General features: G+C 44.7%; 1 protein-coding gene across 11 annotated transcripts; it reads right to left on the reverse strand.

Annotated features, from left to right (window-relative positions):
- Positions 1–9,655: 9,655 nt before the first annotated feature.
- EPB41L1 (erythrocyte membrane protein band 4.1 like 1) lies at positions 9,656–218,906 on the reverse strand. 11 transcript variants are annotated; one of them, XM_077459073.1, is made up of 27 exons: positions 218,553–218,906; positions 183,566–183,711; positions 115,409–115,441; positions 85,963–86,151; positions 79,948–80,088; positions 73,984–74,088; positions 72,463–72,505; positions 70,656–70,731; positions 68,216–68,434; positions 62,091–62,178; positions 59,789–59,941; positions 58,803–58,900; positions 54,686–54,861; positions 47,091–47,236; positions 45,458–45,490; positions 39,308–39,466; positions 30,703–30,804; positions 26,647–27,858; positions 24,769–24,879; positions 23,341–23,661; positions 22,734–22,838; positions 19,156–19,221; positions 17,731–17,835; positions 17,536–17,595; positions 15,630–15,710; positions 10,651–10,767; positions 9,656–10,567 (listed from the first exon to the last, which is right to left on the reverse strand). In XM_077459073.1, exons 4-27 carry the CDS (start codon positions 86,125–86,127, stop codon positions 10,559–10,561), a joined length of 3,891 nt encoding a protein of 1,296 aa, XP_077315199.1. In that variant the 5' UTR covers positions 86,128–86,151; positions 115,409–115,441; positions 183,566–183,711; positions 218,553–218,906; the 3' UTR covers positions 9,656–10,558. The 11 variants fall into 11 exon arrangements, with proteins under 11 accessions (XP_077315199.1, XP_077315201.1, XP_077315196.1 ...); XM_077459075.1 differs by lacking the exon at positions 183,566–183,711 and having other exon boundaries at positions 30,703–30,801; XM_077459070.1 differs by lacking the exon at positions 183,566–183,711.
- Positions 218,907–288,358: the final 69,452 nt, after the last annotated feature.

Raw genomic sequence — 288,358 nt, forward strand, 5'->3', positions numbered from 1 at the left:
CACTGAAGGCTATAAAAACACCACTGGCGTTAGCTGCAGAAAGCTGTAGCTGTAGAATGAGTTTTGCAGTAGTGTTTTTCAGCTTTCTTTTTAGCTTTTGTTTAGCAAAGCTATACTTCCACAAAAGCTTATGGCTCAAAAATGCTGATGAACCCCAAATAGCCATGTTTTTAAGCTTTTATCGGCGTTAGAAAGTTTTTGCAGCTGGATAAACTCCTTTTTAAACCCACTAATTCTGTTTTTGTTTTTTTTTAAAGCCAGAACCCCCCCACCAAAAAATGCTGATGACAGCCTCAGTGTGCATGGACACATAGGATAAGATGCTGGGGAGTTTACTGGCTGCAGAAAAATACACCTGAAACCAAAACAGCAGCTGTAAAAACGTTCAGGCTCCATTCACATTAGCGGTTTTTTTAACCTCCCTAGAGGTATGATTATGTCAGATTTTTGTGCCTCAAAGTGGTACATTGTTTTGCATAGAAATTTGACGTTTTATGTTGTAGGCCTGTAATTCTTAGTAATAACACACTTAAAGCTCTACCCATACCCAAGAGTTCTACCCATTTAAAGGTCAGCAGCTACAAAAAGTGTAGCTGCTGACTTTTTTTTATTTTTAGACACTCACCTGTCCCACGGTCTAGCGATGCGGGGGTACGACGCCCCGCGCCTCTCCCCCTCCTCTCTGCAGCGCTGGCATTCTAACTGTGGGCACCCAGCTGTAGCTTCACAGCTGTGAGCGAGCCACGCTATGAATAGCTGGGCAATCTTTTGGGACCTGTTATATGTCCTAGAAGATTGCAGGGATACAGGGGGGAGAGGTGATCTTCCTTCCAGCGCCAGGGGAGGAAGTGGGAGCTGGGTGCCTGTCAAAACAGGATACCCTCCCCCTCCCAAAAAAAAACACATGCCAAATGTGGCATGTCAGGGGGTCACCAGCACTTAAAGTGGAAGTTCTATTCCAGACATCCCGGGTATGATAAAGTTTGAAACACTAAATCATAAATTATAATATAATAAAAAAACTATAAATAATTATATAAAAAATAAATAAAATGAATTTCCTCACTATTCACTATTGCTCAATTTTGCAAGTGTTCTAATTTACTATCGCTGTTTTCTAGCTGGTCCAAAACTACTTTTTATGTAAAGGGACACTTTTTGGTTGCCATGGACAATCTCAAGTTTCCAGACAGAAAGAACAGTATATATAATATAAAACTGCATGCAGGGCACTGGACAAAAGGGATGTGAAATTATTTGAAACAGTAAGATTATAGTGTACTGTATGTGTTATGTTTTGTGTACTTTTTGAATTTGCCGCCGGGCTCTGCCTCCATGCGTCGCGGCGCCCGCAGGGAACAAAGCCTGGAACACAGAGCTTCAGGCAGAGGACACAGTCGGGGGGGACATCACAGGATCCTAGTGGCAAGGTAAGCAAGCTGTACCAGGATCCCGAGATGCAATCCCGAGTGTGGCTCAGGGGTTACTGCTAATGGTACTGAAATTTAACCCCGAGCCACACTCGGGATTACCGCCAGGGAGGTTGAGCTCCTAGAAGCTATTAGCATTTTGTTCTGCTCTTAGAAGCTAAGTGTTATCCTATGTGCCCATGCACACTACTTTAGGCTATAAGCATTTTTTGAGCTTCAGCTTCTGGGAGCTGAAAAAAAAAATTGTTTTTGTAGAGTTTCTTGGAGCGTTTTTCCAGCAGAAAAATATGCTGAATGCTCCTAAATGCTTCTACAAGCTAATAAAATGCTAACAGCTTTTTTTGAGCTTTTTCTTTTTTTTTCGTCATGTACTGCACAAATGCCAATAAAATATATTAGTAACATAGTAATATAGAAATGCGTATAGAGCAAAGCTAAGTGCATTCATGTATCTTTATATGGCATAAACAGATCATATGTCATACAAAATTATAAAAACAGACATTGCATAGAACTGATGAGTAAGGGATCAGTTGTTTCCCAGAGAGGGCATCGCAGATATGCACCAGATGGAATTACGAGGACCGCAAGGAAATTAGCCCAAAACTGCACATACAATGACCCCAGGTAATGGAGCAAGGGCTCCCACCATGTATCTCCAAACAGCCAGTTAGTAATCGGTCGTTGGAGAGATTTTATGATGCTCATCTGTAAAGATAAGCAGATATAAAGAATTGTTAATATAATGTACAGGTATACAGGGACTCGGAGACATTTAGATTGTAATATAGTCATAAGCAAGGTACTTGGGGCACTTTCACACTGGGTGGGGGTGGGGGGGGGGGTGTCGGCGGCAAAGCCCTGCTAGTTTTAGCGGTGCTTTACCGTAGTTTTCAAGGCGCTTTTCAGCCACTTAACCCCCGCTAGCGGCCTAATAAAGGGTTAAAACTGCTTGCAAAGCACTGCTGCTGAGGCGCTTTGGCGGCTCTGTCCATTGATTTCAATGGGCCGGGGCGCTTTAGGAGTGTTGCTTACGCTGGGTCCAAAGCACCTCAAAGATGCTGCTTGCAGGACTTTTTTTTAACGTCCCGCAAGCGCACTACTCCAGTGTGAAAGCCCTTGGGGTTTTCACACTGGGTTGACAGGAGAGGCGCTTTGCAGATGCTATTTTTAGCACTATAGTGCCTGTAAAGCCCCTAAGTGTGAAAGTAGCCTTATAGATTAAATCTGGCTAGTATCCAGTTGCATATCTCATGATTGAAATCAAAATGATCTGCCTCATAGTTCAGCATACCTTAGTCTTTACAGTCAGCTCCAGTGCAACCTACTCCCAGTTGTGTGCAGTAGGAATGACCACACAGGAAGGAGCAGATATACCCAGCTGGAGGGCTTGATAATTCAATCCTCAATTGAATAATAGGGGACAGCTAATAAGGCAAGATGGAAATGCTGGTGCCTGAGTCTGGGTATCCAGTGTCCATCATGGATCCCTCAGCGTCAGGGAGCACGGCGCAGCCACCCCCCCCAAAACCCAGACCCTTTGTGGTCAGACTACCATCCTACATAAAGGACGTTTTCCACCATTTGCAGATTTTGGAGGGCCTCCACGTTGATGACCACACTATTCTTGTGGCCATTGACATTGAGGCCCTATATAGTTCTATACCTCACGACAGAGGCCTAGCCGCCATCCAAAACGTACTGTTCTGGAGAAGGCATTATGAGCCCCAACACAGCGAGATCATCCTGGCATCTTTGGAATTCATCTTACAACATAACCATTTCACCTTTTCCGGCTCCCACTACCTCCAGGCACAGGGGGCGGCCATGGGAACATGGTGCGCCCCCTCCTATGCCAACCTGTACCTGGGGGAGTGGGAGAGGGATTTTCTTTTTGATGATACAACATCTATGTACACGGACCATGCGATTGCATTGTACCGATATATTGATAATATTCTAATCTTATGGGACAGCCCCACTACTTTTGAACCAATTTCTTGATTACATCAATCAGAATATCACCTTAAATCTCAAATTGACCATGACTTGTAGTCCATCCACCATTACATTTTTGGATGTAGCTATATATAAACATGCCAACGGGCATCTGTCTAGTGAACTATTTAGAAAACCTACAGCAGGAAACCCCATAATTGAGGCCTCTTGCTTCCATCCGGAACCTTTGATGGCCTCTATCCCATATGGACAATATGTTGGGGCTAGACGCAACTGCTCGAGCGATGCCCTATTTGACAAGGAGGCTCAAACACTAAGAGCTAGACTATGCAAACAAGGGTATTCTAATAAGATCCTCAAAAAAGCATATAAGAAAGCAAAAAATAGATTACAGCATGAGTTACTTAAAAAAAAAAAAAAAAAAAAAAAAAAGATGCAAGAAACGGATACTACTAGAATCATAACGAAATATTGTAGGTAACATAAGCAAATTAGTGATAATTTTAGAAAATACTGGCATTTTTAAAGTATGGATTCTTCTTTAGCCCTTTTTCTGACCATCCATTGATCACTTACAAAAGGGCCTCATCTTTATGGGACATACTTGTGCATAGTGAGTACCAAGCAGAGAGAGATAAAAAATGCAAGATTATGGGTACTTTCCCCTGTGGGAACTGTGGTGGGAATTTATGGACACCCGTAAATGTATCGCCCTACCAAATGGGGAGATTTAAACCTAAACATTATGTTGAGTGCCGCACCCCTGGAATAGTTTACCTATTATCATGTGAGTGTGGCTGTTACTATGGTGGCAAGACTAAGTTGGAATTCTGGCGCAGAATCTATTGACATATAAGGAGCATTAATAAAAAACGATTCAGAATTACCACTTGGTAGACTTAGTTCTCTGGTTCACAGGGAAACTACTACAGAAATGTAATTTTTGGCATGAGATCATATCCAATGCGAAAGGGGGGTTGGGAGATTGGATTCAATAAATTGCTGTTAAAGAGTGAACGAAGATGGATTTACCATCTTAAAACCACCATGCCACCAGGCCTCAATCAGGCGTTTAATTTTAAACCTTATTTATCAGGCTTCCAATCAGGTGTATGTGAACTAGATCTATAGTTTATTCTGCACAATCTAGTCATACATTCTATCTTATATTGTTCTTATTTTTTGTTTTTCATTCAATATTTTTTTATCTATTATTTTCTTTTTGGTGTTGTACGCTGTTTGTACTGGTCAGATTGGCTATTCTATGGGATATATAGGGGGGTTATTTACTAAAGGAAAATCCACTTTGCACACTGCAAGTGCACCTGAAAGTGCACTTGGAAGTAAAGTTGCTGTAGATCCAAGGGGGACATGCAATTAAAATAAAAAACAGCATTTTAGCTTGCACATGATTGGATGATAAAATCCTGAGCTTCCACTAATTTCAGATCTTCCCCTTAGATTTAGAGCGACTGCACTTCCAAGTGCACATTCAAGTGCACTTGCAGTGCCAAGTGGATTTGCCTTTTTTTCGTAAATAACCCCCATAGTGTGCTTCGTATGTTCATTGCCAATCTGGCAGTGTGCATAAAAGAAATTTAGTGTGCATAAATATCATATCTGTTACCACCACTAAGGGTCAACCCTCTGTATATGCTGTGCAATATCTACGTGTAATGGATGATTTCTTGTCCCTGGACTGCATTTTTTTTCTGGACGATTGGGCCCACTCTCCACTGTCCAGCATGCATGGGTCCAATTTAGGACGTGGATTGACTTCCTTTCTGGGCTTAGGAAATCGCAGGGTCCTTGCCATTTCCCTTCCTGCTTGCGTTTCACCCTGGAGCATGGTAGGACAGCTGCACGCGCGTCGGTGGCGTGATGACGTGGGGCGCAGCGCTGCTCTTTTTGGGGAGGGGGGGTTGGCCACGCCGAGGAATCCATGATGGACGCTGGATACCCAGATTTAGGCACCAGCGTTTCCATCTTGCCTTATCAGCTGTCCCCTATTATTCAATTGAGGATTGAATCATCAAGCCCTCCAGCTGGGTATATCTGCTCCTTCCTGTGTAGTCATTCCTGCTGCACACAACTGGGAGTAGGTTGCACTGGAGCGGACTGTGGAGACTAAGGTATGCTGAACTATGAGGCAGATCATTTTGATTTCAGTCAGGAGATATGCAACTGGATACTAGCCAGATTTAATCTCTAAAGTATTTTGCTAATAACTGTATTACAATCTAAATGTCTGAGTCCTTGCATACCTGTACTTTATATTAACAACTCTTTAGATCTGTTTATCTATACAGATGAGCATCATAATAAACTTTCCAACGACTGACTAACTGGCTGTTTGGCATTACCTGGGGTCTCGGTATGTTCAGTTTTGGGCTCATTTCCTTGCGGTCCTCGTGGTTCCATCTGGTGCATATCTGCGCTGCCCTCTCTGGGAAACAACTGATCACTTACTCATCAGTTCTATGCAATATCTGTTTTTTTTTATAATTTTGTGTAGTATGACATATGATCTGTTTATGCCATATATAGATACATGAATGCACTTTTCTTTGCTCTATATGAATTTTTATGTTACTATTTTATTAATATGATATATTTATTTTGTAGAACTACTACTACTCATTTGTCATAAAAACTTCAGAAGGAATATAATTAGTCAGAAACATGTAAGGTATCTACGCCAGTATGTACGACAGCTAGCCCACCAATATCAATGGGCAGTATGTGCCAGCCATACAGAATGTGTTATTTTGGATATTATTTATCATGATCTTCTATTCACAATTGCATTAATACTATATGATGTTCATCATTGATTTGTACTATTTTATCATGTTGTTATAATAAAATATATATGTTTTACCTACATTTTGGTCTGACTGTCAAAAATCCATGAGGAGGTTTTACCGTGCTATATGCACTAGGTGTTTTTTGTTCTAAATGCTACTAGAAGCTCCCACAAAAATGCTATTATCAGCATTTTTCATCCAGTATTTTTCGGGCATTTTATTTAGCTTATTGGGTGTTATTTACCAAAGGCAAATGAAATTGCACTAAAAGTGCACTTGGAAGTGCAGTCGCTCTAAAGCCCCATACACACTATCAGATTTTCTGCTGATTTTTTCCTTCAGATTTACCAAAACCATGTAGTAGAAGGGCCGGCCTGATTGCATACACATTGAAACTCCTAAGGTTTGACCTCATATTATATGGTTTTGGTAAATCTGAAGGAAAAAATCAGCAGAAAATCTGATAGTGTGTATGGCGCTTAAATCTAAGTGGTAGATAGGGATGAGCCGAACACCCCCCTGAACCTTCGAATGGACCTAAAATTCGTACAAACTTTAGAACCCTATTAAAGTCTATGGGACTCGAACGTTTGAAATCAAAAGTGCTAATTTTAAAGGCTAATATGCAAGATATGCAACGGACAACACCAGCAATAAGGTGTATCTTCAGGTGTATATTGTGCTGGAGGCACACAACTCCCACTTTAACTCCTGCAGATGCCTTTTATTATAGAACACCAGCAATAAAGGGTAGATACAGGTGTATACTGTGCTGGAGGGACATAACACCCACTAACTCCTGCAGATGCCTTAATTAGAGAAAAACAGCAATAAAGGGTAGATACAGGTGTATACTGTGCTGGAGGCACACAACACCCACTTTAACTTTAAGATGCCTGAGAAAAGCATCTTAAGGCTGCCGCGCTGGTAGCCTTATATAGTGTGGGGCGTGTACTTAACCCCCTGAACTATAATTGGCCACAAACAGGATATGGCTCTCGTAGCTGCCGGCGCTGTGATTGGCCAAGAATGCGGGGTCACAGTGCATGCTTGGCCAATCATGAGCCAGAAATGCACTGCGATGGCGTAGTGCATTGTGGGCCATTCGTGCCACACAAATTTGGTGCGAACGGTCCACAAACCTCTGAATTTGCCGCACAGACGAACGGCCGATGTTCGAGTCGAAACACCAAGCTCATCCCTAGTGGTAGATCTGAAATGAGGGGAAGCTCTGTTGATTTTATTATCCAAATGTGTGCAAGCTAAAATGCTGTTTTTTATTTTCCTTGCATGTCCCCCTCGGATCTACAGCAACTTTACTTCCAAGTGCACTTGTAGTGCAAAGTGGATTTGCCTTTAGTAAATAAATCCCTAGGAGTCTGTGGGTGGTAGCACCAGTGAGGAGATTTGTATTGCAGCAAAAGCTGCTTTTTACATTCTAACACATGCTTGACCACTGTTTTTATTTTTATTTTATTTTACATCCATGGTGGAGTTGGGCTTTTGATACAATAAAAATATAGAGCCAGCATGTAAAAAAATCTGAAATTTTACATAAAAATTACTTGAAACAATAATAACTGAAAATGAATGATATGTTCCCTTTAAATGCAACTCCAGGCATCTAATGGCACCACAGATTTAAATGTCAGGTTTACTTTAAAAACATACTGGTTGTCCAAAGAGTATATGCAGTGCCTTGAAAAAGTATTCACACCCCTTGAAATTTTCCACATTTTGTCATGTTACAACCAAAAAATGTAAATGTATTTTATTGGGATTTTATGTGATAGACCAACACAAAGTGGCACATAATTGTGAAGTGGAAGGAAAATGATAAATGGTTTTCCAAATTTTTTCCAAAAGTAAATACAGAACCACCTTTCTCTGCAATTACAGCTGCAAGTGATTTTTGGGGATGTCTCTACCAGCTTTACACATATAGAGAGGGACATTTTTGCCCATTCTTCTTTGCAAAATAGCTCAAGCTCTGTCAGATTGGATGAACAGCAATTTTCAAGTTTAGCCACAGATTCTCTAATTGGATTTAGGTCTGGATTTTGACTGGGCTATTCTAACACATGAATATGCTTTAATCAAAACCATTCCATTGTAGCTCTGGCTGTATGTTTAGGGTCGTTGTCCTGCTGGAAGGTGAATCTCCACCCCAGTCTCAAGTCTTTTACAGACTAACAGGTTTTCTTCTAAGATTGCCCTGTATTTGGCTCCATCCATCTTCCCATCAACTCTGACCAGCTCCCCTGTCCCTGCTGAAAAAAAAGCATTCCCACAACATGATGCTTCCACCGCCATGTTTCACAGTGGGGATGTTCTGTTTAGGGTGATGTGCAGTGTTAGTTTTCTGCCACAAATAGCATTTTGCTTTCGGGCAAAAAAGTTCAATTTGGTCCAATTTGACTAGAACACCTTCTTCTACATGTTTGCTGTGTCCCCCACATGGCTTCTCACAAACTGCAAACAGGACTTCTTATGGCTTTCTTTCAACAATGGCTTTCTTCTTGCCACTCTTCCATAAAGACCAGATTTGTGGAGAGCACGACTAATAGTTGTGCTGTGGACAGATTCTCCCACCTGAGCTGTGGATCTCTGCAGCTCTTCCAGACTTACCATGGGCTGCTTGGCTGCTTCTCTGATGAATGCTCTCCTTGCCCGGCCTGTCAGTTTAGGTGGACGGCCATGTCTTGGTAGGTTTGCGGTTGTGCCATACTCTTTTCATTTTCGGATGATGGATTGAACAAGTGCTCTGTGAGATGTTCAAAGCTTGGGAGATTTTTTTTAGAACCTAACCCTGCTTCTCCACAACTTTATCCCTGACCTGTCTGGTGTGTTCCTTGGCCTTCATGATGCTGTTTGTTCACTAAGATTCTCAAAAAAAACTAACTCTGAAGGCTTCACAGAACAGCTGTATTTATATTGAGATTAAATTATACACAGGTATTTACTAATTAAGTGACTTCTGAAGGCAATTGGTTCCACTAGATTTTAGTTAGGGGGGTATCAGAGTGAAGGGGGCTGAATACAAATGCACGCCATACTTTTCACATATTTATTTGTAAAACAAAATTGAAAACCATTTATCATTTTCTTTCCACTTCACAATTATGTGCCACTTTGTGTTGGTCTATCACATAAAATCCCAATAAAATACATTTACGTTTTTGGTTTTAACAGGACAAAATGTGGAAAATTTCAGGGGGTATGAATACTTTTTTCAAGGCACTGTAGGTATGTGTGCTTGTATGATTTGATAGTGATATTGTGATGTCATACTGGAAGCTCTTCTGGGGAGGGAACTAATGCAAATGGTTCTGTGCATTCTGTAAAATGCTGTGCAATACACTGACACTTATTAATACAGGAAATCATTATCAGAATTAAATTTTCTGTTTCAGGGAAACTGTATCTAGAATGGCATGCACCAATAAGTAAAGAAACGTATCACACTGACTTTGTTTTTTATTGGCTATAGAGCAGTGATCATGGTGCACAGGGAGGAGTAGGGACAGGGGGAGAGCACAGCATTGCAGTAGGTCAGGCCTCCCCCTGTGCGAAGTTAACCCTTTCACACAAATGGCTCAGCCTATCCCCCAACTAGCAGGGACATCTTCTAGCTCCACAGCTGGCAACAAACGGGTTAATTTCTGTAGGACTTTCAGCCAGCAGAGCCCAGACCTTAGCTGACTGCTTGCTGACTTTAGTTTCCCATAGTGCTTATGCTGCAGGACAGGAATTCAGAAGGTGAGTCCTGCTGGAACTCTACCTGGCGGAAGGTAACAGTTTATGACTTAGATTAACAGGACAGGTTCAGACAACACTACGCATCTATATCAGTGATTATCTGGCTGTAAGTTATTGGAGAAGAATAAGACGTAACTAGCTTTCTATATAGAGAAGGCGGAGGCTTTGATCATTAACCCCTTTGTTGCAGGAGTACCCGAAACAACGTTTTAGGATATACTTCAGAGGACGTTCGGTTTACTCGGGAGCTGAAATTCCCTAACAGTCCTGATCCGGTTAGCCCTGCTGATGCCACATGCAGTCACGCATTGCTAGGCATGCTTCTCAGAAGAGGAGCGAGCAAAGGGGAGATGCAGAAGAATGAGTGTCTCAGTGCCTCCTTCACTCTTAGGAGGTGGCTAATCAGATCCGGGTGGATGACCAGTTTCTCTCTCTCTCTCTGCCATGGAATGCTGATTGCATGGATGTCCCCTGCCGGTTTGGAGATTTTGCAGCTGGCATGAGGTGTAGGTTTGGGGAAGGGAGGGTCAGTCTTTATTTTTTTTATGATGGAGGGACAGAGAGAGGGAGATGAAAGGAACAATTTACATCCAACGTCCAAGGTCAAGATTGCTAGAAAAGAGAATAAAAGAAGAATGTAAAAAAACTTGACAAAGAAAATATACAAGAGTTCACTATAACAAAAGTTAGAGTACCTGCTGTTTCTCTTCAGGATCCTCAGGGGAGGGCTCTGTCTCACAATACACCACTGCTTTCGTGACCAGCATATCCGGGTGTTGTAACTTAGCCTCTTTTATAGCCATGGCCAGAGCCTAGGAGGATTAAGAGGTTGGGTTAAGTGGAAAAATAAAGTATTGTCGTATACAGTACCTTGAAAAAGTATTCATGCCCCTTGAAATTTTCCACATGTTGCCATGTTACAACCAAAAATGTAAATGTATTTTATTGGGATTTTATGTGATAGACCAACACAAAGTGGCACATAATTGTGAAGTGGAAGGGAAATGATAAATGATTTTCAAAATTTTGTACAAATAAATATGTGAAAAGTGTGGCGTGCATTTGTATTCAACCCCCTCCGGAGTCAATACTTTGTAGAACTACCTTTCCCTGCAATTACAGCTGCAAGTCTTTTTGGGGATGTCTCTACCAGCTTTGCACATCTAGAGTGAAATGTTTGCCCATTCTTCTTTGCAAAATAGCTCAAGCTCTGTTAGACTGGATGGAGAGCATCTATGAAAAGCAATTTTTAAGCCTTGCCACAGATTGGATTTAGGTCTGTACTGGGCCATTCTAATGCCGCGTACACACGGGCGGACTGTATGGCGTACTTAGTCCGTCTAAACACATTTCAGCGGACAGTCCGCTCGTGTGTGGGCTTCAGCGGACTTTTTCAGTGTGCAGTCTGGCGTACTAAGTATTTCGGATTTTTCGAAATTCTGTCCGTCGTACTTTGGTTTCAGCGGACAATCCGCTCGTCAGTATGCTAGTTCGACGGACTAAGAATGGCGCATTCTCAGAAAGGATTTACACGGCGGAAGGGTGCTTTGCTGTGTATTGGACTTCCTATTTCTAGTCCCGTCGTACGTGCTGTACACGTCATCGCGCAAGCTTTCGACGGACTGTTTGTGCATCCGTGTGTGGTCAAGTCCGTTCAGTCGAAAGTATGACGGACTGTCCGTCGGATTGTATGACGGACTAAGTACGCCATACAATCCGCTCGTGTGTACGCGGCATAACACATAAATATGCTTTAAACATAACCCTTCCATTGTAGCTCTGGCTGTATATTTAGGGTCGTTGTCCTGCTGGAAGGTGAATCTTCGTCCCAGTCTCAAGTCTTTTTGTAGGCTCTAAAGCCGCATACACACGGGCGGACTGTCTGTCCAACTTAGTCCGCCGAAACACATTTCAGCGGACAGTCCGCTCGTGTGTGGGCTTCAGCGGACTTTTTCAGCGTGCAGTCTGGCGGGCTAAGTATTTCGGAATTTCCGTAATATTGTCCGTCCAACTTTGGTTTCAGCGGACAGTCCGCTCGTGAGTAGGCTAGTTGGACGGACTAAGTATGGCGCATGCTCAGAAAGGATTTACATGGCGGAAGGTTGCATTGCTGTGTATTGGACGTCCTATTTCTAGTCCCGTCGTACATGCTGTACACGTCATCGCGCAAGCTTTCAACGGACTGTTTGTTCATCGTGTGTGATCAAGTCCGTTCATTCGAAAGTAGGACGGACTGTCCGTCGGATTGTCTGACGGACTTAGTTGGCCAGACAGTCCGCCCGTGTGTACGCGGCTTAACAAGTTTTCTTCTTAGATTGCCCTGTATTTGGCTCCATCCATCTTCCCATCAACTCTGACCAGCTTCTCTGTCCCTGCTGAAGAAAAGCATCCCCACAACATGATGTTGCCACCACCATGTTTCACGGTGGGGGTGGTGTGTTCAGGGTGAGGTGCAGTGTTGGTTTTCTGACACACATAGCGTTTTGCTTTTAGGCCAAAAAGTTAAATTTTGGTCTCATCTGACCAAAGCACCTTCTTCCACATGTTTGCTGTGTCCCCCACATGGCTTCTCGCAAATGGGAATTCTTATGGCTTTCTTTCAACAATGGCTTTCTTCTCGCCACTCTTCCATAAAGGCCAGAGTTGTGGAGGACAACTAATAGTTGTCCTGTGGACAGATTCTCCCACCTGAGCTACAGTTCCTCCAGAGTTATCATGGGCCTCTTGGCTGCTTCTCTGATTAATGCTCTCCTTGCCCGGCCTTGTCAGTTTAGGTGGACAGCCAAAATAGACCTAAATAGAGACGACTATTTATTAATTAGGTGACTTCTGAAGGCAATTAGTTCCACTAGATTTTAGGTAGCGGTATAAGAGTAATGCACGCCACACTTTTCTCATATTTATTTGAAAAAATGTTGAAAACCATTTATTGTTTTCCTTCCACTTCACAATTATGGGCCACTTTGTGTTGGTCTATCACATAAAATCCCAATAAAAATACATTTACGTTTTTGGTTGTAACATGACAAAATGTGGAAAATTTCAAAGGGAATGAATACTTTTTCAAGGCACTGTATGCATAAGGACACTTTTCATCTGTGTCTTGCTTACATTTTTACTTTTTTATAACTAAAGCCCATTACCACCTTTCATAGCCTGCCCTTTCCTGAGGACCCCCCCACACACACACCTATTTAACCAGTTGAGACCCACGCTATAGCCAAATGACGGCTACAGCGCGGATCTCCTTTGCCGGGACTACGTCTATTGACGTAGTCCCGTGCACGAGCGGCCTGCGCGCCCCCTGAGGGGCGCGCGCGGCGCGCTCTGTGATCGGCGCGCTCTGTGATCGGCGAGTCTATGAGACTCGCCTGATCACCGATCCGAGCAAGGGGTCGATCCCGACCCCTTATCACGTGATCAGCTGTCAGCCAATGACAGCTGATCATGTGATATAACGGAGCCGGTAATCGGCTATTATTCCTCCTCACGCTGAAAGCGGGAGGAGAAAAAAAAAGAGCCGATCACCGGCGGCCGTGAACGGTACATCAGTCCCGATCACGGCCAGCCCTGCCAGTGCCCACCTGCCCCCTGCCAGTGCCCACCTGCCCCCTGCTTTGCCACATAAATAAAAAATGTGTCCCCCCCTGGCAGTGCCCACAGTGCCACCCAGCAGTGCCCACAGTGCCACCCAGCAGTGCCCACAATTTGCCTCAACAAAGGTGCTGCACCCCAGTGCCACATATCCGTGCCCAGCAGTGCCGCCCATCAGTGTCCAGCAGTGCCACCTATCAGTGCCCATCAGTCCCATCTATCAGTGGTACCTATCAGTGCCCCTTAGTGCTACCCATCCGTGCCACCCATCTGTGCCATCTTATCTGTGCCCATCAGCGCCGCCTTATCTGTGCCTATTAGTGCCACCTTAACTATGCCTATCAGTGCCCACCAGTGCAGCCTATCAGTGCCCACCAGTGCAGCCTATCAGTGCCCACCAGTGCAGCCTATCAGTGCCCACCAGTGCAGCCTATCAGTGCCGCCTCATCAGCGCACTTCAATGAAGGAGAAAAATGACCTGTTTGCAAAATTTTATAACAAACTATTAAACATGATTTTATTTTTTTGCATCTTTTTTTGTTTGTTTAGCAAAAAATAAAACTCCGAGCTGTAATTAAATACCACCAAAAGAAAGCTCTATTTGTGGGAAAAAAATGATAAAAATTTCATTTGGGTACAGTGTTGTATGCCCGCGCAATTGTCATTCAAAGTGCATCAGCGCTGAAAGCTGAAAATTGGTCTGGGACTGAGGGGGGTTTAAGGGCCCAGTAAGCAAGTGGTTAAAAAGAATGCATTGGATTAACCATTCTCAGCCTGGCTTCTGTGGAACCATAGGGTTCCTCTAGAGGTTACCAGGGGTTCCTCGGTTTGTGGCCGATTGATCTCCCATTTGACGATATCTTCATAGATCCGGGGCCAACTCCGTTTGGCAAAGCCAGCAACATGATAGCAATTATCTATTGTAGCTGTCTGGGAGGTTGGCATTCTGACCACCACTGTTGGGATGGCTCCTTACTCCTTAGATCTAAAAGTTTTTTTAGGAGTTCCTCGGAGTGAAAAAGGTTGAGAAAGGCTGCACTGGATACTTACCTTTTAATAAAGCAATGTCCAATGAGTTCAGTCCAATGAGATCATAGTTTCTTCCTCTTCAGTGGGGCAGTGTCCTGATGATCAGTGCAGCTCCAACAGTGCCCATCGGTGCTGCCTGTAAGTGCCAATCAGTGAGGCCTATCAGGTCCCATCATTTCCACCTATCAGTGCTGCCTCATCAGTGCAGCCTATTGGTTCACATCATTGCAGCCTCATTGGCACACATCAGTGAAGGAGAAAATGTACTTATTTACAACATTTTATAGCAGAAACTAAGAAACTTTAAAAAAAAAAAAAACATTTTTTGGTATTTTTTCATTTGTTTAGCAATAAAATAAACCCTGCGGTAATGGAATAGCACCAAAAAAAAAGCTCTGTCTCAAAAAAAAGTATAATGGTTGTCATTCAAAGTGCGACAGTGCTGAACACTGAAAATTGGCCTGGGCAGGAAGGAGATGAAAGTCCCCAGTAGGCATGTGGTTTAAGACAGAAGGTTTTTTATCCTAATGCACTTTATGAGTTAAGATTAATAAAAAAAGCTTCTGTGTGCAGCAGCCCCCCTAATACTTACCTGAGCCCCATCTTGATCTAGCGATGTTGCAGGAGAGACTGGGCTGTCAGCTGAGACAGCAGCAAAGTACCATTGGCTCCCGCTGCTGTCAAAGTCATTGAGCCAATGAGAGAGAGAGGGGGCAGGGCGGTGCCGCGGCTCCGTGTCTGCATGGACATAGGGAGCTGCGTCTCGGCTCTGTGCAACCATAGCAAGCTGTTTGCTGTGGGGACACTCGGCAGGAGGAAGGAGTCAGAGCCGAAGGGGGACCCGAGAAGAGCAGGATCTGGGCTGCTCTGTGCAAAGCCACTGCACAGAGCAGGAAAGTATAACATGTTATTTAAAAAACAAACAAAAAAATAAAAAAACCTAACACGAAATTTTAGCATCACTTTAAAGTAAAAAAAAAAAAAACTTTTGCCTTTTTAACCACTTTAACATCAGCAATTATTTTATTGTATGTTAGTTGGTATGCATCACCTGCTCTTGATCCACATCTTCATCCCCTGTAATAATTATCCTCTTCTCTATCCTTGTCTCAGAGAATCCACCCTTTACAGTCTGCACATACAGAAGATGAAATTAGATTGCAGTTACAGGAATGAAGGAATGAAAAGAGATGGAATTAAGTTAAGTAGAATATATATTGCTGTATTGTAAACGGTAGTCATTATATAGTTATACTTAAGTTATTTTCATTTTGTTGTCATGTTTTTGATGTTGATGTTTTTCCTTGATAAAGGAGGTATGCACGATATGGCCAAACATTTGTGGACTCCTCACCATCACGCATACCAATATGGAAAAAAAGTATGTGGATACTCTTCCAAAATATTAAGTTCAGGTGTTTCCATTAAATAATTGTGGTAGTGCTACAGCATTCATCCCCTATCCACACCAGTTTGATTTGGCAATTCCAAATCCCATGACAAGTCACGCCCCATTGTCGGCAATGGAACTATTCAAATTGCCGCGACTCATGCACTACTTTTTGCTGATTTCATCGCGACTTGCATAGATTTTTGTTGTATGAAGTCGCAAGCCACAATGAAATCTCAGAAGTAGCACAATTTCAAAGCTGCACCTGTGTAAATGGGGGCTCAAACCTTTTAGCCGATTAAGATAAGCCCAATGCAAAAAAAGAAATAAGCGAAAAGGGCAAACATGACTAGGGGAACAGGGGAATCAAGGAAGGTATAGGGCTAACTTTTAGAACCAGGAGATTTGAGGTTACTTACCAGGACTGGCTAGTTTGTAGATAGAGGAGGAGATGTGGAGCATCTTCAAGGAGTGATTTGAAAGTCTTTAAGTAGTTGGAAGCAACGGACGAGGAAGAAACTTCCCATTTTGCTTTGTATCAGTTCTATTTTCTGGTTGTTTTGGCCAGGCGGTTGGGGTCTTTGGAGGTGTTCAGAAATTGACTGTTATCTCATATTAGGGACCCATCTAAGGTATGGAGTCCTCTGCTGAATACCATTTAATGGTGGGTCAACTAGGAAGTTGGAATATGGAGGTATCTGTGGAGAGTTGGGATTTTCCCTGAGCCAGTGTGGTGTGGCTGGGGACCTTTAGACCTCATTCACACTGAGGCAGTTTTCAGGTGTTTTAGTGCTAAAAATAGCGCCTGAAAAGCACCTGAAAACTGCCTCCCATTCATTTGAATGGGTGCTTTCACACTGGGGCGGTGCGCTTGCGGGGTGGTAGAAAAAGTCCTTCTAACAGCATGTAAAAAGTGCTCCAAAAACACCCCTGCCCATTGAAATTATTAGGCAGCGTTTCCAAAGCACCTTAAAAGCGTTTCAAAACTGCCACAAAACATGTCTATATTTTTTTAAGGTCACGCGACCTTAAAAAAAAAAAGCGTCCCGCTAGTGCCCGAAAAGCGCCGCAAATGCAATGCTAAAGCACTGCAAAAACAAACACCGCTTTAGCGGCTGTTTTAGCAGCGCATAAGTGTGAAAGGGGTCTTAAGTGGTCACACAGATACAAACCTGCTGTTTGTTCTTTTGTGCCTCCGAAGACCAGCAACCTTTATGGTCGTTGTTATTATCATTACTGTTTCTGTTTTAAGGAATATCATATATTTTGGTTGCTTTGTTAATAAATGGCCGACATGGCCACATTTTTACTCCAAAATGATATTTGTCTTTAGATAGAATGGGTAAGAAGGGTGAGGGGGGCACAGTGGGGGGGCAAGTGGCTGATGACAGCTGTTTTGCCCTAGTCATGTACTTTCAACCTTGTATCAATAGTTTGGGGTAGGCACTTTTCTGTTCCAGTCTGACTGTGCCCCTCTGCCCAAGGACAGCTATATAAAGACATAGTTTGAGGAGTCTGGAGTGGCCTCCACAAAACCCTGACCCTGGAAAAAAACGCATAGTCTCACCTTAGTCACATGGGTGGTTGTGGAGGAGGACAAGGTTTCTGCGGTGGCAGTATGGGAAACCTAAAGAAGGATTGAAATAAATTCTTGGCAAATTTTATCTGGTGAAACAGGCAGCAGCCTGCAAATAACCTGTGAATTGAATGATTCATTGGCGCTAAATCTTTTATAGCAGTGTAATTCTTGGGTAACACTTACATGATGGGTGCGAGTGACATCTGCTTGCAGTGCCTGGGAGCTTTCAGCAGATGCTGCTGCTCGTGTTGTGTCTGCGACAGCTGCCTCTGTCCTACTGTCCTCAGCCTGAAATACAAAGAACGCATTCACTAAACCTGACTCTTGTAAAACATTCTGCATATTTAACAGATGACAGCGTGAAACCCCTATACAGTATTGGCTAGGTAAATGTCCACAAACAGGAGGCAGGATTTTAAGACCGAAAAAAGGGAATCTTGTAGTCTGTAAAACCAGAACAATAACCATGAACCATCAAACTGCACTTAAAGCAACTTTAACAATCTTTAAAGCCACCTGTAGACGGACCTGGATGAATTTCGATCCATCTAAGGGCAGGCTGGTTGTCCTGAAATTAATCCATTTATTGACTTCAGTACAACCAGCTTGTTTTTTTTTTCGTCCAATCATTGCCAACGGCTATAGCCACCAGCAGTGATCATCGTATCATACCAGTGGGGAAGGAACCTCACCAGCTGAACACAATAGCACTGCAGGAGCAGGAGGCTGAAGGAAAGAAAATTATATAATGTATGGCCTTTCTAAGACATGCCAAAGTGTTCTCTTGGCATGTCACTGCATAACGCAGATCTAACATCAGATTAAATCTGGCCATACACCCAAATATTTATTTTGTTCAGCTTGCAGGCTGAACATAAGAAATCTAGTAGATTTGGCCATATTTCGCTCAGTGTATGGCCAGCTTTAGTTTTCACGGTAAGTGCTTAAATGCTAAATAACTGTAACCCAGAGGCTAGAGTTAGAGTGGCGATTTAATCTCTTGCTACTAAGAGATATAAAGTGACATTGGGGGTTATTTTACGAAAGGCAAATCCACTTTGCACAACAAGTGGAAAGGGGGTAAATTGGTGGGACAGATGAGCAGGGTGGTACAGTGGTGGGGCAGATGAGCCGGGGGGTACAGTGGTGGGGCAGGTGAGAAGGGTGGGTATAGTGGTGGGGCAGATGAGAAGGGGAGGTATAGTGGTGGGGCAGATGAGAAGGGGAGTACAGTGGTGGGGCAGATGAGAAGGGGGGTACAGTTATGGAGCAGTGATCCGAGGTGTGGAGTTGCAGGAATTGCGGCTGATCGGAAACATGAGAGTGCAAGATGTTAATTTCTCACTACTAAAGTGGTTTACAGCATTTACTTTATAAAAAATCCTGTTCATGATTAAGTGTGTGAAGTTGACTTTTTTTGTTATAAAATCAGCACGCTCAATTTCTTTGAAAACATTTTTCGGCACACTGTGCTCAAAGGTTGCCTACCCCTGACCTAGCATTACTATGCCACCTTGGGCACAATGGTTACAGACTGTTTGAGTACACCAGGTAAGTTTTATTGTAAAGGGTTGTTCCAGTCATTGGTGTTACAGCATAAAATCTTACCAGTGTTGGGTGTACAGTATGTGAAGTGACAGTATGACTGCTGACTACAGGCTCCTTCTCATCCACCTGCCAAAATATAAAGAACTGTTAAAATGGGAAAAAGGATAGAAACATTATCAAACTTTGGATGGAAGATGAATAATGAACACCATTATGACTTTGTCTGAGTTTTCTGCAAACACAGAAGGAAAGTTTTCCTTTGGAGAATATGCCTCCTGAGCCCACCCATCAAATTAAAGGACGAATTTGAAGGTTCAGGAGTCATAAGGCCGCGTACACACGGGCGGACTGTTCGCCCAACTTTGTCCGCTGAACAGTGTTTGGGCGGACAGTCCGCTCGTGTGTGGGCTTTCAGCGGACAGTTTCAGCGGACAGTTGGACGGACAAGGTTTTTCGGAAATTCCGAAAAACTGTCCGCTGAAACCTTGTTTCAGCGAACAGCCCGCTCGTGTGTAGGCTTGTTCGTCAAACAAAGTTGCGCGCATGCTCAGAAAGGATTTTCACGCCGAAAGCTATAATGCAGTGTATAGGACGTCGTATTTTTCGTCCCGTCGTACGTGCTGTTCACGTCATCGCGCACGGTTTCAGCAAACTGTTCGTTCGTCGTGTGTGGGCATGTCCGTCCATGCTAATTTTGAGCGGACTGTTTGCTGAAACTGTTGGACGGACAAAGTTGGGCGAACAGTCCGCGCGTGTGTACGCGGCCTAAGGCTTTGCTCAACGAGATTTGCATATAACTTTAGCTGTCTATAGTGAAATCTATGCCTCTTGTTTTGGCTAAAAATACCTTATCTTATATATATTCACGTAATATAAGTGTGTGTATGTATATGTGTATATATATATATATATATATTATATATATATATATATATATATATATATATATATATATATATATATATATATATATACACACACACACACATACACATATATACACACACATATACACACACTTATATTATGTCCACTTAAGGACCACCCTATAGCAGATATACTGCTACAGGTCGGCCCTCCTGCACAGAATCGCGTGTATATAAATGTGATTCTGCACTTTTGCCTAGGGGGCACGTACACCCGCTGCTGGAGGGCTGCTTCTGCTGTGATTACTCACAGAAGAAGCCGATTTGCGGGTGCCAGACAGTGGATATCCACTGGCACCCACCGATTGTCAGACAGAGAGACACAAAACGGAGCTCTGCCTAAGTAAACAAAGCAGAGCTCCGTTCTGACAGGGGGGGATGTGCCAGATTTTGTTTCCCTGCAAGGAATACAACTCAACACTTCCCTTAGTAAAAGAACCTAACACAATACACACAAACACTGGCTAGGCACATAGTTATCCCTTTGAACGCCCCTGATGTTTAACTCCTTCCCAGCCAGTGTTGTTGGTACAGTGACAGTGCATATTTTAACACTGATCACTGAGTTCCCACAAAGTGTCAGTTCGTGTCCCATTGTCCGCTGCAATATCGCAGTCTCGCTATAAGGTCGCTGATCACTGGCATCACTAGTATAAAAAATATATAAGTAAATAAAAATTCCAGTATACGATATGCCATAGTTTTTAGACCCTATAACTTTTGCGCAAACCAATCAATATACACTTATTGGGATTTTTTTACCAAAAATATATAGCAGAATACATATTGGCCTAAATTTATAAAGAAATTATTATTATTTTTTTTAATTGGACATGTTTTATAGCAGAAAGTAAAAAATATATATTTTCTTTTTCTAAATATTCATTCTTCTTTTGTTCACAGCACAAAAAAAAAATGAAAAAACGCAGTGGTGATGAAATACCACCAAAAGAAAGATATTTGTGGGAAAAATGTATTTGGGCACAGCATTGCATGATCACAAAATTGTCATTTAAAGTAGCGCACTGCCTAAAAATGACCTGGTCATGAAGGGGGGCTAAATCTTCTGGATATACAATTTATATATATATATATATATATATATATATATATAAATATATATATATATATATATATATATATATAAAACACAAAAGGATTCCTGCATATGAAATTTAATGAAAAAATTAAAACAATACAAAAAAAAAAAATCAATAGTGTTAAAAGTTAACAGTTTTGGGCTATATTGATAACGCCCATCATCAAAACCACACACATCCTTATATATATTTATAGATATATAAAATAGTGATGCTACTGTGAGAATTTACAAAGGCAGGCACATAGTCAATCATATTTATAGTGGATCATATTCTATGAAAACTTGCAAAATGATATTGCAAGATTTTGGTTGGCCAAATAGAATGGCAGGGGGGTGCATAGAATATAGGCATGTGTCTACCCTCTAATAAAGCCAACACTTTATTAGGAATGACAAAATTACAGGTTTGTTTTAAACAGGCAAACCAAACGGTGCAAAGGGAAGTAACCTAGTTATTTATTGCTCGCACTACAGTAAACTAACAGCCCATTGACTGCTAAAAAAATGCTCATTTGAATAAGACACTGGGGTTGATTTACTAAAACTGGAGAGTAGAAAATCGTGGGCAACTCTGCATTCTCCAATCAGCTCCCAGGTTTATTTTTCCAAAGCTTAACTGAACAAGCCGAAGTTAAAAGCTGATTGGCTACCACGCAGAGCTACACCAGATTTTGCACTCTCCATCCAATTTTAGTAAATCAACCCCACTGTCTTAATAAAGCAGAACTAAACTGTAAAAAAAGATGCTAAGAGGAGGAAGAAAATTTGATGTGGAGTGCAGTGTACACTAAAGGGGCCATTTATGACATCTGCAAGAAGCCAATAATGGAGTTGTATGCCGGGGCAATATGATTCCAACTTGGATATGCAAAAGGTATATTATTATAAGTCACCCAATATTTGAAGAGTGAAGATGTTGGGCTGAAATAAAACCCAGAAGATGACAGTGGCGTTATATCAATTGCTTTGCAGACCTGTAGTGGCTTTAGTTGTGCTTTAAATGCAAATAGTCTCTAACATGAATACAGGTAAGTTCCGTAACCCTTTATGCAAGCCAGTCTTTATACAAGTTAGGCTGCTTGAGTGCACATATATAATAATTGCATGCAGAATTTATATACTCGGTAATATTGGGGTATACATCTTTCTCCATGTGTACTCATAGTTTCATAGTTAGTTAGGTTGAATAAAGACACCAGTCCATCCAGTTCAGCCTGAGTGAGTGTCTACAATTGTCCCTATCCCTGTATATTGCACACTCGGTCCTTACCCTCAAGGAGCCCACAATCCAAGGTCCCCATTCATATACTAGGGCCGATTTTGGACTGAAGCCAATTAACCTACCTGCATGTCTTTGGATTGTGGGAGGAAGCCCACGCAGGCACAGGGAGAACATGCAAACTCCATGCAGGTAGTGTCGTGGTTGGGATTCGAACCAGCAACCCTTCTTACTGCTAGGTGAGAGTGCTAACTGTAGAGAAGTTAAAACGGGGAGGGGGTCAGATGCATTCCTATATAACATATAGAGGGCACCATCTGGAAGCTTATGTGATTCTGTTTTTAGCAGAATGAACTTGTGTACCTTAATAGAATGTATTACATAATCTTACCTGAGTGGTTTGCATGGAAGTAATCTGTATATTTGTGATTTTCTCCCCATCTGTGCTGCTAACTGTACTCACACTGCTGACGACATGCTTCTCTGTCCATTGTGACTGTGGGAACAAATAAATTCATTACCATGAGAGGACATTACAGCAGACTGCTATGGGTACTATCTGTATGATACATAGAACATTTTAAGGCCACGCACAATATCAATTAGAAACATGCACGGGATAACTATTAATAAAATGAAGAAATATATGCATACAAAGTACATATACTCATGATGCCATGTGACTAAGCAGATGACATTCAATATATTACCTGGCTTGGTGGTTGGCTGCCAACGTCATGCAAGTCAAAGGTAACAGATAATACAGGGGCATGCAAACAGAGGTTGCAGGATAGTTATGGTATAATACAAACAGGATGGTCAAGAACAAATGTGGAATGGGGAATATGGAGAAGTGTGCTTGGAGATTTCATGCACTTTTTTAATACATTCCATGCCGTTAAACCCTTAGGGATGGATGGAAAACTGGAGAAGCCAAGTTGTGGTATTCAGAAATACAACATTGATAAGCAGCGGTTTCCAGTGTTGTAGAGTTGTACCTCTGTTATTTCCTCCTCCTGCTTGTCTTCATCGCGTACTTCCTGCGGAGCTGTTGCAGGATTATTCTCTGTGCCACCAGCCCCATCACCCTGGTCTCGATGCAGTTCAGGAAGGCTGCGGGTGAAATCCTCGAAGCCTACATTGGAGTGGTAATCTCCAATCACTGTGAAGTCCACCTCAGCTTCCAGACTGGATGTAGAGCTGACGGTTATGCTTGAACACTTCCTCTCAATGCTTAGTTGGTTTTCTTTTAGAAGGCCAGCTCCTTGTTCCTCGTCACCTGCTGTTCGCCCTTCCTCTGTCTCCCTGCTGCTCACTCTCTGGGGGAATTCAAAAAGCCATGATGGGAAAGTCACAGTGAAATAGGTGGCTGGTGAAGAGGTGAATTCAGATGAGTTCAGACAGATGCGTGATTTTGCCCTTCCATAAAAGTTTGCAATGCAATTTTAAAATTACGAATTAGAAAACTAGATATATTCTGTGAAAATACATACAGTACAAGTAGAAAAACTACACATGTACTGGTTTAATTATACTGAGGTTGCTGAGAACACCCCTCTCACCTTATTGTTTGCTTAAAGAAATAGTCCATTTGAGAATTAAGAAAATTATATATGGAACTTATTCTCAGCTCATCACCACTTGATCAATGTCAACATTCCAAAATATATATACAGCCCTAACAGATTTATGTCTAGGGTAATTAGAGCAACAATTACATTTAACACTTTATATTAAGAAAAGAGCTGATGAAGAAATACAGTACATCTAGGATTTCTAAATCCAATTTATATGGCTATATGCACATTGGGGCAAACCATCCTAATTATCACAAGTTCACATGTACAGACAACACAAATTTAGCTCTGGACAAAAGAAAAGCAGCTTTGTTGGTCATAGCAACCAATTCATACCCAAGTTTTGACTTTCTAACCAATGCCAACTGGATATGACTAAGTGCAGGTAGCGAGAAACGCGTCACCCTTCTTGTCCCCTTCTGTGTCAATGACAGCTTAATGTATATGTCTCTCTTTCTGCAATAAAGTGGATTGCATTGGAGTGTGGCTATCCGGATGTTCTTTGTTGTTTTTAGTACACGTTGCAAGTCAACACCCAATTGGAAAATGTGTGGGGTATGTGTATGAGTGGACCTACCTGGAGCGGCTTTTCCTTGTTCGAATGTCAACTGGATACTTATTGCCTGCTATGATCAAAGACACTTTTCTTCCTCTCAATTGTTTTAAAAAGAATTCCATTGTACAGCCATCCACAGAAGTGATGCCGTAAAAACCTATAAATCTGTGACTATCTGAAGATCATTTGTACATAACATGTTTTACATTAAAATAAATATGAAAAGACATGAATTTCTTTGCAAGGCAGTAGTGGAATTAAGAGGGCAAAATCAGGGCGTTCATGGCCCTGACCTGAAAATGGACAGTCCCGACTTTCCTATATCCCTGGTCCGGCAGGGAGACCTCTCTGAGGGCACATGGGATATCCCTTTCCTCCCAGGATGTTGGTTCAAGAGGTTGACTCTAGAGCAGGAGAGAAGGGTTAGAGTGAAGGATTCCCAAGGAGCAAACAGCAAGACCCGCAGCACGATGCATGAGACTGATGCTGGGCACTACAGCATCAAGCGAGGCAAAGGTGGACTCAGATTCACTAGGCTGTATTAAATGATTATGAGATGTAACAGCGAAGGGTATATTCTACTTTCTGGCCACAGTTGGAGAAAAAAAAAAATAACACACGATTTGCGGAAAAGAAAGAAAAAGAGACAAAGGAGCTCTTGTATGAAATCTTGAGGATTGCGGAGTTAATTTCTAGCACAGCCAATGAGGTTCCAGCTGTGTTTAACCTGCACTCTATGTTAAAAGGTTTGTGGATACTTGACCATCACACCTACAGTATATGAGCGTGTTGAACATTTTGTTCCAAAATCATGAGCATAAATATTAAGTTGCCCTCAACCCTGTTGGGGCTATAGCAACCTCCACTCTTTTGGGAAGGTTTTTTACAAGATTTAGGCGTGTGTCTATGTGAATGTGTGCCCATTCAACCAAAAGAGGATTTGCAAAGTCGAAGACTAATGTTTTACAATTAAACCTGGTTCGCAATTGGTGTTTCAGTTTATCCCAAAATAGTTCAATGGGGTTCAGGTTGGGGCTCTGTGCAGGCCACTCACAGTCCTCCACATGAGACCCATATTGAAACCATGTGCTTCCATACCTGTGTTTGTGTACAAGGACACAGTCATATTGGAACAAAAAAGGGCCTTCCCCAGACTGTTGCCATTGGGCTGGAAGTGCACATTTTTTTTAAATGACCTTGTAGGCTGTGTCCATAAGAGTAACTTTCCCTAGACACATCTGAACTAATTTAGAGAGATGTCCACATACTTTGACCATAAAGTAGGTGTGATGGACAGGTGTCCATATAGTTTAGGTTACAAAATGCAAGCTGCAATCCACCTAGATGCTATGGCTATGGTTTTTAGGCAAACTTTTCTAAAAGGAAGAGATAGGGGTTAAGAGACATAGGTAAGTAGAAGGAAATAAGAGTTAAAAAAAAAAAAGAATATCTTTTGAAATAGAGCTGCATATAACTATGTTTCTTCAAGTAGTTCAACTTGGCCTTGACACCAAACATGGTTTAAGACAGTACAAGCTCTTTCAAGTTTTAATGCAGCCCAGTGAATCAGTGTCCATATGCAGAGCACAAAAGCAGGATCACAGCAGCCTCAGTGCAGTGAGTAGGGAGGAGGTGGGATGGAGATTAGTAACCTTTTCTTTTCCATAGAGGTGCAAAGCGCAAGACATTTTTTTTTTTCAGTCCACTCATGTATTTAACATGGGGCATGAACTGCAGAATATCTGCCAAGTATTGGTTTTCCCAGGTGAATAAGAACTAGCTGCCAGAGCCAATGATTCACAGTAGTGTCACTGGAAGCGCTTATTCCTGGAGTGCAGGAGATGTATTTTACTGATGCTGCCAGTTTAGCCGTGGCTGCACCCCTTCATTTAGCCCTCCTCCAGAAACTCCCTCCCGTCTCCTCTTTAGCTTCCATGCTTTTCAGCCTGATATTTGGGGGACGGGGTATTTTAAGCCAGACGATACTTCAGCCAGAAGCGAATGTTGGGAGGATTTTGGTACAGACAGGCAGACAGATCCCACTACGACATCATGCCCCCTCAGTTGGCTCATACAGAGGTCTGGCGTGCTAGGCAAATCACAATGGGCCCACAAAAAGCAGGTTTGGTGCCTTTTCCCTCCCCCCTACAAACATGCTGATCAGGAGTTACCACTGCATCTGTGAGCGTTATTTCACAGCCCGAATCTGGAGAGGAAAGGTCTCCAGGAGTGTCAGTTTTGGATTCAGCAGGGCTTTCATCTCCTTCATAATAATGGGCATCATGATGGCTGTGATTTGGCTGTAGAAGAATTCTTTCAGTTGGATTACTATCTGTGGCTAATTCTTGGTGACCTCTCTCCCTGGGAGCAGCCACTGGTAGTGGAATAATGGTTGGCAACATAAAATGAAGCACTGGCGGACCCCAATCTTCCAGTGGTAAGTCCTCTGTGCTCCTCTCAGTTATCATTTGTACAGTTGAGGACAACTGTTCATTTGCTAGACCAGAAGGTCCTGCCTCTTCTGTATTGATAATGGTCCTACCATGTTCCTCTTCTATTAAATCTTCATTATGGTCATCTGGAATAAGAATGTCAGTAGTTATGTACTCTCTGGACAGTTTTGTCATCGTCTCCCCTAGCTGACTTTGCTCCTTTTGGTCATCTGAGACAACAAAATGCTTCCCACGTTGTTTGTTTGGCGACGCATAAATGTCCATGTTCTCCAGGTTTTTGTTTTTCTTTTGGTATCCTGCACTCTCACGCCAAATCAAAGATTTCGGTTGGTCCTCCCAGTGGGCCTCATTGTGCCATTCTCCTTCTTCAGCACTGTCATCAGCTTCATCTTCGCACAAAATTACGCTTCGGCTTTCCCCAAGCTCAACAATGGTTCTACCCATTTCTTGGTGTCCTTCTGCTGATCCCACTAATCCTCTCCCTATCCTTCTTGTGCTGGTCTCTTCTCTGTTCACTCCATTTTTCCCTCTGAAATCTGATGGTTCACCTTTTCCCCAGGACGTTGCTTTGCCATTTTCCAACCTGAGTGCCCATTCCCTACCATCTTCTGCAGGGGCACCATCAGGTGCCGTTCTTGCTTTGCTTTCTACAATATCCCATTCACTGGTGACCATCACTAGGCGTTCTTCTCTCTGTGGTAGCCTCTTTCTTCTTTCCACTCCCTTCATCAAAGATACCGATTTCTCCTCAGTTAGATCCATTTCTCGTTCCTCCCTATCCTTGTGATGGTGGTCTTTCTGGTGGAGTTCTTCCCTTTTCGAGGACAACTCCTGTCCAGAAATCTGGACAGACTGCTTTTTTTGAACCTCTTCAAGTGGTGTAGGAGACTTTTCTGTTGTCCTTTCTATAAAAACCCAATGCTCCATGCCCTGCATGGTGACCAGAGCGAAAGGGGTTAGCTGGAAACTTACGACGACAGAAAATATGTTTTTTACAACAATTGCTTTCCTCAAGTGTTTTCCCTAGATTTCTGTTCTACAGTCTAGATCATTGTTTCAATGATTATGTTTTTAATTGCTGTTTATAAAAGTAAAAATATCTGCCTTTGCAATTATCACTCGCATTTGTTTTTGGCATGAATGTAAATTTTGAATAGAGTAGGGAAGGATTAGTACCCCTGTCAAGTTTTATTTGCTTTGTGAATCCCCTCTAGAGAGATTCAACTTCTTTATTTGTCTTTAATTACTTATGTCACCAATACTGAAAGTAAAGAAATATGCAAAATTTTGAGTTGCCACCAGAACAGTAATTGAGGGAAAATTTTCCCATGGGGAAATTATTCCTGTGACAACTGTCTAATAGCCTGAAGGATGAGAACCCCTGTCAATTTTATGTTGCTCTATGTGAATGGGATCCACCCTTTCTTTTCGCCCTGGTGACCTTTGTCCCTGAAATCAATAGTGTTAAGAAATGGAAAATTTTACAACTGTCACCACAAAAAAAAAAAAAAAAAAAAAGATGAAGGGAAATCTTCCAATGGGGTGCCTGTTCTGGTGCTGTCCAGGGGGATCATCCCTCACTTTGGAAAGATTTCCTATCACGTCCTGTTAGGTCTAACAAATTGTGAAGGGAAAGCTCTTGCTTGGGGCACAGACAACAACAAAAAGAAAGCAGATAGGGGTTTCAACTATTCCCTAGTATATTCAAAACCGAAGAGAAAGTTTTGGGCTAGAAATGCACTTTTACTAATCAAATGTAAAATACGGTGTTTAAAAAACACATGTAATGTAAATGAACTGCCATTTTCATGATATTGGATAACAAATATACTGATTTTGAGTACATGCCGATTAGGGACCCTTGTGTGAAAAATTATACCTAACTCTGGAGATTAGATCCTAAAAGACTACCCTTCATTGTCCTTGTGAGTGTGAGAAGATTCCCTATGGAGCAGGGCTGGCACATAGTTATAGCAGACAGCAATCGCATAAGCAGCAAGAGATCATCAGCTGAACTTAACAGTAACCACCATTCTCCACATTCAGTTAGGGTGGAATTCAGTTTAGGAGACCCTGTCACCACAGTACTCATGGTAGACTGAATAGATGTAGTAAAAAAAGCCCCTTGTTGCCCTTTTGAAACATCGTTGACAGGTGGCTGGGAGGCGATATGTCATCTCCTCACTGCCTTTTCTAACAATTAAAGGAAAGACTGCTCTACCATAACCACATGCATTGCAAGCAATTACAGAGTGGTTCCAGGCGGCCCTAGTGAGTTGAATAGGTTGCTTTCCGTGGAATTAAGTTTTTGCTATGGCTGCAATGCTTTGATTCCAATGAAATTCAACAGGAGCATACCCAAAGTGAGTAGAAATAGTGAGCGCTCCAATCTAGGCAGGAAAAAAGCCAGTAGGCATGGCAGGAAGATTGCACCACCAGAGACCTCAAGGGGTATAAAAATCTTGCCAGTGGCTCAATCCATCGGGCTTCATGTTTATCTGAACACTTTTGCGTGGACCGACCTAAAAAAAGGTAACTTTTATTCAATCAGTAGTCTTTCTTTGGATGGAAGATGTTAAAATGCAGTACAGACATTCACTTATCCATTAAAAGCAATTTAGGAAGGTCCAAGATGACACCTGTGTGCCATTTGTTTGACAGGTTTTAAAAAGTTCTGATCTTATGTAATTTTACAAATAGAAGAAAACATTATTTGCCTGTGTATTGCCCTACGCACTGAACTAAAGCATAGGTGGGATTAGTGCTTTCTTCCCAATTCTCATTAAGAAGAAATGATAATCGGCCAGATCACATGGAGGTGTTAAAAGAGCAATTCAGATATATTAGTAGTGCCCCTAATGATATCACTTGTGGAATATTTCAACTCTCCTTTCCTATCCTTGATTTTAGCTATATACCGTATTTATCGGCGTATAACACGCCCAGGTGTATAACACGCACATTCACTTTAAGAGGGAAGTTTCAGGGGAAAAAAAAAGTAAATTTTTGTATTGGCGTATAACACGCACATGCTATTTGCACCCGATTTTCATGGTGAAAAAGTGAGTGTTATACGCCAATAAATACAGTAACTGTATTCCTTGCCCGAAATATTCCTGCCAGCAGTTTTGCTGGTTTATTTCCCATCTCAAAATAGCGTCTTGCCATTTCAATAAATGCGTGCGTAGTATCAAATACATACAAAGATCGAAGATTTTAAGACCTTCCTTTTATCTGCTACTCTCACCGTGGTTTGATTTTTATTTGTTTCTTTATTTATTTGCTCTAATCCTTGAATATCCTGAAGGAGAAGTTAAACTGAGCTCGCCATGCTTTCTTCATTTTTAACCCTCTCCGCTATTAATTTTCCTCTCATGTAAGCCTCGTCTTCTTCCCAAAGCACAACCAGGAATATATTTTCTGTATCATTCTCCTTAAAAAAAAAAAAAAAGTCCAAGCCTAACTCTAGATCTTTGACCACCCTAGGATCATGTAAAATAGACTTCTCTAGCTACCACATTATCTGTCTCGTTGGGGGATCCTTCAAACCTAAGACAACCAATAATGGAGCGTGATTTGACAGAGTTATTGATTTTATTTCTACTCTTAACAGGTTTTCTAAAAGCTGATGGTTCAAGAGAAATGCCCTTAATGTATGATCCTGAGTAATCGTGTTGTGAGCTGAACTGGAGAGTTTAAGGTTACCCAAAGACTTGTGCAGTTCAGAATTGAATGTTGGTTAAAGTGCACAGGAAAATAGGAAAGTGGAGGCACCTCTGGGGATGAAGCCAAGCTTTTCTCGATGAAGACCTCAGAATCCTGGGCTGCACCAGCATCTGTCTCTTCCTCTTCTTTCCCGGTACCTTCCGCCTCCTGCTTTGTACAGAATTCAAACAAAGTGGGTTATTTAGAGAAGGGATCAAACCAGAATAGTTGCATTTTAATACGACTGTACAATTATAGTTAAAATATAGGTTTGGTTTTACAAGCACAACCATGTATTATATTATATATCATAACACTATGTACAAGTGGAATGTCTGGAGTAACATTTTGTACAGAAAAGATAAATATATCAGTCCTTCCATTACTATTAAAGTGCACCTGAACTCAAAAAGTCAAGATTTACTATCGTATATGGAACATTCACAAATTTTAATTGCGTCTAAGAAATAATCCAAAAGATTTTGAATTTCTCAAGAAAAATAGCAGTGTGCTTCCTGTGCATTGAGCCTTTATAGCTGTAAGGTACTACTGCCTCGGACTATCTTTCTCAAGAGATTTGGAGTGAGATTTGGCAATATTACTACTTTCTCACCAGGTGAAAATAGAGGTAAAATGTTTAAAGAAAAACAAACGCAGCCACCACAGAAGTGGGGCCGCATATATGCAGTGCCGGATTTACATAGGGCTATTGGAGCTGTAGCTCCAGGCCCCTACCTTGAGATAGGCCTAGCCCAGTGCGTCAACTAATGCTGTTTGGTCTGTGCGTGTACACGATTGATATGTCAATTGCGGGCTGTATTGATTAGTAAATTGTGGGCAGCAGGCGGTATTGATATGCAAATCACGGCCAGCAAACAGTATTGGTAATCGAAATCGCGGGGCACCAGCTGAGTTCCACACAGTGTAGTGTACCACAACATAGAGGCTGACTCTTGTTCCTTCCCCACAGCTTTCACAAAATGCCCTAACTCCCGCCCCTACAGTGACAGTCTTTCTTGCTGGGCACCCATGCTTGTTTTTTGCTGGTGGAGGGAGTGTAAGGAAGGATCCACACACTCTAATTGGCCGAGGGCACCATCAGTGAATTACACTAGCCCCGCCCCCTGTATCCGTGCAGCACGTATGGGGGAGAACATCCGGTAAAAGCAAAGTGGCACCCCAGGAGGGAGAGGGTTCAGTGCCCAGTCTACTTCTCATGCAATCAACAGATCTATCTGTTCTATGAACAAGAGCATTCTACAATACATGGTGAGCCACAAATAATGATTGTGCAAAGTAAATTTTTTTTTTTTTTGTGCAAACATCTTCTAGCTGAATAGGTGACAGCAGCAAGAATGAATAATAGTAAAGATATGAAAAAAAAATCATGACATCTGAACATCTTCCAGCAAATTTTAAGTGCATTCCTCCCTTACTATATTAGCAAGCTTTGTACCATTTTTTTTTCCCTTTAGGAAGAAGGATGCAGACTCACCATAAGTACAGAGAGAAAACAATTACTCTGTATGTGCTCTATTCACACCATGTATGAGCTGTGGTGTGTAAAAATGAAGCATGTCTTTTATTGCAGCACAACGCATGTTACGACAGCACATAAAGTGCAATGAACTGTCTTTCATACATTTTGACTAGATTTAAAAAAAAAAAAAAAAGGGAAAAATTAAACAATGCAAAGCACTTTACCGATTGCACACAACAGAGGGCACGCTTTAAATAGACCATAACGCACGCCTGCTGGTATGAATGGACCCCAAGTGCTTGCAGCCGTGTCAAAGACAAACTTTCCTCCTTCCCAATGACAAGATTGTCTTTATAGCAAGTGTAAGGCAGGCCAGACATTTTTTTTTTTTTCATTCAATGAAAAAATAAAAAGTAGAGCCGATTCCACCATCCACACAATCACTCCTGCTGTGCTTTTATATTCTGCTGGTGGGGGGCCTTCCCTGCCATCAGAATACAATGATCAGTGCTGCCGGCTATAGCTGGCGGCACTGGTCATTTGAGAAAAACCGGCTGGTTGCACACAAAGCGATCGATATATCAACTTGTGTAAAACAAGCTAGCCTGTAAATGAATCTAAATTCGCACAGTCCCTGCTGAATTGGCCACATTTCGATCCATGTACAGCTGGCTTTAACAACCCCCCCCCCCCCCCTCCAACCATAGCTATATGTACCATAGCTAACCAAAGCAGAGGGGAGCCACAGGACAATGAGCTGAGGGTGCTCTGACATTCTGTATGGGGTCCCATGACTACTGCAGTCTGCCCTGCTGCAATATCAGTCCCTGCATTGTGCTGCTAAATTGTAGAAGGAGGAGAACTATCTGCCCAAAGACATTTTGTTGATGGCGTCAACTGATAGCAAGCTCCCTGTCAAAGGTGTGCTGACAGCAGTTGTGACATCAGTTTAGGCAGCTGGCAGCACAGTGTCACTGGCTCTCCAGAAAGGAAACCACTACACACACACACACACACACACTGAATCCTTTCCCGCACTTTAGCCACAGTGTAGGTAGTGATATCACAGCAAACAACAAGCCCTTACCACTGGTCCAAGCTGACCAGAAGCACTAAGGAGAGGGTAGTGGATTACTGGCATTCTCGGTGAAAACCAGGATCAGGAGCCCTGGACTTGGAGGAGGAGCTCCTTGATTCAAGAGTCTGCTGAGCAAAATAGACCTCTGGAGGAAGCTAGTGGTAACATTGACAAGGTCCCATAATCACAACACCTCCCTCCAACCCCATTTTCATTACAGTCCACCACCTCTCCTAGTGACAGCGACTCCTTGCAACCATAACCCCCCCCCCCCATACTAACTCACCTTCTCTACACAAGTATAGCATCTACTACCCACCTCTCGCTGGTCACTGTGCCTCTCTACGAACTACTTTACTTTACAGATCACAGCACCTTTGAATGCAAACCTCTCCTCCTCCATTATGCTACCTCCAGTCTACTCATCTTTTACCTCTTCCAGAACTTCTCTCCTATCCATCTCCGCCCATCCTGTTTCATTGCACTGCCTTTGTGCCATGCATCTCTCACCCTCTAGGTCACAGCACCTACCGTCCACCTCATGTACCCCACCTTACCCCCCCCCCCCACCCCATGACCCACTTGCCAACCCTTCCCCTTTCCCTATGGTGTGTGTGTGTGTGTGTGTGTGTGTGTGGGGGTGCAGCTTGGTATCTTTGCCTTGGGCACTTGTCCCTGGATGGCCTGGCAGCAGGCCACAACTGAAAGGTAAATTGTGGGGCATATTCATAGGTATATCATCACTACTGCTGAATGTTGCCAACATTGGGGATGTAAACATGCCCTGCTTGCCACTGTCACTGAGCCTGTCATCAGTCTGTACTGCAAAGTTGAACAGATGGGGGAAGGGGGATGTCCAGAGGTAACAGAGAAAGGATTACAGTTTGGAATGTTAGCTCTCTATTTTCAGTGTACATAAAATCATAAGTAATGGCAGGGTTTCATTTTTACAGTACAAGAATGCTTTTGTTTTGTCTAACCATGCCCCTTTAAGTCCCTCCCACTCTTACCCCATTATGAACCCACCCATAGTTTGCCATGGCACGCTACTAGAGCCACATTACTATTCTACTTAAGCTACCCAGAGGCACCCTCTCTCTCCTCAGTCTTTTACCCTCCTTTCTTTCACCCCCCCCCCCCTCTTCTCTTTCAGCCCCCCTCTCTCTCACCCACCCTTAACCTATCTCTGTTTAATTGAATTTGTTTTAATAATTTATTTTAACAAAAATTGTTTGTTTTCATTTTATTTATTCCCAAAAAAGGCCCACCAAAATTCTCAGCACCAGGCCCATGATGCTCTTAATCTGGCCCTACATATATGCATATATATGTTTGTGCTGAGAACGTGCTGCACAGTACTAACTGACGTACTGTCGAGCGGGAAGCGGGAGGTCTGGTTTCCAAACCTCCAAATGGCTATCCCAGTAATCCGTCACTGTACAGCCCGTCCTGGTGTATCTTTTTCTCTTCGCTAGAGGAGAAAAATGTAAACAAATAAAAGTGCATGTAACAAAAAAAAAAATAAGGAACAAATAGCTAGATCAGGATTTGATCTAGGTCAGTGTCGGGGTTAGTTAGGGTCAAGGGTCATTTAGGTAGGATTAAAAAAAAAAAGCTTTTTTAAATGAATAATCACTGTCAAGGTATTTTAGGTAGAATAAAAAAACAAAATGTGCACTATTGTTTCTGGTCTCTACTATGGGTAGAAACAACAAATAACATACACATATGCGGTCATGCAATCATCAGGAGCAGGAGAATTTATTTTAGGTTGTTCATCGGCCGTAGGTTATGGTAATGGCAAGAAATATACAGATACATTTAAAATGTATATATATATATATTTATTTACTATTTTGGGCCAGATTTTCTCTAATAATAAAAAAAAATCAGGAGATATCCATTACTATTTACCACTAAATGAAAGCCCAATTTGTCCTGAAAAAAACAAGGTATAATACACCTGGATACACTATATGTACAGTTATAAGTTTAACAAACGCAAGTCAAAGTTGCAAAATTGTGTTGAGGCATTAGGATTTTTTTTACCTTTGTCATGAAGGGGTTACATTTTTTTTGTATAATACTGCTTTAAGGAGCAAAGAATGCCAGCCTAGAATGACTTCTAAAGTGCCTAAAATAAAAAAAATATATATAGTGGATGAACACAATTTAATAGCTGGTGTTAAACTTAAGAGATGAGGTCTGATAAAATCAGCCAATCCAAGGATGAAGGCAGATGGAGAGCATCCCTAGAGAAGAAAGATCTGAGCTGCAGACATCATTAAAGCTTGGTAGACACTAACAGGAGATAAAAAATTATCAGGCGTGATATCTTAAGAATAAAGCAGACTGAAATGAAATATAAAAAAAATGTATACTGCTTTGGTCTAATCAGGACACAGGAAGAGGCTGCTCAGACCTTCACAAGAGTTTCAGCCCCCAGGTAATCTCTTTGATAAATCTTTGGGGAGACTTAGAGAAGCAAAAAATCTGATCAAGCCAAATTAAGATGTTCCAGACAGAACCTTCAGAACAAAAGTCTCTCTGGGATTTATGATTAATGGCACTTTTGCTGAGTTGTTCCTACCTGGAATGATAACTAACTACAGTGATTATTTTAGTATTTTGGACATGCATAAGGAAACATAATTTGGCATCTTAACACTTTTTAAGAAACATGGAAATTAGAAGTAATAAATAACAGGGCGTTCAGGTTCCAGATTAACATGTATTAGCATGTGAGAGCCCCAGCTAATCGCTGTTAGTATCAATGAACTATCTTGATGGTCAGACACTGCCAGAGAGAGCGGCGGTCCAACCATGGTATCCACCAGTTGGCACATTCTTGCACAGTCTGAGATGGACAGCTGAGCTTCCACAGAACAGTGTGTGGGGTGGGGTATCCTTCCCCTGCACGTGGGGGTACCTCTTTCTTGTGTGCTCACCAATGCCTAGGACCAGGCAGGGCCATAATGTTGAAGTCAACATTAAAGGCGGAACCCTGGCTTGTAGGCAAGCCATACACTGTGTGCAGCGGTGTAACATACAGAGTTCCTCTGTGAAATGTCCTCTCCCATGCCACTGCACACCTAAGCCTTCCGAATGTAGCATTTAGGGAGAACACCTCTAAGCCTGTGCCCTACTCCACCAGTCCATCATACCTCTGCCACCTCACTCCCTGTGGCAAAATTTGGGCCCGCCGTACACTAGCGGTGACATCATGTGTGCACTTTGTTAACTCTTTTAGCTCTCCTATACCATTCGGCCAGGTATCTGGGGTCTCTGTACCTTTGGGTTCGATCCCAACTACTTTTGAGTAACCAAAACACCAACCTCATTGCTACCAGAAGGCCCGTTACCCATGCCTGAGACCACTCTTCACTGTCTGGCTGCTGTTACACTCCCACCAGTTTATGGTTACTCGTAGCAACTACATTTCTTCTGCTTACTCTTTGGTTGAGTTAACCCTTGGTGGTGGCCTTCCACTCCGTTCTTTCAATCCCATCTGTGCTTTACAGGCCTTGTTCTTCTAGATACACCATCTACCTTCCTGCAGTCCTTTGAATAACTTCAGACAGGCTTAGAACAGTTAAAGCACTTTATTGAATCTTTTGCAGAATTACAGTCTCATACTGCAAAATACAGTTTTTACCTAACTGACTCATTTTAGGCTGCCCAGGCATACCTTTCCAGGTAGTAGTGCATAATTCCAGGTAGTCCTTGGTGAGATGGATTCCCATGCAGGCAGTTCGTGGGTTGCAGGAGGTTACATCTTCTCAGACTAACTTTTCACTTCTTCCCCATGCATTGCCTTCCCCATTTTTATATGCAGAACAGGGTGGAGAACAGAACCCAAAAAGCCGGGGAAGCTCAAAAACTAGCCCAGTAACTATCTACAGCATAAGCGCCCTAGTAGGCACCTGCTAAAAAAGGAATCAAGAGGACAAAAGTCTAGTCCCCGGTATTGATTGTAAACTCCCTGCAGCTGATCTTTCCTCTATAACTTACATACCATGTCTTGTTCTGCATTGTTTATTTGTGCGGTTGCGGCTATCCTTGTAGATGAGCAGGGATTTGCTTCCTCATGTCAGAGCCGCTTTCCTGATGACAGGTGATCTGATGATTGATCACACACTATTCAAGAAGCAGCAGGAGTACTGCAGAAAGTAAATACCCTTAGAATGAATAAAGCAACATCAAGGAAATCCTACAATGCAGACTTCTCTCCAGCAAACAATGTGAGCAGCACAGTACTGACATCACCAAATCTCACCCCAGATGTGGTGAGATTAGCAAGCAGAAGCATTTATAAGGATCTTACATTGCAGATATACAGATATGAGGCTACAGAACAAGAGTGCCAAGGCACAGAAAGTGCACTGCTATTTTTCAAGAGGAATTTAAATAAAAAGGGTCAGTTTTTCAAATTGGTCCATTTCACATGGGCGGACAGGATCCCTGCTGATCTGAACAGAGCAGGCAGTTGAGTGGTCCGTGTCCTCTCAGTTTCTGCAGAGCCTGCTCTGCTATATAGTTGGTCGGGTGTAAACAGACTCTGCTGTCCGTTTACACCTGACTACCCTCCAATCTGATCCGCCTACACAGAAGAGAAAGGATCCCCTTCTTTTTGCTTTTAGTGGACCGATCAGATCAGAGGTAGGACATTTGTTTGTTTGCATCCACCGGTGCATAGGGGTGAACGGACCATTCGATCGTTTTCACCTGAAAAACTGACAGACAGACCTGATCAGAATAGTCCTGTGAAAGGGGCCTTTAAGTCCACTTCAATACAAGGATAAATTATGGATAGGTCATCAGTAGCAGGCAGTTTACTGTGTACCAGTCTGTAAAAGCGGCATTTCCTTTGGTAAGCCCTGTTCCTGTCTTCACCCAGGGTATGATACTGGGAGGGTTTTGACTCAGAATGAGTTTTATTGTCCCTGATGTGTACCTTACAGGAAACAGTAGTAAAATCAATGTTGCTGCACTGTCTATACCTATATTCGTTATTTTTTGGAGCCCCAAAATGTAGACCATTGTGCCTCTGCATTGTCACCCTGTTGCATAGTCTTCCAATCAGTGGCCATTTTAACCCATATTATGTGAACATAACCCACAGTGGTAACTGCCACGCAGTCATCGCTACAGTGCATGTGGATACAGAGAAAATGGCTGCAAAGAGGGTGTAGGAAATCAACTGAACTGAAGAAAAAGAAGAAAACCGTATTTTATTGAAAAATGTCTATTGTTTTTGATACCCAGTGCTTGGGCAATCTAAAGCCCCCGTACACAGGCGGAATGTCGGGAGACATCGGCCGGCTCAAAATAAACAAACTGCTGGCACCCTGTCCGACAGAAGCTCGTCGCTTGGCCGGCTTCCGTTGGACGAGCATGCTTGAAAACCATCAGCCGACCAGCTCCCGTTATAACTTCAGATAGTGCATCGGCTCTGACCAAAGCCGACAGGTTTTTTTTTGTTCAACCCAAAAAAAACTCATAGTGTGTACCAGGCTTATATGTTAGGGTTTACATGTACTTTAATCTGTAAATGTGAGCCTACAGCCCCACTATGTTCTTTGACCCACCCTTCCGGCCTTTCATAGCCCTTGTACACACGGTCGGAGAGTCCGACAACCAAATCCGTCGGATTCTGTCCGTCGGATTTTGTCCGACGAATCTTGTCCGAAACTGTTGCATACACACGGTCGGACAAAGTTGTCGGAAAATCCGATCGTTCAGAACGTGATGACGTTATTTCGTTACAACAATAGCTTTGATGTAGGAATTTGATCTGAGCATGCGTGGCACTTTCTCCGATCGGAATTCTCTACACATGATCGGAGTATGTCCGATCGGAGCATTTTGTCGGAAAATATTTCCGGCAAGTTGGAAAATTTGGTCCGACGGATATTCCGACGGAAACAGTCCGATGCAGACCACACACAGTCGGAATATCTGTCAAAACGCTCCGATCGGACACATTCCGTCGGAATCTCCGATCGTGTGTACAAGGGCTTAGTGTAATAGTAAGCCTCCATGTCCTATAGTATTAACTTCATGTATACAGAACATTTACATGGAATGGTCCTTTAACTCTGTGAAAGTAAACTTACCTCCAATTTGGGGGATGAGGAGGTAGGTGAAGACGGCAGCCTCTTTTCTCGCCCACGTTCTCTGTGAACAAGTTTGCTGTTTGGCTGTTTCAAGGTTCTTTTCAGCTCATTAATACTGGCCTGGTGCTTCAGTAGGACATCTTGTGACTTGTCCAGGAACTGCATGAGGGATATAACAAACACAAGTCAATAGCCTGTTGCAACCCCTTCACTCTACCGTATGACCCATACCTCTCTGGCAGTGAAGGGGTTCCAGTAATTCTGAAAACCTGTGGTTTGAAAATGAATAAGCTAGGTGCAGGGTTCTGGAAGGTTGGACGTTCAGGTGTAACAACAGGGTCTTTAAAGTGGACCTGCATTCCATATTAAGATAAAGGAAAATTCCAGCTCAAGAGCAGACACCACAAGATTTTTTTTTTAAATGTTATTAGCCAGAAATGGGCATTCAGCCTACGTCTCTTATGCAGTTTCACTTCGTTAGTGGGACGTAACTTACCCTTACTTCATGACTACGCACAGCTACCTGCTGTTCCACTGTCCAATGACAATGTCTCATTGGCTGGATCATTGGACAGAGCACTGGTGGAGCTTAGCTGTAAAGTCATCAAAGTCAGGGTCCAGTAACAAAGTGGAGCTAGATAACAGAAGGGGAACATCTTAGGGTGCATGTTCTTTGTCATGACATCTACTTTTACATTTTTAAAGTAGAGTACAGGTTCATTTTAAGATGTATTGAGATGAGAAAGTACGTGCAGATAGGTAGGAGAGGTGGGAAGGAAGGTGTCTAGGTGGTAGGGAAAGAGTTGTTAGGAAGTTTTGTATGAGAACATGCTGGAGTGGGCAGGTAATTATGGAGGGTATGTAGTAATCAAGTTGAAGTATATCTAAAGGCTATATCTTTTCGGTAAAGTGGAGAAGTGCTAAACCTCCCATCACTGCCTGTCCTGTAGACACAACAGTGAGGGAACTTAAGAGTGTGGATTTCCTATGCTTCCCATCAGTGGCCATCAAGCCAAATAATAATGCAATGCCTACAATGTACAACACACCATTCAGTGGATGACATCAGTGCTTAGCCCCATAAAGTTAACCCATTCTTCAGTAAGACCACTGGAAAGTGGGGATTTCAAAGGCACTCAGCTGTCCAATTAATGAGGTAGCTCTTGGTACTCAACCTGATCGGCCTACTCACAGAGTGTCTTTAGAGGCAGGGCAAACACTGAGGTAATTCCAATGGCTCTGAAGCCAATTTGCTACCAAAGCGGGATTTGGAAAGCACCAACACAAAACTCAGTGCCTGAAGCTCACTTGCCCCTACAATGGGTTTGGGTACAGCACTCCAAAGTTAGGTTGAAAACTGAATAGCTGCAATTGTAGAGACCAGCTCAAGCAGCAATCTAGAATATTGATTGAAGAAAAAAAACTGAAGAAAAAATGCCACCAAAATAAGGTTACACTTTTTTTGGCAGAGCTGGAGAAAATATTTCCATCTTTCTAGGACACTAGCAAAAAACATGCTGGTTGTTGGAGGGGCTATCCTGGGCTGATCAACATCTTTTTTGTTTTTATCTTGTAACCTAACAGCATATGACTTTGTGTGTCTGTCAATGAAAGAAACACAATTTCCCTAGCCCCCCTTTTGAGGGGGTTCCCATCATCCCACCCCCACGCAGGTCCTCTTGTGATGGCTCCAGCCTCCTGTGATGCCTGCATCTAGTGTTAAGCTGCACACTACAGCTATCCATACACTATATGAACTTTGGCCACTTGCTGATGAACAGGTGGCATTTACTACATGGATGACCCTGTCGGCCTCCACCCACCCAACATCCTTCGAGTAAATGTAAGAAGGTAGAAAATTTTTAGCTGGACAGCTGTTGGTCAGGTATTCTGACAGCCACCTGTGGCAGTGCCTAGAATACACAAGGCACAGTGGAATTCCTATATTTTTGTTAGATTACAGTGTATGGCCAGCTCAACAAGCCACAAATCTGAATGGGATGCTCCTTTTGCTATTCAAGTTAACGGGGTGTCAATGTGCAGAGTCCAGTGCTACATTTTTATATGTCAGGCTGTAGGAGCTAACAATAAATGTGTTGTGCTAAAAAAAAAGAAAAAAGACTAATGATATAAGAGGTGTAAGCCCTTGTACACACGGTCGGACGTTCCGACGGAAAATATCCGATCGGACCGTGTTGTCGGATAATCCGACCGTGTGTGGGCTCCATCGGACTTTTTCCATCAGAATGTCTGACCAACAAAGTTTGAGAGCTGGATATAAAATTTTCCGACAACATGATCTGATCGGACAAAGTCCGATAGTTTGTAGAGAATTCCGATCGGACAAAGTGCCACGCATGCTCAGATCAAATTATGAGACCAAAGCTATTGGCTACTAGCCTAAACGTAGTCCCGTCGTAACGAACGAACGTCATCATGTTCCGAACGATCAGATTTTCTGACAAATTTGTCCGAACGTGTGTATGAAACACCAGTTTCGGACAAAATCCATCGGAAAAAATCTGACAGATTTTGTGGTCGGAATGTCCGACCGTGTGTACAAGGGCTAAAATTGTCTTGACTACTGCAGCCACCAGCAAAGTCCTCCTCCTTGTGAATACCACCACCAATCAATGGATGTGCTTTTACCGTAGGGGGGGGGGGGGGGGGGGGGTGTCACAGAATGTATGGTAATTGTATGTTTGGCGTTTCATCTCTTCATTGGGGTATGCCATATGGTACCATGGGTTTGAAGTGATCTCCTTTGTCTTCAGTATGCTGAATATCGTATGGTGACTACGTTTCTGAGACACATGAGCTTTCTGTGACCCCCCTCGTAATAGGTGGTCATTGCTCTATGGTAAGAGCACATCCATTGACTGGTGGTGGTATTCACAAGGTTGAGGACTTTGTTGGTGGCTGCAGTGGTCAAGACACTTGCAACACCTTTGTTTTATATCCTTAGAGTGTCACGCTAGCGACTCATGGACTTACTGACTTTTATTTTTTTTTTATTTATTTTTTGTGCAACACATTTTTTTTGCACGTATTCATATTCTGTGATAATATCTCACGTTAGTGATGCAGCTGTTTATTTGATGCTTTGATATCATAAGCGCAGTTTTATATATATTTTTCCAATTATACTATAAGATTGCAAGAAACCCAGCTAGCTTTATACACAGAAATAAAGTTAATGAACATTACCACTTATTGATAGAATTAATAATAAAACACTGCAGCAAGGCTATACTTTTCCTTTCAAGAGGCTCCAACAAGGAGAGACCTAACAGGCTTGTGGGTGATTTATTTTGTTGGTGTCACTGGATAAGAAATATTAGCTATGGGTGGATTTACCATATAAAGATAACCTGTATGATAGCTGTCATTGCCAACTTTCTTCTGAAAATACCAGCTGCATGATTGTTTCTGATTTAACCACTTCAGACTCGGAAGGGTTTGCCCCCTTAATGAACAGGCCATTTTTTGCGATACGGCACTGTGTTGATTTAACTGACAATTGCGTGGTCGTGCGACGCTGAACCCAAACAAAATTGATATTTTTTCCCCCCACAAATAGAGCTTTCTTTTGGTGGTATTCCATCACCTCTGCGGTTTTTATTTTTTGCATTATAAACAAAAAAAATTAAAAAAAAAAAAAAAAAAAAAAAAAACATTTTTTACTTTTTGCTATAATAATTATCCCCAATTAAAAAAAAAAAAAAAAAAAAAAAAAAAAAGTATTCATCAGTTTAGGCAGATATATGCTCTTCTAAATTTTTTGGGTAAAAAAAAAAAACGAAAATAAAAACCGTCAATAAACGCATATTGATTGGTTAGAGCAAAAGTTATAGCATCTACATAATAGGGAATAGATTTATGGCATTTTTATAATTTTTTTTTTAGTGTGTAAATACCACTGGCAGTGAAGAAGTTAACACTAAGGGGGCAATCAAGGGGTTAAATGTGTTCCCTGCTAGGTGTTTCTAGCTGTGGGGGGATGGGACTCACTGGGGGAGGAGACTGATTGCTGTTCCTAATCTTTAGGAGCAGACGATCTGCCTCTCCTCCCCTGACAGAACCTGGATTTCTGTGTTTACACACAGATCCCTGTTCTGGCTCTCATTCCAGCGATCTTGGGTAGCTGACGGGCATCGCGACCGCTAGCCACGTGCATCGGGTCCCCCGCCATGCAGCAGGCACGCATCTGCTAAGGCTCTTTAAAGAGCAGATGTACCTGTACAGCGGTTCACACAGGGCTGCCAACCTACCGCAGTATATTGGCGTGAGCCAGACGGGAAGTGGTTAAGTACTTTCAGGGTCACACTGGCTTGGACCCCCTGATCTACATAGTTGTTCTTGTAGCTCAGAATCTATAGAATGTCATAAAGGCCAGGCAAATAGCATTTTCAGAGAGATTAAAGTGACTGTAAAGGCTCGTTTTTTATTTTTTTTTAAATAAAAACATATCATACGTACCCTCAGTGCAGATCTGTGCCCCGAACATCCTCTTCTGGGGTCCCTCTGTGGTTTTTGTGGCTCCTCTCCACATCAGATAGCCACCTAAAAGAAGCGCTCTCCCGAAGGGGTTACCTTGCGGGAGCGCTCTCGAGTCCAGCATTTGCATCCATAGACACGAATGCCGGACTCGACCCGCCCCCAAGTCATTGGATTTGATTGACAGCAGCAGGAGCCAACGGCTGCGCTGCTATCAATCTATCCAATCATGAGCCGGGATCCCGTGGAGAGAGGGGCAGCGTGTCCCTGTTGGGGGAAATAAGGGGCTCTGGTAAGTAAAACAAGGGGGCTAGGGGCCGGTCACTGCCAGGCCCCATGGGATGCATGAAGGTGAAAAAACACAAGGGTTTACAACCCATTTAATGGCAGCTTACATGTATCTTCAGAACTGGTTTCCTTTATGTGTTTGTCTTCTAAGGCAGCTGTGCTCAACCTTTTAAAGACCGAGGACCAGTAATTTGGTAACCAGTCATGGGCCTCGATGAACAATAGGGTTTTACTTCCCCCCAAACCACAAATGTAAATTTACTTACTGTCCTGAGGCCCCTGATGCTCTGCAGTTTACTGAGGGGTCAGCTGTGCTTTGCACTGAGACATAGAAGTCTATCGCTCAGTGCAGCTATCCCACAGGAAAGTTGCAGGTGTACTGCACTGCACCCGCGCATCAGTGTGACAACAGCCTACTAGTTCTTAAAACTTTTATAGGTGCTAATATGCCCATTGCAAAAGCTATTATACCCAGTGTATGTGTTGTTTAAGGCTGGGTTTACACTATGTGCAGTGTGGGGAACAGCAGGGGCTCCGGTGCATCCCCATTAACCGTTTCAGGTCCACATTTTTGCCTGAATTCCGACCTGAAACAGAGCCAAAGATGCACAGGACCCTTCTGCTGTATGTCTTCGGCGCCCCGGAGATGTGTGAACTGGCTCTATCGAGAGCCTGTCACACTCTCCTGTAATGCAAATTCAATGCATCGAATTCGCATAGGTGTGAACCCAGCCTAATACACTGACCTTCTTTTCCTCTTGCAGCTGTTACAGGCATCACTCTCCAGGCTGCTAGAAAGGTTTAGAGGCGGAGTGCACATTAGCCGGTGCTACAGAGGAAGCATAGGCTTATGTGGCTCCAGTTCCCTCCGCTGATGGCGCCAACTCACTGCACTCTGATGCTCAGAGTTAGCAGGTTGGCAAGCCTAGATTGCAATCAACGGGTTGCCAACCCTAGGCAAACGCTTCCCTGGTTTCAGGTTGTGGGCCACGGGCTGAGCATCCCTTCTCTAAGGCATGTAAAGACCTCAACTTACAACAATACACCTCCTCTGAATGGTTTCCAGAGTCCAATGGCAAATGGGGTCATTACAGTAATGATAGTCAGATGTCATGCTTGGTTTTTAATTACCTGGTATTTTATTAGGTTTCTGTGACTCTACATGAAGTTATATATGTGTGGTTGGGAGGAGGGGTAACAGGTGAACAGAGTATAGGGTAGCTTAAAAGACAAGGTTGATGGCATCTATGAAGAAAAAAAGGTTGGTATTGGGGTAGACCAAAGGGAGCTAGTTGGATGCTGGGTTATAGGATAGGTGGATGGGAGCCAGGATAGGTAAATGGATGTTTGGTTATAAGTGGGTACCTCCTTGTGCCGGGGAGTGCTCTCTTGCTCCGACTGGTAGCAATAGTCAGGAAACAGAAGCAAGCGAGTGAGTGTGAGAAACAAAGCAGTACAAACAGACAAATATGGCTACAAGGAATTGAAGATCAATGCCCATAGCATGGGAACTTTTATCCGAGGACAGAATTTAAAGCAGGGTAAACGAACATGGTGGTAGACAAAATTAAACGAAGCAAAGACTACAAAATATATGGGGAAAGCCAAATTAATTAGCAACAAACTTTATTTAAACATGAGGACACAAGACAAAAAGAACTGGAAGACATACTGAAAAAACGGTAAATTACAAACCCTGCATAGCCATTACTATCAGGAAGTCTGAGACGCAACTACTGCAGGCTCTATCAAAATGGAAACTGGCTCATTGGCATTGTCACTAACGTGACAAAAATGCTTAAATAAGTAGCTTGGGCACTGTACATGGGTACTCCCAAATGGAGGTTGATGTGAGAGCTCATATACTCCTTGTAATAACATTGAACTATTTTAATCTGCCATCCTTGCCTGGAAACATATTTTCAGGGTGCAACCATATGACATGATCACAAGATCAGGGTGGCATGACTATGATGGTTTGGGATCATCCAAACAAATAATACATTATTTAAAACATGTAGCATGACAAATGAATTCTGCCTACACTAGCTAGCTAGAGAGAAACCTGGTTAGAATGGGTTACTATCATTGTTACAGTTAATTGTCAAAAGAGTTATTTCAGGGATGGGCTAATTAAAGTAAAACTCAGGACCCAATTAGTGAGGTCTATGAGCCAGCAGATATTTTAAGGGCCCTTTCACACCGCATTGTGCTGACCACAAAGCATGGCAAAGCTTGACAGCATTGCAGTGTTTTGTGATTTACTTTGAAGGGCAGTGCAATGCTTCTAGGTTGGGCATGTCTGAATTTCAGTGGAATGAGGTCCATGGCAGCCTATTCAAACTTAATTAACTACCTTAACGCAATGTAACTCCTGAACACGACACATTACCTGGTTAACGTTACCAGAATGCCTTCAATTGTCAATGGGACCTTAAGTGGCCAGATTGATCCTTAACAACAGTTTACAAGGCTCCTGGTTTAGCTGATGTGGTCACTTCTTTTGATTGCTTTCCTTTACTGAGTTCTGAATATGAGCTAGTTGGAGATATTTTAACGTTTTGGTAAAAGTAGGCGTCAATACCTATTGCCAATGGACTGACTTCTGAACACTTCCATTGGGTTTTAAGTACAGAAGCAGATTAATCTATCTGAACCTGATGTAGTTGGCTGATCTACAGTAGATATGGGCATCAGCAATGACTGAACACAACTAAAGACATGTTCAGGCTGTCCAGAAGCAGCCAGTACAAGAACACGCACAAATAAGGCAATTGTACATGCACATCCGCCACCCAAGCCCTTTAGTAACTACCGTAAGCAAGTATCTATTAGACTTGTATGTTGGAGCTGGGCATATAACAAGGTGGATCTAAACCCATCTTTCTTAGCAAGTAATAAATCCCTGTATAGACCAGTTTGGCTCTCAAACACTTTAAATTGACAGACAAATAAAGAGATGCATGCTTTAAACATGGAAGTATGGAAGTCATCTTACCTTAAGCTCTTTGATTTTGGTTGGAGTGGTCACTTCTTCCTCTTCTCCTTCGTCTTCATCTTCTTCTTCTTCTCCCGGAGTTGCCTTGTGATTTTTCTCTGGGGTGGATTCATGATTCTCATTTAGAGCACTCTGTTTAGAAATTCCTTTAAAGAGCAGTGAGTGGGTGTATATGAATATGAGGCAAGAAGATATAAATATAAAATGATATTGCAGATGTGTTAGTAATGGATTTCATAGTTGTAATTCTTTCTATGGGTTTTATTTATAAGGAGTATAATTGTGCAGTAAAACCTACAGTAATATACAATGAAAAACCTGAAAATTATAACCGGAGAAAAAAAAAGTATTTCTTGAGCATAGCAGCCAATCATATGCCAGATTTTGTTAATTAACGCAGATTGATATATGAAACAAATTTTCAGGTTTCTTTGCCCAGCCCTTTGAATAACCCTTAATAGATAGATAAAGGTTTCTCATAGCCCAGTGCGTTATCCCTCATGTTGTCAAAATCTTAACGTTCTGAACATGTAATCGTTCTATCTTCATTCTACAAAGAAAGCTGTGGCCTTGCAGTGCTAGCGTTTTGGCTTGATCCCCACCAGGGAAATTGATGTGAAAATTTTGACGTTGTCTAATGTGTGCAAAAGTGTTCTTCAACATTCCGAAACGTATTGCCAAGTCTACTGGCTTCTACCCAAATGTGGCCACAGAATAAGCTTATCAATATGGCTAGGATAGGAAAATCTAGACCAGTGGTCTCCAAACTCCGGCCCTGGGGCCGTATGTGGCCCTTTGCTTGCCTCTATCTGGCCCTTCAGGGACTATTCCATCCACAACTGACACCAATGATGGCGCACCATTCCTTCCACTGATACCAATGATGGTGCACCATTCCTCCCATTGATACCAATGATGGGGCATTATTCCTTCCACTGACACCAATTATGGATCACTATTCCTCCCACTGATACCAATGGTGGTGCACCATTTCTCCCACTGATACCAATGATGGGCACTATTCCTCCCACTGACACCAATGATGAAAACTAATTTTCAGGTTTCATTGCCCAGCCCTTTGAATAACCCTTAATAGATAGATAGAGGTTTCTCATAGCCCAGTGCGTTATCCCTCATGTTGTCAAAATCTTTTGCCCCATCAATGCCCCACCATTGGTTTTAGTGGGAGCAATAGTGCCCCATTGTTGGGATCAGTGGGAGGAATAGTGCCCCATCATTGGTGTCAGTGGGAGGAATAGTGCCCCATCATTGGTGTCAGTGGGAGGAATAGTGCCCCATCATTGGTATCAGTTAAAAAGGCCCCTCAAACGCCTATGAGAATGATACAATGGACAGCACATAAAAACATGAGGCGTTAGCCTTGCATAGTTTCCGAATTGAAGCCTCAAGTCGAGTCAAAAAGCGATTGAAGCCTGTCAACGCTTCCCAATCAAGTTTATGGTAATGCGCTGCAACTGCACTGGCATACGGTTGTGGTGCATTTGCAGCATAGTTGTGGAGAATTAGTAAAATTAGAATTTTTGCTGGTTGTAAAGGAGCAGGCCCGGCTTCCCTGCGTTCGCTCCAAAAAAAAAAAAGAAGGGGGGTACAAGTGAACGCACCCCCCCCCCCGACCATACCAGGCCACATGATCTCAGCATGGATCGGTGGGTGATTTGGGGCAGTGGGGCCTGTGCGCATTCCATCCCAAAGCACCTTGTCCCCTTGTTGATGCCTCTTTGCAATAACCCTGGACTGTGGCTGCGGGGGCTTATCGGAATTTGAAAGCCCCGTTTAACAAGTGGGCCCCCAGATCCCAGCCCCTCCCCATGTGAATGAGTATGTGTTACACTGTACCCCTACCTTTTCACCCAAAAAATAGAAGTGTAGTGCTACAAAAAAGAAAAACGTTTTTTGACAAGTCCTTTATTAAAAATGAAGAATGTCCTCAGTTGTAGGTCCAAGGTGTCTTCTTCCTCCGGTCTTCTCCCTCCACTGATGTCTGCTGCTTCCAGTCTTCTCCCTTCGCTGAGGTCTTCTTCGCCGATCTGGTGTTCTTCTTCCTCTGCTGCCCCTGCCAACCCGCTCAAAATAAAAAAACAGGCGTGGCCATCCGGTGACATCATTGGGAGACCCCTCCTTCTTGTTATGTCACTGCCCCATCATAGCCTGGGCAGTGATGTCACAAGGGGATGGGTGACGTCACTGGATGGCCTTGCCCCATAGTTATAAAAGAACTGGCAGACACCATAGCTGACATAACAGCTGGAACCAGCATAGGAGCAGGACCATTTTTTAACGGGTTGACTGAGCAAGAAGAAGGAGAAGAGGCGGAGGGAGAAGACATCAGAGGAGGGGGAAGACCATATAAAGAAGACACACTGTACCTACGATTGGGGACATTCTTTATTTTTAATAAATTAATTGTCAAAAACCGTCTTTGTTATTTGTAACTCTACACTTCTTTTTTTTTTTGGGTGAATGGGTAGGGGTACAATGTACCCCATACGTATTCACATTCTGATAAGCCCCAGCCTGCAGAGCCCCACAACTACAGCCCAGGGTTGTCGGGAAGAGGCATCGACATGGGGACAAGGTGCTTTGGGGTGAGGGGCACAGAGCCCCCCTGCCCCAAAGCACCCACCCCTCATATTAAAGACATGTGGCCTGGTATGGTTCAGGAGGGGGATGGCCGCTCACTCATCCCCCTCCTTTCTCGGCCTGCCAGGCGGCATGCTTGGATAAGGGTCTGGGGAGCACCCTGCGCCGTTATTTTTATTTTTTTACATTTTTGGTGTGGGATTCCCCCTAAATTTCATACCAGACATAAGGGTCAGCTATGGGTTTTTAGGGTAACCCCACGCAGTTTTGTTTCAAAATTTTAGTGTGGCATTGTTTTTGTTTTTTTACCAGCATTTTTTTTTCTTTCAGCTGTCAGCTTGGAAGCCCGCTGACAGCTGATGACTCATCGGTTGTTAAGGATGCGGCGTGCGGCTTCCCGTCCCGCTCCATACCAACTATTGTAGGGCTTTGTGATGCAGTTTTAACAAGCTGAAAGAGCTTCTCAACCGTGCCGCAAATGTCCATCATTCACTGCGTGCGCTGCTAGTAATACTGAGTCATGTCAGAGCTTACTGACTTCAAGTGGACAAATTGTTGGTGCCCGCTTAGTTGGTGCCTATGTGACTGAAGTTGCCAATTTGTTTTATGGTGTTGCGAGGTACAGTATTAAAGGTTATGATGGCATACACAGTTTCCGGGAAAAGGTCATCTGATAAGCAGAAGTGTTTTTGACAAGGTTAACTGACCATTGCATAGAATTGTGATCCGGATTTTTGCATTGAGCGTGGTTTCAGATTCCATTATCCACTATTCAAAATGTATATTTGTCAATTCCCAGAAGAATTTAGGCCATCTTGAATTCCGAAGGTGGTCCAACACCATGTTAGGTAATGATTTTGTTCTTTTACTATAATTGTTTCCATAATTTTGTCCAACCCCTGTACAACTATGTAAGAACTAAAATTCTTCACATGTATTTACTAAAAGGACATATGGCAAATAGTTTAGGGTAAAGGGACAACATCACCTCCCTGCAAAGTATATTCAGTCCCCTTTACCTGACTGCTCACCCACTGCAGTAGTCCACCCTAGATGAGCTCCATTGTCAGATGACAGTTAGGACTGCAGTATAAAGAGGTCTTGACATGGGCACTGCGGCTTCCACATACAGTATATTTGCAAATGTGTGCAACACAGCCCTCCGTTTTTAACGTAAATTGTTAGACGGGGTTAATATGGTTTGTTTGAAGGCTGGGGTAATTGCCATCTTTTTGTATAGGTTGGTTGCTGATTTGGTGTGGGGGCACATTGGATACCTTCAACTGTCATTGTGCTAATGCTAGGTGTCCAATTTATCCCCGTGCCTTTGAGGAGGCGGATCCCTCCACACAAACCTTAATTTAAAGCGATTGTAAGGCCCCTTTCACACATGTGGATGATATGTCCGTATTTCATCCATCCGTTTGCGGATGAAATACGGGCATACATTCATTCCTATGGGATAGCAGGTGTCTACGGATGAACATCCGCAGACACCCGATTTCCTCCGCCTCCGCAACAGTCCGATTCTGCAGACGGAGGAAAATCCTATTTTTCTATCCGTCTGCAGAGCGGATCAGATGAACACGGACACACGGTCCATGCTCATCCGATCCCCATAGAGGAGAGGGGAGAGCTGACAGGGCGGTCCCTGCACAGTGTGCGGAGACCGCCCTGTCCGCAGCCGGCTCAGCGGGGACAACGGAGCGATCCCCGCTGAGCGAGCGGATCATCATGGGCGGATCATTACTGATCCGCCCCGTGTGAAAGAGGCCTAATGCCCCGTACACACGAGCGGACTTTTCGACATCCAAACTCCGACGGACTGAGTCCGGCGGACTATCCGCTCGTGTGTGGGCTGCAACGGACTTTAGCTTCGCAAAAGTCTGACGGACTTTAGAAATGAAGCATGCTTCAAATTTTCCCGACGGAACTCCGCCGGACCCGGTCCCCTTCGAAAAATTTGCTCGTGTGTGTGCTACTCCGACGGACTAAAACCGACGCTAGGGCAGCTATTGGCTACTGTCTATGAACTTCCTACGTCGAATCCAGTCGTACGTCATCACGTTCGACTCCGTCGGAGTTTGGTGTGATGGTGTGTGGTCAAGTCCGTTCGGTCGAAAAGTCCGCCAGAACTCCGGCGGAACTCCGCTAGAACTCCGTCGGAAGTCTGTCAGACTTAATCCCTCTCGTGTGTACGGGGCATTAGAGTAATTTTTTTTTTAAATAACAAACATATCATACTTACCTCCACTGTGCAGCTTGTTTTGCACAGAATGGCCCCAAACCTGCTCTTCTGGGGTCCCCCAGCAGCTCTCCCCGCATCAGATAACCCCCTGGGAGAAGCGCTCTCCCGGGGGATTACCTTGCGGGCATGCTCCCGAGTCCAGCATTCGGCGTCCATACAGACCGAATGCAGGACTCGGCTCCGCCCCCGGGTCATTGGATTTGATTGACATCAGCGGGAGCCAATGGCTGCGCTGCTATCAATCTATCCAAACAAGTGCCTGGAGCCCGTGGAGAGAGAGACAGTGTGTCCCCACTGACTGAATGAAGGGGTTCAGAGAAGTAAAATGGGGGGGCTAGGGGGCCAGTGAATGACAAGTGTTTTTTCACATTAATGCATAAGATGCATTAAGGTGGACAAACACAAACCTTTACAACCCCTTTAAACACTGCATTATGTGCTCCAACTTGGAGACTTTCAAAACTATAGAGTTAGGACCGCAATATACAGAAGACCCCTGACGTGGGTACTGCGGCTTCCATTTTTATTTTCCCAAATGCATGCAGCGAAACCCTCTGTTTTTAATGTGAATTTATGGACATTGTCAGTCTAGTTTGTTTGCAGGCCAGTTGGTAAGTGTGCCAGGAAATGTTTGTCTGTTTGCCATTGTTAGATGATGCCATAGCTCACCCAGATGGGTGACGCTAATGCACTTCCCCACATGACATTGTTTGGGCCAGTCAGTTGGCTGTTCAGGCCATAGCACTGTCACATGAAGCGGGTGAGCTGGGTGGCCATATGAACCCGAAGCTCTGCTCTTTTAGATCTGTATAGCAAGGAAGTAGCAAAGGAGCACAGTATTGAGTATAATTTTCAAGGAAGGTGAAAGGCTGTTATCACACACTGTCATTTTGCCTTGTATATGTAAATGACCGTGTCTCTAAGGGATCCCACACAAATATCACACTCGGTGGGCACGTTTGGATGAAAACCTGTACTGAGAGGAATATTATGGTTGCCACTACTGATCTACTTCAAGAAATGTTAGATGTCTGGATGTCTCTGGCCTCAATACTTTCTGATGCATTAACCAAAACATGGAAATCAAGAAAGCCAGGTCAGCAAAGGCATTGGATGGACATGACAGCTAGGAAGATAGTATTTTCCATAGAGGAGGTAATTGGTGGCAGCTTCCAATACTTCCTGAGTACATATTTCTTAAACCACCTACGGAAGGGTCCTCCAGGAGAACAATGGACTGCACACCTTGACAGTTGCACTCTACATCAATTTCAGCAACATGAATTGCAAGGTGACTTTACCCATTTCCTGAAGGCTTCTATGTACTGAGCCATTTATATTAATAGATTATTTTCTGAGGTGTCAGGTATTGCATAGTGGGTGTCAAGCCCACGCACCTTTTAATAAGATCAGTAGAACGGCAATAGCCTGTGCTATGTAATTCTCTCATTTTTGTTTTCTACCTGCATCATCAGTGACATTCAAACTTCCAAAGCAGGTTTTAATCTGATTGGTGGCTATGTGAAACTTCCTAGTGCTAACATATTTTTTTTTACATTGAGCTTACTGATTGTGTTCCTGCATCTCCAGCAGGTGTGTTCCAGGATCGCCAGATAACACACAGAATAGAATAGGGGATTGATGCAGTTTAGCAGTGTCTGGATGAAGGATCAAACTGCTCAGAAGGTAAGCTATGCTCTCTCTCAAGGTATAAAGTGACACTAAACCATAATCTTCTTTTTTCATAAAACCATTTTTACAAACATAACAGCGCTGCAATTATTTTGAATAAAAATGATTTCTTACTGTGCATACAATCCTTCTGTTAAAGGTCGAAGGTGTCCTCTTCCCCCTCACTTTCATTCTACTCAAATGAGCAATGGAGATAAATGGTTGGTGATTAGGTTGAGGGGAGGATTGAAGTATATATATGTTCTGCGCACTGCCGGCACTGTGTGCATCCGCGTGTACATTTGTAGTCTCCAGGGAATGAATACTAGAGGGTGGCTACTTTCCAACGCACAGAGGGACCATGGAGAACGAAAGTTGTCACCCTCTACCAGAAAGTCAAAGAACTACAGCAAGATGAACTAATTTGGGAGAGTTTGCAGATCACTTTGAGCAATAGAAAGTTCTGTTTTATGATAGGAATACAGACTAGAATTATTTTTTTCTTAAAGCGGTAGTAAACCGCACCAAATATTTGTTTTTTAAACTCTACAAGGTAGAGGCATAATATGTTAGTACACATCGCATATTAGCAAATTATGAAATACTTACCTTAAAACAAAGCCCCCCAGCGCTGCACTGTCACCGCCGTCAGGCGCTTCCATCTTCACCTGGTCTTCTTGCCGGGTTCGCGTCCACCAGCCGGCTGATTGGCTGTGCTGCAATGATGTGACTCCCACGCAGAGCTCCAAAGGGATGGCACACCAGCTGCATGCAGTCTGAATATCTCCTAAACCGTACAGGTTTAGGAGATATTCACTGTACCTACAGGTAAGCTTTGTTATAGGCTTACCTGTAGGTACAAGTGCCCAAAAAGGCTTTACCCCTACTGTGATCCTGAGCTTAGTGTCACCTTAATGCTCAATTTTTACTGGAGTGTGCCTTCATGATGAAAATAACTACAACCTCAAACTAAAATAAGGAAATTAGGTTTGCTGGATAAAAGCATTAATTCTGTGCCCTTTTCCAGGAACCGATTTATTTGTAAATGTTGCATATATGTACATGTTGCACATACCCCCTTCGGCACTCTGAGACAGTGTATATCGCTTGCTGGCAGATCTCTTGAAGTTAGGAGCCGGCCGGTCTATCAGAGCACTTGCTTGCTGGGTCTGCGCCTGCGTACGTCCGCTGTATCGGAATTTGGAGCCCATCACTAGGAATCCCTTGGGGGCAGGCTCTGGAGAAACCAGCCTGGGTATGAGATAGAAGGGGTTAATATTTGCTTTTTGTAAGTAACATTTTTTTTTTATATATATACAGCAGTAGTTTTATGATTAAAGCAAAGGACACTGCAGAGCCAACTTTGACACTGTAATCTGGTTTGTTGTGGTGTTATTGTCTGACCTTAGACATGATTTGTGCATTACAGAGCCTGCTCATTGTGTTGTAAACATGCTAGTATTACACAAGACAGCCATGCCTCTGTGTAGCCAGGTGCTTGGCTAAGAATGGAGAGTTAGAGAAACACTGACTGTAACTGCTCTCAGTAGCTGCTACCCCGTGGTGCTAAACTGGGTAATGGCAACAAGAGGCGGGAGCTGTTTAGCAGGAAGAGTTCAATAGACTCTATTGAAGTCAGGCTGCACTGTGGGAACTGTAGAATAGAGGAGAGAGACTCTACTGTAATCAAGAGTTTTTAAACTGCATTTCCCAGGAGGAGATTGCTGGGAGGAGGGGAAAGAGATGCATTTTTTTTTTTTGCTGTACAGGACATAGCTTCCTCTTGCCACAAGGGAGCCCGGAGAGTGCATATTGCTGTCCATTGTGCACCACCACTGCTGCATAATGATGGCCGCATATGGAGTGAAGAGACTAGATGTGCCAACAGCCAGAGTCACCTGGGGGCAGAGCAGAGAGTGGACTAATAGCTGTGTGTGACCAGATGGTGAGCTGCATTATCACTGGGACCGTTGAGCTGCTGCTGTGAGGATTTACTATCTGCTGCTAAAGAGACTGAGCCCTTTAGGAACTGACCATACAGCCATCTAGTAGCCTTATTGCTGCCTGCAGACTTGACTAGTACTATTCTCACATGCACCAATGATACAACTGGGGCCCCAACACTAGCTGGCAGAAGAGTTAGGAATAAAGATTGTCCCTTTTCAGCTGCTACACAGAGATCTTAATCTATTACTCATGGTAAGAGGTACACCTCAGGGGACATTACACTATATCCTATTCATTCTCCTAGAGTGCACTCTAGACTAGTCACAGTATTATCATTCACATTGCAGACACTTAGCTGTACTGTTTTTTGCTGATGTTGCAGATTCATGAGTTAGTCCTAGTGTAGTGGTACAGAACTCTATTCTAAGTTACTTTGGCACAGTGATTATACTGTCTAACAGACTGTGTCCGAACCTACCTTCTGTGTACTCATTTATGCCCAAACCACCATTTATTCTAACCCATACCAATGCATTGGAGTTGATTTACTAAAATTGAAGAGTGCAAAATCTTTTGCAGCTGTGCATGGTAGCCAATTAGATTCAACCTTCAACTTGTTCAATTAAGCTTTGCCAAAAAAACCTGCAAGCTGGTTTCTATGCACAGCTGCACCAGATTTTGCATTCCTCAATTTCAGTAAATCAACCCCAATGAGTTCATTTACCATTAAGCGGTCTTGTGTCTATTTCCTGGTGCCAATTTATAGCCAAGTTAAAGGTAACTATAAGGCCGGGTTCACACTATAGCGATGCGGGAACGCCGCGAATCCGAGGCGTTTACCCGCATCGCACACCTCCCGCCGGCAGTTCACACTGCCCTATGCGGACGGCTGGGAGTGTCAATGTTATGTTAATGACACCCCCAGATCCGTCGGCATATCGCAGTGCGATCTGCCGACTCGCACAGGAATCGGATCGCATGGTGTGAACCCCCATGCGATCCGATTCTGTTGCGGACCCAAAAAAGGGTCCTGTGCGAGTTTGCTGCGGGAGCGCTGCGAATTCAGCCATACTATCTGTATGGCTGAACTCGCATCGCTACGGAGATCGGATGTGATTTGCTGTGCGAATCACATCCGGATCTCCCCCCGCAGCGGTGTGAACCGGGCCTAACTGTGTTTTTATAAGTGTTTGACATAATTTTCATTCAACCAGGTGTGTCAGAGGGGCTGAAGGTGTTCTTGGAATCGAGGTGCAGAACACCCAAATTGCCAAGCAGCTCCTGCGGGGGGGGGGGGGGGGGGGCTCTACGTCCATAAACACACAGAATACTCAGTGAAATGTACCAAGTAGGAAGTTGTCATTTGACAACTGTTTACAGTGAAGGGTTATAGGAGCATCCTCTGTGTAAACGTATACTTAGATTTTCAGCCCCATGAAGTCCCCCTACCCATTGTCCCCTTCCCAATGGGCCTGAGGGACGAGCTAAAAGTTCTGAGCTTGAAGCATCACTGCAAAAGTGTGCAATGAGGCTGCAGGAAGCACCTGTGTTATGTACAGCATTGAAGGAGGAATGCTAGACACCCCTGCAGGGATAACCTTGCTGTTGTATTTAGGACAGCCATTTGTAGGACAGGAACTTTTACTTTGGTTTTCAATAAAAATGGCCATTATAAACAAGTATAGTGCCATGGCTGTCATGAACCCTTTACAACATTACATTGGCTTTAGGCTGGGTTCACACTGCTGCGGTGACCAGATCGGATGTGATTCGCACCGCACTGCAGTGCAAATCACATGCGATCTCTGTGCGATGCGAGTTCAGCCATACAGATAGTATGGCTGAATTCGCATCGCATCTGGCCCAAACTCGCACAGGACCCTTTTTTTGGTCCGCAGCAGAATCGGATCGCATGGGTGTTCACACCATGCGATCCGATTCCTGTCCGAGTTTGCAGATCGCACTGCGATATGCAAACTGATCTGGGGGTGTCATTAACTTTTCACTGACACTCCCAGCAGTTCGCATAGGGCAGTGTGAACTGCCGCCGGGAGGCATGCGATGCGGGAAACCGCAGCGGATTCGCAGCGTTCCCGCATCGCAGCAGTGTGAACCCAGCCTAAGATTTGATTTTATGGCCCACTCAGACCTGTGTGTTTTGGTATTATGCAGGTAAAGGCATATTTTAGCATTAGGTACCGTAATACTGAACAATACAGCGTGTTGCAGTGGCATTCATTTTGAAGGGCATACCAGTGCAGCTAACCAACACACCACAAGGCACATGTGTGATAGCGTGCCACAACGCACAAATGTAAACTGGTGAATGTGGTAAAAAATGTGTTGCAGGTTTATTAAAGTTGAGTTCCGTCAAAAAAATTAAAATAATTAAAAGTCAGCAGCTACAAAAAGTGTAGCTGCTGACTTTTAATAATCAGACAGACACTCACCTGTCCCGCGGTCCAGGGATACGAGCATACGAACCCCCAGCTCCTCTCCGAGGTGCGGGCATTCTTACTGTGCACGCTTGGCTGTGGCTTCACAGTCGGGCATGCACTGTGCATGCGTGAGCCGCGATGCACGCTGTGAATGGCCGAGCAATCTTCTGGGACCTGTGATGTGTCCCAGAAGATTGCAGGGAGGGAGGGGGGAGAGGTGATCTTCCTTCCGGTGCCACGGAGCCCAGAGAGGAAGTGGGAACTGGGTGCCTCTAAAAAGAGGGTATCACCAGGCCGGTTCTTCACTGGGCTTCGGGTCCCCAGGCGCCAACATTTTGCTTGTGGGAAGATGGCTGTGACTTTCTGGTGTTTCACAGCCCAATTTTCATTGCGCATGCGCGGGACGCGGTGTGCTTTCTCAATGTTCTGCAGTCTCTTGGGACATGTGACGTGTCCCAGGAGGTTGGGGGATAGGGGGGTGTGTGTGGGGGGAGGGGGTTGTAGGTTAAGAGGGCCCGCCAACCTAGGTGAACAGAGCGGAAGTGGAAGTGGGTACCTGCCAGAAATAGGCACTCGCTCCCACCAAAAAAAAAAAAAAATCACATTGATAAGAGGGGAGGGGGGGAAGGGGAAAGTTGAGTGGAACTTCCCTTTTCAGGTCAAGTTCCACTTTACGTTCCAAAGTCTCAATCTTTTTCTGGAATTAGGTAGGTGTGGTCTGTTGTAAAGTATAGTATTGTATAAATCTAGTAAAAAAATAATAATAATACTGTCTGAACTGATGTTAGTGAAATTCTATAAACTCACCTAAAGAATGTGTGATGCTCTATGCAAACCTTCCAGAGGCGCTTTGCGGCTCGATGATTTGGTAGTTTGAATCCGATGGTGCTTTCAAACTGCTCATACTAGAACAAAGAACAAGTGGGATAGAAATTAGATGCCTTATAGCTGCTTGTAAAAGTTCCATTATAATGCAGCTGTTTTATGAAATCTTAAAGTGGATGTAAACCCACTCTCATCCTTTCTAAACTACTGCCATAGTGGTTATCTAAAAGGAGATACATGCCTCCTGCATGCATCCTTACCTGTCAAATGTCTCCCATCTGTCTGTTATGAGACCCCAAGAACTGCAGATTCTGTGGGTGGGTCTGTTGTCCAAGCTCGGTGGGTGGAGTTTTGATGTCAGTAGACTCCCCGCCCACCTCTACACTACCCTTGTCAACAAACATTTTCTCCTGTGTATTTCTTACACTGAACTTCTGCTATGATCACTAACATCCAGTCAAAAACCAGAAAAGTCACCACATGACTTCAGCATGCTGATGTGTGGAGCAGCCAATCCTGGGAGAGCTGGAGAAAGGAGGAGGGGATCTGAAGTACACAGAATGTTTCTCTCAGGCTGGTGCATGAGATATGTAAATCACCTGTCACTCAGAGCAAGGGGGAGAAATGGACTCCTATTTCTCTGTCTGTTTTTATCTCACTGAAAAAACATAAGAGGACAGCTCAGAGGTGGATTAACTCTTCGTGGCAAGACTTGGCACAGATGACATGAAATCCTATACTGTACAAGGTGCAAGCCTTAATTTAAAAAAAAAAAATGTTTTTGGGGTTACATCCACTTTAACTAAATGATAAATTCGGTGTAACCAACTGGAATGACTGGTGAAATCTAATTGGACAAAAGCATTATTTTCTTTTCCTCCGGTATTCATACATCATCTTCATTAATCCAATTAAAGAAAAACTATTTCTATTTTTGCAATCTCTATTGTACTTTTTACACCACTTACCTCGCCCGGCCGGATCTTAATATAGAAGTTACTCCTCTTGTAAGAAATCTTTAAGATTTTGGGCCAGGCAAACCTATTTATTCTCAGACGGTCTCTGTATATCAGAAGCCCATTGGCACAGACGCCTAGCATTATATCTATACCTTCAGAATCCTGGGAGGGGGAAAAAAAAAAACATAGCGTAAAAATATAGTGGATAATTATTTCAGATATAGTACCAAGCCTGAATATACAGCATTTGCCACAAAAAAAAGACACATTTAGTGTGAGCCATTCTGTAGCCAATATTTTAGTGATTAACCCCATTCTCAGCACCCTATAGTACATTTAGGAATCCTGCAGTTCTTAAAATAATCACCAGGAAATTTCTTCAAATGCAGGACAGAACCAGTATGTTAATAAGGATCTCCATGAAAAAGTTTACTTTCAATATTTTTTGATTAAAGGTTTGAAAATACAAGTACAGAGGTACAAGAGAGAAGTCAGTTCAACTATATGCAACAATTACATAATAGCTGTGGAGTGACTCTGTCTGACAATATATTAACCACTTCAGCGCCGGAAGAGTTGGCTGCTCAATGACCAGGCCATTTTTTGTGTTATACAGCACTGCATCGCTTTAACTGACAATTGCCCGGTCGTGCGACGCTGTACCCAAACAAAATTGACGTCCCTTTTTTACCACAAATAAAGCTTTCTTTTGGTGATATTTGATCACCTCTTCACTTTTTATTTTTTGCGCTATAAACAGAGGAAGAGCAACAATTTTGAAAAAAAAAAAAAAACACACACTGGGGGTTATTTACGAAAGGCAAATCCACTTTGCACTATAAGTGCAAACTAGTGCAAAGTGCACTTGAAATTGCACTGAAAATGCAGTCGCTGTAAATCTGAGGGGTAGATCTGAAATGAGGGGAAGCTCTGCTGATTTTATCATCCAATCATGTGCAAGCTAAAATGATGTTTTTTTATTTTCCTTGCATGTCCCCCTCAGATCTGAAAGCGACTGGACTTCCAAGTGCACTTTCAGTGCAATTTCAAGTGCACTTTGCACTTATAGTGCAAAGTGGATTTGACTTTCGTAAATAACCCCCAATATCTTTTACTTTTTGCTATAATAAATATCCCAAATAAAAAAAATTCAATAAATGTTTTCCTCAGTTTAGGCTGATATGTTCTACATATTTTCGGTAAAAAAAAAAATCTTTACTTATTTTATTTGATTTTTTTACTAGTAATGGCGGCGATCAGTGATTTTTATTGGGACGGAGATATTGCGGCGGACAATTCGGACACTTTTGACACATTTTTGGGACCAGTGACATTTATACAGCAATCAGTGCTATAAAAATGAACTGATTACTGTATAAATAAAACTAGCAGGGAAGGGGTTAACACTAGGGGGCGATCAAGGGGTTAACTGTGTCCCCTAGGTTTGTTCTAAGTGTACGGGGAATGGGACTACTAGGGGAAGAGAGGGATCGTGTTCTTAGTAGGAAAACACAATCTGTCTCCTCTCCCCTGAGAGAACTGGAATTTGTGTGTTTGTGTTCTGTAACGAGCAATCAAGGGTGCCTGAAGGTCATCACACCCGCGGGGCACTAGCATTGGCTATGGGGACACTCTTTGGGCACACGCGCACGCCTCCGGTGGCATCTTAAAGAGCCGACATACAGCTAGGACGGCTTGCACAGGGGAGCCAACCTGCAGCAGTATAACTGCGGCGGCTGGTCCGGAAGCGGTTAAAGTAACATTGTACCATAAGGATCCTACTTCTACAATACAATAGCCCTCCTCCACAAAGTGATCACCAAAGCTCACTGAAAGGCCTGGCATGTCTTTGCTTTGGGTGCACTTACTGCATACAAGGTAGTGCCTTAGCAGCCAATCACCAGACACAGGCAGCTAATGTTATATGCCAATTCTGAAGCCTAGCACACACAGGCTGAATGTCAGGCGGCATCGGCCGGTCCAATAGAAACCATGCGACATTCGGCCCGTGTGTACCGTTTGGCCGGCTTCTGTCGATAGGGCATAACCGAAGAAGGTCTGCCGATCTGCTCCAGAGTTCTGGCGGGGGGGCATGTCCCCCTGAAAGAACACAATAGCACAACAGGGGAGATCACTGTACTAACATCGGATAGTTAGTACAGTGGCTGCTCCCGAGCTGCCTTTTTCTCCGTTCAGCTCTGCTGGGTTGAACGGAAAAAAACAAATAGTGTGTACGAGGCTCAAGTTTCATGTATGCTTTGACATTGGCTCAACCGATCTCCACCTTCCAAGTCTTCCTAACGATAATTACCTTAGCATGGTGCAGATCCACTCCATACATTGATAGTTTTTTGGCATTTTCCAGAAAATGTATTTCTGCTTCAGCTGGCGTCATTCCCCTGTTTTGAAAAAACATACATAGATTATAATATACATAGTTTTAGCCCAGGTCATTGTGACCTAAACCCAATGGTCTCTCCAAAAAGGAAAACCTCAGCACTTGAATTTGAAGAATTTGAATGTCAAGGTCTTGCCATTGGAGTTGTTGTGTGCTCACAGACCCATAACCACGTCGGGCAGGGAGCACATTTTCCATGGTTTTTATTTATTATATACTATATAAACTGCAAGGGAGGGGGTGGGAACACCTGAAGATGAGCAAGTACACCCAAGACTCCAAGGGAAAAGTGAATCCAGAGCTATGGCAAGGAGATTTAATATTCTTGTTTCACTTTCTAAGACCCCTTTCACACCAGGGCATTTTGCAGGCGCTATAGCGTTAGAAATAGCGCCTGCAATCCGCCCTAAAAAAGCTGGCAGGACGTCAGGGAAAAGTCCTGCCAGCAGCTTCTTTGGAGCGGTGAAGGAGCGGTGTGGTACCGCTCCTCCACCGCTGCTCCCCATTGAAAGCAATGGGGCAGCGCTGTAATACCGCTGGCAAAACGCTGCTATTGCGGCGTATTGCTGGCGCTTTTAACCCTTTCTCGGCCCCTAGCCGGGGGTAAAAGCACCCCGCTAGCGACCGAAATGCGCCGCAAATCCGGCGGTAAAAAATAGCGGTGTTTTACCACCGACGCTATGGGCGGTGTGGTGTGAAAGGGGTCTAAAGGAAGAGGACAAGACTAAGTAGAGCAGGGGGTCTCCAAACTAGTTGTTCAGAAACTACAATTCCCAACATGCCTAGTTGTGTCGGTGAATGTCAGAGTTTTACAATGCCTCATGGGACGTGTAGTTCCACAACAGCTGGAAGGCCATAGTTTGGAGATCCCTGAAGTAGGAGTAACTAAAGTAAATAGTAACAATGTTGTAATGTACAATTAATCCACCACAATATAATAACCTGTTGCTGTATCTATAGATGTATACAAATTTATTTTACTCATATACATCATGTGAAATCAAAAAAAAAATAAAAAAGTGTATGTATATGTATATATATATATATATAATATTATATTTATTTATTATATATATATATATATATATATATATATATATATATATATATATATATATATATATATATATATATATATATATATATATATATATATATGAAAAACTTTATAAAACTTTTTTATAAAACTATATAAAACTTTTTGTTGCCCTGTCCCAACTTTTTGAGACATGTTGCTTCAATCAATTTCAAAATGACCTTATTTTTTTCATAAAAAGGTATGTTTTCTCAGTTTAAATATTTGATATGTTTTATATTTTCTGTTGTGAATAAAATATGGGATTATGAGATTTACAAATCATTGCATTCTGTTTTTATGTAGCTTCTACACAGCGTCCAAACTATTTTGGAATTGGGGTTGTACATACAATATGCATCTTGTAGATGGACAGTATTTGCTTATTTCAAGATTTTAGCTTTAAACCACTAAAACACACTTTAAATATTAAAAAAAACTAAGAAAAACAAAGCCTTGTTCTTCCCAGTGCAATTCTCTGGTGAATGGTCTCACCATAAACATAGAAGATGTATTGTCTGTGTTGGTGGGGTGCAGCTTGGAGAAGTGCAGTAAGGTGGCCCTGATTTGGAGTTGCTACACCTAGATATCTGGTGACTAAAAACATTCATAGAATTAAAATCTAATATTATTTATAACTTTAATTAAACAATGACATGGGATTTTTTTTTTTATCTAAGGAATTATTCAAATTATTTTTTTTTATTTCCAAAGATGGCAGATTTTACCATATTTATTTATCTCCATTTGGACCAACGCTTCTTAAATTTGTAAAGAATTAAACTTGATGAACCTGTGACTGTTTCAGATTAATAAAAACAGCAATGCTATGTTTGATACACATTTAAATACCCATATGCTCAGTTGCAGTGATAAATAGTCTTTTTGCACCCCTGGGGTAAAGATCTGTGCTTGTGTTTCTCAGAAATTGCGCACAGCACCCACACACTTATGTCATCATCATGTTTATTTCAGGTTTCTGTGGTACAGATTGCAGATTGCCTTGGGCATACTGCCTGTGTAGCTGTACAAAAATGTATATTAAGGCCCACCAATTACATCATCAGCAATGATAAGGGGTACTTCTATGGACAGCAGTGATGGTAGAGCCCTCCATTTGCTCACCACACCCTGCACTTCTGATTGTTTTAACCATCAGTACCATTGTCTGAGGGCTGTTGTTGGGGATCAAATGATTAGGGACGTTGGGAGAACTCTTTACTTCATATTTTCTATCTGCCCTGCTTGCCCTTGACTGGACCCCAATTAGAAAGCTTAACCATTTTCACCCCCTTCCTGACCAGGGCATTTTTTGCGATATGGCGCTGCATTTTCTAACTGACAATTGCGCGGTCATGCAATGCAATAAAATTTATGTCCTTTTTTTTCCCCCCCACAAATAGAGCCTTCTTTTGGCGGTAGTTTTTTTGCACTATAAAGAAAAAAAGACCGACAATTTTGAAAAAACAAAACAAAAACAAAAAACTATATTTTTTACTTTCTGCTATAAATCATTTCCAATAAAAAAAAAAATTAAAATCGAATTTCTGTATCAGTTTAGACAGATATGTATTCTGCTACATATTTTTGGTAAAAAAAAATCCCAATAAGCGTATATTGACTGCTTTGCGCAAAAGTTATAGCATCTACAAACTATGGGATATTTTTATTTATTTATTTTTTTACTAGTAATGGAGGTGATCAGCAATTTATAGCGAGTCTGCGATATTGCGGCAGACACTAACTGACACTTTTGAGACTATTTGGGGACCAGTGACACGAATACAGTGATATTTAAAAAAATATCCACTGTCACTGTATTGACACTGGCTGGGAAGGGGTAAACATCAAAGGGTTAACTGTGTTCCTAGCCAGTGTTTCAATGTACGGTGGGAGGCACTTTTACTAGGGGAAGACGTGTATCCTAGTCCCTGCTTTGCAGAGACACGGGATCCATGCCTTCCCTCCTGTCAGAACGGCAATCTGCCTTTGACATAGGCAGACCGCCGTCCTGTCTCTCCTCCGTGATCGGCGGGTGCCGGTGGACATTGTGTCCGTGGTACCCGCAGATCAGCTCCCGCTTTATAAGATCACAGTGGGAACGGCCCGCCGGCGGCACAAGTGTGCGCCCTCTACCTGGAAGTGTCGGATTACATTCTAGGTACATGATCCAGTGCAGCAGTGCCACCTTGCCACCGTATATGTAAGGTATACGGCCAGAAAGTGATTAAAGTATATCTAAAAACTTTTTTTTTTTTTTTTTTTAAATCGAGAAGGGGGAGATAAAACCACTGTCTTTTTACAAACAGTAAATTCCTGTCCTGTAGTCCTAACAAGAATTAAGAGGATATCTTTCCAATGTGAGGAAAACCTCCTCTTTAGAGAGTTGTCACAGAAAGATGTGTGCCCATTGGAAAATGTATCCTCTATTCCTCTTTTAGTGGCAACTCAAAATTTTGGATTTACCCTCACATTCAGTTGTGGTGACCCTGATGATCAAGACCAGGGATAGGCAACCTTGGAGTGGTGGAGATCTACTTGGACAACATGGAAGAGATCAAAGGTCACCAGCGCCCAGTGCACTTTTTTTTCCTCCCCATTAAAAAAGAAAGTTGGAAAAGATTAGGGGACAGTAGCAAGTACTGCGGAATTCAGAGATCAGAAGTATGTAACATGGAGTGCAGAGGTCAGTAATATGTAATACAGAGTTCAGAGGTCAGTAGTTTGCATTTCACAGTGCAGAGGTCATTAATATGTATTTCACAGTGCAGAGGTCAGTAGTATGTATTCATACCTCCCAACATTTTGAGCTGGGAATGAGGGACACCTACCAGCAAATTTATGTAGGCATAGAACACGCCCCCTGCCACACCCCCTAAAAGGAGAATTAACCAAAAAAAAAAGGTTAATTAAATCCACAAGGGCTTTATTTTACCACTAAAATTCCTTTATATAGGCTTATAAAATTTGCAAATGCAGAAATGTAGAAATTGGATGAAAGGTTTAGCTCTGGGAAACACTTTTTGATAGATAAAAAGTGAATTTTATATACAACTATATAGATCAGACTAAAATGAGGGACAAATGAAGAGGAATGAGGGACGGAGGGACATTGCTCCAAATCAGGGACAGTCCCTCGAAATCAGGGACAGTTGGGAGCTATGTGTATTTCACAGTGCAGAGGTCAGTAGTACTTATGTCACAGTACAGAAGTCAGTAGTGTGTATTTCACAGTGCAGAGGTCAACAATATGTATTTCACAGTGCAGAGGTCAGTAGTATGAATTTTACAGTGCAGAAGTCATTAGTATGTATTTTACAGTGCAGAGGTCAGTGTGTGTGTAAGGGTCTGTTCATACTAGAGCTGTGAGGTCCATAGCATACTAGCTCATTATGAATTACTTACCGAAGCCTCTGCAGCCATCCTCGTACCCCGCTCCAGCGGCCAACATCACTCCCAGAGTTACTTCCGGGTATTGCGGGCTCCGGCTCTGTGATTGGCCGGAGCCGCAATGACGTCACTCCCGCGTATGCGCGCGAGAGCCGATGGTAACTGCAGTCTAACTGAAGCAACGGAACATATATGTGCTGTTGCTTCAGTGCGCATGTGCCGATGGCGTAGGCATGTGCAAATACAGGGGATATCTCCTAAACCATGCAGGTTTAGGAGATATCCAGTGTAGCTACAGGTCAGCCTTATTATAGGCCTACCTGTAGAAAAAAAGTGGTTGTAAAGGGTTTACAACCACTTTAAAAAGTGAGCAGTGTAAATACTGATTTTCAGCTGCCTTCAGGCTGGAAGAAGCAATCCATCGGAGCTGGAAAGCGCCCGCGATTCATGTGACCGGCCTGAAGACAGCTAAAAATCGATATTTACACTGCTTGTTTTTTAAAATGACATACACAGTGTGCTATGCCAGGCCCTACTTGAGGGTCTGGCATAACTTATACAAATGGGTTCACAAACACTTTAAAGCAGGCATGTCCAAAGTCCGGCCCGCGGGCCAATCACGGCCTGCGGCCCTGTTTTGAACGGCCCGCCTGGTTATTTGGACATATATATCTTTTGTGGCCCCCGACGATCTCCCAGCGCCGGGGCCACAAAAGATATATATGCTTCGGAAGGTACAGGGAGGACAAAATCGAGCGCTGTACACAGGAGAATTTCCTGTTTACGGGCGGCCTCTGTAATAGGAGGTCAGTCTCCGGCACTGCCATTGGACGACTGTTCTGTCCATCAAAGGAGGCGGGACTTTCTATTAAAGAGGCCGCCATGTAAACAGGAGATTCTCCTTTGGCGCTCGTCAGTGCATTCCTGGCAATGGTGCTGCGTTCCTGGCAATGGTGAGGCGTTCCTGGCAATGGTGAGGCGTTCCTGGCAATGGTGAGGCGTTCCTGGCAATGGTGAGGCGTTCCTGGCAATGGTGAAGCATTCCTGGCAATGGTGAAGCATTCCTGGCAATGGTGCTGCATTCCGGGCAATGGTGAGGCTTTCCTGGCAATGGTGAGGCATTCCTGGCAATGATGCTGCGTTCCTGGCAATGATGCTGCGTTCCTGGCAATGGTGAGGCTACATTCATGGCAATGGTGGGTCTGCAGATGTGCACTGATTAGGCTGCATTGGTGGGCACTGACCATTATTTTGCTTCACAGTTCTTTATTTATGTTATACGCCAATTAATACAGTATGTACAAATATGCCCAAGCTCATCTCTTACCACACACAGCCACAAAGACAAGAGAATTCTTGTTGGGCCGTGTATTAGAGCTCGAACGAACACACTTAGACCGAATTTTAACGGTTCAAAGAATGTCAGGCAAAATGGTCGGCCCTCGCGCATGTTCACTTCATCAAATCCGGCCCTCTTTGAAATAAGTTTGGACACCCCTGCTTTAAAGCATGTGGGCGCTTTCAGTCCAACACTGCAAACTACTCATCAGAAACCCAACCCTTCTAATCTTACCTGTATGTCTTGTGCAGCTCCATCACTCTCTCCTCCAGCTCCCTCGTCTGATTGGGTGAAAAACGGAGCTCACTCACGTAATTCTCATGATGCTCCTCAGGGTCATAATCACCAAGCTCCGCCTGTACGGTATATGACCCCAGTAGGGCATGTGTAACAAAAGAACAGGGCAGACGCCCACTGATGATGTCAGCACGCAGCTGCAGACACAGATAATACCTGGGGTGTACAGAATAACGCCATTAAAAAAAAGAACCATACATTTGAATGTAATCAGTTTACATCATCTCACTTCCATTTTACAATCCCTATCTATCTCTAATTATGTTCTGCAAAAGAACCACTGTTAGGTTGGCCATACGTGGAGCAACAGACAGTGCTGATGCGTCAATCTCTCCTGCCGGGCCATTTTCTTAACCCGGCGGGGAGAGTGGGGGGAAGCTGTCCCCGCTGGGGGAAGACCGCGATTATCTCTAGTGGTTGCAGCAGCCGCTAACCATAATCACAAGAGAATCTGGCAGGCTGGTTGTACCCAAGTTGATCAATCAACTTGGTACATTCAGCCTGCCCATTAACAGTTCCAATCTTGTCTGGTTCCTGCTGAACTTGCCAACATTCTAACCATGTATGGCCAGCCTAAAAGGCTTCATAGCGATGCTCTATTATTATTATTAACAAAAGAGAATTTCTTTATTTTTTTTACTAATGTTGCTGAGGCTTTAAATTGAATGATAAAAACAAAACAGTTCTTTTTAAAGAGTACTTTTATTGTTTCAGAATCGCTCCCTGTTTTATAGTGGCCAACAAGTCCAAGTCCAAAGTCCTGAAATGAAATTCTGGCCAATGTGTACAGCTGTCTGTTCTACAGAAGCCGGTCCAACGACCGTCTTCTGTCAAACGGGCATCCTGGAAAACCAGCAATCAACCTGCATCCGATCAGCAATGGCGCCAAGGGCGGCGAGCGCTATTTAGTGCATTCTGGTGGGGGAGAGCAATGCCCCTGTGAGAACACAAGGGCACAACAGGGGAGAATGCTGCATTAATATTGGCAACCTCTCCGTTTTTTTTCGTTCAGCCCGTTGTGTTAAACGGAAAAAACTTCCAGTATGTACCAGGCTTAAAGTGGAAGTCCATGCTTGAATTAAATCCCTGCATCTATAGACCAGCCTTTCTCAACCTTTTCAACAAAGAGGAACCCTTGAAATAGTTGTCCAGTTTTGAGGAACCCCTGCTAAAAGTTAGAAATCGACAACTCATGATACATTAGTGTGATGGTCAGTGAGAGGAATGGTCCTTACACTTGTGGTCATTGGGAAAATGACCTCCTTACAGATCGCAAAAAATATCAATGGTGTGAGTGGGAACTTATCTGAGAGGCAGAAATTGCCCAATGCTGAAGGAACCCCTAACAACCTCTGGAGGAACCCTAGGATTCCATGGAACCCTGGTTGAGAATCACTGCTATAGACCCATGATCTAACAATAAGCTATATAGCCCTGTAAAGAAAAAAACAGTATACATACCTTTTTTGAAGCTGATCCGACCCGATCCCACGCTGAGCTGTCAGCCGTGGCTTCACTGTGGAGGAGGGAGCAGAGGACACATCCGACAATGGAAGCCCCATATTAAGTCTATAGGTGATGTCACTTCTCATTCATTTCACAGCCGTTGTCCTCTGCAGAGCTTCCGCCGCTGGAGATCGGGTCGGATTGGCTTCAGAAAAGGTATTTTATACTCCTTTTTTCTTTACAGGGCTAGATAGGTTAGTGTTAGTTCAAGGGTGTCTATAGATGCAGGGATTTTAGTTTTAGCATGAACTTCCAACTTAATTCTGGCCATGTGACTTTCGCCTGGTTCCTGATCAACTGGACAACTTTTGCCCTCCTGTACATCAAGAGGCTTATGGGATTGTTCCAGCCCCCCCCCCCCCCCCCCCCTCCCCCACTACTTTTTTTTTTTTTTTTGTATTTCTTTTTTTTTTGGTCTTGGATCTTTATAAATGCAAATAGATCAATCTCAGGTACTGCATAGTATTTTTTTTACATTTGATGATTTCTGAAATACTGTTTTCTTAGTGCGTGCTATAGGCTTTAACCATTGAGAGCCACATGGTTCGCTATTACCCCAATAGACCACAATAGCATCGAGGCACCTCACCTGGTTACTTTTTGTCTCTCTTTGTTGTTACTTGTTATACCATGTAAGAGGCCTATTAGTTTGTGGTATATATGTTGTCATTCTCAAACCACTCTCAGCCACTGCCATTGGCGACCGTTCACCATTTTGTGAGTTGTATGGCATTTAATAGGGAAATAAAATAGCTATAGCATGAGCCTGCCAGGCATTACCCTTGACAAACTAATCCAACTCTTTAATTTTGGTAACTAGTCCAAAAGTACACCCTGTCCTATTACAGTCATATCATTATGTTCCTCACACCTTGTAATGTCCTCTGTGAGCTGCGCTGGGTCAGGAGGGTAAAATTTCACTGTGAAGCCAAATGACCAGGGACTACCTGAGGAGACAGAGAGACAAGACCGAAATGAATAGGCAGAACATGGTAATTGGAAGGAAGGGTGGAGAGGAGAGAAGGATAGAAGAGAAGGGAGAGAAGGAAGGGATAGAGAAGGAAGGGAAGGGGTAGAGAAGGAAGGGAAGGGGTAGAGAAGGAAGGGAAGGGATATAGAAGGAAGGGAAAGGATATAGAAGGAAGGGAAAGGATATAGAAGCAAGGGAAGGGATATAGAAGGAAGGGAAGGGATATAGAAGGAAGGGAAGGGATACAGTAGGAGGTGGGGAAAGAATAATAAATGGGGGGGAAGGAACAAAATGGATACGAAGAAAGCAGTGAATGAGGGAAAAGGCAGAAAAGAGAGTGGGACAGAAAATAAATGGGTAAGAACAAATGGAAAGAAGAGGGAAGGAGAGGACAAAAGAGATGTGAGGTTAAAGCAGGCAAAGAAAAAAAGGGAAGGGGGGGTGAACAGGGGGAGAGAATTAGGGGTTGATTTAATAAAGGCAAATAGGCTGTGCAGTTTGCAAAGTGCAGTTGCTCCAGAGCTTAGAAAATTAGGTAAAGCTTCACTTTGCAAAGAGTACCCAATCACATGCAAGGAAAATAAAAATAAAAACAGCATATTTGCTTGCACATGATTGGATGATGGAAGTCAGCAGAGCTTCTTCTCATTTACTAAGCTCTGTAGCAAACGCACTTTTCAAAGTGCACAGTCTATTTGCTTGATTGAATCAACCCCTTAAAGAGAGAGAAGGGAGGCAGAAAGGAAACACAAAAAATGGAAGTGAAAGAAGGAATGTGGAAATCGAGAAAAGGAAAGAAAAAAGAATGAGAGGGAGAAAAGGATGGCAGAAAAGAAATAGGAAGAACAGAATTAACCAGTGGCGGCCGCTCCATTGGGGGTGCCACCCCCCTAATCCATGCGCCTGGCCCCTAATCCACATGCAGGGTGCTGGACGCATGGATTTCAATGGAGTTTTTTTTTTTGAACCACATGATTATAGCCTGAGGCTCTAATTGGCTTAAAAAAAGGGTGGGCTCGGGGCGCAGAGCACTGAGCCCACCCAGTTGTGTGACATTAGCAAATTAATATTCACTAATGTCTTCCTGCTTCTCCTCCCAGCCAATCAGGAAGTGAGTCTTAGGACTCCTGACCAAATCAGGTCTCAGGGCCCACTTCCTGTTCGGTCGGGAAGAGAAGCCTGTGCAAACTGGAGCGAGGAGCAGTCAAAGCCGGAATGATCGCCGCCTTCCCGTCCGTCCTGAAGCAGGGGGGAGTGGTGAGGGCGGTTGTGCGAGAAAAGAGGGCAGGGTTGGTTTGCTGACCCCCACCCCCCAAAAAAATATTAAGCACCAGCTGCCGCTGGAATGAATGGAAGGGAGAAAAGGAAGGAAGAGAAGGGAAGTAGGAAGAGACTATAATAACATGAAGGTAAAGAAAGAAGAGAGAGAAAGGAACACAATTGAGAGGACTGGAAGAGACAGAAAGAGGGGAAAGGATGGGAAAGAAGAGAAAGAAGGGAGGGAAGCAATAAAAGAAGGTTTGTTAAGACAGAAGGCAAAATTACCAGTGAGATCAGTGGAGATTTTGTTTTACCTTCCCTTGGATCAACTCCACTTGAATTTGAAAAATGTAAAACCTCATTAAAAATGTTAAAGGGACTGATAGAGAAAAAGAAAATGAATGACCAAAAAGAACAAAGATAGACAGAGACAATTTTCCACACTCACTTCTGATCTGTTTTTTTATCTCCTTGGAGGGATCCAGCCAATTCTGAAAGACAAAAGTGAAAAGTTTAGGGCAGAAGAGTGACAAAGCTACTTGCACTTTGGTGTTACTTCCATGCCATGTGGTTATCAATAGAAGCATGTTATCTTGATATAAACAGCCTAAGCCCTTGTACACACGGTCAAAAATTCCCACCACAAAATCCGTCTGATTTTGTCCGAAACTGGTGTTGCATACACAGTCGAACAAAGTTGTCGGAAAATCCGATCGTTCGGAACATGATGACATTCGTTCGTTCCGACGGGACTACGTTCAGCCTTGTAGCCAATAGCTTTGCTCTTGTACTTTGATCTGAGCATGCGTGGCACTTTGATCGGAAAAAGTCCAACCGGACTTTGTTGATGGAAAATTTGAGATCCTGCTCTCAAATTATTTCCATCGGAATTACCGACGGAAAAAATCCGATAGAGTCCACACACGATCGAATTTTCCATCAATATAATAATAACAAACATGTTATACTTACCTCCACTGTGCAGCTCGTTTTGCACAGAGCGTCCCCGAACCTGCTCTTCTGGGGACCCTCGGCGGCTGTCTGGGCTTCCTCCCGCAGGTGCTGCTCACGTTCATGCGAGCTCCCTCACATGGTGAGAAGCATCTGCGGGCGCGCTCCCGTGATACAGCCGGCGGCTATAGCCGCTCGCTGTATCACACGGCCCCACCCCCCGGCGCTCCACGTCAGTGGATGTGATTGACAGCAGAGTGAGCCAATGGCTGCGCTGCTTTCCATCCATCCACTCCAGCCAATCAGCGGCCAGGCTGAACGGTGGAAAGGACGTCGGGGGACGAGCGCGGGACTTTCGAGGGGTGAGGTAAGTAAAACAGGGGGGCTGGGGGCGCAGGCACTGTCAGATGTTTTTTCACCTTAATGCATAGAATGCATTAAGGTGAAAAAACATTTACCTTTACAACCCCTTTAAAATTCTTCATACATGATGTAGATGGATTAATTCTGGGCTTATCTGCATGAATAAACCTTATGCCCTGTACAGGCGATCGGATTTTCAAATGTTGGATGTGAGCTTGTTGGCTAAAGTCCGACCGCGTGTACGCTCCATCGAACATTTGTTGTCGGACTTTCTACCAACAAATGTTGGCTAGCAGGTTCTCAAATTTTCCGCCAACAAAACTTTGTTGTCAAAATTTCTGATCGTGTGTACACAAGTCTGACTCACAAAAGTTCACGCATGCTCGGAATCAAGCAAAAGGAGCCATTGAACTTGCTTTTTCTCGGCTCGTCATACGTCTTGTATGTCACCACGTTTGTAATTGTTGGCCAACATTTGTGTGGCCGTGTGTATGCAAGACAAGTTGGAGAAAACAACCAAAATTCCACAAATTGTTGTCGGAAAGTCTGACCGTGTGTATGAGGCATTAGATTTGCAGCATTTCTACAAATGATATAACAGTCCTAAAATCAACAAAATGGGCACTGCAGTAAAAGCATGACAGTGGCTGCTTACCTTCTGGCTGTCAGTGTCACAGAATGTCAACCCAAAATAGTCCTTCTCCAAAAGGTTGAGGTGTCCACAAACAGTATCAAACAGGACCTGGCCCCGCGCATGTTTCTGTAACATACAAAAGTCAGGAAACTAAAGTTAGGTCATATATACATTACCACCTAGTCGGCCTTCTGAAAGTTGAATGGTCATTAAAGAGGAAGTAAACTCTGATGAGTTTATTTCCTCTTTGTCTCTCTGCAAAGGTAAAAAGCATAATGGGCTACTATGTATCGCATAGTAGTCCATTATGTGTCACTTACCTGACACAGGAGCCAGCGAAGTCACCGCTGTCCCCTGTAGTCCGCCGCATCCATCTTCTCGGTGGGTCTTGCTGCTCCGCCGCTGTCATTCGGCAAAACCGCGATGACGTCACTCCCGAGCATGCGCACGGGAGCCGCCACGCGCCGTAGACAGCGGTGCCTGTCTTTCGGCAACTATCTCCTAAACCGTGTAGGTTTAGGAGATATTTCTTGGACCTACAGGTAAGCCTTAATCTAGGCTTACCTGTATGTCAAAGTGTGTTGTAAGGGTTTACAACCACTTTAATGCTCTAACTGCGATGGTGGTTTCTCTGAAATTCAACATAAACTATACTATACTAGTATACCTCCCAACATTTTGAGATGGGAATGAGGGACACCTACTAACAAATATATGTAGGGATAGGACACGCCCCCCTGCCACACCTCCTTAAAGGACAATTAACCAAAAAAAGGTTAATTAAATCACAAAGGACTTTTTTTTACCACTACTATTCCTTTATCTTGGCATTTAAAATGTACAAATGTAGCAATTTAGAAATCGGATGAAAGGTTTAGCACTGGGAAACACTTTTTGAAAGATAAAAAGTGCCTTTTATATAAAACTCTATAGATCAGACGAAAATGAGGGACAAATGAGGTGGAATGAGGGACAGAGGGACATTACTCCAAATCAGGGACAGTCCCTCGAAATCAGGGACAGTTGGGAGCTATGCACTAGTTAATGCAGTTATGTATTCCATAAAATGCAACTAATTTAAAGCTGAAGTTTAGGTAAGGCTCTTTTTTTGCAGAGTTACATCGGTCCAACCAATCCCTGTGGAAGCTGCAAATCACTTCAGTAGGTACTGCTACTACAAATGATCCCCACTAGCTTCCGAGTCCTGTGCCAGATTGCTGCCCTACTGCATTGTGAACACAGAAAGGCTCTCACTCGGCGTGGTTGCCATTTAGAGAACACTTTGCATTATCTCAATCAGGGGCGGACTGACAACTCATGGGGCCCCCGGGCAATAGGAGCTTATGGGGCCCCCAGGCAATAGATTATGGGGCCACACAGTATACACACACACACACACACACACACAGTATACACACACACAGACACACAATATACACACAGAATACACATACACACACTGAAAAGGTACTGGAGAGGTGGGGCAGCTATAATCTTGGGATTTTTTTAAAAACACAGATGTTTACATACTGTCCCTGGTTTTATTGAGGCTCGCAACCCTGATGGGGCCCCTTAGTGGCATGGGGCCCTCGGGCAGTGCCCGAGTGTCCGAATGGCCAGTCTGCCCCTGATCTCAATGAATGCAAAGCATATTCATATTGGACAAAATGGAGATTGTGACATCACCACCCCTGCCTTTCCACCTTTTCTAGTCAGAGGACCCTTTACATTCACTGAGAAATCGGAACACGAAAGCGAGCGAGAAATCGGAACTCAGAATCTAGTAGTGATCACCTACTACTGTGATTTCCAGATTCCACAGGAATTGACCAGGTATGCACATGTGTACTTGCATTGGCCAAAGCTGCACCAACGTGACTATGCAAAAAACCCAAACCTAAACTTCATCTTTAAATATTTGAACTGGACCGAGTATCAGCCTCCTGTAATCCTCTATACCAGGGATATGCAATTAGGGGACCTCCAGCTGTTGCAGAACTACAAGTCTCATGAGGCATAGCAAGACTCTGATGCCACGTACACACGACCGGACTTTCCGGCAGAAAAGGTCAGACGGAATCATTTCATCGGATATTCCGATCGTGTGTGGGCTTCAGCTGACTTATTTTTTCAAAAAGTCTGACGGACCTAGAAATAGAACATGTTTTAAATCTTTCTGAGGGAATCAATTCCTATCAGGAAAATCGTTCCTCTGTATGCTGGTCCGACGGAACAAATACGACCCAAGGGCAGCTATTGGCTACTGGCTATTGAACTTCCTTTTCTAGTCCCGTCGTACATCATCGTGTTCAAAACGAACGGACTTTGGTGTGATCATGTGTAGGCAAGTCCGTTCGGTCAGAACTCCACCGGAAAGACCATCAGAGTTTATTCTGACGGAAAGTCCGGTCATGTGTACGCGGCATGACAGCCACAAGCATGACACCCAGAGGCAGAGGCATGATGGGACTTGTAGTTTTGCAACAGCTGGAGGTCTCCTAATTGCATATCCCTGCTCTATACAGTGAAACTCTGTTTGTGAGAAGGAGGAGCAGTACTAGGAGTCAGTCAGATATTTTGCTTGCAAATATACTGATTTGGAGCAAACAGAGAGGAGAAGAGAGAAATTTTCTGTGCCTATCATAGATCTGTTACAGGTTGGGGGCAGGGAGGTGACTAAGGTTTTTTACTTAAATCGTTTGTTACCCCAAAAACTTCATATTCCTAATATGTGCCTGCTGTACCATGTACAGTGCCTTGCGAAAGTATTCGGCCCCCTTGAATTTTTCAACCTTTTGCCACATTTCAGGCTTCAAACATAAAGATATAAAATTTTAAATTTTTTAAAGGATCACCAACAAGTGGGACACAATTGTGAAGTGGAACGAAATCTATTGGATAATTTAAACTTTTTTAGCAAATAAAAAACTGAAAAGTGGTGCGTGCAAAATTATTCGGCCCCTTTACTTTCAGTGCAACAAACTCACTCCAGAAGTTTAGCGAGGATCTCTGAATGATCCAATGTTGTCCTAAATGACTGATGGTGATAAATAGAATCCACCTGTGTGTAATCAAGTCTCTGTATAAATGCACCTGCTCTGTGATAGTCTCAGGGTTCTGTTGAAAGCGCAGAGAGCATTATGAAGACCAAGGAACACACCAGGTAGGTCCGTAATACTGTTGTGGAGAAGTTTAAAGCCGGATTTGGATACAAAAAGATTTCCCAAGCTTTAAACATCCCAAGGAGCACTGTGCAAGTGATCATTTTGAAATGGAAGGAGTATCAGACCACTGCAAATCTACCAAGACCTGGCCGTCCCTCTAAACTTTCAGCTCAGACAAGGAGAAGACTGATCAGAGATGCAGCCAAGAGGCCCATGATCACTCTGGATGAACTGCAGAGAACTACAGCTGAGGTGGGAGAGTCTGTCCATAGGACAACAATCAGTCGTACACTGCACAAATCTGGCCTTTATGGAAGAGTGGCAAGAAGAAAGCCATTTCTTAAAGATATCCATAAAAAGTCTCGTCTAAAGTTTGCCACAAGCCACCTGGGAGACACACCAAACATGTGGAAGAAGGTGCTCTGGTCAGATGAAACCAAAATCGAACTTTTTGCCTACAATGCAAAACGATATGTTTGGCGTAAAAGCTACACAGCTCATCACCCTCAACACACCATCCCCACTGTCAAACATGGTGGTGGCAGCATCATGGTTTGGGCCTGCTTTTCTTCAGCAGGGACAGGGAAGATGGTTAAAATTGAGGGGAAGATGGATGCAGCCAAATAAATACAGGACCATTCTGGATGAAAACCTGTTGAAGTCTGCAAAAGACCTGAAACTGGGACGGAGATTTATCTTCCAACAAGACAATGATCCCAAACATACAGCAAAATCTACAAAGGAATGGTTCACAAATAAACGTATCCAGGTGTTAGAATGGCCAAGTCAAAGTCCAGACCTGAATCCAATCGAGAATCTGTGGAAAGAGCTGAAAACTGCTGTTCACAAACGCTCTCCATCCAACCTCACTGAGCTCGAGCTGTTTTGCAAGGAAGAATGGGCAAGAATTTCAGTCTCTCGATGTGCAAAACTGATAGAGACATACCCCAAGCGACTTGCAGCTGTAATCGCAGCAAAAGGTGGCTCTACAAAGTATTAACGCAAGGGGGCCCGAATAATTTTTGCCTGAAATATGGCAAAAGGTTGAAAAGTTCAAGGGGGCCGAATACTTTCGCAAGGCACTGTACTTGTATGAGAAAATCTCCTGATTTCTTTATATTGCTTCCTTTATGTGAAATCCCTGGTGTTGCTGCCCATCCCTCTGCTTTCCTATTAAAAACTGACCGCACTAAGCAGGAGAGTGCATTATGGTCCATTCTCTAGCTATGTTAAGAACTCAGCCTGCTCTCCTCCAATGATCAGACTTGTCCTGACGCGCCCCCCTCCCCCCATGCACAGCGTGTCACTGGAAAGCTCAGTGTGCTGCTGCTTCTCCTCCCCCAGCTTTTGGGTTGGGTTCACACCAATCCAGCGTGAATTCCAGCTCCGTTCTCTGTGTAAAGAGAAGAAGCAGCTGTTCAACGTTTCCTTTCCATGGTAGCTGCGGATCAGCTGAGCAGGGAGAGGGGGGAGGTGTAGTGAGGAGGGGGAGATAATTCCTGTTCACAACGGAACGCATCTGCGAATCAGATGCTTTCCCATAGAAGAATATCAGCGAGTGTGGCCGAAAATAGCCAAGAACGGCCAAAAATACCCGAAGGCCGCCGAAAACTACTGAGCGCCACCGAGATACACAGGACATCCGCTCTGTATCTCGGTGGTGCCTTTTTTAAATGGCAAACACACTAACAAGACTGCAAATGACTGGCAAGACTGCAATGGAAGGCTGCAATGCAAGGCTGCAATTGACACTGATAAGGCTGCATTGATGGGCATTTAAATGTAATTTTTTTTCCTTAAACTTCCCTCCTAAAAGTTTTTTGTCTTTTAAATTCCCTCCTAAACTTGGGGTGTGTATTATGCGCCGATAAATACGGTAATAGATTTTAAAATGTTCCGCGAATTGGATGCGGTGTAAGCAGCTGAGAATAGAGGGAATCTGATCACTTATCAAAAAAATGGAAAAAAGGTATTTATAATGTTTTTTTTATATCTATACAAAAATGTTTTGTATTTAATTCCTATATTAAACTGAATGGAATATTTTTCAAGGTGATCGTTTACAATCACTTTAACTGCAGTTGATAAAAGTCAGGTCACCAGCCCATCTGCATTGTCTGGCAAAGCTGTATAAATCTCAGGAATTAATGGACAGGCATATACATCTTTTGCAGGGAAAACCGTTTCCTTATATATATTTCATCCATAGATTTACTGGTTTGCCTGGAATTCATTGCACAGTGATCCTGCCACTAATGGCTCAAAATGGCGAACAGACAGACCAGTAAAAAGAGGCACTATACTTACCTTTCCAATGTGATTTGCTATAAAGTTCCAATGCTGCAGTCCGATCACTGGGAGCGGGAGACTAAGAAAATTCTTCTTCCTGCCTGCAGCAGGCTAATTACATCTCGGCCTAGGCAATGTCACTTGAACAGTTCTCAAGAATGGCTTTTATAGAAAATGGGGACAACTTTTTGGAAAAAATATTTACATATTACTGTATATAGTGATATGTCAGGAATTTATTCTTGTAGATGTTACATACACTTCTCAGATAAGTCCATAAAGTCCATCTTTATAAAGTGCAGAGATTTCCAAGCATACCAAAAAAAAAAAAAAATCTCTGCAGTTCTCAAATGCTATTTATTATTTCTTTGTAATTTCTATAGCAGTGCTTTGATGTTAGTGATTCTCTACATTGCTAATGAGAGTATTGCTGGTCTTAGATGAAGGCTGGATTTTGCTGCATCAGAAAATTGCCATTTCCTCTCCATATATTGCATATACTTGTCGTAAAGTGTCCCTCCATAGTTCTTACCTCCACCTCACACTCATAGTGGGAGGAGTCCAGAAGCGTCACCCTGCAGAGCGCATTTTTTGGTTTCCTAGAGACTTTTTGTGGCGATCGTTGAGTGTGGGAGGGCGTTGTTCTGTCTTCCGAATCAAACCTCTCTTCACTCTGTTATTCACACAAGGGAAGACAACACTTAAATAATATTGCCATTCATATAAAAAATACACATATTAAAACATTAGATAATCCCTCCCTTTAGCCCAGGTTCACACTGCTGCAGGTTAGAAATTGCGCGAGTTCAACCGGCAATGCATTCCGACTTCTGGGGTGATTTTACAGACATCTGTGCGGGTTCCTGCACGGGTGTCTATTCAAATCGCCCCGAAGTCACCAAAAGTAGTACAGGAACTGGTTGTGGGAATTGGCGTAGCGCCGCCGATTCAGACGGTGTCATTGCCGGAAGTTGCCGCCCATTTGGCATGCGATACAAATGGAGGACTAATAAACCAAACTTTTTCTACTGATGTTAGAAGACAGTAGACCCTAAAAATCAATGGGGTTAATTCACTAAGGCCCCTTTCACACCGAGGCGGTTTTCAGGCGCTACATCGCTAAAAAAAGCACCTGTGTAGCGTCTGGGAAAAAAAACGGCCCCTGCCAGCGCACCTGGCAGGATGGTGAAAAAAGTCCTGCTAGCTGCATCTTTGGAGCGGTGAAGGAGCGGTGTATTCACCGCTCCTAAACCGCTCCTACCCATTAAAATCAGTGGGGAAGCGTGGCTATAACGCCGGCAAAGCGCCGCTGCAGCAGTGCTTTTTGCGGGCGGTTTTAACCCTTTTTAAAACCGCCCCGCTAGCGGCCGCATACCGCCGCTAAAACTATGGTAAAGTGCCTCTAAAAATATCGGCTCTTTACCGCCGACGCCCGCACCGCCCCAGTGTGAAAGGGGCCTAAGAGCTAAAAACCACACGAATGTTTGAGTTAAAATAACTCATGCGGTATTTAACTGAAAAAACATGTTTAAATACTGCGCGAGTTACAGTTTTTTATTTTGCGGTTTATGATGTATGCTTTTGCATGGTATTTTACCGCAGACCGGCTGCCGTGGAAAATGAATCATTTAGCAGTGGTATCCTACCATTGCTAAATGTGACAGTTCAGCTCAGGGCTGCTGGTGTTGGCATCCTTAACAACCAGGGAATAGCTGGTTGTTAAGGAGTGGCACCCGACAGCGTCCTTAAAAGATAAGTTTAAATTTTGAATGAAAGGGAATGAAAAATAAATAACAAAATGCAAATTTTTTTGCAGGTAAAAAAACGTGCATTTATTTTTATTTTTTTTAAGGACCCTGTAGAGCATTTCACCCATGGCAGTCTCAGGCTTCTGCGGACTTTCAGGATAGCTGTCTGCCCATACCTCGTACAGGCAGGCAGTTACCTGAGCGCAGGAAGATTCCCCACTGACAGCAGAATGTAAACAAAAAAACAAAACAAACAGGCTTATAGGGCCTGGTATGGATTTTGGGAGGATCCCTCAAAATCCATTCCAGACCCTTATTTGAGCATGCAGCTTTGCGGGGCTGGAAAGAGGGGACGGGGAAGCTTGTGGTCCCCCTCCTGATCCATACCAAGTAATATGCCCTCAACATTTACTAGGGAGCGCCCCCTCTGATAAAGTCTCTTGTCCTCATTTTGCTGAGGGCAAGGGACTCTTCCCAACAATCCAGGCTCAGTGGTTGTGGGGGTGCGCCCCCTCCAGCACAGAGCAGGTGATTGACAGCCTCAGCTGTGTATTTTTCTCTATGAGACTGTGTAGAGGGGGTGTGTTCTTTCCCTCCACTCAGGTTTCAGATTACACTCAGTTTCCTGCTCTATGCTGTGCAGTGTGTGACATCAGACCCCCACCCTTTGCCTGCTGAAGTTCAGAAATGTTGTGTAAAATGTGTGCTTTAGGAGGCAATAGAAGAGAGACGCTGCAAATAAACAGGCACAACTTATGTAAGATGATTTGTTTCATCTCTGTGTATCACAGAGGCGTTGCTAGGCAGGTGCGGTGGGTGCAGGCCGCACCCGGGTGATACCCGCCAGAGGGGTGACACCTGTGGGTAGTGGCACCGCCAACCCCGCCTGCCGCACTGTGTACTGCGCCTGGCGCACCGCGGCTATTTCCCTCAGCGGAGCGGAACTAAGCTGCCTCCCCCTCCTCTCCGTTTACATAGACAGAGGAGGAGGAGCCGAGCTGGAGGGACACACACCACTGTGTGTATGATTACTGCTGGTCTGAGGTAAGGGGGGGTGTCTGCACAGAGGCGGGTCTGCACAGGGGGGGGGTCTGCATAGAGGGGGTGTCTGCACTGGGGGCGGGTGTCTGCACAGAGGGGAGTCTGCACTGGGGGGTCTGCACAGAGGGGGGTCTGCACTGGGGGGTCTGCACTGGGGGGTCTGCACTGGGGGGTCTGCACTGGGGGGTCTGCACTGGGGGGTCTGCACTGGGGGGTCTGCACTGGGGGGTCTGCACTGGGGGTGGGTGTCTGCACTGAGGGGTCTGTCTGCACTAGGGTCTGCATGGAGGGGGGTGTCTGTACTGCTGGGGTTCTGCACTGAGGGAGGGTCTGTAACCGAGTGGGGTCTGTACTGAGGGGGGTGTCTGTACTGTTTAGGGGTCTACACTGGGGGTCTGCACTGAGGGGGGTGTCTGTAATGTTGGGGGGTCTGCAGTGAGGGGGGGTGTCTAATGCTGGGGGGGTCTGCACTGAGGTGGGGGTGTCTACTGAGGTGTGGGTGTCTGTACTGATGGGGGTCTGCAGATAGGTGGCAGTGTCTGTACTGAGGTGGGGTCTCTGTACTGATGGGGGGGGTCTACACCGAGGTGGGGGTGTCTGTACCGATAGAGGGGTCTGCACTGAAGGGGTGTCTGTACTGAGGGGGGAGGTTTATACTGAGGGAGGGGGGTCTGTATTGAGGGAGGGGGATCTATACTGCGGGAGAAGGGTCTGTAGTTAGTGGACGGGGGTCTGTACTGAGGGGGGCTATAGTTGGTGGGGGGGGTGACACCATTTTTTTTTTGCACCGGGTGACACCAACCCTAGTGACGCCACTGGTGTATCACCTGAGGTTAGCCACTTCAGTGGGTAGAAGAAGGTTTACAACAAATGTAGCTCATGCTAAATCACACTCAAGATACGTTAAAATGGCATACGGTAATATTGACTGAGATGGTGTGGACTTTAGGGTGGTTTAAGTGCGGTTTAACATTAGCTTTGTGAATAATGGCCATAGATTTCCATTGGGAGAAGAAGCTGAAATGCAAAACCATTATGTAGCTCTGCAAATCGAGAAGCATTCCCTGCATGTGTAATGAGCAAATGTAAACCCCCATATTCATAAAAAAACTAAAAATACACAGTGTGCGAGGATCAATGGGAAAGCCAGTTTGGCTTTGAAAGGATGTTGTTTGAGAAACTGACCTAACCAGGCCCAGTTATGCTACTGCTGTGGTTATTTGTTATGGACAAAGCAAATTCCTGCACAAATGTCTCTCTATACATGGGAAAAAACAGAGAGCGACACTTTTCTGGCAGCCCTGTACAGTAAGTCATGGGGTTGGACATCAGGAAGCCTGCAGGGCGATGAACAAGGTAAGTATCGCCTCCTTCATCATTACATAGGCAAAGCATGCGCTTAACCCTTGCAGGTGAGAAGGGGGACCCACTGCAAATGTAAAGTATTTTTTTTCCTTAGAGCTTACATTTTTCAAATTCTTAAAGAGTTCAGCTTTAAGAAATTAAAAAAAATATATAGGTCACTGTGTCTGGAGTTCAGCTTTAACTTTTTATTTCTTTCTGTGGAGACGCAACCTAAGTTACAGAGATGCTGGAAATACTTCCATTCAATGCTGGACGCAGAATGAAGCTCACTGCAGTCACTATAACCTGCACAGCGGCGGGGGCAATCTCTGCAAATTACAAACCCTAACTTGAGTCTGTCTACCCCAAGAGACAGTGAGAACAAAGTTGCTAACCTACTCGTAGGCAGGTGCAGTCTACTTTCTCCACTGCAGGAGGTGCTCCCTCGCAATGGCACCATTGTTGGAGAGGAAGTCAAGAGGAACAAGGTTCCTCTTTGGTTTCCTGGATCCTCCAATAGGGAAGCTATCCTTTTGGATGCTGCTGCACCATGTGATTCCAGAAGTCATCTTGGTCCAGGCAGAGCCTATTTAGGGCCCTGGCTCCTGGGTTTGGCGTGCATTTGAGAGTTGGTAGAGTAGGGACAGATACCCTGCCTGTTAGGGACAGTACTAGTGTTAGGGAGAGGTTCCTGACGAGGGCGGAAAGCGTAGAGTCGCAACTCCTTTAGACATCCCTGTAAAGCCCCGTACACACAATCGGAAATCCCGCCGGTAAAAGTCCGATGAGAGCTTTTGGTTGGATATTCCGACCATGTGTATGCTCCATTGGACTTTTGCTGGCGCCAGCAAAGGTATGAGAGCAGGTTCTCTATTTTTCCGACGGAAAAAGTTCCAATCGGAAATTACGATTGTCTGTAGCAATTCCAACACGCAAAATTCCTATGCATGCTCGGAAACAATTTGACGCATGCTCGGAAGCATTGAACTTAATTTTCTCGGGTTGTGGTAGTGTTGTACGTCACAGCGTTCTTGGCGGCCGAAAGTTCAGAGAACTTGTGTGTGACTGTGTGTATGCAAGCCAAGCTTTAGTGGAATTCCGTCGGAAAAAACTTGGATGAAAATCCACTCGTGTGTACGGGGCATAAGAGTCCAGGGCTTACTACACATTCACCAATAGCGTGTTGCCGCAAGAGGAAATCCATGCCAACTGAGCATGTGCCAAAGACGCCTCGGTGCGCCAACCCGCACCTGCGCAGAAGACCTGATTGAAAAAGGCAGGAAAATGCCCAGGAGGCGCACAGGAAGTGACCTCAACCTGAGGGAAAAAGGTGGGAAAATGCCCAGGAGGCGCACAGGAAGTGACCTCAAACTTCCCTATATAAGCCCAGCCCAGACACTGCCAAATTGCTGGATTATTTTCAGTCCCCCCTTGTTCTTGTGCTAGTGTGTGATCTGCCTGAACTTGTGACCTGGAAACCTATTTGACTACTCTTGATTGTTGTTTGCCATTGACCTCGGATTTGTACCTTGATCATTCTACTTATTTTCCCCTTTTGTACTCAGCTGCCAGATTGAAACTGACCCCGGCTTGGATTTGACCATTCTTCTTCTGAATAACCCTTTTATACTTCGTTGCCAAACTGGACTTGACCTTGGCTTGGATATCAGACTAGGGCTTGCACAGTGCTCCGCCCCCCTTGCCACTCAGGGTCCACCAAGTCTCTGTCTCCATCTACAGAGGCTTCAAGGACCCGAGGTGCAAGGGAGGCCTCCCCACTACTTCGGTCTCACCTCAGGTACGTGGCCCTTGTGACAATCCCGCTTGAGAATGAGACAGCCAAGCCACATTCTGCTCTCTTAACAGACTGTCAGTCCAGCTGATGCCTGCTCTCTTCACATGACTGGAAACCATGAGTGCACCCATTTGGGCAGCCTTACCACTGGGTTTGTTCATACTCTGGCCATACTATTTCAATACAGGTTTTCAACTGCACCTGTCTGTGAATTATTGCCCCTGCACCACGCTCCACCCCACTGATAAGACCATTTAAATCCAGCTTACCTCTTGTACCCATATATCTAAGAAAATATAAAAATATATTAAACATTTAGGCGAGATAGTATAGTACACACAAGCGCTTGGCACAGCCACAGAGTGCCCAGTGCAATGAAGAAAGCATACTGCAGCACCTGACACTGCAGTATTGTTCATTTATATCCCTACATTAAGCCAAACCGATAGCCACGGGATATGCCCCTGAATCCAGCATCTGTAAATATAAACCTTTAATAACTCTCGCATAACACTATTATTGACCTATGTAATATATAATGATCTTATCAAGTAATATCCATTAAATTGTATAATGTCATGGGTATCATCTTTCAGCAGAACTCAACGTTTATACTCACTTCAGCGGATCTTCGCGAGCTGTCGCTGGCTCCTGGCCTGTCTACGTTATTTGCCGGCGTTTGCGGGGTATCGTGTGGGAGCAAAGCAGGATTATGTACCCCATCCTGAGCAGGCCCGTCTTGCCCGGGAGTAAGTTCAGTGTCAGAGCCCACCTCCGTGGTCATTATAACTCCTCAGGCTTGTGTAGGCTGAAAGAAAACAGATGGTAAACTTATCAATGATATAATTTGAGTTCAGTGCTGCGTCATTCTTAAAAGAAACAAAACAGCATTGCCTAATCATTTCCAGACATATACATTCTTATCAGTGGACATCACGTAGTAAGCCTTCGCTGTCAAAACTTGTTATAATTTCATATCATTGGTCACCGTATAAAACGAATAATATCTTCAGATCCAGGTTACAGCTGGGAGTTTACTTGACATAATACCCAAGCTCAAAACTGCCTGATCGTGCCCTAATTATTTGAGAAGATATTCAGAAGATAACTATTGGAGTCGAGCCCAGTCTGATCTAGTCCTTATAATGTACAATGCAGTGAAGACACAATCTTATAAGAAATCAGCGGAGTCTGCTCTGACATAATGGAAAACCATTTAAGACCTTCAACTGTAAGATACTGTCCAAGGGATCGAGTTAAGTAACCTATGGAAAGCCAATATTCACAAGCAGGTTAATCGCCAGGTAGTGCCAAACCCAAGTCATGAAGCAATCTGCAAGAATCAGTAATGCTTGTTATGGTTCGTAGGGGTTTTTCCCCTTTGTGTGTGAAGCAGTTTAACCATTTCGCCTAAAATAGGCTAACCCCTCATGCCCTACCTTGTAAGCACGAGACGTCCTGCTTCATGAGTACCCGAGCTGGTCAAGATATCATTGATATGTTCTAGGCCCAGCATCCTGTATTAATATTCCACAGTTAGCACTTCTCCGGACATTGCATAAAAATCCAACATTGTAGATGCATATGCCGGTCTTCTGTAATCAGAATGACTCATCCCTGAAAGCTTTTCAAAGCAGGTCCTTAAGGACTACTTAGATGACGTCATGTGAGCATCCTTAGTAGCAGGTTATCCCTAGAGGATGGATTTGGGAGGAAATGTCCTAATTCTCATGCTCTGAGTCTGTCCTATGCTGTCTCATACCCCCAGTTTGCAGAGAAAAAAAAAATCTCTCTACACCCACACAGATGTCTCTGCTTGGCTGGCTGGGGGTGTGAAGGAAGAGGACCCCCTCCCTTTCAAGGCCTGATTAATGCATGCTGCAGTTAGAGCATCATAGGCTGTTAGGCCTGCTACCTCCTATATATATATATATATATATATATATATATATATATATATATATATATATATATATATATATATATATATATATATGAGAGAGAGAGAGAGAGAGAGAGAGAACGGTCTCTCAGCCCGTGTACCTCCCTTTCTTGTTGTATTGGCTCTTTCTGCTTCCCCCACCCTCAAATTGTTATCTCCTGTTTTAGCTGTTGTGTGTCTCAGGCTCCTCCGAGCTCCATCATCTCACAATACCCACCATTTTTCCATTCACTTCTCTCCTTATCAGGCGCCCCAGCCCCCTTCTTCCCTTTCCTCTCCTTTCTTTGCTTTTTTTTTTCTCCACATCTTGGCTTACTACACCTTTGCCTCTCTGTTTTCCTGGCGTAAGATGAATATGGACTTCTAGGCAGCCTACAGAGAGTGTATGAAAATTTGTAATAACAGAACGCAGATCAGACCAGTGTTGAGGCTGTTGTGAAGGGGAGAGGAATTACTGTGACAACAGTCTAATAAAATAAATCCTCGCAGATCTCCTGTAAATGTAATGCTGCCACAGCTGGGGAAGAGAGAGGTTTGCGTCACCACACAAAGATTAACCCTCATCGCTCTGCACACACATACAAAACTATATATTACCCAAAGCCGTATTTCTAAACATATGACATTCCTGCTGTCCTTCTCATTCCTTCACCTGAAAATCACAAAACACCAACAGATGGCATGAAATACCACTGTTGGGGCTCCAACACATACCAGAAAATGGCGCGTGAGCGATTTGTTGAAATTCAACGCAAGGTTGTTTTTTGCCACCAGCCAAGAATGGTGAATGGCACCCCCTTAATGTTTTTTTTGTGGGGCGGGGTCCTGCAGATCTGTAACTTTTGAGCAAGGACCGTACAATACATATTTGGGTTTACATAGGGAGGCACCATTGGGCTTGATTTGTGACCAAATTTTTTTATGGATGTTTGGCTTGATCTTACACAGTGTTTCTCAACCAGGGTTCCATAGAACCCTAGTTTTCTTCCAGCGATTGCTAGGGGTTCCTTGAGCAATGGCCAATTTCTGCCTCTAAGCCCTTGTACACACGGTCGGACATTCCGACGGAAAAAATGTCCGATCGGACCATGTTGTCGGATAATCCGACCATGTGTGGGCTCCATCAGACCGTTTCCGTCGGAATATCCGACCGACAAAGTTTTAGAGCTGGGCTATAAAATTTTCTGACAACATGATCCAATCGGACTTTGTCCGATCCTTTGTAGAGAATTCCGATCAGACAAAGTGCCACGCATGCTCAGATCAAATTCCTAGACCAAAGCTATTGGCTACTAGCCTGAACGTAGTCCCGTCATAACGAAATAATGTCATCACGTTACGAACGATCGGATTTTCCAACAACTTTGTCCAACCGTGTGTATGCAACACCAGTTTCGGACAAAATCCGATGGATTTTGTTGTCGGAATGTCCAACCGTGTGTACAAGGGCTAAGATAAATTTGCACTTACACCAGTGAGCTTTTTAGCTATCTGTGTGGCACATTCTTTCAACTGACCATTACACCAATGTATCATGAGTTGTAGATATAATCATTTTTAGCAGGGGATTCCCTGAAGCCATCAACTTATTTTAAGGGTTCTATGCTGAAAAAGTTGAAAAAGGCTGATCTGATAGATGTGTCAAATGTGCCTCATCTGTATATGCCTTTTTTGTTTTTATCCAGATGGCTGTGCTGCACTTTGATAGCCTATTTGTGGTCTGGTTAAAGCACTACAATTTGATGCGACTTGGACAGAACAGAAAAAAACCTTTTACCTTGAAGAAGCCCTTTTTTGGGTGAAATGCATTGGGAATCATTTGATGTAGTATTTGTGTTTTCCTCAAGACTTTACGAACCAAGGCGAGACAACCACAGATTTGGTACCTTACTCTTATGCCGCGTACACAGGGTTGGATTTTCCGACGGAAAATGTTCTATGGTAGCTTTTTGTCGGAAATTCTGACCATGTGTAGGCTCCATCGGACATTTTCCATCGGAATTTCCGACACACAAAATATGAGATCTGGATCTCAAATTCTTCAACAACAAAATCCGTTGTCGGAAATTCCAATTGTGTGTACACAATTCCGACAAACAAAGTTCTACGCATGCTCGGAATCAAGCAGAAGAGCCGCACTGGTTATTGAACTTCAAATTTCTCGGCCTGTCATACGTCACCACGTTCTTGACGTTCAGAATTTCCGACAACATTGTGTGACTGTGTGTATGCAAGGCAAGTTTGAGCCAACATCCGTCTGAAAAAATCCCATGGATTTTGTTGTCGGAATGCCTGATCGTGTGTATGCGGCATTAGCGTTTTAAATGAGCAGTGTTCTAAATCAGCTATTCCCAGCAAGGGTTCCTCCAGGGGTTCCTTGAGTTGTGGCTGATTGAGCAATTGTGATGGTATCTGCAGAGCCAGCTGTATGAACCCAGTGATGTTTTTAGCTGTCTGTAAAAGTGGCGTTCTGACCACCACTTTAAGAGGGGCATTCTTTCCACTGGCCACCAATGTAAAGGGCATTTGTCCCACTGACCACCAATAAATATTTTCTTTAGCAAGGGTTCCCTGAGACCCAACAATTATTTTAAGGGTTCCTCTGGGGTAAAAAGTGTAGCGGCGACACTTTGGACAAAGTGTCTGCCATGTGCAAATTTAGTTTTTTCCTCAGAACAGTAAAGGGGTTCTGAGAGCGGATTATGTAGGTTTAACTTTGGCATCAGTTTGGCTAGGCTGTGTTAGCTCTTGTACACACGGTCGGACATTCCGACAGAAAATGTCAGATCGGACCGTGTTGTCGGATAATCCGACTGTGTGTGGGCTCCATCGGACTGTTTCCATCGGAATATCCGACAGACAAAGTTTTAGAGCTGGGCTATAAAACTTTCCGACAACATGATCCGATTGGACTTTGTCGATTGTGTGTAGAGATTTCCGATCGGACAATGTGCCACGCATGCTCAGATCAAATTCCTAGACCAAAGCTATTGGCTACTAGCCTGAACGTAGTCCAGTCGTAATGAAATAACGTCATCACGTTCAGAACGATTGGATTTTCCGACAACTTTGTCCAGCCGTGTGTATGCGACACCGGTTTCGGACAAAATCCGACAGATTTTGTTGTCGGAATGTCCGACCATGTGTACAAGGGCTGAGAGTTCTGCCTGGTCATGTGTACAGTTAGGTGCACATTACAGGCCCAGAACCAGGCCTGGTTTGACGCTTTAGGTATCAGCGTTCCCTGGAGCCAATCAGTGGGTGCGTCTGGCCCCGCTGAGGGGGTCGGGGGAATGGTACTTAGGATGTTGAAGTCACGTGTTCAAGGTTCGTACGTGAGGCCATAGCTGCCTGTTCCTGGATCTGGACCGGGGTAGCCCCGCGAGGGGTCCCGGTCACGAGAGCGTGTGCCGCCCCGTAACATGGTCGGTTTGACTAGCCCCATTAGACCCGCATGGTCTGGGGTGAGGATCCATCTGTTCCCTAATCTCGTAACCCGCTTGTCCAAGGAGCAGTAACTGAAGGAGGATTCAAGGCGTCCGGGTGTGCTCTCAACTTGGAGGGGCACCGCAGGCCGTGTAAGTGATTGGGGAGGACTCTACGGAGGAGGGCCAACAAGCTGGCATCCCAAGAAGTGCCTGGTTGCTGGGTTGTCAAGGACACTAACGAATCCATGCTTTTCCAGTACTGCCAAGGAGAGAACGTTTCAGGTACTGAGGAAAGGGTTTCTGTACATTTTCGGTTGAAAGCTTTGTTCAAGGTCAAAGACTTTGTAAATTCTGGATCAAAGTGCTGACTACCATAATCTCTGGCTAGAGATTTGTTAAGCCTTGAAGCGCCCAGCTGCGAGTGGCTACTCTCTGGGTTGTATTAGAGACTTTCTGGTGATTAGCAGTTCAAGGTGCCCGAGTTTATTTCACCCTTGCCCTCTGTTCCCATATGAGACTGTGTTTGTTGGATGTTACCCCTGCAAATAAAAACCTTTCTAAAGGACTTTTATGGTGTCAGTGTGCAAAGTTGTTGGGTACTAACCCTGGGAACCCCTAGACATGGAAGAACAAGCCAAGCGGAGGTAACCAGTAAGCCCAAAAGTCAAGGCCGCCCTATCGTGGGTTATGGCCGCTACAAAAGAATGAGAAAGACTGTTCTAAATAGTATCATATATTGAGCGGTTGATGTCCTGTTCAGAGCTGGGTTCCAACGTGTGTCTTACGTTTCAGAAAAGGGGCTGTTATATCCTATTTGTTTTAAGATTTCTATGGAACAAAAATGATTGATTTTATAAGTTGTTTGTGAGAGAACATCCACTTTTAAAATCCACTTTCATCGTGGGTTTCCTGAGATTTTGATACTGGTATACAGTGCCTTGAAAAAGTATTCATACCCCTTGAAATTTTCCATATTTTGTCATGTTACAACCAAAAACTTAAATGTTATTTATTGGGATTTTATGCGATAGACCAACACAAAGTAGCACATAATTGGGAAGTGGAAGGAAAATGAAATGGTTTTCAATTATTTTTGCAAAAAAAATCAAAAAAATGTGGCGTGCATTTGTATTCAGCCCCCTTTACTCTGATACTAAAATCTAGTGGAACCAATTGCCTTCTGAAGTCACTTAATTAGTAAACAGAGTCCACCTGTGTGTAATTTCATCTCAGTATAAATATAGCTGTTCAGTGAAGCCCTCAGAGGTTTGTTAGAGAACCTTGGTGAACAAACAGCATTATAAAGGCCAAGGAACACACCAGACAGGTCAGGGATAAAGTTGTGGAGAAGTTTAAAGCAGGGTTAGGTTATAAAAAAAATATGGCAAGCTTTGAACATCTCATGAAGCTCTGTTCAATACATCACCCAAATGATCACCATCCAAAAATGGTATCGGATCAAGCATCGGAGAATTTGTACAAGTACCGTTACTCGTGCAAATGCTTGGCATTAGCACCGATACTAGTATCGCTACCGGTGCAACCCTAGAAAGATGGTTCTACAAAGTATTGACTCGGGGGGGGGGGGGGTTTTGTTGTAACATGCAAAATTTCAAGGGGTGTTAATACTTTAAAGGCACTGTATTACATTGGATGCGGTGGGTTATCTCAATTCTTTCCCATAAACTATACTATGCTTTGTACAGGCAGGTAGGTTGGCAATTTGGGTTGGCATGCCCATAAGAATGAATAGCTCCACAGTGAACCAACGTGCCTAACACACGCAGTGCAGCAGTTTAAACCTGGTGTAAAATGGCTCACAGTGTCTTGTCAGATGACCAAATCTCTAGGAACATGCTCATGTGAACTCTGCTGTAGGCAAAGACTGACTAATCTTCCCCTTTAGCGGATATCGTCTGACCAAATGCCCCCAGCTATTCGGTCACATGACTGACTTATGGCATCACAGAGCTGCAGCCTCTGCAGTGAAAGTAAGTCATGGCTTCTGTTAGCCTTTTTGAGTTTTAGGGAGCTGGATTGGTGGAGTAGCAGGAGGTGTCCTATTTGATTAGTGTGCTTTAATTGTCTTTTGCAAGTACAAACGAAGTAATTAAGAAGTAGATGTGGATACCCTACTGAATGTGGCATTACACAATCCTTCAGAGGTCTTGGAGATTAAAAAAAAAAAAAAAAAAGACATGAAAGGACAGATTTGCTTTTGTTGCTTTAAAAGGAACTAGTATTTTGAATTTTTTAGATATATATGTAAAAGAGATCAGCTTAAAGTAAATCATCTTCTGACCGCACGTTAACATTTAAAAATCCTAGTTTATGTGTAACTATTCACATACAAGGGTGCAGCCATGTTTGCTCATTAGATACTTATTTTTGCTTTGCTGATTTGCATTTCCCAGTACAACTCTACCATATAGGGTTTGTTTAACCGCTTCAGCCCCGGAAGATTTGGCTACTGAATGACCAGGCCATTTTGTGCGATTCGGCACTGCATCGCTTTAACTGACAATTGCGTGGCCATGCGACATGGCACCCAAACAAAATTGATGTCTTTTTTTCCCCACAAATAGAGCTTTCTTTTGGTGGTATTTTATCATCTCTGCGTTTTTTTTATTGTTTGCGCTATAAACAAAAAAAAAAAAAAAAAAAATATTTTGCACTTTTTGCTATAATAAATATCCCCATTTTTTTTTAAAGCAATTTTTTTCTCAGTTTAGGCTGATATGTATAAAAATGTATAAAAAAAAATCAAAAAAAAAAAATCGCAATAAGCGTATATTGATTGGTTTGCGCAAAAGTTATAGCGTTTACAAAATAGGGGATAGATTTATAGCATTTTTTTTTTTTACTAGTAATGGCAGTAATCTGTGATTTTAATCGTGACTGCGACATTATGGCGGACACGTCTGACAATTTTGACACATTTTTGGGACCACTGGCATTTATACAGTGATCAGTGCTATAAAAATGCATTGATTACTGTAAAAATGTCACTCTACAGGGAAGGGGTTAACACTAGGGGACGATCAAGGGGTTAACTGTGTTCCCTGCTACGTGTTCTAACTGAAGGGGGAGGGGACTTGCTAGGGGATGAGATAGATCGGTGTTCATACTTTGTGTCTCCTCTCCCCTCAGAGAACCGAGATCTCTGCGTTTACACACAGAGATCCCGGTTCTCGCCGTGTCACGAGCAATTGCGGGAGATGTGTCCACCGACACCTGCCTGCCATCCGATCTGACAAGATCCGCCCAAAACAGACAGCTGGCGAAACGTTTGCCATCCGTCCAGCGGATCGGTGGAAAATGGACAGGCTGTCCGTTTTCATCCGATCGCCCCATAGAGAACAGCGGGGCTCTGGCAAGTCCATCCATCCCTGCACAGTGAGCGGAAATGGACCTGTCACCCGCCTGTTCAGTGGGGTTCAACAAAGCGATTCCCCACTGAGCTAGCGGAGTCCGTCCAGTGGATCCGCCCCGTGTGAAAGGGGCCTAACCTATGGGCATGGAAATTCGGAGGTTCACAAATTTTTAATGGTTCATCTCCAATCACTGATCAAGCTTTTCAGAGGTTTGCTTATTTCTAATGAGGGGTGTGAACTTAAATATTAGGACCACTTAAAATGTCCTCAAAAAAAGTGTGGAAAGTGAAGAGAACCTGACACCAGGCCATTCATTACAATCTTCTCATTAGATTATATGTGCATTTAACGTGATGGGGTTGATTTACTAAAGGCAAATAGACTGTGCACTTAGCAAAGTGCAGTAAAGAAGTTCAATAACCAGTAGCCAATAGCTGCCGTCTCGTAGTTGAATCTAAGCATGCGTGAATTTTTGCACGTCGGAATTGCATACACGCGAACGGAATTTCACACACGAACGTAAACTTTTTCCGTCGGAAAAATTGAGAACCTGCTCTCAATCTTTTGCTGGAATTCCGGCCAGCTAAATTCCAATAGAGCATTCACGCGGTCGCATTTTCCGACAAAAAGCTCTCATCGGTCTTTTGCTGGCCAAAACTCCGACCGTGTGCCGCATGCACACGGTCGGAGTTTTGGCCAGCAAAAGACCGATGAGAGCTTTTTGTCGGAAAATGCGACCGCGTGAATGCTCTATTGGAATTTAGCTGGCCGGAATTCCAGCAAAAGATTGAGAGCAGGTTCTCAATTTTTCCGACGGAAAAAGTTTACGTTCGTGTGTGAAATTCCGTTCGCGTGTATGCAATTCCGACGTGCAAAAACTCACGCATGCTTAGATTCAACTACGAGACGGCAGCTATTGGCTACTGGTTATTGAACTTCCTTTTTTCTAGTCCCATCGTACGTGTTGTACGCCACCGCATTCTTGGCGGTCGGAATTTAGTGTTACCGCGTGTATGCAAGACAGCTTGAGGAAAATCCCATCAGAATTCTGTTGGGAAAACCAGCAGAGCTTTTTCCGACCAAAATTCAGATTGTGTGTACGCGGCATAAAAGTAGAGTTGCTCCAGAGCTTAGTAAAGTTTCACTTTGCAAAGAATACCCAATCACATGCAAGGAAAAAAAAATAAAAATTTTTTGCTTGCACATGATTTGATGATGGAAGTCAGCAAAGCTTTTGCCCATTTACTAAGCTCTGGAGCAACTGCATTTGCAGGGTTCAACCACACTTTGCAAAGTGCACAGTCTATTTGCCTTTATTAAATCAACAGCTATTTATCTGTAAAAACCTTCCTTGTTTAGACATCCAAAAGCCAGAGACTTCTGCTGGGTGCGTCCATCTTGGATATGATGTCAGCAGCTCTGAGACTGAGAGCTGTAGTATTCCCCTTCATTCCTCCCTCAGCAGCTGCATAAAAGGTTATGTAGGGGTGTGAGGGGAGAGATGCTGGATCAGCACAGACAGTATTTAACATTCCCAGAGGAGGAGAGGGCTATAACATGTAAGATGTCCTTCAGAGCTTTATACCCATTCAACGCATGTATGGGCTATACTGAATAGCATTGTATTAGATATTTCACTGATACAAATGACTTCATCAACCTACTTAAAGCTGAACTTCAAGCACAAAGAACTCCCATTCAATTATATTCCTCAACAGACGCAGAAGTTATAAATCCAATTTGTGTTCCCAAAAAATGTTGCTGTACGTAGCCTATGCAGAGAGAACTGTAGGAGGGACCTAACAGGTCCAATCACTGCAGGCTGCCTGTAGAAAACTACAGGAGGGGGCGGAGACAAGACCAGTCACCCTGCACAAGGAGAGAGAGCAACAGTGACAGGTCTTTATTACAGGAAGCCTCTGTGCTGATCACACTTTCAGTTTCACACTTGATTACTGCACAGATCTGAAAGAAATGTCTAAAACATATCAGGATTCAAGAAAGAGGGCACTTGACTCTGCTTATCCTGGAGTTCAGCTTTAAAGTAGAATTTCAGGATAAGACTAAAGAAGCCTATAGGTTGCTCAATTTTCTTCATCCAGTGGGTTGAATAAAAAAAAAAAAAAAAAAAAAAAAAAAAAAACTGACTTGATTCTTCCATCCACAAGCTTGATGTAGGCTGGTTGGTAAGTTGAGCTGGGAAGTTTCTTTGAATGCAGGCTGGTTGGCAGGGATAGACTGGCCAGTGGGACTACCGGGAGTTTCCCGGTGGGCCGAATGGCTCAGTGGGCCAGTTTTAGCGGCTGCCTATTGCATCTGTGGTGTCTTACGATTTATCCATCAATCGCTGACAGCTGGTGCCTGACGGGTAGATCGAGATGCATGCCCCTCCTCTCTTCTCGTCTATCCCCATTTCATAGTTTCATAGTTAGTTTCATAGTTAGGTTGAATAAAGACACCAGTCCATCCAGTTCAACCTGAGTATCTACAATTGTCCCTATCCCTGTACATTGCACACTCACATTGGTCCCTACCCCCAAGGAGCCCACAATCCACGGTCCCCATTCATATACTAGGGCCAATTTTGGACAGAAGCCAATTAACCTACCTGCATGTCTTTGGATTGTGGAAGGAAACCGGACTACCCGGAGGAAACCCACGCAGGCACAGGGAGAACATGCAAACTCCAGGCAGGTAGTGTCATGGTTGGGATTTGAACCAGCGACCCTTCTTACTGCTAGGTGAGAGTGCTAACCACTACACCACTGTGCTGCCCATCATCTGTGACATCATCTGGGATAGACAAGAAGAGAGGAGGGGCCGCTGGGGAGCGAGCAGCGCTGCGTGACATGAGAGAGAACTTACTACAGATGGAAGGTTGAGCTGGGAAGTTTCTTTGGTTGCAGGCTGGTTGGTAAATTGAGCTGAAAATATTCTTTGGTTGTAGGCTGGTTGGTAAGTTGAGCTGGGAATTTTGTTTGGTTGCATGCTGGTTGGTAAATTCAGCTGGGAATTTTCTTTGGTTGCAGGCTGGTTGGTAAGTTCAGCTGGGATTTTTCTTTGGAGACTTTCCCACCATCAGAATACATTGATTAGCCCTTCTCCCAATAGCCTGCAGCACTGATCGAGTAGTGAAAAAAAAAAAAAGACAGGGTAGGTATACAGACGTCAATTGTTAGATTAACTTCTGTATAACTTCAGTGCCCATACATTGATGAAAATTCATCCGGTCCCATGTATGGCTGGCTTTAGGCCTCATTTACACAGGGCATACTACAGCACTCCCCCATGCAGGGCTGTGCTTCCCCGCTCGGGGATGCACAGGTGTTTCATGCAACCCTGTGCAGGCAGTTCCATTGATGTTAATTGGGACAAAGCAGCTACCTGGACACAGCCACTGATCCCAATTTGACATTTGTGTGGGTACATGTCCCCCAACTCTCACAGTGTGAGTATGAAGACTTCCACCTGTACCTACACAGATGTCTGATTGGGAGCAGCACACAATGTGGCCGCTGTCCACACTCCATCCTCTTCCCTGCAGCTGCCGCTGACTGACATTGGATTTGGAGCTGCGGATCACCGGACCGGACAGTAGTGAACTAAAAATAGGTAAGTACACAAATCTTTTTTACAGGTTAGGCAGTATAGGTAGCAGGAGGTGAGAGGGAACATTTTTAAGACTAGTTAGTGTTCGGCTGGAATTCTCCGTTAACTAATCACTGCTTTTTTTTTTTTTTTATCAACAGAGCCTCCCAACTTTATTTAAGATTAATTGGATAGCAATAAAAGAATCAATTATAGCGCAAGTATTTTGTACAAACAATAAACATTACATACAATGTTAATTATATATAATTGAGGGCATGAAACAGTTACATTAAATAACTGAAATTGAATTTCCTTGCTGGTATTGTGCAGAGGATTGTTGAGAATTATAACATGAACGGGTTAAGTATTCTGCTCTGCTGTGGTTCAGTACGTGTTTACCAAAGTATTCTGTCAGATTTGTAAGACATTCATTTTACTGTTCACCAGATTGTCATATCATGTTTCCTATAAAAAGGTTAGCTCTGTATCCAGTGCAATACTGTGCTGAACTCCAAGGGAAATTTTGGATTGTATAATCATAATGGTAATGTCATGCAGACATTTCCCTGAATAAATGTATAAACTGCTTCTAAGGGGCCTATTTATAGAGGAAAGAGGATTCCTTATGCAAATCCTCTGCAGTAGTACTCCTTACTGTATCTTATTGCCCCTTCATAAAATACAGGCCCATGGTGTAGAGTAGTGGTGTCAACTGTCTTGATATGGGGGGCCTCAAGTGCAGCTCCAGCATCACCAAAGGGCACATTAAATTAAGTGAATGTTCACTCTCAAAGACAGCAGACACACAACAGGGCATGTTACAAGAGATGGTCAGAGACTGCAGACATGATACCAGAGATAGTCAGAGACTGCAGACATGATACTAGAGATGGTCAGAGACTGTGATCACATAGCAAGATATGGTTGGGAAATTGGGGATAATACAAAAGATGGTTAGAGACTGCTGGCATGATACAAGAGATAGCCAGAGACTGTGGACGTGAAGTAGGAGATGATCAGAAACAGACTGTGGACACGAAGCAAGAAATGGTCAGAGACTGCGGGCATGATACAAGAGATGGTCGGAGATTATGGGCATGATAAAGAGATGGTCAGAGACTATGGGCATGATACAAGAGATGGTCAGAGACTGCTGAGATGATAAAAGAAATAGTCAGATTATGGACAGGAAAGAAGAAATGGTCAGAGACTATAGGCAAGCTACAAGAGATGGTCAAAGACTATGGGCATGATACAAGAGATGGTCAGAGACTATGGGCATGATACAAGAGATGGTCATAGACTATGGACATGATACAAGAGATGGTCAGAGACTATGGACATGATACAAGAGATGGTCAGAGACTATGGACATGATACAAGCGCTAGTCTTCTAGATTGTAAGCTCTAACGAGCAGGGCCCTATGATCCCTCCTGTATTGATTTGTATTGTAAGTGTACTGTCTGCCCTCATATTGTAAAGCGCTGCGCAAACTGTTGGCGCTATATAAATCCTGAATAATAATAATAATAATAGTCAGAGATTATGGGCATGATACAAGAGCTGGTCAGAGACTATGGCCATGATAGAAGAGCTGGTCAGAGACTATGTGCATGATACAAGAGATGGTCAGAGACTATGGACATGATACAAGAGATGGTCAGAGACTATGGACATGATACAAGCACTAGTCAGAGATTATGGGCATGATACAAGAGCTGGTCAGAGACTATGTGCATGATACAAGAGCTGGTCAGAGACTATGTGCATGATACAAGAGATGGTCCGAGACTATGGACATGATACAAGAGATGGTCAGAGACTATGGACATGATACAAGAGATGGTCAGAGACTATGGACATGATACAAGAGATGGTCAGAGACTATGGACATGATACAAGAGATGGTCAGGGATTATGGGCATGATACAAGAGATGGTTAAAGACTATGGACATTATACAAGAGATGGTCAGAGACTATGGGCATGATACAAGAGATGGTCAAAGACTATGGGCATGATACCAGAGATGGTCAAAGACTATGGGCATGATACCAGAGATAGTCAAAGACTATGGGCATGATACAAGAGATGGTCAGAGAATATGGGCATGAAAGAGTTGCAGCAAGCAGGCAGGCACCCCAAAAGCTGAACCAGGAGGTAGCGATCTTCCTGGGTCTCAAGTGAGGATGTTTTGCTTGGAGTTTTAAAAACACTTTCTTAAACAAATAATATAACACATACGATTGCTAAACAACGCCGTAACTTCATATAATTAAGTTAAAATTTACTTTTCCATTTTACTGTACAATTGCGTCCTGGAACCATGCCAACCTGAAGGCAATCTGCATACTGTTTCTTTACAGAACGCTCCTGAAATCTTTCCCCTGCTTCTCATGAAGTCTTCACAGAGCTAATATGAAAATAAAGGCATTCCCTGCAATAGCAGTTTCATTTTGAAGCATTTTTTCAGAGTCCTCAAGCTAAAGAAATTCGGAGGCCATTGATTTTCTTAATATATCACAGTAGGAGGCTAAAATGAATGCATGGGGGAATCGGTTCAGTTTTTTTTTCTTCGTTCAGGTGGCTGGTCAAACAAAAAAAATGAACCATGTATGGCCTGCTTAAAGCGGTAGTAAACTGAACATTTTTATTTTTACCTACAGGTGAGCTTATAATAAAACTTACCTGTAGGTTAACCACTTGCTTACTGGGCACTTAAACACCCCCACCCCCACCCCCCCCCACCTGCCCAGACCAATTTTCAGCTTTCAGCTCTGTCACTCTTTGAATGACAATTGCGCAGTCACATAACACTGCACCCAAATTAAATTTTGACCATTTTTTTCACACAAATAGAGCTTTCTTTTGGTGGTATTTGATCACCACTGGGGTTTTTATTTTTTTGCTAAACAAACAAAAAAAAGACGGGAAATTTTGAAAAAAAATCATTTTTCATAGTTTGTTATTAAATTTTGCAAACAGGTAATTTTTCTCCTTCATTGATTTGCAATGATGAGGTAGCATTGATAGGCTGCTCTGATGGGCACTGATAGGCACTGATGGGGACAGATAAGGCGCTACTGATGGGTGGCATCGATGGGCACTAGTTGGTGACACTGATGGGCAGCACTGTTGATGAGGCACTGATGTGTGGCACTGGTAGGTGGCGCTACTGGGAACTGGTAGGTGGCACTGTTATGCACTGGTAGGTGGCACAGGTGGGCACAGATGACTCTGCAGAGGCTGTCCACAATCGGGGCCGATGTTCCTCTGACAGCCGCCGGTGATCTTTTTTTTTTTTTTCTGATAGTGAGGAGAAAAAATAACCGATTACTGGCCCCGTTTACATAACATGATCAGCTGTCATTGGCTGACAGCTGATCACATGGTAAGGGGTCAGGATCGACCCCTTACTCCGATCTGTGATCCAGCGAGTCTCAGACTAGCTGATCACAGAGTGCAGCGTGCGCTTCCTGCAGGGTCGCACAGGCCACTCGAGCACGGGAGGACGTCTATTGACGCCCTCCCAGCAAAGTAGGACCACACTGTAGCCGTCATCCGGCTATAGCGCGGATCTGAAGTGGTTAACTGAATATCTCCTAAATGCGCACTGTTTAGGAGATATACTAGTGAGCAGCAGCCGGTGACGTCACAGGCGCATGCGCTCTGAAGGAATGGCATAGCCATTCCGCTCTTCAAAGCTCCGTGCCGCGGCCGTGACTCCCGCATACATATGCAGGAGTGACGTCATTGTGCCTCTGCCAGTCAAGTGGCTGCAACCCGGAGGGAAGACCGAGTGAAAATGGAAGCCTCTGCACAGCGACAGTGCGCCACTGGAGGGCTTTGTTTCAAGGCAAGTCTTTCATAATGTGCTAACATGCATTGCATACTAGCACATTATTTCTTTACCTTGCAAAGGGAAATCTTTATTTATTTATTTTTTTAAGTTTACGACCACAAAACTGAAGTTATACTTACAGCGCTTTAATTTAAAGTGTATGTATAGCCACAATTTTGTGTTGTTTTTTTTTTGGGGGGGGGTTAGGTTGAGCTGCAGATAATAATAAAAATGTTCTGCTCAGCACTGCAAGGGTTAACTTAATATCCTACCCAGGTGATGATTAATAAGGTGATATACTTACTTTCCGTTGCTCTCCAGCCTGGGTTCACATTTGTGCGAATTGAATGTGGATTTCCCGGCATCCAAATTGCGTGACAAGAGACTGACCGGCTCCCAATGCACATCTCCAGGTCGGCTGCAGATCGGATTGCACAGGGGTCCTGTGTGTCTTTGGCTCCATTACAGGTCTGAATTCAGGCAAAAATTTGGCGCCGATTCGTCCCCGAAATGGAGAACAGGGGCTCACCGGACCCCTGCTGTCAGCCGAGTCAAGTATGAACCTGGCCTAAGGCAGAACTAAACTTTATTAATAAAAACTGTGGGCAGGCAGTTCTTTACTGCAGACATGCTTTGCTTGTCCGAAGTCTTCTACTGAATGCACGCCTTGGCTGTGCTGGATTGACAGACTGCACATGCGCAGGATGACATCATTCATCGACTGGACAATCAAGAGGCTGAATAGCCAGGGAGAAGGTGACAGAGGCTGGTGACGGATTTAACCCTAGCATCGCTGGAATGAGGAGGTTTGTATTTTTTGAGTTTTGTCCTGCTTTAAAGTGCTAGTGAATTATTTAGATTTTTTTCCATTTGTACCTACAGGTAGGCTTATAATAAAGCTTATCTGTAGATACAGAGAATATCTCCTAAATGTGCACCGTTTAGGATATATACTCTGCAGCCAGTGAGGTCACTGGGGCGTGCGCACTGCACTCTGAAAAGGATGCGCATGCGCAGCCCATGAACCCGGAGGAAGATTGGGTGAAGATGGAAGCCCTGTCAGTGGTGACAGCGTGTCCCTGGAGAGCTTTGTTTTAGGCTACGATTTTGTCTCGCAGGGAGAATTTTTTTATTTTTTTATTATTTGTTTATTTAAATAAGCCTTTACTATGCTTTAAGGCCCCATCCAAACCTGAGAGTAGCGGTTTGCAGGTTTTTTATACACTTTTTTTGCGCATATTTGAGAGTTTCCATGCAGCGCTTTCCGTCATTTTTGAGCTTTGGCTTTTTTTTTTTATTAGCCAATAGGAAAAATGATCATCCGTTTGATCATTTTTTGCTATGTTTTTAGATTTTTTTCATCTGCTTCCTGGGTGAAAAACGTCCAAATCTGCCCAATTCGATCGACAAAAAAGGGTCCAGAACTTGTTTGAACTTTTTATTAGCCAATAGGAAAAATGAACATCCGTTTCCTCATTTGTTGCTATGTTTTTAGATTGTTTTCGTGTGCTTCTTGGGTGAAAAACGCCCAAATCCGCCCGATTCGATCGACAAAAGAGGGTCCAGAACTTGTTTGAACTTCAGGCGTTGGGCTTCAGGTGAGGTTAATATCCATAGAGAATAATGGATTTTTTTCCCCTCAAGTGTTTTATAGCTTCAGGCTTCAAGCTACACAACGCTTAGGTGTGAATGGGACCTAAGTTGTGAGCAGGCCAACGGCAAGCTCACGTAAAATACTGGACTGCAGGCACCACATTATATGTGATGTCAGAGCTGCGACCGGTTGGGTAATGAAAGGAGGTGGCTTTATGGGACGGGTTAATGCAGCACGGAGGAGATTCAACATGTTAAAGCTGTCAACAGGTGAGGGTGCATTTTCCAATAGGTACACCTGTAGCCCTTATATGTGCATGATTGCGCCAGACTGAGAGAAGTGAAAACCGGCTCTAACAGAGATATGCCCTGTACACGCGGTCAGACTTTCCGACGGAAAATGTACGATCAGACTGTGTTATCGGAAAATCCCATCGTGTGGGCTCCATTGGACTTTTTCCGTCGGAATTTCCGACACACAAAGTTTCAGAGCTGGATATTAAATTTTCCGACAAAGTCCGATCGTTTAAATTACGATCGTGTGTAGACAATTCTGACGCACAAAGTGCCACGCATGCTCAGAATAAATTACGAGATGAAAGCTATTGGCTACTGGCCTCTTTATAGTCCCGTCGTACGTCACCGCGTTCTGAATGATCGGATTTTCTTCCAACTTTGTGCGATTGTGTGTATGCAACAAGTTTGGACCAAAATCCGTCGGAAAAAATCAGATGGACTTTGTCGTCGGAATGTCCGACTGTGTGCAATACTGTTATGCCGCGTACACACGAGCGTTTTTTCCATCAGAATAAACTCTGATGGTCTTTCCGACGGAGTTACGCTGAAACGGACTTGCCTGCACACAATCACACCAAAGTCCATTCGTTTAGAACACAATGACGTACGACAGGACTAGGAAAAGGAAGTTCAATAGCCAGTAGCCAATAGCTGCCCTTGCGTAATTTTTGATCCGTCGGAACAGCATACAGACGAACGGTTTTCCCGATAGGAATTGATTCCGTTGGAAAGATTTAAAACATTTTCTATTTCTAGGTCCGTCAGAATTTTTTTTATTAAAAAAGTCAGATGAAGGCCACACACGATCGGAAATATCTGATGAAATGATTCCATCGGACCTTTTCTGCTGGAAAGTCCGGTCGTGTGTAAGTGGCATAAGTTGTGTTTTCTGTAAAAAAAAAAAAGCAGATCTATGATGAAAATATAGTGGACCTTGGTCTGATCAAATGAAAAGTGAAAACTAAGGCAGAATCCCATTAATCATTCACTCCTTACAAGAAAAAAAAAAAAACACCAATCCGTGTAGAAAGATGAGATATTGCAGAGAAGATGTAACGTGCAATTCCACGACCAGATGAGTCAAAAGATGGCGATTGCAGCAGTCTCGCCCAGCGTAGGGAAATTGGTCTCCCCCAGACCCAAGCAATCTCTGGAACAGCCGCTAATCTCTAATGGTACTTTCAGCGATGATGCTTCTGGGTTAAACGATTATTCTTTTTTTCCCCCCCCTTTTACTGCAGAGTGCCCAATAGTAAGCCACTTGCTATGAGGGGCACTTGAGCAAGCCCGCTCTCGAGCCGTGCTCCTGTAATTGGACATTGTCTATTCACACACAGAACGCGGCTTTGCGCTCTCTCCTCATTGGATCGTCAGTATAGCGGCTCCGACCGGAGAAGACAGCTTTTTTTCCGTTCAACCAGGAAAAAGACTAATGCCCCATACACACGATTATAAATTCTGCCAGAAAAAGTCGGATGTGAGCTTTTAGTCAGAAATTCCGACCGTGTGTATGCTCCATCGGACTTTTGCTGGGAGAATTCCAGCCAGCAAAAGATTGACAGTAGATTCTCTATTTTCTGGGCAGTAAAAGTTCCTGTTGTATGCAATTCGAACGCGCAAAAAAAAAAAATCACACCTGCTCGGAAACAATTTGACGCATGCTCGGAAGCATTGAACTTAATTTTCTCGGCTCGTCGTAATGTTGTACGTGACCGCGTTCTTGACGGTCAAAAGTTCAGAGAACTTTTGTGTGACCGTGTGTATGCAAGCCAAGCTTGAGCGGAATTCCGTCGGAAAAAGTTTTTTCTGACGGAATTTCTGATCGTGTGTATGGGGCATTATGGTGTGTACCAGGCTTAAAGCTCACCATACACTATGCAATCTGATTTTACATCTGCATCTCCTTCGTATTTACCAAAACTATGTAGTCCATTCAATTTGTACCGAGTCAAGCAGGCATGTGCACTAAATCATTGTCAGTAGATCTAAGTGAGATTGCACAATTAGATTGTATAGTGTATAGCCAGCTTAAAGTGGTCTAAAGCCAAAACATTTTTTACCAGAGCCCTCATTTGATCCAGCGCTGTGCATGTCTGCAGCTCTTCTCTCCACTTGCATTAGGGTCTCCCTGGCTTTGCTGGGGCACCAGGAGCCATTGGCTCCCACTGCTGTCAATCAAAACCAATGGCTCAGGAGCTGGGGGTGGGGCTGAGTCTATTGACACAGACAGCGGGGTTCGGGGGCAAGCTTGCACAAGTGCCCCCCATGGGAAGCAGCTTTCCATGTGGGCACTGGACAGAGAGAAGGGGCCAGGAGTGCTGGCGGGGGACCCGAGAAGAGGAGATTCGGGCCGCTCTGTGCAATTTCAGAGCAAGTAAGTAGAGAGATGTTTGGGGTTTTTTTCCCTTTATAATCACTTTAAGGAACTACTTGGTTGAGTGGTGAAAAGTCTTGAACCTTACGGAACAAGTCAAGTGACTAACTACTGCTAGCTACATAATAAGCTGGGTGAAGGAGAACCTTCATGCATATATTTTAAAGGCCAAGTTCACCTTTGTAAAAAAATATTAATAATAATAATAATAATAATAATAATAATAATAATAATAATAAATGCACATTTTTGCAGAGAAAAAAAATGTGCATTTATTATTTTTTGCAAAGAAGCCTACTGACCATTGCACCCACAGTGAGTGGATCACGGGTTTAGTGTCAGGCTCCTGCAGACACTGCCCACATTGATCATCAGCTTCCAGGGGCATCGGGCAGGTATGGTATATATATAGTTCCATTGGTGCAGGCTGAACCAATGACATTAGGAATATAAGATATCCATACCTGGAATTCCTCTTGAAAGTTTCACTCATGAATAATAATCCTCAAACATTCTCCCTTCAGGTCTAACACATGACCTCTGACTTTAACATACTTCATTCTCAGAAACGAATTCCAGCTTTCTTTTGACTCCCGTAAAAGTAAATAATTAAAAAATAACCATTAGGCATTTAACTAGTTGCCGCCACCCCACCATCAAATGGCGGCGGAGCGGTGCGACTCTCCTTCTGGGACGCCGTCCCAGAACAGCCGCTGTCATAACGACGGCGTCCCAGAACTCCGCTCTCGCCCACCCGTGGGGGCACGCAGCGAGCGATCGTGGCCGTGCAGTGTTTCTAGGATGTGGCCTGACCCCGATCTCTGTAAAGAGCCGCGTCCGCGGCTCTTTAACCATGTGATCGGCTGTGTCCAATCACAGCCGGTCAAATGTAAACACAGAGATGCCTGTAATCTGCGCTCCTCACCTCCCACTGACAGAATGTGGCAAAAATATGAATGCAATCTATATACTGGGGGGAGAACCTCTGGGGGAATCTAGGATGGAAAAGGACCAGGGAGTCCTAGTACATTATAGGCTCAGCAATGGCATGCAATGCCAAGCTGCTGCTAACAAAGCAAACAGAATATTGGCATTAAAAAGGGGATAACCTCCAGAGATAAAACGATAATTCCCCCGCTCTACAAGACTCTGGTCCGGCCGCACCTGGAGTATGCTGTCCAGTTCTGAGCACCAGTCCTCAGGAAGGATGTACTGGAAATGGAGCAAATACGGAGAAGGGCAACAAAACTAATAAAGGGTCTGGAGGATATTAGTTATGAGGAAAGGTTATGAGCACTGAACTTGTTCTCTCTGGAGAAGAGACACTTGAGAGGGGATATGATTTCAATATACAAATACCGTACTGGTGACCCCACAATAGGGAGAAAACATTAAGTTTAACAAGACACGTGGCCACTCATTAAAATTAGAATAAAAGAGGTTTAACCTTAAACTATGTCTTTACTATAAGAACGGCAAGGATGTGGAATTCCCTTCCACAGGCGGTGGTCTCAGCGGGGGGTATCAATAGTTCCAAGAAACTATTAGATAAGCACCTGAACGACCGCAACATACAGGGATATACAATGTAATACTGACATATAATCACACACATAGGTTGGACTTGATGGACTTATGTCTTTTTTTAAAACCTCACCTACTATGTAACAGATAATAATCCGTGTGTTTTATGCTTTTACCTAGGTCAGACAAAATACAAATAATTTGCCATGTTTGTCCTGGTCTCTAGATGACTTTGTCCTGGCACTGGGTTTCAGCGATCACCAGACCATTTTGGTTGCCCCTTCTGGTGGACCGGCAGCCATACACAGAGGCCAAATATCTCCCCCCCCCCCCCCCATATTCAGCCTTTGTGTACTGCACTATTTTGGGTACCATAGTTTTTAGCAATTTTGTAGACCCACTAGTTTTGATAGTTTCCATTTACTTTTGTTATGTTTTTTGTGCACCAAGTTATTTAAGTGTATTTTTTTACTAAAGCATAGTATATAACATTGTCGCACGTTATGTGACATAAAAATTTCAACTACAGACATTTGATTCTACGCGGTCTCTGCTTTCAGAAAATATATACAGTATAGTTTTAGGGTTTTAATCACGTTTTCATATACAAAATATGGATTCTATTATGCACTCATAAAATAAAAAAAATGTCTTTGACAGTAAAAGGGTTTAAGGAGATGGTACCAACAGAACAGAGATTGTATCATGTATGGGTACTTAACCCCTTTATGACAACAATATGCATATATGAGGTTGAAGAGCAGGTGGGCCTTAACGCACAGCCACCGCATGCAGGGCAGGACTTACCATTGGGCTTGACTGGGCTCAAGCCCATGGGCCCCACCAAATAGAGGGCCCTGCTGAGATACATAGCCGAGTGTACTCGGCTTGGCTCCGCTCACAGTCACGCCCAGTCCCGCCTTATGATGGACATAACACAGGCACTGGGTGCGAACGTGAGCCAAGCCGAGTACACTCGGATACTCTCTGCTCCACTCGGGACTGCGACAGGATCCGAGAGCCTCCAAGAGGACCCGAAAGCCACCGAGATGTATCTCGGCGGCGCCATTTTTAAACTTCAAGACTGCAATGACAAGGCTACAAATGACACTGGGGCAATGCTGCAAATGACAAGGGTGCACTGACAAGGCTGCAATGACATTGGACAAGGCTGCAGATGGATGGGCAAGGCTGCAGATGGACACTGATAAGGCTGCATTGATGGGCATTTAAATGTAAGGCCGCGTACACACGGGCGGACTGTTCGCCCAACCTTGTTCGGCAAACAGTTTCATCAAACAGTCCGCTCAAAATTTGCATGAGCGGACTTGCCCACACACGAGCGGACTGTTTGACGAACAAGGTTGGGCAAACAGTTGGCTCAACTTTTGAAATGAACGGACTCGCCCACGTAAGGCGGAGGCAAGTCCGCCCATTTCGAGCGCGTGTACAGGTAGGCGGGGCCCGCGAAGGAGACGTCGCGGGCTCCGCCGCCTGGAATGGGCTTAAAGGGGAACCCCAACGCCGAAAAAAATCGGCGTGGGGGTTCCCCCCAAGTCCACACCAGACCCTTGTCCGAGCACGCTACCCGGCCGGCCAGGAAAGGGGGGCGAGCGAGCGCGCCCCCCCTCCTGAGCCGTACCAGGCCGCGTGCCCTCAACATGGGGGGGTGCCTTGGGGAAGGGGGGGGCCGCGCGGCCCCCCCACCCCAAAGCACCTTGTCCCCATGTTGATGAGGACAAGGGCCTCTTCCCGACAACCCTGGCCGTTGGTTGTCGGGGTCTGCGGGCGGGGGGCTTATCGGAATCCGGGAGCCCCCTTTAAGAAGGGGGCCCCCGGATACCGGCCCCCCACCCTATGTGAATGAGTATGGGGTACAATGTACCCCTACCCATTCACCTGTGAAATAAAGTACAAATAAAAACACAACACAGGGGGAAAAAATATTTTATTGCACAGCCGGGGGTCTTCCGTCTTCGGGGGTCTTCTCGCCGGACTCCTCCGCTATGTGTGTGTAGCTCTTTTGCCAGCGGAGGAGTCTGGCTTTCTTCCTCCCCGCCGCCGGCCTCTTCTCCCGACTTCGGGGGTCTTGTCCCCCTCTTCGGTTCTTCTGCCGGGCCACCGCGCCTGGTCCGGTGGCCCGGTCTTCTGTCGCCGTCTTCCGTTCTTCTGTCGCCGCCTTCGGTTCTTCTGCCGGGCCACCGCGCCTTCTTGTAGCTCTTTTACAGGCGGTGGCCCGGTCTTCTGTCGCCGTCGCCGCCTTCCGTTCTTGTTCTTCTCCAGGCGATGTTGACACGTCGCTCCCTCCGGCCGGAATGCCAGAGCCGCCCTGCGCTGTGACTTATATAGTGACAATGGGGCGGGGTCACATGGTATATGTCACATGGGTTGATGTCACATGGTGACCCCGCCCCCTTACGATGTCATAGTCCCCATGTGACATCAACCCATGTGACATATACCATGTGACCCCGCCCCATTGTCACTATATAAGTGACCGCACAGCGCGTCCCCGGCATTCCGGCCGGAGAGCTCGTCGAGTCAACATCTCCAGGAGAAGAACAAGAAGAACAAGAAGAAGAACACGAACGGAAGGCGGCGACGGCGACAGAAGACCGGGCCACCGCCTGTAAAAGAGCTACAAGAAGGCGCGGTGGCCCGGCAGAAGAACCGAAGGCGGCGACAGAAGAACGGAAGACGGCGACAGAAGACCGGGCCACCGGACCAGGCGCGGTGGCCCGGCAGAGGAACCGAAGAGGGGGACAAGACCCCCGAAGTCGGGAGAAGAGGCCGGCGGCGGGGAGGAAGAAAGCCGGACTCCTCCGCTGGCAAAAGAGCTACACACACATAGCGGAGGAGTCCGGCGAGAAGACCCCCGAAGACGGAAGACCCCCGGCTGTGCAATAAAATATTTTTTCCCCCTGTGTTGTGTTTTTATTTGTACTTTATTTCACAGGTGAATGGGTAGGGGTACATTGTACCCCATACTCATTCACATAGGGTGGGGGGCCGGTATCCGGGGGCCCCCTTCTTAAAGGGGGCTCCCGGATTCCGATAAGCCCCCCGCCCGCAGACCCCGACAACCAACGGCCAGGGTTGTCGGGAAGAGGCCCTTGTCCTCATCAACATGGGGACAAGGTGCTTTGGGGTGGGGGGGCCGCGCGGCCCCCCCCTTCCCCAAGGCACCCCCCCATGTTGAGGGCACGCGGCCTGGTACGGCTCAGGAGGGGGGGCGCGCTCGCTCGCCCCCCTTTCCTGGCCGGCCGGGTAGCGTGCTCGGACAAGGGTCTGGTGTGGACTTGGGGGGAACCCCCACGCCGATTTTTTTCGGCGTTGGGGTTCCCCTTTAAGCCCATTCCAGGCGGCGGAGCCCGCGACGTCTCCTTCGCGGGCCCCGCCTACCTGTACACGCGCTCGAAATGGGCGGACTTTCCGAGCGGGAACAGTCCGCTCATTTCGAAAGTACAGCGGACAAGCCCACACACGGGCGGACTGTTCGCTCAAACCTTGTTTCAGCGGACAGTTTTTCGGAATTTCCGAAAGACTTTGTCCGTCCAACTGTCCGCTGAAACTGTCCGCTGAAAGCCCACACACGAGCGGACTGTCCGCCCAAACACTGTTCAGCGGACAAGGTTGGGCAAACAGTCCGCCCGTGTGTACGCGGCCTAAGTTTTTTTTCCCTTAAACTTCCCTCCTAAACTTCGGGGGCGTGTTATACGTGGTGCGTGTTATACGCCAATAAATCAGATAATGTATACAAGGTAGGGCCCGAAAGTGACTCAAGCCCAGGGGCCCCCACCACCCTAAGTCCTGCCCTGACCGCATGTATGTGTCGATGTCTTGTTCTGGCTCCATTAGTGCCCCCAGGACTGTGACCGGTTACCGACAATCGTAAGCCAATAAGACAGGCTCCTGATGACCTCAGCACCGTGCAGCCAATCACACTGCCACGTGATCAGGAGCCGCTCAGGTATCAAGGCCTACTTAAAGTGCCAGAGTAAAGGGGTTGAAGAGTCACTCTCACTTACAGAAGTGAAGTGTCTGCCGATCGCTCACCCCAGCATGGTATACTTCTGGAACTACATTCGGCAACTGCATTTCTGTTTGCATTGGTCGCATGAGGAAGCGGTACTGCCCACTAAATGCAAAAGGAGTGGATCATTTTTTCTGCAGCATATGATCGACCCCATCAACTGCCTTTGCAGCTTAAGGGGGGGACAATAAAAACAGGGTGAAAAACATGCTTTTCAGGCTCCCAAACCAGTCTAAGGGCCAGTTCACACCATGAATTGCATAGAAACACGCTGTGCAATTTAAATGCGATCCGGATAGAGTGCAATTTCAGCCCATTCATTTGAATGGGCTGAAATCACGCCAGACCGCACCAAAAGTAAGTCCGGCATGCTCTAGTTCCGATTGCCCCAATAACCCAGCACACACCTGCACCATCAGTGTGCGGGTTGTCTGCAAAACCTGTTCCAAAATGCATTTTAACAAATGTAACAGGTTACCGCACTGTCACCATATACAGTATATGTAGCGGGTTGCTGAGCAAAAAAATGCAGAGCTACTGCTGTACCATGCAATCTCATGCAGGCAAACTCGCTGAGTTTGCAGCCTGCATTTGGAATGCTGTAAAAGTGGTTGTAAATCCTGCAGCTTTTTTTTGCATAGAATGCATGAAGGTAAAAAAAAAAACACCTGTGTGCTGTTCCCCTCACAGCCCCCCTAATACTCACCAGAGCCCCCTCTCGATCCAGTGACGTGTACAAGAGCCTCAGCTGTCTCGGGACTCCCTATTAACTCATTGCCTGAGCCAGTGCAGGAGCTATTGGCTCCCACTGCTGTCAATCACAGCCAGTGAGATATTAAGGAGAGAGAGTGGGGGCGGGGCCGAGTTGCAGCTCTATGTGTCTTATGGACGTATAGAGCAGAGCATGCACCAGTGCCCCCATAGCAAGCGGCTTGCTATGGGGGCACTGGTCAATGGGAAGAGCTAGGAGCACCAGTGAGAGTCCCAAAAAGAGGAGGATTAGGGCTGCTCTATGCAAAACCACTGCAAAGGGCAGGTAAGTACATGTTTTTTTTCTTTAAAGCCGAACCTTTAATACCACTTTAAGTTAACACTGATATGCATTGTAGATCACAAGTGCAGTGCATTTTAAACGCGGTGCAGGAAATTAGGTTTCCCGCACCTTGTTCTGATGCAGGGGTGGCCCTTCCATCAACGGTGCATGGGCACCGCCCCACTATCCATTGCCGACCCTCCTATCCATGTGTCTGGCCCCTTTCAGGACACTGGTGCATGGATTCCAATGCGCGGGGGGGGGGGGCTCTAATAGGCTTCAATATAGGGTGAGTTTATGTCGTAGAGAGTGTGCTCCGATCCCACCCAGGTGTGTTACAACAGCGAATGAATATTCGCTGATTTAACACTGATCCTCCTCCTGGCCAATCAGGAAGTGGGTTTTGACACCGGTCACTCAACTGGCTGAAAGGACCAGAGATCCTGTTTGGATGCCTAGGCGGTGGAGGGGAGGAGCTGAAAGCCACCATGGAGAAGAGGACATTGAGCCGCTGCCTGCAGCTTGCCACCTGCCCCGATGGGGTAAACCAACAGCCGCCACTGTTCTGATGTGAACTGGCCCTAAAAATAAAGCAATAGATACACCAACAAACACTTGGGACTTGTTTACACTAGCGGTTTGGGGGGGCATTAAAACCATGTGGTTGAACTGCATTTTTACCATGCCCCGCTTTAGCTGCAGAGCACAGGGGTGTACATATGCTCTGGCTGCGATGCTTTGCAGCTGTAGCAGCAATCGTACCCCTTGACACATTCCTTCAATACTGCCGCTGATCCTAAGCCATCTATGTGACTGAGGCTGCACTGCAACCATCCCACAACCATGCACAATGCACATGATTGCAGCATGGTAGTGTAGCATTTAGGGGGTTAAAATACCTCTGAAAGGAGATCCCAGTGCAGGTTGCTTTTCAGAGGACTGGCACTCTTGCCGCTAGTGTAAACAAACCCTTGGGCATGGTTGGGAAAGGTTACATAATTGAAATATGATAAGAGGAAATATCTTTCTTCCATATTTTCAAATGACATGCTGTATAATTTTCGAAGATTCAAACGTCATGTGGGCGGGGCTTCCAGGACTAGTAAACCTCTCTCCCAAAACAACATAAAGGATTATAAAATCAAGCTCCTACTACAACTTTGTTTGCAACAGTTCACGAATACTGTACAGAGATCTTTGACATTTATGTAAATGTGTTACTGCAAAATGATCGGAGACAAGATATAGATAGATAGGAATAATTGAAAAGAGTTTAAATGGATCATTTATCTAGAAAACACAGGAGAGGTTACATAGAGAAAGGTAGGACTAGTAAGATCATGTAAAACAAAGGGGGTTGTAGGTAGTGGTTACATCAAAGGGGATTTATAGGTGGTGGTCACGTCAAAGGGGGGTTGTAGGTGGCGGTCACGTCAAAGGGGGGTTGTAGGTGGCGGTCACGTCAAAGGGGGGTTGTAGGTGGCGGTCACGTCAAAGGGGGGTTGTAGGTGGCGGTCACGTCAAAGGGGGGTTGTAGGTGGCGGTCACGTCAAAGGGGGGTTGTAGGTGGCGGTCACGTCAAAGGGGGGTTGCAGGTGGCGGTCACGTCAAAGGGGGGTTGTAGGTGGCGGTCACGTCAAAGGGGGGTTGCAGGTGGCGGTCACGTCAAAGGGGGGTTGCAGGTGGCGGTCACGTCAAAGGGGGGTTGCAGGTGGCGGTCACGTCAAAGGGGGGTTGCAGGTGGCGGTCACGTCAAAGGGGGTTGCAGGTGGCGGTCACGTCAAAGGGGGTTGCAGGTGGCGGTCACGTCAAAGGGGGTTGCAGGTGGCGGTCACGTCAAAGGGGGTTGCAGGTGGCGGTCACGTCAAAGGGGGTTGCAGGTGGCGGTCACGTCAAAGGGGGGTTGCAGGTGGCGGTCACGTCAAAGGGGGGTTGCAGGTGGCGGTCACGTCAAAGGGGGGTTGCAGGTGGCGGTCACGTCAAAGGGGGGTTGCAGGTGGCGGTCACGTCAAAGGGGGGTTGCAGGTGGCGGTCACGTCAAAGGGGGGTTGCAGGTGGCGGTCACGTCAAAGGGGGGTTGCAGGTGGCGGTCACGTCAAAGGGGGGTTGCAGGTGGCGGTCACGTCAAAGGGGGGTTGCAGGTGGCGGTCACGTCAAAGGGGGGTTGCAGGTGGCGGTCACGTCAAAGGGGGGTTGCAGGTGGCGGTCACGTCAAAGGGGGGTTGCAGGTGGCGGTCACGTCAAAGGGGGTTGCAGGTGGCGGTCACGTCAAAGGGGGTTGCAGGTGGCGGTCACGTCAAAGGGGGTTGCAGGTGGCGGTCACGTCAAATGGGGTTGCAGGTGGCGGTCACGTCAAATGGGGTTGCAGGTGGCGGTCACGTCAAATGGGGTTGCAGGTGGCGGTCACGTCAAAGGGGGTTGCAGGTGGCGGTCACGTCAAAGGGGGTTGCAGGTGGCGGTCACGTCAAAGGGGGTTGCAGGTGGCGGTCACGTCAAAGGGGGTTGCAGGTGGCGGTCACGTCAAAGGGGGTTGCAGGTGGCGGTCACGTCAAAGGGGGTTGCAGGTGGCGGTCACGTCAAAGGGGGTTGCAGGTGGCGGTCACGTCAAAGGGGGTTGCAGGTGGCGGTCACGTCAAAGGGGGTTGCAGGTGGCGGTCACGTCAAAGGGGGTTGCAGGTGGCGGTCACGTCAAAGGGGGTTGCAGGTGGTGGTCACGTCAAAGGGGGTTGTAAGTGGTGGTCATGTCAAAGGGGGTTGCAGGTGGTTGTCATGTCATCTGTCACAGTATGGGGGGAGATTTACTTAAACTGGACCAGCTGTGCATAGTAACCAATCATCTTATAACTTCAGCTTGCTCAACAAAGCTTAGAAAATAAAACCTGGAAGCTGATTGGTTTCTATGCACAGCGGTACCAGATTGTGCACCCTTCAGTTTTAGCAAATCTCCCCCCGATATGAATTGCATTGTTATGTAGGAGATTAGAAGAAGACACACACATAGCTAGCTGTCAGTGTACTCATCGTATGATACTTACAGCTCCAGCACTGCACAGGGCTCGTCTCTTGGGCTGCAGGAAAAACACAGGACAAATCATTAGTCACCAGTTAATACTTCCCTGTTAATACAAAGTCATTAGCCTGTTTGCTTCCTTACCATTCCCAGCAGGTGATCACTTATCATGCAGGTATGGATCACATAGCAGACTTCAGTGCCTACAAGGGGGTACCCTTGGCACCAAAGGTGTAAGCACTGTCACAGCAAAAGCAAGAGGGGTGGGAGTGTACAGGAACTAGATAGTGATCCTGAAACAGGTTCTGGAGGGCGGTGCTGCTGACAGTAAGAAGTCAGCACCACCCGGACTTGCCGAAATCTTACCTGTATTACCTCCCGACCCCACCCCCTACAGCGACCTTCACATACCACTGACAAACACAACCGCACAACAATCCCTTGTCTGTGACACAACACAGCCTGACTTCTGGGCACACCATGGAGTCACACCGCCACTGCTTCTGTATGACACAAGGACGGCGCAGGCATTTAAACTGCAGCTGCCCACATTGTAAAATCATTTACAAGGTTACTACTGCTGAGCCTCCAGCTAAATGAATCGGACTGAATGATAAAAGCCGTACAAAAGGTGAAAAAAAAAATGGGATTTACAATAAAGTCTTTATTGGCAGCTAGTGACAGTTGCAAGGGCAGCGCTTCAAAATCAGGGACTGTCCTTGGAAGATCAGGAACAGCTGAACAGATTTGTTCTGTTAACATGGTTGTGAAGCCTTACATATACCCAGCGAAGTGACTGGCCTCAGGTGATACACAGAGATGAAAAATCTCCCTACATACGTTGTACCTGTTTATCAGCAGTCTTTTCTTTTCTACATCTGTTCAAAGCGCAGCATATTTAGGCTCTATTCACACCAAATGCGTTTTTTTCATGCTTTGTATAGAAATGCAGGATATTTTTATTTTTTTAACGTGGGTTCACATCAACGCATTTTTGTGCCTCTGCGTTTTTGGAAAGGGTCAGGGACTTTTTTAAATGCAACACGGTGCTTTTTTTGGTTTAATAGACTTCAGTGGAGAAGCTTTAGAAAAGCATGTAGTGCATTTTTACCGATTCTGACACACTTTGCGTTTTTAAATCCGCCCAACAACAAATCCCCCCCACCCCAAAAAAAAGCATAAAAACTGAAAATCGCGGCAAAATCGCGTTAAAAAAAACATGGAAAGCACAGTAAAAAGCACTGCAGAAAAGCTCAAAAGCAACATGCATTGATGTGAATTGAACCTCAACGTTTGTCAGAAAAAAGGGAGTAGGGATGAGCTCAGGTGTGTTTGCATGGTTCACATGCAGAGTCCGCCAGGAAGTCGGCGCGGCACTGCGCTAATCACAGGCAGTGAGATATTCGCCGATCGCTGCAGCCGCGCATCGGGCAACGTCTCACTGTCTGTGATTAGCGCAGCGCTGCACCGACTTCCTGGCGGGCTCTGCACATGGACCATGCGAACACGCCTGAGCTCATTCTTAAAAGAGAGCTGAAGTTACACTCTGCAATAAGGAGAGCTCTTAAGCCTCATACACACGATAGGACTTTGTACAAACTTTCCCTTGGATTTTTGTACAAAGGGCGTCGGCCCTGAACTTGTATTGCATACACACAGCAGGACTTTTTCAGCCAACTTTCACCAAATCATGTGGGTTTTCTGCTCTTTACCGCCACCTTTGGTCAACTTCTGTATTGTTGTCTGATCTTTTGCATTGGTTCTGAGCATGCCTGTTTGTACTTTGTACAAAAGTCCTATGGTTTTCTGTACACACGATCAGACTTTGCTCCATCGGACTTTTGTTGCCAGAAAGTTTGTCCGTTCGCACAGCCAACAAAAGTCTGATGAAAACCAAAAAAGTTTGTCCGATGGAGCGTACACACGGTCGGATGTTGGTCCAAAACAGCTAATTTGCATGTTTGTTGTCAAAAAGTCTGATCGTGTGTATGGGCCTTTAGAGCTGATTGGAGCACACAGGAACAGCTGAGGCTGTCAATCAGTGTGAGATCCCTCCCCTGTCACCATTCTTCTCTTGGTGTCAGGAGAATTTGTCAGAAGTAATTCATGCTGATAGCAGAGGAATGAAGCAGCAGATAAAAATGACACTTAGTGCTCTCAATTGAGACAAGTACACACTACTGTCTAGAGGGATATGCTTTGTTCATATTTCATGTCTGATGTTTACAACCACTTTAAGCATGCCTGTGAAAACATTTTGCTATCTCTGTTAAAGTATACGTACCAGTGCTCCTAAATTCATATTGTGAACTGACAATGCAGCCCTGAAATCCTAAAACAGAGTTCTTGCCCTGCCAAGCTTGCCTCTAAACTTCAGAACACCTCCCCCTATATTATGGAAGTCAGAAGGTGAGAGGTAATTTGTAGTCCTGACATACTTCCTGTCCTAGGATGGCAATGCTGCTCCTCCGTAGGTGCAGTACAATCAGGGCAAAGGCAGAAAGGGCAGCCTACCCTGGCACTGTCCTGCTGGTAGCACAGTTGAGGCGAGACCCTCTTTCTCTGCATTGCCCAGCAATGTCCTGACCTCTCAAACTGATTACACTGGGACAGGGTAACTCTGCATAGCCAGCGGCACTCCACCCCAATAGTTAGTATGACGGTAGACCACAGAACCTGGCCATCATGGAGCTCTGGTGATTACACAGGGAGAGTGGCATTCTTTCAGTGCAATGATCCCTGGTACACGCTGCTGCGACTTGTCACAAGATTTTAGAGTTCAAAGTCGCACCTCGATAGCGGCAATGGAACCGTTCTAATAGGAGCAACCTGAGTCGCTCCGATTTAGAAAAAGGTTCCTGTACTACTTTAAAGCGGTTCTGCACCTAAAATAAAAATATTAAAAGCCATCAGCTACTAATATTGCAGCTGCTGACTTTTAATAAAATCACACTTACCTGTCCCAGGGTCCAGCGATGTCGGCGGCAGGTGACGAGCGATCGCTCGTCTCGCTGCTGTCCCCGCCGCCATCCTCTGTCAGGGAATCGAGAAGTGAAGCATTACAGCTTCACTGCCCGGTTCCCTACTGCGCATGCGCGAGTCGCGCTGCGCGTCTCTAATGGTCCTCCGCTGTGTCTCTGGGAACTGTGTGTTTTCCAGAACACAACGGGGGGGGGGGGGGGGCGTCTGCGGGGGTCTGGCCGGAAGTGGGTGCAGTTACCTGGATTATCCAGGTAACTGCACCCCCCTCCCCCTGAAAGGTGCCGATTGTGGCACCGGAGGGGGGGAGGGATCAGATTAGTGGAACTTCCCCTTTAGGGTGAAGAACCGCTTTAAGTGCGACTTCAATACGACTTGCATGGACTTCTGTTAAAGAAGTCTCATACAAGCCGCAACGGCATTTCAGATTCAAAGTTGCGCGAAAGTTGAGGCAGCGTGAACTGGGCCTCAGGGATGAGCTCAGGCGTGTTCCAATCCTAGTCTGAACCCACCTGAGCTACCCCGCCATGAAGACATCGCTGAACAAAACCAATGGTAAGCTGCCAAGGCAATCCTCGCTCTGCAGCTGCATGTATACCTGCCGGGATCGCTCGGGTGGGTTCGGACTAGGATCTGGACCAGCCTGAGCTCACCCCTATGCAGGGATTCTCAACCAGGGTTCTGTGGAACCCTAGGGTTTCTTCAGAGGTTGTTAGGGGTTCCCTGAGCTGTGGCTGATTGACCTCCCATCTTATGGTGCCTTCGTGGTTCCATGTCAAACAGCACTTGGCAGAACCAGTAGTATGACATGTACATTTAGCTGCCTGTGGCATTCACCACTGCAAGAATGTATTTCTTCATTCTGACCGCCAGTGTAAATGGCATTCTTCCCACTGCCCCCTGAAAAGTTCATTTTGACAGGGGTTCCCCAAGACCTGGAAATTATTTTGAATATTCCTCTGGGGTAAAACGGTTGAGAAAAGCTGCCCTTATGTGCAATTTTTAATGGGGCGGGGGGGGGGGTTATAATCCCCGTAAGCTTTATTTTTGCTATCTTTTTCCCATTGGGGATATTTACCCTCACTTCCTGTCCCATAGCCAAAACAGGAAGTGAGAAGAAATCCCTGGAAATTAAGGGAATCTCTTGGGTCCAATCAAACATGTGGGATTTTCTTTTACTTCCACTTACAATGATAATGATTAACAGTACAAATAGAGAGAGCAAATCTTCTTAACAGGGGCACAGACGGCAATAAAAACTGACAGGGGTTCTAAGCCCTCTTCACTCTATCCAAAACTAAAAAAGAAAAGGTTTTTCCTTTAGTTATACCTTGAAGCAGATCTTCACCAATTTCAATAACATCCTCCCACCTTTCTCTATCACACATGCCAGGAGGCAGTGCACCAGATCCCTCGCATGCGCAGACACGCTATGGGTCTGTGCCAACTCTAAGGTGTCATAGACCTGGCATTGTCTCGTAGCATGTCTACCCATGTGCCAGATCTCATTTCAAGATTGCAGAGCTGGAGCTGAGTGAAGCAAGGGGAACTTTGACTGTAAGAAATGAATGCTGGATTCCGTGAACTAGTATGTACGTTTTATTTGCATACAGGGATAAGTGTTTTTGGGGGGGAGGGGGGGGGGTTTCTCCATAAAAATGAAAACTACTTTTGTAGCTTTCATTCATTAAATACTTTTAAAGTTTATATAAAAAAAAATATAAAATAAACAACATTTTAGCCCCTCTTATGGTTTGAATATAACATGCTTTAAAGGAGATGTATGGGGTACATGAAAAAAACAAAAGAACATTCATACTCACTGTGCTGCAGCATTGGTGTGATGCTGCAGCTGTCCTCAATCACCTGATTGACCAGTTCTCTGTCTGCTTGGAGAGGAGCACTGGGCAGGAGAGGGGGCAGGTACAGCTGGCTTCGGCTATCAAACATTTGCTGAGAGCCGAAGTCAGCTGTCAATCAGGCAGCTGAGTGGATCCCAACAATATTATCGGGATCCTTTCAGAGCCTGGAGCAACTCTGTGATGAACCTGATAACGCAGTGGTCATCAACCCTGTCCTCAGAGCCCACTAACAGGCCAGGTTTTATGTATTACCTTGGGGAGATGCAGACTAGAATACGGCAATCACTGAGCAGCAGATGATATCACCTGTGATGTATTTCAGTTATCTTGCAAACCTGGCCTGTTAGTGGGCCGAGAACAGAGTTGATGACCTCTTTGATAACGGGCAATAGCCCGCTATTAGGGATGAGCTCAGGTGTGTTCGCATGGAACACGTGCAGAGCCCGCCAGGAAGATGGCGCAGCGCTGTGCTAATCACAGGCAGTGAGACATTGCCCGATCTCTGCAGCCGCACATCGGGGCAATGTCTCACTGCCTGTGATTAGCGCAGCGATGCGCTGACTTCCTGGCGGGCTCTGCACGTGTTCCATGCGAACACGCCTGTGCTCATCCCTACCTGCTATTAGCGGACTAAGGCTGGGTTCACACTAGTCCAGTGCGAATTGCAGCTCCGGTTTCCCTGCGAAGATAAAAATGATTCATTCCTCTCAGAAAACAAAGTCCTGCTAGATAACTTTGGATTGGCCCCTTTTGCAGGTATAGTTATGTACAACATTAACTATACTGTGTAAAATCCAGTGATACCTTGTATCACCCCGCTCTGCGCATGCTTAAAGCTGAGTTTTGATCCTAGCATTATTACTAATGAAATTCAAAAACGAGTATACAATTAACATCATCGATTTATCAAAAATATACATTTCTTACTGTAATATTTCATGCCTCCGTTTGTGGCCGTTTCCATCATGATTCTGGGCATGTGAAGCCCAATCGAGATCGCTTCCTGGAATAGCTTTTGAGAGGTGCATTCTGGGTAACCAGTATGCACCTCTTGACCTCGCGCATGCGCGATTCACCGACGCCCGTGGCGCCCATTTTGTCCAAAGTTGCCATAACAACGATGGAGGAAGGTCCCACCCCGTTGTTATGGCAACATAGATAAACACATCTCGGCGCTGTGATCCGCCTTAAATCGCGCCATTTCCTGTCAGGAAATAACGCAGTATTTGATCACAGTACTGCCCACAGACTCCTGGGAAATGATGTGTCAAAAATCTTTTAGGGTGGAACTCCACTTTAATTGCTCTTCATTTTTAGGCCCTGTGCTGAATTTGTAGAGGACAATCTGCTGACAGCCTAAAGATTTATTGTTGTTCAGGGGCTCTGGGCTTCAGCAAAATGGCAGTCTACAACAAGAAGAAACAGGAACAACGCTCGAGGCAATTTACTGCACACACTCATTTTGATAGCATTATTATTAATGGATGTTCCTTGCTAAACAACATTCTTTTTTTATCAAGTTGTCATGGGTAAAGTTCCACTTTAAATAAAGAATAAATAAAAAGATCAGATTAAAATATTAGCACAAAGAAAGAAGCTTTGGGAACTAGAGTTATAGGTGTGTTATCAATGGTCTTTGTTATTTCAGGCAGGGAACTGACATCTTCTGAATTATCCAGATCAGGTTTAAGGAAGTGAAATGACTTGAGCGATGGGACAACCGTTGGACAGTCAGGGCCACATGATAAAAAGGAAGGGAGACTGACTGCTGAGAAATAGATTTGTGTATCAGCTACATATACCGTAAGTTATCATAAAAAACTTGAAGCGTAATGATCAAAGGTATGAGTATCATAGTACACCAACAGACAGAGGAGATAGTGTGGGAATAGGAAATAATTGTTACGAATGTAGTAAGTATGTCATAGGAATAGCAACTAGAGTAAAAAAAAACTATTCAGCAAACAAGCCCAAAATATTTGTTAGGGTGACAGATATTGGAGTGCTTATTGGCTACTGTCCCTGGACTATTGGCTACGGAGATCTGAGAACCAAGTGATCAGGGGTGCTTGATCACTCGGTTCTCAGTCTTCAAGCTGGGGGGGTGGGGCAGTGGTGGACCTAACAGAGCGTTCTTTTGGTGGTATTTGATCACCTCTGCATTTTTTTATTTATTTTTTGCACTATGAACAATTTTGAAAAAAACAAAACAATATTTTTTACGGTAAAGCGGCGCTATTTTTAGCACTGCTTTACCGTCATTTTAGTGGTGCTATTCGGCTGTTAGCAGGGTGGTTTTAACCCCCGCTAGCGGCCGAAAAGGGGTTAAATCCACCCGCAAAACGCTGTTACAGCGGCACGCTTTTCCGGAGGTGTGGCAGCGCTGCCCCTTTGTCTTCAATGGGCAGGGGCGCTTTAGGAGCGGTGAGTTCGCCGTTCCTAATGCACTCCAAAGAAGCTGCTGGCAGGACTTTTTCTGACGCCCTGCCAGCGCACCGCACCCCTCAGGCTTTCACACTGGAGTGAATGGAGACACTGTTTCAGGGCGCTTTGCAGGCGCTATTTTTAACGCTATAGTGCCTGCAGAGCGCCTCAGTGTGAAAGGGGTCTAAATATCCAAAAAATATTATTTTACTAGTAATGGCGATGAGCTGCGATTTTTAGCAGGATTGCGATATTGCGACAGACAGATCGGACACTTTTGAGGGACCACTGACATTTATACAGCGATCAGATCTAAAAATAGACACTGATTACTGTATAAATGTCACTGGTAGGATAGGGGGTGATCAAGGGGTTAAATGTTCCCTAGGGAGGTGTTTTTAACTGTGGGGGGGAGTGTACTGACTAGAGGAGGAGAGAGATCGCTGTTCCTAATCACTAGGAACAGCAGATCTCGCTATACTCCCCTGTCAGAACGGGGACCTGTCTGTTTACATTGACAGATTCTGTTCTGGCTCTCTGAGAAGCGATCACGGGTGGCCATCGCGGCCGCCGGCCTTGTGTATCAGCTCCGGCATTGCGCATCGGGAGTGCCCCCTATAGCTACTTAAAGCGGCTGATGTACAGTGACTGCGATTCGCACAGCCGTGCCAACCTGCCGCAGTACAAATGCGGCAGCTGGTCGGTAACTAGATAAACATTCACTAAATTCTAGGACTCTATTTATGAAAAATATTATTTTTCCCTTTTATGTTATAAGTCACCACCCTTACTCATAATTCAATCAAGACTTCTTTGTAAAGCTCTGAAATAAAACGCTGCGAGGAGAACTCACAAAGATCGGGGATACGTTTTAGCAGGAGAACATTTTCTTATATCTATGAAAAGTGGAGTATATAGTATCTGATTCACGTATGGGCTACAAACACCACTTTGAATGTGTCAAACACCAAATTAAAATATCTGCTAGAAAAATAGTCCTTTTATATAACTAGTTTATAATTTTTATTGCCTGGAAAACAAAATTTAATTCCAATAATCTAAATTATAATCAAAAAATGTAGAATATCAATAAACAAGTGTTTTCATAATAGGTGTTAGGCTAGATTTCCACTATTGCAACCCCAAAGACGCGTAATATTTTGCTGCGCTTTTGATGCAGCTTGAAGCAATGCCTGTGTATTCTTGAGGTCTATGGACCTCAAGTCGCATCAAAGTCAGACCAAAGTAGTGCAGGGACTACTTTGACGTTGCGCACATATGAACGGTACTGGAAATCGTGGGGTACGACTTGTCATGCGATTTTGCAGTCCCAAGTCGCATGACAAGTCGCACTAGTGGAAAGGTAGCTTTAGGCAAATTATTATTAATAGGGCATGTAGCACCCTCTACCAATAGGTAGGTGCTAGTATGGGATTTTTACTAGGGAGACTGTCAGCACATGTAAATGTAGGCAGGCCTATGCTTTGAGCTAGGCCTGTCTGTTTTGATCCGGGAGTGGTTAGTGTAGCAGTGGGTGTGACCACCTGTGCTCTAATTCTGAGGCGCCTCCCTGCTTCCAGGGAGAATGTTCTGGAAGAGAAGCTGGGCACATCAGGTCCCCCATAATGAGCTAGTATGTGATGCCCTGCAATGCCACCCGCACTCTGCTCCCACGGCCAACATCTTTCCTGGAGTTACTTCCAGGTTCGTGGGCTCTGGCTCTATGAATGGCCAGAGCTGCGATAATCTCACCCCCGTGCATGCACGCGGGTGCCGCCGGTCACAGTACGGGTCCTGAAGAAATGGTACAAGTGGGCCACTTCCTCAGTATGCATACATTGATGACGTTGGCAGCAGCGTATATAGTAAATATCTCCTAAACGGTGCAAGTTTAGGAGATATTACAGTACAGGTAAGCCTTACTATAGGTACAATTAAAGAGGCAGACTTTACTTCCTCTTTAAAGCGGAGTTCCACCCAAAATTGGAACTTCCGCTTTTCGGAACCCCCCCCCCCCCCCCTCCGGTGTTACCTTTGGCACCTTTCGGGGGAGGGGGGAGCAGATACCTGTCTAATCCAGGTATTTGCTCCCACTTCCGGGCATAGATAGCCACAGTGTCCACTGATATCTACGCCACTTCCGGCACCTCCTCCACCCCCCCCCCCCCCCACTGTCTTCTGGGAGACACACAGGTCCCAGAAGACAGCAGGGACCAGCGGGATCGCGCAGCGCGAATCACGCATGCGCTGTAGGGAACCAGCCTGTGAAGCCACAAGGCTTCACTTCCTGATTCCCTTACCGAGAGCCGGGCGAACAGATCGGCTTCGGGTGCCGACATTGCGGGCACCCTGAATAGGTGAGTGATATTTTAAAAGTCAGCAGCTGCAGTGTTTTCAGCTGCTGACTTTTAAAAAAAAAAATAAAAATTCTGCAGAACTCCGCTTTAAAGACTAAACCTTTTTCTGACACTTGTTGCTTACAAGTTAAAATCTATATTTTTTGTTAGAAAATTACTTATAACCCCCAAACATATATATATTTTTTTGCAGAGACCCTAGAGAATAAAATGGTGGTGGTTGCAATATTTTATGTCACACTGTAATTGCGCAGCAGGCTTTCAAATGCAATTTTTGGGGGAAAAAATACACTTTAATGAATTAAAAAAAAGAAACAGTAAAGTTAGCCCAATTTTTTTGTATAATGTAAAAGATGATGTTACGCTGCGAGAATCGTGATCTTTATTCTCGTTTTTCCAGAATCGTGCAGCTCTACAGTGCAGACTTGTGTTTGAAGGTTATCCTTATGCCGTGTACACACGGTTGGACTTTCCGGCAGAAAAAGTCAGCCGGAATCATTTCATCGGATATTCCAATCGTGTATGGGCTTCGGCTGACTTTTTTTTTTGAAAATTCTGACGGACCTAGAAATAGAGTATGTTTTAAATCTTTCAGACGGAATCAATTCCTTCAGGAAAACTGTTTGTCTGTATCCTATTCTGACGGGCCAAAAACGACGCAAGGGCAGCTCTTGGCTACTGACTATTGAACTTCCTTTTTCTATTCCCGTCGTACGTGTTGTATGGCACCGCGTTCTAAACGATCAGACTTTGGTCTGATCGTGTGTAGGCAAGTCCGTTTCAGCGTAACTCCGTGGGAAAAAACGGTCGTGAGTACACGCCATTAGCCATCCCGGTTCGACAGGGACCGACCAGCTGAGATTTGAATCATCTGTGGGCAAGCTGCATGTACCCAAATTGACTTGGTTACAACCAGCATGTCGGCTTTTCAGCATGTGATTATTGCCTGCGGCTCTAGTTGCTAACAATAATCACTGTGGCAGGGACAGCTTCTCATGCCCCACATAGGGAGAACACAATAGCTCCAAGACTGTGTTGATGGGGGAATCAGGCGATTTTCTTTCCTACAACCCGTGGTTGCAGGAAAGAAAATTGCACCATTTATGGCCTGCCTTAGTTGCTTACCTAGAACAAGCAGGTGCTGTGAAACCCAATATAGCCATGCATGTTCTGGGTCAGAGACCCGCACTATAAAGAAATGCTAGGATGAAATCCTCGAGGGCATGCACTTTCACAAATGCCGCGTACACACGATCGGACAATCCGGCGGACTTAGTCCGGCAGATTGTCTGCCGAACTTTGTGGCTGAGGTCCGCCGGACTTTCAAGCGAACGGATTGGCCACACATGATCACTCCAAAAGTCCGGTGGATTCGAACGTGATGACGTAGAATAAGGAAGTGAATAGCCAGTAGCCAATAGCTGCCCTATCGTCGGTTTTAGTCCGCCAGACTAGCACACAGATGAACGGATTGTCCGCTAAAAGCCAAGTCCGGACAATTTTGAAGCAAGTCTTATGTCTAAGTCCGCCGGACTTTTGGGAAGAAAAAGTCAGCTGGAGCCCACACACAATCAAATTGTCCGGCGGACGCTGGTCCACCGGACTAAGTCGGCCGGATAGACCGATCGTGTGTACGCGGCAAAACAGATCATCAATGGCAGCGTCTCTATTTTTGTTCTGACAGGTCCCCTTTAAAGCAAACTTTCCATGTCCGACTGCAGTGTGTGCCTTTCATTTGTAATTATAGGATGCAAAGCACTGTATACATTATTTCTGCTTGCGCTGCATGTTCATCCAACTTTTCGGATGTAATTAATATGTCATTCTATAGAACAGCACAAACCGTTATAAGCGCTGCCTATTTCTGTCAACGAAATAATAATCTGTGTCGCCCGGCCATCAGCGTAATACAAGTGTGATTTCTCATAAGTAGAAAACTCAGCTATCTGACAAATCACAGCGACAGCAAGATGTACCTAATTATTTCATTTGAAGCCGCAGAGTAATTAGTCAAATGGAAATCAGCCTCGCATGTCAGACACATAGGCCGGCAGTCGTGCCAGCCAAATTTTAATGAAGGGTTTATTATAGAAAATATGTTTAGTGTAAATCTGGTCGGAAACCAAAGAGAACAAGCCTGGTTCATCTACAAGTGCAGATTCAGCAGCTTGCCTTCATTGTGATTGGACGTGACATAGAGATACAAAGAGGACGAAAATGGTGGGGAATGTTCAGTTTTCAAAAAGAATCTTGACTATTAGCCCATACAGACGAAAATCGGGTGAAAAATACAGATTTTGAAGCGATTGTTCGATAATCGGATCGTTAGTACAGAGCTTTTGACAGTTCATCTGAAAAGACAATAGAAATACGCTACAACACATGACATCACTTCCGATTTTTTTTATTCTGTCGTACGAGAATTTTCGGAACTTTAGTAACCTCTCCATTTTTGATATGTGACTAGCTTTTTGGATCGTGTGTACAGGCCATTAGACCGGCCATACACGTTTCCTGCTGAACTGCCTGAGATTCACTAGTGGGCAGGCTGAATGTACCAAGATGGTCGATCAACTTGGGTACAACCATCCTGCCACTATAGCCTCTAGTGATAATCACTGTCTTCGCCCAATGTGGACAGTTTCCCCGCTGGGAGAAGATAATAGCTTGGCAGAAGAGATTCCCCTGTCAGCACGGTCTGTGTAGATGGAGGAATCGTGCAAATTTCTTTCCTGCAACCTGTGGTTGCAAGAAAGAAATTTGCACCATGTATGACCTGCCTTAGGTTTGTGAATAAGGTGATGATGATTGAAGCTGAACTCTAGGCAGATATAAGAGACACAAATAAACGCAGCTCTGTAATCATGAATACATCATTAAAGCGGAGCTCTACTCAAAAAGGGACGCTCCACTTGTCCGTCTCCTCCCCCCCTCTGCTGCCACATTTGGCACCTTTCGGGAGGAGGGAGGAGCAGGTATCTCATTTTGACAGGTACCCACTCCCATGTCTGGTTGAGTTTGCCATGGCAAACTCAGCCAGAGGTTCCGCCCCCCCTCCTTCCCTTGCCGGTCAGAGCAAGGTTTCACTGCAGTTTTCCCTCAGCCGAGATGGCAGCAGCAGCACCCGAGAGCCGATTGAAAAATCGGTATGGGTGAGGACACCACTGGATTCGTGGACAGGTAAGTGCCCTAATATTAAAAGTCAGCAGCTACAGTATTTGTAGCTACTAACTTATTTTTTTCTAAAGGAGCCTGGAGCTCCGCTTTAAAGTGACATTAAACCCAAAAGCAAACATGTATCCTATTGCAGCTTACCGATTCTTATATGAGATGGCTGCATTCTTTTTCTTTTTTTAAGCTTTTTTCCACTCTATTTAACCCTGGTGATCTGACGAGTGGCAGACCCTCCCAACGCTCCTGTATTAGAATGCCCTCACTCTGGATGAAGGTGCACAGCAGACAGCAGCATTGTTAACCTGGGGGAAGAGGAGTGTTATGCCGCGTACACACGATCAGATTGTCCGGCGTACTTAGTCCGCCGAAACGCATTACAGCGGACAATTCGATCGTGTGTGGGCTTCAGCGGACTTTTCCAGCGTGAAGTCCGGCGGACTAAGAAAGTATTTTTGCACTCCAGTCTTCCCGTTAGACTTGGGTTTCAGCGGACAATACTCTCGTCAGTATGCTAGTACGGCGGACTAAGAATGACGCATGCTCAAAGCAAGTACGAAAAAGGAAGCTATTGGATACTGGCTTTTTCTAGTCCCGTCGTACGTGCTGTACGTCATCACGCAAGCGAACGTCGGACTTTCTGTGTGTCCATGTGTGGCCAAGTCCGTTCGGTAGAAAGTCCGCCAGACTATCCGCCGGATTGTATGTCGGACTAAGTACGCCAGACAATTCGATCGTGTGTATGCGGCATTAGATGCACTCCCCTTCCCCCAGCAGAGGGGAGATAATATAAAGAAACACAGCTTGCTGCCAAGAAGAAATTGAAGAGAACGTAATACAATCAAAACACATTTAAAAAACACATTTACGATAAAATATACCGATTTACATTTTTTTGCTTAGCATTCAATTATCGACTTCCCAAATTACTATATGTAACCCCAATCTCTAAAATCTCAAATAAGCTTTAACATGTAAAGATATTTAAAAAAATCATCTTTACTATTTTTAGTTCTGCAGCTTTCATTAAATTGACTGGTGATTCTGTCTCGAAGGTCCTTGTTTAGGCACTTCTTGTTATAGGGTGACAACTCTCTGTCTTCCAGTTCCTCTTCTGTATTGTCACACTGACTTCCAATTGAGACATGGTCCAATGGTTGTCACCATTGCTGAATGTCTGTGGACCAACCGTGCATGTAGAACCGATTGTAGGCAGGGCCTACTCACCCCGCAAATGGCGGCACCTCTTCTCGTGTACACACTCACTAATGTCCGAGACCAGCCGGAGCTGTGGTCATGTAAAGTTCAACATTACAGTGGAACCCTGGTAAGCCATATACCTTGCGTAGCTGTGTAACAACATGCAGAGTCCCACTTTAAATCACGCTGTCCCTGATCGCTGCACACCTTGTCTTCCAGAATTAAGTACGTATTTAGAGGGGGTCACCGCTGAGCTTGTGTCCCTCTCCACCAGTTTTCCTCTGTCACCTTACTTCCAGTGACAGAATGGGGTCCCGCCATGCACTGACCTCATGTGCACCTAAATGACTCCTTAAGCTCCTCTGTACCATGTGGGTAGGTCCAGGAGGTCTCTATACTGCGGGTTCTGTCGCAATTGCTGTCCTGTGCACTAAGTGCAGACCTCATGCATGCACCTAAATTACTCTTTAAGCTCTTCTGTACCATGTGGGTAGGTCCATGAGGTCCCTGTACTGCAGGTTCTGTCCCAATTGCTTTTGGGGAACTGAATGCTAGGGAGGGAGCCAGAGCACTGACCTCCTTGCTCCCGGAGAACTTGTTGCCCAAGCCCAGGACCTCGCTTCACTGTCTGGCTGCTATTACATTCCCATCCGTTCCATGGTTACCCGGAGCAACTACACACTTCCCTCCAACTCTTCCTGGTGTTAACCCTTTCTGGTTGCCTACCATTCCTTACTCTTCACCCCGTAAGTGCTTACAGTCCCTGGTCTTTCAATACGTCATGTACCTCTATGCACTTCACTTCAGACAGGCCATAAATCAGTTGAACAGACTTTAGTGGATAACTCAGTAATACAGTCCAACAGTGCAATATATTTCATTCCTAACTAGTTAAACCCAGGCTGCCCGGTGCGTACCTTCTCCAAAAAGAGCCCATGTCTGATAGAAGTTGACTCAAGAAGTCTTCCCTAAAGTGCACTCCAGTTGTTGCCGGTGGCTACATCTTCAAGTTTGGCCTCTTGATGCCTTTCCATGCAGGTGTTCCGTCAGATATGATGACCCGTCAGAATTGGTGACGGAAGTGACGTTCCGTCTGTGCCATCTTGCTACACCCCGCACTCCTCCACAGTAATGATACACTGAGAAGGGGGCAAGCAGACATCTTGTTACACCCACCAGAGTTTTGCATTTCACAGTTATTTTTAACAGTGAAATTGCGGCGGACAGATCGGACACCTTTTGCCGCCTACACACGATCGGACTATCCAGCGGACTTATTCCGGCGGACAATGCCCGGGCTTTGCAGCGGAGGTCCGCCTGACTTTCCGAACGAGCGGACTTGCACACACACGAATGGACATTCCAGTGGACTAGGTCCGGCAGACAATCCGCCGGACTTTTGGCGGAGATCCGCCGGACTTGCCCATTTGACACATTTTTGTGACCATTGACATTTATACAGCGATCAGTGCTGCAAAAATGTACTGATTACTGTGTAAATGTCACTGTCAGAGAAGGGGGTTAACATTAGAGGGCGATCAAGGGGTTAAATGTGTTCCCTGGGAGGTGTTTCTAACTCTGGGGGGATGGGACTGACTGGAGGAGGAGAAAGATCGCTGTTCCCAATCACTAGGTCTGTTTACATTGACAGATCCCTGTTCTGGCTCTCTGTGGAGCAATTGGGAGAGAACGGCGGACATCGCAGCCACTGGCCACGTGCATTGGCTCCAGCGGCGTGCTGCTGGCATGCATGTGCCCCCTAGAGCTCTTAAAGCGCCTGACGTACAATGACGGCGATTTGTCCAGGAGAGCCAACCTGCCACAGTACAACTGCGGCGGCTGCTCCTTAAGCGGTTAAGCTGCAATGCCAATACAGGGACTCATAGAAAAGAGTTCTTTGCTATGTGCACTGTTTTTACTGCAATATTGTGTTGAAGTAGGTTGCAGTGCCTTGCTTAAAAATTCAGACTTGTTGCATTTCATGTAGCACAATTTACAGCACGGCAGCAAACACATGCTTTAGGCCGCATGTCGTGTGCACACGACTGGACTTTCCGGCAGACTAGGTCCAACGGTCTTTGCGACGGACTTTCCGCCGAGTTCCGACGGACTTTCCGAACGAATGGATTTGGCCGCACACGATCTGACTAAGTCCATTCGAAAGTCCGTTAGTTTTGAACGTGATGACGTAAGACGGGACTAAAAAAGGAAGTTCAATAGCCAGTAGCCAATAGCTTCCCTTGCGTCATATTTGGTCCTTCGCACCAGCATACAGACGAACGGTTTTCCCGATAGGAATTGAGTCCGTCGGACAGATTTGAAACATGATCTATTTCTAGGTCCGTTGGATTTTTTAAACAAAAAAGGATCAGATTAGCCCACACACGATCGGATTGTCCGACGGACTGATTCCGTCGTGCCTAATCTGCCGGAAAGTCCGGTCATGTGTATGCGGCATTATGCACACTGGACAGTTTAACAGCTGCTGTTTTTGGCTTCAGACATTTTTTTCTGCAGCCAGTAAACTCCCCAGCATGTTATCCTATGTGTCCATGCACACATAGGCTTTTATCAGCAGTTTTTGGCAGGGGTGTTTTAAGAGGAGTTTTTCAGCTGTAAATCTCTAACTCTGATAAAAGCTAAAAAAAACAAAAACGCTATTCGGCCTTTATCAGTGTTTTTGAGCCATAAGCTTTTATGGAAGTATAGTTCTGCTAAAAAAAAAAAAAAATACGCTACAGCTTAAAAAAAAAATGGGAAAAAAAAAAACGCTGGAAAACTCACAAAATGCTACCGGCTTCCTAATGCCGCGTACACACGATCAAACAATCCGGTGGAAAAGTCTGGCAAACTCAAGTCCGCCGGACAATCCCCCCGTGTGTAGCCTCCGGCGGACTTTTTTTACCCAAAAGTACGGCGGACTTAGAAAGTAGTTTTGCACACCAATCTTACCGCCGGACTCGCATTTCGGCAGACAATGCGGCCGTGCGTATGCCAGTCCACCGTACTTTTGAAATGAACAGACTTTTCCCTCCCACAGAAAAGTCAGCTCATTTTGAGCGCGTCTCCAGGTAGGCGGGGCCCGCGAAGGAGACGTCGCTGGCCCGCCACCTGGTATGGACTTAAAGGGGAACCCCAACGCCGAAAAAAATCGTCGTGGGGGTCCCCCCCCCAGGTCCACATCAGACCCTTGTCCGAGCACGCTACCCGGCCGGCCAGGAAAGGGAGGACGAGCGAGCGCCCCCCCCCCCTCCTGAGCCGTACCAGGCCGCATGCCCCCAACATGGGGGGGTGCCTTGGGGAAGGGGGGCCGCGCAGCCCCCCCACCCCAAAGCACCTTGTCCCCATGTTGATGAGGACAAGAGCCTCTTCCCGACAACCCTGGCCGTTGGTTGTCGGGGTCTGTGGGCGGGGGGCTTATCGGAATCCGGGAGCCCCCTTTAATAAGGGGGCCCCCGGATACCGGCACCCCACCCTATGTGAATGAGTATGGGGTACAACAATGTACCTCTACCCATTCACCTGTGGAAAAAAGTAAAAATAAAACACAACACAAGGGTTAAAATAGTTTATTGCACAGCTCCGGGGGGTCTTCCGTCTTCGGGGGTCTTCTCGCCGGACTCCTCCGCTATCTTCTGCTAGCTCTTTTGCTAGCGGAGGAGCCCGGCTTTCTTCTTCGCCGTCGCCCTCTTCTTCCGACTTCGGGGGTCTTGTCCCCCTCTTCGGTTCTTCTTGCCGGGCCACCACGCCTTCTTCTAGCTCTTTTACAGGCGGTGGCCTGGTCTTCTGACGCCGCTGTCCGGCGAGAAGACCCCCGAAGACGGAAGACCCCCGGAGCTGTGCAATAAACTATTTTAACCCTTGTGTGTTGTGTTTTATTTTTACTTTTTTCCACAGGTGAATGGGTAGGGGTACATTGTACCCCATACTCATTCACATAGGGTGGGGGGGCCGGTATCCGGGGGCCCCCTTATTAAAGGGGGCTCCCGGATTCCGATAAGCCCCCCGCCCGCAGACCCCGACAACCAACGGCCAGGGTTGTCGGGAAGAGGCCCTTGTCCTCATCAACATGGGGACAAGGTGCTTTGGGGTGGGGGGCCGCGCGGCCCCCCCTTCCCCAAGGCACCCCCCCCATGTTGAGGGCACGCGGCCTGGTACGGCTCAGGAGGGGGGGGCGCTCGCTCGTCCCCCCCTTTCCTGGCCGGCCGGGTAGCGTGCTCGGACAAGGGTCTGATGTGGACCTGGGGGGACCCACACGCCGATTTTTTTCGGCGTTGCGGTTCCCCTTTAAGTCCATACCAGGTGGCGGGGCCAGCGACGTCTCCTTCGCGGGCCCCGCCTACCTGGAGATGCGCTCAAAATGAGCGGACTTTCCTCCGCGTGTGTGGGCGAGTCCGTTCATTTCAAAAGTACGGCGGATAGTCCGGCAGACTTAGTACGCCGTATTAGTCCGCTGAAAAAGTGCCGTGTGTGGGCAAGTAGCCCGTTCGGAAAGTCCGGTGGACAGTCCGGCGGGAAGTCCGCCGGACTAAGTCCACCGGATAGTCCGCTACATGTGTACGCGGCACTACATACAATCCAACATCCACTGAGCTACCGGTATATCCAATCCAATAACATTTCAATAGATGGACAGCGTCCAATCATGACAAAACCGGTATGCAGGCTTCTTATTTATACTTCACTGTGCTCGTTTTTTATTGCATACAAGTGTTGAAAAGCAAAATACGACCTTGACTTTATTTTGACGTGTTTGGAGAGATTGAAGTTAATGTCTGTAACAGACTAAATAAACTGGCTGATAAGAGTTGATGAAGGTGGAAGTGGACACCAATACCAAGTACGGTAGTCTTGTCCTCAAAAAGCCCACTAAAATATGTTAATGTTAATGGGAAAAGCTGAACATTTAAATCATTTATTACAAAGACATTAAACACTTCAATACTTTCACACCTTCCTGCCCAAGCCAATTTTCAGCGCTGTCACTTTTTAAACAACAATTGCGCGGTCATGCTACACTGTACCCAAACTAAATTTTAGAATTTTGTTCGCACAAATAGAGCTTTCTTTTGGTGGTATTTGATCACCTCTGCGCTTTTTATTTTTTGGTAAATGAATAAAAAAAGACCGAAAATTTTGAAAAAAAAAAAAAGTTTTTCTTTTGTTATAACATTTTGTAAATAAGTATGTTTTTTTCTCCTTCACTGATGGGCACTGATAAGCTGCACAAATAGGAACTGATAAGGCGGCACTGATGAGGTGGCACCAATGAGATGGCACTGATGAGGCGGCACTGATAGCACTGATAGGCACAGACAGGTAGCACTGATGGACATTGATGGGCACTGATGGCTGGCACTGGATTTCACTGATGGGCATCACTAGCATTGACAGGCATTTTTCGATGGCACTGATAGCCAGCTGCCTGGCCACTGATTGGCATTCCCCTGGTGGTCTAGGGTGGCACACCTGGTGTTCCAGTGTGGTGGCCATCCCTAGTGGTCCTGATGGCATCCTGGTGGTCTTGGGCAGGCATCCAAGGGGGGGGGGGGGGGCTGTGCTGATAAACAATCAGTACAGACCCCCCCCCCCCCCAGTCAGGAGAGCAGCCGATCGTCTCTCCTCTACTCGCATCTGTCAGACGCGAGTGAGGAGAAGCCGATCAAAGGCTCTTCCTGTTTACATCGTGACCAGCCGTAAGTAGGGATGGGCTCCGGCGTGTTCGCATTGGAACACGTGCAGAGCCCGCCAGAAAGTCAGCGCAAATGCTGTGATTTTAAAGGGGACCTACCTGTACGCCCATTTGCCCAGCCGTGCCATTGTGCCAACATACATTGTTGTGTGCTGGTCGGCATGTGGTTTAAAAAAAAAAAAAGAGGGGGGGGGGGAGCTCTAAAAATGCATTTAGGAGCGTTTCTGCTGGAAAAAAACACTCCAAGAAACTCTATGAAAACATTTTTTTTCTGCTCTTATACCACGTACACACGACCGGACTTTTGGAGGGACTAGGTCCGGCGGTCTTTCCGACAGACTTTTGGCAGAATTCCGTCGGACTTTCCAAATGAACGGACTTGGCCACACACAATCGCACCAAAGTCCGACGGATTCGAACGTGATGGCGCACGACTGGACTAGAATAAGGAAGTTCATAACCAGTAGCCAATAGCTGCCCTAGCGTCGTTTTTTTATCTAGCATACACACGAACGGATTTCTCGGTCCGGCGGAGTTCCGGTGGGAAACTTTAAAACGGGGTATATTTCTAAAGCCCGCCAGATTTTTGGCAAGCAAAGGTCCGATGGAGCCCACACACGATCGAATTGTCAGACGGACTTGTTCCGTCGTACCTTTGCTGTCAAAAAGTCCGGTCGTGTGTACGTGGCATAAGATGCTGAAGCCTAAAGTAGTGTGCATGGACACATAGGATAACACTAAAAACGCTTAAAAAATGATAGTGTGTATGGAGCCCAACTGTCACTAGTTTTCTGGGGGGGAAAAGAAAACAACAGTCAAAAGTGTTTGTTTTTTTTAGACCCAAACAATTGCTCCATACAACATTTTCCAACCCATCCAGCCCCTTTCATCTTCAATCGATCCTCCAGAGATGGTCAAAGGTGATCAAAATGGTAAAAAAAAATAAAAAAGCATAACAAAAATTCATATTGAAATGATTTGTTCATCCGACAATCAGATCAAGATATATGTTAAATTAATTTTTCAATAATCAATGTCTCTCTGTTCATTCCAAGAGAAATATTCTTCGACATTTCTGTTCTGGCCTCTGTGGTCTCTGTACAACTTTATCTCTGTTCTTTTTATAGTTATACAGCGAGACTGTAAATGTATTTCTGTCTTTATTCTGTGTCTCTTTATGTGGACATGTATTAGTTAATATATTCTGTCCCAGTTTTACAATACACCAGACTCCCACCAACACAGCCATGTGAATTTCCTACAACACTTCATTCACATCAGAGAGATTACGGTACACAGCTACTATAGGATAGCTGGCCTTAAAGAAGAACTCTGGGCAAAATTTGTATTTCCCCATGCAGTGAGCCTGTGCCCACACTGCATGGATCAGCTGCTCGTTTTTTCTAGGGCAAGGGTCTCCAAACTGCGGCTTGAGGGCAAGATATGTCCCTTTGCTAGCCTTTACCTGGCCCTTGGGGCACTATTCCTCCCACTGAAACCAACAATAGGACACTATTTCTTCCACCGCTACCAATTATGGGATACTATTCCTCCTACTAATAGGGGCACTACTTCTCCTCCTATTGACCACCAATCCTAATACTGAGGCCATATTTATTCTCACTGATGATGGGCCTGCAATATTTTCTGCCTTCGCATGCCAAAATCCGGCCCTACTAAAGAGTGAAGGACAATAAGCTGGCCCTTTGTTTAAAAAGTTTGGAGACCCCTGGTCAAAGGGATTGCAAAAGCGGAGATATACTTACCTAATCTGCCAATCCTCCAAGCCCAAGACTGGTCCCCACTGCTCCTGCCCCTCCGCACGCATGCTATCGGTCTTGTGAATGGACTGTTCCTGACGTCATCATGCTTAAAGAGTGGCTGTGGACGAGAGATCAGCAGGAACAGTCCACCGCTAGACGTGGGGGGTGCATGGTTTTCCACAGGATCAAAGGATCAGGTAAGTATAGATTTTGCTTGTTCCCCTGGACAAAATGAGCAGTTAACCCATGCAGTGCGGGCGCGGCCCCACTCCATACGAAAATAAAATTTTGCCCGGAGTTCTTCTTTGAATATAGATAACGTATGAGGCAAAATTTAGATAATGATCCAGACTTGTGTTAAAGGTAAAGTTATGCCCTGTACACCCAGTCAGACTTTCCGACGACAACATTTTTGGATTTTAGCCAAAACTTGTCTAGCATACACAAAGTTGTCAGAAAATCCGATCGTTCTGAATGCTGTGAAAAAACACGTACGACAGGACTATAAACAGGGCAGTAGCCAATAGCTTTCGTCTCGTAAATTAATTTAGTTTCTCATCCCTGTTTTTCCCCTGCGTTTCCCTCCAAAATACGTCAGCTGTATTTCATGTTTTTAACCATTAAATGTTCCAAAAAGACCTTCAAGTGAGACAAACTTTTATACTAGATGCTCCTCAGTACACATCTAAGTATTTACCGCCTGGCTAGCTGCTTACACACGGTCGGACTTTCCGACGGAAATGTGCGATCGGATCGTGTTGATGGAAAATCCGATCGTGTGTGGGCTCGCTCGGACTTTTCCCGTCGGAATTTCCGACACACAAAGTTTGAGAGCTGGATCTGAAATTTTCCGACAACAAAATCTGATCGTTTAAATTCCGATCGACAATTCCAATGGACAAAGTGCCACAAATGCTCAGAATAAATTATGAGACGAAAGCTATTGGCTACTGGCCCGTTTATAGTTCCATCGTACATGTTGTACGTCACCGCGTTCTGAACGATCGTATTTTGCGACAACTTTGTGTGACCGTGTGTATGCAAGACAAGTTTGGGCCAAAATCCGTCGAAAAAAATATGACGGATTTTGTCGACGTAAAGTCCGACCGTGTGTACAGGGCATTAGAGAGATAGCAGCCTTAGACCAGAAGAGTACATTATATTTCCACCACGGATCTGCTTCTTTGAAGGAAAAAATCACCTAATGGTAGATCCATCGGAAATCAACCTTTCCATTTCCACTTCTATCAGTGCAGAGCTATCACACACACATCGGGCTATTACAGCAGAGGAAAACTGGGCAGGGCTGACCACACTGGTTGGGATATTAATGTAACACAGGCAGCATTGTCAGCTCAAGCAGAAAGTTGAGGCTCACTTGATTTCTGGCAGATCAACAGGCAGAGGCATAACTAGAATCTTCAGGGCCCCCGGTGCAGGAAACCATGAAGAGCCCCTTAGCAGGGCCCTTCCCTCCCATCGTGGGATGCCGTCTTATAGTCCCCCCACAGTGGCGGAACACCAAAGCCCAGTTGCAAGTGTGACCTTTGCAACCCTGGTAGTTACGCCTCAGTGTCTGTATAGAGGGATCAGTTCCCTTACATGTCGCCGCTCTCCTATCCAGGCTTCCAATAGGGCCGCACAAGCCCCTGGGGCATGGGCCCGGGTAACAATGGTGACCCCAGTACGTGCGCTCCTGTATTAACCACTTGCCGGCCGCAGTTGTACTGCAGCAGGTTGTCTCTATTGCTCAAAAGGACGTTCATGTACATCATTTTGTGCAATAGACACTGAGGGTGCGCAGGCTGAGAGGACAGAGGGGGAGCCAATCAGCAGGTCCAGAGGAGCCGATGTCCGCCAACTACCCACGCTCATTCCCCAGAGAGGCAGAGTGGCAATCTGCCTATGTAAACAAGGCAGATCGCCGATCTGACAGTAAATAAGATAGAGATCTTTTGTTCCTGCTAAGCATACATTTTAAGTTTCTAGGGGGAGGTAAGGCATTCAGCCATTTTTTTTTTTATGGTGAATGCATGTGCTGGCCAGTGAACCTAAACTCATTTTTTACTTTCGGTCAGATTCAGCTCCTCCTTTTTTAAGGATGGTGCATAAAGCTTCATTACTTTTAAACACAGCAGTGAAAGTGTATGAACTGTCCTTAACCAGTTCCCCGACCGACTCACGTAGAATTACTGTGGCCCAATGGCACCGCTGCGCAAAACCACTTATGGGTATGGGGTCCCCTTTAAGAGCTGCCAGAGGGCGCGTGGGGACCTGATGCAAGTGGCCGGTAGGCGCAATCGCCGCACGCCACGTGCGATCACGTGCACGAGAGCCAGCACGGGGATTTGTGTGTGTAAACACACAAATCCCTGTTCTGTCAGGGGAGAGGAGACAAATCGTTTGTTCCTAAGTAGGAACAGTAATATGTCTCCTCCCCCAGTCAGTACCATCCACATACAGTTAGAACACATCTAGGGAACACACATTTAACCCCTTGATCGCCCCTAGTGTTAACCCCTTCCCTACCAGTGACATTTACACATTAATAAGTGCATATTTATAGCTCTGATCGCTGTATAAGTGTCAATGGTCCCAAAAATGTGCGAAGTGTCTGTCGCAATTCCGCTAAAAATCACAGATCACCACCATTACTAGTAAAAAAATAATAATAAAACTGCCATAAATCGTTCCCATAGTTTGTAGACACAATAACTTTTTGCGCAAACCAATCAATATACGCTTATTTTGTTTTTTTAACGCAGTGCCAAATTGTAAAATGTACTCTGGTCAGGAAGGGGGTAACTTCTTCCGAGGCTGAAGTGGTTAATGCCCTATAGGAGTGTCTTTCAAGTAGAAGAGGTTTCCATGTTTCCGGGTTTCATTTATGCAATAGCTTTATAGTAAAACAGTTATTAATAAGGAGTAAATGTAATGGAGCCTTGATTCTCCGTCTATAAAGAGGGTGCATTGTATGGTTGGAATAATCACTATATTGACATAATTCTTCAAAGTTCATGTAATTGGGAGGAGGTCACAATGTGCAATTAGTCTTTGCTTTGATGTGTTATTCCTATGCAAGTATTGATGTTGCTCAGAGCAAACAAAAGCACCAAATGTGAATATGGCCTTATGTTTGCTTTAGTATGACCAGGCTATTGCACAGCCATAATTTGTTGGTAGTTATTGCTATGCCGGAGGTGGTATTATACATTTCTAATAGACGTGTATGCAATAAATAGTATAATTGTATAGCATAATAGATAGTATGCTATCTAAATATTCTTTAGAAGTTCTACAATTTTAAAATATTTTATCTTATAACAAAAGGGAGGAAAATACTAAATCTGGAGCAGCTGTTCATAGTAACCAATTAGCTTCTAAGACCCCATACACACTATTAGGCCCCTTTCACACGACCGATCCGTTCAGGTCCACCTGTCTGTTTTTTAGGCGGACCTGAACGGATGCTCCATAGACCTCTATGGAGCGTCGGATGTCAGCGGTGACATTTCCTCTGACATCCGAACCGCTCCGATCCGAAAAAGTGTGACGGAGGAAAAACCTACTTTTCCATTTGTCTGCGGATCGGGTGATGACGGACTCTGCGGTCCATCATCCGATCTCCCATAGTGGAGAGCGGCGCTGTGACAGGTCTGTCCCTACACAGTGTGCAGAGACGGACCTGTCATCTCCCTGCTCAGCGGATATCGACGGAGCGATCCCCCGCTGAGCAAATGGATGTCCACGGGGCGGATCATCACTGATCCACCACGTGTGAAAGAGCCCTTAGATATTCTGCATATTTTTGTCTTCCGATTTACCAAAATCATATAGTGCAAGGGCCCGCCTGATTGTATACAAATTGAAACTCTTATGCCGTGTGCACACAGTCGGACTTTCCCGCAGAAAAAGTCAGACGGAATCATTTCATCGGATATTCCAATCGGGTGTGGGGTTCAGTGGAACTTTTTGTTCACGAAAATTCTGACAGACCTAGAAATAGAACATGTTTTAAATCTTTCCGACGGAATCAATTTCTATCGGGAAAACTGTTAGTCTGTATGCTGTTCTGACGGACCAAAAACGACGAAAGGGCAGCTATTGGCTACTGGCTATTGAACTTTTTCTAGTCCCGTCGTACGTGTCTTACGTCATCACGTTCTAAATGATCGGACTTTGGTGTGATCGCGTGTAGGCAAGTCCATTTCAGCGGAACTCCGTTGGAAAAACCGCCAGTTTATTCTGACGGAAAAATGGTCATGTGTACGCGGCATGAAAGAGGAAGTAAACCCTGATGAGTTTACTTCCTCTTTGTCTCCCTGCAAAGGTAAAGCATAATGGACTACTATGCATCGCATAGTAGTCCATTATGTGTCACTTACCTGACACAGGAGCCAGCGATGTCACCGATGTCCCCTGTAGTCCGGAGCGTCCATCTTCTTCCCGGTATCGCTGCTGCGGCCACTCACAGCGCCGGAGCAGCAATGACGTCACTCCCACGCATGCGCACGGGAGCCGTCACTAACGGCATGCTGCTAGCGGCAATAGTGCGCCTGCGTGCGGCTGTCTACGGCGAATGCCCCTTAGACAGCTGTCACTGTCTTTTAGTAAATATCTCCTAAACCATGTAGGTTTAGGAGATATTTCTTGTACCTACAGGTAAGCCTTAATCTAGGCTTACCTGTAGGTCAAAGTGGTTTGTAAGGATTTACAACCACTTCAAGGTTTGACCTCATATTATATGGTTTTGGTAAATCTGAAGACGAAAATCTGCAGAAAATCGAATGGGGCTTACCTCCAGCTTTGTTCAGTTAGGACTCGTTTTCACTTGCTTCAGCCCTCTGAAGAGTGATCCACAATGGATCCCTTTTCAGAGTTCATTTGACAGGTGGTGAGAAGGCAATATGTCTTCTCCTCATCCCTTGTTTTGACCCCTCAAAGCCTGCACCAACACACCATACGTAATTAGTTGCAGGGCAGTTGAGGTGCTACCCCATTTACTTGGGAACATCGGGGATAATTTTTGCTGCAGCATGTACTGTATACATCCCTCTCAATCTCCAAAGCAGTCAAGCTTCAGGTCTCACTCCATCTCACATCCAACTGTACAAAATGGGTGTCTCAGGCCATGCTGCTCTCCTTGAGTGGGGGAACTCCAAAGCACTAGCTCCGAGCACGAGCGCTGAGGAAGGAAGCCTGTCTCCCGAAACACGTCAGCTTTCCTAACACAGTGGGAACCACCATGTTGGAGTTGTGGTTTTATGTGCTTGTGATTCCTTCATGTTTGTGGCTTTGGCTTTTTAATAAATGTTATGGTGTCAAGGCTACTTTCACACTGGGATGGGGGTGCGTTAGTGGTAAAAGCACCGCTAGTTTGTCGTTGTTTTAGCGTCGCTTTTCAGCCGATAGCGGGGAACTTTTAACCCCCGCTAACGGGCGAAGAAAATGTTAAAAGCGCCCGTGTTGTGGCGCTGCAGAAGTGCTTTGCAGACGCTTTAGGCAGCGTTGCCCATTCATTTCAATGGGCAGAGCGAATTTGAAGCGGTGTATACAGCACTCCCAAACTGCCCTAAGGGCCGGTTCACACAGGGGACGACACGAGGCGACACGACTTGCCGTGCCGCGACCTGACAAGTCGCCCCCGTTCTGTACAATGGAACCGTTCTAAGAGGAGCGACTCGAGTCGCTCCGACTCAGAAAAAAGGTTCCTGTACTACTTTTGGGCGACCTCGGGGCGACTTGCATTAACTTCTATACAGAAGTCATTTGCAAGTCGCCGCTGAGGTCACGGCAGGTCGCGGCGAGGCAAGTCGTGTCGCCTCGCATCGCCCCCTGTGTGAATCGAGCCTAAAGATGCTGCTTGCAGGACTGTTTTTCCCGTCCCGCAAGCGCACCGCCCCAGAATAAAAACCACTCGGGCTTTCACAATGGGGAGGCATGAGAGGAGCTTTACAGGCACGTTTCAGGTGCAATTTTAAGCACTAAAATGCCTGAAAAGCACCCCGGTGTGAAAGGGGCCTAACGGTAATGCACTAGGTGTTTGCGCCCTCTTTTATTTTCTTATTATACACCCTCATTCACCTGTTTTTACCACCCCCAAACCACAAGTGTAAGGCTTCAAGTACATGGGACATTGTTCAACTTCTCCCGAACGATTTAAAAAACGTTGTTTAAAAACGGCCATTTAGCCATGTTTGCGTGTAGAAACGTTTGAAAAAAATATATATATTTTTTTTAAAATAGGCAAAAATGAAAAACGCCTGTAAACAAAACGCAGCTAAACTTGAGTTACTGCGTTTAGCCACACTTAGATGCGTTTAGCCGCGTTTGGCGTTTGAAATGCCTCTAAACTCAGCTTCTGAACGCATTTTTTTGGGTTCTAAAAAAAGCCTCTAAACGCAACTGCCTAGAAACGACTATAAGCGACCATGTGTACATGTACTGATAAGATAACACAGAGGAGAGTTCAGGGGCAGCTAAAAAAAACGCCCAACTGCTCCTAAAAGTCAGTTTACCAGCAACAGTGTACATAAACTAGGCCTAAAACTTTGAAAGTTAAGCTAGAAGTTGGTTGGTTTCCAATGCACAGCTACTACAGATGATGGGTGCTCCAGTAAACCAGTTTTCGTGTCAGGAAAATTTGTCAGAAGTGACTCTTGCAGAGGAACTAGGCAGCAGAAAGAAATGACACTTAGGAGTTGATTTACTAAAGGCAAATAGACTGTGCACTTTGCTCCAGAGCTTAGTAAATGAGTAAGAGCTCTGCTGACTTCCATCATCCAATCACGTGCAAGCAAAAATGCTATTTTTTTTATTTTCCTTGCACGTGATTGGGTATCCTTTACAACGTGAAGCTTTACCTCACTTACTAAGCTCTGGAGCAACTGTAAATGTAAAAAAATGTTGCCACTCTTAACCACTTGCCGACCGCTGCATGCCGATATACGTCAGCAGTGGGCAAATGGGCGTACCTGCACATCCCCTTTAATTGGCGGGGCTAGTGGGTGCCTGCCACGTACAGCGTGACCGTGGGTCCCGCGGACTAGATGTTGACTGGTGTCCCGTGATCGTGTCACGGAGCCGCAGAACGGGGAGATACCTATGTAAACAAGGCTTTTCCCTGTTCTGCCTAGTGAAATAACAGGGATCTACTGCTCCCTGTCATCGGGAGCAGTGATCGCTGTCATATCAGTGGTAGCCCATCCCCCCCACAGTTAGAATCACTCCCTAGGACACACTAAACCCCTTGAACGCCCCCCTAGTGTTTAATCCCTTCCCTGCCAGTGTAATTTACACAGTAATCAGTGCATTTTTATAGCATTGATCGCTGTATAAATGACAGTGGTCCCAAAATAGTGTCAAAAGTGTCCGATGTGTCCGCCATAATGTCGCAGTCACGCTAAAAACCGCAGATTGACTATTAATAATTACTAATACTTATTACTAATACATTACTAATTACTTACTATATTACTAACAAAGTAATGCAATACAATAATATTAATAATAAAAAAATGATAATAAAAATGCTATAAATCTATCCCCTATTTTGTAGAACTTTTGCGCAAACCAATCAATATACGCTTAGTAATTTATTTATTTTTTACCAAAAATATGTAGAAGAATACATATCCACCTAAACGGAGGAAAAAATTTGATTTTTTTTTTATATATTTTTTTTCAGGATATTTATTATAGTAAAAAGTAAAAAATATTGCTTTTCTTTTCAAAATTGTCGCTCTTTTTTTTGTTTATAGCACAAAAAATAAAAACCACAGAGGTGATCAAATACCACCAAAAGAAAGCTCTATTTGGGCTGAAAAAAGGATGTAAATTTTGTTTTGGTGTAACGTCACACGGCCGCGCAATTGTCAATTAAAGCGAATCGCAAAAAAACTGCTCTGTTCAGGAAGGGGGTAAAACCTTGCGGGGCTGAAGTGGTTAATCCACCCCGTTTGCTGCCAATGAGTCAGCAGACTCAGACTTGCAGGTAAAGGAAGCCCCAAACTTTGGACCCTTTGTATGGAAATATAGGTGAATGCATTTTACGCAATATGGCGCCCATATGCCATTGAGGGGTGAACGAGAGTGTGCGGGAAAATCCTATTTGGAGGTAAAAGTTCCTTTTTTGTGTCTTTTAGGGGAAAGGTTCTAAGCAGATACTTCTGGCTGCCTGATTTGAACCTTGGTTGGCTTTACCGGTTTGTATTAGTGACAGGTCATTAAATGGTCTTCTTCTTTTAAATCTACTTCCAGCAATGGAACACTGTACTTCAACAAATGGCTTTCTACTTACAAGGTACAGTAACACATTAAAGAGTTCCACATTAATTAAGAAAGCTACTGTGCGTTTTGTAAAAGAAAGGTCACTCCAGCACCCTGGCTGCTTTTTGTCTAGGGGGAATTAAAGAGATGATATTCAGCGATTGGAAATATTCTGCCTAATGGCCACGATATGATCAAAAGGCGAAATACTCCGCTGAAGAAATAAGAAGTGGCCATTAGCGGGGATTAATCACTGAAAGTGGTGCAGAACAATGATGTGGTGAATGCAGTGATGGGCAGCAGCCAATCACGTTTCGGTATACCTAAAATTCATCACTGGCATGAGATTGGAGGGGAAATCTCCCAATGGAGGCAACTGTCAGAAAAGGGTTTTTCCTGCTCTTTCCAAGATAGGAAGTGAGGACAAAATCTTCCCAGTGTGGACACAGATAGCAATAAAAACCTGTGCTATAATAGACTAGCTTGCCTTTTCACAGGTGGAAATTGAAAGTGGTTGTAAACCCCTTTTGTTGACCTTTGGTTAGTTTGCGCAAAAGTTACAGCGTCTACAAACTATGGGATAGATTTAGGGATTGCTTATTTTTTTTCACTAGTAATGGAGGCGATCAGCGATTTTTAGCGGGACTGTAACATTGCGGTGGACAAATCTGAAACTTAAGTGATACTTTTTGGAGACCAGTGACACCAATACAGTGCTAAAAAAATGTTACTGTACTAATGACACTGGCAGGGAAGGGGGGTAACATCAGGGGCAATTAAAGGGTTAAATGTGTCCCTAGAGGGTGCTTTCTAACTGTGGGGGAAGTGCATTGATTAAAGGAAAACATGTCTCTGCTTGGCAGAAACACAAGATCTCCATATTCTGGAGTAGATGGCATTGGTTGACCCCTTTCTGGAACTCTGTAAAGTTCTAATAACCTCTGGAGAACATCCTAACTCTTGTAACCCCTGCCTTTCAATTTCCAGGCCGCTGAGGCCAGTCGTGATGGTTGCGGATGTAGGATACCTCCTTGTGACAGGAGATGAGGAGTCACCGGCAGAGTGATCGTTGGGAACACGCTGAGATTCATTGCCAAAGAGAACCATGGTCTGTGAGGCCAGTAAGGTAATACTGTGATGCAAAGCCGGTAGGGCAGAAAGGGCAGATGCCCTGGGCTGTACAATTTATTGGGGGTGGGGGGCACAGTGAAGTGTCCTTCTAAAACAGCCATCACTAGTTTTCTGGGACTGCGGGTTTCCCCAACAAACAATGACGCTGCGTGCGTGCGCCTGCCCCCTGCTCCTCACCGCAGGTCTTGGAGTTGACAGAAGACCAGCTCGCACTCGTGGGCCGCGCCCCCCTGCTACTCGCGGTTCCCGGGTCCTGGCTCACCATATCTCGCAGCTTACGCCCCTTTGGTAATCAGTTGTGCCCTCCTGCATTCAAGGTATGTGGGCCACATGTTAACCAGTGATCACTAATGGGCATATTTTTTATTGTGCACACCGCTGGGCATATTTTGTCAAAGGTCACGCTGATAGGCACCTTTTTTTTATGTTAAGGGCCACTCTGATGGACAAATTTTATTTTAAGGGGCACGCTGATAGGTATATTTTTAATGCGCACACTGATGGGCATATTTTCTTAAGGGGCACACTAATGGACACATTTTGGTGTGCCCATCAGGGTGCCCCTTAAAATAAAATGTGCCCATCAGCGTGCACATTAAAAATATACCTATCAGCGTGCCCCTTAAAATAAAATGTGCCCATCAGAGTGCCCCTTAACATAAAAGGTGCCCATCAACGTGACCCTTATTTTATGTTAAGGGTAATGCTGATGGGCACATTTTATGTTAAGGGGCACTCTGATGGGCATATTTTAAGAGCAACACTGATGGGCACATTTTGTATTAAGGGGCACTCTAATAGGCAGATTTTACGTTAAGGGGCACGTTTTATTTTGCCTAATAGAGTGCCCCTTAATATAAAATGTGCCCATCAGAGTGCCCCTTAATATAAAATGTGCCTATCAGGGTGCCCCTTAACATACAATTTGCCCATCAGAGTGTCCCTTAATATAATAAGTATATTCTTGTTTTGAAACGACATTGATTCTTTCTTAAACGGGGGGGGCGCAGTTTGCCATCTTCCTCCTGGGCACCAAATGGCCTTGTCCCAGCACTGCTGTGATGACCGTCAAATTCTGTCAACAATCTTCTCAGGAATTTCAGGATTAAAGAGATTGGAGGGAAGGAATAGGCTAGTTGCGCAACCCAAGGATGGGTCAAGGCATCCGTCCCCTCTGCACGTTGATGAGGCAAAAAGATCCAGTTGCGAACACCCCCACTCGCGGGTGATCAGTTTGCCTGTAGGTGTTGATCTTTGAGGATAAAAAGGAGAATGGGGGAGGTAGCTCTCAGTCAGACTTTTATAGCGCTAAACAGGTCCTGTGGGTGGAGCTATATTATAAACCTTACAGGGGTTATAACCCTCCCTTACTTTATTCAAAACTAAAAAAAAATACCTTTTGCCTATAGTCCTACAATGGCGCTCTTCAGCAGTCTTGGTGGCCCTGCACATGAAAACTTTCTCTCAAATTCAACTTTTTTTTCAAAGGCAGAAGTGACCAAGTGGATGAATGGAGCCTTCCACTAACAAATATATATGTGAGAATTAATATGGAAGAGATGGTGGTAGGTTGCATGTTCCATGTGATGGTTTTCACAGCTGAACGTTGGTTGAAATGGCCACATTAGGCCCAGCTGAACAATTTAGCGATTGCGTGTGACTTTGCATCGCTTTAGTCAAGCACTTTACAGCCTTTTTCATGCTTTTAAAATAAACATTTATAAAGCTAAAACAAGATAAAACAAGCTCAGAGCATGCACAAATCTGCAGCGTGAAAAATCACATGTGCAGCATTTTCCTACAACCGGATGTTTATAACTGCTAATAACTAATCATGAGGTCAAACCATCCATATCACATGCTATCTGAGCTTATCTGCTTGCTGAGTGACCAATGTGAAATAAAGTGGATGGAAAATATGCATTCACAGACGTTGTTCTCATTTCCTTCACGGATCCATAAATCCTTATAGTAATATATATTTAGCTATTATTTTCCATTCTGTCAGGGCTGCATGTCAGTAGGTCAAAGTCCACAGCACTAAACATTTCACATAAATACTGTAACTCAGGGCTGACTATAACGCAGGGCAAAAGATAGAGCTTTGGATGGAGGGGGGTACAGAGGTGAACTGTGGATGACGGGGGGTACAGAGGTGAACTGTGGATGGCGGGGCTACAGAGGTGAACTGTGGATGGAGGGGGTACAGAGGTGACCTGTGGATGAAGGGGGCTACAGAGGTGAGCTGTGGATGGAGGGGGGTACAGAGGTGAACTGTGGATGGAGGGGGGTACAGAGGTGAACTGTGGATGGAGGGGGGTGCAGAGGTGAGCTGTGGATGGAAGGGGTACAGGGGTGAACTGTGGATGGAGGGGGTGCAGAGGTGAACTGTGGATGGAGGGGGGTACAGAGGTGAGCTGTGCATGGAGGGAGGTACAGAGATGAACTGTGGATGGAGGGAGTGCAGAGGTGAGCTATGGATGAAGGGGGGTACAGAGGTGAACTGTGAATGGAGGGGGGTACAGAGGTGAGCTGTGGATGGAGGGGGTGTAGAGGTGAGCTGTGGATGGAGGGGGGTACAGAGGTGAACTGTGGATGGAGGGGGGTACAGAGGTGAACTGTGGATGGAGGGGGTGCAGTGGTGAGCTGTGAATGAAGGGGGGTACAAAAGTGAGCCGTGAATAGAGGGGGGTACAGAAGTGAGCTGTGGATGGAGGGGGGTACAGAAGTGAGCTGTGGATGGAGGGGGTACAGAGGTGAACTGTGGATGGAGGGGGTGCAGAGGTGAACTGTGGATGGAGGGGGTGCAGAGGTGAGCTGTGGATGGAGGGGGTACAGAGGTGAACTGTGGATGGAGGGGGTACAGACGTGAACTGTGGATGGAGGGGTGCAGAGGTGAGCTGTGGATGGAGGGGGGTACAGAGGTGAACTGTGGATGGAGGGGGGTACAGAGGTGAACTGTGGATGGAGGGGGTGCAGTGGTGAGCTGTAAATGAAGGGGGGTACAGAAGTGAGCTGTGGATGGAGGGGGGTACAGAAGTGAGCTGTGAATGTAGGGGGGTACAGAAGTGAGCTGCGAATGGAGTGGGGGTAGAGAAGTGAGCTGTGGATGGAGGGGGGTAAAGTAATGAGCTGCGAATGGAGTGGGGGTAGAGAAGTGAGCTGTGGATGGAGGGGGGTAAAGTAATGAGCTGCGAATGCAGTGGGGGTAGAAAAGTGAGCGGTGAATGGAGGGTGGTACAGAGGTGAACCGTGGATGAGGGTGCAGAGGTAAGCAAAGTAGTGTGCAGGCGTGACCAATAGATGGTTACTTTTGGGATGGGGGGGGGGAATATGCAAGTACTGCCTCTTGTGCTGATTTATTTCTGTGCCCTGTATGATACAAACACTTCACAGTACACACTTCCAATCCCTGTGTGTCATCCTGGACTCCTCTATCTCCCCCATGCGCCCATCATCCTGCACTCCACTACCCCCGCCCCCCACCCATCATCCTGGACTCCTCTATCTCCCCTCCCTCCATCATCATTATTATTATACAGGATTTATAGATGATGGCAGACAGTACAGTAATGCCACGTACACACGGTCAGAAATTCGGCCAGCAAAAGACTGATGAGAGCTTTTGGTCGGAAAATGCGATTGTGAGGGAGAGGGGGGGGGCAAGAAAATGCGATTGCATGAGGGGGGGGGGGGCAAGAAAATGTTTGCCCAGGGTCCTATCAATATTAAAGATGGCCCTACTGTAAATAGATTAATGATGAACTCCTGCCTTACCTTCAATCTGCTACTGAATATGCTTTCTTTGATTTCAATGCACACTGTAAGGTTCTAACAGTATGCATTAAAAGCAGCAGAAAGTCGAATAGAGCCCACCTTATTTCCTGGCTGGAGGAAGACCAGCATCATCCAATGCTTTCCTCCCCAGCCTTACTGTTCTTGGCCTGCCCCTTTCTCAGATAGGATATTAGTTCTTACACCAATGGTGGCTCAGCGTCAAATGTAGGTTTTACCATGCAAATGCATCTGCCTACAGAACATCCACTCCTCCAGACTGGAACCTGCATATCAAAGTGTTTCAATATTTGGGTAACTTTTCTCAAGAGCCAGCCCATTGCTTGTATAAAGCCAGCCATAGACCGATCGAAATTCAGCAGAACTGGAAGAATTTCAATCCATCTGTGTGCAAGCTGTTTATACTGAAGTCATTCAAACGATGGACTTCCATACAACCAGCCTGTTTTTTTTTTTGTGTGCGATCACTGCTGGTGGTTACAACCACCAGCAGTGATCTTTGTATTCTGGTGGCAGGGATACCTTCCACTTTCAGAATACAATAGCTCAGTGGGAAGGTTCCTCCATCAACACTGGCTGTGTTGATGGGGTAATCAAACAATTTTCTTTCCTTCAACCCATGAAAATTTTAAAATCTATGGCCAGCCTAAAGCCGGCCATAGACAGTTTGAATCTCGGCTGGTTCAGCAGGGACCGGCCAAGATTCAAAATATGTATGGGCGGGCTGATTGTACCCAAGTTGATTGGTCAATCAACTTGGGTACAACTAGTCTGTTGGATTTGTCATATGATTATTTGTCATACGATTATTTGTCATATGATTCCAGCGGAATCAGCGATTTGCTTTCCCGCAACCACGGAAGAAAATTGCTCCATCCATGGCCAACTTAAGGGAGCTCTTGAGAGGACAACTAAGGAAGTGAAGGTTTCGATAAGCTATGTACAGCACCCTGCTGGCTCCTCCACCATCCATGATCTATCTGCATTGCAAAGAAAAGCTCAGAACCACAGTGATAATGTCATTAGGTTTAAAAAGAGTTATGTGATAAAAACGGGAAGAAAAGCAGAAGTTGCACAACGATGACGTCAAATCAGAACCAACTTTATCAAAGCCAGATATAGCGCACTTCAGCCCCGCCTAGGGCTGCGCCTCTCTAAAATTTGAATCAATACGGCTTGATTACAAAGATCATCGATGTGCGACGATCTTCTTGATTTCCCGTTGAGATCATAGAGCATGGTTGGGTTCCCTTTTGGGTGGCATATGGAGTTCCAGACGACAGTGACTTTCATACAATGACGTCCCCCCCTTACTATGAAAATGCCAAGGTTTTATTATAAAACAAAATGAATTGGCATTTTGTTGGAAGGAGAGAGGAAGCTGGGAGGTCCATTTAACTTCGGCTTTAATTAATTACAAAGTTATCGCCAAATAAACAGGCTCCTAGTAGAAATAGGTCTAGTTCGTAAGGGGTGTACAGGTATGAGAGCTGAAGTGGTTGGTGGTGGTTTTGGAAGCCGATATACAAGTGATAGGAGTTCTCCACGCTAAATATACAGTAGACAGAAGGTTTTTAATACTTGAATACTGTTTAAATTAGGCTGAATATATACAATATACACACACACACAGATATTTTCTTGGCTCCCTTTAAGAAAATGTTGTTCACAGGAACATCCCATGATGACACTTCATATTTACATATGTCTTTACTTGGAATGTGACTTGTGCATGAACCTTAAATGCTGAAGAAAATGTAATGAATTAGGTCAGTGTCCCTAAAGGCACAAACAAGAAGACATGTCTTCTCTCTGCTTGTAGAACACGTGTGCTTAGAGTGGAACTCTAGCCAAAAAGAGCAGAAAAGGGTTAGAACCTCTGTTAGAGATGCCCATGTTCTTTCCCCAGAGATAATGGCCTTCTCATCTAAGCAAACCCAGACCATAATCATAATTCTAATATGTTTTATAGCCAGAAGTCCTTGTATGGATAATAACTTGACCAGTTTATTGATATATTTATATACTGAGGCCACTGAGGTCTCAAAAACATTCCAAGAGACCATAAGCAGATTGTGTAAAAGGTTGTAGATACTTTTTTCAATTTAGCCATTATAGGAAAATGACCACGTGCGTTGCATATTTGCAGCAAAGTAACAGATTTACAGTATAGCAGGTACAGTGGTAAGTTCATCATTTCTGGGTATGGGGCAGCATGTAACTTTCCAATGCATTGTGGAATGGGGAAAGCACAGGTTTGCTTTAAAGCAGTCATCCACAAATTTTAGCGTGATTGGATTGTGGCCAGTGGGAGGCTTGGTGGTGTTGGGAGTATAAATATATAGCGCCTATGGTCTGTAGGAGGAGGAATAGTGCCTCGTCATTGGTTTCAGTAGGTGGACAGTGCCCCATCATTGGTTTCAGTAGGAGGAATAGTACCCCATAATGGTATCAGTGGGAGGAATAGTGCCCCATCCTTGGTATTAGTGAAAGGAATAGTGTCCCATCATTGGTAAAAGTGGGAGGATTAGCGCCCCATTCTTTATATTAGTGGGAGAAGTAGTGTCCCATCATTGTTTTCAGTAGGAGGAATAGTGTCCCATCATTGGTTTCAGTAGGAGGACTAGTGCCCCACCATTGGTTTCAGTAGGAGGAATAGTGCCCCACCATTGGTTTCAGTAGGGGGAATAGTGCCCCTTCATTGGTTTCAGTAGGAGGAATAGTGCCCCACCATTGGTTTCAGTAGGAGGAATAGTGCCCCACCATTGGTTTCAGTAGGAGGAATAGTGTCCCTTCATTGGTTTCAGTAGGAGGACTAGTGCCCCACCATTGGTTTCAGTAGGAGGACTAGTGCCACACCATTGGTTTCAGTAGGAGGAATAGTGCCTCTTCATTGGTTTCAGTAGGACTAGTGCCCCACCATTGGTTTCAGTAGGAGGAATAGTGCCGCCTCATTGGTTTCAGTAGGAGGAATAGTGCCGCCTCATTGGTTTCAGTAGGAGGAATAGTGCCCCACCATTGGTTTCAGTAGGAGGACTAGTGCCCCACCATTGGTTATAGTAGGAGGAATAGTGCCCCACCATTGGTTTCAGTAGGAGGACTTGTGTCCCACCATTGGTTTCAGTAGGAGGACTAGTGCCCCACCATTGGTTTCAGTAGGAGAAATAGTGCCCCTTCATTAGCTTCATTAGGAGGAATAGTGCCCTATTAATGGTTTCAGTAGGAGGACTAGTGCCCCATCATTGAATTCAGTAGGAGAAATCGTGCCCCTTCATTAGCTTCATTAGGAGGAATAGTGCCCTATTAATGGTTTCAGTAGGAGGAATAGTGCCCCATCATTGGTTTCATTAGGAGGAATAGTGCCTCATCATTGGTATCCATCGAATGCCCCATTGTTGGTGTCAATAGGAGGAATTATTCCCCATTGTCATAGGAGGAATTATTCCCCATTGTCGGCACCAGTGGAAAGAATAGCGCCTGATATCAGTGAGAGAAATAGTGCCCCAGGGGCCAGATACACGCAAGGGCAACATCCTGCCCACATACCATAGTTTGGAGACAACTGCTTTAAAGGATAGCTAAAATTAAAATGGAAAACATAAAATGCAGCTTCGTAAATGACCCCGCTGTCCTGAACAAAACCTCAGTAGCGCCCTGAACTTACATGTAACGTAGGCAACCCATTAAGCTACCCAGCCAACAAAGTGTTTGAATCACCTCTTAACACTTCCAGTACAGAGCCGTGCATAGAATGGACACATATTTGTTAGACAATGATATGAAAAGCTGTGCCTGCATTTTGTTTTTGTAAGTACAGGTTGTGCAAAGAATATCATTTGCATCAAATTTCAGCCATATAAAGCTACAAAGGGCTTTTTGTAACACAAAGCTTTCTGTGTATGTTCAGGACCCAAGAACCACTGCAGATCAAAGCATAGCTACATTTTTTTAAGGGGAAAAAAAGAAGGTGGACATTAGCCAAAGGGGCAAGAAGTGTAAAAGAGACGGACTTACAATAAAATGTCATTGTATAGGAAAGGGTGAGCTAAAGATGTAGCACTTCTAAAAATGCAATTGACTCCAACAGTGAGGATTCCCTACCATTATTCCCAACTCTATCCTTGCTTAACTGGGAGTTTTAGGTGTTACCACCCACCTTTGTGTCTTTCAGCTCCTCCTGTTAAATTTTCCATAATATAAAATAAGTCAAAAATTCAACAGGGATAGCGGGAGTCCTAATAATGGCCACAGCAGGTGTGAAGCTCTCACAAATTCAGTCCCAAGACATGGAAGAAACTGTTAGATGGTTTAACTCGTACACACCATTGGATTTTACACAGACAAAACCTCCGACTTTTGTCCAAAGGTGTATGCCTGGATTTTGTCTTGCATACAAACGGTACACAACTGTCAGCCAACAAACACGAACGTAGTGACGTACTACGAGACGAAAAAGAGGAAATTCAATTGTCAGGTGCCACCCTTTGTGCTCCTTCTGCTAATTTCGTGTTAGTAGATGTTTGTTGAGTGTTGATTCACGCTTTTCATTTCGCACTTTTCAGTTTGATTCTGAATGGCCGTTTGTCAACCGGCCATGTTGCGGAATCGGAGGAGATAGCGTGTAATTTATTATTGGCCTTGGAGTTATTGCTTTGACCCAAGTCCAGTCCAGGAACAGGAGGAGGTGGAGTTCTTGGACTTGGTTAATTTATTAATCGTGACCAATTATGTCATATGCTTTTGCAGCGGGAGCTCCAGGAGAATAATCCAGATGATTTTCGGAATTATCTCCTGCTTTCACCAACTCTTGGCATTGTTAACCCCCTATATCGGGGATATGCAATTAACAGACCTCCAGCTGTTGCAAAACTACAAGTCCCATCATGCCTCTGCCTCTGGGCGTCATGCTTGTGGCTGTCAGAGTCTTGCTATGCCTCATGGGACTTGCATTCTGCAACAGCTGGAGGTCCACTAATTGTATATCCCTGACCTATATTAAGAAGCAGGACACATGCATGAGGCTTTTATTAGATTTTTTAGTTGAATAATGATTTGATTTTTTTATATTTTCTATATTTTTGGATGCATAGAATGCACTTTTTGGTTAAGTTCTATTGGCAGATAGCATGTCTAATTGTATTTGTTTTCTTTTTTTAATGCACAATAAAACAATTGTGTAGAATAATACTTGGCTATGTGATTTACTTCAAATGACAGTTTGGGAGTAGGCAGTTACATTTTAAAAAATACAATGTAAAATTAACAAGGGACACCAACATAGTTGTATCTTTAAAAAAATACGGGATAATGGTGTTGTGGTAAAAAAAAATAAAAAATGTCAAGCATAATAATATTATTCTTGGTATCACTAGAAAAAAAAGCCTTTAAAAATGTGTTTGCAATAACTCCATCAGTATCACCAGCAAAGCAGCTTCATTATTATCCCATTAAAGAAGAAGAGAATTGTGCGCTGCATTTCGAAATTTCATAATCTGCCACGTGACGAATGTTAATTCTCCATTACGAACGCTAGTTTACAACACCGACCGCTTCTGGCTCGTCCTTGCTTCCAAGCATGCGTGTTTGTACTTTGGACTTTTGTCCAACGGACTTGTGTACACACGCTCGGAAAATCCAACAGACATATATCCACGGCAAATTTTTTTAAAGCCTGCCATCCAACATTTGTCCACGGAAAATCTGACAATTGTCTGATGGAGCGTACAAACGGTCAGATTTTCCACCAACAGCCTGTCATCACACATTTCCCATCGGAAAATCCGATATTATGTACGCGGCTTAAGGCCTGATTCACACCTATGCATTTTTAGTGCTTTTAGTATTTTGCAGATTTGCAAATCTGCAAAATGCAAAAAGCACAAAAAATGCATAGGTGTGAATCAAGCCTAAAATATTTATTTTGGTGAACTGAGCCATTACAGCGGTAATAAACCATAACTATATGTACCGTATTATATTGCAGCTTGCCAATCATTAGATGTGGTGGCTGCATCAGTTTTTATTACTTTGGCTTTTTTCCCCCTCTGTTTTCACCTGGTGTATAGGCCAGTAATGTACCTCCTGTATTAGTGAGACAATGCTCTGGAGGATTGAGCATAAGAAGCAAAGCAGCATTGTCAGTTGGGGGGGGGGGGGGGGGTGGTAGTTTTAAATGTACTAGCATATTTAAATACACTAAACATATATTGAAGCCAAACTCTAGCTCATGCTTTATAATTAGTTATAGCTGATTCCTTTTGGGATAAGGCTCAGTTCACATTGCCGCGACTTGGGGTCCGACTTGTGAGACCCCAAGTCGTATGACATGTGAAATCTCATGTTAGTCAATGAGAGCTAGCTTAATTAACACTACTGAAGTCGCTCCGACTTTAGAAAGGGTTCCTGTAATAAGCGATCCCTGAAAACTCATTTATTCATGGAAGTCTATCCCATCTCCACCTAAGAACTATACCCGAGCCACCTCCATCAGTTCATCCCCCGCAGCTATTACCTTTTGTACCACCTCACCCTCCCTTTAGATTGTAAGGTCCATGAGCAGGCCCTTCCGTCCCTTCTGTACTGAACTGTATTGTAATTGTAATGTCCCCCCCTACATTGTAAAGCGATGTGCAAACTGTTGGCGCCATATAAATCCTGTTTAACAGATAGGCATTAATGTCTAAACCGCTAAACTCCATGCCCAAGAGGGTTAAGGCAGTGCTGAAAAATAATGGCGGCCACACAAAATAGACACTTTGGGCCCAATTTGGACATTTTCACTTAGGGGTGTATTCACTTTTGTTGCCAGCGGTTTAGACATTAATGGCTGTGTGTTGAGTTATTTTGAGGGGACAGCAAGTTTACACTGTTATACAAGCTGTACAATCACTACTTTACATTGTAACAAAGTGTCATTTCTTCAGTGTTATCACATGAAAAGATACAATAAAATATTTACAAAAATGTGAGGGGTGTACTAATTTTTCTGAGATATTGTATCTCCATAATTTTTACATAGCCATTAATGCTCTGATTTCTATGGCTTAGTGCCCTTAACTAGACCTGATAGCGTCTCCACCATACCATTAAAAATTCTCATCTCATTCAAAGCACCTAATTCCTCATGCCCTCCTATGGTATTTCTTTGTTATCAAACCCTTCTATTTTCATGCCAAACAGCACGGCTCCATTGACTCTTTATTAGATGCCAGTCTTCTCTTATTTTCTAGTGGTAGAGATGGACTTGGCTGGTTTGCAAGCTGACATAGCCAGGACAAGCTACAATGATACATGCATTTCAGTATCAATGGTAACCGTAAGACAAATTATAGTAATTACTGTCGTTGTGCAGCTCATTCAATGAACAGTTTGGTTCTGTCCAGAAGAGTGCCGGCAGTCACCTGATACATGGGGGGAGGGGAAGTTGACATGTTCACCATTCCGTAAATACTAAGTGATCTCTCCATTACAGCATATGTGGTAGTCATTTAGAACACCAGCTTATCTCTATTTATCCCTGCTTTATAAGCAGATATTAATAGAATGTCAGGAAAAATGCAAGCCTGATCTCTAGTAATGCTCTGACCACCTCCCTTAGTCTTCTGATAAAGTCAAATAAATTTTGTAATGGAGATGCAACAAAAACACTTATTCGAGGTCAGCTGTACACTTCCTGATCCATAAGCCAAGCATCTTCTTCTCCCCAGCTCCTAACCCAATCAACTGGCTAGACTTTACTGGCCATACACAGCCCGAATTTTGGCCAATTCCTGCTGAATCTACTAAAATTCCATACATGGTTGGTACCGTCAACACCATCCGGCCCCACAAAATTCAGTCTGAAATTGAAGGATCTGGGTTGGAGATTCTCCCCAGAAGTCTAGTTTAGATATTGTGAGGCCCCATTCACACCTGAGCGTTTTGTAGCTTGAAGCTTCAAAACGCTGGAGTGGAAAAAAATCAATAATTCTCTATGGAGATGGTTCACATCTCCACTCCAAAACACCTGAAGCTAGAAGCTCCAAAACGCCTGAAGCTAGAAGCTCCAAAACGCCTGAAGCTCAAACAAGTTGTGGAACTTTTTTTTTAGGCAGATTACAGGCGTTTTTCTCCTTTTTACATTGATGGCCTTTTGACCTGTACAAATTTGCGGTAAACACATGCCAAAGTGGCAGTAAAATCGCGTAACTTTCTGCCTGATAACGATACCCTCAGGTGTGAATGGGGCCTGAGAGCTGTGGGATCCGCAACAGTTGGATCCGCTGCCAAGTGGTGCGAGCCAGTGGATTGTCTTGCACAGCACTGCCCTGCGCTGAGTAAAAAGTCCTACATGCATTACTTTTTTTTCACTGCACACTGCCCACACACCACTGCAACACTTAGCACTTCTGACCTGAGTTCCTTAAACCCAGTTCTGACATTATTGTATTAGGCTGGGACAGAGGCTTTTGGAGGAAACTAGGGGCTAGCCTTCTACCCATTGATTATGGCCCATGGGGGAGACTGGGGGTTTTGTCTGCTTCCCTGGGTCAGAGCATGGAAAAAGAACTCAGTTCAGCTTCTAATCCCATGGAGAGAGCAGATATTTCTGTAACAACATGAAGAAAGCTGAGAGCAAGGCTTGGATTCATTCTCTGAATAAAGACAATAAAGCTTCCCTTCTGGAGTGGATGGAAAGCTGTAATCTTATTCTTGTACAGGTTAAGCGGGGATAAGGTGGCCCACTGGCACTCCTGCAGATTGGTTTGGAGAAGCTTCTCCACTCCACAGAAATGTTTATCAACAATATCCCTCAAGAAATCTATGAAGATAAATTAATTCCACTTTTTCAGATTGCTGGAACATTGTATGAGTTTTTTCTTATGAAGACTTGTCAAGTGGGCAGATTACACAAGTGAAAGCTGGTTAATGAGATTCGGATAGTCCTGGGCCGTCTTTCTTGAAAACTGGTGCTGAACTGTCTGGGTGGGCACTGACCTAAGTCACCTAGGCTTGTCGTTGCTGGTAATTAGCTTACTGTTTAAATAGATTACTGTTTGTTTATGTTGGCTGTTCCTTAGATGTGATAATGATATTACTGTTTACAGTTTGCATTGTTTAGGATAATGGGATCAAGTTTTTACTTAAACTTGTGTGGTATATTATGTGTGAATTTACAGTAAAGTCAGTTATAGTTTGCACCTAAGCTAGTGTCGTCTAGTTCTTGGGAGCAATGCTCAGCTATAATATCTGGCTCCTGGTTCCAGAGTGCAGGAAGCTGTATCTTCGCGGCAGCACCCAGGTGGGGTACCAGGTGGTCCGTCACAGGCCCCTTTCACATGGAAGTTCAGTCTAGATCTGTCCGAGATTTTCAGAAGGATCCAGACAGAACCACAATATATGTCTATGGGTGGGTGGATCAACCTACATCCATGTCAGTTCAGCTTTGTTTTTCCTAAATGGAACAAGGCTGTGTCCTTTCAGATGGGGCAGATTCCAATTAGATCAGCAGGGGATCTGTCTGCTGATCCATGAATAGTCTGAGCAAAGAGGGTGGATGAGAGGTCCATGCCCACTCAGTTTACATAGAGCAGACACAAACCGAGCCCGCTCTGCTCTATAGAGTGGTTGGTGTAAACGGATTCCACTGTCCATTTGCACTTGAATTCCCTGCAATCAGATTTGAGGTAGGCGAGTATAAAGAGACACAAGTACATTTACATCCGCTGGTCCATAGGGTCCAGATCTGCCTGGAAAATCTGACAGGTGTCCCTGATTGGACCCATAATGTGAATGGGTCTTTTCTGTTTGGGCTCCATGCACACTAGTGTTTTTTAAGCTCCTAGAAGCTATTATTAGCATTTTTTCTGCTCCTAGAAGCTAATAGTGTTATCCTATGTATCCATGCACACTACTTTAGGCTATTCGCATTTTTTGAGCTCTAGCATCTAGGAGCAGAAAATAAATCGTTTTTGTAGAGTTTCTTGGAGCGTTTTTCCAGCATGCTTCTAAACGCTACTAATAGAGGGTTTTATGCTTTTTTTCCCCTTTTTTTTAAGGGAACTGCTAAAACACTCCTAACCACTGCTAAGCGCTCCTAAAACCCTATTATAATGTTACTACAGACTACACAATGTTCCATGGCTTTACTTTTAAATTGCATAGAGTCGGGTAGATTGCTATAAACAGTATAGAGATTTTACATGGGATGCTTTTCTGTGTTTTTTTTATGCCAGAAGTCATCTACTGTATGTTGTAGTGAAAGCAGAAGCAGGAACATGTAACCAATTATAAACCAATTATAAAGTACATAATATATCAGTTCCAGAAAGCCATAAACTGACTACAATCACTGTATGAATGACACAGCAAACACTAGAAAAACAGACACAGAGCCTCTACCTCCAACAAGAGGTCACTGGCCTCGAGAACATGGAGGGTGAACAGGATTTATATTGTGCCAACAGTTTGCACAGAGCTTTACATTATAAAGGGAGCCAGGACAGTTACAATATAGTTCAATACAGGAGTGCCCCCACCCTCTTTTTTTATTTAAATAACAAACATGTTATACTTTGCTTCTCTGTGCAATGATTTTGCAAAAAGAGCATCCCAGTTCCTCCTCTTTTTGGGTCCCCTGTTGGCGCTCCTGAAATTCTCTTGCGTTCTCGCTCCCAAGTCGGCATAAACAAACAGATCACGGTTCGGCCTTGCCCCCCACTCCCTTCTCACTGGCTGTGATTGACAGCCAATGGGTCTCGCTATTGTCTCTGAGACAATGACAAGGATTGAGATTGGGCTCCGAGTTTCAGGGGACCCTGGGTGGGAAGCTGCCTTTAGAACCATTTTGAAGTAGAACTAAAGGCATATGTTTTTTTGTTTTTTTTTTCATTTTGGATAGAGTAATGCCTACTACACATCATGAGGTTTTTTTCGTTCAACCCATCAGGTTGATCAGTAGTCAGTCGGCCTCTGGTTTTCCAGCATGCACGTCTAACAGAAGCTGGCTGTCGGACTAGCTGCCATACACATGGGCCACATTTTGGCTGTTTTTTATTAAACCGACCGATGTCGCCCGACATTCCTCCTAAGTGTTCTAGGCTTAAGGGAGAGTCGTTACCCCTGTCAATTTTATTTTTACCATCTGTGTCCCATGGGGGAGATTTCCCTTCAGTTCCTGTCCTATAGCCAAAGCAGGAAATGAGAGGAAATCCCTCCAAAGTGAGGGAATCCCTGATAGTAACCAAGGCCACAAGAACTACTGTCCCCGATGTAAGATTTCCCCTCTATTCCCGCTCTGGCGACAACCCAAAATTTTCTTGGGGTCATATTCCTCAAAGATGTGCAGGTGAAAAAAAAGGCTCCAAAGCATCCACCCAGTAGGGAAACATAAAAGAAGAGGCAGGAGAGTCCAAACGGTGTAGTAGGTAGACGGTATTGTTGAAAGTGGTTGTAAAGGCTCAAGATTTTTTACCTTCATGCATTTTATGCATGAAGGTAAAAATCCTTGTGTGTGCAGCAGCCCCACCAATACTTACCTGAGCCCCATCTCTATCCAGCGTTGTACACGAGAGCAGTGGCCCTCCCGGGTCTCTTCCTCCTCATTGGCTCCCGCTACTGTCAATCACAGCCAGTGAGCCAATGAGGAAAGAGCAAGGGTGAGGCCAAGCTCTGCTCCATGTGTGAATGGACACACAGAGTAGTAGCTCAGGAGTGAGTCTGATCAGGTGCCCCCATACAGTAGCCAGCTGCTTGCTATGGGGGCACTCGCCAGGAGGCAGGGGCCAGGAGTTGCAGCGGGGGATTCAAGAACAGGGAAACCTGTCAGCATCATTGGCTGGATAGATCCTTTAACTCTTTTTCACCCCTGCAGTTAGAATTTTTTTCTTATCAACAAGGAAACGATTGCAGTGAAGTTCAGTAATTGCCACAGGTCGCAAATCGGCTTTCCTAATCTGCCTGCTAAAACCTGCAAAATCCCAATTTTAGCTGGTTGCCATGGTTACTACATACTGTTGCTCTTAATAAAGGTATCAAATAAGCCCCGTAACATTTCATTATACTTAATGCAGCCTCATACTGACAGTTTCTGTAGCACAAGCTCCTCGGAGTACAATTTCATTTGATGCTTTTTGCCTAATTCAGTTATTTTGAACTTTATATAATAATAAAGAATTGACAAGCCTGAAGGTATATTGCTCTTTATATAATAATAAAGAATTCACAGGAATGAACTTTTCACACACCCTGAAATGCCCCCTTGACTCCCTCATTACGCAGGTTAAAACATGAAGAGCACACCTGGTACCAGTCATGGGATACACCTAAATCTGCACTCCGTAAACCTAATACACACCCTTCCACCACTCCAGGGGTGGCTCCCTGCACTACGGTAATAACTTTCCTGCCCACTGAATTGTATCATAACTGATTTAGGATACATTATAAAAGGGAAAGGCTTCCAAATACTCTATATAATGGCCATAATCATCCAAATGTTTGCCAAATGCTTCAAAAGATCTGACAGGTCCCATTCTCAGTGATTGGCGCAACAGAGGATTAAATTCCAAACCAAAAGAATTCCATGAACTTTTAGAAACTTGCTCAGATAATTATTCCTAAAGCGGAACTAAACCCTCCTATCCTTTTTGATCAAGGAAGCTGCCATCTTAGCCCCTGCAGATATGATTAGTTATGACACCAGCCATTTGATGGTTTGGTTGAGAGCACAAACAAATGTGACAGTAAGCATTCCTGACATTTCGAGAATATTACTGTTCTTTGAAACCATTAAATCCATGGGTTTAGTTCCGCTTTAAACATCTTTTTGACTTGCACCGAGGTCATGGGGGTTACAATAGTCCTTTGCTTGCCCTGGGGTCAAAGTGAACCTCATGTGGCCTAAAAAGTTTCTAAAGTAACAACAATACTAAACTTTGGTGGCCAACACTTTGCGGTGTCTTCCAGTACCTCTACTAGGCTGGCCATAGATGATTAACAGTGTTGATAAGGGAAACCCTCCAGCAGAACTATTATGTTCTCCCGGCAGAGGGAGCACGGAAGAGCCCCCCCTGCCGGGAAAACACACAGTAATTATTACTAGCGGCTATAGCCACTGGCAATAATCACATGAAAAATCTGACAGGTTTATTGCTCAATCAACTTAAGCCTCGTACACGCAATCGGATTGTTGTCCAACAAAAACGTGGCCTTTGGTCCAAAGGGCGTTGTCTTGCATACAAATGGCAAGGAATTGTTGGCCAACAAATACGAACATACTGACGTACTATGTGGTTTTTCAGCTCTTTAGCGCCACCCTTTGGGCTCCTTCTACTAATTTGGTGTTAATAGAAGTTTGGTGATTGTTGATTCGCGCCTTTCATTTTGCGCTTTTCAGTTAGTTTCTGAATGGCCATTCATCAACCAGCCATGTTGCGGAATCGGAGGAGATAATGTGTTATTATTGTCCTTGGAGTTATTGCTTTGACCCAAGTCCAGTCCAGGAACAGGAAAAACGGGATAATGGTGTTGTGGTAACTTGCGGCAAAAAAAAAAAAAAGCATAATAATATTATTCTTGATATCACTAGAAAAAAAGCCTTTGAAAATGTGTTTGCAATAACTCCATCAGTATCACCAGCAAAGCAGCTTCATTATTATCCCATTAAAGAAGAAGAGAATTGTGCGCTTCATTCCGAGATTTCATAATTTGCCACGTCACAAATGTTAATTCTCCATTACGAACGCTAGTTTACAAGACCGACCGCTTCTGGCTCGTCCTTGCTTCCGAGCATGTGTGTTTGTACTTTGGACTTTTGTCTGACGGAAAATTCGAAAATACACATTTGTCCGCGGAAGATTCTAAAACCTGCCATCCAACATTTGTCTGCGGAAAATCGTCAGCAAGGAGCATACACACGGTCAAATTTTCCACCAATAGCCTGTCATCACACATTTCCCGTTGGAAAATCTGAACGTGGGTATGAGGCTTTAGGTACAATCAGTTTTGCCCATACATGGTTCGAATCTTGGCCGGTCCCTGCTGATCTGGCTGAGATTAGAAATGTATATGGCAAGGTTTAGTTTACAAATCCATTCCTGTTTTGTAATTGGAGCCCACTTGGATGTTGAGTCCACACTGTATATGAAGCTCCAGCTTTTGCTAAAATATTGTAATTTTAAGATCCATGTTTTACAGCTGGGGCATGGCCCCTCCTGTCTGTCTGCAGCAATTTGCATGCATGAGCATGCGCATGTGCATTAGTGTGTGTCAGCACACATTGGCATGCATCCCTGATGCTGGGTATGCTCACTGGCCATGGAGGGTATTTAAATACTTTCCTTTCAGGTGGTGCTGTGTCTTCTTGCCAGCTACATTGTGTGTTAGATTGCTGTTGTTTCTGGTTTCCTGTTGCCCTAGATTGCCTGACTCTGTTCGTGTCTCCAGTCCATGTTGCTGGTGCTGCTTGTTCCTATTATGCTCTTGACTGCCACCTACTCAACCTCTGCCTAGACACCAATTGTTCTCTTGCCTGCTGCCTACCCGGACACTCACTACTCTCTGCCTGCCGCCTACCCTGACACCAACCCACCATATCTCTTCCTGTCTCTTCAGTGTAGCCACCCTATCCCTCTGACCCTTTGGTGGGGCAATTCTCAGGGTTATAACCTAGTGTCAAATTTGCAACAAAGTAGTTCGTCGGCCTCTAATGTCACCAGGTCCATCATTACTTATAGGGTGCTGTGGAGATGACCACTTTGTCACTTAGATGCTATGCCTCAGATAACCTGCATCACCTGCCAGAGATATCACCTGTAACAAAAATTTTAAGTCATAGCCTTCTCAATGCTAAGCCCCACCTCTGTTGTTCAGCTGCCAAAGGTTAGAAATTCAGTAGGCAGTAAAAGCTCTAGAAATGTACAGCCTGGACCTGGATCCTGAGTGGCTCTATGGGTACACCCAGATTGATTTCAGGGTTAAACTTGCATGGCTGTTGCAAAATATGATAGTTGGTCTCTCTAACCCAGGGGTGTCAAACTGAATTTTATTGTGGTTTGCATCAGCATTATGGTTGCCCCCAATGAACCAGTTTTATATTTAAGACTATAGAAATTTATCCAGGCTTTTCTTCTCAGAGAATAGGTGTAGGAACTCAACCACGCCAAGCACTGAATCAAATGGTGGATGTGGACAAATTGCACTCACACTGGGAAGATCTTAAAGGGCCAATAGATATACATTATGTGTGGAGTTCAGGGATGTACAAAGTGCAGAGTTCAGAGGTTTGCTACATACATCGTTCAGAGGTGTGCTACGTACATAGTTCAGAGTTCAGGGGTGTGCTACGTACATAGTTCAGAGGTGTGCTACGTACATAGTGCAGAGTTCAGGGGTGTGCTACGTACATAGTGCAGAGTTCAGGGGTGTGCTACGTACATAGTTCAGAGGTGTGCTACGTACATAGTGCAGAGTTCAGGGGTGTGCTACGTACATAGTTCAGAGGTGTGCTACGTACATAGTGCAGAGTTCAGGGGTGTGCTACGTACATAGTGCAGAGTTCAGGGGTGTGCTACGTACATAGTTCAGAGGTGTGCTATGTACATAGTGCAAAGTTCAGGGGTGCACTGTACTGAGTGCAGGGTTAAGGGGTGCACTTTGTACACAGTGTAGTTTCAGGGGTGCCTTATGCACAGAGTGTAGAGTTCATAAGTGCACTGTGTACAGATTGCAGGGTTGAGGACTGTGCTACGTACACATTGCAGGGATTAGGGGTGTGCTATGTACAGTGCGTGTTGAGCTCTCTTTCACAGGCTGTCCACATCTCACTTCCACCCTTCCTTGGCTCTGACCTCTGCACCACTCTCCGCACCTCTGCACACCTCCTCCCCCTCACAGCCCTCATGTCTCCCCCTTTCAAAGCTTCACATCACCTACCTGGTACCTCCCAGCAGTGTAGGTGGCTCTGCCTTTTGGCAAATCATTGGTCAACATCTATGCATGTGGGGATCACAGTGCAGCTTATCACGTGATGCCTCATTCCACACTGCACCTGCATCTGCCTTGTCCCACAGAAGGCTCCTGTGTTTACAAATGAGTGGAAGGTGACAGGCAGAGCTGGCAGAACCAAGTTCCAGCTTCAAAAAAGCCCTGGGTGTGAGGGCCACATTAAATGGCCTGGGGGACCGGATTCGGCCCGCGGGCCTTGTGTTTGACACAGGTGCCCTAACCAATATAGAGTGAGGGAAGCAGAAAGGGGCACTCTGCATGGCGACTGCAAAAGTATAGTTACTGCTTGCATTAAAAATTTGCATGACTTTATGGAACACAATGGCCATTCTGGCAATAAACTAATTTTGTGAGCAGACACTAGGAAGAGACTATAGTATAATCTTGTCGCTGGTTTACTGTGTTTATCAGGCTAGCTAACAAGGCAAAAAATAAGTTGACCATTTTCCAGTCTTTGGTCACCCAAATGGTTTTTCCTAAGCCTTTGTTTGATTATGTGATAACCTGCAGCAAGAATCGAGAGCAACAATTAATTTTGGAGTAGTGATTTTTTTTCATTATCGGAAAGACGTGATAAGACTGCTATGTATGCGGATGGAGGGTGGGGAAGGAGAGTGAAAGTGTTGTGTATATCAGCCAATGACTTTCAAGCTGTCACTGTTGTCACGCAGGCTATGAAATAAAAAAAAATCATAGGCAATTCCATAAAATAGCTAAACTGTCATATCTGACATAACACATTTTTTCACCATTTTATTAGGCCTGTAAGGATAGTTATGCTGTCATCACTTTATTGCTGTCTTCTAGGCTAAGCAGTTTCGGAAGGACAAGGAGTCTATAAAGCTATAAAAAAAAGCATATTAGTACTCAGAGAAAAGCTTTTGTTTTTGAGCTATGGTTTCCGATATAATAAAATGCACATAGAATATTTGAATGATGTAAAAACTCTGTACTCTCACTGAGGCTGTATTAGGGGCTATGCATACTTAGGTTCACATAACTCAGGAGGACCTTTTGTATGATCTCCATCACTTTGGTTTTTGACCAGGATAACTGTCTTTTATCATACAGAATAAAACCCAAATGGCCTATTGGATAAAAGAATTGTATGCTTTATGCAGAGGTGCACTGAATAATACAGTCCACATACCATTTGGATGCTTGGACATAAAAATGATTCGCTCCAAGCCGCTCCTCCTTGCTGGTCTTCAATCCCGGGTCTCAGGACTTATATGAGCCATCTACGCTCACAGACCAAGTGCTAACAAGAAAGCCGCACTGCTGCAGCACAATTTGGTCTCCGTAAATATTTCTATACAACCCTCTCCCCTGGAAATGCTGTTGATTGACCCCTCTCATTCTCACGGAGCTTAGATGGTGTTCAGATATACCGGAACATATGGAGGAAATCTGGCAGGAAATTCTCCCCTCTACAGGTTCTCGTGGTTATCTCCTCTAGGGATAAAGTTATACAGACTACATTTTTATATACGTTCTTTTATACCCCATGTCTCCTCTTCCATCGGGACAGACTCCCCTCCATGCTCCAGATGCTCCTCAGCTGATGGCTCGTTTTATTATATGATGTGGGAGTGTCCACTGGTCAGGTTTTGGTGAAAGGTCACCGCTTTTCTTAGTTCTATTTCCCGAATACCGAATATCTGTTACCCCTTAAGGTGCCTCTTTGGTTATATTGATGATGAGTCAATTTCCTAAAACACACCACGTTTTCTACGTCTAGTTCTGTTCTATGCTAAAAAATCCATATCCATCCTTGACCCCCCCCCCCCCCCCCCCCCACCCAACACGTTTTGGCTTATGCCAATTAACCAGGCTCTTCCACTATACAAATTAATATGTGAAGCCAGAGGTTGCCCTCATGAATTTCAGAAAATGTGGACCTATGAGTGAGTTCAGACCGCACTATACCACCTGCTACATAAGTTATTATCCAGAGATAAGGGTCTACTGTTGATCCTTCTTCACTTCCTCTTGACAAAATTTATTCCTGTATGCCAATATTTTGACACTTTGATTTCTCTATATGTGATCGAGTTTAAGATGTGTGATTGTTCCTTCTCTACTGATCTTTAAATAATGAATGGACATGTTGTATATCGCATATAGTGTTATTTCAGCACTATTCACTTTATTTTCCTTGTTTTTAGTACTTTTTATTTTGTGTACAATAAAGTTATCCTTAAAATAAAAAAAATAAAAAACACACACCGTAGGGATCACTGGTGTTAACTTTTATTAAGGAGGATATCCACATGCTTGACATGGACGGCCCTCGTCTAGGACCACCCCTCTAACGTGGTTCACCCATATGGTCTAGTCATGCTCTCTGCGACTAAGCCCTATGGGAAAAACGCATTTGAGGGGTGGTCCTAGACAAGGGCTGTCAATGTCAAGTTTGTGGATGTCCTTCCTAATAAATGTGGACACCAGTGATCCAACTGGTGTGCAGAAGCTTTCATCTTAGCAATGCAGTTCACTAGCTAAGCATATGCTTATTGACTTCAGTTCCGTTCACTGCAGCTGCGGTGGGATGTACTGAAACACAACACACTACGCACACACTATGCATGATGGGCTTTTTTTTTCAGTGCAAACCACTTTAGTGCAGTGGTGTGAGCTGCCTTAATTTATATATACAAGGCACAACGTGTTTTCTATGCATTAGCGATGTACTGGTAAAGGCTGCCCAGAACTGCCCAATGCACCTGGCACGAACGGGCCATAAAGACTGTGTTTTATGCTGCTCTCTCTGACACACACGTGCCATATAGTAAATACATTTCTCTGTGCTATGTTTTCATTGTGGTCCATTGGTTGTTTCTGTTCTGCTCCAATAACAGTGATATTTTATTTATAGGTGGTCTACTGGCCTCAATCTTCTTGCTGTCTTTTTATACATCTTAGGTACTCTAGGGGCAGCATATTTCTGTCATAGCTCCTGGCTCTGTTCTGCCAACTTTGGAGTTTTTTGGCATTCCAGTTCACCTTGGGATATTCCAACTTTGTGCTGATACCTTCATAAAAAATCCAACAGATACAGTGGGACCACCCTAGGCAAATATCTGAAAAACATAATTTAGTCTAAGAATGTATTCATAAAAAAAAATGATTAAAAGAGAAGTATGGGTTTGAGTTTGTTTTCAGATTCATACTTACCTAGTTGGATGCAGCATCGGTCCCTGCTGTCTATGCACTGAGAACCAAGCCATCGAACACCGCTGGACACTGCTGATGGCTCGGTTCTCTCGGCTTCCTGAGCAGAGAGCTGCTGCCTGTCAATCAGCAGCTCTACTGCTTTGCTCCTCCTCGCTCACTGGAGTGCTGAGCTGTGGAGACAGCCATTAGTACAGGCACCTGGCGGATCCAGACTTCATTGTCGGGATGACATGGACTGATTCCAATGACGTCAGCAGAGAGCAGAATTCAGACCGCTCTGCTGAAATCAGGTCACAGGAGTACAAAACTAATTACACTCCTGTGACCCATAGGAGAAGCCCAGCCTAACAAGCTCAGGCTGGACTTCTTCTTTAAATGTATTTTAAATTATACGTATCTAGTATATGTACCAGAATCTGTCCTTAGATCATACTACTGTAATGCCTTGTGCAACAGCACCTATACTTATTGCGGGATGTCTCTCAGAAAATTAGGGCTATATTGCTTTTATCTGTATGCTTATTCAAGGGGAGAAAATAGAGACCCTATTCTTGTGTTACTGCTCTTTCATTGTCCTATCAGCAGGGGGAGGAAGGAGAGGTGACTAGGGAAATAGATGTCCTGGGGCATTGCATTTACCCACCTGCATTAATGCGTGTTAGCATGGGTTAGCATGGGTTGCTTTACGGCAGATAATTCAAATGAATAGGCTGGCAGTGCACCAAATGTCCAAAAAAATGTACATGCACCATTTTTGACAATGCAGCACATCACAATTCTATTGTAAAGCCCCGTACACACGAGAGGACTTATGTCTGACAGACTTCCGAAGGAGTTCCGTCGGAGTTCTGCTGGAATTCCGACGGAGTTCTGACGGACTTTTCGGCTGAGCGGACTTGGCCACACACAATCACACTAAACTCCGACGGATTCGAACGTGATGACGTACGACTGGATTCGAATAAGGAAGTTCATAGCCAGTAGCCAATAGCTGCCCTAGCGTCGGTTTTAGTCCGTCGGAATAGCATACACACAAGCGAATTTTTCGAAGGGACCGGGTCCGGCGGAGTTCCTTCGGAAAAATTTGAAGCATGTTCCATATTCTAAAGTCCTTCGGACTTTGGCGAGTCAAAAGTCCGTTGCAGCCCACACACGATCGAATAGTCTGACGGACTCAGTCCGTCTGACTTTGGATGTTGAAAAGTCCGCTCGTGTGTACGGGGCTTAAAGCACTGCAAAACTTGTACAATAGACCTACATTACCTTAGCATGTTAGGGTATGAATTAAAATTGATGCCACTTCAATGTGCTAATAGCACTACTAAAAGGATAGGAGGTAAAATGTTATCCAGCCATATTTAGTCATATAATACTACTACCTTTTAAAACACCATTTGTAAATTAGGTTAGCTTTTATATTATGTCCATTTCTCTCCATCAATAGAAATAAATTAAAATTAATAATGTTGACGTTTTCAGAATACTGACTCTTCCTATACAAATGGTAATGTTAGCACACAGCTGATAGATGACAGAAAGTAGAAGTAATGTTGGATCCCTTTGACCCCATGGGTGCAGTGTACCTTAGACATGTTCTCTAGTTATACCCTAATCATTTCTTCTCATTTATGTAGTATGGTATAGGACCATCCAGGCAATTAAATTAAAGAAATGCCTAAATACACAAAGCACCTTACAGAGTCACTGGGAGTATACTTCCTGAAGACTGTCTTGTATAACTTCCTCTACCTTTCTTTCCTGTAACAATAATGATCTTTAAACTTCCAAGGCAGGTTTGGATGTGATGGTCATAAGAAACCATAAGAAACCTTTTTTTTTTTTTTTTTTTTTTTTTTTACATCAAGTTTTCTGTTTGTAAAAGTGAACCTGCAGTGGATGTGTTTGTGAATTTGTGCCCTGCATCACAAGCTGGGATTCTCCGATCAACAATTTAGCCTAAAAAGAGTAGAGAGAACGAGTATACCACCACAATGCCAAAAAGTATTAAATAAGTAGGCTTTGTTGTCTGCAGAGATAGGCACAGACCAAGGCTATGGTGGACATTTTCCAAAGTACAGACCTTAGTGACACCAAGGTAGATTTCAAATAAAAAAACAGAGCAGGCCAGGGTCCCCATAGATCTCCATTTAGAGCAGGTTCTCCATAGATCCCCTTTACAGCAGGGTCCCCATAGATCTCCCTTTAGAGCAGGGTCCCCATAGATCTCCCTTTAGAGCAGGGTCCCCATATATCCCCCTTTAGAGCAGGCCAGGGTCAACGTAGATCCCCCTTTAGTCTTACCTCTTCACCTATTTTCCCATACTATCAGGTTTTCCTGCATATTTAGCCAACATCTAGTTCTACTTGAGCCGGGCCAGCACAGAATCTATCCAGCTCCAGCACCTTGACCTTCCTCGGCTGTTCTACCACACTGCCTGAAAAGTGCCGCCCTCTGAATTTTACACTGCAGGGCGATCGCTGCACTCCCTCTAACATTACTCTGCATATCCGGATTCTAGACTCCACTTAATAATAGCATGCAATGCCAAACTGAAGCTTCTAAAGGAAGCAAATACTTTCCTCTATTAAAAAAAAGGATAGACTCCAGAGAGAGAGATATTGCCCCTGTACAAATCATTAGTAAGACCTCATCTGGAATATGCAGTTTTGGGACCAGTTCACAAAAAGGATCTCACTCACGTTGAATTGGATGGACTGGTGTCTTTATTCAACCTCACTAACTATGTAACACTCTGCTACAATGTAAAGTAGTGAATGTACAGCTTGTATAACAGTGTAAATTTGTTGTCCCCTCAAAATAACTCAACACACAGCCATTATTGTCTAAACCGCTGGGTGGCTGTGGACGTGGTAGACTTGGATTTTGCAAAAGCGTTTGTCACAGTTCCCCACGCATGGCTAATGTGCAAGGTAAAGTCTATAGGTTTGGAAAGATCAGTTTGTAAATGGATAGAAAACTGGCTAAAAGACAGAATTCAGAGAGTAGTGGTTAATGATTTTTACTCTGAATGGTCTAAGGTTATCACTGGTGTACCCCAAGGTTCAGTGTTGGGACCCTTACTTTTTAATACCTTATACAGGATATTGGGTCTGGGATTTAAAGTACCATTTAAGTATTTGCAAATGACACCAATCTAGGCAGTGGAATAACGTCCTTACAACGTCCTTGTCTCCAACTTACAAGCCGACCTCAATGCTCTGTTTAATTGGGCGACTATGTGGCAGATGAGGTTTAATGTAGATAAATGTAAAGTTATGCACTTGGAGCCTAAGAATATGCATATCATACATGCTAGGGGGTGTACAACTGGGGGATCCATAGTGGAGAAGGATCTGGGAGTTTTGGTAGATCATAAGCTCAATAATAGCATGCAATGCCAAGCTCCGGTTTCCAAAGCAAGCAAAATCCTTTCTTGTATTAAGAGAGGTATGGACTCCAGAGGGAGAGATATAATTTTGCCCCTGTACAAATTATTAGTAAGACCTCATCTGGAATATGCAGTTCAATTTTGGGCACCAGTTCACGAAAAGGATATCGGGGAACCGGAGAGAGTGCAGAGAAGGGCAACCAAACTGACAAGAGTCATGGAGGAACTCAGCTATGAGGAAAGATAAGAGTAATTTGTTCTCTCTAGAGAAGAGGAGATTAAGGGAGATATGATCAACCTGTACAAATATATAAGGGGTCAATATAGTTAACTTGGTGTTGAGTTATTCACTTTATGGTCAACACGGAGGACAAGGGAGATTTAATCTCCAAATACGGAAAGGTTTCTTTACAGTAAGAGCTGTGAAAATGTGGAATAGACTCCCTGCAGAGGTGGTTCTGGCCTGCTTAGTAGATTGCTTTAAGAAGGGCCTGGATTCATTCCTAAATGTACATAATATAACTGGGTACTAACATTTATAGTAAAGTTGATCCAGGGAAAATCCGATTGCCTCTCTGGGATCAGGAAGGATTTTTTTCCCCTGCTGTAGCAAGTTGGATCCTGCTTTTTTTTGTGTGTGTGTGGGGGGGGGGGGGGGGGTTCGCCTTCCCCTGCATCAACTGTGGGTATAGGATTGGGTATATGGGATTGTATAAGATTTTTTTTTTTTTTTATGGTTGAACTAGAGGTACTTGTGTCTTTTTTTCAACCTGACTAACTATGTAACTATATAACATTATGACATTGCCTTGCAGGCAAATTTTTTTTTCTTTAACTGCGGTCTACTACTGCTTTACCTATGTAACGAGAAAAGTGTCTCTGGATAAGCCATGGCACGCACAGGTGTCCTGCAATATCTAACAAATAAAACAGGTGAAATGGCCTAAAATGCAACCCGGGGACTTATTTGCAACACACTACAACACAACATGTTGGTATTATCAGGATCTACAGAAAACATTTAATTTCTCATGTCCATACACTTTCCCTGTACTGGAGAATACAGCACATGGAATGATCATACATCTGGTGTACAAGCCTTAAAGCAATTGTAGCACAGATGAAACACAGCAAACACAGCATAGATAAATAGATAGATAGAATGGATTACCCATACCAATGCAGTCAACACAGCAACAGATGGGGTTCCTAACTACATCATGATGAACACCTGCGTAGAGGAATGAAGAAGTGAGACAATATGAGAGGTGGGAGGCAGCCACCTCCATAAATGACTCTACAGCAGCTAGTTGCCGCCATCAACTCTATTAAATAGAGCATACAAATGACTATTCATTAGCACATCTACAGGCAGGAGCAGCCTGGGGCTACACCTGGGCTGATACTGAGAATCCACAGTCACAGTCCTACTTCATACCATGATCACAGAATATTCATGTAAGGTTTGTCTGCATGAAAGGACCTGTGTGTCTGCAGGTCATTGGCTTCCAAGTCATAACGCTGTGACATGTCCACTGGAGAAAATGCCAAATGACGACATGTTGGAATTAAAAGGTACAGTCCAAGGAAGCAGATACGTGTACATTTTATCCTTAAAGCGGGGTTCCACCCTAAAGTGGAACCTCCGCTGATCGGATCCCTCCCCCCCTCCGGTGTCACAATTGGCACCTTTCAGGGGGGAGGGGGTGGAGATACCTGTCAAAGACAGGTATTTACACCCACTTCCGGGCATAGACTCCCGTGGGAGTCTACGCCATTTCCTGTCCTGCCGCGCTGTCTGCTGACACACACACGGGTCTCAGAGACAGCGCGGACAATTCCTATTGCGCTGCGCGACTCGTGCATGCGCAGTAGGGAACCGGGAAGTGAAGCCGATTCGCTTCACTTCCTGATTCCCTCACTTAGAATGGTGGCGGCAGCAGCCGAGGGCCGAGCGATCGATCGACCTCGGCTGCCGGCATCACTGAAACCCGGGACAGGTGAGTGTCCATTTATTAAAAGTCAGCAGCTGTAGTATTTTTAGCTGCTGGCTTTTAATATTTTTTTTTGTAGGTGGAATCCCTCTTTAAAGAGTAACTCCACTTTTGTGATTCATTCCCCTCTGGTTGATCTATGTACATTACAAGGATGGTGACAAACTTTGTTGCAGATTCCAATTTTTTTTTTTTAATATAAAGAAATGCCTGTGTGCATGTGCTCGACGAATATGTATGGGAGTGGTTTCATAAATTTAAAATCGGCTGCTGCACCTGCAGGGCTCTAATAAGGAAATTGCAGGGTTCACATCCCTTTAGACGTGATTTCCTAGTATCCTAGTGATTTGGAGTATCTCACCAAAAATTTAAATTTTTGTTCTAGGGGATGCCTAATATCTGACTTGTATCTTAGTGCAGACTTCTGGGAAAATCAGTGAGCCAATCATACAAGCAGGAAATGATGTTTCTGTGGGGCGTTCTGTACACATTCTGTGTACAGAACGCCTCCATTTAGCCATTTTGCATTGCATTTTACAGAAAATGACAGCGCTGCAGGTTATTGAAAAGGAAAGGTAATTTTTATTAAAGCGGAGTTCCACTTGTTTTTTCATTTATTAAAAGTCAGCAGCTACAAAAAGTGTAGAAGTGTATATGTTGTATACGCTATATTTTTTTTTTTATTTGCTATTTTTTTTCCGTTATCCTTTAAATTCAATCAGTGGCACTATTTTCATTCTGGATTTTTTTTTCTAAGCTTTGGATAGTGTAGGGATGGATTAGAAAGTATGCAGTGTTCCCAACATGCAGAACAGGGGGTAAGGATATATCTGCCAATGAGGACACATGTTCCACTGACAACTGTAATTCCTCTTACTTCGTAGAGATTTCCCCTGACTTCATGTTTCTAGGACAGGAAGTTGTGGTACATCTCCCCACCAGGATACAGAGAGAAAATAATTGACAGTTGTTCTAACCATTCCCTAATTTTATCTAACACCTACTAATTACACTCGTGCTGTTCCCTTTAAAGCAGTAGTAAAGCCCACTTTATGATTTTTACCTACAGGTAAGCCTATAATAAGGCTTACCTGTAGGCAAAATGAATATCTCCTAAACGTGCACCATTTAGGAGATTTTCACCCTGGATGCAGCCAGTGGCGTCACCGACGCATGCACTCTGAAGGTCCTGCACACCTTGCCGGACCTTCAGGGCTTTGTGCCGTCACCAAGGGCTCCTGCGCGCATGTGCGGGAGTGCCGTAAATTGAGTCTCTGGCCAAGCACATAGCCGAAGCGCACAAACCCAGAATAAATACCCGAGGGTAGATGTCAGTCCTCTCAGCAGTGGCAGCGCGTCGCAGGAAGGCTTTGTTCCAAGGTAAGTATTTCATAATGTGCTAGTATGCGATGCACACTAGCACAATAAAGACAGTAAGGGAAATTGCTGTGCTAAACCACTCAAATAAAGGCTGCTAACACTAAACAAATAAAGTCAGAGCAAATAGTATACAAAAAAAAGAGCACCATAAAGGTGTGTATGAATGAGTGATATAAACAAGTGCTGTAAACACACATCAATGAACAAAACAAAACTAAATAATAATCATGACATAAATGTCCAATCACTGAGTGAAAAAAGTGAAAAAGGCTTCTTAAAGCATATGTCCAAAATAAGAGAACGTGGTCAATTCCTTAGTGACAACAAATGAAGTGATGCAATCACAGGTGTGGCTTAAGGCATATTCAACCCAGGATAGGCATTCGTCTGATGGAAAATTGTAGATAAATACTTCTTACCAGACAAGGTGGACCCACCTGTCAAACGACAGTGGGTCAATGAAGCTTATATCAGCTGAAGCCAGATGGTCATCAGGAGAACCCACTCCAATGTGGATGGAACCTGTAGAGGAGCTGCTCTCGATACAGACGTTGGATCAGTCAATGGAGGTAGATCACGATTTGGCAAGCCAGATATCCAAGGCTCAAAAGGATCCTCAAGACAGATATTCTTTGGAACTCAAATATAAGTACCAGAAACCAGCGATCAGTGATGAATTATTGCATTGGAACCATAATACTGGACATGGCCATGATGGGCCTCTTCCCCTTAGGGGCCACACCAGGCTGGAAAGTGGGCGAGGAGGGCCAGGAAGGAGCCGGGGCCTAGATTCTGGGCTGAGACCCGCCTCTCACTTCACCTCACTCTGAACCTCCAGCACTCGGCCCGGCCGCCCTCACTCCTCTCCTGTTCTCTTGGGCGCCGCAGATCACTCCTAAGGGCCACAGTGGAAGCAAGAGCAGATTATAGGCGATAATTCACTGTGGCCGCGGAGGAGCCAGATGCCATTATTTTTGTTTTGTTCATTGATGTGTGTTCACAGCAGGTTTATATCACTCATTCATACACACCTTTATGGTGCTCTTTTCATTGCTACACTTTTTTTTTGATACTACTAGCACAATATGCAGTTGCCTTACAGGTATTTATTTTATTTTTAACAAGCCGCGGTTTACTATCGATGTAAAGCTGAGCCATCACACAAATGCATCTATGGGAGATGCTCACTGTGTGCTCTCAGCACAGTAACTAAGCCGTCACGGGCAAATACATACTTGCAATCTGGAACTTTTGATCATGTGACAGCCAATCACAGTGATCACACAATCAGAAAGCATGTCTCCATCTCCCAGCATTTTGGTCCTCTTAAGGGGCCAGGGGGGGGCAGCAACAGCAAGGGGTTAAACTACATATATGCAAATAGTTATACTTAGCACAATATTTGTGCTTCTATTCAGCCACTTCCTCTATTATGTCATTCTGCATAGTATTGACAGCATTTTCTCTATTACTGTCACTTCTCTGCCCTTTGCTAATTGGATAGTGATGTGCATTCCTCTACTGTAAGCAAGTTCACAGTGTTGGATCAACAACACCGTACAATGTTGTAGAACGTAACAAATTGACCCTTTTGCCCTCCTACTCTCAGTCTGAGTTCTGCTATACTGGGTAATATAGTAAGCTAACAGAGAAAAATACAAGGTACTTATACTAGCCGTATTCAAAAACAAACTAAATTGTTTTAACAAATACATAATTGCATTCAAGATTGTTTGCAAGTGCACCAGAACGCAGCTTAGTTTGCGTTCTGACACAGCGCCTGTGTGCCAGGATGACTGAACTCCTGCACCTGCCAATGAATACGGCCGCAGCCGGGTAGATTATACCAGGGAGGGACAATGGATTGTTAAAGGAAAGGTAAGTATCCAGATTTAAAGCGGAAACTTCACCCAAAAGGAGAGGGGGTACCTAGGTTCTGACAGGTAACCACTTCCCCACTTTTGTTCGGATCACCGCGGCTATCCTACCAAAAGTCCGGACCCTCCTCTTTCCCCCCCACAGCCTTTTAGGACACATCACAGGTCCCAGAATCCTGCGGGATCATATTGAAAGCACAGCACAGTTTAAGATGCCGGCGCCGGGACCCGAAGTAAATTGAAGAATAGGTTTGGGTGAAGACAGTGCTGGATCCTGGGGCAGGTAAGTGTCTATGTTTTTAAAAGGTTTAAAATTTCTTTATACTTTGTTTTTTCATACTGCTTTTAAAAAGTTACATGGTTATATGTTTTCATTTCACAACATTTCATGTACCATTCTACTTATTACAAATGTTAGGTGCTTTTCTATTGTAATGAAACTATTAACCTCAAAAAAATCTTTCTGAAAAAAAAAAAAATATATCTATATACCCCATTAAATATTTTTATACTGTAGCTTTATACAGGTTTTCCTTATGGGAACCATCGAAAACTGGTGCAGCGGTTCCCATGAAAGGAGGCCTGTGAGCTGTGCCCAGCCTATTAACAAATGTGTTCAACTTTGTCAGTTGCTTGGCTTATGCGCCGTAGATGGCTAATATTTGCAATGGACACGGTAGGTTCATGCTGATGATTTTGGAAGAATATTATGTTGCCAGTTATCTTAGACCTACCAACAGTTGGATTTTTATTCTTATTCTTATTATTATCCTGTATACCTCAAAACAAATCTTTGGTAAAAATGTGACATTTGAATTGCATGACATGCCCCTTTTACTTTGAAAAAGTAATTAAACTGTGGAAGATTATTGCTAGTGTGGGGCTTGTTGGCCAAACGCACCATAACCTGAATAGTTACAATATCTCATTGCTCCCCAAGCCCTAATGTAGAGGTCAAGGTTCCCGTATCCTTTTCTAATAAAGGTGAACATGCCTAAAAACAGCTGTAGGTAAGTTGGACAATCGTCCCCAATTTTAGGCAGTATCTGTGCTATAAATCATCAGTTCCCTATGAACAGACAACCACTGGGGCGTAAAGGTACAGAGTACAATTCAGAGGAAGTTCATCTGGTTTTTCAAAACTAAAATCAGGAGCTTCAAGCACTGTAAAACACAAATATACCAGTCCATAAACTCCAGCGTTGTCTTCCTCACACCCAAAGGAACTTTTCCCATGGGGAAGACTCCCGTCCTGATCAGCAGGGGATTTGTCTGCTGATCCCCTGTTAATCAGAGCACAGCAGGCAGATGACAGGTCCATGTCCACGTAGTTTATGCAGAGTGGACACGGACAGAGCCCACTCTGCTCTATGGGTGGCTGGGTTTAAACTGACACTCCTGTCCAACCGCCCTCTGATCCACCTATACAAAAGATGGATCCCCTTCCATTTGTTTTAGTGGATCAACTCAGAGGTACAGTAGATGGGTGTAAATGGACACAAGACTGTTTACATCCGTTGATCCATGGGGTGAATGGACCTTCCGATCAGGTCCGCCTGAAAAACTGACAGCAAGTCTTTGGATTGTTTCCTTTCTTTCGTGCCACCATCTTGGATTTTGGAGATTACTGTCACCTCCTGATCATTCCCAGCTGGTCCCCAGCTAAATCCCCACTGTGCATGTACAAGATCAGCAGCCTGCAGGAGGTCTCCTAGGATGTGTCACCTGATCTCCTAGGAGGCTGTGGACACTGTAATTCTATGTAATCCTCACCTCGGGGAGGAAAGAGGAAGTGAGAGTTTTACTAAAAAAAAAAAAAAGTTACATGTAATTATGGAACAGCGAGGGGAGGAAGCAAAAGAAGGGAACATTTAGGTAGAAGCAAACCCTAACTATACTGACATTTAAGTTTGCACATTAAATTTGCAGTTTATCTAAAGATAAAATACTCAACTTTAACTAGACTGATATTTATTTTGCTAAGACACTGTATAATATAAAGAATTGTTCTTTGTTATTTGACTATAAAATATTGGTTTCATTTTTTTCATCCTTTCTTTGCATCTCAGTGCTGCTGATCTTTAGCCTCTTTTCAGCCACCTTTTATTCTGTTTATTAGTGTTTTACAAAAGTACAAAACGCCATAAAAACAGACAGCCTGTGCAGGGTCCAAAAGTAATACTTAACCCAAGATATCTTGACAGTGCAAAATCTAAACCCATTAGAACTTTACAGATGCGGCTCATACTAAAAATAAAGAATAATAGTGGAATAAAAAAACCTTACTCAATTTAGATGGCTATCCCGAGGTAGAAGGAATTGCCTCATCTAGGGCCAAAAGGTGCAGGAAAGTTGGGGGCCAGACTTAAATACAGGATACAGACATAGACATTGTGGAAGTGTCTGCTAACCATTTTCAACCAGACTCTATTATATATTTTTTTGGAACCCTCTATTAATATGAGTGTCTTTATACCATGGTAAGTTAGCATTTACCAAATGTTTCCAAAAAGAAAGGGCAGGGAGGGGTAGTTTTCTTCTAGGACATAGTAATAGCTTTTCTGACATAGAACAGGAGAAGGCCTATTATGATCCGTCCATCCTTTCTGCTACAGTAGAGACCAAATCCTTGACTAGGCCCAACAGGAAAAAATTTGTATAGATGACATGATGGAAGTATATGCAACAGTTCCAAAAAAATATAGGAAAAATCTCCAGGAGGGTGATCACACCTCCAACACTCCTGAGAGACTGAGGGATCCAATTTGTGCAGCATGTAGGGGGTAAAATAGGCTCTGTAGACAATTTTGAATTGGATGAGTTGTGCACTAACGATCGGAAGATTTTTAGTTAGATTTTCTCCTCGTGTGTACTAGGAGCATTAGGCTGGGCTCACACATGCCGAGGCTCACAACAGTGCATGTCGGTTCACCGATTCAGTTGCGAATGAGATCCGAATTTCTGCCTGAATTCACACCTGATTCTGAGCCATAGACGCACAGGACCCTTTCCAAATGTGGACCGCGGTTACCCCGGTGTCTTCTCCAATGAGAGCCGGTCACACTTATCCGTCATGCAAATTGGATGGGGAGAAACCCCCATCCAATTCGCATTAGTGTGAACCCTTTAGGAACCTTAAGGAAACCAAATGACGAAAAGGATGATCCCATAAGTTCTGCCACTCCTCATTGTCTAAATCCAGGATGTCCCGCAGCCACCTATGCCTAAAGCCTAGTACACACTATGAGGCTGAACGAAAAAAAAAAAACTGAAGAGCTCGAGAGGAGATCCTGTACTAACTATCTGATGTTATTACAGTGATCTCCCCACTGAGCTGTTGCGTTTTGACAACCATTGGCTAAGAGCGCTAATAAGATGCTGATCAGCAGACCTGTTTTGGTCATGCCCCTTCAACATAAGCTGGACGTTCAGCCGACTTCTGTCAGACCGACCCCCATACACACGGGCAGAATGTCAGCCAGTTTTTATTGAACCGGTCAATACTGCCTGATAATCAAACATAAGGGTACAGCCACTTCCTGTTGAATGCACTATGTGTACATCTTTAAAAATTCCAGGGGAGGCCCTGACTGCTCCCCCACAAACAACAAAGTCCCACCTTATCTGCTGCAGTTTTTATAATGCAAAAAAATGGTCAATAAACCGCTGTGAAAATGAAACCACCTTATATTGCACGGGGCCAGAGCAAAAGTTTACTTTAATGCCAGGTTTGGCTGGATTAAGGATTAAATATTTATTTCAAGCACAAAGTGCTTTAAACTTGTCTTGACTATTGTAGTTGGGACCAATCCTGAAAAAGGAGACAGTTGGAGATTTGTGTATACGTGTTCCAATGACCGGAGAGTGTAGGACTAGGAACGCTGGTGCTGGAGGCAAGAGAACGTTTTCTGCTCCTACGATCTGACTATCATAATAAATAGACTCTAACAGGTAACCGAATTATAACGTGAAAGAAGCAACTGTACGGAAGCAGCCTAAAAACTCTTCCCGGAGCTCTATAATCAGGACTGAAGCCTGCTATTCCTGGAAGTACGTGGGATGTCATATACTGGCCTTCAGCCGTGACTTTTATTTTAAACCTGCTCGAAAAATAATGAGACTCATGATCAAATGTGGCTGAAAGCAAAATTGTCTGTGTTGTGTATAGCAGATAGAGGATGTCATGTTTTGGGGAGAGGAAAGACTATGAAAGGGCATATTTAATTGGTTGCTACACTAAATGTGACTTTAAAATGAAAGGTAATTGTTTGCTGTGGGCAATGCAAAGTAGTTGGGACAACAGAGGAAAACATATACAATAAAAAGTACAGTATACTAGCACATAATGACTGCGTAAATGGCCATATTCATACATTTGCGAGTTGAAATGGGCTAAAACACATCATCTAAGGCAGGGGTCCCCAGCCCCCGGGCCATGGACCGGTGACGTTTTGTGGCCTGCTGGAAGCCGGGGCATGTAGCAGGGGTTTATGGCGAGCAGAGCAAGCCGCCAAACAACCTGCACTGTCACCCTCTGACAACCAGAAGACGCCCGCTCCCCTTCTCCTGGCACCACTACTCCCTTCCCCCTCTGTAATCAGGAAGAAAGAGAAGGGAGGGAGGACAGGATGTCACAGCACTGGTGAGACCCAAGCTGCACCCCCAAGGTGATAAACTGCAATCCTCCCCTCCCAGAAGTGAAATGCGCCACTCCCCCCATTCAACCACCACACAATGAACCACTAAACCCCCCCACTGACCTTCAACCACCACACAAACACCAGCGCTGATAACCCCCCTGTTCCTGCAGATGTTGACTTCCAAACGGCCGGTCCCTGGTGTTACGAAGGTTAGGGTCCACTGATCTAAGGCAATGTTCTAGACCAGTGATGGCGAACCTTGGCACCCCAGATGTTTTGGGACTACATTTCCCATGATGCTCAAATACACTGTAGAGTGCATGAGCATCATGGGAAATGTAGTTCCAAAACATCTGGGGTGCCAAGGTTCGCCATCACTGCTCTAGACTGAGCCTGTTCACCTTTTCCAAAATATCTCAGGTCCATTTTCTTGTCCACTTTCATGCATTTTATGGACCCATCAATGTCAATAGTAACACATGAAAACGCTTGCATGATGTGTTTTGCACACATTTTCAGCCCCTTGAAACAAACCTAAATCATTTTTATTGACCAAACATGCATCTACCCCTGTGCCAAATACACACTGAAAAAAGCACTAAATCAGTGAATCAGTGGTCATCAACCCTGCCCTTAGGGCCCACGAAGGCTGGATTCACATCTTTGCATTTTTAGTGGTTTTTGCATTTTGCAGATTTGCACTACAGAACTTGTTCCATAGGAAACAATGTTAAATGGACTGTAGTGCAAATCTGCAAAATGCAAAAAGCACTAAAACTGCATAGGTGTGAATCCAGCCTAACAGGCCAGGTTTGCAAGATAACTGAAATACATCACAGGTGATATTATTTGCTGCTCAGTGATTGCAGTATTCTAGTCTGCATCTCCCCAAGGTAATACATAAAACCTGGCCTGTTAGTGGGCCCTGAGGACAGGGTTGATGACCACTGCACTAAATAACGAAGAAAACTGAAATGAAAGAAAAAACGGGAGAAGATTACTGGAAGTCTATTCCTTACTACATTCAGGATGGACCTCAAGTGGCCACAGTGACTATGCAAGGAGTGAGTCCTCACTTATAAAGTGGAACTATACTCACCTCTACTGCAGAGATGTCATTTCCAGGAGCTCCCTTACCAATCACTGACTTCTTTGCCCAGTCTTCTTCTGGGTTTCCATTTTTTTAACATTGCACCCATGTATGCGCTGGGATTCAATCATCTCGGGAGATGCTGTAATTGTACACTGTGAACATTGCAAACAGGCAGATAAGAATATTTTAATACCTTAAAAAGCCTGCCTGTTCACAATTTCTTTTCCTAAAGCAGAACGAAACTCTCTCAGTCAACATAACCCATTTTTAATATTTATGAAGCTAGTATTAGTAAATAAATAAGTAGGTATATCATATTTACTTGTGCTGTTTTTTTTTTGTTTTTTTTGTTTTGTTTTTTTATTTCTTCAGCTGCTTCCTGATTTCTGGCCTAGGCCAAAATGATGTAATGCATCCCAGGAGTCGTTTACCCTTACTCAATATGGGCAGAAATGCTAGGAGGTGTTTTTCAAAGTGACTTCACGGAAAAATAAAGCATAGAGCCATGTATGGATAAGTGAGTTTGCTTAAAAATTAATTCAGTTTGTGGTGCTCAGATACAGTTTAGTTCCACATTAACCACTTGCCGACAGCTGCACCGCAATATACGTTGGCACAATGGTAGCGGTGGGCAAATGGGCATACCTGTATGCTCTCTTTAATTGGCGGGGCTAGCGTTCACACCTTCCGCGTACAACGTGACCGCGCCCACGGGACTGCGATCGTGTCACGGAGCCGCAGAACGGGGAGATGCCAATGTAAACAAGGCATTTCCCCGTTCTGCCTTGTGTCATGACAGGAAGCAGTAGATCGCTGTCATGTCAGTGGTAGCCCACCCCCCCCCCCCCACAGTTAGAATCACTCCCTAGGACACACTTAACCCCTCGATCGCCCACTAGTGTTTAACCCCTTCCCTGCCCATGTCAATTACACAGTAATCAGTGCATTTTTATGGCACTGATCATTGTATAAATGACAATAGTCCCAAAATAGTGTCAAAAGTGTCCGCCATAATGTCACAGTCATGATAAAAATCGCTGTTCGACGCCATTACTAAAAATAATAATAATAAAAATGCCATAAAACTATCCCCCATTTTGTAGACGCTATAACTTTTGCGCAAAACCAATCAATATATGCTTATTGCGATTTCTTTTTACCAAAAATATGTAGAAGAATGCGTATCATCCGAAACTGAGGAACAAAAATAGTTTTTTATATATATATTTTTGGGGGATATTTATTATAGCAAAAAGTAAAAAATATAACTTTTTTTTTTTCCAAAATTGTCGCTCTTTTTTTGTTTATAGCGCAAAAAATAAAAACCGCAGAGGTGATCAAATACCACCAAAAGAAAACTCTATTTGAGGGGAAAAAAGGACGTCAATTTTGTTTTGGTGTAACATCGCACGGCCGCGCAATTGTCAGTTAAAGCGACGCAGTGCCGAATCGCAAAAAGTGCTCTGGTCAGGAAGGGGGTAAAACCTTCCGGGGCTGAAGCGCGTAACATTCCACTTGAAGCCATTTACAATATAGTGTTAAATATACCTCTTAATGAGACTAATGTCAATTTATAATTACATAACAAAATAGAAATACGGTAATTAAAGGAGGTGTGAATGCAAACATCTAAATTATTAGCTGAAACATGTCTGTGTGAAGTATCCTACCAAACAAAAATGTGTCATTTTGTTCAGCAAGTTTTTTTAATGCTGGTATTATTATTGTCAGGAAACACGGAAAGGGTCTGACCCAATTTTCTCTACTGCTTTTATAGTAGTACTGCTTGGTCAGGGACCTCCCCAGCCCGTGATTGGATAGTGAGGATGCAAATCACAAAATTGATCAATATGGGGATTTTTGAGGTTTGAGTATATTATATTCAAGGAAATATCCAGTCCTTTCTGTAAAACCAAATATTTATTTGTAATAATGACATAAAAATCCATTATTAAAACTAAATTTCAATGAAGATAATAAAGGAAAAAAAAAAAGACGACATTTAATTTCCAAAGGAATGTTCCCATGCTCGTGCCACTTACAATCCAGCTAATAGATTTCTATGATCCTTCTAATGGATATTATGATTGTTTTCCCCAGTCCCATTTGATGCCTCTATTATTAAGGATCAACATCCAGTGATGCAAACCATCCCATTAAGGCTCTGTTCACACTGCCGTGACCTGAAAGTCGCATGACTTACAGTGCGTCTTTGCCAGGCGACTTGAGTACTACTTGATGTGACTTTGAAGCAACTTTCAGGGAATGTCTGGGTAATCTTCCTGTAACGTCGGATCTAAATCACATCAATTATAAATAAGGATCTGGCTTGGAGGCGACTTCCATTAAACTCTATGGGCACAAGCCGGATAGAAGTCGCCTTGAAGTAGTACAGGAACCTTTTCTAAAGTTGAAGCGACTTCAGTAGTGCCAATTAAGACAGCTCTCATTGACCAACATGGGCTTTCACAAGTCACGGTTCTCACAAGTTGGATCCCAAGTCGTGGCAGTGTGAACCGCGCCTAACTATAGCGGGTGAACGCTGACACAATGTTGCAGTATAGACTATGACTAGATAGAGACGTAAACAGATTGTACAAAATGAATGCAGAGTTCCACCAAAAATTGCACGCTCCGCTTATCTCCTTCCACCCCCACTCCGGTGCCACATTTGGCACCTTTGAGGGAGGAGAGGGGAACGGGTACCTGTTTTTGGCAGGTACCCCTCCCCACTTCTGGGAGACTGTGCCGTGACACCCCCCCCCCCCCCCTTCAGAAGTTCAGCCCCCCTCCACCATCAGGCCAGTTAGAAAGCACACTGCACTTTGCGCAAGCGCAGTTGGGAACCGGAAGTGAAGCCGAACGGCTTCACTGCCGGCTTCCCTTACCATGAATGGCGGCGGCAGCAGCACCCAAAAACTGATCCGAACATAGGCTGGGGTGCTGACATCACGGGAACCCTAGACGTGCATGTCTCCTAATATTAAAAGTCAGCAGCTACAGTATTTTTGGCTGCTGACTTTTAGTTTTTTCGCCGGGGGGGGGGGGGGGGCAGAACTCCTCTTTAATGATGCTTATGTTGTATTATAGTGGCAGAGTGTGACCCTTGAGCCTCAGTTCACACCGGTGCGATTTGTCATGGAATTTGGAGCGGTCAATTCACATGCCATTGTCGGTAATGGAACTGTTCAAATTGGTGTGACTCCTCGACTTCAGAGAAGGTTCCTGCACTACTTTTTTCCAATTTCATTGCGACTTGCATAGACTTCAAGATCACAAGCCACAATTAAATTGGAGGTGCGATTTGTATTGAACTACGGCTTTGAAATCGTGCTGAAGTAGCTTTCAAAGCCCCACCAGTGTGACCCAGGGCCGAAGGTAACGTTTTTGGAGAAGTTATAGAAGATGCCTGATCTTTTTCAGTTGATCCTGATATTTTTCAGCACATAAGTAATATATACAAAGCTGGAGAAATGAGACACTAAAGATTGGATTTGTCTTGTTATATCAGGTCATTGAACATAGAGACCACATGTAGCCCCCCTTTTGGAGATCAGTTTTCTCAACTTGGATCCATGAAATATTACCATGGAGCAGTAAAGTGCTTCTTAGAGGTAATTATTTACTAAACATATGATATTGAACAATACTCAATGAATATAATGGTTGGTAATTACAGTTTATATTAGTTTTATATCTTAGAATAAATATGACCTAATATGACACTTTATGATATACTTCTATAATAGAGCCACACCAGGCAAGACACCATAACTAACTACACTGAAGTTGATTTACTAAAGGCAAAGAGACTGTTCAGTTTTCACCTAGCCTGGGTTCACACTATTGCGAACACAAACATCGCATGTGAATCGCATTGCTGTGCAGATCTCATGCAATGTCTGTGCAATGAAAATTCAGCCATACAGCTGAACTTGCACTGGATTTGCACGTAAATGGTGCATTAACCTTATTTTACTTCTCTGGAATCGGATCGCATGGGTGTGAACACCCATGCGATCCAATTCTGGTCCAAATTTACAGTTCACACTTCGATCTGCGAACCGATCTGGGGGTGTCATTAACTTTGTATTGACATCCGCAGCGGTTGGCAGAGGGCAGGGTGAATGCAATTGTGGGAACCGGTGTCCTATCATATATGGTCCCCCATCGGATAGTGTCCGCTGTGTACTGCGCATGCGCAGTACACAGCACACACAGATTCCGAAAATAGCCGAGGATGAATGGCGCCTGCACCGTCAGTCCTGGTTCTAGCCTCACCATCCAAGTGGACATAGAGTAGGAATATAAAAGAGCAGAGCGCAGCGAGGCCGAGCCCGAAGCGTGGCGAGCCAAGCTCGCCCGCGAGGGGCCCTCTAATTTTCACAGCCCTATGTCCGCTTGGATGGTGGGGCTACCACCTCCACTCACGGCGCAGGCGCCCTTTATCTTCTGAGATTTTCCGAAGCTTCTTCTGCCCCGTACTGCGCATGCGCAGTACGGGGCGTATACTATATGATGACTGGACACTATCTGCCAGAACACCGGCACCGGAATTGTGCCAGTTCCAGCATCGCAATAGTGTGAACCTGAGCTTAACGATGGAATTTTTGGTGAATCAGGTGAAGCGCTGCCGACTTCCATCATCCAAAAATGTACAGGCAAAAATGCTGTATTTTTTTATTGTTTGCACGTGATTAGGTATTCTTTTTTAAAGTGAACTTTGACCACATTTACTAAGCTCTGTAGGATATTCTCTTACAAGTTAAAGGATAAGTTTACTTTCTGGAAAAAAAATAAAATAAATGCACATTTTTTGCAGGTAAATAAATGTGCATAACGAGTCCATCGGACAATTCGATCGTGTGTGGGCTCCATCGGACCTTTGCTTGCCAAAAATCCGGCGGACTTTAGAAATAGAACATGTTTTACATTTTTCCACCGGAACTCCGCCGGACCGAGAAATCCGTTCGTGTGTATGCTAGTCCGACGGACAAAAAAACGACGCTAGGGCAGCTATTGGCTACTGGCTATGAACTTCCTTATTCTAGTCCAGTCGTACGTCATTATGTCCAAATCCGTCAGACTTTGATGTGATTGTGTGTGGCCAAGTCTGTTCATTCGGAAAGACCGTCGGACCTAGTCCCTCGAAAAGTCCGGTCGTGTGTACGCAGCATTAGGCTCTGTTAGCACCTAGGCATTTTTGGGCGTTTTTCTGCTGTAAACCTCAGCTCTAAAAACGCCCAACAAGACAAAGCCCATTCATTTCAACGGTCCCTGTTCACATCCGAGCGTTTTGTCATCTGAAGCAAAATGCTTGAAGCTCAAAAAAGTACCGGAGCTTCTTTTTTGGCAGATTACAGGCGTTTTCTGCTTTTTACATTGGTGACCTTTTGACCTGTACAAAATAATAATAATAATGTTACACCCTGAATATGGGTGTAACATGTAACATTCGTTTTGAAAGGTGAACTTATCCTTTAAGCTTCCCTTGCAAGGGGAACAACCTATTTACCTTTAGTAAATCAACCCTATTACGTATTTTAAGACCTATATAGACCCAGGGTCTCCAAATGTTCTAAGCAAAGGGCCAGTTTACATTCCTTTAGGCTTTAGGGGGGCCAGACTGTGACCGGTGGGAAAATGTGGCATCAGTGGGGGTAAACCTTGCCCCATCATTGGTTTCAATTGGAGGAATAGTGCCCCATTGTTGATATCAATGAGAAGAATAGTGCCCAAATGATGGTGTCAGTAGGGGGAATGGTGCTCCATCCTTGGTGTCAATTGGTGAAACAGTGCTCCAAGGGGCATATTCGGCCCCGGGCCCCAGTTTGGAGACTAAGCTGGGCATGTTTTCTCAAACGTGTGTTAGAGAAGCATGACGGAGGGGGGTCTGGTTCCAAGAGATGAATCGGTTGATTCTATCGTTTCATAGAACCACATAACACAGAGAAAGACAAGGGCGGCTCTTTAGGGACCCTATGTGGTCTGATATATTTGATACACTCCCACAGGGATCTGATTATGTTCATACTGGGTGCTATAACGAGTGCTATAATGCATATTTTGTATAAGTTAACCACCTGCCGCCCGCCATATAGCAAAATGACTTTGGCAAAGTGGTTCTGTTATCCTGACCGGACATCATATCAGGATAACAATCCGCTGCGCACCCTGGGGGCACCCATCGCTGCGATCGTTGAGGTGTGTCAGTCTGACATGGTGCAACACCGATCTAGGTAAAGAGTCTCTGACGGAGACTCTTTACCACGTGATCAGCCATGTCCAATCACGGCTGATCATAGTGTAAACAGGAAGAGCCATTGATCGGCTTTTCCTCACTCATGTCTGTCAGACGCGACTAGAAGAGAGTCGATTGGCTGCTCCACTGACATGGGGGGTCTGTGCTGATTGATGATCATTTACTGTACATACAATTGTACATACAATTGTACTTCAGTGCCACCTATCAGTGCCCATCCGTGCCACCTATCAGTGCCGCCTTTCAGTGCCCATCAGTGTCACGTTTCAGTGCCACCTACGTGTGCCCGTCAGTGCTGCATATCAGTGCCCCATCAGTCCCGCATATAAGTGCCCATCAGTGCCACCTCATCGGTGCCCATCAGTGCAGCCCCATAAGTGAAAGAGAAAACGTACTTATTTACAAAGTTTTGTAACAGAAACAAAAAAAATTATTTTTTCTAAATTTTCCGGTCTTTTTTTTATTTGTTTAGCAGAAAATAAAAATCCCAGAGGTGATTAAATACCACCAAAAGAATGCTCTATTTGTGGGAACAAAATGCTAAAAATTTTGTTTGGGTACAGTGTAGGATGACCCCGCAATTGTCATTCAAAGTGCGACAGTGCAGAAAGCTGAGATTTGGCCTGGGCAGGAAGGGGGTGTAAGTGCCTGGTATGCAAGTGGTTAAATAAAGTATATTGTAATATGAACATTGTATATAACAAATGTACTATAAGAGTTCATGTCTTAACATACGTTTGTATAATTTAAGATGATTATTCTCTTTTCTGTCTGAAGAAGCAGAGTATATCTGTGAAACGCATTAAAGTTCTAGACTCCATTCATCTGTAAAATTTGTGTTCTACTCTGTGATAGATAGTCTTTTGATGTAAAATCTCAGAACAGTAAACACAATGGCATGTGCGGGGGAATATTCCTTTGGAAGTGAAATATTATTTTTTATATTTTTATCTTTACTAAAAGAGGAGTACGTGTCATTTGTTGATTTCATGGTTTTTCATCTTCCATTTACATGATATTTGGAGGTTGCTGTATTTCTCCTAAAATTTCCTAAAATATTTATGAACATAAAAATAAGGAGTATGGCCAAAGCTTTTTTTGGTCCTACATCTGTTGTGGGTCTTCTGTTACCCTGTCATCTGACAATCCACTGTCGGTTGACATCACCGAGCCGCTTCAGGCTTTGGAAGGATCCTGACAATAATGTCAGGATCCACCCACATGCCTGGTTGGCAACTGGGTCAGCCACTCAGCCACCCCCCCCCCTTCCCAGCCCTGTGCAGCCAGTGAGCGCTGGAGGGGCAGAGCAGAGAGCAGTGACTGACCGACACCTCTCTGCTCAGAGCAAACCAAGAACTGAGCAATTGGCAGGCATGTGATCGCTCAGTTCTCAATGATGCTGCAGCAAGGAGGCGAGTATAGATGTTTGGTGTTTTTTTATTCCCACACTTCTCCCTTAAAAGTTATTTTAATAATGGATTTTGTGGGAACATTGCAAATAAAAGATATATGGTTTTAGATAAATGACTGGATATTGCAATAAATATAACATACTGACACCTAAAAAAAGTTCCTAGTTGGTAATTATGTGATTTGTGTTATATAAATGGCATGTGGTGCTTCATAATTTATTGTGGGGATCCAACTGTATTTCATAATAATCTGGGGATGGGTAACCCTGTATTCTCTCATCTGTAGTCAGCCAGCCCCCCCCCGTGTGCCCCCCGTTTGCCCCCCATTGTAGTAAAGACTGATTGGCTTCCAGTGCTGCTCCTGCTTTAAAATGTTATTTTTAATGCTTTATTATTATTATTTTTTTAAACATTAGCACAATAAATAACCCATAATGACAACTTTGATAAAGGGTGATTGTGTCTTTAAATAACAATCTATGCTTTTTTTTACATTAGCACAGTAATTACCCCATAGTGACAACTGTGATGAAAGGTGATGGTGTCAAAGAGCAAGCTTGACTTTGCTAAGTGCACCATATGTTCTGTATTGAAACATAGGCGACATGATCTAAGACCAAGCAAAGACGGCAGCTGTGCTGTGCCTTGCAGACCCCCCTGCCAGTCATCGGTGGGTGTAAGTTGACCAACGTCAATCACACCTGAACTGCTCAGTTCAAATCCTAACAACTAGCAATCATCACTAGTTTTTTTGGGGTTGAGCATTAAAAAAAAAAAAAAAACCTGACTGCTCAAGTCAAATCCGCTGTACTAACAGGGGCGGACTGACCATTGGGCCACTCGGGCACGGCCCAAGGGCCCCATGCCACTAGGGAGCCCCATCAGGGTTGCCAGCCTCAGTAAAACCAGGGACAGTATGTAAAAATTTGTGTTGTTTTTGTTTTTTTACATCTGCCTCTGAAATGTCCTTTACAGACATCCTTTTGTTCTAAAAATCCAGAGATTATAGCTTTCCCACCTCTCCAGTACCTTTTCAGCCAATAGAAACATGTCTGTGTATACTGTGTGGCCCCATAATCTCTGATTGCCTGGGGGCCCCATAATCTCCTATTGCCCGGGGGCCCCATGAGTTGTCAGTCCGCCACCTGTGTACTAACAATTTGATGTTAGTACAGTGATCTCCCCTGCTTTTCTATTGTATTCTGACAGGGAGAGGGCCTCCCCGCCATAACACTCCGGTCAACGCTCTCAGCCATTGGTTGAGAGCGCTGATCGTTAGCCTGTTGGCAGACCTTTTTCGGTCACGAGCCTTCAACAGAAGCCAGCTGAACATACACATAGGGGGTTATTTACGAAAGGCAAATCCACTTTGCACTGCAAGTCCACTAGGAAGTGCAGTCGCTCTTAGGCCGCGTACACACGCGCGGACTGTTCGCCCAACTTTGTCCGTCCAACAGTTTCGGCAAACAGTCCGCTCAAACTTAGCATGGACGGACATGGCCACACACGACGGACGAACAGTTTGCTGAAACCGTGCGCGATGACGTGAACGGCACGTACGACGGGACGAAAAATACGACGTCCTATACACTGCATTATAGCTTTCGGCGTGAAAATCCTTTCTGAGCATGCGCGCAACTTTGTTTGACGAACAAGCCTACACACGGGCGGACTGTTCGCTGAAACAAGGTTTCAGCGGACAGTTTTTCGGAAATTCCGAAAAACCTTGTCCGTCCAACTGTCCGCTGAAACTGTCCGCTGAAAGCCCACACACGAGCGGACTGTCCGCCCAAACACTGTTCAGCGGACAAAGTTGGGCGAACAGTCCGCCCGTGTGTACGCGGCCTAAATCTAAGGGGTAGATCTGAAATGAGTGGAAGCTCTGCTGATTTTATCATCCAATCATGTGCAAGCTACAATGCTGTTTTTTATTTTCCTTGCATGTCCCCCTCTGATCTACAGCGACTTTACTTCCAAGTGCCCTTTCAGTGCAAAGTGGATTTTCCTTTACTAAATACCCCCCATAGGCTTCTGCCGGACCGGCTGCCATACACACAGGTTGAATCAACCGGTTTCTATTGAACCAGCCGATGCTAGCTGACATTCGGCCCATGTTTAGTAGGCATAAAGCCTAGTACATGTCACTATGTGGTTTTCCAGCAACATCAAGACTAAAGCCTCGTACACACAATCGGATTGTTGGCCAACAAAACTGTGGAATTTTTGTCCGAAGGGCGCAGGCCCAAACTTGTCTTGCATACAAACGGAAAGGAACTGTTGGCCAACAAATACGAACGTAGTGACGTACTACGTTGTTTTTCAGCTCTTTAGCACCACCCTTTGGGCTCCTTCTGCCAATTTCGTGTTAGTAGAAGTTTGGTGAGTGTTGATTCACACTTTTCAGTTCGTTTCTGAACGGCCGTTCGTCAACCAGACATGTTGCGGAATCGGAGGAGATAACGTGTTATTTATTATTGGCCTTGGAGTTATTGCTTTGACATTATTTTTTGGTTGAATAATGATTTGATTTGGTATATTTTCTATATATTCGGATGCATAGAATGCACTTTTTGGTTAAGTTCTATTGGCAGATAACATGTCTAATTTTATTTTATTTATTTTTTTAATGCACAATAAAAAAAATTGTGTAGAATAATACTTGGCTATGTGTTTTACTTCAAAATGACAGTTTGGTAGTAGGCAGTTACATTTAAAAAAATACAATGTAAAATTGACAAGAGACAAGAGAGGGGCGTGTCCTATGCCTGCATACTTTTGCTGATAGGTGTCCCTCATTCCCATCTCAAAAGGTTGGGAGGTGTGGCTTTGCACTTCGCTAGCCAAACCAGCAAGGTGTTGCTTTCTCCTTGGATTCAGATTTATTTTTTGTATACAAACTTTTTCTTTTGAAAAATATGGTGGTACGAGAGAATATTGCATATCAAAAATACATCAGGTGATAAATGATATACATATAATCAAAAGGTTATTGAGTTGTATTTTCGTAACCTAAAAAAAATACAAGAAAAACTTGTAAGAATGCTAAAATTCTTGATATAAAATTGCATACAATGCAATATAATTGAAAAAGGTATATTTTAAACATAAAAGCCATATATTATATTAAGTGTATATCTAATCTTCTCAACAGAGATCTTTGATACATGAGATAATTTGTCTATGGGTTGAAAGAGAATTTCAGCATGTTTAAACCAGGGATCCCATTTTTTGTCATAAAATTGTATAGAATTGTATAATGTATGGAAGATTTTTTCCAAAAGACTGATTTGTATTCACTCTTGCCTTCAGTTGGGTAATAGGAAAAAGATTGGACTTCCAGTGAAGAGCAATTAACCAATGAATGGCTACACTTGTAGCTACACTTGTCGTAAGACTCATATGTGGGGATGGAGATGCCTGGGATGGAGGTTAAGGCCCAATTCACACCTATGCGTTTTTAGTGCTTTTTGTATTTTGCAGATTTGCACTACAGAACGTGTTCCATAGGAAACCATGTTAAATGAACTGTAGTGCAAATCTGCAAAATGCAAAAACCACGAAAAATGCATAGGTGTGAATCAGGCCGAATAGCAGACACTTATTTAAAGGGGTTGTAAACCCTGGTGTTTTTTCACATCCTATGCATTAAGGTGAAAAAACACCTGCCAGTGACCGGCCCCCCCAGCCCCCCCTTTTACTTACCTGAGCCCCTCCTTCTCTTCAGCGGGGACGCACTGTCTCTCTCTCTCCACGGGGTCCCAGCTCTTGATTGGATAGATTGATAGCAGCACAGCCATTGGCTCCCGCTGCTGTCAATCAAATCCAATGGTGCGGACGCCGGGGGCGTGGCCGAGTTTGGTATTCTTGTCTATGGACGCAAATGCTGGACTAGGGAGCACGTCCACAAGGCAACCCCCTGGGAGAACGCTTCTCCTAGGGGGTTATCTGATGCGGGGAGGAGCCGCGAGAGCCAGCGGGGGAACTCAGAAGAGGATGATCGCGGCCAATCTGTGCAAAAACGGGCTGCACAGTGGAGGTAAGTATGATATGTTTGTTATTTTTTTTAAAACGATCCTTTACAATCACTTTAAGGAAAGACGAATATGAATACATAGTTGAGATAGAGATAGCTGAGGCAAAATTTTCAAATTGGCTCCAAATAAATTAAATTTAATCACCCAGAAAATACGAGAGAAGGATCCAGGTGAACATATTGATGGAACAGATGGGATTGATTTGGATTCTAATATAGATACAGATCTCTAAAGATAACTCCTGACTTAGCTTGAGCGTGCTTGTGTCCTTTTTATGATTACACATCACCATACGTCTTTTTTACTATAGGAATATATTGAAGCTGGTCTGGGACATCCCTCCAGCTGAGGTATACACAAGAACTTTCTGATATCACACTTCCTTAAAGTGGAAACAATTTTGTAAAGTGCAGTAATCCGTGCCCCCAACCAATATGCCTTTTGCATTACTCTAACCCCAACTTTATTGACTTATCAGACACTAAATCCCATTTCTGATTTGAGCAAAAATTCCTATATGCTGTAGTGGTGCCATCGCAATAAAATGGCACAAAAATCTGCCATCTTTGGTACAACTACATGTGTGCTGGTGGTGGAGTTTCCCAGTGATAGAAGCACCACTCCCTGAACATGACACAGCAGAGAGGATCCAGCAGGCGATCACTTTTAACAACATTTTAAGGATTAAAGAGGCAAGAAAGCCAACACTTGAATGGTCCACCCCAGCCATAGTTTAGTGAGTTATGCCGCGTACACACGATCGGAATTCTCGTCGCAAAAAGCTCTGATGGTTTTCCCGACGGAATTCGGCTCAAGCTGTCTTGCCTACACACGGTCACACCAAATTCCGATAGTTTATAATGCAGTGACGTACAACACGTACGACGCGACTAAAAAAAGGAAGTTCAATAGCCAGTAGCCAATTGCTTCTGTCTCGTAGTTGAATCTGCATGCGTGATTTTTCGTAATTGCATACACACGATCGGAATTACCGATAGAAAGTTTTTCTGTCGGGAAAATTGAGAACATGTTATCAATTTTTGGCTGGCGGGAATTCGGACACCTAAGTTCCGATGGAGCATACACACGGTCACATTTTCTGATGAAAAGCTCTCATCTGTCTTTTTCTGGCTGGAATTCCGATCCCGTGTACGCTGCATTATATGGACCAGATTGGAAAAGTATGCAGTAGACATCAGATAGTCGAAAGAAAAGGTAGCAAAGAAAGAGGGAAGAGAGAGGAAGGAGAGTTAAACAGGTGATAAGGTTATAGGATTGATTAGAGGCTCCAAAAGGGAAGCGTCAAAATCAGGAGGTGAGTATTTATCAACCCGGGGTTGCCAAAGCTCACCTGGTCTGGTAATCAGTTTTTTAGATTCTATTTTATAAACTGGTAAAACTCTTTTGCAAAGGAAACTACCGGTATTGTTTTTCTAATCTAACTTTATATTGGCAAAATAGGGTCCTATGTCCTTTTTAAACCTTTCTTACAGCTGCGGTGCACCTGTACATTAAAACTATGAATTTATTAGTCACTAATATAATGCTATATTGGCCAACAGTACAGCTGCAGCTTTCTGCTCCAGGCCACGTCTGGCTCTGTGCGTCAGCCAAGGCAGTGGTGCATCTATCGCTCTAAAGGATATTGTCCCTCAACACTGTTACAAACTTTGGCTCTAATTCGAGTCCAGGAAAGGCTCTTTATTGGAAAATCACTATAGATTCCCTTAACCACTACAATACAGGGCACTTTCACCCCCTTCCTTCCCAGCCCAATTTTCAGCTTTCAGCGCTCTAGCGCTTTCAGTGACAATTGCGCGGTCATGCTACACTGTACCCAAATGAAATTGTTATCATTTTGTTCGCACAAATAGAGCTTTATTTTGGTGTTATTTATTCACGACTCCGTTTTTTTTTTTTTGCGATATAAGCGCAAAAATAGCGGAAATTTGGAAAAAAAACAATATTTTCTTTTTTCTATTTGAAAAGAAATCCAATAAAATCAAATTTTGTCATAAATTTAAGCCAAAATGTATTCTGCTACATGTTTTTGGTAAAAAAAATTCCGTTAAGTGTATAATAGTTGGTTTGTGTGATCACGGACATATGTACGCAAATGATCATGTACATATGTGTGCAGGTGATCACGTACATATGTGTGCAGATAATCATTGGGACATGTGATTTTAGTGGGACATATGTGGGGGACATGTTTTTATTATTAGGGACATGTGTTTTTATTATTTGGGGACATGTATGTTTTGGGGACATGTGTGTTTTGGGGACATATGTGGGGACTGTGTTTGTACTGTGTGGTGTGTTGTGTGTTTACACTACACTGATGATCAGTGAGTAAAAAGCTGTAAAAAGCAGCCCATACTCACTGATCATCAGCCGGCTGCAGCGTTCTGCTCTCCTCTCCTCAGCGGTGACTTCCGTGTGAGGAGAGGAGAGCCGATTGCCTAGCAACCGGCTGTTTGTTTACATCACATGACGGCCGTGATTGGACACGGCCGTCATGTGATCAGGAGGGCCAATCACAGAGCCCTCCTGCCGATCTGAGATGTGCCGTGTCCGGGTGACACGAGCACATCGGGATCGCGCCGCTGCGTGGGCGCGCGCGCGCGATCCCGCTACTCCTGAATGACGTTCCTGAACGTCCTATCAGGAGTAGACGGCTCCCACCCGGCCGTATATATGCATTGGCCGGGTGGGAAGTGGTTAAAGAGCACCTGTCGCCTTCATTTAAAAAAACAACTCCCACAAGATTATATGTGCATTTAATGTACAGTATTTTATTCCTGTTATTTCCTTTAAAAACTTTGCTTGTGTAGGGGCGGCAGAGTGGTGTAGTGGTTAGCACTCTCGCCTAGTAGTAAGAAGGGTCACTGGCTCGAATCCCAACCATGACACTACCTGCCTGGAGTTTGCGCGTTCTCCCTGTACCTGTGTGGGTTTCCTCCGGGTACTCAGGTTTCCTCCCACACTCCAAAGACATGCAGGTAGGTTAATTGGATTCTGTCTAAGATTGGCCCTAGTATATGAATGGGGACCTTGGATTGTGGGCTCCTTGATGGTAGGGACTGATGTGAGTGTGTAATGTACAATGGTTGAACTGGATGGACTGGTGTCTTTATTCAACCTTACTAACTATGTAACATCCAAAAATCTTGCGACTGCTGCTGGGCACCACCATCTTGGATGTGATGTCAGCAACCCCAGAAGACTCAAAGCTGTCACTCAGGAAAAACTCCATGGTATTCCCCTTCACTCCTTCCATGGCATAGAAGTTTATGTAGGGAGGTGAAAGGAGGGCAAGAGGGGGGCCAACCTTTTCAACACAGAGGAACCCTTGAAATAGTTCTTTGGTCTCGGGGAATCCCTGCTAAAAATTAGAGATCTACAACTCATGATACATTAGCGTGATGGTCAGTGAGAAGAATGGTCCTAAGCCCTTGTACACACGATCAGAGATTCCGACGGAATGTGTCCGATCGGAGCATTTTGACGGATATTCCGACTGTGTGTGGTCTGCATCGGACTGTTTCCATCGGAATATCCGTCGGACCAAATTTTCCAACTTGCCGGAAATATTTTCCGACAAAATGCTCCGATCGGACATACTCCGATCATGTGTAGAGAATTCCGATCCGACAAAGTGCCACGCATGCTCAGATCAAATTCCTACATCAAAGCCATTGGCTACTAGCCTGAACATAGTCCCATCGTAACGAAATAACGTCATCACGTTCTGAACAATCGGATTTTCCAACAACTTCGTCCGACCGTGTGCATACAACAGTTTTGGTTGTCGGAATCTCCGACCGTGTGTACAAGGGCTTGCACTTGTGGTCATTGGTAAGAATTACAGATAGCTAAAAAGATCAATGGTGTCGGTGGGAACTTATCTGAGAGGCAGAAATTTCCCAATGCTGAAGGAACCCCTGGCAACCTCTGGAGGAATCCCTAGGGTTCCATGGAACCCTGGTTGAGAATCGCTGAATTAGACCCTCCTATGCTAGGTACACACCAGAAGTTACATAGTAGGTGAGGTTGAAAAAAGACACAAGTCCAACCTATGTGTGTGATTATATGTCAGTATTACATTGTATATCCCTGTATGTTGCAGTCAATCAGGTGCTTATCTAATTGTTTTTTAAAACTAATCGATGCCCCCCGTTGAATTCCACATCGCTGCCGCTCTTACAGTAAAAAACCCTCTACGCAGTTTAAGGTTAAACCGATTTTCTTCTAATTTTGATGAATGGCCGTGTGTCTTATAAAACTCCCTTCCGCAAAAAAAGTTTTCTCCCTATTCTGGGGTCACCAGTACGGTATATGTATATTGAAATCATATCCCCTCTCAAGCGTCTCTTCTCCAGAGAGAACAAGTTTAGTGCTCACAACCTTTCCTCATAACTAATGTCCTCCAGACCCTTTATTAGCTTTGTTGCCCTTCTCTGTACTCGCTCCATTTCCAGTACATCCTTCCTGAGGACCAGTGCCCAGAACTGGACAGCATACTCCAGGTGTAGCCGGACCAGAGTCTTATAGAGCGGGAGAATTATCACTTTATCGGAGTTAATCCCCTTTTTTATGCATGCCAATATTCTGTTTGTTTTGTTAGCAGCAGCTTGGATGCCATTGCTGAGCCTTTCATCTACTAGGACCCCCAGGTCCTTTTACATCCTAGATTTCCCCAGAGGTTCTTCTCCCCCTCCCCCCCCCCCCCCCCCCCCGCAAGTGAGTAGATTGCATTCTTCTTTTTGCCACCCAAATGCATTAGTTTCCATTTTTCTATATTGAACCTCATTTGCCATGTAGTTGCCCACCCCATTAATTTGTTCAGATCTCCTTGCAAGGTTTCCACATCCTGCGGAGATGTTATTGCCCTGCTTAGCTTAAGCCCCATACACACTATCAGTTTTTCTGCTGAGTTTTTCCTTCAGATTTACCAAAACCACGTCATGCAAGGGCCTGCCTGGTTGCATACACATTGAAACTCCTAAGGTTTGCCCGCATATTATATGGTTTTGGTAAATCTGAAGGAAAAACTTTGGTAAATCTGAAGGAAAAACTGATAGTGTATATGGGGCTTTAGTGTCATTTTTTCTATGTTTAACCCAGTGGGCTGAATAAAAAAAAAAGTACTGTACTAACTAAGCGATGTTAGTGTAGCGACCCCCCCCCCCCCCGCGCTGAGCTATCGTGTTCTGAAAGGACAGCCCCCCCCGCCGGAACACACTGACCAACGCTTACAGCCATTGGCTGCCAGCGCTGATTGGCTGTTGATCTTTTGAGCATGCCTGTTCAATTAAAATGACCGACTTCTGTGGCCAGGCTGCTGTACACACTGACAAAATGTCATCTGGTACCAGCCTTTACACCCCTTTCACCCAGGGTGTTTTGCAGGCGCTATAGCGTTAGAAATAGCGCCTGCAATCCGCCCTAAAGAAGCTGCACCATTGTTTGTAGTGTGAAAGCCCAGAGGGCTTTCACACTACAGCGGTGCGCTGGCAGGACGTCCGAAAAAAATCCTGGCAGCAGCTTCTTTGGAGCGGTGAAGGAGCGGTGTGTTTACCGCTCCTCCACCGCTGCTCCCCATTGAAATCAATGGGGCAGCGCTGTAATGCCGCCGGCAAAACGCCGCTATTGAGGCATATTGCCGGCAGTTTTAACCCTTTTGCGGCCGCTAGCGGGGGGTAAAAGCGCCCCGCTAGCGGCCAAAATGCACCGCAAATCCGGCGGTAAAACGCCGCTAAAAATAGCAGCGTTTTACCGCCGACGCAAAGGGCGGTGTGGTGTGAAAGGGGTCTTAAAGAGGGTTATGATATGAAATACGTGGGGGCTGCGCTAGATTTTGCTGTGCTTTTACCTGCAAGTTGGTTAAACCTGAAAATGACTTACGACATACACTCACCGACCACTTTATTAGGCACACCTGCTCAATTGCCTTTTAACACAAATTGCTAATCAGCCAATCACATGGCAGCAACTCAATGCATTTAGGCATCTAGACGTGGTGAAGATGACTTGTTGAATTTCAAACTGTGCATCAGAATAGGAAAGAAAGGGGATTTAAAGTGGATGTAAACCCTCTCTTATACCCAGTAAAGTGAACAGCCTCAGATGATACACAGAGATGAAACAAATCTCCCTACATACGTTTTACATGCAGTCTTCAGCTTGTTATATTCTTTAGAATTCTAACATCATGTTTGAATTTTCACTTCTTCATTCAGCAGTAGGAGTGGATTCTTAGCATACACTGTGTGACAGCTGATTGGAGGAAAAGTACACACCCCCACTCCACATGGGTAGAGGAAGAAAGGAATGTGCAGAGCTGTGCTGTGACAAGACAATCTCTCTGATAATCTATTTATAGCACCCACCCGACACAAATTTCAGGCTGGTTTTATCTCGGTTGTCGGAGAACTTGTCAGAAGTTATCATGCTGATAACAGAGGAACGAAACAGCAGAAAGACACAGGACTTAGGGCGTTGGAGAGAGATAGGTAAACACTACAGATAGTGTGCCTTGAAAAAGTATTCACACCCCACCCCTTGAAATTTTCACGAATTGTCCTGTTACAACCAAAATTGTAAAAGTATTTTATTGGGATTTTATGTGATAGACCAACACAAAGTGGTACATGTAGCAAGATTTCCGGCCTCCTTCAGCCTAATGAGGACCTCCAGGGCCAGAGATGGCTGATATCCTTCTGTATGTGGTGGGTTGTAAGGCATAGTGGGTGTAATGCAAGGTAGATTCATTGGGCGCCATATACTTCTTTATTGCAAAGATATTTTTATTTCTCTTAACAGAACTTTGGGAGAGAGGGTTAGAGCCAGGACACCCTTAGGTAATTGCAATGTTAATTGGCAGACTCCAAGACTTCAACAAGAGGACAGCCATGCAGGGAAGGGCCTTTAGTAAGACACCACATTTGCATTTGTAGGAATGCTGTCCCCTATGGCAACAGTCTTTAACAATTTCTAACACAAGGTGTAACAGTTCCTTCATTTCCACTACAATCACTTCTTGTAGTTCTTCAGCCCACTGAGCGCCCAGTCTCTCTCACTAGACTAGATGATTCACTGCTACTGAATGCCATGAGCTCCTCCAAACTTCACTGCCATATCTTCCTCAAGCATCGCCCCCCGCTTCTCTGCTGGGTCCCTAGCTTGGCACTCAAGATACTTCCCAAGCTTAACCATACTGGCCTGCATGGTCCCTGGATTGACACTCAAGGCTGCTCTGCAGGCATCACCTCTGCTGGCTGGGTCCCTGGCTTGATACCCGCTGAAGTTTCCAGATTCTTCACTGTCCCTGGTCGATGAGAATTCTGCTTGTGTACTTGCTTCAGCTACTCACTGTGGTCCCTGGTAATAAGGTGGATGTGGTGACAGCTTCTCCTCTACCTCCAACCAAGACAGGTTCTCCGACCAGCAGAACCATCATTTCTGGTTGGACTGCAAGCCACAATCCCCACCCTGCGCTGCTCTCTCACTTCTGGATTGGCCCTCAGACAGCCCAGCAGCCAGATGTGCCCTAGATAGGCCCAGCTCTGGCCTAGCAGCCTGGGCAATACAACACACACAGCCGTCTAGGTGGCACAGGACTAGAGCTGCAACTAACGATTAATTTGTCTGTCGACTAATCTATCGATTATTTTTTCGATTAGTCAACGACTATCCGATTATTTTTTTTATTTTTATTTTTTAATGAATCTAGTGTTTTTTTTTGATTAGCTAATTAATCCTTTGGATAACCTTGAGAGTATTGTATTGTAGAGTATTGTATTGTATTATAGAGGCGGGCAGTGTATTGTAGAGTATTGGCAGGCAGTGTATTGTAAAGTATTGGCGGGCAGTGTATTGTAGAGTATTGGAGGGCAGTGTATTGGCGGGCAGTGTATTGCACTGCATTGGCTGGCAGAGTATTGTATTGGCTGGCAGAGTATTGCATTGGCTGGCAGAGTATTGCATGGCAGAGTATTGCATTGGCTGGCAGAGTATTGTATTGCAGAGTATTGTATTGGCTGGCAGAGTATTGTATTGCAGAGTATTGCATTGGCGGGCAGAGTATTGCATTGGCGGGCAGAGTATTGGCGGGCAGAGTATTGTATGGCAGAGTATTGCATTGGCTGGCAGAGTATTGGCGGGCAGAGTATTGGCGGGCAGAGTATTGCATTGGCTGGTAGAGTATTGGCGGGCAGAGTATTGCATTGGCTGGCAGAGTATCGGGCTTGCAGAGTATCGGGCTGGGTATGGAGGGATGGCTGCTTCCATCCGACCTCTCCCCTCCACTGCACAGATCAGTACAGAGAGGGGAGAGAGAAACCGGCGTCATGTTATGACGCCGGTTTGTTTACAAGTGATCGCTCCATCGGAGCGATCACATTGTAAACGCCTGGGTGTAGAAAGATGGCCGCCGCTTCGGAGCTAGGCCGAAGCTGCGGCCTCTCCTAAGGCCGAGACCGCGGAGCGCGGCATGTGCGCTCAGATCACGGATCGGTGACGATCCGTTGCACCCCTAGGGACGGCGGCACAGAGGGGGAGAAGAGAGGGGGACGGCGGCACGGAGGGCAGCAGTAAATACTAAGCACTGCGCCCACTGTGACGCATCGACGACCTGCACGCACGTCGACTTATTTTCTTAGTCGACGTAGTCGATTACGGCGACGCGTCGTGGCAGCTCTACACAGGACACCGATCACCTGACTCCACCCAAATATATAGGTTCTGCCAGAAGGCCAAGGGATTTAAGAAAACCCCTGTCCATTGGCTGGGATACCCTGTATACCCATAATCCGACCTTGCATTGCCCTTCTCCAGTGGCCTCCACAGTCACCAGATCTCAATCCAATAGAGTACCTTTGGGATGTGATGGAACGTGAGATTTTCATAATGGATGTGCAGCCAAAAAATGTGCAGCAACTGCGTGTTGCCATCATGTCAACATGGACCAAAACCTTGGAGGAATGTTTCCAACACCTTGTTGAATTGATGCCACCAAGAATTATAGCAGTTCTGAAACCAAAAGCGGGTCCAACCCAGTACTAGCAAGGTGCCCCTAATAAACTGCTGAGTGCATCTGTGATGTGTATGTGGCATGTTATCGGGCACAGATACCAGCTTGCAGTAATAAATTCCCCCCCCCCCCCCCTCCCTACAATAACAATAGAGGATGGTAAGCTGAATGCAGCTACAGTAGTGTCACTTGCTCCCATATATTCACTTTCCATAAGCAGAAGTTTTGGCATGGGGCGTTCCAGGTGCATTTCATATGGCTTACTATTCTTCATTTTACTGGAAACTGTACTAAAGATGCAGCAAGCATCAGCAACAGACAAGCAACGGTGTTAATGTAGTTACTCTGCCAGTCGTTTGTTTAGCATGGGCCACTTTGTCAGCAATATTGGCAGACTGATTACCAAGGCTGGAGCATTGTTGTAGTCTGCTAAGAACAGAATTTGTGGACAGATTTCTCAGCACACTATTTGTTAAAGTTTAAAAAACCATGTTTCTGTGTATACATTGTATATGGAAACCCCACCCCTGTATTTCTCCTCAGAGACCAGAGCAGCTTGCACACAAAAAATACCTAAAATCAAACTATATCATAACAAAGTGCATTTATAAACTATTAAAAATTCACACAATCAAAAGTGCATAAATAAATAATTAAAAGTGCATAAATAAATGCATCCATCCAAAAGTTTATAATAAAAAATGCATTAGAAGTGCCAATAGAGTGACCATAAAATGCAAGTGCTATTATACATATAGAAAGTTAAATGAATGTCAGTATATCAAACCACCTCCACTTATGACCTCCAAAATAGGTAATTTTCAGCGCAGCAGATAAGTAGTACATCCAGTGTATAAAACCTCCACCATTATGCACTCACTTGAATGCTAATGGACATCTGTCACTGTCACATCCACCTCAGTGCCTCCTCCACTCTTTGATGTTCAGCATAGACAAAATGTATCCAGAGCAGAGCCCTATGTAAAAAATGCTCATGACACGGAGCCCAAGGACTAAGTATATAGTGTAGTATTTATTGAAAGAATTTGTTAAAACAAGCATAGACTTCCACATTGCACAAACAAACAGATATAGCCGGATTAACTAATGGGGCCGCTGATCCGGGATCCAGAAACGTCACCGTGACGTCAGCGCGTAAGGCTCCGTCCAACACGTTTCGTGTGCATGCACATTCTCAGGAGATGCACCTCTTTGATTAGCTTGTTTTAGCTAAACCTTTTCAGAAAAATCTCCCCCAGGTCCCCACTGTACTTGCATCTGTGAGTGATTAGCTGTCAGTGCCATGCAGCCAATGTAGCGGTCCAGGGATTGGAAATCCCTGCTCTTCTCCCTCTTCTTCCTGCAGTGTTTCCTAGACTAATCAGAGTGATGCTCTGTGTCACTGCTGACCAATCAGAATCGCTCTGATCCACTCCGAAAGCTCTGCAGGAAGAGGCGACAAAAGAGCAGGGATTTTATATCCCTAGGACCTCTGCAACAGCTGCGTGGGCACTGCTAGTTCATCACACACATAAGTATAGTGGGGAATGGGGGGGGGGGGGGGTGGAGGGGAAGGGGTACGGTGTTAGCTCACCTTTTTTACTGAAAAGATGATTTTACGTTTTAAGTTGTAAGAAACAAATGGAAGGAAGCGCAAGATAAGTGTAGTATCCCAGTTAAAAGTTTTAATGGCAATGGATAAAAAACACTCACAAGAAATATAAAATTAAAAAGCTCATTTGGTGCAGAGTGTAGTGGTGTAGATTGCTCCTAGATATGACCTGTAGGACCACTGTGAAAGGTTTCAGTTCCTGGGAGAGACAGATAGCCGGCTCAGGAGCCTGGAGGAGCCCTGGGAAGCCATGTTAACAAGCGTGGAACGTCCAAACGGAAGTGACGTCAGCAGAAGGATGGAGCGCCAGAGCAGAATGCAGGGCAACCTGGCCTAGTGCCTTGCCTTTTTGTCTGGCCCTCCATCCTTCGAGTGACGTCACTTCCAGTGTGCGTTCTACGGGCCTACAGACCCAGAAGGAAGACCGGGTGAGGTTGGAAGCATACCACTGGAGGGCTTCGTGTATATATGTATATATATATATATACACACACATGCATATATGTGTGTGTGTGTGTGTGTATGTATGTGTGTATGTATGTGTGTGTGTATATATATATATATATATATATATATATAGCCGCACTATAATTTCAGAAATAGTGCAGGAACCTTTTTTCAAAGTCGCTGCGACTGGACCGGTTTCATTGCTGCAAATGGTGTTGCGACTTGTCGTGCGCCTTTGAACGGTCAAGTCGCACTAGTGTGAACCAGGGTTTAGGATTATTTGTTGCCTTGTCACAACACTACATAAAAATACTCAAAGTGAAAATAATAAAAACCTCTAGTGGTTTTTAGCACATCCCCTGAAGAATATATATATTTTTTTAGGGTTACAATAGCTATTACACCATCACATAGCTACATGGACAGATCAAAACAAGGTTTCCAGGATGCAGTGGAAAGACAGTTTCCATACAGAACAGAAAAACCACATGCGTCTTCGCAGAATCTATAAACACACAATAACACAATATTTAATGCAGGCTCGTACTGCGTTTTGGCATGCCTCTGCATCCGCGTTTGGTGACAGATGCACCCTATCTGTGCTCTGCAATCTATACAAACACACACAGAGTAAACTTGTAAGGGACCCTGCCCCTTCAACCTGTTCCACTGCCAGCCGCACACTCCTGACCCCTGCGGCAACGTAGAGAATAGGCGGATGGGCAGTTTATCTTGTCAAAATGCTCTTTTATTTGCAGAGTGGAAAAGTCTTTCAACAAACACATTGAGCAAGAACAGCACAGCACAAAGAAAGCCGTTCAGCCGCTGCATTCCCTAAACATATGTCTGTGATATCGCTGCACCCCCTTAATCTAAATTTCCACCCACTCAGATCATCAGAGTTTGAACTTCTTCAAGCACCCCCTCCGCCACCGCCACCACTCTCCTTGCTTTTACAGAAATCACGCCTTTCGCTGTCAGGATGACAGCGTCACATTAAATACCAGTGGATTGCTGCTTTTTTTTTTTTTTATGCTGGAGGGGATATTTAAATATGTCTCTCATTGTGCTCCGTCTTTGTGACCTCAGCTGCAGGCTACTGGGCCTGCATAGCAGAATAAGATCAAACAGCAGATGTTACACTAACCTCTGACATGTTTCTGACTGGTAGCTATTCAAAGACGGGGAAACAAAATCACAAAATGGATAATGATATACAGTACAGAGTGTACAAATTTTTCATGAAAACTATACAAACTGTTACAATATGTAGATTGTTTTGCAAAAATGTTTAAAGAGAAATACAGTAAAACCTTGGATTGTGAGCATGCTTGTAATCCAAAGCACTCGTATCAAAGCAAATTTCCCCCCATAAGAGATAATGGAAACTCAAATGATTCATTCCACAACCATTTATTCATAAATCCTTCAGTTTATAGTCCATATAAAAAGATTATAGCAATGTGGTAGGTTGTGTAACCATCAGGGGCGGACTGACCATTTGGCCACTCGGGCACTGCCCGTGGGCCCCCGGGCCACTAGGGGGCCCCATCAGGGTTGCCAGCCTCAGTAAAATCAGGGACAGTATGTAAAAATCAGTGGGTTTTTTTTTTTTACATCTGTCTCTGAAATGTCCCTTACTGACATCCTTTTGGTCTAAAAATCCTCAGATTATAGCTGCCCCACCTCTCCAGTACATTCTCAGCCAATAGAAACATGTCTGTGTATACTGTGTGTACATGTATGCATATACTGCATGATTGTATACTTTGTGGCCCCATAATCTCCTATTGCCCGGGGGCCCCATAATCTCCTATTGCCCGGGGGCCCCATAATCTCCTATTGCCCGGGGGCCCCATAATCTCCTATTGCCCGGGGGCCCCATAATCTCCTATTGCCCAGGGGCCCCATGAGTTGTCAGTCCGCCCCTGGTAACCATAAATTGTTCACAAATGGAAGCCTCCATGAGGGTATTAGAAGAAAATCCACCAGGAGCTACAGAGAATAAAAGAGACGAGACTCGCCTCTAATGCCGCGTACACACGGTCAGATTTTCCGACTGAAAATAATCGATGGGAGCTTGTTGTTGGAAATTTCGACCATGTGTAGGCTCCATCGGACATTTTCCATCGGAAATTTCCGTCACACAAAACTTGAGATCTGGATCTCAAATTTTCCGACAACAAAATTAGTCGTCTGAACTTCCGATCGTGTGTACACAGTTCCGACGCACAAAGCTCCACGCATGCTCGGAATCCAGCAGAAGAGCCGCACTGGCTATTGAACCTCCTTTTTCTCGGCTCGTCGTATGTGTCGTACATCACCGCGTTCTTGATGTTCGCGATTTCCGCCCAACTTTGTGCAACCGTGTGTATGCAAGACAAGTTTGGCCAACGTCCGTTGTAAAAAAATCCATGGATTTTGTTGTCGGAATGTCCGATCGTGTGTACGGGGCATAAAGGTAGCAATATGGTTACATTTAATGAAGGTACAACATTTAGCAACTCACATGGTTGATGATTAAAAGAGGTACATGGCGCAGGCATACAGGGTAAAGCGGTCCACATAGATCACCCTCCGCACCGCCGGTTCTCACCGCTGTCAGTCTGCAATCGTGGCCGGAAAGACTACCCTACAGTTAGGGCTGGGGAAAAAATCGATTTAAATCTTGAATCGAGTTGAGAGGTCAAGTCGATTCAAAATTTAAGCAAATCGATTTTTTTTTCCACCACCGTGCCGGTCCTGAGGTGCCGCGGGTAGGAGTTTTTAGGCGAGGCCGCAGCTTCGGCCTAGTCCATGAGGCCGGAAGCCGCGACTAGGCCGAAGCTGCGGCCTCACCTAAAAACTCCTGCCTGCAGCTCCTCAGGGCTGACGCGGTGTCCATCAAAAAAAAAAAAAAAAAACTCGATTGGAATCGTGAGTCGAGTTTTTGTTTTTTTGTTTTTTTTTTTATCGCCCAGCTCTACTTGCAGTAGAATGTTCTGAAAGCGAGGCTTGAACTGCTTGTGGAGTGCAGCGTGGAAGAGGCAACGTCAATAGGCGGTGCAGAGGATGGTCTACGTGGACAGCTTTACCCCGGATGCCTGCAAACTTAGATGTGCCTGTTTTAATCATCAACCATGTGAGTTTCTAAATGTTGTACCTTCATTAAATATAACCATATTGCTACACTTAGAGGCGCCTCTCTTCTCTTTTATACTCAGTTGTGAAATGACGCTACTTGTATATCAAGACTTCGCTTGTATATCAATTCAAAATTTATTTAAACCTTTTACTTATCTTGCAAAACGCTCTCAAACCAAGTTACTCTCAAACCAAGATTTTACTGTATGGGTTTTTTCTTTTTTGCATAATCATATTTACCTAGGTGGATGCAACATCAGACCAATGCTGCATCTGTCTGCTGCTTCCTCACTGAGAACCGAGCCACCAAACATCATCCGATGGCTCGGTTCTCTCACCTCCCCGAGCGGAAAGCTGCTGCCTGTCAGTCAGCATCTCTCCTGCTCTGCTCCTCCACACTCATTGGAGCGCTGAGCTGTGGAGGGGCGGGGAGCGGCCATCTCAGCGTCTCGCTGAGACAGCCATCAGTCAAAGCAGCTGGCGGATCTAGACTTCCTAAGTCGGGATGACACGATGCCTTGACTGATCCTGGTGACATCACCGGAGAGCGGACTTTAGAACGCTCTCTGCTGAAAACGGGTCACGGAAGTGCATTGTACTCCTGTGACCCATAGGAGAAGCCCAGCCTAAAAAGCTCAGGCTGGACTTCTCCTTTAAAGCGGGAGTCCGCCGGGAGTGCGCGTTTTTTTTTTTTAAAAAGCCAGCAGCTACAAATACTGCAGCTGCTGACTTTTAAAATAGTGACACTTACCTGTCCAGCGCGCCCGCGATGTCGGCACCCGAAGCCGATCTCTCGATCGTCTCTCGGGTGCTGCCGCCGCCATCTTGGGTATGGGAATCAGGAAGTGGAGCCTTTCGGCTTCATTTCCCGGTTCCCTACTGCGCATGCGCGAGTCGCACTGCGCAATGAGGACGGACCCGCTGCCTCTGGGATCTGTGTTTCCCAGCAGGCAGCGGGGGACTTTCGGAAAGGGGCGTAGATCTACGCCCCTTTCCGCAGAGAGCTATCCTGGAAGTGGGTGCAGTTACCTGGATTATCCAGGTAACTGCACCCCCCTCCCCCCTGAAAGGTGCCAATTGTGGCGCCGGAGGGGGGGAGGATTCCAATGAGCAGAAGGTCCACTTTAGGGTGGACCTCCGCTTTAAAGCTGAACTCCAGGAATGGTCTGCATTGCATGCTCATGTTGGGACAGCTTGGCACAATATAAGCATGGATTAAGCTGGCCATGGATAAAAATACGTCCAGTTCAACAGAAATCGGACATATTTTGATCCATGTATGGGCAGGCTGATTGTACAAAAGTCAATCCTCTGCTCGACAACCACCCTGTCAGATTTCCGCCACTTGATCAGGACTGCTGGCCAGTGATGGATTTATAAGGGGGCATAAGGGTCAGCTGGCCTGGGCCCACTCACAGAAGGGCCCCCTTTCTATACAAAAATAATATAAAACAATATAAAAATAAATTATAAAAATAAATAATATTAAAGCGGACCTTCAGTAATTTTTTTCAACTTTCCAACTATTAAATCTTCTGCCTTTGTGGTTTTAACTTTGGATAGTAAAACATTTTTTTTCTGCCACTAAATACCTTATACAGCCCACTTCCTGTTTCTTGTCTGGTAAAAAGCCTAGGCTTATGACATCATACACAGCTCTCTCTCTCTCACTCTGATGAGACTTTGCCAGGAAGGGGGGGGGGGGGAGGGGGGGAGTGATAAGAGGGCCAATGAGAGCTGCAGGGCTGGAGGTGTGCCTCTTTGTGTCTGTGTAAATCCAGGAAGTGAACAGGCAGCGGCTTCAGCTGCCCACAGTTACAATGGCTGTAGCCAGACTTAGTGGAGGGAGATTTTGCAGCATATTAGGCAAGTACAGAATCACAGTATATATAAAATGATATGCAAAGTAGTTGGAGGGAAGCTTCAGAATGGTAAAGATGGTTTTATTACAAATTATGTGCGCAGACTGCAGTTTCTCTTTAAATTAATATAAAATACATAATAATAAAAAAATATTTTATTGGTTGAACTAGATGGTCTTTTTTCAAGAGGACTAACTGTGTAACTTTTATTAAACGTATCTTGGCAAGTAATATCTTGCTGGCCATCATCTTTAAGGCTCCGTACACACATGCAATTTGGATATGGATTTTCCCAGCATCCAATTCGCATTACAGGAGAGTGTGACTGGCTCTCAATGGAGCCGTTTCATGCAGCTCCGGGGTAGCCAGGGTCTGCATTGAAAAAAGGTCCTGGGCGTCTTTTGGCCCGATTTAGGTGCGAATTCAGGCAAAAATTTGGACCTGAGCCGGTGAACAGGCACACACCGGACCCCATGCTGTGAGCTATGGCTGCAGAATGTGTGAATGGTGCCTAAATGTGTTATTTACTCTGGACTGGTATGTTAAAACGGTTGTATAGTCTTAATTTGAACTTTTACCTACAGGTAAGTCTATAATAAGGCTTACCAGTAGGTAAAAAAAAATATCTCCTAAACCTGTATGGTTTAGGAGATATTCCTCTGGCAATGTACCGTTGACTGCAGTGGCGCATGCGCACAGGGGATTCTCGGCTGGAAGCCCGGCAGACGCCGGACCCTGCCGGAAAGAAATCTCCCGTGTGTATGCGCGGGAGTGACGATATCGCTGCTCCGGCCACTCACAGCGCCGGAGCCGCGATATCCATAAGACACGCCGCGGGAACATGTCAGCTCCCTCGGCGTGTATCGGGTGAGGTGTCGGGGGGCTCGTGCTAAGGTAGGTATTTCATAATGAGCTGGTATGCGGTGCATACTAGCTCATTATGCCTTTTGCCTTGCAGGTGTGAAAAAACAAAAAACAAAAAAAAAAACATGCCAGCGGGTTTACTTCCGCTTTAAAATAGTTTAAAAAAATAAATAAATTGGCAGCACAAGCAAACCTCACATAGAGTGTTAGGACAGTGTGTGTGTGTGTGTGTGTGTACTGTACACATGACCTCAGAATGATGTTGTGTCATGCATTTTAAAAATAAGTGACTGTCATTGAGAATATAAACCAACTGTGTGTATAAGGCCCCTTTCATGCGGAGTGGACTCCGTCAAGCGTATCCGTCTGCTCAATGGAGGATCTGTCCACTGATGACAGGTCTGTGTCCACTCCGCTATGCAGAATGGGCACGGACACAGCCTGCTCTTCTCTATGGGGGGGGTCAGATGGAAATGGACTGCATGTCTGTTTCCATCCGATTGTCATCCGATCCTCTAGACACATCTCTATGTTTTTTGATGGATCGGATGCAGGCGGTTTAAACAGACACATGTCCGTTTACATCCGCCTTCCTATAGAGAACAGTGAGTGGTCCAATAAGGCTCGCCTGAAAAACGGACAGGCGGACCCGATCGGTCTGCTGGTGTGAAAGGGGTCTAAGCCCTTGTACACATGGTCGGACATACCGACAACCAAATCCGTCTGATTTTTTCAGACGGATTTTGTCCGAAACTGTTGCATACACACGGTCGGACAAAGTTGTCGGAAAATCCGATCATTCAGAACGTGATGACTTAATTTCGATATGACGGGACTACGTTCAGGCTAGTAGCCAATAGCTTTGGTGTAGGAATTTGATCTGAGCATGCGTGGCACTTTGTCCGATCGGAATTCTCTACACATGATCGGACAAAGTCCAATCGGATCATGTTGTCGGAAAGTTTTATAGCCAAGCTGGAAAACTTGGTCCGTCGGATATTCCGACGGAAACAGTCCGATGGAGCCCACACACGGTCAGATTATCCGACAACATGGTCCGATCGGACATTTTCCATCGGAATGTCTGACTGTGTGTACAAGGGCTAAGAGGCCCCCCCCCCCAGGAAACTAAAGTGTCCCAGGCCCCCCAAGGTCTAAATCTGTCCCTGCTGCTGTCTATAGCCTGCAACCCTCATCAGTGTATTGTGATGGTGGGGAAGTCTCCCTGCTGTCAGAATACAATAGATCAACAGGGAGGATTTCTCTATCCACCTCAAATGTGTGGATGAGACAATGGGGTCATTTTTTTTTTTAATCCAACCCTCTGGTTGAATAAAGAAAAAAAAAAAAAAAGATTTACCTATGGGCTGCTTTACTCATACCTGATGGCCCACTGGGAAGCTGGAAATTGATTGGCGGTATAATGCCCCATACATACAGTCGGACATTCCGACCACAAAATCTTTTTGACCGAAACTAGTCTTGCATACACACGGTAGCACAAAGTTGTCGGAAAATGCGATCATTCAGAACGAGGTGACGTTATACACGTACGACGGGACTACGTAGAGGCCAGTAGCCAATAGCTTTCGTCTCCAATTTTTTTCTGTGCATGCACAGCACTTTGTGCAGCAGAATTCTCTACACACGATCAGAAAAAGTCTGATCGGATTTTGTTGTCGGAAAATTTTAGATCCCGCTCTCAAACTTTTTCCGTCGGAAATTCTGACGGAAAAATACCCGATAGAGCCCACACACGATCGGATTTTCCGACAACATAATCCGATCGGACTTTTTCCATTGGAATTTCCGACCGTGTGTATGGGGCATTAGACTGCATTCTGACTTCCGAACAGCAGCAGATAGTTTGATGTGGCTAAACCCCTCCTCTGGACGCAGCAACTGTCACTGATTTAGCTGCGGCCAGTTTGAGCACAGCCAAAGCTCAGCAGATGGGCCAACCATGGATGCACACACTGGATACATCTAGGATTGGTCGGAGACTCTATTCGCATGCACTCAGATGAGTGGTTACATGCAAACAGCAGTGGCGCTGACCATTTTACAGAGTACAAGCACACAGTGTCTGCAGGCAGCGTTTACAACTGATTCCTGCTTGCGGCCTTCTCTGGCCATCTGAATGTAGCCAACAGTGATAGCCATGATCTTCTGGGTTATGCTCAGGTTCCATGTGAGCGGTTGCCCCACTGCACACTGAGCACAGGGGGTCACCTGTTCAGCACCGCTATGCTGTTTGTGTTTTTGTCAATTATGATGACCTCTCCACCCCTCCTCTCTACCTCATCCAATTAAATAATGCCTTGTATTCTTTGAAAAAATATAGGGTGTTCTATAAACAGTGTTGGTGCCACACAGGCAACCCTCCTGTGGGCAGCCGCTTACATAGAACCTGAGTAGGACCCAAAAGATCTGCCTGATAACTGTAGTAGCGCCAACTAATAGTGATTTCCAGTGTCCCCAGTGGTCCTTCACATATGAGTGATGCATACTTACATGGTGCCAAGCCTGACCAATGTAACTATGCAATAAAAATACTGTAATTCCTGGAGTTGTGCTTTAAAGGAGAAGTACAGCCAAATCTCATTTGGCTGTACTTCTCCTGTGGCTTCCAGGAGTGCAGATCATTCTGCACTCCTGTGACCTGTTTTCAGCAGACAGCTGAAGCCCGCTGTTGGCTTATATCACAGTGCTGGTCCAGGCTTTGGCAAGATCGTGACCATATGGTGGGGATCCACCCACATGTTTGGACCGGCACCCAGCTTGGCCTCTCAGCGGGCAGCTGAAAGCCTGAGCCAGCCGCTCCCGCCCCCTCCACAGCCCAGTGCTCCAGTGAGCGTGGGAAGACAGAGCAGAGAGCCCTCAGAACTGAGTGATTGGCGATCTTTGATCGCTCGGTTCTCAGTGTTAGAGCCGACAGGGGACAGATGTAGCATCCACCTAGGTAAGTATGATTCTGAAATAAAATGCAAAACCACGCTTTTCTTTTAACATTGCCAGAAATCACAAACTTTAGGACTCATTCACTGTAAAAAAAAAACAAGCCTATTTCTGTACCCGGCAGTGACAGGCCTTTGCACACAGCTGCCTGTACAAATCAATGACAGACTATGCCCATACGCTGGTAAATGTAAGTCTGTTACATGTGCGCCTGTGGATGCAAACCGTTTGCACCCAGGATCATTCATTATTTATTCCAGGTACTTATATACTGTAGCGCCACCAATTTATGCAGCACTTTACAAATACACTTGTTTTCTATGGTGTGCAGGCCTCTTCGCACGTGTGAATATTAGGGATCGACCAATATCGTTTTTTTTGGTGCCAATACGAAGGCGATATTCCGCCCACCTCTCTTGGCGATAGCCGATATTTTTTGCCAATATTTTGTACATTTAAAATGTTTTTTTTTTACACTACCATTTTATTTTTTGTTTTTTATCACTGTTATTGCTGTCACAAAGAATGTAAACATGCCTTGTGACAGTAATAGGCAGTGACAGGTACTCTTTATGGATAAATTGGGGGTCTATAATACCCCAAACCCCTCCTCTGCACTACAAAGTATTCAAAACTTCAAGATCGGCGTTTTTGAATACTTTATTTTTTTTTAAACTGGCATCTTTAAGATGCCAGTAATCCATGAAGTGATATCATGACATCGTTTCCGGATTACCAGATCTGAGACCCGAATGAAGCATCGGATTTGTTCGGGTCTTCGGGAAAACCCCTTGAAGCAATATCGGTAATATTGGTCAGTTTTTTCACTGATACCAATACTTTGAAAAAAAGTGAATATGGGGCGCACCGATAATCGGTCAATTCCTAGTGAATATGCCATACAACTATAAATTGACTACTGGATTAGTACTAAACTGACTATTGGATTAGTACTAAAATATAACCTGTCTTGAAAAAAAAAAATGGAACAAAATGAAATATGTACATAATAGACAAAATACAATACATAACAAACATACATACATACAAAAAAAATAAAATAAAAATAAGAATGTATGGCCACCCCGTTGTATTTTATACTTATATACTGTAGCGCTATCAATTTACGCAGCGCCGTCAATTTACGCAGCGCTTTTACAAATACGCTTGTTTTCTATGGTGTACGGCCCTCTGCGCACGTGTGAATAAACCCTAAATCTATAAAACAACTACTGGATTAGCATTCAGATCTAACCTGTCTTGAGACTTTATAAAAAAAAAAGAAAGGAACAAAAATGAAAATATATACATAATAGACCAAATACATAATAAAAAAATAAATAAAATGAATGTATGGCCACCCCGTTGTATTGCACTGTATCCAACAGTACATTACCTTTAGTGCAATAAAAACTATTGAATGAAAAAAAACAAACAAACAAAAAAAACAACAATATCAAAAATACTAAAAAAAAAAAACAAATCCGTACGGATTTATAAAAGGATCTGTAAGAACAGTCTTTCTTGCCCATAGCAACCAGATTTCTCATTCTTGTCATTCAGTAACCTGGAGCGGGCGGTAGAAAGCCGGGGCTCCGATTGGTTGCTATGCGAAACATACATTTCCCCACATACTTTAACTGAAATCCCACGTCCTATAATGGAAAGGGACCTTGCATCAGACAGTGAATGATTGCTAATGCTATTAAAATGACAGTGCAATCAGGTATAGAGCCAACCATTCACATTGGAATGACATCAAGATTCTAAATACAGAATATTGATCATAGACACTGGTTTTGCCAGCATGATGAATATAAAGGATAATTCGATTTTCAAATGCTGTAATATTAAAGAGTATTATTGATATCATTATTATTCATTTAAACAATGCCAATAGTGATGATTTTATTTTACATGACAAGCTTTAGGATTATAGACGAGCACTGAATGGTGGATGACCATCATTAAAATGAATTATTTTAGACTAACGCTAATGACACGGGGATGACAGGACAGAATGATTAATTATTACGAGGAAAGGCATATTACATAAAAAAAAAAAAAAAAAGACAGTGTTGTGTTGTGTTATGCAAGAAAATAATTTTCAATGTGTCACACCCAGTGTATACAAAAGAAGTCTCTCTAGATTGCAAAGGGAGTGGTGGCGAGATTAAAAATGTGTCTATGTGTTTGCTGGTTGTACAGTAAGACACGCTCGTGTCTCTGTGTACAGGTGTGTATCGGGATTTCAGTGCGTTTTGGAGGCATGTGTGTTTGGGGTGTGAAGGTCCGCACACACGCGTGTGTTACCCAGTGACTGGATAAGGTGTGCAAATTGATCATGGCTACCTAAGCTGTATTTATTTCTTTATAGATGGTGTTTGGCATTTTGATTTTTTTTTTAAGGATTTAATAGAAAAAATAAAAATACAAAATATGCAGATTTGCATTTATGATTGATCGCTAAATCTAAATCGTATTATAATCATTAAAATGTATTATAAATATAAATATATATATATATATATATATATATATATATATATATATATATATATATAATATATATTTTTTTATTTATTATAAATGCATTAAATCTGAATCTGTCAGAGAAATTATCAAATACTTGCGGTATTTAATCAATAGACATTTACAGTTTTTTATTAGATGTACAGAAAAAGTATCAAATTTTGCAAACGCCAAGAGAATTGTAAATCAAAAAATAAATAAAAAAAATCGCTAGTTGGCGCGGACTCCAAGACATCCCCATAAGTTACCGGCTTTCGCAACGACAATATAGACGCCTTAGCCAATTTTGAAGTGGCGATATCAATTTCTGAGGATCTACCTTTTGTGTGGGTGCTTTTTTTTAAAGTGGGTGTGTACACGCACGTATGTGTACATGCAATCCTCTGCATGTAAGATAGGTGTGTGTATGTGTATGTGTGTACTCCAGATGAGCACGGTACAATGTGACAAGGCGGAACGCCTGGGGGACATGATAAAATGGCAGGAGCAAATTCGAAATGAGACGGCACAGCTGCTAAGAATACAGTAAGAGCCCAGGAAGGAGTCTGCTGTAATAAGGTGAAATAGCAAGATGATTGTGTGTGTGTGTGTGTGTGTGTGTGTGTGTGTGTGTACTGCAGCCACAGGCAGATGTGTGCTGGATTATCTTGACAGCTTGCAATGTGCAGAATAGGGTGGCGAAGGAGGGTGGGAGTTAAAGGGGGATCTACCGGTGGAACCAGACACCGCTCCCCAACTCCTTCCCTACCGATTAGGCCCCTGCGAGCGAAGGGTTAAGGCGGATGAAAATGGCAATAATCGATGGCAACGCTTAATGATTAATTCGCCGGTAACAGATTAAACAGCCACTTACCTGTCAGCGTAGAGAGGGAGAGAGAAAGAGGGGGCTATGGGTGGGCTACTCTTCAGCGAGCCATAGAGATCTTCAAATGCATACTCCCCAGGCAGAGCATTGCAGAAGGAGCAACTGCAGAGTGGATAAATGGGAGAAAATCGTAGGGATCAGGCGGGGGGGGATTGCAGCAAATGCCTCCCAAGGTTCCCTTAGACCTTTCTTAGTTATAAGTGAATACAGATGAGGCTGTAATGCAGCACAGGGAGACACTGCAAAGGTAATGCTTGCAGAAGAGGCTGGGCTGTGCAGGAAAACAAGGAGGCTGGGGCAGAGAGAGAGAGAGAGAAAGAGAAAGGAGAGAGGGAGGGTGAGAGAGAGAGAGGGAGGGAGACAGGAGGCTGGGCACAGGAGAGCGAGATCCAACCTCCTGAGATGGAAAAAGAGATTTTTTTTTTTTTTTATGCTGTGTGTGTGCTCCAGTGCAATAGATACAGAGGATGCCCCACCTAGTGTGTGTATGGGATTAGTGTTTATTCCTGTCCCTACTAATGGCAGAGATTGCCTGCCTCCCCCCGCTAATGCATCCAGCTGCTGAACACCAGCAGGCTGGAATGGGTTAATAGCCTCATCTGGATTGCAGGGACTCACAATGACTGCAATCAAGCTAATGGGCTCTGCAGCTGATCTGCTGGCATGCTAAGCCTCACATCACTCGGCGTGCAGCAATGCTGCAAAGATCTGACATGTGTGATGCACCCGCCTATATGCGATCTTACATTCTTGTGCTACGCTCTCAGCAAAAGGCAGGCTAGAGTCCTCTATTTAGTCATTGATCGCTGAACAGCATGCTGTATGTAGGTTTTGTGCTGAAAAACTGTTATTAGGCCTCAGTTTATGAACTGGTGACATTTCAGGTTCCATACAGTAGCCACTGCTCAACCCCCACTTCCACTTAATGACATTTACTAAATGCTGTTTTTTGTCCCTTTTTAGGTTACCCGATTACTCTGGATTTTAGCGAAGATCGGAAGATTATTGGTTATTACAGTGGGGAACATAATTATTTTATCCTCTGATTTTGGAAGAACATTTACAAAGAAATGAAGGGTTTATAATTTTTATCAAAAGTGTATTTTAAATGATAGACGCAGAATACCCATAGCTCCCAACTGTCCCTGATTTCGAGGGACTGTCCCTGATTTCGAGCCTCTGTCCCTCATTTGTCCCTCATTTTGGTCTGATCTATAAAGTTGTATATAAAATGCACTTTTTATCTTTCAAAAAGGGTTTTTCTAGTGCTAAACCTTGGGGATAGAACAAAGGCACCACTCTAAGTGCAGTAAATCAAATAATGACTCACAAAGGTACACTAGTGACAGGCATGTAGGCATAAACTTCCGGATATCCGTGAAGTGGATCAGAGCCGTGGGCTGGATGACGGCGGTGTCTGGGAAGCAGGCTGCGTCGATGGTTGCTGACACTTCCGGTCATTGGAGCGCACGCCGACAACCACGGGGATGAGGTCACTTCCGGAAACGCGTCGCCTACTGGCTATAGTTTCCGGAAGTGACCTTGTCGGTGTGCGCTCCAATGACAGGAAGTGTAATCAAGGGGGTGTGGCAGGGGGCGTGTCCTATGCCTACATATGTTTGTTAGTAGGTGTCCCTCATTCCCATCTCAAAATGTTGGGAGGTATATACCAACCAAAAATCCAGAAAAAACCCACAATACAAATGTTTTAAATTGAGTTGCAGGTCAGTGAGTAAAATAAGTATTTGATCCCCTACCAACCGACAATAATTCTGGCTCCCACAGACTAGCTACAGTATGTGGTAAACGTGTTTGGAGGAAGAAAAATGCTGACTAGTGTTGGGCTTGGGCATGTTCGGATCAAACCCACCAGGAAGAGAAAGATGCCTCTAAGCCCTTGTACATACGGTTGGAGATTCCGACGGATTGTGTCCGATCGGATTGTTTTGTCGGATATTCCGACTGTGTGTGGTCTGCATCAGACTGTTACCATCGGAGTATCCAACGGACCAAGTTTTCCGACTTGTTGGTAAAATTTTCAGACAAAATGCTCCGATCGGACATACTCCGATCATGTGTAGAGAATTCCAATCGGACAAAGTGCCACGCATGCTCAGATCAAATTCCTACACCAAAGCTATTGGCTACTAGCCTGAACGTAGTCCCGTCGTAACAAAATAATGTCATCACGTCCGACCGTGTGTATATAACAGTTTCGGACAAAATCCGACGGATTTGGTTGTCGGAATCTCCGACCGTGTGTACAAGGGCTAAGTGCAGTGGTTAACAGATTTATTACAGGCACAATGGGATTAAAATCACTTACAAGATAGTAAGAGGTCATAGACATATAATAATTTGTCCTCATGCGGATCGCTGTAATCCTCATCTGTCTGGTGGAGAGAGAGCTGTCCTGCAGCTGTCAGAGTCCTTGGGGACATGGATTGGCGAGGAGGTGAAGATGCGATGAGGCGCCTGAGTTCTGGAACGCATACAGCTGATGTGATATCAGGTGAAGGTGATGGGTGGTAACGCGTTTTGGAGCACAGCTCCTTCATCAAACCACGTGTGTATGTGCAACTCACTGCCTATGGCGGTGTGCAGTGATGGCTTCCTGATGGGTTCGAACCGAACACACCTCAGACCATCACTAATGCTGACTATGACCCTAAGAACACAAGTCCTACAGTCAAGCACAGAGGTGGAAAACATTATGCTTTCGGATTGTTTCTCTGCTAAAGGTACAGGCCAACTTTGCTGCATTGAGAGTCCAATGGATGGGGCTATCTATTGTAAAATCTTGGATGAGAACCTTCTCCCCTCAAACAGAACGCTGAAGATGGGTTGTGGATGGGTCTTCCAGCATGACAATGATCCAAAACATACTGGCAAAACAACAAAGGAATGTCTCAAGAAGAAACACATTAAGGTCTAGCCAGTCTCCAAACCTTAATCCAATAGAAAATTTATGGAGGAGCTGAAACTTCGGTTGCCAATTGACAGCCAAGAAACCTTAAGGATTTAGAGAAGATCTGTAAAGAAGAGTGGACCAAAATCCCTCATGAGATGTGTGCAAACCTGGTAACCAACTACAAGAAACATCTTACTTCTGTGCTCACTGCTTGCCAACAAGGGGTTCTCCACCAAGAACTAAGTCCTGTTTTGCTTGGGGATCAAATACTTATTTTGCTCACTGAACTGCAACTCAATTTATAACATTTGTATCATGTGTTTTTTTTCTAGATTTCTGGTTGATATTCTGTCTCTGTCATTTAAAGGAGGAGAAGTCCAGCCTGAGCTCGTTTGGCTGGATTTCTCCTATGGGTCACAGGAGTGCAATTCGTTTTGCACTCCTGTAACCCGTTTTCAGTAGACACCGGTCTGAAGTCCGATCTCTGCTGACATCACCAATGTCAGTCCAGGCATCTGGTTATCCATACTCTGGGAATCTGGATCCACCAGGTGTGGACTGATAGCCTGAGACTGATAGCCGTCTCAGCCTCGTACTGAGAGCCAGAGACGGCCGCCCCACCACAGCTCATCACTCCAGTGAGCATGGAGGAGCAGAGCAGAAGAGCTGCTGATTGACAGACAGCAGCTCTCTGCTCGGGGAGCTGAGAGAGCCGAGCCATCCGCGATGTTCGATGGCTCGGTTCTCAGTGCAGAGGCGGTGGGGGACATAGGTGCATTTTAAAAGAGAAGTATGGGATTTTTTTGCCCCATAATCATACTTACCTAGGTGAATGCAGCATTGGTATGATTATGGGGGGGAAAAAAATCCCATACTTCTCTTTTAAAATACACCTATGATAACAATTGACCCTTCATTTCTTTATAAATGGGCAAACTTACAAAATCTACAGGGGATCAAATAATTATTTTCCCCACTGTACATACAGTATAACAGGGTGTCACTAAAGGGTCAGGGTCATATCATTGTTATAGTTCAGTATGATGAACTGAGTCAGCCCTTGATTTCTTAAGCTGGCCATAGATGGCTGAATCTCAGCCAGTTCAGCAGGGTCCGGCAAAGATTCAAACTATCTATGGGCAGGCTAACTGAACGACTTGTGTACAATCAGCATGTCCTATTTCTAAATGCAATTAATAATCACTGTATTCTACCGCAAGGATGGCAGAGTAGGGATGCCACAGGGATGACACAACTGCTCCACAGGCACTCTTTTCCCTTAGAAGCAGAGGAAGAACCAAGAGTTGAGGATCCACCTACCTACAGTCAAATGAGAATGCTAATCAAATATCCAAGAGTCCAAAGCAGAGCCGGTACAAGGAATGGGCGGGAGTGGCAAAGGTTTATTGGGTGTGCCTTTTCTGTTGCAAGGGCTGACAGGAGTAGTGACAGTGGCCGTGATTTTGACGAGCAAGTGTCTGCTGGTTGTAGGGTTCCCTAAGCTTGCACATCATGATCGGGGGCCCCCTTTGGGATCTTTGCACTGAGAGCTAGATGACCTTGTCCCAGCACTTGTTCAAAGTTTTTAATGATAAAATTGATTCATAGCAAAAAAAAAAAAAAGATCAATGCATTTCAAGGGCCAAACACACTCCCCCTTCATCAGGTCTACAAAATAAGTTCAAATAAAAAGGTCCTAAATATAAAAGCAAAAGGTATTTTTGTATTTGTGACCTTTATATATGTTCTTGTTTTGTAGCCCTAATGAAGGGGAAGCGTGTTTGGCCCCTGAAATGTGTTGGCTTTTTCCTGCTATAAATCAATTTTTTCATTAAAAACTTGCAGTCATTCATTAACCACTTAAACAACCGCCCTGAAGCCGTTAAATCGGCAATGGGCGGTTGTTAACTCTGAGAGGCCGTTAATTAACGGCCTCCCAGAATTCTGCTCTCGTGCGCCCCCTGGGGCGCGCACACGAGAGCATCCAAATGACGGAGTGATCACTTGTAAACAAGCCGGCGTCATGTTATGACGCCAGTTCCTCCCTCCCCCTCTCTGTACCGATCGGTACAGCGGAGGGGGAAGAGATCGGTGTCAGCAGCGATGTGGGCTGCATCTGCAGTGCCCACATCGCTGCTCACCGAAAATTAACCCCTCGATTCCCTGCATTACTCTGCAATACCCTGCCATTACTCTGCATTACTCTGCAATACCCTGCCATTACTCTGCATTACTCTGCAATACCCTGCCATTACTCTGCATTACCCTGCAATGCCCTGCAACACTCTGCAATGCCCTGCAACACTCTGCAATGCCCTGCAACACTCTGCAACACCCTGCAACACTCCGCAACACCCACCAATACCCTGCAACACTCTGCAATGCTCTGCAACACCCGCCAATACCCTGCAACACTCTGCAATGCTCTGCAACACCCGCCAATACCCTGCAATGCTCTGCAACGCAGTACTCTGCAACGCCATACTCTGAGATACCCAGCCATACTCTGAGATACCCAGCCATAGTCGGTGATACCCTGCAATACCCAGCCATAGACATCCCCCCCCCCCCCCTCCCGCCGCCCTCCGCCCTCCGGTGCTTCTACCGAATCGCTAATACGATCAAAGCCAGAATCTTTTTTTTTTTTTCAGGCTTCCCAGCTTAGAGGTGAGATGTGGGTCTTATTGACCCCACATCTCACTGTAAAGAGGACCTGTCATGCCATATTCCTATTACAAGGGATGTTTACATTCCTTGTAATAGGAATAAAAGTGATCAAAAAAATTATTTTTGGGGAAAAAAATGTCAAACTAAAATAAATAAAGTAAAATGAACAATAAAAAAAAATGTTTTTTTTAAAGCGCCCCTGTCCCCATGTGCTCGCATGCAGAAGCGAACGCATACGTAAGTCCCGCCCACATATGAAAACGGTGTTCAAACCACACATGTGAGGTATCGCTGCGAACGTTAGAGCGAGAGCAATAATTCTAGCCCTAGACCTCCTCTGTAACTCAAAACATATAACCAGTAAAAAAAAATTAAATCGTCGCCTATGGGGATTTTTAAGTAGCGACGTTTGGCGCCATTCCACGAGCGTGTGCAATTTTGAAGAGTGACATATTAGGTATCTATTTACTCAGCGTAACTTCATCTTTCACATTATGCAAAAATTGGGCTAACTTTACTGTGTTTTTTTTTTTTTTAAGCACAAAACTGTTTTTTTTCCAAAAAAAAGCATTCGAAAAATTACTGCGCAAATACCGTGCGAGATAAAAAGTTGCAAAGACCACCATTGTATTCTCCAGGATGTTTGCTAAAAAAACATATATAATGTTTTGGAGTTCTATGTAATTTTCTAGCAAATAAATGATGATTTTTACATGTAGGAGAGAAATGTCAGAATTGTCCTGGGTGCTCCAGAACGCCTGATGGCGCTCCATGCATGTTGGGCCTCTGTATGTGGCCACACTGTGTAAAAGTCTCACACATGTGGTATCGCCATACTCGGGAGTAATAGCAGAATGTGTTTTGGGGTGTAATTTGTGGTATGCATATGCTGTGTGTGAGAAATAACCTGATAATATGACAATTTTGTAAAAAAAAGTAAAAAAAATCTTGATTTTGCAAAGAATTGTGGGAAAAAATTACAACTTCAAAAAACTCATCATGCCTCTTACTAAATACCTTGGAATGTCTTCTTTCCAAAAAGGGGTCATTTGGGGGGTATTTGTACTTTTCTGGCATGTTAGGGTCTCAAGAATTGAAATAGGCCGTCAGTACTTCAGGTGTGATCAATTTTCAGATATTGGCACCATGGCTTGTGGACTCTATAACTTTCACAAAGACCAAATAATATCCACCAATTTGTACTTATTTTTACCAAAGATATGTAGTAGTATAAATTTTGGCCAAAATTTATGAAGAAAAAATTACTAATCTGCTAAATTTTCTAACAGAAACAAAGAAAAATTAATTTTTTTACAGAATTTTCGGTATTTTTTCTTTTATAGCACAAAAAATAAAAAACCCAGCGGTGATTAAATACCACCAAAAGAAAGCTCTATTTGTGTGAAAAAAAGGACAAAAATTTCATATAGGTCCAGTGTTGCATGACTGAGTAATTGTCATTCAAAATGCGAGAGCACCGAAAGCTGAAAATTGGTCTGGTTATTAAGGGTGTTTAAGTGCCCAGTGGTCAAGTGGTTAAAGTGGTTGTAAACCCACTTTTTGGACTTCTACCTATAGGTAAGCCTAGAATAAGGCTTACCTATAGGTAGTGGAAATATCTCTTAAACGTGAGCCGTTTAGGAGATATTTCACTTGTAGTCCGTTGAAAATTCCAACAGCGCATGGGCGGGGAAGAAACTGACCTAAGTGCCGCTTCTTCCTTAGCCTGTGCCGTTAATCGTGGCTCCCGTGCGCATGTGCGGGAGTGATGTCACGCGGCTCTCCCGAATCACAGAGCCGGAGTCCGCGGTCCAAAAGGAAGAGGGGCCAGAAGATGGATGCTGCCTACACAGGGGACATCGCTGGATTCTTTTGCAGGAAAGTGTCACATAATGGGCTAGTATGCGATGCCCACAGTACGAATGATGGCGCCGCGAGCGGAGCGGGGAACGAGGGGGGGGGCTTCGTTCCCCCGCATTGCTGGACCCTGGGACAGGTAAGTGTCCGATTATTAAAGTCAGCAGCAACAGTATTTGTAGCTGCTGACTTTTTTTTTTTTTTAGGGGCACCCCACTTTAAGTAAGTATTTCATAATGTGCTAGTATGTGATGCATACTAGCACATTATGGAATTGTCTTACAGGGGAAAGTTGTTTTTTTTTTTTTTTCTTTTACTGTAGCAGTTTACTACCACTTAAGAACAACTTTAAATAACGAAACATTTATTTAGAAAAAAAAAACATTGTCTATTCAAATAGCCCGTGGCATGCCCTTTATCCGCACTGATCTTATTATACACTGTATACACAGAACTCTCACTGAGTGAATCATGCATTTCCTTCTACAAACAGGGATGGCTCTGAACTGCATATATTCATTTCCTGCCTTGTGACTCTATCAGCAGTCTGTGGGTTAGTGTTGTGTGCACTGAAAAGTATGTGTGTCAGCTGGGCACAGCAGTGGCTTCCCAACATTTTTCAAGTAAGCAATGTGAAAAATGTGGACAGACAACACTTACTACAACTCTACCACCAGTATCTGGGATATAAACTAATAGGAAAATAACTAAAAGGGAATCATAGAAATAGAACAGAATGGGGGGGGGGGGGGGTAAAGGGTGACCAGACAGTTAGTATTAGTGCAGCCATCTTTGCACATGAGGAAATCCTACCTATTGATAATATTGACTCTACTATCTGTCCTTTTTGTCCAGTTTCCTTCCTAAACTCATTTGTTTTCCATTTGCTTAGACTGGCTATAAAATGGACATTCAGATAGATATTTACATTTTATTATCAAGCAGTAAAAGAACTTTGAATGAATTCTGGAAGCCGTGGCCAAAAAGCTAGGTAGAGGACAAATGACTAGTCGCCAGTAGAGATGGGCCAAATACACCTCCCCTGTTTGATAAGCACCAGAACTCCCAGACAGAGAAAAAGTTCTGACCCAAACGGCAAACCCTATTAAAGTCTATGGAACCTGAACTTGAAAAAAAAAAAAAAGTCCTCTTTTTAAAGAGGAAGGAAAGCCTCATAAATAGAAAAAAAAACCCTGCAAGACAAAGGCATAATGAGCTAGCATGCCTAGCATACTAGCTCATTATGAATTACTTACCTGAGATCGGCGCTGTGACTGGTCGAAGCCGCGATTACGCCACTCCCGCGCATGCGCGCTGTTGCTGTCACTAATGGCACGCTCAGTGCGCCTGCACGCCGTTGTCTACGGCGCATGCGCAATAGACAGTGGTGCCGCTATTTCTGCAAATATCTCCTAATCCTTTTAGGTGTGGGAGATATTGTTTGCACCTACAGGTAAGTCTTAATCTAGGTTTACCTGTAGGTTAAAGTGGTTATAGGCAAGTAATTGGTCATTAAAAGTGTATGGGGGTCTGGGTACTGCCCCAGGGGACATGTATCAATGCAAAACATTTTTAAAAAAAAGATCATTTTTACAGGAGCAGTGATTTTAACCATTTGCCTACTGGGCACTTTCACTGCCTTCTTGCCCAGGCCAGTTTTCAGCTTTCGGCACTCTCACGCTTTGAATGACAATTGGTCATGCATATACTATACCCAAATTACATTTTTATAATTTTTTTCACACAAGTAGAGCTTTATTTAATTTAATTGATTTAATCTTTGCTGGGTTTTTTATTTTTTACAAAAAAAAAAGAAAAAAGGCAGAAAATGTTTAAAAAATAAAACGTTTTTCTGATGAGGCAGCACTGAACACCACTATATAGGTGGCACTGATAAGGAGGCACTAATATGCCACACTGATGGGCACTGATAGGTGGCACAGATGAGCACCGATAGGCAGCACTGGTGAGCACTGATAGGCTGCACTGATGGGTGGCACTGATGGGCAGTACTGATGAGCAGGCACTGAAAGGCAGCACTGACTGGCATCACTAATGGGCACTGATTGGTGTCACTGATGGGCACTAATTGGTGTCACTGATGGTGTCGGGAACCATGAAACAGACGGAGACAGAAAATGCAGTAAAAATCACACATTTTAATAAAATGGTAGAACTGGTAAACGTAGTCAAAACATAGCCACGGTTTGGTAGCCAAATTGGGTAGTCAGAACAAGCCAGGAAACCAGGAAGCCAGAGATCAGCGTAGTTAGAGGCAGCAGACAAGCTCAGGAACCATCAGCCAGGCAAAAATTCAACAAGAAAACAGCAGAGAGTCTCTAGATATGTTGACCAAGGCAAAGGCGGTTGATGAAATGAAGCAGGCAGTTGAAATAGCCAGAAGTGGCTGGCTGTGGGCTTGACTGACGAGCAGGAGATGATCAACAGGTGAACCACTGTAGAATGGTGAGTACTAGCAATTAACTGACAGCTGAGCAACCTGAGCACAAAGAAGGAAGGGCTAAGAGCCCTGACAGTTGGGCACTGATTGGTGTCACTGATGGGCACTGCTGGGGCTTTACTGTAATCAGGGCACTGATCATCAATGCCCTGATTACCTGTCCTGGTCTCCCCTGTGAGGAGATGCCGCTGATCGGCTCTCTATTACACACACTCGCGGGCGTGCAAGAGCACCGGTTTTGGGTACCATCATATGAGGTCGTCCCAGAATGAGAGCGGATCCGCTATCATTTGACAGGAAATGGTTAATGTTGCTTAAAGTGCAATAATAAAAATAGAAAATTCCTTTAAATATAGCGACAGGGGGGGGGGGGGGGGGGTCCCCATAATCTGCCTGTAAAGTGGCACATCTGTAGCATGTATAGAACATGCTGCAGCAAAAATGACCAAGCAGTAGTTCCCCATAGTTTTGAATGGGGCCATACTCCCACACTATGGATGCTATGGGTAAAGGACCATTCAGGCCTCTTGGTAGCTACTGACCAGGCACAGTCATGCTGTAGATGTAAACGCCAGAATAGGCTAACATCTGCATCACAGAGCGGAAAGCAAGCCCGGACTGGCCATAGGGCAGACCGGGCATTTGCCCGGTGGGCCGGGGCTGCCCGTGGCCTGTTGATGATCAGGCCGCACAGCGGGTGGTAAGCGGCAGCCGCGGCCTGATCGTGGGTAACACAGGCCACGGCCGCCGCTCGCCTACCGCCATACGGCCGTGCCTGTGTCATGCGGAACTGGCGGCTGCATGGGCTGTGCTGTGTGTCTCTCTCACACACAGCTCAGCCTCAGCACCGCGCCGCGCTGACAGTTCCGCTCTCCTCCTCCAGCCATGGGCGTCCGCGCGGTGGGGAAAGCTGCTGCTGTCACTATTCCCCCCTCGCTCCCCCTCCCCTTCTCACGTCGGCAGCAGGGGAAGAGAAGGCGTTCCTGTTTGGTCGTTTTCCCTCCCCATTGGCCAACACAGAGGGCCAATCAGAAGAAACTAGAGGGGCATCATGGGAAATGTAGTCCCAGAGATACATGGCACCATTGGTCTCAGCAGGGAGCAGACTACAGTCCCCAGCATGCACTCTGCTGGGGTGAAAGAGAAAGCCCAGAAACAAGCTGAGGAGTGCTTGTTACAGCTACTACAGGAGACATGGCAAATGAAACAGAGGACTGTGCTGGGGGAACTAATAGCCCCAGCACAACCAGCCACGCTGCACCCCACCACCAGAGAGAGTGAAACTGCACCGCACCACCAGAGAGAGTGAGTGACGCTGCACCGCACCACCAGAGAGAGTGACGCTGCACCGCACCACCAGAGAGAGTGACGCTGCACCGCACCACCAGAGAGAGTGATGCTGCACCGCACCACCAGAGGGAGCGACGCTGCACCACCAGAGAGAGCGACGCTGCACCGCACAACCAGAGAGAGAGAGTGACGCTGCACCGCACCACCAGAGAGAGTGACGCTGCACCGCACCACCAGAGAGAGGGATGCTTCACCGCACCACCAGAGAGAGGGACGCTTCACCGCACCACCAGAGAGAGGGACGCTGCACCGCACCACCAGAGAGAGGGACGCTGCACCGTACCACCAGAGAGATGGACGCTTCACCGCACCACCAGAGAGAGGGACGCTTCACTGCACCACCAGAGACAGGGACGCTGCACCGCACCACCAGAGAGAGGGACGCTGCACCGCACCACCAGAGAGAGGGACGCTGCACCGCACCACCAGAGAGAGGGACGCTGCACCGCACCCCCAGAGAGAGCGACGCTGCACCGCACCACCAGAAAGAGCCACGCTGCACTGCACCGCCAGAGAGAGCCACCCTGTACCCGCAGCACCAGAGGGAGCCACCCTGTACCCGCAGCACCAGAGGGAGCCACCCTGTACCCACAGCACCAGAGAGCATGTCAGTGTAACTGGGCCATGGACACAATAGGAGACAGACAGTACTGGCATGGCCACAATAGGACTGGGACACTATAATATAAAGGGGACTGCCCCGTAAAAGGGCACTGTAATCATTGCAGTGTCCCTTTTTAGTGCAGTTCCCTTTATATCACAGTGTCCCTGCACATTACAGTGTGGAGGACCAACACCAGCCACCCCCGCTAATGTCTACCGAACCCCCCCCCCCGGTCCCTGGAAAGGTTGGCTGCTCAATCTAAAATGCCCGGGCCTATTTTTTGTCCCAGTCTGGGCCTGGCGGAAAGTAAGCACCAAGGCAAGGGGGTTCTAATTTTGATCATGTTAGGGTTAGGAGGCTAGGGTGTGTGGACTGAGTTGTTATGTGTACAGTAATACTCGCTTTGATATACGAGTGCTTTGGATTACAAGCAGTCTTCTGGAACTGTCACGTACCTTTAAGCAGAGCCCGGAGTGCAGGGAGTGGCCTCTCGTAAACCTCTGACTCGAGAGACCCTGGTAGTGGTGACAGGGGCTCAGGAGCACAGAGGGGCACAAGTGCCTGACTGGATAGCAGGTGGTAGAGGCAGAAGACCGTTGAAGGAGGAGGTGTATTGTAGTCCGGTGTCAGAATGCAGGCAAAGGTGAGATAAGGCTCAGCAGACAGCAGAAGGGTTCCTGTAGTCCAGCAACGGCATACAAGTGATTGCAGGAGGTGACAAACAACGGAGGGGTATTGTAGTCCAACAACGGATGCAGGTGCAATGGATAAGCGGAAGTGGAAGAGTCCAGTAGTCTGCAGCCAGAGGTAGAAGGCTACAAACGCAGAAGGAGTACAGCCAAATATTGCGGAGGACTGGGAGGTGTCCTGTAGTACAACAGCAAGCAACTTACAGTTGACGGATGGTGTAACAGTCCAGGTCAGGCACAGGCGGACAGATCAGGTACAGAAACGGAATCCAGAAGAGTAGTCGGGTACAAAGCCAAAGTCGGGGAGGCAGGCAGCAATCAGCAGAGTCGGGAACAAGCCGGGTTCGATACGGATCAGGATACAGGTACAGGTACAGGTTCAGGTTCAGATACGGATCAGGATACAGGTACAGGTACAGGTTCAGGTTCAGATACGGATCACCAGGAAGCACAGGAACGCTGTTGATCAGGCAGCAAAGCACTGAAGCATGGCTCCAGTTTAAATAGCGCTATTGGCGCCAATTTGCGTCAAACGGCCGCGCGCCGGTAACGCTCCTGAAACTGGGCAAAAGATCTTCTGCGACTTTCGCCGCTCAGACGTCCGTGAGGAGGATCTTCCTGACAGGAACCAATTATGTTGGTAATCCAAGGTACCACTGTATTTAACTTTTAACGTATACCTATTTTGAGAAGATCTCAGAGACTGCCACTGCTGACCTTCTTCTGAATTTGCTAGTTACCTGGCTGCCAAGCTGAGCTGTATGTGCCAATAACTGATACTCCTCGCTTACCAAGATAAGGCCAGCCATACACAGAGTGATTTTCTTTCCTGCAACCACAGGAACACAGTGATTATTGCTAGCGGCTATAGCAGCCGCTAATTATAATCACAAGAGAATCCAGCAGGCTGGTTGTACCCAAGTTGATCGGCCGTTCAACTTGGTATATTCAGCCTGCCCATTAATGATTAGAGTCTCAGCCAGTTCCTGCTGAACCGGCCAACAATCGAAACCATGTATGGCTAGGTCAGTGACTCTTACTACTAAAGCCAAGGGGCTAGCATGACACCCCCAGGAATAGTCTTATCAAAAGGACAGGTCAACAGTGGTAGCCACCATGTCTCTCATACCAGGTTTCCTTTAAGAATGAATTATTTTTTTTAACATTAGATCTCATTCCTGCCTGCTCATTCTTCTAGAACACTCTTCTCCGCTCCATTAGGCCATCCTCCAACCTTTTAGCTTTTAAGCACTCCTGAAAATCATTTTTTGGTAATAGATTACCCTATTCTATACATCTTCTCTCCCATCGCTCCACTAAAGCAATGGTGCAAATTGCAGCTCTGAATACTTTCCATGCTACCATGTGCAGCTCCGTTTATTGGTAACTTTTGTCTTAAAAGAACGATAATTATTTCCTCTGTAAGTCACTGAGGAGGACTGATAAGCCTGCAGTGGATAATAAAAAGTATTTTAAGCCAAGAATAATATATTGCAGCTTACCAGTCATTACAATGATGAGGAGTGAAGGATGCGTTTTTGTACTCCAAATCAGAACAGTCTAGCGTGCTAACGTTGCACCTCTGTATATACAGGGGAGCAAGTGTATTACTGGCGGGATCACAAGGTGAAAGAAGGAAAAGGAATGCAGCCACCACATCTAACTACTGGTAAGTGGTAATATATTACATTTTTGTTCTTGGGTTTATATAACCTTTAGGGGCAATTCTAGGCAGCAAGCGCAGTCAGTCAGAAAACTGAAAATGCTATTTATCAAGCACTGCCACTGTGCTAATGTCAACTAGTCTAATCAATTAAAAAAATGCAAAAATATGCATAAACACATGCGTTTATGCATCCCAGGCTATATAGAGGTTACCTCATCCATAAACAGAACCAGAACATATTAGACTTTACTGGTACCTGAGTGGAACGGCCAGACATTTTTGTATGAAAAGGTAATTATTTATTACAAAATATCAATACAAATACAATCAAAAAAACATAAAGGACCATTCAGGCCTCTTGGTAGCTACTGACCAGGCACAGTCATGCTGTAGATGTAAACACCAGACTCTAAATTGGATGTTGCAAGCTATATAATTGGACTACAAAAGAGGTCAACACGTTTCACATCTAACCGCTTTCTTAGGACCTCATTGTCTTGGTGGCAATGAACATTAGCCTATCCAAAAGACAAGCATATTAATCAATGTATAGCAGGGAATCATCATTCACAAAAGCATACTGTGCCTACTACATCAACTTACATGTGACCCTAGGAGTACAACCCAAAGATGATGGTATCTGCGCCATAGAATCTACCAAGACAATGAGGTCCTGAGGAAGCGGTTAGAGGTGAAACGCTTTGACCTCTTGGTCGATTCACTTTTGTAATCCAATTATATGGCTTGTATCATCCAATTTGAGTACTTTTTTCATGTTTTATGATTGTCTTTTAATTATATTTTATAATAAATATTTACCTTTTTATACTAAAATGTCTGGCCGTTCCTCTCTGGTACCAGTAAAGTCCGTAGTGTTCTGTTCTTTCTTGGTTATGTTTTTTAAGCTGCTTTTCCTCTGAAAATAGAAAAGGCGTTCAAAGGTGAATGGTGTACATGAAGCCTAAGGTGAATCTGTGTTTTGCCCAGACTGGGCAAGTTAACAGGTTCAGGTATAACTTGGCTTTCTTCAGTATCATCACATCCTTTAAAAAAGTCCCATGTTAGAGTCATCAGCGTTGTAATGTAAAAAGGGTTACGAACAACCCTTATCACAGTGCTGATTGGTCCAGCACTGTCACATGGGGGGAGATTTACTAAAACTGAAGCACTCAGAATCTGTTGCAGCTGTGAATGATAGCTTATAACTTCTGCTTGTTTAATTAAACTTTGGAATAAAACCTAGAAGTTTCTTTTCAGAGCTGCACCAGATTTTGCACTCTCCAGTTTTAGTAAATAACCCTGATGGAGTCACATGCTTCTGCACATCAGGTAGTACTTTATATTTGCTTTTGGCTCCTGACGAGAGCCCCCCTCCCGACGAGAGTCCCACTTCTGTGTCCTGACGAGAGTCCCCCTCCCAACGAGAGTCCCACTTCCGTGTCCTGACAAGAGTCCCCCTCCCAACGAGAGTCCCACTCCCAAGTCATGATGAGAGTCCCCCTCCCGACGAGAGTCCCACTCCCGAGTCAAAACAAAAGTCCCACTCCCGTGGCACAACGAGAGTCCCACTCCCGAGTCAAGACGACGACTGCCCACATCCAGAGCAGAGAGCACCCATTGTGAGTGTGTACATTACAATTACAGCAGGCCTGAGGCCTCCCATCAGACCACCGTCCATCCAGAGCACTGTGTGTGCATTACAGGCCTCCGCTGACCACTGGCATCCAGGGCACTGTGCATTATAGGCTATTCCCCAGACCTGAAACCATTATCCAGCACTGTGCAGCATTACAGGCCTCCTCTGACCACTGGACAGAGCACTGCATGCATTACAGTCAGGCATGTACTTGCCATCGGGACTAGTGGGAGTTTCCCAGTGGGCCGATGGCTCAGTGGGCCGGTTTCAGTGACAGTGGAGGTAGATGGGGCACTGGTGAGGGTGCTTTAATGGGCACTGGTGTGGCTGCGCTGATGGACACTGGTGAGGCTGCATTCATTGCCATAGAAATATTCGTAAAGGGGAGTAGTTGGTAAGATGACCACAGCCATGTGGGGGCGCCAGAAATATTTCTGCTCCCAGGTGCCTGTGACCCTAGGATCGGCCCTGTGAGCAGCATTGCTGTGGATTATGGTACACTAGTACCACAGTGGGAGGGAACCACAGTGGATCACTTTTCAGAGGGTGTTTAACAGGTGGCAAGGAAGCATTACCTCTTCACCATCTGATTTTATACTTAAAAACCTGCACCACCTCGCTGAAACTGGGTGCCTGATATAGGATCTGCCCCGGGTGCCAAATGCTTTAGGTACGCTCCTGCCTATAAGAGAAATTGAGTAGAACGGCTAATGGCCGGGGAGGGGGGCTTGGCTGGCTGGCTGGGGAGTTGGGTTTGTCCGGTCGTCAGGTATGGATGAGACCTGTCATCCGCACTGCACATCACCTCCCTTCATAGTGTGCCACCTGGCTCAGGATCATTGCCGCTGCATTGCTGAAAGGCAGCCAATGACTGTGCAGCAATGATGGTTTCTGAAATTCCAGCCAATGAGGCTGTAGCAATGTTCCTGCAGGATGTTAGCCCTCCCACTTAACGCAGTGATGTGAGAAGGAGGAAAAAAAAACAGAGGAGAATAAGTGAAATAATAAAAGAGGTGAGACGTTGGGGTATATTTTCAGTTAACACATTTTCATACAGAAAAATAAATGTTAAAAAACTTGGAGGACAGATATATGTTCTGTTCTATGCCCAATAGTGCAATGTTTTTGTTTTTTTGCGCAATTGCGTATAGTTTATATACTGTTTTTGCAAAATTAAAGTGGGCTGGTCTGAATGAAGTCCAGGGAAAATTTTTTTGTCCCAGTCCAGCCCTGATTACAGGCCTCCTCAGACCACCGTCCAGAGCACTGCATGCAATACATGCCACTTCAGGCCACCATTCAGAGCATTGTGTGCATTACAGGCCTCCTCAGACCACCGTCCAGAGCACTGTGTGCATTACAGGCCTCCTCAGACCACCATCCAGAGCACTGTGTGCATTACAGGCCTCCTCAGACCACCGTCCAGAGCACTGTGCAATGCATTACAGGCCTCCTGAGACTGCCATCCAGAGCACTGTGCATTACAGGCCTCCTCAGACCACAGTCCAGAGCACTGTGTGCATTACAGGCCTCCTCAGACCACAGTCTAGGGCACTGTGTGCATTACAGGCCTCCTGGGACCGCCATCCAGAGCACTGTGCAATGCAACTCAGGCCTCCTCAGCCCATCCAGAGTGGCTAAATCTGTATCTGTGAGTTTGTTCAAACCTTAATACCATAAATAAGACATTAGATTCTATTAGATTAGATTAGATTTTTTTACTCTAGGAGTATATTATAAGTTTGGAAATTATAAAGAAAATACTTAATATATTACAATTTAACTAAACCAATTTGATTTTAGTCAAATAAAATGATTTTAGTCGACTAAAATGTAGGACATTTTAGTCTACTAAAATGTAGGGCATTTTAGTTGACTAAAATGTACTGCAGATTTAGTCGACTAAATACGACTAAAACTAAAACAGGTAAACCTTTCTGAGCTGAAGCGGTTAATAGCCAAAAATAGATTGACTTTCATCTAGAATTGCTCTTTAAGGGTTTTCGCAAACAGCTTAATACACAAATATAGAAATATATATTTAGGAATATATATTTAGGAAAATGGAAATGGAAAATGGAAAATAGATGGATCAAAATTCAGACTGTTCAACAGGAACCAGTCGAATTTCGGTCCATCTATGGGCAAGCTGGTTGTATGGAAGTCAATCTATTGATTGACTTCAGTACAACCAGCCAGTCAAGTTTTTTTTTTCATTCAATCACTGCCATCAGCTATAATTGCCAGCAGTGATTATTATTATTATTGTATCCTGATGGCTGGGAAACCTCCCGCTGTCAGAATACAATAGAACAGCAGGAGGGATTGCCCCATCCACACTGACTATGTTGATGGGGGCGGGATGAGCAATTTTCACCCATGGTTAACGAAAGAAAATTGCACAATGTATGGTTGCCTTACTGCAGGCATGTCCAAAGTTCCAGCCTGCGTTCTGGTTTTGAATGGCACCCCTGATTATCTGGACATATATATGTTTTGTGGGCCCTAACGATCTCCCAGCGCCGGGGTGACAAAAGATATATATGCTGGCTGCCTTGGAGGGGACAGGGAGGAGGCATGATGAGTGCCATACACACAGGCGTATTTCCTGTTTACATGGCAGCCTCTGTAATAGAAAGTCCCGTCTCCGGCATTGCCATCGGACGACTGTTCTGTCCACAGTATGGGGGGGGAGGGAACAGTATAAGGGAGCCAGGAAAGAGCACAGCACAGTACAGGGGGGCTAGGGGGAACAGTCTAGGGGTGCCAGGAGAGCGCAGGACAATACAGAGTGGCCAGGAGGGAGCATTACAGGGGGCCATTAGGGCTAGCAGAGCACAGCACAGTCTGTGGGGGGGGGGGGGGGCAGGAGAGCACAAAACAGTTTAAGAGGAAACAGTATGGGGGGGCCAGAGAGGACAGCACAGTAAGGGGTTGAGGGGGGCGGGCAGGAGATCACAGGACAGCTCAGGGGCACCAGGAGGGAACAGTATAGTACGGGTTGGGGAGAAGGAAATGTAAGGAAAAGTAAGGGTACAATACTGGGATCTGTAGTGGTTTTCCTCATGCAGAGTAGCTCAGGGAAGCTGCTGGAATGGATTGTATCTCTTGAGCTTGTTTCCGCCCTCCTCTCTCGTCCTTCCCTAGAGATGTCACACACATGCACCTGGGATGGAGGACCGTCTGGCATTGGCACAGGACAGTGATGTTAGTTGTTTTCCTCTGTGCTTTGCAGCCTCTCAGCAATGCGGGATGCGATCCACTGTTAATCTGCATGTGATGAACGGCAGATTGTGGCGGAACCCCTTGGGACCTCTCGAACCCCAGTTGAAACACACTACTCTGAACACTTATTGCCTGTGTGCCAGCTTTGCACTTCCACTGCTTGGCCTGGGACTGGCCCACATTAACATTTTGCCTCCTGGCACCAATATTTTTAATGTACTTTTATTCTTTTTTTTTTTATCTTTACTTTTCTCTCATAAAGTGGACCAGGGACTACTGGGTGTCAAAGATATACCAGTGTTTGGATGTGGCCCAATATGTGCTGGAGGTGCAAGCCTGCCTTCATAGGTGTGCGCAGCCTATTGCATTAGAGTGTGCACCCTAAAGATCAAGCACACGTCTGTGTGTGTCTACCTATATATGACCCCAGCACATTGATCTCCCTGCTGGCACAGTGAAAGAGAATGTTGTTAAAACCGAGCCGAGCCGGTAAGTGGTAGGTCTTTATCATCTTCCTGGCAACGCACAGAGGGATAATTCTAATGCACATGTGGTGATCAGGCACATCTGCCACACCCTGTGTGCATGCTTAAAGCGGTAGTAAACCCGCACATTTTTTTATTTTTTAAACCTGCAAAGCAAAAGGCATAATGAGCTAGTATGCACCGCATACTAGCTCATTATGAAATACTTACCTTAGAACGAGGCCCCGACATCTGGCCCGATCCATGCCGAGGGAGCCGACATGCTCCCTCGGCGTTTCTTCCGGGTATCGCGGCTCCGGCGCTGTGAGTGGCCGGAGCCGCGATATCGTCACTCCCGCGCATGCGCGCGGGAGATTTCAGTCCGGCCGCTCGGCCGCTGCCGGATTTTGACGGCGAGAAACCCCTTGTGCGAATGCGCCGCTGCAGTCAGCGGCGCATACCGAGGGGAATATCTCCTAAACCGTACAGGATTAGGAGATATTTTTTTTACCTACAGGTAAGCCTTATTATAGGCTTTCCTGTAGGTAAAAGTTAAAAATGTGGGTATACAACCACTTTAAGCCTACCTTGCTGCTTGTGTCATGTCAATACAGTAGGTAAGGGGATCGTAGGGGGTTAATGGAGATAGGTCAGGGTAGTAGGGTGGGTGTTTGCAAGTGCTATTTTGAGTTTCAGTTCTAAAATATCTAGGAGGAAGGGTATGAGGTCTTTGGTTGTAGGAATGGGGGATGGGGTTGTTTGTGAATTAGAAGCTGATTTAAAAAAAAAATGAATCAGACCTGAATCATAAAGGACTACCAATTATATATACTGTATGTTTTCCCTGGTATTGTCACTGTTGCAGCTGCAAACGTTTCCATCTCTTGGCAGCTCTCCTTTTTCTTCTGCTTCCCATCTTTCCCTGTGACAAAAAATTAATTGACACCCTCAAATCCAAAAAGAGCTAAAAGTTCAATTTTTTTGGAAGTGAACTGCTTTTTTTGTCAACATCTGCCCCTGTCTTGTTTCTACATGTAGACCTTTGCTTGCTGCCTTAAAAATGTGGTGCCAATGCCCAAATTGGCCAATACCTGAGACACAAAGTCTGAGGAACCATTTGGTATCCCTCAAGGAGTGATGGGCAAACAATACTGCCTTGTGGTTTTTGGCCTATTCAAGCAGCTTACATACTGTTCTGCCTTGGATTTTTTTTCACAAGTTGATAAACTTTACTGTAATTTTTAATTTCTTCATCGTACATTACAGGATAAAGAAGGATTCATTCTTATACTGTTGGGTTATTCCTTACCTCCAGGTAATTAGACACTGGCAAGTAGCAAAGCTTTGACTCACACAATCCCACCCACTTCCAACATTGCCTCAGATTTTGCTAGGGCCCATAGGTTCTGTCTCCTCAGAGCGTTTTCCTGATCTATGCTAATTATTTCTGAACTGCTGAATGTTGCTGAGCCTTGTTGTTCTAAAACAGTGGTCTGCAAACTGTGGCCTTGGGGCCCTTTTGCTTGCCTTTATTCGGCCCTTGAGTCATTATTCCTTCCACTGGCATCAACAATGAGGTATAATTTATGCCACTGATACCAACAATAGGAAACTATTCCTTTCACTAGCACCAACAATGGGGCATAAATCCAGCCACTGATATCAACAATGGGACACTATTCCTGCCACTGACAACAAAATAATGAGGGCACTGTTCCTCCCACTGACACCAACTAGTTTCCCCCTAATACCAGAAATCAGGTATTGTTTACTCCCACTTGGCACAGTTCGGCCTATCCTAAAGTCTGAAGGACAGTAACCTGGCCCTTTCTTTAGAAAGTTTGGATATAGCAATGGCAGTTTTTTCTGGATCAGTTGCTACAGATGTTTATATCCAAGAAGGAAAGTACCCTGACCTTGGGATGAAGATCAGGCATGGCTTGTAAGCTGATTTGGCACTGGATCCCATGTGCTGCAATCATCCATGGCAGTCAGTTGCAGTGTGTGTTAGTTGGCAGGGTGATCACAGCTCCAGCGCCTTGGTCTGCTGTGACAGAGCCCAGTCCCTAAATACCCTTAAGGGTAGCTTGACATAGTGATGGCAAAGATTGAACACTGCATCGAACACTATAAATGCCCTGTTAGTGAGGTGCCCCCTCTAACTCCCTGTGGTGCATCCTTCGTATTGGAAGTGGAAGTTGTGGCAGCTCCAGAGACTGTATTTGCACTCTCCTGGGAGCCAGATGCATAAACATCACCTGGCGTGTAATGTCACAGGCAGCCATGTAACTATGTATAGGGGGTGCCCACACTGCATGGGCATGAACCTGTCTACTGGAGCTACTGCACAGGCATTGCCAGGCAAGCATACAACATAGGAGGGGGAGCCACTTTGTGGCACTCACATGGTGAGACACAGTGTGGAAGGACATGAGTTGCTGCGTTCTGCTAGCACTCTACAAAAGTAAAGATTTTCAGGAGAGAGCTTGCTTGTTGCCATAAAAACTCTGCATCTGGGAAGCTGGATATTGACTGGGGGAAATAATTGGACTTCAGGTGGTAGGACACTGTGGCCACCTGCTCCTTTTGATCCAGTTCTATGAATAGGCACACTCTAGTGGGCACTTCAGTATGGAATATTCGATACAAGGGGGCCTGGGATCAGAGGAACTTAACTCTCACTCTGCTGTTGGAGGCAGTCTTCTCTTCACTAACATTATGAGGCACCAAACTGACTCTAAAGTAATATCTGATTTCTCACTCACTCTGGGGTTACTTCATTGAGTACCTTTGTGTCAAAGAAGACATTCCTTGCTGCCTTTACCACGGTATCCAAGCAATTGGCAGATGTCAACAAGGATTTGTGGCAGAGGACCAGAAACGGTCTAGGTCTCTATCCTCGCAGGAAATTGTGAGTTTCCTCTGTCACCTACACTGGAGTTGGATGAGGAAGTGAAGAAAATGGAAGAAGGTTCTGACTCTGAGGATGAAGTCCGCTCTAATACGGAGGAATCGTTTTAGGAAGACACCCCGACCTATCTGATCTTCCACTGTCAAAGGAACATGGTGAGTCTCCTCATGGCGGTGGTCACCAAGAACATAAAGATATCAGTGGCAAAGCTTTCTTGGACTAAGGTAATGGTTTGGGGGTCATGGAAGGCACCAAACCGTTAAAATTCTTTCTGCTGCATCCCCACACTGAAGGTGATCTAATCTGTAAAGACTGGGCACATCAGGACAAAGTGCTGTGCCCCCTACATGGTTCACACACCAATACCTGGTGAAAGATTTCGTAATAAGTGTGCTGTCCCTGCTAGGGACCTGGCTCCGTCTTATTTAACTAAGTTCTGGTGGATGATATACTGTACCAGGACAAATAATGTTGAGTCCCTCTTTAAGGCATAATTTTCTTTAACAAGCGCTGCCATGCAACCTGCAAATGCTAACATAGGGGTTTGTCAAGTTTTGCTGATCTGGTTGAAGTCTTTAGCAAAAAAGAACCTGGAGCCCTGAAATCAGGCCCATCTGTCAACGTTTGGAGTTCCATCTTAAAGCATTAAATTTCTGTGTAGGTGGGACAGAAAACTGTGCTTTTTTGCATCAAGGACCACTATGCTATGCCTCTTTTTCCATCTGGGACAGACAGGGCACATTTTTCCTTTTTTTTTTGTGACTTTAGGAATGAGTATCTATCTGAATTTATGATCACTTTGTTATGTGGTTTGGGGTTTTATCAGATACTCCTGTTGAGAAATTTGCTCCCCTGCACTCTATTTACCATCTCTTATTGACAGTCTTATTTCTCCAGAGTAAGAAAAAATTGTTTTTTTGTGCGTTGCGCTGCTGGATTATATATGTCCTGGATGGGGGGAGTGAGGAAGGAAAAAAGAGGGGGTTTTTTATGGGGGAGGGGAAAAAGGTTTGGGGGAAAAAAACCGCTGAAGTTGATAAATTGGTGTGGCGGATTTAGGGATGTCAAGTCTGCTTATCACAGAGTTTTGCAATCCTTGCTGTGTATGTCAGTAAATGCAGCAGAAGTAATGGATAGCTGGCAGGATCACAAATTATAGTCCACAGTTACTGGTTGTGGAAAATAGTCATAGAAAGGGGATGATTTCTTTAGCACAGGCAGGTAGGCAGCATGTTCAAGGATAGAAGGTACCTTGTAAAAGACATATAAACAGAAGAAAAAACAGCGCCAATCTAAGTGCAGTATTGTTGAATCAAAGACATTTAATTTGTGAAGTTATGCACTCACACTCTACCAGAAGGTTTCAGGCACATCATGTATCTAGAGGGCATCGCAGGGCTCTCGAGGAGAAGCGGTAACTCGTTCGGCTGTATCTCTCGTCCGGTGGCGCCGGTGGTTCCCAGCGTCGCACGGCTTGGTGTAACAGCGTCAGGGAGGTCCGTTCGTCCGTTCGTTGTTATGTTGATGCCTGATGAAGGAGCACGCATGCTCCGAACGCGTGCAACGTAAACCACAACGAAACGTCATCGCAGTGCGCCCCTCAACATAACAACGAACGGACGAACGGACCTCCCTGACGCTGTTACACCAAGCCGTGCGACGCTGGGAACCACCGGCGCCACCGGACGAGAGATACAGCCGAACGAGTTACCGCTTCTCCTCGAGAGCCCTGCGATGCCCTCTAGATACATGATGTGCCTGAAACCTTCTGGTAGAGTGTGAGTGCATAACTTCACAAATTAAATGTCTTTGATTCAACAATACTGCACTTAGATTGGCGCTGTTTTTTCTTCTGTTTATTTCTCCAGAGTATTCTCTTCATTAAAGTACATCCCCTCTATATTATTCTCTACCAGTCTTGCACTTGGATATCTTCTGTTGGTCAATAAAGAAGAAAAACCCGTTCTCATGTGACAAAACTGATAGGAACCAGTCTCTCCCTCTCTCTCTCCCTCTCTCTCTCTCTCTCTCTCTCCCTCTCTCTCTCCCTCTCTCTCTCCCTCTCTCTCTCTCTCTCTCTCTCTCTCTCTATCTCTATATATATATATATATATATTAAATAAACAAGTAATACAAGCGATTCATCAATAAATATCTGAGAATATCCGTATTAAAACAGCGCTTTATATAGAGTCCATGCTCATTGCACAAATAATAATGTATGAGATATAAAAAGAAAGTTCTTAGTGTGCAGATAGGGTAATTGTAGTGCTCTAATCAACATTGCAAGGTGATCAAAGTGCTGTCAACATTTCTTCCACCATAAACTGGGAGTGCTTCACCACATGCGATGCATACCCCATAGGGGGTTAAACTCACCAGACACCGCTGACAAAACCAGCCTTAAGGAGTAGTCACTTTCTTAAGTATACCAAGATTCATACGTGTCCCCTTAGGGGTCCTGTTTCCAGCAATCCTCCAAGTTTATCATAAAAATAAAACAAAGTGTGCACATAGCATAATACTGTTTTATTTTTTAAAAAAAGGTTTTGCACAAATCAATGAAATACCCCATTTAAATATCTGCGTACATTATTTATAAAATCACCAGCATTTCAAATATGTGTACTTCACCGGATTTTCAGATTTCAGAGCCATCCACTAGTGTTCCGCTGTATACACTGTGTATAACTTCCTCGTCTGTGGTCAGCGGTGGATCGCACACCTCACTTCCGGGAGCGTCGTGTAGGCCACGCTCTGACGCGTTTCGTCGCTTCCGACTTCAACAGACGCCCTCTTTAGTGGATGATACTGCCTGCGAAACGTGACTGGCGGATCATTTTTTTTGCACCACAATGTAAAGCATCAACTGAATGTGTGCAACCCTATCCACTGCCTTTGGTTGGGGACGATGAAAATGCGTCTGTTTTTATCGCTTTCCAAATGCAAGTGTAAACAAGGCCTAAAGGCATATAGGGCATGTTCACTTCCAAAGTGAATTCTCAATTATCATTATAAATTAGGTGAACTTATGCCAAATTCAGCCATCCAATTATGTGCAAGCAAAAGCCTGAATTTTGAAAAATTGGGTATTGTTTGCAAAGTGAATTTTTCACTTTGAAAGCAAACATGGTCAACTTCTTAAGCCCCTTTAACATCTGTGTGATTTTTTTTTATTGTATAGCATGCGCTTCCACTTACTGTAAAAGTAATTCGGCAGCTGTAGAGCTGTTCTGAGCACTTTTACAGGAAAGCCCATTGCGGCTGCAAATTTTGATACCAGGATCCTGGTATAAGCACTTCCACACCAGGACATGTCTGTGTATTTTTGAAAAAAATCCTGATGGTTGCAAAAGACCAGTTGCTAAAAATTTACACACACGCACACACACACACACACACATTTTCCCAGCCTGCTCTGTTCAGAGGAGCCTTATGGAATTTCACTCAGAGATAGATAGTCTGAAAGGAATACGCTTCTGCTGCGCTTCTTTGAAAACTCCTAGTGCTATAGAATACTGTACCTTGGGGTCATGTTGTATTAAATGTATAAAACAAACATTTCATAAAGGTAATAAAAACAGATATTATAAAACAGCAATTTATAGTGTAAGGTCATTTTAAAGTAAAACTTTTGTTTGAAGTGGTTTTAAAGCCTCAAGTTTTTTTACCTTAATGCAGTCTATGCTTTTGTGCTGCAGGAACCCTCCCCCTTATTCTTACCTGAGACCAATCTGATCCAGCAACATGCACAAGAGCAGCGGCTCTCGCCAATGTCTCCCTCCTCATTGGGTTGGGCTCCCGCTGCTGTCATTCAAAAGCTGTGATGAGGGAGCAGGGGGCGGGGCAGATTCACCCGGCCTATATTAATAGATGCAGACTGGGTGGCTCAGGGGCTAGCCCACAAGAGAAGGGGCCTGGAGCGCTAGCGGTGGAGCCCAGAAAAGTAGGAACAGGGCTGCTCTGTGCAAAACCATTGCACAGAGCAGTTAAGTATAACATGTTTGTTATTTAATTTTGAAAAAAATTAAGGTTTAATGTCACTTTAAGTTTTGGAGAGTGGTCAGAGCTCAGTGTCCATGCTATTTATTCTCGTGACCACTGTTTTGTGTGGCTCAAAGTGAGGAAAAACACAATTTGGAGTTGCCACCAGAACAGGAATAATGGGCAAAGCTTCGAATAGGAATGCTTGTTCTTGAGACAGTGGTCTAAGAGGAGATTTCCCTAACATTAGAGAGATTTCCTCCTACTTCCTGTTTCGTCTGTAGGACAGGAAGTGAAGGGAAGTCTCCCCAAGGGGACAGAGGTGACATACTGTATACAGACACAAAGAAAGACTGCAACAACACATAGCTCTACTTGAGAAAGATGTGATGCTGTGCAGTCACAAAAGTTAAAGAGGAAGTAAACCCTGATGGGTTTACTTCCTCTTTTTTTCCCTGCAAAGGTAAAGCATAATGGACTACTATGCATCGCATAGTAGCTCATTATGTGTCACTTACCTGACACAGGAGCCAGCGAAGTCGCCGCTGATCCCTGTAGTCCGCCGCGTCCATCTTGCTGGTGGCGTCTCGCAGCTCCGACCAATGACAGCGGCGAAGCCGCGATGACGTCACTCCCGCGCATGCGCACGGGAGTCGCGCCTCGCAGCTCCGCCGCTGTCATACGGCGAGGCCGCGATGACGTCACTCCCGCGCATGCGCACGGGAGTCGACAAATTTGGCAAATCCATTCTTGGACTTGCCGCATTTAGTGCGCATGCGCGCCGCTGTCTACGGCGCATGCGCCGTAGACAGCGGTGCCCATTTTCGGGCAAATATCTCCTAAACCATATAGGTTTAGGAGATATTACTTGGACCTACAGGTAAGCCTTAATCTAGGCTTACCTGTAGGTCAAAGTTGTTTGGAAGGGTTTACTTCCATTTTAAAGTGTTACTAAACCCACAACAGCAAAATCAGTCTGTATAAGCAGTTAAGCATGCTTCTTATACTCACTATGGAACCTAAGCATTTAATCCTGTATATCGTGTAAAAAGGCTGTTTCCTAGATAGCAAGCAATTGTGCTGCACGTTTGAAAATGACTTTCTAAGCTATTTGTAGACTTGCATGGCTTCACAAGTTTGTTGCACAATTGCACCAGGTCCGCATTGCATGACTTCAGACCTAAAGTTCTTTGCAAATATTCTGCAAGTCTGCTGCAAGTTCTGGTTCAGTTACGTTGTGCAATAGTCATCCCACCACAGGGGTCACTGTGGCTGAATTTTCATGCTGTAGACTTGCAGAGCTCTTGCTGTAGACTCACCACTGCAACTTTGCTCTTGCTTGAGACTTGCCACGTAAATTTGCTACAAATTGGAAGTGTCAACTGGAACAGTGGTCTCCAAACTGTGGCCTGGGAGCCAGATGTGGCCCTTTGCTTGCCTTTATCTGGCTCTTGGGCCATAGTTTACCAACTGACACCAATGATGGGGCACCATTCCCCTACTGACACATCAACTGGGCACTATTCTTCTCATTGATATCAACAATGGGGCACTATTCCTCCTATTATAATCAATGATGGGACACTGATGCCAGGGCATTTTCTACTCCTACTGGCCACAATCTGGCCCTCCCAAAGCCTGAAGGGCAGTAAACTGGCCCCTTGCTTTGAAAGTTTGGAGACCCCTGAATTAGAACTTGTGCTTCAAGTGCTCTGCAAGTGTACAATTTGCCAGTGTTTGATTTGACAGTATGACTTGACTTTTCTGACATGGCTTTCGAAAGTAATGCTTTCAGGGTAATGTGGCGTCATGCATGATGTGATGTGATGTTTTGGGGTACCATTAGCCCTTGTACAGACGGTCGGACATTCCGACAACCAAATCCGTCGGATTTTGTCTGACGGATTTTGTCCGAAACTGTTGCATACACACAGTCGGACAAAGTTGTCAGAAAATCCGATCGTACTTAACGTGACAACGTTATTTTGTTACGACGGGACTACGTTCAGGCTAGTAGCCAATAGCTTTGGTCTAGGAATTTGATCTGAGCATGCGTGGCACTTTGTCCGATTGGAATTCTCTACACATGATCGGACGACGTCCAATCGGATCATGTTGTCGGAAAATTTTATAGCCCAGCTGGAAAACTTGGTCCGTCGGATACTCCGACGGAAACAGTCCGATGGAGCCCACACCCACTCTCGGATTATCCGACAACACGGTCCTATCGGACATTGTCCATCGGAATGTCTGACCGTGTGTACAAGGGCTTACTCTGAGCAACACATCAGCCATCATACCACAGGATGAATGTCATTTATTTGTATGCTTGGAACTGTGTTGTTATGTAGTGTATTTATGCGCTGCGTCGCAGTACAGAGTGGAATGTACCCTGTTTAAAGTATTTGTTTTTTGCATATTTTCTTGCAAAATAAAGTATACATTTTCAATCAAAAAAAATAAAAAATTGCCAGTGAAAATGTGCAGCAAGTTAACAGACTTACAATTCAACACTGCCACAAATTTGTGGCAAGTTATCCTTGCTATCTGCGTTGATCCTGTCTTCTTTGATCCTCCCCTTCTTCCACTGTCCCCAGTCCAACTCTTGATAAGACAGAGACTTTGGAGTCACTCTGCACATGCACAGTTTGGTAGGTATTGCTAGAGAGTGTGTTCTTCTTCTTGTGCATGTAAAAAGCACAGGGCCAATTAGCACTGTCCAGACAGAGGGTCAGGGGTTCTGCAGCCTCATAGGACAGTCAGAGTAGAATGAAAACGCCTCCTAAAAGCTTTAACCAGACACTGATAGAAGTCACAAGACTGTTATATACTACTAATGTGAAAAGGTATTTAGCAGTTTATTTTTACTAAAATAATTTCATTTCCATGTTCTGTGTACTGTGGGAGACCAGATATAGAGAATGCAGGCTCCTTGGTTTAGTAACACTTTTAGCCATGGATGCTCAGCTGTTGCCGAACTCCAATTCCCATCATGCCACTCTCTTTTGGAGTCATGCTTGTAACTATCAGCTTTGCAATGCCTCATGGGACTTGTAGTTCCGAAACAGCTGGACGACCACAGGTTGAGCACCCATGCTTTATGCATACGGATGAGCTACTTTGTTATATCTTTCCATTGAATACAGCATCCTATTCCTGAATATACAGCTTTTACTACATTGGAGGATTGTCACCAGACATGAAAGTTGGCAATCATTATTTGTTATATTTCTCCGAATTACAAATCAAATGTGTTTTTGTAATTTAGTTTGAACTGCTGGGTGCTGTTGGTACTTTAGATATCTGAAAATAGAATGCCAGAGGGGGTTATGTTATCAATTTGCAGCGACTTTAGTAGTGTTGGATTATATTCCCGGAGTGCTCTAAAATATACAAAAAAAAGAGGAAATTTTACAATTTTTTATCCACGAATAAAAAAAAAAGTTTTCGCTTATATACTTAAAAAAAAAAAAATTCTTTTAATTTTATTTTTCTTTTCATTTAGGCTTATGATAAATAGTTTGGATGCAAACAGTGCCTTGGCTGAATTCTTTAACCACTTCCCAACTGGCGCACGCCGATGTACATCGGCAGAATGGCACGGGCAGGCATATTGGCGTACAGGTACGTCCATTTCTATATGCCGCCATGCCATCACGTGCGCGCCGGTCGGGACCCCCGTGAGTCTGGTCGTGGGTCCCACGGACTCGGAGGCTGAACGGGGAGATACCGTTATAAACAGCATCTCCCCGTTCCGCCTAGCAACAAGTGACACTGATCTCTGCTCCATGTGATTGGAGCAGAGATCAGTGTTCACTAACACAAAGCCCAGCCTCCCACAGTTAGTAACACGCCCCTAGGAAGACTTAACCCCTTCACTGCCAGTGTGATTTAGGCCGCGTACACACGGGCGGATTGTCTGCCCAACTTAGTCCGCTGAACCGTGTTTCAGCGGACAATCCGCTCGTGTGTGGGCTTCAGCGGACTTTTTCAGCGGACAGTCTGACAGACTTTGTCTTTCGGAATTTCCGTAATTTTGTCCGTCCAAACTTGGTTTTGTCCGTCCAAACTTGGTTTCAGCGGACAGTCCGCTCGTGTGTAGGCAAGTTGGACGGACTAAGTATGGCGCATGCTCAGAAAGGATTTACACGGCCGAAGGTTGCATTGCAGTGTATTGGACGTCGTTTTTCTAGTCCCGTCGTACGTGCTGTACACGTCATCGCGCAAGTTTTCAGCGGACTGTCTGTTCATCGTGTGTGGTCAAGTCCGTTCATTCAAAAGTTGAACGGACTGTCTGTCGGATTGTCTGACGAACTTAGTTGGGCAGACAATCCGACCGTGTGTACGCGGCCTTACACAGGAATCACTGCATTTGTATAGCACTGATTGCTGTATAAATGACAATGGTCCCAAAAATGTGTCAAAAATGTCCGATGTGTCCGCCATAATGTCACAGTCACAATAAAAATCACTGATCGCCGTCATTACTAGTAAAAAAAAAAAAATTTATAAAAATGCCATAAAACTATCCCCTATTTTGTAAACGCCATAAATTTTGCGCAAACCAATCAATAATTGCTTATTGCGATTTTTTTTTTACCAAAATTATGTAGAAGAATATGTATCAGCCTTAACCGAGGGGAAATTTTTTTTTTTTTTTATATATTTTTGGGGGATATTTATTATAACAAAAAGTAAAAAATAATGCATTTTGTTCAAAATTGTCGCTCTATTTTTGATCAAATACCAACAAAAGAAAGCTCTATTTGTGGAAAAAAAAGGACGTCAATTTTGTTTGGGAGCCACGTCGCACGTCAGTTAAAGCAACAAAGTGCCGAATCGCAAAAAGTGGTCTGGTCTTAAGCCAGCAAAATGGTCCGGTCTGAAAGTGGTTAAAGACGGAATACGTCCAGTATTTTACTGCCGTGGAACAAATTCTGTGCGGAAAACTAATCTGGAAATCGCTCTATTAGAATTAATTTTTCATTGATATTAGCACAGTAAACTGAGATTTGGTTATGGTTACTGCATTTTATACATACTTACTGTTTTATTAAATAGGCCCAAGGAGGGTTTCAGATGGATGACACAACTGCCACCCCATAGTAGACGTTCCTTGCAACCTTGTGTACACATGCCCTGAATTTTATGTAGCAGGCTGCAAAACAATCAACCTCATTGGTAGTCATAATATGAAAAACTGAAACTCCATCATTATGTTCCACTTATCTCACTCTTATGACAAACATTGTGTTGCTGTGGTGACTTGCAAGGCACAATAGGGGGTCATTTCAAAGAATCTGTCACATGGGTGTTGAGAAGGCATTTAATTTTCTTTTTTTTTTTTTTTAAATAGCAAAAAATTGTGTGGGATAAGAGACGGATCTATGACTAATTTTGTTTCATGGGTTGTTATGACAATTCTTTTGTTATGTGACAAACTGTAGAATTTGGGTGTGTGGAAAATTAGTTTTTCATTTAGTTTTAAATCATTGTGGTTTTTTTGTAAGTAAGTACACTAAAAACAAAGCTGACAGTTGAGTGCTTGGGGACGTAGCAAAGTCCGAGGGCTTGCGTATTTGATATAAGTAGAATCCCTGGACTAAGGCATCCTGTTTGTTTTTTTGTTTTTATGTTTTTAACAATGTGCCGCCATGTACCAATCAATTCAATTATAATTTGCAAAAGGAAAGGTTAACATGGCCATGGCAATTCGCAGAACACTCTGCAAAAATAATATATATGTATGTGAATATATATATATATATACAGTATCTCACAAAAGTGAGTACGCCCCTCACATTTTGGTAAATATTTTATTTTATCTTTTCATGTGACAACACTGAAGAAATTACACTTTGTAAGTCATGTAAAGTAATGAGTGTACAGCTTGTATAACATTGTAATTCTGTTGTATAACAATTAATTTAGCACACAGCCAATAATGTCTAAACCACTGGTAACAAAAGTGAGTACACCCCTAAGTGAAAATGTCCAAATTGGGACCAAAGTGTCAATATTTTGTGCGGCCACCATTATTTTCCAGCACTGCCTTAACACTCTTGGGAGTTCACCAGAGCTTCACAGGTTGCCACTGGAGTCCTCTTCCATTCCTCCATGATGACATCACAGTTCTGGTGGATGTTAGAGACCTTGCGCTCCTCCACCTTCCATTTGAGGATGCCCCACAGATGTTCAATAGGGTTTAGGTCTGGAGACATGCTTGGCCAGTCCATCTTTACGCTCAGTTTCTTTAGAAAGGCAGTGGTCGTCTTGGAGGTGTGTTTGGGGTCGTTATCATGTTGGAATACTGCCCTGCGGCCCAGTCTCCAAGGGGAGGGGATCATGCTCTGCTTCGAAATGTCACAGTACATGTTGGCATTCATGGTTCCCTCAATGAACTGTAGCTCCCCAGTGCTGGCAGCACTCATGCAGCCCCAGCCCATGACTCCCCCATCACCATGCTTGACTGTAGGCAAGACACACTTGTCTTTGTACTCCACACCTGGTTTCCACCACACATGCTTGTCACCATCTGAACCAAATAAATGTATCTTGGTCTCATCAGACCACAGGACATGGTTCCAGTAATCCATGTCCTTAGTCTCCTTGTCTTCAGCAAACTGTTTGCAGGCTTTTCTAGTGCATCATCTTTTAGAAGAGGCTTCCTTCTGGGATGACAGCCATACAGACCAATTTGATGCAGTGTGTGATGTATGGTCTGAGCATTGACAGGCTGACCCCCACCCCTTCATCCTCTGCAGCAATGCTGGCAGCTCTCATATGTGTATTTCTCAAACTCTGGATATGACGCTGAGCACGTGCACTTTGGTTGACCATGGCGAGGTCTGCTCTGAGTGGAACCTGTCCTGTTAAATCACTGTATAGCAGTGGCGGCCCGCCCATAGGGGGCGCCCGGGCGCCGCCCCCCCTCCCCCTAGGTGTAAAAAAAAAAAAAAGTAAAGTCTTCTGTCGCCGCCGCCCGTTCTTCTTCTTCTTCTTCTCCAGGAGATGTTGACTCGACGCTCTCTCCGGCCGCAATGCCAGGGACGCGTTGCGCTGCCACTTATATAGGGACAATGGGGCGGTGTCACATGGGTTGATGTCACATGGGTTGGTCACATGGGTTGATGTCACATGGCGACAGTCCCAGCATCCTCCGGGACTGTGACATCGTAAGGGGGTGGGGTCACCATGTGACATCAACCCATGTGACCAACCCATGTGACATCAACCCATGTGACACTGCCCCATTGTCCCTATATAAGTGGCAGCGCAGCGCGTCCCTGGCATTGCGGCCGGAGAGGATGTCGAGTCAAGATCTCCAGGAGAAGAAGAAGAAGAAGAGGAAGAACGGGCGGCGGCGGCGGCGACAGAAGACCGGGCCACCGCCTGTAAAAGAGCTATAAGAAGGCGCGGTGGCCCGGCAGAAGAACCAAAGAGGGGGACAAGACCCCCGAAGTCGGAAGAAGAGGCCGGCGGCGAGGAAGAAAGCCGGGCTCCTCCGCTAGCAAAAGAGCTACAAGAAGATAGCGGAGGAGTCCGGCGAGAAGACCCCCGAAGACGGAAGACCCCCGGAGCTGTGCAATAAAATATTTTAACCCTGTGTTGTGTTTTTTTGTACTTTTTTTCACAGGTGAATGGGTAGGGGTACATTGTACCCCATACTCATTCACATAGGGTGGGGGGCCGGTATCCGGGGCCCCCTTATTAAAGGGGGCTCCCGGATTCCGATAAGCCCCCCGCCCGCAGACCCCGACAACCAACGGCCAGGGTTGTCGGGAAGAGGCCCTTGTCCTCATCAACATGGGGACAAGGTGCTTTGGGGTGGGGGGGCGCACACGCCCCCCCTCCCCCAAGGCACCCCCCCATGTTGAGGGCACGCGGCCTGGTACGGCTCAGGAGGGGGGGGGCGCCCGCTCGTCCCCACCCCCTTTCCTGGCCGGCCGGGTAGCGTGCTCGGATAAGGGTCTGGTGTGGATCTGGGGGGACCCCCACGCCGTTTTTTTGGCGTAGGGGGTTCCCCTTGGAATCCATACCAGACCTAAGGGCCTGGTATGCTCTCGGAGGGGGGAACCCACGTAAATTTTTTTTTTCAGATTACATAAGGGACGTGGTTTATGAGAAGTGGGAGGGGCCAAAATGATGGGCGGGGTCATGATGGGCGGGGTCTGGCGCCAACCCATCCAAAAACTTCACCAGCCGCCACTGCTGTATGGTCTTGGCCACTGTGCTGCAGCTCAGTTTCAGGGTCTTGGCAATCTTCTTATAGCCTAGGCTAGTGATGGCGAACCTTGGCACTCCAGATGTTTTGGAACTACATTTCCCATGATGCTCTGGTACCTTGCATTGTAGTAGAGCATCATGGGAAATGTAGTTCCAAAACATCTGGGGTGCCAAGGTTCGCCATCACTGGCCTAGGCCATCTTTATGTAGAGAAAAGAACCTGGAGGGGGAAAAAAAACTCTGGAGCTGCAAACTATTTATGCACTCCCAAACTACCACCTGGGCACACCTTCCCAGGGTTGCCTGGAGCTGCATAAATATTCAGGCTGCTTATTTGACTCTCTCACCCACTATGATCTGGAAATCTCTTTAAAACAAGGGAAGCAATCAAACTTGCAGGCTGCAGAGCCCAGAGCATCCTAAAGCAATCACACTGGGGTTGATTTACTAAAGCTGGAGAGTGCAAAATCTAGTGCAGCTCTGCCTAGAAATGGCTACCAGGTTTTATTATCAAAGCTTAACCACTTCCGGACAGCGCACTGTCGTTATGCATCAGTACTTTGAAGTTGAATACCATTGTTATAGCAGCAAATAGCTGCCATAACCCCAGTATTTTATGAAATGGTGGGTGGTGCGCATTCAGATAAAAGTGGTCTCCATGGTGGATTCGCTCCGAGATCACTTTTATCAGCGACGGGAGAGGTGAGAGGTTCCCACCCCCCTCCCAGCACATTCCGGTCCTTACCCTCAGAGGCACTAAGTCGAGTGAGGGAATGATGGCCCCCACTTGGCTCAATGACGTTGGATGAGGGAAGAGATGTCACTTCCACCCAACGGCCTTAAAGAGGCTTTTTTTTTTTTTTTTTATTGAAAAAAAATACATTTTTTTTTGTTGCATCTAGGTGTTAATGTGAGATCTGAGGTCTTTTTTGACCCCAGATTTCACATTAAAGAGGTCCTGTCATGCTTTTTTTCTATGACAAGGAATGTTTACATTCTTTGTAATAGAAATAAAAGTGATCCAAACGTTTTTTTTTTTTTTTTTTTTTCCAAGGGACAGTTTAAAAAAAAAATAAGTTAAATAAATAACAATAATAAAAAAAAAAAATTAAAAACTCCTCGTCCCACCGCGCTTGTGTACAGAAGCGAAAACGCGTACTTAAGTCACGCCCGCATATGTAAACGGTGTTCAAACCACACATGTGAAGTATCGCTGCAATCATAATTCTAGCAAAACACCTCATCTGTAACTCAAAACTGGTAGCCTGTAGAAATTTTTAAACGTTGCCTATGTAGATTTTTAGGTGTCAAACTTCGTCACCATTCCACGAGCGGGCACAATTTTGAAGCATGACATGTTGGGTATCAATTTATTCGGTTCAACATTATCTTTCACAATATAAAAACAATTGGGCTAACTTTACTGTTTTCTTATTTTTTTATTTAAATAAGTGTATTTTTATTTATTTTTTTAATCGCTTTTGTAAGACCGCTGTGCAAATACGGTGTGACATAAAGTATTGCATTGACCGCCATTTTATTCTCTAGGGTGTCTGAAAAAAATAAAAATAAAATAAAATAATAATATTTGGGGGTTCTAAGTAATTTTCCAGGAAAATAAAAAAATACAGATTTTATCTTTTAAAAAACAAGTTTGAAAAATAGGCCTGGTCTTTAAGTGGTTAATTTAACCAGCTGAAGTTAAAAGCTGATTGGCTACCATGCACAGCTGCACCAGATTTTTCACTCTCCAGTCTCAGTAAATCAACCCCACACTTTTCTACTGATTACAAGGCCCCTTTCACACTGGGGCGGTACGGCCGTCGGCGGTAAAGCGCCACTATTTTTTATTTTTAGCGGTGTTCTGCGGCCACTAGCAGGGTGGTTTTAACCCCCGCTAGCGGCCGAAAAAGGGTTAAAACCGCCCGCAAAGCTCCGCTGCACCGCTCCAGTGGAAAAGCCCCTAGGGCTTTCACACTGGAGTGAAAGGGGCCGTTTTTTTCAGGCGCTACACAGGCGCTATTTTTAGCGCTGTAGCACCTGAAAACCGCCCCAGTGTGAGAGGGGCCCAAGAGAGCCACAGAACTATATTTACCTAACCAAACCTTGCAGTCTATCTGGGAGGGTGCTACAGACTCAACAGGGAGTGGGAGGGAGATCCCTTCTTAAACGTTTGACACAGAAACAAGTGGCCCCATTGGAAGATTTCCCTTCTATTCCTGTCCTGGAGGCATTTGATTTACCTTTACTTTCATTCCAGGAGACTTTGTCAATCAGGACAGTTGAAGAGGAGGAATGGCCCCTAATGGGGACACAGACAGAAATAAAAGCGTAAAAGTGGTTCTAACCCCTCACCACTCTATTAAAAAAAAAAAAAGGCTTGCCTTTAAAGTGATACTAAAGGATTGTTTTTTATTTTTTTAAATAACAAACATGTCATACTTACCTCCACTGTGCAGCTCTTTTTGTACAGAGTGGCCCCAAACATCCATTTCTAGGGTCCCTCGGCGGCTCTGCGGGCCCCCCCCCCGCATTAGATAGCCCCCTTGGAGAAGCTCTCTTCCGAGGGGGTTACCTCGCGGGCACGCTCCCGAGTCCAGCATTCGGCATCCATAGACACCGAATGCAGGACTCAGCCCCGCCCCCCCAGCGTATGCATCATTGGATTTGATTGACAGCAGCGGGAGCCAATGGCTGCGCTGCTATCAATCCATACAATCAAGAGCCAGGAACCCGTTGAGAGAGGGAGAGATGCGCCCACGGACATTCGGGGCTCAGGTAAGCTAAACGGGGGGGGGGGGGGGGGTGACTGCAAGCTGTTTTTCACCTTAATGCATAGAATACATAAAAGCGGAGTTATGCTTAAGAAAAAATAATAATTAAAAGTCAGCAGCTACAAATACCACAGCTGCTGACTTTTAAATAATCGCACACTTATCTGTCCCAGGGTCCAGCGATGTGGGGCCCCGCTTGTATCCCCCTTCTCTCTGCGGTGCCGGCATTGTAACTGTGGGATGAGAAATGCACCCACATTGCAAGCGCGAGACGCGTGGTGTGACTGGCCGGGCAATCATCTGGGACCTGTGACTTGTCCCAGATGATTTCCGAGAGGGAGGGGGGGAAGGGTGATCTCCCCTCCGGTGCGCCTGGAGGAAGGGGGAGCTGGGACCCTCTAAAAAGAGGGTTTACGCTCCCCCCCCCAAAAAAAAATTACATGCCAAATATGGCATATCAGGGGGTCACATCTCTTAAAGAGGAAGTTCCATTTTTGGGTGGAACTCTACTTTTAGGTAAAAAAAAACCGAGCCTTTACAACCCCTTTGATTATCTTTTTTTTAATAAAATATTTAAACATTTTATATAGGCCTTTTGTGATAACTAATTGGAAAGTGTAGTGGTGAACTTTACAATAGTCTGAAAATGCAGGGTAACCTGATGAGTTGGAGACACCCTCCCCTATTCTCCAGGAAGAACGAACCCCACAACCACACCTTAGTATTCTGTGTCTTGAAAATCTACGTCTATGATTTAGTCTCAAGAAATATGGGTCAGTAGAGGAGTAGTCTGTATATATAAAAATCGTCGAGAATTATTAACACATACAGAATAGAGTAATAGAAATATCATTTGCGTCTTTTAGTTTTATGGTTATTACTCGCCATTTACTATCAATGGCAGAAGAGATCACAGGAGCAGAATTCCAAGACCTTTATACACACATAGGGAAAGTCTCATTAACACTATAGCCAATCAATTTCCTAGATAAGACATACGTATAGTTATCTTGAACAAGTTAATATATTATTGGTTACTGTTATACAGAATATTTGTATAGGGTTAGGTAAGATTAAGTAATGTCTTTCTGATTTAATAAATCTAGAGGAAAGAAAATGGAAATAAATTGAAGGTGTTGCCTATAGAAACCAATAAGTATTTTTGTATTTTTTTCCCAGAAAATTAAATGTAACACTTACCCCCCAAAGGAGCGGCTGGTTTTAATGGGCCTACCGTTACCTTCTTCACCTCGATTGGCGTCTAGGGTTTCCCGTGGTAGATGGCCCAGAAACTTTAGAGATTGACAACAGATCTGCTTAAAGGAATTTTTATTTGCAAAAACGTACTTAACAACAGTCTCTCAGTATAGGATCAGAGGGGTAGGTGAAAAGTCCAGGTACTTTTAGCCATTGTACACACGGTCGGAGATTCCGTCGGAATGTGTCCGATCGGAGCGGTTTGTCGGATATTCCGACTGTGTGTGGTCTGCATTGGACTGTTTCCGTCGGAATATCCGTCGGACCAAATTTTCCAACTTGCTGGAAATATTTTCCGACAAACTGCTCCGATCGTACATACTCCGATCATGTGTAGAGAATTCCGATCGGACGAAGTGCCACGCATGCTCAGATCAAATTCCTACATCAAAGCTATTGGCTACTAGCCTGAACGTAGTCCCGTCGTAACGAAATAACGTCATCCCGTTCTGAAAGATCGGATTTTCCGACAACTTTGTCCGACCGTGTGTATGCAACAGTTTCGGACAAGTTCAAAATTCGACGGATTTGGTTGTCGGAATCTCCGACCGCGTGTACAAGGGCTAAGTGTCAAAGTCAGTAATAAAGAACTTTCTTACTTTGAATAAATCCAGAGAATAGCCATTCACAGCTGGATGTTCACTCTAGTTGGATAGTCCCTCTCTCACAAGGCCTAGCAGCCAACAGGGTGCTCAAATCAGGAACAAGTCTCTGCCACAGACTTTGTTGTAGAACATGAACAAGGAAACTTGAATACTTGTAGAGCACTCGTGTGGTACCAGTATCTTGCAGCCAGTCCGGCAATACCGCACGAGATAGGATTCACTTAGGTCCTTCAGCTTTACCAGGCTCTTACTAAGAAGCCAACCCTTGCGTGGCTTTCTTCTGAAGAGTCCTCCCCTGGATAACTACGAAGTTGCTGGGCCTCTCCACAACCTGAGACGGCACCGGACCACCTCTGAATCCTTTCCTTAGTTTCCTTGCCTTGGGCTAGCCAACCCAGAGACATAAAGTCTGGTGGATCCGCACCACAGGCCAAAACCTTCCTGGGGTGTGGTCAGGAGGACCAGGACCATGAAGTCAGAACATACTTCTGGACCGCAAACCCCGAACCACGTGACATTCGCACCTTAAGTACCCTCTCCCAGAAAGCACAGCAAGAGTGGCACTCCCACTGGGCTGGTGCCGAGAGAAGGTAACCTTAAAGCCCTCAACCAGACTGTGTTCCCATGCCTGCCAGAAGAGACAGAGCCCCCCCTTGGCCAGGCTGAACACCCCACTCAGACTGATGCTGAGGTCAAAATTTGGAATAATTATACCCAAACCAAACTGCAGTTCATGTGTAACATTAAATTTCAAAAACACATAGCGCGTGCTCTTCAGGAGCCAGTGCTACATCAAGATGAAATCTGATTGGATACAATAGACCTAAACCCTATGTCTATTCTCCAAAGGGTTCTTCAGCCGTGAGAATACATTTGTTCATGCTTTTGTGGCCAGATGTTGGTAAGTAAGTTACTCCATTTTACAGGGAATGCATATTTTTGTATGTTTTTATTAGATTTTGCATACCTCCCAACATTTTGAGATGGGAATGAGGGACACCTACTAGCAAACGTATGTAGGCCTAGGACACGCCCCCTTAAAGGGGAAATAATGAAAAAAAAATGTTAATTAAATCCACAAGTGCTTTTTTTTACCACTACTATTCCTTTATATTAGCTTTTAAAATGTACAAATGCAGCAATTTAGAATTTGGATGAAAGGTTTAGCGCTGGGAAACGCTTTTTGATAGATAAAAAGTGAATTTTATATACAACTATATAGATCAGACCAAAATGAGGGACAAATGAGGAGGAAAGAGGGACAGAGGGACATTGCTCCATATCAGGGACAGTTGGGAGGTATGGGTTCAGGTCTAAAAATAATATTTTATTTACAGTGATGAAGAGCTGAAGCCAAAATGATCTCCATAGCCGAATGGATTTGATCTATCCCCCTCCTAGACAACCTCTCGCTGAGGTGTATGTATATTCAGTTAGAAAGTGGGAGACTGTCCGAAAGAAAACAGTTACTGCTGTGCTGTCTCTTTAGAAAACTAAGAATGCTCCGCAAAACCAAATGCCATTGGTGCATTCTGTATTGAAGAGTCACAAACTTTTGCACATAAAGGCAATGGTAAACTAAAGTGTTACTAAAGCCACAACAGTAAAATCAGTCTGTATATGCAGTAAAGCATGCTTGTTATACTCACTGTGAAACCTAAGGGGGTAATCCTGCGCATTGCGTAAAAAGGCTGTTTGATCCTGTCTTCTCTGATCCTCCCCTTCTTTTACTGTCCCCAATCCATCTCCTGATAGAACAGAGCCTTGAAGGCACTCTGCACATTCTCAGTAGTGTGTGTTGCTAGAGAGTTTTTTTCTTTTTTTTTTTTTCTTGGGAGGGTGATGTGATTGGCACAGGGCCAATCAGCACTGTCCAGACAGAGGGTCAGTGGGCCCTGCAGCTGCATAGGACAGTCAGAGTAGAATGCAAACTCCTCCTACAAGCTTTAGTGAGACACTGAAAGTAGTCATAAGACTGCTATATATTGCTAATAAGAAAAGGTATTTATCAGTTTATATTTACTAAAATAATTGCATTTCCCTGTTTTGTGTACCGTGGGAGACCAGATATAGTGGGGACACCTGAGCATAGAGACCAGAGACTTCTCCTGCCATCCCCTTGTTCAGAGATCCCTGCGGCCCAGCTCCTGGGCTACCAGCAGCAGCCAACCTCTTTGTGAGTGGGGTGGTACTTCATAGCTCCCAACTGTCCCTGATTTGGAGCAATGTCCCTCTTTTCACCTCATTTGTACCTCATTTTGGTCTGATCTTTATAGTTGTATATAAAATGCACTTTTTACCTTTCAAAAAGTGTTTCCCAGTGCTAAACCTCTCATCAGATTTCTAAAGTGCTGCGTTTGTAAATTTTGAAAGCCAATATAAAGGAATAGTAGTGGTAAAAAAAAATTAACCTTTTTTTGGTTAATCTTCCTTTAAGGGGGTGTGACAGGGGGCGTGTCCTATGCCTACATACATTTGTTAGTAGGGCTCCCTCATTTCCATCTCAAAATGTTGGGAGGTATGGTACTTCCAGGGAATCACAAGTAACTGCATTTGTACTAGAGTGACCTGTACTGTACTATTTAAGGCACAGTGATTCTCCCATATACTTAATTCTGTACTGTACTGCCCCCTAGCACCTTTAGTAAGAAACAGTCCTAGGCTGCCACTGTTACTACAATAGTTGCATTGCTAGTTATTATTTGTTCTATGCTTATTGCATACCTCTTTACTATTTTGTTTGCATTGTCAATTTATCCTGCATTAAAGTAATATCATACCCAAACGCAAACCTTTATTATTTTGCAGCTTACCATTTCTTAGATATGATAGCTGCATTTGTTTTCTTATTTAGGCTTCTCTTTTCATCTGGTGATCTGGCCAATAAGTCTGTTGTTTTTCAAAGGACCAAGCTCTCCAGGATATGTATCCATTAGAGATGAGACAAACTATTCACACTAGCAGAGTAACGTACAATGATCAGCTTTTTTTTACAGTATGTAAACCCTATATTCCAAAGGGGAAAAAATTGTTTGCTGTAACAGCTTATAAAGAATTAGCTGAACTTTGGCTTCAATTTGCTAGTGTATTTAAATCTGTTAGTACATCTTACACTCCCCTCTCTCCAGACTGACAATGCTGGTGTCTAAAGGTGCCCTTGTGATCATTCACCCAGAGTGGAGGCACTTTAATACAGGAGGTAGTTTGCTGGCCAGATCACCAAGTGAAAACAGAGCAGTGTTGCCAACCTCCCAAAGTGAAATTTACTGACAGGACATTAAGAATTTACTGACATCACAAATTTTTTTAAAGGCAACACTCATGACATTTTCTGACAGCCAATTTTTTACTGACACTTCAAAAAAGTACATAAAATTATAGTTTTCTGTGCTTAAAGCGGTTGTATACCCCCAAATTTATTATTTTTCTACACCTGTAAGGCAAAAGTCATAATGAGCTAGTATGCACCGCATACTAGCTCATTATGAAATACCTTAGAACGAGGCATCGGTAACTCCTGGTCCACGCCGAAGGAGCTAACATGTTGCCTCTGCGTGTCTTCCAGGTATCGCGGCTCCAGCGCTGTGAGTGGCTGGAGCTGCAATGTCGTCACTCCCGTGCATGCACGTGGGAGACTTCTTTCAAGCAAAGTACGGGATCTACCGGGCTTTAAGTCGAGAATCCCCTGTGCGCATGCGCCGCTGAAGTCAGCGGCTCATTGCAGCTCATTGCAGGTGGAATATCTCCTAAACCATACAGGTTTAGGAGATATTCTTTTTACCTACAGATAAGCCTTATTATAGGCTTACCTGTAGGTAAAAGTTATACAATTGTCTATACAACCGTTTTAACAGTGCAAATATAAATGTTTTATAAATTTTTAAGCTACAAACATGTAGCTAGAGCTATTAGAGCCGGTTCACACAGCGGGCGATGCGAGGCGACACGACTCGCCTCGCCTCGCTCTCGCAAGTCGCCCCCGTTCTGTACAATGGAACCGTTCTGAGAGGAGCGACTCGAGTCGCTCCGACTCAGAAAAAAGGTTCCTGTACTACTTTTGGGCGACCTCGGGGCGACTTGCATTGACTTCTATACAGAAGTCATTTGCAAGTCGCCGCTGAAGCCGCGGCAGGTCGCGGCGAGGCAAGTCGGAGTCGCCTCGCCTCGCCTGCAGTGTGAACCGGCCCTTAGCAATGAATTTACGGTATAACAAAAGGTAAAAAACATATTTCTCCATTTACATGAAGGTCAGGTTAATATAGGCCAGCACAGAATTCCCCCTTACATCAGAGTCTGCAGGGTTCCGCTTAAAATTGCAAGGGAGGGGGGGCGTGGCCAAGATGGCAACCAGCTAGGACGTGTTGTGACGGAGCTCCGCACCTGGCAGGCTTTTTATCCGGCTATTGGGGACATATGCCTATCCTGTCGGGCCGGTGAACCGGCGGTGAGAGTTGGGGATGCGCAGGGGTAGCTCCGGTCCCCATAGGAAGAAACATGCGGCACCGGGAACCCCGCCGGGCACCCTGCTACAGACCCGCGCTGCACGCGGGAAGGCCCACTATAACATGGCGTCTCAGACGGACCAGGCGGATGCACCGCCGATGGATACTGATCAATTCCAGGCTCTTATGCAAGCGATTGCGGGCTGCCAGACTACCCTGACCACCAAGATAGAGCAGATACAGCTCGACATGGGGCTTATCCGGCGTGATATGGATAAGCACCGGGAGCGGCTTACCGAGGCGGAGCATAGAGTGGGGGACGTGGAACATGTTACCCGCGACCACGATGCCACCCTCCGCACCCTACAAGTGCGGGTGAAGGCGCTGGAATCCAGGGCGGAGGATCAGGAGAACAGGAATCGGAGGAATAACTTGAGGCTGGTGGGCCTGCCGGAGGGCTCGGAGGGCCGGGATACAGAGGCTTTTACTGAGCGTCTACTGCGCACACTTCTCCCGCTGGCTGTGTTCTCTCCTCAATTTGTGGTTGAACGAGCGCATAGAATGCCGTCTGTTCGTGGCCCGCCGGGGGCCCCGCCGCGCACATTTATTTTCCGCCTGTTGAACTTTCGAGACAGGGACTTGGTTCTCCGGGAGGCGAGGAAGGTGGGCGAACTGCGCTTTGAAAATACTAAACTAATGCTGTTCCCTGACTATTCCATGGAGACGCAGAGGCAACGCCGGACATTCGACCAAGTCAAGGCCCAGCTGCGTGCCAAGGGTCTCAAGTACAATATGATGTTCCCCGCGAAGCTCAGAGTGATTGATGGGGAATCCGTCCGTTTCTTCACGTCCCCGAGCGAGGCCTCCAGATGGATTGATTCTCTTCCCCGGCAAGGCTGATCCTAAATGGCACGTCCCTGGCGGAGGTTCACGCGCATCCCCAGCTTTGTCCACTGGTAAGCAGATTGGTCCCCCCCCCCCCCCCGAATTATGACCCTCCGTCTCTGAACTTGGGAATTCCATTGAATTGCCCCCCCTCTGTCCCGTTTGTTGTTTTGGGCAGGGGGCGAGGAGCTGATCTGGAGCGGTTGTTATACACTGCTGATCCACGGGGGGGTCCATGTTACTATCCTGGGGGCCCTCCGGCCTCGCCTCTCCCCTGGGTCTCTGCCTGCGGGGGTGTGTGTGGTTTCCTCTGGACGTGGACATGTTACACCGTGTTGCTGGATTTGGACACTCTGACTGCCCTGGCTCCCGGAGGTGTTCCTTTTTCTCCCCCCTTGTTTTGTTCTACTCTCCTGACGTTTTTTTCTGTTTTTTTTTTTTTCTTCCTTGCTGGAAGAGTTGCAACTAAGACTGGGCCCTTGGAACTTTCCAAGCGATCAAGCTGAGGTGTCATCCATACTCTTGTTTGTTCCCCTTTAATTTTGTTTTGCCTCCAGGAAGCGGCTGCGCGGAGGTCTGTCTACTCTGCGTAGGTGACTCTGTCCTAGGTGTGCTGGTTGATACGCACCGCCCCCACGGGAGATTTCTCCTTTGAATGGGTTTAGTTCTGTTTGGTTTGGGTTCTCAAACACCCTGGGGTTGGTTTTCTGGGGTGTGGAGTGGGAAGGGAGGGGAGTTTTGTTTGTTTCTTAGTTGTGTTTTTTTTTTTCTTTTTTTTGTTACATGCTTATATGTGTTCTATTGTGGACAGCTCTACTATAACAAATGTACTGTGTATGTCATTGCATTACATGGGTTGAGATTTCTGTGCCTTGACACTGGTCAGGCGGTCCTATCCGTTGGTCCCCCCTGCCCTTCCAGGTTATGGCTCCGTTGAAGATCCTGTCTTGGAATGTTAGGGGGCTTAACCAGAAGATTAAACGCTCCCTTGTTTTCGACTACATGAAAAAATATGCTCCGCATATTTGTATTCTTCAGGAGACGCATCTAGTGGGGGGACGGATTATGGGCCTGAAACGCCCCTGGGTGGGACATCACTATCATGCCACATATTCCGGCTATGCCCGGGGGGTTAGCGTCCTCGTCCATAAGTCCCTTAATTTTGAGCCTCTTGACATTGTTACAGATCAGGATGGGAGATACTTGTTGGTGCACGCCAGAATAGACACGTTAGAGATGGTGCTGGTGGGTCTTTATATGCCACCGCCAGCGCACCTGTCTCTGTTACACAAATTAACTGCCCTGATCGCCCAATTTCATACTGACAATGTAGTTCTAGCGGGGGACTTTAATATCCCTCCTAACCCTTCCCTCGATAGGTTGGCACCTGACCGGGCTACGGACTCGCCGGTCTCCCGCTGGGCCCAGGTGTTTGGGTTGGAGGATGTCTGGAGGTGGAAACACCCATCAGACCGCAGGTTTACGTGCCACTCCTCCTCCCATAACACACTCTCCCGTATCGACCTTGTTTATGCTGGTGCCCCCATACTTCCCAGGGTTCTTGACATTGAGGTACTCCCTCTGGGCATCTCTGACCACTCCCCCTTGTTGTGTACGTTGCAGACCTCTACTCCCCCGAGGGATAGACTCTGGCGATTGTCCCGCTACTGGATTGAGCACCCCACTGTTGCCTTTGAGATGGGCGGTGAAATGAGGGGTTTCTGGGCCTCCAACGCGGGCACGGCTGCGGGAGGGATAGTTTGGGATACTTTCAAGGCTTATATGAGGGGGTGTTACCTTTCTTCCATTGGCCGGGAGCGTAGAAATGATAGGATCACGGTGGAGGAGGCAGAAGCCAGGGCCCTTGACCTTGAAACCCGCTTCACCCTCACGGCCAACCCGCTCACGGCACAGGATATGAAAGTAGCGTACCGGGAGGTGGTGTTGCTTCGAGTGGCTAAAACGAGCAAGCGTCACCTTGCTCAGACGCAGAGGATTTTTGAACAGGGCGAAAAGACGGGGAGGCTGTTGGCCTGGATCTCTAAGGAGCAGGCCCCAGTCTCCACTATACCTCGCATACGGAACAGTGTTGGGACATTGGTGACGGACCCCCTGGCCATTAACGCCTGTTTTGCAGAGTTCTACTCCACCCTTTATTCCTCTAGGGCACAGTATTCACCGCAGGCGTTGCATGCCTTTTTAGACGGGGTGACACTCCCTGCCCTCACCACTGAGGCCAGGGACGGTCTGGACTCCCCGATTACACTGGCGGAGGTCCGGCTTGCGCTGCGGTCCATGCAGCCGGGGAAGACCCCTGGGGAGGATGGGATACCCCCAGAATTTTATAAACATTACCTGGAGGAGGTGTCTGTTCGAATGCATGATATGTTTACTACGTCCCTTCAGGAGGCAGATCTCCCTCCATCTATGGCACAAGCCATTATAGTGGTAATCCCTAAACCTGTGCTCGTCATACAGACCTATTTCCCTGCTCAATTCAGACGCAAAGGTGCTGACCAAAATCCTTGCCAGGCGACTGAACGATGTTATACTTACCCTAGTCCATGAAGATCAGTCAGGCTTTATGCCGGGGAAGGGAACTGATATTAATATTCGCAGACTTTTCACTGTCTTGGCCTCGGGGGATGAAGAAGGCACGGAGGAGGTTGTGGCCTCCCTAGACGCGGAGAAGGCCTTCGACTCCGTGGAGTGGGTCTATTTGTGGGAAGTCCTCCGTAAGTTTGGATTTGGTCCAGCCTTCATCTCCTGGGTCAGGGCAGTGTACACGGCCCCCACAGCTAGGGTGCGCACGGGTACGGTCCTCTCCCCGATTTTTCCCCTCCATAGGGGAACCAGGCAGGGGTGCCCCCTGTCACCGGGACTTTTTGCTCTGGCAATTGAACCTATGGCGGCTCTCCTCCGCTCCTCTCCTGGGGTTCGGGGCATTGTCAGGGGCCCTTTGCAGGAAAAGGTTTCGTTATATGCTGATGATACTCTGTTGTATCTCAGAGATGACGGAACCTCCCTAAAAGCAGCGTTATCGCTTATCGACGAGTTTGGACGGTTTTCGGGTATACGCATTAATTGGGCGAAATCGACTCTGTTTCCACTACATGACGGTGTTGGGGCCTTCCGGTTTGATGAGCAACTGCGGAGGGTTTCTCAATTTAAGTATCTCGGTGTTGAAATACACAGGGACCTGAAACAGTTTATTACCCTCAATTTAAGCCCAGTGGTCACCCAGCTGGTCCAGAAATGCACTATGTGGCGGTCCCTACCGCTTTCGCCAGTGGGAAGGGTCAATTTAATTAAAATGTCGGTTCTTCCTAAGTTCACCTACCTCTTCCGCCAGACCCCGGTCCATATCCCACTTAGATTTTTTAAGAGACTAGATGGCATTGTCTCGTCTTTCGTTTGGAATGGTAGGCCCCCTAGAATAGCTAGAGCGACCCTCCAGCGGTCCCTTGTGCGCGGAGGTTTAGCATTACCCTGTTTCCAGAAGTATTACTGGGCGGCAGTCCTGGTGACTATTAAATGGTGGCTCTCCGGGGGCCCGGCCAACCCTGCATCCTCGTTGGAGGCGGCGTTGTTGGGCTCCTACGCGGAACTAGGGAACCTGATCCATAGGGGACCACGATCTAACCCCGGGATAACTATTCCGATGCGCACGACTCTTAAAGTATGGGAACTGGTACGCAAGCAACTGGTGGGCTCGGGGGTGTGGGCCCCGGGGACTCCCCTCTGGGGGAACCCCCGCCTGCCCCATTTTCAATCCATCCCTGATCCGATCGCCTGGGCCAGATATGGAGTTATAGCACTGGGGGACATAGTGTCTCAGGGGCAACTACTCTCCTTTGACGATCTTAAACAAGCTAGAGACCTGCCGAACCATATGTTTTTCAGGTTTCTACAGTTGCGACACGCCTTCCGGTCCCAGTTCCCCTCCGGAGTGTCTCTGGGGGTGTCTGCTGTGGAGGATGTGCTTGGGTCTGCGGGGGAGGGGGGGACGCGCACAATGTCTGCAATCTATGCTGGGCTGGTCATGCGGGACGAGACTAGGATCTCCCATTTGTTTGAACTATGGCGCAGTGACATTCCGGAGCTGACTGAGGATGACTGGGAGGGGGGGGTACGGCAATATCTGACTCTTGCGATTTCGGCAAGGGACAGGTTTATACAACTGAAATTCCTCCATCGGGTGTACTTTTCGCCGACGCGCCTGGCAAGGATTTACCCTGACCATCTGACTACCTGCCCTAGATGTAACGTAGATGATGCTGACTTCTTTCACATGGTGTGGTCCTGCCCCGGGGTAGCGGGATTCTGGAGAGACGTCTTGGCCGACATTAATGCGGTGGGGGAGCTTACGATCCCACTTAGCCCACTACCTCTCCTGCTGGGTATCTGTGATTTTTTGGACATCTGCTGGGGGAAGAAACTGTTTATTTTCTACACTGCATTGTACGCGAGGAAAGCAATACTATTGCAATGGAATCAACCTCTCCCTCCTACAAAAAAATTGTGGCAGTCTCTGGTGAATGCGGCCCTGCCGCTGTACAAACTCACATATCTGGGCAGGAATTGTCCCGGGAAATTTGGGAAGATCTGGGCGGCATGGGTTGAGGCGAAACACTTGACCATTGACTAGGCTAGGGGGGTGGCGGGGGGTGGGTTCCTCTTGTGTTATCTTCTGTGGTTTCTCTGTTACGGTGGGTGGTCTCGGGTTATGGCTATAATATGTACTGCACTGACTATGACTCTGCACTTTGCCTGGTGATGTTTGGGATTCCTATGTACTGCAATTTGGTTCTCTGTCTGCATATATTATTTGTATGTACTCTTTTGATGCATGTTTGTTTTCCATTTTATTTTTGAAATATAAATAAAAAATATTTGTTAAAAAAATAAAAAATTGCAAGGGATAACTCTGCCGACCCTGATGTAAAATGGAACTGTGCGGACCCTGATGTAAATGAGGACCCTGATGTAAATGAGGACCCTGATGTAAGGGGGAATGCTGCAGACTCTGGTGTAAAGGGAAACTCTGATGTAAGAGGGTCTCTGGTTACCAGAGTACCCCCTTACATCAAAGTCTGCAGTGTTCCCCTCTACATCAGAGTTCCTGAGCACCTCCAGAACTCTCGCTGTGCACCTCCCAGCACTCTCTCTGTGCACCTCCCCCACTCTCTGTGCACCTCCACCATTCTCTATGCACCTTCTTCACTACCTGTACATACTACAATATGCACACCTCATTCTATAACCGCTTGTCGACCAGCTGCCGTCATTATACTGCGGCAGATCAGCACGATCCCCCGAACCGTCGTAGCTATACATCGGCTCACAGGATCGGTATAGCAGGCGTGCATGCTCCTACTGCACTGCGGGGGCGCCGATGCTCCTCTCGATGACTGCCGACCAGAAGCGATCGCAGGCATGAGAGGCAGAACAGGGACGCGTGTGTGTGTGTAAACACACAAATCCCTATTCTTTGAGGAGAGACAGATCGTGAGTTCCTAATAGCTACGAATCACAATCTGTCATTTCGTCTAGGTCAGTCCCCTCCCCCACAGTTAGAAACACACACAGGGAACACAGTAAAACCCTTGATCGTCCACCCTAGTGTTAACCCCTTTCCTGCCAGTGACATTTTTACAGTAATCAGTGCATTTTTATAGCATTGATCGCTGTATAAATGCCATTGGTCCCAAAAATGTGTCAAAAGTGTCCGATGTGTCCACCATAATGTCGCAGTCACGATATAAATCGCAGATCGCCATTACTAGTAAAAAATAATAATAATAATAAAAATGCTATAAATCTATCTATACATATTGGCCTAAACTGAGGAAAAAAGAAATTGCTTTTTTCAAAAGAAAATGGGGATATTTATTATAACAAAAAGTACAAAATATGTGTTTTTTTCAAAATTGTCGCTCTATTTTTTGTTTATAGCGCAAAAAATAAAAACCGCAGAGGTGATCAAATACCACCAAAAGAAATCTCTATTTGTGGGGAAAAAAAGGACGGTATTTTTTTGTTGAACCCCCCCGCGGCAACTCAAACCCCCCCCCACTGTCCGCCGGTCTGTCCATCGGCACTTGCCCCATCTAGGTGGTGGGTATCGGACATCAATAGGCATCTGAGGAGCGGTGGCAGGGATTGGGCATCTGAGGAGCAGCGGCAGGGAGCGGGCATCCAGGCATCGGTGGCAGCCGGTGTTTTTTTGTTTGGGGGGGGGGGCGGCAAACAACCGAATCCCCCTGCGGCAACTCAAACCCCCCCACTGTCCGCCGGTCTGTCCATCGGCACTTGGGACATCGATTGGGCATCTGAGGAGCAGTGGCAGGGATCGGGCATCTGAGGAGTGGTGGCAGGGAGTGGGCATCCAGGCATCGGCGGGGAGCGGGCATCTAGGCATCGGTTGGGACCGGGCATCCAGGCATCGGCCAGCGGCTCTTCTCTTTGTTTGTGCTGTGCCTTTCCTCCCCTCCTCCTAGGCGTCCAATAGGTTTGCTTGTCCTTTAAGCCAATCGGATGACGGGTATCAGACCCACTTCCCGATTGGCTGGGAGGGGGATCAGTGTTGCAACAGGGAATATTCATTCGCTGTTGCAACACACCTGGGTGGGCTCTGGACGCATCCTCTGTGACCCTAGCCCACCCAATTTTGAAGCCTATAAGAGCCCCTGGCTCTAATCAGGTGGTTCAAAAAAAAAAACCTGACTGCTGTAATTAATGTGCCCAGTGCCCTGAAAGGGGCCAGACGCATGAATAGGTCATCGCCGCGGCAGCAATGGATAGATTTATGCTATACATATTGCATAAATCTATCCTTTGCTTATAGGGGGTGGCCCGGAGGGAGGGGATCGCGCCTTGTGCCCCTAATGGAGGCCCCCCCCCCCCGATATTGCTGTTTTTATGATCATTCTTATCATCAGGCTGATACCTCTATAGTACAGTGCTAACTACATAGCTCCCAACATTTTGAGATGGGAATGAGGGACACCAACTAGCAAACATATGTGGGCATAGGACACGCCCTCTGCCACACCCCCTTAAAGGGGACATATTAAAAAAAAGGGTTAATTAAATCCACAAGTGCCTTTTTAATTACCACCAATATTCCTTTATATTGGCTTTTAAAATTGACAAATGCAGCAATTTGGATGCAAATATTAGCACTGGGAAACACTTTTTGAAAGATAAAAAGTACATTTTATAATACAACTACATAGATCAGACCAAAATGAGGGACAAATGAGGGGGACAGAGGGACATTGCTCCAAATCAGGGACAGTCCCTCGAAATCAGGGACAGTTGGGAGCTATGTAACTATAGCAAAGAAAAGCCAGGTAACCAGGCTGGTTGTGCTGTGTGGTAGAGCTCTGTAAATCCCAAGTCTGGATGGACAAAAATACAGCTGTTTTTGGTAAGTAAAACAGCTCCCCAATAGGTTTATTATGCACTGCTTTCCTTTGGATCAGCTTTAAAACACTAAAGGCTCCATTCAGAAAATGAATGCACCTAGTTCTTTTTTGTAACAAAATGTAAGAAAGCCGCAATCTCCACCGTGAGGTTTTAGACAGCAATAAAAATGACAGTAAATAAATAAATAAATAATAATAAAAAAGAAATTACAGTAAATAAAATGTTTTTAAGTGCAGTAGATGCTCCGATTGGACTTTCTGCATAGCTTGTTCCTGGATAGCCGGTGTCACTGACTGATCTTATTTATTGCCTGGGGTTTGCTTTTTCATGGATAATTGAATCCAAATGATGAAATGGTTATATTGTAACTGCATTGTCATAGGGGGTTGGTGACTCCCTCCTGCTGCAGAAGCCGCAGGAATCCTGAAATGTGTGCAGAATTGTGAAGTGATAATCGGGTACAAAAAAAAGACAGGATTCGAGGTGAAGCGGTCTGCATGGTAGAAGGAAAATGAATAAAGAAATACAGACAGATGGAATGTACAGCAAAGCTGGCGACGTAGAATTGATGGGTGAGGCTTATTTAAGATGACGCCTTTGTACACCAGGACTGAAAGGCATGAAGTAGATGTGGCAGCTAGTCACAGCCAATGTGACATCGTCATGTGAGGATGGGCTTTCAGAGATGTCAGTCTGTAGCCAGAAGCGCGGTCACATGATCACCACCGCTTGATGACCCCCCAATTCACCCGCATAGACAGATATGATGCGTACCGCTAATATTTGTGGCTGTTTATCAGTAAACTTACTATAAGGTGTACATTGATGAACTCAAATCATGGCTAATATTTTTTAACAAAATAAGCAAGAAACAACTGAAATGCATAAAATAAAATCATTAAAACCCAATAATACTTTAAAGAAAAATAATAAGCTGAAACTGCAATACACATATATTAAAGCGGAGCTCCACCCTAAAGTGGAGCTTCCGCTCATTGCAACCTTCTCCCCCTCCGGCGCCACAATTGGCACCTTTCAGGGGGGAGGGGGGTGCAGGTACCTGTACAGTACAGGTATCTGCACCCACTTCCGGCATAGATATCCGCAGAATCTATGCCCCTTTCCGCAGAATCTACGCCCCTTTCCGCAGGTCCCCCGCTGTCTGCTGGGAAACACACAGATCCCAGAGACAGCGGGGACTATCCTTATTGCACAGCGCGACTTGTGCATGCGCAGTAGGGAACCGGGAAATAAAGCCGCAAGGCTCCACTTCCTGATTCCCATAGCCAAGATGGCGGCGGCAGCATCCGAGAGACGATCGAGAGATCGGCTTCGGGTGCCGACATCGCGGACACGCTGGGCGGGTAAGTGTCCTTATTTTAAAAGTCAGCAGCTGCAGTATTTGTAGCTGCTGGCTTTTAAAAAAAAAAAAAACGGCGGAACTCCCGCTTTAATGCCAATACACACGGAATATCGTATCCTTCATATATTTCTTTTAACACTGCAGTTCCTAATGTAGGATGTACCGTATTTATCGGCGTATAACACGCGCCGGCATATAACACGCACCCCAAGTTTAGGAGGGAATTTAAAAGAAAAAAAACTTTTAGGAGGGAAGTATAAGGGAAAAAAACTTACATTTAAATGCCCATCAATGCAGCCTTGTCAGTGTCATTTGCAGCCTTGCATTTCAGCCTTGTCAGTCGTTTGCAGCCTTGCATTTCAGCCTTGTCAGTCGTTTGCAGCCTTGTCAGTTGTTTGCAGCCTTGCATTTGCAGCCTTGTCAGTCGTTTGCAGCCTTGTCAGTTGTTTGCAGCCTTGCATTTGCAGCCTTGTCAGTCGTTTGCAGCCTTGCATTTGCAGCCTTGTCAGTCAGTTGCCATTTAAAAATGGCGCCGGTAGTTCTTGGCCGCTTTCGGGTATTTTCGGCCGCACTCGGCCGTTATCGCCTATTTTCGGCTTTCCAAAAGCCGCCGAGAAGGGCCGAGTGCGGCCAAAGATAGCCGAGAACGGCCAAAGATAGCTGAGAATGGCCAAAGATAGCCGCGAACGGCCAAGTGCGGCCGAAAATACAGGAAAGCGCAGATAGCGGCAGAAAGCCCTAGCAACAGCGGGGGAACGGCGTATAACATGCACCCCCGATTTCCCCCTGATTTTAGGGGGAAAAAAGTGCGTGTTATATGCCGATAAATATGGTAACTCTGAAAAAGTTTTGCAGTGCATGACTTACCAAGGACACTTCACAGTGTGTGGTGCAGAAACTTGTGTCATGTGTGTTGGGGTGTCATTCATTCAATCAAAGAAAGGTGGTGCTGCGCTTTTCCCAAAAAGTGAAAAAATAAATAAATAAATAAAATAAAATGTCACTGCTAAAGGTAGCAGTATATAGGAAATTTCAATAGGGATAAATCAACAATGTGAATGGTAAAATAAAATAAATTAAAAGATGAATTCCAAACAGTAGTCAGGGCAGTGCATAAATAAATTGCTAATACCACTGTAAAATATACAATATGCAGTAGTGAAAAACAATGTGCAAAAATTACAATTGTGCAAAGTAGCAAATGTGCAATAAAGCAATATGTGCAAATAGCCTGTGCAAAGGTGCAAACAACAAACACATAGGCGCAAATCTTCAATTGTGTAAGCTGAAAGTCTCTCATAAAGTCCAACCAAGTTCCAAATGTGGCAGAAAATTTAAATCCAGTAATACAATTGATAGTTTTCTTCCTTTGTGCAAATAGGCATTCAAATGTGCAAAAACGTGCTGGAACACATCTCCTCTTCATGCAAAGATACACACCAATAAAAGGGGCCTATTACCTTAAGGTAACTGTATATATATATATATATATATATACATATACACACCTGGGATAGCTGTTTCCTGGACCAATATGGTTAAATATTAGTCTTTAATCCTTACATTCCAGGCTGTGGCGAAATCTGGATTCAGAAGCAGTAGTGTGCACGTTACATCAATAAGCTCATCTCTATTAAGCAAAAGCTTGTTATGTACATAGGGTAGCAGGAACTTGATACACCAGCTTTCCACTCCCAACTTGTTCTCCACCAATACTATAGGGCTGCGATTATACTTGGCTTCAGGGCATGGAATTAACCCAATTTCATCTATATTGGGGTTCCTGCGGAAAGCTCCAGTGATGTCCTTTACTACCCTTTCATCCGAGATACATCATTCAATGCTGTATCCTGGCCTAGGCCGACAAGGCCCAGGGCTAGGGCAGCACTTTGCAAAGGAACAGCACGGAAAGAGTGCCCGCCGGCTTGCTCTACACTGTTAGTGTAGCGCCAGTCTTATGGGGCGGACTGGGCTGAGAGGAAAATGAGTCTAGCGCCCCCATAAAACGGCCGCACTGCTTCCGATATGCGGGCGGCCGGAATTTCGTGGGGGGGGGGGGGGGGTTGCACCACTTCTAATTTTAACTGTCCTGTCATCCTGGACCACAAACCTTCCTTACTGTGCTATATGTTTTCTGCTGCACCATTGGCATGGTTATATCTTCTAATGCCCCGTACACACAAACAGAATTTCCGTCCGAAAAATCTTGGATGGTTTTTCCGACGGAATTCCGCTCAAGCTTAGCTTGCATACACACGGTCACACAAAAATTCTCTGTTCTTTCAACCGTCAAGAATGCAGTGATGTACAACACTACGACGAGCCGAGAAAATGAAGTTCAATGCTTCCGAGCATGCGTCAAATTGTTTCCGAGCATGCGTAGGAATTTTGCGAGTTGGAATTGCTACAGACGATCAGAATTTCCGATCTGAACTTTTTCTGACCGAAAAATAGAGAACCAATGGAGCATACACACGGTCGCATTTTCCGACTAAAAGCTCTCATCGGTCTTTTGCTGGCCGAATTTCCAATCGTGTGTACGGGGCATTAGTCCTCTCCATAAAGTTATCAGAAATTTGTGCTTAAAGTAGAACTATAGGCAACAAGTTTTCATTTTGGATGGAATAAGGGAGGGTTATAGCCCCTGTCAGTTTATTTTTTTACCATCCATGTCCTTTTGCAGAGATTTCCCTTCATTTCCTGCCCCACAGCCAAACAGGAAGTGAGAGGAAATCTATGCAAATTAAGGGAATCCATTACGCCCACAGGCCCTCAGAACTAATGTCCCCACTCAAAAGTGGGTCTTAAACAGCAAGGGGTGTGGCCTTGACAGGAAGGGGTGGGTAATATTTAAATTAGGAGGTGCACGAGTTTAGTCAGGCCTAGGTAAACACAAAACCTAAATACACTACTGTACTCATTCTAAATTCACACAGGGCCAGTGCTCAACTATCTCGCGCCCTAGGCAAGACTAACACTCTGCCCTCCCGCCTGGGGTGGGGGGTGTGGCCGCGGATTCGTTAGTCTTGCCTAGGGCCCTGCAGGTGACAGGATCAGAGAGCACACTCAACAGCTACTTTCATAGTCCCGCTTCCTCCGCCACCCCAGAAGTGCCCACCTCCTTCACCGATTTCATGCCCACCTCCTTCACCAATTTCATGCCCACCTCCTCTGCTGACCTCATGCCTGCCTCCTCCACCTCCCCAGCTGTGCCCACCTCCTTCACCGATTTCATGCCCGCCTTCTCTGCCGACCTTATGCCAGTCTCCTCCACCTCCCCAGCTGTACCCGCCTCCTTTGCCGACCTCATGCCTGCCTCCTCCTCCGACCTCATGTTGCCTGCTCTGCCGGCCTTATGCCCACCTCCTCCGCTGACCTCATGCCTCATACATTCGGTTACACGCAACATTTCTTTTCAGCCCATATTGTTTCAGTGAGCATCTATAGGGCTGCATATACAAGTTTTTGTATGTTAACATAACACATGGTTTTAAGCACTGGGCACTATGTGTTTATTCTTGGATGACCTTTTTGGCTCACTTCTCTCCCCCCCCCCCCCCCCCTTTCATTTTAATAATATACACATTGTGCATAATGGTTTGGTATCAATTATTTTATTACCACCATAAGGACTGGAGATCATTTATTATGGGAGATATATATACAGTACCTCACAAAAGTGTGTACACCCCTCACATATTTGTAAATATGTTATTATATCTTTTCATGTGACAACACTGAAGAAATTACACTTTCCTATGTAAAGTAGTGAGTGTACAGTTTGTATAACAGTGTAAACTTGCTGTCCCCTCAAAATAACTCAACACACAGCCATTAATGTCTAAACCGCTGGCAACAAAAGTGAGTACATCCCTAAGTAAAAATTTCCAAATTGGGCCCACTCCGGTGTCATGTGACTCCTTAGTGTTACAAGGTCTCAGGTGTGAATGGGAACAGGTATGTTAAATTTGGTGTTATCGCTCTCACTCTCTCATACTGGTCACTGGAAGTTCAACATGGCACCTCATGGCTCTGAGGATCTGAAAAAAAGAATTGTTGCTCTACATAAAGATGGCCTAGGCTATAGAAGATTGCCAAGACCCTGAAGCTGAGCTGCAGCACGGTGGCCAAGACCATACAGCGGTTTAACAGGACAGCTTCCACTCAGAACAGGCCTTGCCATGGTCGACAAAAGAAGTTGAGTGCACGTACTCAGCGTCATATCCAGAGGTTGTCTTCAGTAAATAGACGTATGAGTGCTGCCAGCATTGCTGCACAGGTTGAAGGGGTGGGGTGTCAGCCTGTCAGTGTTCAGACCATACGCTGCACACTACATCAAATTGGTCTGCATGGCTGTCCTCCCAGAAGGAAGCCTCTTCTAAAGATGATGCACAAGAAAGTCCGCAAACAGTTTGCCAAAGACAAGAAGACTAAGGACTTGGATTACTGGAACCATGCCCTGTGGTCTGATGAGACCAAGAAAAAATTAATTTGGTTCAGATGGTGTGAGGCGTGTGTGGTGGCAACCAGGTGAGGAGTACAAAGACAAGCGTGTCTTGCCTACAGTCAAGCATGGTGGTGGGAGTGTCATGTTCTGAGGCTGCATGAGTTCTGCTGGAACTGGGGAGCTACAGTTAATTGAGGGAACCATGAATGCCAACATGTACTGTGCCATACTGAAGCAGAGCATGATTCCCTCCCTTCGGAGACTGGGCCACAGGCCAGTATTCCAACATAACGACCCCAAACATACCTTTAAGATGATCACAGCCTTGCTAAAGAAGCTGAGGGTAAAGGTGATGGACTGGCCAAGTCTCCAGACCTAAACACTATTGAGCATCTGTGGGGTGTTCTCAAATGGAAGGTGGAGGAGCGCAATGTCTCTTACATCCACCAGCTCCGTGATGTCGTCATGGAGGAGTGGAAGAGGACCTGTGAAGCTCTGGTAAACTCCATGCCCAAGATGGTTAAGGCAGTGCTGGAAAATACTGGTGGTCACACAAAATATTGACACCTTGGGCCCAATTGGACACTTAGGGGTGCATTCACTTTTGTTGCCAGTGGTTTAGACATTAATGGCTGTGTGTTGAGTTATTTTGAGGGGACAGCATATTTACACTGTTATACAAGATGTACACCCACTACTTTACATTGTAGCAGAGTGTAATTTCTTCAGTTTTGTCACGTGAAAATATATAATAAAATATTTACAAAAATGTGAGGGGTGTACTCACTTTTGTGAGATACTGTATATAGCTGTATATATATTATGCAGTGTATATATTTATTACAGAGAGGGTCCCCATTATGCTTTCAAGCTATCCAACTAACACATAACCTAACTACTCAAATTTAAAATAGAGGTTTTAGTTGCATACGTTTGTAAAAAAAAAAAAAAAGCCACATTGCCAATTCAAGGCACCTTTGATAAATTTGGTCCCTAATTCTAATCTATCTGACTTTGAACCTGGTCATCATATTTTTTTTTTAAATGTCTTCTGGAAGCTTAATCTGGAGAAGAGGAGAGTGGAGGGTATGCTTACCTGTGCCCATCTCCTCCCTAGGCTGCTCCTGTCCCCGAGAAAATGTGGGTAGGGTAAGGGGTGCACAAAGAAACCCTACAAAGTCCCGATCTGATAGCCAGTGGCATTGTTGGTGTCAGGCACCCACAGCATGTGCCCGCATCTCTTGTGTGGTGCACCAGGTCCCCAACGCCATGATCTCACACCACTACAGAATCCGGCATTTCTCCCTGCAGGCTGTCTGTCAAAAGTAGTAAAAGTCAGATCCAAGGGAAACTTACCTTAGACTCCTCCTCAACTTTGATGTGTCAGGATAAGTAGGAGCATAATGGGGGGGGGGGGGGGGGGGAGGTAACAAACATTTGTACTGGGGATAAGAATATGTGTCCTGTACTACTTTGATATGATTCCAGTGCCATTTTGGCCCTATAGAATATGTAAACCAAGTCCAAAACCCAACTAAGTTGCAACCAAGTCACACTACATAAGGACACTGAAAACTGAATCAAAATCTGATCCTAGTAATGTGAACCTTGGGTTGGCAATGCAGTATACAATTTCCTCGTACAATTTTCCTTCAGATTTACCAAAACCATATAATATGATGTCAAACCTAAATACTTTCAATTTGTATGCCATCAGGCAGGCCCTTGCACTGCATAGTTGAAGGTAAACCTAAAGGAAATTGAATAAGAAAATTGTATATTGTATGGTCAAGTCAGCCCAGCTATGATTTGAGAGTCATAGAAAGAAACATTCTGACATAAAGAGGCATTTACACAAGAAAGATAACATTGAAGAAGCTGAGAGTGAAACAAAATAAAATAAAGGCAGATTGAAATAAGATTTGCTGAAATAAGGTGATCTGTTATGATGATAAATGGCGCCGGAATGAAAAAGTAGAATGAAAGGTAGTTATTGAGCAAAAGATAAAGTGGGTTTATCATGCCGTCTGATGGAGAGAAATTACATTGCGTTAGTTATTAATACAGCGTATAGCTGGAGCACACACACTATTTCAGCATGTTGTGGTGGGAATACATTTGCAAAAAAAAGTAGAGAGTATTGGAAATATAGTTATTTAATGAGGCTATTTCTGATACAAGGAATCATTTCTACCTAAAGAGAACCTGCTAAAAACATATGCTCAAGTAGTTAAATCTGACATATTTTATAGGATTATTTTTTATATATCCCATGCAGCCAACAGGTAACAATTTCCAATCAACAGCATTATACCATGTACACACGACCAGACTTTTCAACAGCAAAAGTCAGACGGAACGAATCCATCGGACAATTCGATCGTGTGTGGGCTCCATCGGACCTTTGCTGTCCAAAAATCTGACGGACTTTAAAAATAGAACACGTTTCAAATTTTTTGCCGGAACTCCGCCAGACCCAGTTCCTATGGAGAAATCTGTTCGTGTGTATGGTAGTCCGACGGACGAAAACCGATGCTAGGGCAGCTAGTGGCTATGAACTTCCTTATTCTAGTCCGGTCGTATGTCATCATGTTCGAATCGGTCGGACTTTGGTGTGATAGTGTGTAGCCAAGTCCCTTCATTCGAAAAATCTGTCGGAACCTAGTCTGCCGGAAAGTCCGATCGTGTGTATGCAGCATAGATCTCTGTTGCACAAATACAACTCAGCTGTGGAAAAAGTAGGAGAGGTCAGATTACATACACTGCTGAAAATACTAGAAGAGGAACATACCAGCTTCTTCCTACTCTTAGGCCGGGTTCACACCGCTGCGATGCGGGAACGCCGCAAATCCGCGGCGTTTTCCCGCATCGCATGACTCCCGCCGGCAGTTCACACTGCCCTATGCGGACGGCTCGGAGTGTCAATGATATGTTAATGACACCCCCAGATCCGTCCGCATATCGCAGTGCGATCTGCCGACTCGCACAGGAATCGGATCGCATGGTGTGAACCCCCATGCGATCCGATTCTGTTGCGGACCAAAAAAAGGGTCCCGTGCGAGTTTGCTGCGGGAGCGATGCGAATTCAGCCATACTATCTGTATGGCTGATCTCGCATCGCTACGGAGATCGGATGTGATTTGCTGTCTGTGCCCCCATTAGGGAGATTCACCCTCTCTATTTGTCCTGTTTACCATTGTCATTAAAAAGCATAGCTCCCAACTGTCATTGATTTGGAGCAATGTCCCTCTGTCCCTCATCCCCCCTCATTGTCCCTCATTTTGCTCTGTTCCATATAGTTGTGTATAAAATGCACTTTTTATCTTTCAAAAAGTGTTTCCCAGTGCTAAACCTTTCATCCGATTTCTAAATTGCTGTGTTTGTACATTTTAGTAGCCAATATAAAGGAATAATGAAAAAAAATACAATGCAGCGCTTATAACAAATAAAAAAAAAAGGTTCATTAAATCCAGAAGGGATTTTATTTTTATACAGCGGTGAGTCAAGTAGGCATATGGATCGCCGCGTCCCGTGGATGCTTTCTCGGGGACGCATTCCAAACAAACTGGCAATAGCTGGTTAGTATCGCTAGTCCTCCCTCGAAGGGTCCTCCATCTACTGAGATGCCCCAGTAGAAGGACTTTGGTCCGAAACATATCAGGTTTTTGAGTCATTATCTCTTGTTACCAGGCTTTGCTTTTCTTGTGATTTGTATATGGACTTATCGGATGGGTGTCGTTCATTTTTTATTCATTTTGTATTTCATTTTTTAATTGTTTGTTAGTAGGTGTCCCTCATTCCCATAGGTATGTTGAAAGTGAAAGTAAAAAAAAAAAAATCAAAATTTTGGGTAGTGTTGCGTTTTTTTGGAAAGGGACGGGGACTTTTTTTCACACTGCAGTTTATGTTTTGCATGTAATAGACTTCAAAGGAGCTGCACCAGAAACGCAAGTGGTGCATTCTGATGCGATTTTTGATGTGTTTTGCGGTTCTTATTTTATCACCGTATGTAGCTGGCTGCTAAGCAGAGACCAAGAAGCCGACCGCCACGTCATTAGCAACCGTAGAGTCATCAGCTGTCAGCTGAAAGCTGAATGTGTAAAAAAAAAAAAAAAAAAAACGGCGTGGAGTTCCCCCCAGGTCCAAACCAGATCCTTCAGATCTAGTTTAGATTTGGAGGGGACCCCCCTCCACGCCAAATAAAAAAAAATGCATGCCGTCCAGTGGTCAGGAAAGGGAGGGGACAAGTGAGCGGCCACTCCCTCCTTCTGAACCATACCAGGCTGCATGCCACCCACACCAAAGGTCTAGTATGGATTTGGAGGGGACCCCCCTCCACGCCAAATAAAAAAAAAATGCATGCCGTCAGGTGGTCAGCAAAGGGAGGGGACAAGTGAGCAGCCACTCCCTCCTTCTGAACCATACCAGGCTGCATGCCACCCACCCCAAAGTACCTTGCCCCCATGTTGATGAGGACAAGGGCCACTTCCCAACAACCCTAGCCGGTGGTTCTCAGGGTCTGCGGGCGGGGGACTTATGGGAATCTGGAAGCCCCCCTTTAAGAAGGGAGCCCCCAGATCCCACCCCCCTATGTGAATGGGTATCGGGTACATTGTACCCCTACCCAGTCACGAAAAAAGCAGTGAAATGTAATAAGAACACAAGAGAAAAAAAGAGAAATAAAAATACGTAAAACTCAAAATGGATGAAAACTGCATGCAAAACCGCATAAAAACCGCTGGTTTAAAAACGCAAAATGCACTGAAAAATGTGCCTGAAAAACGCATCAAGCGCAGCCACATAAATGTGAACCTAGATTAAATCTGTTAATTAGCATTTCAAAAGTGACAACCTTACAAGGACTGGCCTGAGCTGAACTCTGAAATGAAGATATTTTGTTTATAATATGACTCAGCGCATAACAGCTCATACATATCTCTGTGGCGGCTTTCTTCGTTTTTAGGATTACTGTGTATACCCGAGTCTGGAGTATATCACATGTGCTCTACACATGGGAATTCATTCGCTGAAGGAAAAGCATTAGCCCTATATAATAGAGCTGGGACGGTCTGCCCCCTGATCAATAGGCTGTAAGTCAAAGTGCAGAAAGGCTAAATAACTTTGGGAATTACATCATATAATGCTCCGCTTTAAGTCATACCAAAGAGGATATGTTCATAAAATGTGTTTTACAGGTCAAGGTCACTGTCACAGAGGAGTCTTCAGAGACTCTAAATTTCACATTAAAGTAATGTAAACCCAACCACCAAAATGTAATATTAGCATTAGCGTGTTAATATTATTAATGTAATATAATATAATATAATAGTACTTTTCAATGTTATAGTTTTGGTTCACACTAATGCGTTTTTTGATGCTTTTTGCATTTTGCAGAAATGAAAGAATTTTTTTTAAACATGGGTCCCTATGGAATATATTCACATGTGCATTTTTGTGCCTCTGCTTTTTTGGAAAGGGTCAGGGACTTTTTTCCTGCAAAATGCAGCGTTTTGCATGTAATAGACTTCAATGGACCTGCATCCAAAACACAAATACTGCCTTTTTTTTCAATGATTTTGCCGCGATTTGAGTTTTGTGATTTTTGTCTTTTTTTTCTTTTCTTTTTTTTTTACATTCACTGTATATAGCTGGTTGCTAAGGAAGAGGAAGTTGGCCGCCGCGTCCTTTGCATCAGATGAGTCATCAGCTGTTAGCGGGCTTCCCCGTTGACAGCTGAATGTAAAAAACAAAATTGCGGGCTAAAAAAATTCACAAAAAAAAACAGTGTGGCCCCCCGGTCTGGTAAGGATTTGGAGGGGACACCCCCATGGCAAATTTTTTTAATAAATGGCATGGGGTCGTCCCCAAAATCCATACCAGACCTTTATCTGAGCATGCAACCTGGCAGATCAGGAAAGGGAAGGGACAAGCGAGTGCCCCCACCTCCTGAACCACACCAGACAGCATGCCCTCAACATCTTTGCAGCTTCAACTCTTCTGGGAAGGCCGTCCACAAGGTTTAGGAGTGTGTCTATGGGAATGTTTGACCATTCTTTCAGAATTGTGGGGTGAGGTCAGGCACTGATGTTGGACTAGAAGGCAGGGCTTGCAGGCTTTGCTCTAATTCATCCCAAAGGTGTTCTATTGGGTTGAGGTCAGGACTCTGTGCAGGCCAGTAAAGTTCCTCCACCCCAAACTCGCTCATCCTTGTCTTTATGGACCTTGCTTTCTGCACTGGAATACAGTCATGTAGGAACAGGAAGGGGCCACCCCCAAACTGTTCCCACAAAGTTGTGAGTGTGAAATTGTCCAAAATGTCTTGGTATGCTCACGCCTTAAGAGTTCCCTTCACTGGAACTAAGGGGCCAAGCCCAACCCCTGAAAAACAATCCCACACCATAATCCCCCCTCCACCAAATGATTTAGAGGGGTGGCCCAATACTTTTGGCAATATAGTGTAGATGAGCGAGTTTTGGGTGGAGCAACTTGACTGGCCTGCACTGACCTCAACCTGACAGAACACCTTTGGGATGAATTCGATAGGGGGTAGGGAGCCAAGCCTTCTCATCCACATCAGTGCCTGACCTCACAATGTACTTCTGGAATAATGATCAAACATTCCCATAGACACACTCCTAAACCTTGTGGACAGCCTTCTCAGAAGAGTTGAAGCTGTTATAGCTGTACAGGGTGGGCCAACTCGATATTGAACCCTACGGACTAAGAGTGGTATGCCAATAAAGTTCATGTGCGTGTAAAGGCAGGTGCCGAATGCTTTTGGCAATATAGTGTATATGTAAAGCACTGTATAAAATAACGGTGCTATATAAGTACCTGCAATAAAAAACTGAAGAAAAGGTGTATTGGCTGCAGCAGCTGATTGATCCAATCGATAATTGTTTTCAAACGTAGTGATTGGGAGGGAGAAGCGTGAACATTTTTTATTAACCAAGTTAAATTCTAATGATAATTTGTTTTTTTGGGGGGGAGGGGGAATCATACTTTATTTTTTTGTATTGTGCATGTGCATCCTGAAGTCAAACATTGATTTTAAAACATTGGCATGGCAATAAAAAAAAAGAATTAGGGTTTTCATATGAAATTTATTGTGTCCATTTTGGTACTATCAAATACCCTGATTAAATTTTTTTTTCAAGCTCAATTCCAGACTCTCCTGGCCTTCCTTTCTTCCATACATAGGCAGATACAGTGCCTTGCGAAAGTATTCGGCCCCCTTGAACTTTTCAACCTTTTGCCACATTTCAGGCTTCAAACATAAAGATATAAATTTAAATTTTTTGTGAAGAATCACCAACAAGTAGGACACAATTGTGAAGTGGAACGAAATCTATTGGATAATTTAAACTTTTTTAGCAAATAAAAAACTGAAAAGTGATGCGTGCAAAATTATTCGGCCCCTTTACTTTCAGTGCAGCAAACTCACTCCAGAAGTTCAGCGAGGATCTCTGAATGATCCAATGTTGTCCTAAATGACTGATGGTGATAAATAGAATCCACCTGTGTGTAATCAAGTCTCTGTATAAATGCACCTGCTCTGTGATAGTCTCAGGGTTCTGTTGAAAGCGCAGAGAGCATCATGAAGACCAAGGAACACACCAGGCAGGTCCGTAATACTGTTGTGGAGAAGTTTAAAGCCGGATTTTGATACAAAAAGATTTCCCAAGCTTTAAACATCCCAAGGAGCACTGTGCAAGCGATCATTTTGAAATGGAAGGAGTATCAGACCACTGCAAATCTACCAAGACCTGGCCGTCCCTCTAAACTTTCAGCTCAGACAAGGAGAAGACTGATCAGAGATGCAGCCAAGAGGCCCATGATCACTCTGGATGAACTGCAGAGAACTACAGCTGAGGTGGGAGAGTCTGTCCACAGGACAACAATCAGTCGTACACTGCACAAATGTGGCCTTTATGGAAGAGTGGCAAGAAGAAAGACATTTCTCAAAGATATCCATAAAAAGTCTTGTCTAAAGTTTGCCACAAGCCACCTGGGAGACATGCCAAACATGTGGAAGAAGGTGCTCTGGTCAGATGAAACCAAAATCCAACTTTTTGCCCACAATGCAAAACGCTATGTTTGGCGTAAAAGCAACACAGCTCATCACCCTCAACACACCATCCCCACTGTCAAACATGGTGGTGGCAGCATCATGGTTTGGGCCTGCTTTTCTTCAGCAGGGACAGGGAAGATGGTTAGAATTGAGGGGAAGATGGATGCAGCCAAATACAGGACCATTCTGGATGAAAACCTGTTGGAGTCTGCAAAAGACCTGAAACTGGGAGGAGATTTATCTTCCAACAAGACAATGATCCCAAACATACAGCAAAATCTACAAAAGAATGGTTCACAAATAAACGTATCCAGGTGTTAGAATGGCCAAGTCAAAGTCCAGACCTGAATCCAATCGAGAATCTGTGGAAAGAGCTGAAAACTGCTGTTCACAAACACTCTCCATCCAACCTCACTGAGCTCGAGCTGTTTTGCAAGGAAGAATGGGCAAGAATTTCAGTCTCTCGATGTGCAAAACTGATAGAGACATACCCCAAGCGACTTGCAGCTGTAATCGCAGCAAAAGGTGGCTCTACAAAGTATTAACGCAAGGGGGCCGAATAATTTTGCACGCTCCACTTTTCATTTTTTTATTAGTTAAAAAAGTTTCAAAAATCCAATAGATTTCGTTCCACTTCACAATTGTGTCCCACTTGTTGGTGATTCTTCACAAAAAATAAAAATTTTATATCTTTATGTTTGAAGCCTGAAATGTGGCAAAAGGTTGAAAAGTTCAAGGGGACCGAATACTTTCGCAAGGCACTGTACGCCTCAAGATCGATCTCCTGCCTTTTGTCATTGAGGTTCACCCCTCCAACATGAAGTTGAGCACTTGCTATAATGTCTTGTTTTTTTGTATATTAAATTTTATTGATTTACAAACAGGGAAGGGGACTGCGATAAACTTGTAGGATGAACAAAAAGGGCCATTCCTTAATGTTGATTCTCTGCCGGCTAACATTGGGGCCCTTCAATTGAACGCTGGCGCACTTATGTTAATTCTGGTAAACCTGCATGCAGTAAGATGGTGAAGGGTGCAATACGGTTCCATGTCTTGTGCAGTAAAGGTGGACAAGAGGTAGAAATTATACATTATGACTGCAGCACAGAATTGGTAAAGGTGTGGTAAAGGCTCAATGGTAATGAGGTACAGAATTCCTCTAAAGAGATGTGGGCTGCCTGCTCTAAGGCCGCGTACACACGCGGGGACTGTTCGCCCAACTTTGTACGCTGAACAGTGTTTCGGCGGACAGTCCGCCCGTGTGTGGGCTTTCAGCGGACAGTTTCAGCGGACAGTCTGCTGAACAAAGTTTTTCGGAAATTCCGAAAAACTGTCCGCTGAAACTTGGTTTCAGCGAACAGTCCCCTCGTGTGTAGGCTTGTTCGTCAAACTAAGTTCCGCGCATGCTCAGAAAGGATTTACACGCCGAAAGTTGTAATGCAGTGTATAGGACGTCGTATTTTCCGTCCCGTCGTACGTGCCGTTCACGTCATCGCGCACGGTTTCAGCAAACTGTTCGTTCGTCGTGTGTGGGCAAGTCCGTCCATGCTAATTTTGAGCGGACTGTTTGCTGAAACTGTTTGACGGACAAAGTTGAGCGAACAGTCCCCGCGTGTGTACGCGGCCTAAGTGTCCTGGTCTCAGCAACTTGATTGCTGCTAACAGTGTAGAAATGGGCTGGTGGCACTCTCACTGACTCCTGGAGGTGCGGTAGGCTCTTGTGATGGAAGGGAGCCCCTTAGTCTGGTTCAGGTGCTTTTGCAATCTTATTAACTGGAGTGAGAAATCGAATAAGCGCTCAGGTCTCTGGACAGCAACCCCACAGGGTAAGGAAGTCAGTCGTGCTGCTAGATCGCTCCTCAGCTTGCTTTGTATCAGGCTCTAGAAAGGAAAAGTGAATGCAGCGCTCTCAACAGAAGCAATTCAATCCTAGTTGTCAGTCTGTAGCACAGGTGCCAAGGCTCAGTGTGTCTTCTCACACTAAATACAATATATAAGAGAGAAGAGCCGGCAACTCCAAAGTCCTTGTTGAAAAAATGTAATGGCTTCATTTGAGCATTAAAAAGCAAACTGACGCGCTTCGGCGTGAGCCTTAGTCATAGCCATGACTAAGGCTCATGCCGGAAATGCGTTAGTTGCCAGATCTTCTCTCTTATATATCTAGAGAGGAAAGGATCACCATCCTGCACACAATCGGTGGCACGAACTGATGTGCAGGTATGGGCTCCCATGGCACCAAGAGAGCAGGCTTTCCTAGGCAATATAATAAAAAGACCCTTGAGTCTCCTCCGGCTGCACAGTCTGTTGGCGTCTGTAGAGGGGCAATTGTTTCTTTACATGACCACTGTCTTGGACTGTACTTTCCAAGATTCCAGGAGCTTTGCATTAAAGTCTATGGGTTTACTTGACTTGGCACCCCCTGCTGGCCAGAGGAGAGTTGTGCAGTGCAACATGAATATCTCAGAAGAAGAACAGAAGTAGATAAAGAGCAATGTCTCTGTCTGATACCGTCATCGCCCAGTACCTGCCTACATACATGTGCGAGTAACTTTCCAACACAGGTAATCCTAAGGCTGGCCATACACTAAAATATTTCTTTCATTCAGCCTGCAGGCTGATCAAAAGAAATCCAAGAGATTCATCCATCTATTCAAATAGTGTGATTTGACAGCTGTGAGCACTGGCTGTCAGAATAGCCAAGCAATGCCTACAGCTGACTGGCTGCAGGTGTTGTTCAGCTGGCAATTTTTGGCCTGGTTCCTTCAGCAAAGGTTAATGGGGTAATTGTTTTTATTAAACTGGCAGGGCCACCTATTGTTAAAATTTCAATTGTCTACTCTGAATCAGCTGAAATTCTAACAGTATATGTCCAGCTTTAGATAATGAATCTTCAGAGCCTCAATGGCTTTAAAGGACTTTTCAAAGTTAATGAAACGTAACCACACAGGGTTGAAACAAAGGGTGGGTTCGTTAAGACAAGGATAGAGGAAGGTCAAACGTTGGAGTGGATGCTTGAAGAGGAACCTCTATCTTTTTTTGTTAAATGAAAAGTCAACAGCTACAAATACCGTAGCTGGTGAGCTTTTAAAATATTTCCCAGTGCCTGAAGGTCCAGCTCTGTCTTCCCACAGCCGGTTCTTCTCGCCACTTTGGCTCCCAGCGCTGCTGTTTCGGATGGGGAGCTTACTGTGATTTCCTGAGGAGTCATAGCTGGCTCTCCACTGTGCATGTGCTACATCTATTTCAAATGTAAAACCTTCTACTCTAAGTTTCGGTTCACACCTGCAGTGCTGTGTCTTGGCCTAGGCCGCCATTTTGCGTGGTCGACAAAAAAGCCGCCTCTCTGCACGAAAACCTATAACCAATAAAACAAATAACCTATATACCAATAGACTTCAATGGAGAAGCTTTAGAAAAGCATGTACTGCGTTTTTTACCACGGTTTTGCAGCGATTTTACAAAGATTTGCGTTTTGTTATTTTTAAATCTGACCAACAAAGTTGCCTGAAAAAAAAAAAAACCATAAAACGCCAAAATCACAGTAAAAAATTTAAAAAAAGCACTGCAGAACACCTCAAAAGCAACATGCATAGGTGTGAATGGAGCTTTATTTGGTGGTGTTTTATTCACTGTCACTCTCTAAAACTTCTGAAAAAAGACACTGAGTGCATATACCCAGATGTTAAAAAATGCTCTCCTGCTTTCTTTAGCTAAATGATAAAAATGTCCGCCTAAAAAAAATACAAGTCCATAAATATCTCCTATTTTTCCATGACCTAAACTGAACCTGTACCCAAGAGGGTGAAGGAGCAAATTTACTTAAAGCTGAACTCCTGCAAACAGCTAATATATGAAATACGTATACGGG

The sequence above is a fragment of the Lithobates pipiens genome, unplaced genomic scaffold, assembly GCF_037356315.1.
Source record: "Lithobates pipiens isolate NorthernLeopardFrog02 unplaced genomic scaffold, aLitPip1_a1.2 Scaffold_28, whole genome shotgun sequence".
In the NCBI taxonomy this organism is placed as follows: domain Eukaryota; kingdom Metazoa; phylum Chordata; class Amphibia; order Anura; family Ranidae; genus Lithobates; species Lithobates pipiens.

What these genes read in the sequence shown, in the direction of transcription:
- EPB41L1 (XM_077459070.1), bottom strand. Translation starts at nt 86,127, where the DNA reads ATGACCACGGAGGTGGGCTCTGACACTGAACTTACTCCCGGGCAAGAC. An exon ending in GAGCATCACACATTCTTTAG is followed by an intron (nt 54,862 to 58,802) that starts GTGAGTTTATAG and finishes TCTCATACCCAG; the next exon opens with GCTGGTTTCTCCAGAGCCTG. An exon ending in AAGATGTGGATCAAGAGCAG is followed by an intron (nt 10,768 to 15,629) that starts GTGATGCATACC and finishes TAATCCTCCTAG; the next exon opens with GCTCTGGCCATGGCTATAAA.